The sequence below is a fragment of the Notolabrus celidotus genome, chromosome 1 (genome assembly GCF_009762535.1).
Source record: "Notolabrus celidotus isolate fNotCel1 chromosome 1, fNotCel1.pri, whole genome shotgun sequence".
In the NCBI taxonomy this organism is placed as follows: domain Eukaryota; kingdom Metazoa; phylum Chordata; class Actinopteri; order Labriformes; family Labridae; genus Notolabrus; species Notolabrus celidotus.
The window spans coordinates 9,339,812-9,627,493 of record NC_048272.1 but is presented as its reverse complement, the minus strand read 5'-3'; the positions used below and the strand labels follow the sequence as shown (position 1 = coordinate 9,627,493).

The window sequence follows — 287,682 nt, the reverse complement described above, 5'->3', positions numbered from 1 at the left end:
ATGAGTAAAAGCCAAAAGAGCTGTTACAAACTATCCAACTTTTTATCAGGGAAAAACAAGAATGGTGACGGACATCGGTGTGGACTATACACTGTGTGCTAATGTGAAAGAGGACTCTATAATGCCAAACAATGAAATGAAGGTATTTGAAAAGGAGACAGTCTGAATGAGCTGAATAATGCGAGTAAGCATCAGGAGCTAAAAGTATGCTACCTCTGTATTTTTGTTGTGCGTCATACCATATTTACACAAATTTAACCTGCTTCTCAGTGGCGGTTCTGGGGAGGGACCAACAGGGTCCAGTGCCCCTGTAAAACTGAACCTGGAGGCGGAACACGTGTGTGGCACTTGGTTCCAGTCCCTTAGAGCGCTAAGGGACTCATGTTGAGTATAAACAGCCAAACAGCTGCTGTCAGTCTGCATTTTGATATAGTACACAGTAGTATATATGTCTCGTATATAGGGATGCACTGATGTTTTGCCAGTTTGTTCTCAGCCGGTCCTCGCCCTTCTCAGTCTCTTTTGTCAGGGTTGAATGTGTCCCTCTGACGACCCTCTTGGCCCCAGCCTGGCCCCCCCAGTAAAATTGGTCTAGAACCGCCACTGCTGCTTCTCCTTATAATTTCATTGTTGCAACAAAGAGTTGAAGAACCAAAGTAAATACATGTTAAAAGGTGGTGTTTCTGTGGAGCTCTCTACAGGTGAACCTTATCAAATTCAAAAACGCCTTAAATTACTTTATTGCTGAATAAATATTGCCAAATGCTAATGACAGATTGTATTAATGTGATGCAGCCATCATTTTATTTCAAAGAGGTAATATTTTACCAATATTGGTATAGGTAATACAGTTTCAGTTTAATGGTTGATATTTGGAGGAAAGTGTTCTCTTTTGCTGCTCGGGTATGACCATATGACTGGGGTCATTTCACAACTTGATTACTGATATATTTGCTGTCAGAGTCTATACGCAGGGGTGTCAAACATACGGCCCGCAGGCCAAAACTGGCCCGCCAGAGGTTACAATCAGGCCTGCGAACGACTTCTCAAAGTGAACCACCTTTTTCGGAAAAAAGCAGCCACATATCGTGCGCATGCTTACCTTACATGTGGATACGTCAGAGGTGCGCTCCGTAACTACTAGCACTAGCACTACACCACTGCATACAACACTGTCCAGCATGCAAACTGTTCATGCTGGAGCAGGGGGGTCCATAATAATCAACTTTACCTTCTTCATTAATATAATCTGTTCTTTTGCCGTTAACATTACACGCTATGTCAGGTGACTGGGAAATCTGTGTGCTTGGTGTGTTTGCAGCAGGTTTTGGTGCTTAAAGAATATCATCATGCCCATTATGAGACTCATCATGGGGAAAAAATACAACAGCTGTTTTAAAAAAAAAGATAGTTAATGTAATGTGAACATTTTCAGGATGTACTTGTACTTTTTTGCACTAAAACAAATGAAAAATTTAGAGTTGTCCTTCTCTAAGGGATATTATGCTATGATTTTACTGGTCCGGCCCACTTAAGATCAAACTGGGCTGTATGTGGCCCCTGAACCTAAATTAGTTTGACACCCCTGGTCTATAGGGTTTTGTGCTGAGAAGCTTTCACCAGGTCTGAGCTAAACATTGTTCAGCCTCTGCTTGTATTGGCAGTCTCCAACATGGAAAACCATTGGCTTCACTCAATGAATCATTTCCTGTATTTTGACTCAAGCAAAGAGGAAAGGCAAACTTGGCGCCAATGATTTAGGATGAGAAGAAGCAATTTTTTTTTGTTTGATGCTAACAGCTGCTGTTTTACTCTTTGGCACAACAGGAATGTGGCTGCACATGCACACAACAGTTGACAAGTGGCCAGATACAGATAAGGTAGATTTTCTCTAACACCTTGTGAACCTGACAGAGGATCACTGCCTCTCGCCTCAGATAGGCATCAGATATTCATGGGCAAATGGAGCCTTAAATCTTTTAATCTCTCTCGATCCCTCCCCTGATCACACTGGCTTATTTTGCTTCTTATCCAGTCAATGCACAACACAGCTGACACTTCATGTGCATGCATATTATTTTATAAATGATAAACACAGTAGCTTTTGTTACATGTGGTTAGCATTACTCTAGCAGGAATGTATTAAATCAGAGTTGAGTTTGGAGGATACAGAGTCTTTGTTTCATTTAATGAAGGCTGTTGAGGTCGATTTATTGTTTCCTTCGTTTTCAGTAGTTCACAGGAAAGGTAATGTTACAGTGACAAACCCATAAAACCTAAGCCACAGAAAAACTGTCTGTGTGGTAATGTCTCTGAAACACATACCATATCCAAAATAACCAAATGCATTACACTCAGTATTTCAATGAACATTTTGTCATTTGTTTTGTCAAATGTGTAGTTTTTTCTTATGTTTGTGTTAAGGGAAATGTATTAGATTCATAAAGATAACTGGGCATGTGAAGCACCTCTGTGCCTAATGTTAATGGAAAGATACTCTCTGGATGTGACTTTGATTTTTCTGCCCTTTGAAAGATATCTTCAAAAGACAATTATGACATTAGTCCATGCAAAAAGGCAAAAAGGCTCTGCGATATGATTCCATGCTTTGATGCTTGTAGCAGAAGGAGGGAGCGAGCTCAGCATCAGCGTTTGCCATTAAAAGTGTTAAATTTCCCCTGATACCTGCAAAGAGATCTGGGAAACAATTACCCCCTCACTTATGAGCTCATGCACACATCGTAGAAGATATTGGTCTTTTTCAGTCCCTCTGAATCTTCGCCGATCTTGAAAAATCATCATTCTCTTCTTTTTTTCTCACACTCACGCACAAGCACAAAGAGGCACCCAGCCTAACATATGCAGGTGGGCGTTAATGTTTGAAGGGTGGTCTGAGCACCAGACTGCATTGAGCCAAACAAATAACAACTTTCATAAATATCTGGAACACAACTCCCAATCCCTCGGGACTCACCCAGAATAAATCAGTCAAATAATAAAAACATCTCCCAAAACTTCACATATCGGCAGTTCAAACAGCCTCCGATCCAAATGTGTGCGCACCAACCAAGTGTAATTGTGTCATTCGTTTCTTAGCTCCATCTATTCCTCTTTTCTCTCTTCCCTCTATCTTTTTGTCTTCTCTCCTGTCATGTAGCCAACAGCTGCATGTTGTTTCCTATATTTCTTTTTAATCAACAATATTATTCCCATCTTCAGGCCTCTGGTGGCCTCACCATCTGTCACTTGCGTGAGACAAGAGGAAAGCAATTATTGAATCCTGGCTTTGAGGAGCGCCTGCCTTCATAAAAGTCCCTCTTGCTTTCCAGTTTTTCCTCTAGCGTTGCTTTCTCTGTAGCAACTCTGAGGAGAAATTGTGAAAGATAGCTAAGACCATCATTGGGTGCCAGACCACAGAGGCAACACATTTACAGGGATTCTGCTAAAAAATGACGTTTAGGCTTTTCAATCTGCAGAGAAGATGCCAGGTTTGTAAATCTAAGTTTGAATGCTGACAGAGAGAGACTTCTCTCTTCTTTCTCTTGAGAGGATTTATGTCAGAGGTTATACATCATTGCCAGTTTAGGAGCTCCACTTTTATCAGTTAGACTAAACCTGGCATTTCTAACAATGATCTAAGTTTGACTCCAAAATGAGCTCATAAATGTTGTTATTGTCTGTTCTCTTAGTACCGTTTGACCCCATTTTGTATTTATATATCCACTCACTCTCTGAAAAGAAAAAGTTCACCCCCACATTAACATTTTATAAGACGACACAGGTGATTTCATGGAAACAGGTGCCAGCAGGGAGTTAAAATCCAAGCAGCTTAACAGCAGAGGTCATTTTCTCATATCAATTCCATTATATTCAATGAAACTTCCCCTAACCTTTTGCCATCAATGACCCCACCAACACTGGAAAGTAATTACTAACATGCTGTGACAACCTTAACCTCTGTCTTCTGTCTCCACCACATGACAGGGAGGCAATTAACAGCTGCTCATTACTGATGAGGTGAAGCGACAAGTGCATCTGCACATCTGCATGCACACGCACATCTAAATGACACTGACAGATGTTAGTACACACACATCCTCATGTGTTTGACCATGCACTATCAACACACACACACATTGAGGCTGAGGATGCCATGGCACACAGAATGCCCCCCGGTGCTCTCTGAGGGACACACCGTTTGTGTAGAATTTAATGAGGGAACATGTACTCATCCCTCCACCTCACTGGGAGAGCTGTTACCTTTTGGTGTGATAAGATATTAAAAATTCACACTGTTTCTGCAGCGCTTTGACTGGTACAGCAGAATGCTCATTAGCATTTAAATGGGAAAAGATAACGGCACTCTTCGCAGAGTCATACCTCCATCGCAAAGCTGGCAGACGGAGAGGAAACTTGAATCAGGCCCTGAAAACTTTGGCTGTTTTTAGACACCTCAGAGATGGAATAGTTACTCCATATCACTGATATTGTTTCTCTGTCTGTCCTATTTCACCGTTACACCTCATATATACTAAATCTTCCTTTAGACATACATTAAAAATACATTTATTGTTGTTTTAAAAAAGTCTACATCTCCACTTCACGGAATTGTTTTAAACAAGTCTTAAATGAAAATTATAGATAATTCCCAGGAATAAAAGCGGCATAAAAGTTAATTGTCTTGGAGCACCGTAGGCTGAGCGGTCTAAGAGCGCGCCCCACATACAGAGGCCACAGCCCTCGTCGCAGAGGTTGTAGGTTCGTTTCCAACCTCGTTTCCAGCCTCAACCATTTACTGCATGTCCTCCCCCTCTCTCTGCTCCCCACATTTCCTGTCACTCTTCAGCTGTCCAATCCATTGAAGGCAAAAATGCCCAAAAATATATCTTTAAAAAAAAGTTTGTTGTATTGACATCCGCAGCATTAAAACAGTTAAAAAAAAGTTTAATTAAAGTAAAATCTCACAGCTGACTCTGAGGTCAGTTTCTTTGTTGGAGTTGTTCAAGCGTTTTTTGACAGTCATCAGAACACAAGAACCACACTTGTGTTTTTATAGTAATAAATACAGCAATATTTGTCTGCTTTCTTTGAGCACAGTCATGCCTTCAGGGGAGACATTGACCTCCTGTTTAGAGGTCCGCATTCAGAGCCTGCACAGTAATTACTAAGTGAATATGAACTGCTGAAATATTTGGCATTTTTGCTATTTTTGTTGGCTCATTGAGATGCGAACAATGTTGACTTAACAATTTAATAGTCAATTGTATAGTCCGCTCTGAAGTTAAAAACAACAGATTCTCTGTAGTGCTAATAAATGCAGAGGCTGGTGGATATGAAAATGGACAAACATTTATGCTGCAAAGCGAATTCTTCACAGGGTGTACGTCTCTTCCTTCATATTATTCAGCTGGTTTCTTTTATATTGCCCTCATGGAGATCTTACTGTGTTTGGCTGATTGTCATTTTTTCTCTTCATATTTGTTCTTCAGTCTTTTGTCACAGAAGCTGACTGTGACTCAGCCTGAGCTCTGCGGAGCTAAAAGTAGGACAGCTGTCTTTTTTAAATGACACAACTTTGTCTCATTGTATGTAGCTCGTGTGTCTCCTTCCTGGGAACAGAGGGGAGGGCAGCTGTGGTGGGGTGATTTGGTATGAATTAAATCTGTTTCCTAACTGGCTCCACAGGGTCTGATCCTGCTCCCTGAATGCCTGGTTGACTCTCTCCACCGGTATCAACCAGAGGGTAGCATATATATTACATTACATCAGCCCTTTTCCCCTTCTCTGCCTTTTTGTTCTTCATTGTAAAAAGACTGAAAACAATAACATTAGTTTTATATTTAGCATGACTTTGTGGCTAAAGGTGGACCCAGCCGTGCTACCTGTGGTTGGTGAAGGGGGTTTGTGTAATATTTTTCCCATGCAGTGATGTGGACGTGGGCCTCCTGAGGGTCTGGTCTGTCAGTGACATTCTTCAGTGGGATCCAGCCGCTGGTCTCCAGCTAGAGAGAGAGAGAGAGAGAGAGAGAGAGAGAGAGAGAGAGAGAGAGAGAGAGAGAGTAAGAGAGAGGAAATTACATTGCTTTTTGTTTTATACTGCCACTAAAGTGGTCAGCTCTTGCTGTTGAACTCAGTATTATGTAGTCAGTGGTCTGATAGGGGAATACATGGGACTTTTCCCGTAGCCTTGGTTTTTAATCTTTGGAAGAGAGTGAAAACCATCTCAGTGTGTACAAATTGTTGTTTATTTTCTTGCTAATTTTCCTCCATTATGTTGTTTTCCTGCTATTGAAAGACAGAAAAGGCTACACTAAACCACAGAACTCTATTCTTATTTTTCTCTTTCCTCTGTTTATCGATAGTTAAGTTTGCTTGTCAGTGCAGATGTTTCTGTTGATATGACCTGTGCCTTTTCACTTCTCAGAAGCAGTGTTGGTAGCATTGATCTAGTGTGAACCCGACTATTGGTCTGTGGATACACCACCTCGGTCCATATCTGAACTATTGGATGGATTATCATTTATTTTTTCTTTTGACAGCCATGGTTCACAGAGGATGAATAATTATAACTGGTGGTTAGTGGTGGGACAAAATATTGTTAGGACAATATATTGTTGCCCTGACTCGTGCAATACAATTATTACAGAGTTTCTGTGATGTTATATTTCCGTTATCGTGGTGGGCTATGTACAAGGCAATGTATTGTATTGTGTAACCCTGCAATACCCACCACTACCGGTGTTCCTCTAACTTCCTTAAGCAGCTGGGCCAGGTCCACATGTGTGGCTTTGGTCTCATAAACCATTAGAAGGATTGCTGTAAAATATAATATAGTTATATTGCTTATCATCAAGACCCTTAGATACACTTTATAAACATACGTAAGTTGGCACTGTTATTTTGATCATAATTGAAATCACTGATTGGCTCGAATCATTACCTTGCTTTAGTACAGCAACACAGAGCTGCTAGCTTTGCTGCAGAATCTTGTTTTTAGTCTCCCTAACAACTGGGATGTGTTGGCCCATTTGGTGTTGTACATTTATATATATATATATAATATATATATATACAGATTTTAGAAATGAATATTTACAGCGCCCTGTCTTTAATTTACCCTACTTTTGCAGAGATTCTAGTTGGACTCTGTTGAGTCCCTTGTCCTTCAACCTTCTCCTCGCCTCTCCTCCCCCTCTCTCCACATCTCATCCTCCTGTCATCACTCGCTCTGATGAGGCCGTGAAACAGGTGGCTTGAGAATTCAAAATGACTTAGGAAACATGGAACCAAACAGTTGTGTATGTGTGAGAGAGGAACAGAGAAAGATTTTGACTGTGTCTGTTCATGAAAGACGGAGTGGGAAAGAAGGGGCCACACAAAACAGTAAAACTGACGACACACCAAATTTGGTTACACTGTGTGCTTTTGCTGATAATTTCTTCAGAAACTAATGCCACATTTCTTTTAGTTCTGCCTAAAGTTGTTTTAGATTCTCCTCTCTGCCTGCTGCCAGAACACACCTAAATTGAATTAAAGTTAATGAAATCCATCTTGATTCAAACCTGGATTCTAAAGTATCACAGATGCAGAGCTGGAAGCAGTGACAGACTGGATGATTTATACAAGGCGGCAGTCATGACTGTGGCATTGTAAAGCTCAGTTGAAACATAAATACTGACTTTAAATGATAAGAAGAAGAAGAATTCTTGATGCAACATGAACAATGGCCTCAAAAGAAACATTTACTCTGCCTTACAGAATGAAAGTAAATCTGCTTGGGCATCTGTTCCAGCAGCAGTTGTGTTGTGAAAGATCCTGTATAAGTTGTCTGGAGACAGTATGGCACATCAAGCACATACTCTAAACTAGGTCTTTCTCTGTGGCTTAGCTCTCAATTTAATTAACAGAGAAAATGTTGTTGGAGGGATGTCACAACTGTCGCCGGAACCCCAAGTCAATCCCAGAAGAAAGTCCTGCAGTCTTATCACCCTCTGCTTTCCCATCAGCACAGCCTCAGCCAAACACTCAAGTTACCAATCAGTTCCATTTCACGGAATTTCTGTTCACAAGATTGTTGTATTGTAAGCAAGCCATTTTTGAAATTATGGCTTTATTTCACATCAGCTGTGGCATATTTAGATTTGGCAGTAAAACGGAGAAAGTGCTGTCAGAGCGCTTTTTTGTTTAAAATCTGCCTTAAAATGTCGACGCATCAGTTAATTAGTTTACTCTAATAGTTTGTGAAACTAAAGAGAAAAGTGCCATAACTTGAAAATGTTACTTTACCACCATTACTCCCTGCTATTACCACATGTTGACAGATTTATGGTGAATCACTGAGGGACCAAGTCCAGCCTCAAACTGGCACATCTGGCTCCTAACTCTGCAGTAAAAAGCGTAGACCTCAGTCGGACCAGTTGTGCCAGCAGTTGCCGGCCAAAGTCAGCTAACCTCATCTTGTTCTGTGTGTGAATCTGACACAGAAAAGTTGCATTGCATATCAGGATCTGCTGCTGGCTACTGTAAGGCAATGGACTGAGACTGCTTGTGCTTATTTGTCAATTGTGGAATGGAGGTTCCTGCTCCATGTTGCTTTGAACCCACGCAGAGGAGTCAGTATCTTATTGCCTAAGACCACATGGACACCAGCTTTCATGTTGAGCAATAACTACTTGAAAAATTGGGTAATACTGGTGGATTTAGAATCCAAGTTCCCACGTATCTCTCCTCTGCTAACTGGTATAGATATGCAGTGTTTTATTGTTTCTGTTCAGTCTCTCTAAATTTACGGAGTTTTTAAAGATGTGTGGCAGAGGGTTGCACAACCTTGCAGCGAAACGTGTTTCTGATACAAACCAACAGTCTGAGTCAGTTCAGCCAAGGCTTAGATACTCCAGCAGTTTTCCTCCGGCTGTATGATGGGTGTGATCCAGTGTGAATAAATTCCACATTAGCACATCCACTCTAAAGCAAAGTTGACAGATTAAGCTTTTGAATAAATACTCTCGCCTCCACAAATGAAGGGCAAGTTTTTTTGCTGTTGCACAATGTAAACTGCTCAGCATCTCCCGTCTATGTTTGAGTTTGGTACAGCTGTGCTCTAACACAAAGTTGACAAGCTCATTTCCAAGCTAAAAGGAGCTGTTAATGGAACAATACTGTACGGTACAATACTGGGTGACAGAAGCAGTTGACAGGCTTGTGTTGAGTTTGACAGGTCCCAACATCACTTCCTTTTCTGAGACATTTTCACAAACATGCTGAGCAGCTTACCCTCAACACACACACAAACACACACTCATACACACCGTCCCACTCACTCTATACGTAAACCAGCAACACATGTAGCCAGCAATCTGATTGGAACAGAGGAGGCGATTAGACAGGCAGCCTAGGGAGAGGTGGCGCCTGTCATGTGGAATGGATCTCATTAAAAGTATGCCCCAGGTCACACTTTGATGGACAGGGAGACGTCAGTCATCTGCCAACTAGATTAACAGAGACTAAAGCCTCTGTCCCTCCTCTCTGCCCCTTGAGAGCCAACAGCATACCAAGTGGGTCCAGGCAGACTCTTATGAGTGCCCTGCAGCCTCCGTCAAACCTCTCACCTCTGGCTTGCCAATCACAGACACAGACGAACACATCCACGTCAGAACTCAAGGGAAAAGACCCACCTGCTGTGTCTGAAGGCAGGTGGTAGCAGACCTTTTCTCTTCCTCCTTTTCCCTGGTGTATGCTTATTTATTTATTTATTTTGCAGTCTCAAAGGCCACAGGGTTTACTGAGAGTTGAACATGCTTGAACCTGATATTATAATTAACATGCTGCACTACTAAAATTAAGAGATTTTTACAGGATCAGCAAATCAGGCTAACACCTGCAACATTTTTTTTTGTGTACAGTTAACCAATGCATAACCAAGACAAAGCACAGAAAGGGATGATCTTTTCTATATATGGATAAATCAAAAAGTAGATGATAAGTATTAGTTTGTTAAAGTCATGAAAATGTCAACTTCTTATTTAAATGGCAGGAGTGGGTGCAGATTTTAATTTGTAAATTAACTTAAGTGGCATGGAAATTTATTTTAACCCCAGTGAATTAATATTGAATGACAGGTTTATTTATTCTCAGGCAGGGCGTAAAATGAACACCCGCCAAGCGCCAATGGTGGGTAAAGAATTACTTTGGCATGTAAGTTTGTTAAGTTAGTTTGGCTATTTTGACCCTTGCGGCGCGCTGTACTTGTGTTGTGATTTGGTACGTCGGGAACGGCGTGACGTCAGCAAATGGAGTTCTATTCATTCCCTTTGATTGAAGAAGCACGGCAGGAGAGAGCGTTTCAAGGAAGTTGTGGCGACACATTCCCGGCGTGAAGCCATTCCAAACAAAAAGCATAAACAAAGAGGAGGGAGATGAGTTGAGGAGGCCTACCTTTAAAAAAGGTAGATGCGAATGCACTTGTAGGCATATAGCATTCTAGAAAAATATCTATGGTCTGTGGAGTTCATTTCATTTAGACTCAATCCCAGTTGATGTTTTTCTATTCTTGTCCCTTTTCCTGCGGGTTAAACAGAACGTTCCTGTAAAAGCTGTGAGACATACATTTGGCTCACTCAGTCAATGTAAAAGGTTGCACTTTTGAATATTTCCAATACATGATGATGCAGCAGTCACCTTGAAATGAAGTATAACCTAATAAAATAGCAATAATCTAATTTTATCTGTACATAAGTGTAATCTTTAATTGATGCTTAATTTGGATTTTTCCTAATAAAAACATATGGTAATTATTTTAAATCAAATAAGGCATTATTTTTTTATTTGGCCGGTGAAAAATATTTTTGGCCGGTGAATTTTTGGAGGTCATTAGCCAATGTCAGATGAGGCAAAAAGTTAATTTTACGCCCTGTTCCCGGATTCTAAATGTTAGAGGCATCATTGAGTTAGCTTAGCTTAGCATAAAGACTGTCAACAGGGAAAAGCTGGATTTAAAAAACTATCAAAATGGAGTGAATTTCTCAAGCCTTTGCCTTGTTTAGACTCTCTTCTCTCTTTTCAGTGTTGTTGTCTTTCAGGAAAAAGGACATGCACTGTAATCATACAGTGACCTACTGTTTATCCCAACATTCCCAAGAGTTCATGTCTCCAGCAATAGACCTGTGGCATGATGCCCAGGACAGGGGCTGGGGTTGGCTCACTTTGACAAGCATGCTAGTCAAGGCTGTGCTAGCTTCCCTCAAAGCAGATCAGGATCCCAACAATGTCCGACACGCTGACTGACGTAATTCTAGGTCCATTCGAATTACGTCTAAATCTGGGGCTGGTAAAATTCAGGAAAAGATTTGGCAATAGATAAGTAATTCTGTCTATTTTCAGAGCTGGGGATGGGCTTGTGGAGATGCGTCAGTGTTTAATAACCCTCATCAGCATTTCGATTTGTGACAAGTGGTGCAGATATATGAAGTATCCCAAATTTAATCCATGCTCGAATCTGACCAGCATGCAGTGTGTCATGCTTCATGCATCCATGCTGTGAAAGGCCAAAGGTGGGCAAGACAGATATGAGGAGATGTCATCTTCATCATCTGTGCCTGGCTGCTTCTGTGAAGATTGCCACAAAGGAGCTTGAACAAATTTGAGAAGAAACGAGGAACGAATCTCCTCTTGTGAGACTTTGATTTCTGAGTTTGGCATGCATCTGCTCTGATTTGCAATGCTTTATTGACTGCTCCAAAGATTAGCCAGGTGGGACATGACAAAAAGATAGTGTTCCGGCTAAACTTTCATACAGTAAGTTGCCAAGGATCACAATTAAGCTAATCCCAAACAATCTAAACTGTCTACTGTTTGACTTACTAACATGTATTCAGACTTTATGTGACTCTTCCTGTCTGGCTCTGGTGCAACTAGCTCTTATTAAAACTCTTTCAGTATATGCCAAACTGTTGCTAATTCATGTTCTAGTGTCTTACTGTAGACTCAGTACTTATCAGCATTTGAATCATAGTTAACTTGAAAGTAGCAGAGTTTGTTAAGACATTTAACAGAGATGTGTTGGATTTTTCTTCAGTGTCTCTAAGTGTTTAAAATTGCTTCTGTTTCATATCTTGTTGTCATGGTAGCTCTTTTTTTTCTGACTTGAAACATTTCTGGTTACTGACAGTACTTTGAAAATAATATTTAATTAGCAAAAACACAGTTGTTACAGTAAACAAAAATTTGTTGTGTAGCCTACAATTTGATATTTTAAAAGTATAGTGCAGCATATGAAGCAAATACATAATTTTACTCCCACTCAAAACCAAATCATCTCCCAGATCTGAATACTGATATCTTTAAAGGTCAAGACTCAGCATAATGATTATGACTGATTGTAGAATATAACAAAGGCTGCTGCTTATTGCTTTGTCTTTTATGAGAATCAGCAGATCCGTGTTTTGCATTAATTCAAGTTCACCAGGGGAAATAAAGGTCTCAGAGTTTTTGTCACACTGGCTGAGGGGTCAGGGGGCTCAGCAGTGTATGTGATACCAGCGGTCTATTCCTGAAGGATTGTGACTTTTAGACATCTTTGCAATATGAGCTTCCACAAAATGCCCTTCTGGGACTTTCCTCCTGAGATACACGGGACCCGGGTCATTGGGCTCTGACACGACCCCTCACCTCTCCAGTACTTACTTTCCCAACTCGTGTTATGTAAGCTGATATGTATGGGAAATGTTAAGTGGCATGCGTGCGTTGTTGTTTGCTTTGAAATAACTTGAGGACATGAAGAAGCATGTTCATTTGTGTAGAACATGGCAATCAATTTGTTGTGGCTGTGAGCATAATGTGGATTAAATTCAAATGAGATCCATCAGGGGCCGAGATGCCTGAGGAATCTCTTGGTTCTTTCAGTACAAAATTAGATGACAGCAAGAGGGTTGAACACAATGCAGCACACAATACATTTACTAATCCCTTCCTGAAAACAGTAGGGGAAAACCCCACATGTAGCTCACCCCGAGGCTACCCGCATTCCAATTTCTTTGGTTTATTCTGGACTGACATGCAAGCAATAAGGTTTTCATGGGGGTTGGTGGAAACCTCTTTTTGCCAAACAATGACTACCAGAGTTGTAAATGTCAGGAGCAGTAATTTGACTAACTGAAAGAGGAAAGGAAGACAGCGGTTTCTTGCAAACTAACAAATAAGCTGGCCTCACACTGAATTTTGTTTAAGTCAGTATGATTGTCAGCAGGTTCAAATAGACTTCACATAGCAAAGGTATCCACCTGCAGGGAAGTGAATCGTAGCTACAGTATAACCAAAAAGCTGTGGCGGTATCTCCGTAGAAATACACTAAAAGCATCAGTACAGTGTGACATTATGCAGATTGAATTATTAAACTTAATTTAATTTTTCCTTTATATAAAATATGCCATGGTGAATTGTGAGGAACAAATAGTGAAATGCCTACAGCAAAAAATCTACAAGTATATAAAAGGCACCGTCTTCTTCTTCTGAGGTGTTAGGTGTTGTTTTCTTCACTGCATAGATAAAAACACATTTTAGGTATAGCAGTGATTTAAACAGCATGATACTGCCAAGTTCATTCAAAGTGTTTTTTTTCTTCTAGTGCCAATAGATACTCAGCTGGACTATCTGCATCTGCATCTTTTTCTCATTAAAAATTGCTGGGGAGCCTGCATGCATTCACAGCAGCCCAAGAAAGCGAGGGAGAGATCTAGTAATCAAGCTCCTGCTTCTCGCAGGTTGTTGCCTCACTCGCATTTCCCTCATTTGACTGTCACTCAGCGAGATACCACTTTCAGCCTCACCCTTTAATCATCTGTCATCCCTGCTAATGCAAAGCGACTGGCAGCACCGTGTAGGAAATCAGCCACATCTTTAGTGTCACTTCTCGTTAACACAGAGAATCAGGTAAGAGAGGAGGGTACTTAGTTACTGTATATCCACAGAGACCTGAATGGCTAAACCTCTGACTGTGAATCTCTGTACTATCATAAAGCTGCACTCAAAGTTCTGGGCATGGTTGCATTTTTAAAAGCCTAAACTGATGTCCTAGACGTGACAGCTTGTGCCTTTGGCGGCTCTGTAATTTGATCGTTTTCTTGACACTTTATAGTGCAACACAAAGATAGTTCCTGCGTCTTCACAAGTTTTTTTTGCATCTTTCCCTCCATTCACACAGCTGCCTCACCCACATCCAGTTCCCAGGCACAGCTGTGCTCTCTCGCCTGCTGGTAGGTTCAATTTTTAATATTAATGATGCTTTAGTCGATTCAAGCCTGACACTCACCTGCAGTGCAGCTTACTGTACGAGCAAAAGAGGACGGGAGGCAGACCTCATTTATGTCTGACAGCACACTGTGGAGGGAGAGCCATGGAAACACTAATGTTTCTCCTACATCCTCCCCACATGTATGTCATTTCTCAGTTGGTATAGCTGCATGCATGTCAGAGCAGCAGAGCCCATGTGGGGCAGCCATGCTTGAATCTGTACTGTACACTCCTGACCAATTTTTTTCCTGAAGTCCCACTGGAGTTCTGTTACTATGGCCACATAAACTGTACAACACTCACTGGGATGCCTTACTCACAACAAGCTTGCTGGCGCAGCAGGAACGCCCAGACACATGTGGACCTATGAACTACTCCTTGTTGATATGCTGCAGAAACAGTTTCCTGCGGCTGAGGGTGACGTGTCACAGTAGGAAAATGACAGGTGGAAGTTATAAAGTTAACGATGGCTGAATTCCATTTAGCTGCTACTGCTGGTATTGTGCATGGCGGCTCGCTGCCACTCTGTCATGGCTTACTGGGATGCCTTCAGAGGACACAGACATTGTTAAAGTTATTTATAACACCTCTGTCTTTCCTGCTTTATTGCCTTTAAATGGGGATGTGATTGCTAGGGTTGTGGTGTGTTTGCTGATGCTTTCAGGAATTGGGAAGTTAATTACTGATGGGTGGTAAATGAGGATGTGTGTCACGTCCCCCTCCCTAGTTGGCAACAGAGTTTCTAGTCTGTTGAAAAAATGATTCATATTTTATTGGTGTAGGCCACCTGCCTCTAGCTAGACCTGTAGCCTGGTAAATGGCAACTGCCATAATGCCTTGTTAAACTGGCATACAACCACTCGACTGGAGCGACGTGTAACCAGCACAGGCATGTAGACAGTAATGTAAACGGATGACTGAAGTTTGGTGGTGCTAGCTCTGCTATTGTTAGCCACACTTGTAATTTCAATTTTGACAGTTTGCTTGATTGCAGTTCTGTGATCTCATGTTTAACCATGTTGAATAGAGTATGCTCAATTTTCATTGTTTTCTGAGGTTTTTCTTGCCTTTACACTAGTTAGCTAGTTAGCCTGAACTTAGATTTCCATTTAAGCTACTTGAAAATAAGTTGCTTTAAATCATCCCTATAAATATATACATATATAAAATAAAAATATGTCTTCCTAACTTTATTTCTCTTAGCCTCAACTTATTTTTACCAAAGTCAAATTCATTGTGTGTTAAAGCTGATTCTGATTCAGATTCCTGTTTTCTCACATTTACCACTGATTACAAAGTTTATAAACTTCCCTTCTCTTGTGTAGTGGCAGGGTTCTTTAGATTTGAGCTGCAGTCTTACTGCTGTGAGAAGTGCCAAAGTCCTTCACATTAAAATGCAAAAACAAAACCTTGCAAATGCTCTTTTCAAGTTCTACAAGTATTTTCCAGTCTCACTCTACTATTGACAGAATGACAGGATTTTTCTGTTGTTTGAAAATCCTTTTAAATCACTGTTGAAAATGTTAGTGTTTTATGATGTGAGAGTGATATTGTTGGGGTTTGGTTGGGTTAAGACACAGACATGACTTGATAAGCCTAGAGGAGAGATTTAAATAAATACTTAGTTAAGTAAGGGGAAACATTGTGGTTTGTGTAAAAAATGACTCCTCCATTAAGGTCTGGAGGACTTTTGTGTTATTGTGACAATAATAAATACGTGTTTATGGTTAGGAAATGATTGTGGTTATAAAGAAAAACAACTATGACTGTCGACAGGAGACGGAAAACAAATAGCAGTCCACTTTGTTAACATTCATGTTGTTGACTCATCTGACGATGCTGAACTCAGTGGACCACCATCTTTAACTCCAGAGTAACAGAAGTCCTCATTCTTTTTAAACATTTTTAGAACTTACTTTTTGAAGCTGATTCTGTCATTTCACCTTGGATTGGTAGGAAGTCTCAAGTTAGACCATTCACTATCTCATTCTTACCTTTGCTGCACTTTCACAAGTGAAGATTTTCTTTAACCTACCTAACACAATGAACTCCTACTCTGCAACCCCCACATGTAATCCATCAACACGCCATGTTTTTTTTTTCTTTTTACCTCCAACCCACAAGGCATGACATGAACATTGCCCTACATATTAGAATGGTCATGCTCTGAATTGGGGTTATCCCTGCACCCACTCCAGCAGACCGCCCTCTGGTTGTGTCTCCTTATGTGCATAAACAACCCTGCCCTACTGGTATGGCAACACAGCTTTGTACAATGGGGGTGTCTAATGACTTCATCCCTGCTGGTAGAGAGAATCCTTCATTCATTTGATGTCTGGTCATGGATCACATCTGAGTTTTCTCGGCTTAATAATAAAATGAATGTTAGCTCCTACTTTCTTGACTTTCACTCACTTGCATTAGCTGGTGAACCAGTTCACCTCATGGGTGCGTGTGAGTATGCTTATAATGGTATTCTCTTAATCCTGTTGTAATTTGACCCAGATACTACACTGACTCTGCAGAAAGCATAACTCATTTAGAGCACAAAGCCATATGCATTATAATAAAGCTATGTCTATTTGAAAGATAAGTTGTATGACGTTTTGGTGTCGTTAAAAGAAGGATGGATCATGACATCTTTTGATGACATAACTGTCTATCTGCGCTGTTTACCTACTGGTGTTTTTTTTAACTTTAATTACAATCACAATGGCAGATATGCAGAATTCATAGATTGCTATTAACAGCTCATCCATCCATGTCCTGTTGAACATCTGCACAGCTTGATAGACAGTGTAGCATGTTTTCTTATGTATAGAGTTATTCTGAGGTGTGTTGATGATATGATTCTGCAGAGGACAGGGCTACCTACAGCATGAGTGTGAAGCATGAGGACGTCACTAGCCAGAGGCAGCTGACACGTCCTGTCACTGTGACCTGGCACTGTCCTGCCTTTCCACACACAGCTAAGCCTGAGCGCAATCACAGCCAAAGTCCTACACTTCACAGCCAGCACAGGAAGCACAGCTTACAACACACACTGACACACACAAGCATATGCTCCAGGATACACATGCAGGAGGGTAGCCTGTCAGTTCCCCAAACTCTCCCCATTGCAGTACTCTCACCTGTATAGTGTTTCCATGGAGACCAGGCACACTAATGAGGTAGTGTGTGTTTCTTTGTGTTAATATTTGTATGTGTGTGTGTTGGCGGGGGCAGGTGTCATCAGGTAGAGGCAGGTGATGGGAAGCAGCGTGGGCTAACTTGTGTAGCAGAGGAGAGAGCCTAATCCCATTTCTATCACAAAAAGTACTCCAAAAGTTCATATCGCATTTGTCTGTAAGTTTTCTCACCAGGAGATAAACCAGAAGAGATCAGCTCATAAAAAGAAAAAATATTCTTATTTATTACATCCATGTGTGAGTAATGAATCATAAAGCTGTGTGTCCAGGGAGGCGGGATAAAGGAAGGAAACTGTGAAAGCATGTGAACCTGCAGCCAATTAACAGTGGAGATGAAGCAGATGGCTCGTTTGGCTGCTAAAGAAGGATTTTCACTGACTCCCATGACCTTGGCGACTTGCTGTCAACAAGCACACACCTCAAACTTTTGATTGGTCACAAGAGGCGTCTATAAATAAAAATGCAAATTACAGTACATGTCACATAAAAACAGACAGTGTCAGAACTAGACAGCAGAATTGTATTACCAACTTTAACAGCATAATAACAATAATTGTTTCAGGGGTTTCCTCCACCAATCAGATCATTTTATAGATCAGCCAAAAAGGATATCGACAAAACAACATTTTCACTCCTCTGCTAGCTATTATTGCGTATTCACCTGCACATTGAGATTCCAAGATCAATTGCATCTCCCACACTGAATTTTAGTTTAGTTTATGTTTATGAGTGTATTTGACAAGGGTCATACCATAGACTGTATAAGTATGGACGTAGAATCCGTGACGTCACTGATCTGTTTCTGAAAAGCTGTTTTGAGGCCAGTCGGCGGCAACAGCCATATTGCTGCTGTCAAGTGATTGTGACGTAAAGAGGCGGGCTTTGAGCCTCCTAGCCAACAACTACAGTGTTCCCACAGTCAGCTGTGCCTCTCATTGGAAGACTCGTAATCTCAATATCTTCGAAATTGCCGTTTTAGAAAAAAATCCCCCCCCCCCACAGTGTGTGCCAATCAAGAAATTAGCTATCCAGACTACACTTGTCTTTTGTACTAGGCTGTTAACATGTTTATTTCTGCTGTAAAGATTGTCTTTTTTGAATTGGTGTGCATTTGGTTTCCAGTACTTCCAGTGTCAGCCTCAAGCGGATCCTCAATGAACTGCAGTTTTCTTCAGCATTGGACTCATATATTTAGACCGGAGGTTGCAGCTTGGTTCATACACAACACAACTGTTGGGCTAGAGTTAGCCATGTAGCTGATTTACATATGTGGTCACTGGGCATGGAGATCTGAGAAACTACACAGTTTTATTTATGCAAAAAAATTTAAAGCAAACAGTTTGATAAATCCCTGATTATTTTCGATTACATGCTGCTTCATGTCTATGCCAGTATTGATGCAGCCCTCAATCTTAGTAGATTAACATTACAAACACAAAACACATAAATCATTGTGAATTTGTAGTGTAATATAATTCACACAAACAATTTGTGGCAGTATGTAACTTTCAAGCACGCTATTCATTTCACTGAAGTGTGTGTATCTTTACACTTGATCCACCTGCACTACTTCCGTCTCAGCACTGTGTGTGCGTTCATGCTCTGACAAGGGCACGAGTTTGTCACCTACAGGTGTTGACAGTGACATGTGGCAGTGGATTAGCCGTGTGGATCAATGGAATAAGGGAACAAATGTGGATCTAGTGTCCTCTGGTGAATATGTAGAGAATAGTGCTACACTGATGACTTGATGTACTCATCAGGCGTAAACACTGTGGTAAGTTCATGCTGACTGATCTGTAACACTGGTTATTGCTTCAGGGAGAGTTGAGGCCTCTTTGATATGATAAATATTTACTTTAGAGAACAATCAAGAGGTATTTTCTTACACTGCTCTCACCCTATGGTAACATAGGCATCTCTTCCTCGGCTGATTTCCTCCAAATTATTTGAAATGATTACACAACAGTCACACTTTTTAATTAGCTGCAGCAAGACTATTGATTTTTGTTTTTTTTAGACCAGCTGCACATTCTCAGACAGACTGTTTTACACATTCTGCACCTTTTCAAGCCCGAAACTAGGTCCTGTAATCAAAACCCCCACATCAGCTCTGCATCTGGGAAATGGAGGCCCTCTTCCAGACCAGGATGACAGACCCCAGGTGCAATAGCCAAAACACTACAAACCATATCTCCTATGTTGGAAAAAAATTAGTCTTTTTGGTTCCATACAATGTGTTTGTGTGTGTGTAAGTGTGGAATGAGCTTCCCCTTTCTCAGTCTGTCAGACACCCATAGGACTTGTGCTCAATAAACTCTATGCCCTTTGCACTTTAAAGGAAGTCCATCTGCTCTGGAGAGTGTTGAGCAGCCTCCAGGCAGCGTGTGTGATGCGTGCGTACTTTATGCTTCAGCACTGATGGCTGTGCAGAGATTTCCTCTTCCTTAGCAGCACGTTCTTCCTTTCCAGATCCACTCAGGCTCTGTGACATGTTTAGCATTGCTGTGTAATGAATGTCTGAGGCGCTGCAACAAGAAGCTTCAGGTAAAGGTCACGAGACCTCAAGGGGATTAAGCAACAGCTGAGGCAAAGAATTGACCTCATCCACATCTGTTAGACTACTTTACAGTCTTTTCCTGCTTGAAAACAATGTCACAATGCCATAATTCATATAGGGTTGAACATTTTAATCCATTATACTGTTTTCTTCATTACAGTTCAGTTTCTCTGCTGTTTAATGGCTGAAGCAGTGCTACTGTACAGATCAGCATGGTGTCTTATTTCCTGTTTCTTGTTTGTATACAAGTTTTCAGTTTACAGCGCAGCACCCTGCAGAGAACAAATGTGAGCAATTATTGCTTCACATGTGATGCCTAACTGCAGCTACATAGGGGATGTAGGCAGCTTAAAGTGTCTGTCAGCACAGTGACATATTATTTGATACTCCTAGCATCCCATAATCCCCTGGATCATCAACACACTGGCTGGTGGGGAAAGAGTAGCAGCAGAGCTGGCGTTGGCATACTGGAGCATGTCAGAGTTCTTTGCTGAACATTTGACACTAAATAATGTCTAGAACCCTCTTACTTCAAAACTACTGAATGTGACTAAATGACATACACATAACAAACATCTTTTTTTTGCATTTAAACACAGAAATATACCCTAAATATATCATACACTGCAATATGGAAATAAGGAACTACATGTTGGTCTGGTCACACAGCTGATCAGATAGGAATAAAGCCAGTTTTATCTTTTAAAAAGTTTCACTTACACAAAACATTGCCTTGGTGTCCCTTTATTAAAGACACAATGTGTGCTAGCAGATAGAGCAGATACAATGCAACAACCAAGTGCTTATTTAAACTCCTGTCACTGTAGATCTGCTCCCCTCTTCTTCCTCAGTCCCAAAGAGAGTAACACCATAAATCAAAGCCCGATGAGCTGCCTCATGCATTTAAGGAGATCACCAATGGCATTGTTTGACTATTAACCGTCTTTGGCCTCGATGTCACAAACAAAAGATTAATGGGATTACCGAGGGTCTGTCCCCCTGTGTGCATGTGAGAACCAAATGACCTGTCCACACCAACTCTACCTGAATGTTCAGACCTTATAATCAGCTGCAAGAGGGCTGATAACCCGATGTAGACATGTGTTAGCCTTATAAATGACCCTGTAATGCAAGTCTGTTTTTTCTTTTGTCTATAGTACTCTATTTGACATTTAAAAAATTTGGGCAAACACTAAGTCATCAAAGCAGTTATTATTATAACTGTCAGTCAAAATTTAGCTGGATGATATGGCTACTGTTGAGGTCTACACCATGTTGGCCTTTTGCATGGTATGGACTCATAGATATTTGTTGCTAGTTGGCACCAGGATTTCAAATTGTTGAAACAAATTATTCTTACTTTTAGGATTGTAGCCTGAAATGCTAATCATACATTGGGACTAAGCACAACCACCTGCCATGGCTGGGGCTGTAGCTCTGGTTCATGGCGACTGCCATAATGCCATAATGCTGTACTATCTGGACATACAAATGCACAGATGACAGATGGCGTCTTGTAGCATGGCGCGATTTCGCTATATATTTTGATCCAAAAAATTGAGATAAAGTTGTGTGTAGGCTGTGTCTGTTTAACTTAACTGGAGCAATGCATACCCAGGGATGTTTCAATGTAATACTTGAAAAAATTAAAAACAACAAAACAAAGAACAACAACACAATTCTCATAGCCTTCTCACTTTGTAAAGATAATTGAACATAACATTTTGAATATAATTCTGTAGGGCCTATGTGCAAGAATTTGTCAGTTTGAAAAATACACCCTTCACACTTAAATGTTTCTTATATTTTTACTTTCACTAAAATGGCATAGAGCCTTTTTGTTTTGATAGAGACAGCCTCTTTGTTTTCTCAGGTTGAGCTGCTGTTTTACTCCTGCTCTGACATATTAGGAAAGACAGACCTGTTCCACGGCCATCAAGCTAAAAGGATACTTTCATGGGGGAAAGGTGACTAGTTTAAATGCTCTCCAATCCCCTGCACATGTGTGGTAAAATATATCACTGCTGGAAGAGAACTGTCAACCTGTGTCAGAATTAATCAACCTTAGTGACACAGACCCAGGAACCCACACACATAAATCTGCACATGCATTAAATTCAACCAAATACGTTGCTTCTCTGTGTTAATAAAACTCAGTGTGGGCTGGACTCAATTTTGTGTAGGAAACTGCATTTCTTGCCGAGGAAACTGCCAAGATGGCGACACAGTTTTTGTAGACTTGAATGTAAAATTTTACTGAAAGAGTCCCTGAAACCAGCTCAAACCAAAGGATATCAATGTTTACTGTAACATTTAAAATGCACTGGCCGCAGTTTAAAGTGGAGGGATATTCTTTGGGAAGTGTTTACAGCTGTACTGACTTCTCTCCCTGCGCACTGAAGCTCTCTGATTACAGTCCTTCACATACTGTCCGTGCTCACTCCTCACGCTTCAACATGATGCTCCATTCACACAGAGTCTGTGAGCTGAAAGAATAGCAGCCACAGCTGCTGCAGTGTCATCAGAGGCTCATCCAGCAGCATGAGGTCAAAGGTCAAACATATAGCTAAGTTCATGTTTACGTGGACTTGGTAGGTAATTATATTCTTAATAAACAAAGGAAATAAACATCAATAAGCAGTATTTGATTAACACAGCATTGCATATGCCCCCAGTTTCTTCTTACTTGTTTTTTGGGAATTTAGACCACGGCTATTTATTTTCATTATAGGAAAAATATGTATGCTGCATCACACACTGATGTATTAAAGAAAACTGCGTCCAATCTTTCAGTAGGCTTGAAAATACTTTATCGTTTCTACTTCACAACTAGAACGTATTTCCATGCAGAAAGCCAGGTCCACACTGTTATACTTTTGTGAGTTTTATTGTGACATTAGTGGTCTGCAGAGAGCTCTGAACTCAACCGAATCCGACACCTTCTGAATATTTTTAAAAATCAACTGCATGCCACCTTTATAATTTTCTGGACTCAGAAAGGCTCTTTGGAGGGGGGGGGGGGCAGGGGTTCCGAAAGTGGGGGTCGGGAGATGTCTTCCAGAATGTTTTTTTTCAAGGTAATCTAAAATTGTGCATTTTATCCATTATTGTAAAAACGTCTACAAAAATAGTAGTAAGATTTGAAATAAAACCTTGCAAATAAAACATTTGTCATGAGTTTTCTGTCTTTCTTTATTGCCAGATGACTCTTGAGGTTAGGGTTAGTAAACAGTTAATATACAGACACATCAATAGCAGGAGGTCAATTCATACCAAAACAGGAATCACAGCCACACGTGCATGTAGGCTAATTTTCTGCACACCAGCTAAATGAAGTATGAGGCAACACTTGATAACTTCCAGGGACAGTGGAGGTTACAGGCTGAAAATTTTGGGAACCCCTGGGTTAGGCTGCATCCCCATGTCCCCACAACAGCATGAGAATTCACTGTCGACAGAATACTGGGTTCAAGGAGAAGCTTGGGATATTTTGTATCAACACCGCTGTAAATACACCCCATTAAAGGACGGATGCAAACATTTACAGTCAGCCTGTCTGTCTCTTCCACACATAAAAATAGCTTTTTTTTCTTCCTGAGGACATAAATCTGTAATATGGTAATAATGTCTTCAGCAAACTAAAACTGGATTCAAATACTGAGGACTATTTTCATCTGTGGATTTTATGTTTCACTGCCCATGTTCATCATAAAGAAGGAACATGTTACTGACTGTAAGGGTATGGATTACTGATTTTTTAGCAGTTTTGGACATAATTAAACTTTTTAGCACAAATAAATAAGCTTCACACAGGTTATGGATCAAGTCATTTAAAGTTTGTTGACAAAAACATATAACCTAACGATGCTCTTCCTTTTGTGAATAGTTGAATTTAAAACACAAGCAATAAAAAATGAACAATTCTGGATAAGTTGTAGTCACAGGAAGATCCATACTTCTAAGTTAACTTGATGTTTGATTCAGTAGAGTGATGGCCTCTCCCAGGGGGAGTCAGGAGTAAAAACATGGCCGCTCAGACTGATCGGGGATGCAGGGTCATGCATTCTGTTTTTCTTTCCTGACAGAAGGTCTGTCCAACAAAGTTTCTGTGAAGACCCCTGGAGTATTCTGTGAAAATGAATAACATGTCTCTCTTGAACTCTGACTCTCTGCCGCGCTGAGTTGTGATTGTTTTGCCCTCGGTGGAGTATTATTACATAAGGCCCTTGATTTTAACAACCCTCCACTTTCTGTTGTGCTTGGGAAGAGGAGATGAAGTGAGGGAATGCCAAACCTCTGGAGAAAACTATTCTTAGTAGTTTTCTAACCATTGCACTTAAGTCTGTACAGGCATGACACCAAAACAAGAGTGCTCTTAAGAAAATACCTGCAGCCATCACTGGGTCAGAACATAAAATCAAGGGAGCTTTATGACATTACTTTGTTTAAGGAAAAGTATAGGACTTTGCTTTATGTGACTGAAGGGAAAATGTGTGTTGGAACCCTGACTCGGTTGTTCCCCTTGGAAAATAAAATTAGGCCAATTAGACTAGAACAATAAAGCCAATACTTATCATAGCGCAGCCTTTTAACTATTCAATTACACTGTCTTAAGAGGCTGTGGAGATCAAATTCTGCCTGGGGCCAATCCAGATGAAATGTCAGTTTAATATAAATGGCTGGGTGTTGCTCTTATTAAATAAAAATTTTAATGTTTTTAGCAAGTTGAAACAGAGGTGAGGTCTGGGAGCTTCTGCTGAGGAAAGGGTTCTCTAAAAATAGTATCTAATACATTCTGTAATAGTTTGTAAATCAAACAAAACCCTGTCTTTGCTCACAACACATCTGTGCTGTGATTAACCTAGCATAATTAAATGGAGAGTTTTGTATTGATAATTGATATGACACAACTCATCATATTTATGATGGAAACTTTGGTCCAAACAGAAACATCAATAGCTTTTTAAACGCTTTAGTTCATGGAGACACTGATTGTTCCTGGTTTGTTATGATCCTCGGAAACAATGTTTCTTACTCTGGAAGAACATCAAGACTACCTCAACACAGTGACCTTTATGTCATGTTCACTTGTGCAACAGTTGAGCTATCTGCAGTGTCCAGAAGCCAACCATATCTGAGTCTTTGTCTGTTAAAATGCCTGACCTTTGACCTCTGCTGTAAACAGACTTATTGGGTTATGTCTGTAAAGGAGGTCTTAGAGTCTGAGGACGCCACTGTCGAGACAGCAAGGGGTCAGGAATGAGAGCACAGGAAGGTGGGAGGAGCTAATAGCAGGACAGGACAGAGAGGATTTTTGAAATGAGACTGGAGTCAGGAAAATGCAGCAGTCTAATGGAATGGTTCACATCACATCGGTCCCTGTAAAGGTATCTGACCAGTATACAATCTTTTTATGACTTTCAACTTTTATTTTACAAAAACAAGGATTAGCATATAAAGGAACATAAAAATAATATGATCCAATTGACGTAGAAATAAAAAAACAATACAAGACCACTTCTAGTTTTTACACTTGATCTTCATTCTGGCCTGTTAATCCCATCAAGATACATGCCCCACTTCAGAGGATATTTTTCTGTTCTGTCCTGCATCCTATAAGACATCCTTTCGTATGCAGCTGCTGTGCCCAGTTCAGTCAACCAGTTCGGAAAAGGAGGTTCTCCCGGGGTCTTCCAATTCCTGAGGATAATCTGTCGTCCAGTCATAATGGCAGTTTGTATCCATTCGATCAGTGGTTTTGAAAAAGCAGATAACACTGTAGAATCTCCCAAAATGTAGAGCTTAGGACACAGTACAAATTGCCTTTTTACAACATTAACAATATAACAATGAATCTTCCTCAAGTACTGATTAATCATGGGGCACGACCAAAGTACATGTACCAGGGTTCCTTCACCTACGCCACACTTCCAGCAAGTAGGCGAATCCTTTAAGCCAAGTCTAAATAGCTTACTTGGGGTCAAATAAAACCGGAGCAGAATTTTAAATTGCATAAGCCTCACCCTCAGATCCCTTGACATTATTCGAAAATTACCGACAATCTTATGCCCCCCCTTGCTCATCATATGATACCCCTAAATCTCTTTCCCAGGAAATTTTAAGGGCTGTGACAATGTTAACTCCTCCATAATCCATGAGCATCCTATAATATTGAGCGGCTTCATGACCTTCCCCCAATACCTTTATAATTTTATACCAGTATACAATCTTAACCACATTTTAAAAAGCACCTTGTGATGCTTTGAAATCAGCATATGTATACACAATCTCAATAAATAATTTTGTGTGTGTTGGACATTTTGTTGTGGGGTTTTCTTTAATTTCTGTCTCAAAAGACTTGTGGTTCCTCTCTCCATTGAACTCACTGCTTCAGCTGACATGGTTGCCATATAACAAACAGAACTTTCACAAGGCATATGTGCAGAGCAGCACTTCAAATGCCTGGCGAATGAACCAAATTTTGTTCTGACCTTATTTGAACATCAATACAGGAGATTAGATCACATTTTCCATATAGATATCTTAAAACAGAGCAAGATGATGTTGCTAGCTGCATGTTATTTATTACCACATGTCTATACCACAAGAAGCTGAGCGGTGGCCATCTGAAACAGAATGCAGGTTTTATAGAAAACAGATTCACTCAAGTGTGGCTCAATATTTTGTTAAGTTTTTTTTGGAGCTGCAGCAGGAGCACCAGGTCTTCCTTGCCATCCTCCTGAGCTCCTCTACTAGCCTCCAACTTGGCACCCCCAGGGGAGCCTTCAGCCCATGTCTACACTAATTGCTCATTGATACAGAATGTGATTATCTGTGCTTACAGGGTAATTATGTAGTGTCAGAGTCACTAAATCAGGGTTGGAATGAGACTATCACATCGTTGGCTCTCCGGGGATTAAGGGGGGTATGTCTGGGCCTCTGCGTTATCTCGATTCCTCTCCTGTCCTTATCTCCAGAGCGTGAGCCTGCAGAGAAACAACAGCCGGGCTGCAGCCAAAGCACACAGATAGTTGGAGTGCCAGGCATGCAATGCTAAGACACAAAGAGAGAGAAGGTTCCACACAGAAGCACAGATACACACCAGACACACACATTTATGGCTCTTTTTGTTGCCTTTGTGTGCGCCCCAAAGAACAAATGCCAGTTCATAGTGAAAAATAAAAATTTCCTTGTGACTGAAAACAACCACAATATAGCATTTCAATGAAATTTGTCAGCATTGTTCCTCTTTGAATGGTTCAATAAGCTTTTTTTATGAAGCACAGAATTTATGTGCGTAGCAAATACTGACTTACTGATGGTCATCCATTTTATGGCTGGCTTTTTTTTACATCACATCATGTGGTATTATATACAGTCTGTGCAGCTTCAAAACTAGGCCAAGACTTACCAAGTGCCACCATTGTTTTAGCCCCCCATTTGTTGAACTGAATGAGATCTAACCATGCAGTGTAACAGCAGCACAATTACTTCAGATAAAACATTATGCATGGCTAAAAATCTAGAGTTTTGCTCATCTTAATGCATGTAAAGAGAGATAACTCAAATATTTGAAATCACCCAAGTTAAGTTTGTGTGTGTGTGTGTGTGTGTGTGTGTGTGTGTGTGTGTGTGTGTGTGTGTGTGTGTGTGTGTGTGTGTGTGTGTGTGTGTGCGGGCGTGCGGGCGTGCGTGTGTGTGTGTGCTATATTGGCTCCTCCAGTTCACGGTCTGCTGGAGAGCCTGTCAGTCCAAGCTGGACTGGTTGAGCCATCTCCATCCATCTCGATTTAACATCAAGCATCATTCAACATGGATTATATAAATCTTTTTTCTCAGGCTTCAGGGAATGCGGTGCCACGTTTAGGATCGTTAACAACCTCCTTCATTTCTTCAAATCTGGGTGGGTCACATTTTTTGAAATGTTGGTAAAATATTCCCACATCTCCAGAATAGTTTGTAAGCTTCAAGAAGGGATCTCAACTGTCTCTGTCAACATACAGTACGATATGTTTTACGCATTTTTAAGTTTCAGCTTTTCTTTCTCTTTCATTTAAGATTGAATAAAGTCATTTATACGCATGACGGCAAAAAACTTTGAGTCAACTTTTTATCTGCCCATTTTCCAGTCAGGATACGTACAAGTTACTCTTCAATAAGGAGCTTGTCTGCCTTGACAAATATCAGATGTATCAAATATACTATCAAAATTTTAAAAATTGTGTCTAGTGATGAAAAGTGACATGCAAAAGTTGATCTTTATACTCGTGAAACTACTGGTCACATGCACTTCTTTCTATGTACAATACATTTGAATAACATGTTATGATTATAATATCTCCCACAGTACCTTATCAGTACACAAATGTCAATATAAGAGTGTTTATAAAATATCTTGACTGGTTTTTACAACCATTGTACACTGTACATGATGGCAGCATGGTTTAGTGCAAGAAAATGTCATGTTTGTGACTAAATATGGAAGGGATGGGTTAAATTAACCAGTTAAAACACATGGATATATATAGGAGTATTTGGCCACGGCTGATAAAAGATAAAATATGAACTCAAAGTCTGCAATGGGACCACATCCTGATCTACTTCATCAAAATCAGACACACCACACAACCATCCAAGACCCCTGCTGCAACTGTCATTCTCCTAAGAAAGCATAAATAATAGCTTCATAAATATCTCGTAAGTTGGAAACATACCAAAACGAGTCAGTGCTGTGTGTGTCTGCCATAGAGGATAATATGAATCCCACATGTCAAAAGTTCTTTCAAACAAAGTCAGAATGTTTCTCATCAAAACAGGGAAAGTTTGGTAGAAGAATAATACTCAAGTCTGAGAATACTCCTTCTGAAAGCTTTTGAACATTTCTGGTTCTGCGTCTGCACAATGTAACAGCTACATCTTCTCATGACAACTTTCATCTTCTGAAGTATCTGCTCCGATGACAGAAACTTCCCACGACCCTGAAGCCATCTTTCAAATACTCTTTTCCTCTTTTATCCCTCTGAGGTCTTTCTTCCATTTAGGAGCACTAAGAAAGTGATTTTTTTTTTATCATGGCCTTTTCTTGTTTCTGGATACAGCTTTAATAGAGATCCTGAGAACTGGAAAACATTGTGGAAACCTATAATGTCACTTGGAACACATTCACTTGGCCTGAGTCATTACTTGTAAAATAAAGTTGTGAAATGTTAAAGGAACTGTTACTTCTGTTAAAATGGATTCTTACCTCATGTACTTATCTGAATTCAGACGTCAGATCATTATTAATTGACAGTCTTATATTGATTTTTGAAGTTTAAATCTGAATCAGCTTGCTATTAGGGGTGTGTGCTATTAGTCGACGTTATGATCAGAGACTGTATAAAATATGGACATAGCATCCGTGACGTCACCCATCTGTTCCTGAGCGCTGTTTTGAAGCCAATAGACAGCAGCAGCCATATTGGAAATGCAGAACTCAACCAGGCAGAGTGAGCCTCTTAGCCAACAACTATGTGTTCCCGACCGGGAGTCAAGTCAGTCATGTCCTTATTTGGGCAAAAACTTGAAATCTTAATATCTTCTGAACCGTCATGTTAGAAAAAAATTCACCCCCGTACTGTGTGTGCCATTAGAGAGATTAGCTTCGTAGAGTCAAGCCGTTTTTTGAACCAGGCTGTAAACATGTTTATTAATGCTGCAAAGATTGTCTTTTTCCCATTCATGTCTATGTGGTTTCCGGTGTTCTGCAGCCAGCCTCAAGCTAATTCTCGATGTATTGCAGTTTATAACACTTCTGCATGGGCTTCATAATTTGAGACTAGAGGTTGCCGCTTGGTTATGATATAACATTGATGCGTAGCAATGTGTAGCTTGCACAGACATAACCTACATAATAAAGGCTGGTAATACCACATTGCAAAACAATTTGACATTATTTACAAGTAGACTCTGTGATCCTGTGTTAATCAGTGTTAATTTCGTTAACAATAATTATGCCGATAAAGGTGCGTCAATGACTAATTTTGTCATGACGAAAATGAGACTATGACGAGCTAAAGCGCGTCACTGATAATAAAAACTGTAACGAACATATGTTTGGATTTTGTTAACGAGACGATGAAGAGACAAAAACATTAGTGGCCGACCGTCAGACATTCAAAATCCATGTTTTCCCCCGCTGTGCGTCTAATCTTTTAAGAAAAGTGATGCATTCCTGTGACATGCTGAGTTATTATTTGAGGGGCTCAGTGTTAGCTTGGTCACTACCTGCAGCAGGTGCGCTTTATGAACCAACTCTCCCCACCTCCATGCATCTGTCTCATCTTCATTGAGGATTTTTACCCCCGGTGTGCGTTAGTGACAAAGACACAACCGGGGGACGTCGGTCTAGAACTTGATTTATTCCAGTTTGGTGATACATCAGACACATTTAGTATGTTTTGATAAACTCCTAGTCATCAAAGATGCAGATGCATTTCAGAGTGCCGTGAACTGCAGAATCTTAATATCTTCTGAACCGTTGCGTTAGAAAAAAGTTCACCCCCCGTACAGTGTGTGCCGATAGAGAGATTAGCTACATAGAGCCTAGCCGTTTTTGAACCAGGCTGTAAACATGTTTATTAATGCTGGAAAGATCGTCTTTTTTGAATTGGCGTCTATGTGGTTTCCGGTGTTTCTGCAGCCAGCCTCAAGCGGATTCTCGATGAATTACAGTTTATAACACTTCCGCATGGGCTTCATAGTTTGAGACCAGAGGTTGCCGCTTGGTCAGGACCCATCGGCCCTGAAAATTGATCATCAATCATTGCTGCCTTTATAATACGTTGTCAAGGAACTACCAAGAAGGCCATTTGTCTCACATCCTGCAGCACTACCTCTGTTTCAGAACTACTTGAATTCTTTTTTACTCAAAGTCCAGTGTGTTATCAGTTTAGATTTTAATTTGCACATTCACAATTTCTCTCTCCTTCTTTATGAACCTTCTGTGGGTGTTGGACGGGCATTAATGCTAATTACAAAGAGCTAGCATAACCTTTAACTTCCAAGGACATGGCATTCATCAGAACAATTCTGCTTTTCAAAAACTGTTAATGAATCTTACACAAACTTTGCTTAGAAACCTTCTAAAAAAAATATATATTAGAAAATCTTAAGAATGTCTTGCTGATTGAGACCCAATGTGCTCCAGTTTCCTACCTTTAGTTGATTGGTGAGAGCTTCAATTTTCATTGAAATGACTGGGAAATTAGTCGGTTCAGACCACCCTTGTTACTATGGATTGTGGACCAATCAGAATCAAGTATTTAACACAGAATGAATAATGTCCACTTATTTTGGTACAAATGGTACAATAGTTTCAAAAAGGCCTACATTTTCCATTTAACACCAATGCCTTTTTTTATTCTTAATGCTAGGCTACGCTAATCTGCTGTAGGTTGCAGCTCTCTGTGCACATGTGTGAGTAGTATAGATGCTATAACGTAATTGTTTAAATGTTGTACTGCTTAGAAGTTTTTTCCTGGGGGCAAAGTTTAGTCTAAAATAATCTCCTTTCTTTTGTAGCATAAACACAAATGTGTCTTAGGCTTTCAGTATTTCACAAGTTTTGTCACCAGCCCCTAAACATGTCACCAATCAGCATATCAGCCTCATTAAGAGTGACAGAGTGAGAGCCTGCAGCAATTCACTACCACAGAGCCCTTTGCCAATGGATGACATTTACACAAAACGAGTGCTATATATAACAGTGCAGGCGACCCTAATAACCCATGTTGAGTGCATTTTAAAGTCTTTAAGTATATGCTTGTCAAAGGCCCAAGTTCCCTCAGAGCAGTGGTAAACAGAGCACCCTATTCTGCCTCATTATATCTGCCTTACTGTATTTGTATTATGATTATGGCTTTGTCTCACCATAGTGTGGACACCATAGAGATGCCATTGCTGTTTTGCTACTGCTTTGCACGCTATTTGCTTCATGGCTATTGCTGGACTCTCGTCAGTCTTCTTTCAGATCTGCCATCCTTATCTCTCACTTCAAACAAAAGTCACTTTACCCCCCAAAACATGGTACAACAGCCACTAAAGATGCTCCAGCTGCTTTCCACTCACTTGATGCTACCCCCCTTCCTTTCACTGCCAATGCACGGAATACAGATTATCAGCAGAGCATCCCTTTGTTGTTGCTTTGAGGGGATGAGGGTATTTGAGTTAGATCTCCTGGATATCATTCGGAGCACCCAGATTTCATTTCACGCAATGCTCTTTTATGCTGACAGAGTTGCTCATACTGGGAAACTGTTATTATTTTTCAGAAAGCTTGAAAGGAAAATCTTTAAGCCACCAAGTTCAATGTGTCTCTCTAAAGAATAAGAGGAGATTGCAATTCAGTGACATAATGTTTGAATGAATGTGGTCTCTTTCTCTGACTCTGAGCTGTCTGGCTTCCCCTCTGTTTAGTAAGACCCTTTACTGAAACTCTTGACTAAAAAAGCAGAGCGCAGATTCCAGCAAACAGACAGCTCAGTGTTGTTGTTGTCTTGTATCTTTTTGTGGCTTGATGGACTGGCCTTATCGTTGGCCATTCTGGCAAAACTGGCAGACTGAAAGAGAAGATGTGATCTGTGTTTTTTTGTTTCTTTGACTTCTTATCTCTGAGTGACTTGGGTGGAATCCAGCTGCAGACGCAACGTCCAAAGAGGAGACGACACGCAATGGCTGCAGATTATCAAATCTGTTCGGAGACGCGTGACTTACCTTGGAACCAAATCCTGCATTTGTCAGCGTGGTCATCTCTTCAAACTGTTTGTATGCTAAGAAAGCAACTTGTTGTATTTATCTAATTTGTTCCTTTATTGACAACAAAAGATGTTTTTTTATTGATTCATTTGCATCAAAAGTATCTCAGTCAAGAGTTTATTTGGAAAGTTAAGTAGTTTTTGGTGACAGATAGATAAAAAGGTTCATGGCAGTATTTAACAGCTATCCTGGTTTTGATCCAAGGTAACAAAATCCTTTTGACGTACTGTTCGCCAATAGCACTGAAGTGCTTTGCTATTCCATTACTACAAATTACCTTTTGACACTCTTTGTCCACATGGATTCTGTCAGCTATATTACATATCTTTCAACTGTTCGCTCAGGCTTTTGCCATTCAATAGACAAATAGGTAACTTCCTGTAGTGCGTGTATAGTTCCCTCCAGCCATTCACTCCTTGATAAGACAGATAACTTCTCTTTTCAACTTGATGACTCATTCCTTCCAACGTGAGCAACGACGATATAAACAAGGCAACGGATAAATGTTCAGTTGATTACTGGCTCCAAAACATAGCTTAAAACTATGCAATCAAGCTGATTTTGTTGTTGACGCATGCATTGTGCTCCTTTTCTTAGCAAACAAACACACAAGCAAGTGTAAGATACATTGGCTAGGTTGTAGCTAACTGATGCTACAGTTGCAGTTAACTTGGACAGTCAATGTGACAGCTTCTCAGAACCAAGCGGCAACTTCAGGTCTTAAAATATGAAGCCAATGCGGAAGTGCTAAAAACTGCAGTTCATCGAGCGTCCACTTGAGGCTGGCTGCAGAAACATCGGAAACCACATACACACCAATTAAAAAAAGACGATCTTTGCAGCAATAATAAACATGTTTACACTACGGTTTAAAAAAAGTTTAGGTCTGAATAGCTCATTTCAAAGACATTACACATACGAGTTTTGCCTAAATAAGGACATTGCTGACTTGATTGACAGGCGGGCACCTTGTTAAGGCTGATTTATACTTATGCATCACCCCTATGCAGCAGGGGCTGAAACGGACATGAGCCCCACATACTTGTGCGTCAATGTGTCCGTGATGTGCAGCAATTCTCCGCAAAAACACTTGAGAGCAGTGTGGTCTCTCTGATAGCCGGTCGCCTGCTTCCGGCCCCGAGACGATCTCTGTTTACTTTTCCAGAGTGATTTATGTCGTGTTATGTTAATCTATAGCTAGCTGATACATGTTGATGTTGAAGTTTATCATATAGACATGATTACATGGAGAATAGAGAGGAGGAGATGAAATACACGGCTGATTTGCGGCTGATGAGCAGGGATCCCAGAAGTGCTGTAAATGCGCGAAATACAATGTCGCCGAGCGGACCAATCCACACACTAGCTAGGACAAAGTTTGGCTGTGTTCAGCATTTCCAATATGGCACCCACCGACGATTGGCTTCAAGACAGCACTTCTGGAACAGATGGGTGATGACACGGATACTACGTTTATTTTTTATACAGACTATACTCAGAACCAATACACCAACTTTCTTTGGACCGCAGCTAACAATAGAAGGCCATTAGGAGATATTTGCTGACTTTGACAAAAGTACATTTATTAAAAATTTTGCAGCATATCGTCCCAATAAATAATTTAACCAGTCATTTTAAAGCTATATAACTAGTAGAGGTTTTGGAAGGTGACCCTTAAGCATGTGGATTTTGGTAACATAAAAAAGGGTTAACTGTTAACTGTTTCTTTGTTTGTGGTCTGAGTGTTCAAAAATGTTGAACTCTAATAGTTTTTTGAAAACAGTTGTTTAAAGTTGTATAGATCACTCAGGTGAGAATTATCCATGTAAGCCAGATGAATAGTGAACAGCATGAAGGTCATGACAAGAGACCGAGACAAATATTTTGTTAGGTTAATATATTACCTGCAGAGTGACTGTGAGGTTCAAGTATCTGCTGTATTCAGAGGCCCACATATGCAGCCTCAGTTTGCATAAACCAATTACTCTCACCTCCATGTGTAAACCACTTTAAAGTAATATTTACAACATCTGGACTATATCCCTAAATGAGGATCATTTGTTTTGGATGACTTTAAAGAGTGTTTACCAGGCTTCCTGTCAGTGATACTGTCATACATGTGCTAAACGTTTACAAGAGCAGGGAAGGCTCTTCAGAACTATAAACTGCATCTGTGGAAGCATTTTTCATCAGATAAAACTATAAATAGCCCTTCATATTCTTCCATCCTCCATGTCTTCTTGTTAAAATTACTTAGGATATAAGCTGCCTTTGGGTGCCTGGTACAGCTGATAACATTAAACACACCAATAAAAGTGGATGAACCCTTAGACAAATGTCAGAACACACTATATCAAGAAGATTTGAAGGGGTGTCCATATCTAACATATTCCAACTTTCAACCCGGAGTGAAAAAGGTCATTTCTCAAAAATGGGTGAAGATTTTCCTCACACATAAAACAGTGATCATCCATCTCCTGCTATCAGGACATGCTATGCCAAGGAGAAAAGCAGCCTGTAGTCATCTAGAAGGAGCATATTTACAGTGAAACATCGTGGGAATAATCAATGGGAATAAGAATCTGAGGATCCAAGGGTGTGAGTCAGGCCGTTATTTGCCAGACGTTTCCCTCTTTGAGCCGCAAACCAGCTTTATGGAGAAGTCATCAAACTAAATGCAGCGTTACTAAAAAACAGATTTATCCCCTTGAGGAGGAGCCCCATAAGTCCTTTTTGGGGTTTTAAATCCAACCTCCTTTGTCTCCTAGTTGATTGATGTGCCCTAACATGAGCAACCTTTATGTTTTAGTTTGAATTTATCTCATTTGATTGTTTTAGTTTCCATTTATCTTATTTCTCCGAGTAAACATAGTTAGTGCTCCTGTTTGTTTACACCAAGGGGATATGAGTCTATAAAACACCTCTTGTGCCAGTGCCAGGTGGTGCCTCTTGTCTCACCCCCAGAACGGGTTAAAGGTCAAAATCAGATAGAAGAGAGTACCATTCAGGGTAAAGATGAGTTATTGTCAACAAGATCAAAAGTCAAGTGTTTGCTATTATGTTTCCCTTACATATTCATCCAACCTGAAATGCAGATAAATTTTATCCTCTTCATTCATCTTGAGAGATAAACCAAGCTTGCTCTGACCTGAGCGACATGGATAGGAGGGAGTCAGATAGGTGGCAGAGGGATGAGATAGTAGTTGAAACTGACTGGAGGAGCCTGCGACAGCGCCACGAGGAGAGATAATGTTGCATGCACAGAAGTAGCGGTGTCCTCCTCTTAGATGTGGCGATGTCCTCCTCTCCTTCTCCAGGGCATTCCACACACACCAGCTAAGGGGAGAGGCTCACGTCAGATGATCCTTCAGACAACGCCGACGGAGCTGTCGTCAGAGGGCTTTACTGGCGGTGTCTGTGAAACCCGAGAGCTGCTGGACAGGCTTCACTCTGGGCGGCAAGAGGTGAGGGAGTGATAGTTTGGTTCTGTTGAAGAGGTAATGCACACTCCCGAGTAGTAGGGAAACCGTGGCTTGGTGGCTCGCCACAGGGCATCCTTAGTGTGAGGAAAGCCAACCCGCCGCCTCTGACAGGATCAGATTTCCTCACAACTTGTTGCCCGGTGCTATATAAACTCTGGCATGTGGTGTTGACACCTGATCTGGACTAAAAGGGCCGCAGGAGAGATTCTCTGCACCCACCGTGTCCTCTGCTCTTTCAAGTCCATTGCCACCTCCTCTTGCCCAGAGTGACCCACAGGCATGGTCGCCCTCCAAGAGGCCCCCAGTGGACCTTCACCACACAACTCTCACTCAGGCTCAGTCATCACCGCTCTGCTAATGAGGCTCTCAGGGGACAGTCTGCCACAACTGAAGGGACGCCTTGGATCCAGGGAGTTCCCTACTGTGAGGGAACCTCCCTTCTTGATTTAAGTATGTCCCAATGTGAGACAGCTGTCAGTCTGCCTGCCAAAACACTTCATATGTGAACTCAAAGGGCCTCTTAAAGAGATTTAAAGGGCCAGTCGATGAACTTTACAAATACAAACAAAGACCCGTCATTGTACTACTCAGCCCATGGGTACACTTAGTTTGTGTTTCTGGGCTTGGTAGGAAGTGTTTGAAGTGTTTGAAGTTGTCATTGGGATTGTTGGCTTCGGTTTAAAGACATCTTTTCTTATAACACAAAGCCAATGTTACTGAGACCTTAAGAAAAAGAAAGTGACATTCAGGATGCTACCAAATTGCGTTATGGATCATTTAGAAAATAGAGCTTTTGGGGGCTTGAGCATTTCATGAGTTCTGTCAGGATATTCAGTCTTGGGACTGACTGACCATCATCCCAGAAGATGTAGCCTTTTGATTTACAGGCCGATTCCTTGGAGGGGTTCTAGTGTAGATCAATTTTGGATAGGCATTGAAAGACTATGTGAGTCATAAACTGAAACCAAAGCATTTCCATGACCCACAACCAACCTAGACCATTGCCTTCACATTATTTATCAATGTGCAGAATCTGTTTAGAGAGATTAGGAAATATGACGCACTATCGTCCCAGTTCATTAAATACTTACACTCACTCATGCTTTTATACAGACTCTCACGGCATGGTAGAAAACTCATGACTATGATTAGAGAGGACAGCATGGAGTTGGCCAAAACAAAAAACATGTAATAAAGGACTTGAACCGTAACCTTTGGGTGTAGGTCCTCTATTGGGTGAGGGACCCATCAATTGCCCTGGTCCCCACCCCAAAGTGGGCTTTCTACTGCCTAACTAATCACAGCAAATAATAATAAAAATAATAATAATATTATTATTTAATTTTTTTTAATTATTATTTTAATCATTACTATTTTAATCATTGTTTTAACATATATTTATCTAATTTAATTATTTATTTATTTCTTGTATTCATCTGATCTTGTTAACGCTACCTTATTTTTAAACTTTGCTTTCCACTATTACTTATTTTATTAATTTTACTGTATTGATTTTATTTTATTTTTAAGTGTTTTATTTATAATCATGCCTATTATAATTTTACCATTTCTGTTGTTTTCTGACAGTCCGTTATTCTGTGAAGCTCTTTGGGCTGCATGTTTTTATATATGAGAGGTGCTATATAAATAAAGTTGAGTTGAGCTTCCCTTAATTCTTTTTTACTTTACATTCAATCAAAAGCCCTTTGAGTGTACCTTGTGTTTCAGTATATGATGAAGAGGGAATAACAACAGGTTGTGATGTTGCAGATCTGCTGTATGTGTCTCTTGCAAGCCTCTCAACTTTTGCAAGTTCTGCTCTAGGCCTCCTAAGTTCCTCTTCAAAGTTTTTTTTTAAGGAGATATTTCCAAAAATTTGCACTCATGTTATCTAATCATTTCACACTCAAATAGTGGCTCTCAAAGCAGAAAAAACACACCTTTAAAAGATAGGCCATTATTAAAATGTATTTCAAACAATAACCTGACATTAATTGATTTACCCGAGTACTTGTGACCTTCATAGAACCATCATGAAAATAATTTGACAACTCTTAATCACAACAGTAGTCAAGTTAGCTTGCAAATACACAATAAATATGTCACTAGCCCAAACAAGAAGCTGAATGAACTAAACCATTAAAGAAATTTATCGCTATGGCAATAAACAATCTGAATGTTGGCGGGTCAGCAAGCCCTTGATGCAGTAATAAGTGCTACAAACATCAATTATTCAACTATATTGAGCAGGATAAGAGTTTCCTTCACTTCTTACATCAGAAATCTGATGAACTGGAGGTCTCAGAGAAGGGTCCACGGTCTGCCGTAAATTCATCATCTCTCCGTTTTATAATGGTCGATATCTTGTTCTTCTGTAAAGATCAAGCTAATGCACATTGACTGACAGCAAGGAGAGATAGAGTAAGAAACAAAGGAGAAATAAGAGGCTTCATACTGTAATAAATCCAGGTGTGCAACACAACAGCATGCCTGTCTCTACATACAAATAAGCCCTTATTTTAATAACAAAGACATAATGTGTAAAAATATGTCTCCTTCTGCTTTGATGGATCATTGAGTTGTGTCTTAGGCATTACAAATGCAGAGAAAAGAATGTTTTGGGTGACTTCAATGAGCACACAGGCTGTAATTGAACTCGCCTGATGTGACATAATGCTTCAAGTAGCTCTCCCCCAATTGTGCATCAGCATCTTTACTTTTCAACCTCTCTGGCATTGGATGAATAGGCATCTGGTTGTTGTGTCAGTGTCAGCTTAAACAATCGTGCCTCTGACCTATGAGGTGCCTAAGCTCTTTCGAGAGTCACTTCAAAAGCGGATTAAGACTGGGTGTGGAAGAAAAATTCAGCAACAGGAGACAGCACTTTTTGTTTCAAGTGAGGGAAACCACCGCATATTTCTGCGAAAAGAGGCAAAGAGGCGAAGCAAAGGGAAAAAAAGCTAGATTAAAATGCCAGAGGCCCCCTTTTTCTTCACTCAGGATGTTGTTTATATTGTTGACAGGCCTTTTAACCTCCTTATGCTCATTCTGGAAGGTCTCTTTGGGAGCTCACTTTGGGTTTGTAGCCTGTGGAGCCTCCATTCAGCCTGTATCCAGTCAAGCAGTTGCATTATTTATGAGTGCTGCGGCTGTTATTCTGACTCCCTTATTGAGATTGTTGATACCTCATCATGGAACAAAAATAATGAGGGGACAATAAATTTAAGTGCTGTCAACAGCCACTTGAGGGAACAACATGTCAGGTTTCTCTCCCCCATATCCTGATGACATCAGATTCGTCTCTGCGTGTGATATGTTTTCCTTTTGGACAGGTCCAATGGATTGGCCTCAAGGCCCATTTCACAGTGGATTAGTTTCCATTTCAAGCTCCAGCCCAGCCCAGCCCCCACCTTCTGCATCGGAGCCATGAACTGGGGTTAATTCCTCCGAAAGTCTTTTTCATCTTTTGTCAGAGGCCTAAAAGCAATGTGACAGAACTTTGCTTTGCTGGAATGAATTATTTGTGGTGAGGCCAAAAACAGTCTAATCCTATTGTTGAAAAGGGATCAGAAATGGGATTTAAAATCACAGTTGGGAAGAATAAACAGGCAGTAGATGTTAACTCGTCAAAATAGTAAAAATACATAAATAAATAATTAAAGTCCCTCCAGGGAGTCATTATGATGCTATGGCAACAATCAACACGATACAACCAAGTTCTGGCATTCTGCGGGAGCTTGCAGTTTCGTTTGACCAGCACACCTTCATGGCAAATTGGATCATTTCCCCATGTTTCTTTTGTGTGTCATCATGATTGTCACCTCACATTTTTGACATTCTTAAAAACATTGTTGTATAAAAACATCAAAAGGGACTCATTTAGAATATCTTTTATACCTTGTGAAAGCTGGCACTTACCTTACATTTAGCTGGGAAGCGGATAGCACCATCCAGATGAGGCTGCACAGAGATCATCTCTTTTTAATGGTTCAAATTCAAAACCTTGACCCACGCTATCTTTTCATAGACTTATAGAGCAAAACCATGATAATAAATCCAATACTCTACTTCTTTTTGTAAATTATTTTCTACCAACCAATCACACACTACTCACTGTACAGTGAACCGTAAAGGGAATTTGCCATTTCATAGTGCTGTCTAAATTCTGAGAGGGAATTCTTATACCCTACATAATGGACTCATTGTATCCCACAATGCATTGTGACTAGTTTTGTACAACCAAAGGTCACTACACAAGCACTGTAACATCATGCATTTTGGTGTAAAGGAAAAATGATGATACAAAAGGATGGTGACCAGCACTTTGTCTGCATGATATGAGACCAGCGACTTTATATCTAAATGGAATATACCCTGCTGACTGGCTGCAGCATAGGTCATATACCCCCCCACATGTTATGGAATGTAGGTCAAACTGTAAAATTAAAATACACGCCACATTTTTTGTTCTCAAACATGGTTTCAGTCAGTGTAGTTATTCTCATCATGTTGATGAAACCTGCTTCAAACCTTCACAAGTAAGTTTAAAGCTGGGGTTGGTAGTCAGATTTAGATACACTTTTTGTTATACTGGTTTAAATGATCTTTATGTCCTGATGGCATTCAACACATAATGTGTTCTTGAAAAAGAGGGAAAAAAGCCGCTATCTACAGCTGGAGTAAACCTGGAAAAAAACCAACCAATCCCTGCCTTTGGGAGCCAAAATAGCTACGTAGTGCAAAATACAAACGATGTGCTGAGGACCGGTTTTGAATCAGTCACGATTATATGGTTGCTAAATCAGCAGCGCTCGTGCATGTGAGTGGGGGCATCTTTTTGCAGGAGCTCCGAGGGGAGGGGGGGAGGGGTTAGTCGGAGTCCTGAGGAAATGTTCAAATTCATGCTAGTTTTCTGTGACTACCAATCCTAGCTTTAATGCATGTTTTGGTTAGTGGATATTATGTGTCATCAGTCCCGTGGCGCTACTAGCCAGGTTGCCTTCAGGTTTGCCTTGGCTGCACCAGCACAACATGTCAGCACTTGTGGAGGCGGTCTTTTGGCTTTAGAGCTCATAATGGGTGGAAATGAAGACACGTTGTCTATATTATATTCAATGAATAACTTTCATTGAATACAGTGTTTATATAATTGTTATAGATAAATTTTTTTTGTGAATATAATACAACTGAAACTCATTTACATTGATCTGGTTGGCTTTGAGCCACACATTTTAACTGTGTGACATAGTTATTGGCGTTGGGCCAGACCGGGAGTAGTATCTGAGTGTTTTTTTCCATTGTGTTGAGAAGCTTATTATTTAGTCCACAACAGTGATCTCCCAAAGTATGGAGTAGGAACTACTGATTTGTGTGTGATTTCATACACAGCCCAAGGCTCTGTTACTGATGAGTGTGTTTGTGCTCATCTTGAGGATGCATTGTGCAGTGTGATGATAATCCCTGTCTTTTAGCAATTTATGCTAAAAGACATCTGTGGTTAATGTTTAGAATCTATCCTGCACATTCCCAAGAATCACAGAAAAGCCCACAAAATCCTTGTTGGACTGATAAAACATCATCATACAGCACAGCACATCCCTGTCTTCTCTTTCATCGCTGTATTTTCTGTCTCTCTCACAGTATACACACAGGTAAACAAGCATGTTCACACACACACACGTCTGAGGAATTCCAGATACCACTCACGCATGCATGCAGGCACACACCTGCCACAGAGTGCTGACAGATGTAGCATGTACAGAATATTTCTGCTTTAGGTAGAGGGCTGTACATGTACACGCCATGAGCTCCTCATCATCTAGTGTACCTCCAGATGTGAACACAAATCAGTCACTCACAGAGCAGCGTTGCTCTCCCACACACACACGCACTGAGTAAAACGGGTATTTGTGTCAGGGGAAATCAAAACAGGAAAAGACCAAAGGGGAACGTTATCCCAGACAAGGGAAAGTTCCAGCACATCACTGACTCTGGACTGACACCTCATTAGCATCTGTCCATGCACTTCTGTTAATGACAGAGTGTCATTACAATCAACCATTCACATGACTACAAGTTAGCAGCACTGTCATATTTACTATTCCTATATAGAGATTAAAACATGTTTTATTAAGTTCAAACACATAAAAGAACCAAGTATAATCCTGAAGTATCCGACTGTTGATTCAAATCTTATCTCAACTTCTGCTGATCATTCTCTGTTATCAATTAGCTCTTTGTCCTGTCGCTGAATCAGTTTTAACTCTCGTCCTGTAACACCTCATCACAATAAACTTCTAGTCACACCACATTAGCTGGACCTAAATGAGGCCAGTTTTAGGAGTTAAACCACACTCCTTCTTTGAACCTTTGACTCCAGTTCATGCATCCTTCACATTCTCTCACTTTATTTTTGCTGCGCATAAAAACAGACTAGAAAGTGAAATAAAACTGATGGCTGAGAATGCTATGTTAAGTGCCCACAAGTATTGACCCATCCCATGCATTCTTACTGCGCTGGCTGTTTCACTTAGAAGCAATTTAAGGTTCAGTGTCTTGCCTAAGGCCATGTGGACATGTGGACTGTAGGGCCTGGGATTGAACCGCCAACCTTTCAACTGACTCTACCACTGAGCCATAGCCTACTAGAGATCCAAATGTTTGCAAGGATGCTAAAAATGTCAGTCTGAAAAAGTCTGTAAAACGATGTGTAAGGTAACCACAGTATTTGATGGAACATGCTGCTATATAATAAGAAGGATTTATGGGTTTCATTGCTTATTCCATGTAAACATCATATATCTTCAGTGAAAAGCTGCACAAATGAAACACGATATATACGATACGGACGAACAGTTTTGACCAAGGCTGGAACGACAGCATAAAAGGGACTTAGTGGAAAGTAACCCTGTTGTATTTTGATCAGTGTTGAAGTTATAGAGAGCTCGTTTCTTATTACTAGTGTTTTTTCTCTCAGGCTAATCACAGTGCTGTAGGGACTTCGGTAACAAGGATGATGACCCTCCTAGTCCCGCTCTCCTGCAGAGTGGCATGTGGATGACTTTGCTGGAAAAAAATATAAAAATCTGAGGGGTGCTGCCGGCCAGCCTGGCTTCATTAGCAGAGTTAACCTTCAGAATGAGCTGCTGCCTCCTGCTCTGCCCTCAGGTCTGTTATGGCTGAGAGGAAGTTGGAGCAAGACTTGTGTCAAATATACCGTCAACTCGCTAAACAGGAACAGCTTGGACACGGCCAAGTGGCAGACAAGAGTCCCACTGGGGAGAGAAAAGTTTGCAGGATACAACAGGAAGTTAAGTGCCTTTTTCTCAAATAAAACTGTCTCCTTTGTGCAAGAAATTTCTTAGTTTGAGACTTAAAATTGTATTTATTCATTAATTTGGTCCCCACTCAGTGGTAGGAGAAGTTAACCGTGGCTATTACCTCAGTGCAGAGTGAGTGGCAGTGTTTATAGGACATCTCTGTAAAGTTATGTACCAGCAGGCTCTGATCATGGTTTCATGATGCAATTTTTGGATTAGCGGTCACTGGATCCAAAGTCCATTTGCAGAGCGGCATGGATGATATCACTACATGAAAGAAGAAAATATCTGTTCCATAAGTATTAAGTACACTTGGTAATCGTGATGGACTCGCTCCATCTTGTGCTGGTTTACCTTTCTCTGAAGACCAGACTCTTACTTTGAAATATTGGAAGTATTGTATGACCTAAGCTAACAGAAAGAGTCTGTGGAATTTGTCAAAATGGATATGAATTAATATCTCATGATCAGGGCTGCTGTCTGAAATGGTCTTTTGGAGTCTACATTAATTTAATACAAAGAAGACCAGCACACAGTTAAAGTCAGACCTATCTTATTACATGCTGTAACCAAACATCCTCATTGCTTTTATTTTGAAGTTGTCTTGGCTTTGAGATGTTTCTGCACTCATCTGGACAAACTTAAATCGAAAATGAAGTGAGACTTGAGGTGATGCTCGCTCACCCAGGTGTCACACCTTTGTTTCCTTAATTTCCTCTGCAGAGCACCCTTGTGCTCCGTGTGAGGCTGCTTCACGCCTCCCCCTCTGTGAGATGTAAGGCCTGATGAGGTCCAGATGTGGTCCAGATGAGGCCCCTGTCTCATGTAGGGACCTGAGAGGAGCTGTAGGAGCTATGACTCCATGGGGGCTCATCAAACTGCCAAAGGTTCAGCTAAGATTGATTTCTGACATTGAGGAGCATGTTAAACCATGGATAAAGTGCTTTTATGTGATCGAAAAGGCTAGAACTGTTGGCTGACAAAGGTTTTTAACATTGATTATATTTAAAGAAGGCAAAAGAAGACAATGATATTGGTTCAAAGCTTCATAGCTAATGGATCCAAAACAGGATGTAAACAAGAGTTTGATACATTTTTAGAAACAACTTTGAGATAAAAAATAAATTAAGAGTGAAGCTTTAATTATTCAATTTCTATTTCATGCTTCTCAAGGTGAATGTTCGATCCATACTCTTATCAAATTCAGTGTGCTATGCAGAAGAAAGAAAGTCACACAGTGTACGAAATACTTAAAAAGAATATTCTGAACATTTTATTTAGTTTCATATATACATGTACATGAATCAGGGCAAATTGTTAACCTTAGGTTCTAGTTGTTGCATCAAACAATCACATGCTACGGTCTGATTCAACTTAAAACGAGAACTGTACATTGGGAAATTCTAAATCAAACTATTATAAAAATATATATTTAAAAAGTATCAGTATTGGTAAACTGTTGAAAACTAAATTGTAATAAAGAATCTTCAACCCTTTGTTAATTCCAAAAAATATACATGCCTTCTGGGATTACACAGAACAGAAATAATACTTGTACATTTTTCTGCTTGCATGAGTTATGAGCTGATTAATGCTTTAGTTAGTTGCTTCAGAAAATTAAAATACATGAGTAAATTAAATTAAACTTTATGCACACATGAAAAAAACCCTCAATATTTGTGGTTATTTAAGGCAATCAAACTGATTTAAACGATGTTTATTTGAAAAAAAAAATCGTAATGTAAGTGCACCCTTTTCTGATGATTGTGTTTGCATGCTGGTCGTGTTAATAGACGTTTGACCCATTAATCCAAGGACTTTGTTTTTCCTTTCACCATGTTATTTTGAGCACAATGCCCTTAATAGACTCTCAGTAGACCATATGGACGAATAAACAAACACACTTGGTTTTAACACCCATTTATATTTTACTGTAGCTTTTCAAATGGCACTTTTGTCCCATATGTCTAAATGGAAATATATCTGTAGAGAGTTCACTAAGTAACCACACCATGTCAGAAATGTAATTGATTTATACATTGAAGTAATTGTAAAAGTGAAAGCAATGTGCTCTCATACCTGACATCTACATATTTTCCATGATCCATCTGACAGCTTATACTACTATATTTAGTCACATGGCACAGATATTTATTTTTAGATTGTGCTTTTTATTCTGTAAGAAAAAAAAAAGTTTGAGATCAAATACAAGTGCTATTACAGCTTGTCCCCCAACACGTGTTAGTGTGTGCATGTATGTTAATGAGTACATGCACAAGGGCTGGCTATGACGTGAGCATGTTTAAACTGTGACTGTAGTACAGTGCAGGCAAAGCTCACTCCTAGCAGGAAGAGCTTCCCATGGCAACAGCTGCATGATGTCAGATGTTGAGCAGAGATTGGACAGATGTGCTGATTTGAAGTATGTAGGAGATTAAGCCTGGAGTCTATAGAGAAATCACAAATGTTGAGTGAGTTTGGAGCTGTACAGTAATATAATTTGGACGCTACATTTTTTAGCTTTGTTCAAAGATAAATTATGTGAAGAAGAGAACTGAACAAACAGGGAACATAAGGGGTTAGAGAAAACGTAGACATATCGTAATGGAAACAGTGTCAGACAGTACATGACGAACGTTTGAAGAATATAATCACTCGACAAAGATTTGATTTGCCTCGTTAAGATGAGACATTTGTTGTGTTAAAACTTTAAAGGAAATAACCTATCTCGTCTTTAGTTTGGGCTTAGGTCAGAGGTAGATGTGTGTCACCTTTAAGTTCACTTACAGGCCAAGTGAACTCTCACAGGCCTCGACGTCCTTGAGAAGCTCTGGTCCCAGCTCCAGACAGACTATTGCCTAGGATTAGAGACAGAGATATTCCTAATTGCTCATAATTCCTGTGTGCTGATTATGTGTGTCTAAAGCTATTGTGTCAGAGAAATGGATTCTTGGACCAAAAGATGTTTAGCAGAGCTGAGGATTATCCTGTGCAGCAGAGAGAAATGCAGCCTGGTTTATCCAATTATCTTCTCTTTGTTGGAATATTTCTCAGAAGCTTTAGGTTCAAGTGGTAGGACAAAGAGACAGCTGCAGATCTTTTTATTTATGTCTTGGCAGGAAAATGGAAAAAATAAAAAACAGAACAGTCCTGTCATCTGAATCTCTAAATTATTTTCCTCTGAAGTCCACAAATATCCAACAATTCACATTCTAGGTTTTTAACTGGGATATCTACATCCAAGATGTCTGCTGATGCCCCGATGTAATGGACCGGAATGGATTTTCATGAAGAATTACATTTGGTATTATTTAACAGCAGTGTGTCTGTCCAGAAACAATGCCCTAGTCTCTCAGTATAAACCACAGACCACACTGTGAACAGTTTTTGTTGGAAATGCTCCACACTGAGGAAAAAGTCCACATGAAAACTGTTCATAGAGGTCAATGCAGTGGTTACTTTTTATAACATAGCCTTGGAGTTATTTCAAATACCTTGTGGACTTTTGAACTGTTAAAATGTTTATTTCATTTGGAAAAAAAGTATGTAGGTCATAAGCCTGTATAAAACACAGGACTCTCAATGTCACCTCTGTAGTGCAGTGAAGCAGAAGCCTGATTGTGGCCATTTGATTTGATGATTGCTTTGATGATATTTATTTTGCTACAGAAACACTTATATTTCAACTTGGTATGTCATGCAGTTATTTTCAGATTTGGAATTGTATTCTTTTAGTTTAGATATGTTTTAAGCATATACCACATCTGTTAACTATGACCAAATCATACCAGACCAACATAAATAAAACAAGTTAGTTAGTTAATGCTGCAGTTTCTCGAGAAACAAAACCTGTATTGGAGACCTATTCAATTTCCCACTCAAATCACCACCTGTAGGTTACATTAAAACACGTAACCTCAGTTTTTACTACATTGAAAAACTTTCAACATCACTAGTTGCTTCTTCCTCTATTCAATTTAAACTGTATGCACTTTATCATTGTAGTGCTAACTTTTAGAAAAAACCTTTTGCCACTCATGCGTTGTATAATAGGTTTACTAAAAAAATGTAATGAATGTCGTATAAAATTAAACAAACCGAGAATTTATTAAATATATAGACAAACAAAACCACTTCTCTCGTCGCCATTAACTTATTATTTCACAAAAGCGACAAAACTATACAAAACCAAACAAAGCTACGGTTAAAAATAATGTTGCTCCTTGTCCTGCTCAGATGAAAGCACACATTGCATCGCACATGCTCAGTAGCTCCCATTTAGCAGCACCACTTACCTGCATCAAGACAATAAAAGGCACATACACGCAAATAACTCTATGGCTCTAACAATCATCATGTTTGTCATAACAGTGAGATTATAAATGCTCTCCAAAGCTTATCTTCTGTCTCCTCATAGTATGTGGAAGCTTATCCCACAACAAGATGGTGGATTTGATTTTATGCACAGAAATGTCAATAAAATACAACTCTTAGTGAGCGTAAAACAATCATAACATGGAATAGGGAAATGTAACCTTTGGTTTAGATGTGAAATGAAGGGTTTCTGATTCTGAATAAGGTCTTACACTGAAGCAACCTGGTGAACACAAAGTCATATGGTCATATCTTGGAGTGTGGCCTTTTTCATGTTTAAATGTGCGTGGTCTCTGGTTAATGTTCATATGTTTACATGCCTTTACATGTTTCCTTCATTCATAAAGCATACAGTCTCTATTATGTGTGCATGCTTTTTTTGACACTTTTTTGGCTTTGCTTTGTTGTGTTTGGCGCCTGATGCACAGAGAAACTTAATCCCATGTTGCTTTTTCATTTGACCTGTAAATTACCTGTTTCCCCTGAGGCAGCAAATGTTGGAGAATGTGCATGAGCCATTATAACTTACAGTGCAAGTTAAGGGAATAATTCATTTCACAGCTTCCAAATCCATCATATAACTTATTATCCAATGCTTAAAAGCGGGTCAGATAACTACCTTTTTTTAAACTTCTCAGCAACAGCCTCTGAAATTATATCTGCACTTGTAGTATAATGTATTCCACCTTTATCAGCACTGTCTCTGATATCAAAGCTTTGTATGGTGATTGAACACACAGGGAATCCAGGTAGATTTCTAAAGCAGTGTAGGAGAGAGACAAAAAGCACTGATAATTAATGGCTGTCACAGGATACTGAGTGGATTCAGAGCCATTACAGATGACATATAAATTGCTGTGTAATTTCAGATGCTATAGGGCGTTTTTCTGCTGGAGCAGGTCTCCTCTTGTACTGCCTGACAGATGATATTCGAATAAAAGTCGAGGCCAGAGGGATAGCATGCCATTGTTGAGCCATTTGATATGCCAAGGACTTATAATGGTCCGGGCTGCATGCAGAACAGCAGATCAAACACCTTCTAGGATTTCAGGAGAACACAGTGTAACACAAAACAAGCTCTTAGATGGACCCACATGAGTATACTAACACAGTAGTATCAGGTCTACATGCATTAAACTGCTGACATGTTGCATGTCAACAGTTTATTTTGCATGTTGGACATGTAAAGTGAAACAACATTTATTTATGTGCATGAAAGTAAACAGAGTCGCTCTCCATTGACTGCACTGGTAACAGTTCTGGACACAGAGGAATCAACACATCCAGCTTGAGTGGATTCATGGCCACTGATTAGTGAAATATGCCCACACACTGTGTACTTTAGAGCCTCATCAAGTTTCCCTGTTTGATTTAGGAATAAACAGCTGCAGAGGTGGCACGCACTGCAGCCTGGCCTGATACAAACCTAACTAAAGGTGGGTGTGTTTTCTGGCTCTGTAACACAATCTTCTCCCTCCTACAGTCACTGCAGACACAGTTTGATGATCTATGAATGTGATTAGGTTCACATCAGAGGAGACATGCAAGGCAGGGGAAGTCTAAGCTTGTCTATGTTGATACAAGAACAGTTCACACAACGGATGTTCTCTGTGCTCCTTGGTGATGGGCCCTGTTTGCTGGCTTACAGCACACTGTGACTATCATAACATTTTCATCACCAGGAAGAAAAAACGATAGCATAACTGAACCAATCATCCAATCCATGACAGTGATGGCTGTAAGTAAGATTGCATGTGACGTGAAGGTGCATGCAAGTAATGGGGGCATAAAAAGTTTAAAAGAGGAAATCATAGAAAACACAAAAAGTCAACAAGGATAGAGACTTAGAAAGATAAGTTAACCCTGTCATCCAAATATGTTAGCACTAGTCCCATACAAAAAGCTAGACGGCTGCAGTAAAATAACTAAAATTGGTGCGGTGAAGTCCTCCTTTTTAACAATCTAAAACCAAGAAGAGCGGAGTCATGCTAACAGCTCTTTGACTTTCTGCTACCTAAGAGAGCTTAACTTGATCATTCTTTTATATTTACAATGGTATCTGTTAGCATGCTAATATTTGTATGATAGTACTTTTCACAGGTGATGTGTCTAGTAAATCAAACAATCAAATGTTTTCACCCTCTCGCTAGTTAGCACCATGAATTAGTTGGTTAAACACATTATTAATATTTTCATTATTCATTATTGTAGGCCCTTAATGCAAGTCATATGTTGTGTCTGAGCTACACTCTGCAAACCAATTTGACATTGTTCCCACGCATTATTTATATTTCTACAAAATGTAACTGCAATTTATCCAGAATTTGTTCAGCTATGTCATTGAAAGTGGTGGACCAACAGACCAATATTTGCCTTCAAGCTAACATTCAAGAACTGAGCAGATGGCATTTTAAAGTTTCTATATGATCCGGGCCTAATGTTTGATAAGTACTATCCTCTAAATCTTTTGATGTCCCAACATGTGCAGAGATGAAGCGTAATCCCACATCTAAATCTAATCAGAGTGCAGTCGTACAGATTTTAACTCATGTATGGCAAATTGATGCAGCTTTGGCTGTACAGTTTCAAGGATTTGTATTTTTTATGTGTACTAAATCCATATTAAGGCAAGTTTGAGATCAGAGCAAGATGTACTATATAGGGTTACATAATGCGTCAAATATTCATATTGAAAAATCCTGTTTTAGAGCAAACATGAGGAGGGCCTCAAACTTGATCTGAAGGCTTCTTGGACACTAGCTTTGCTCTTTTATCAGATAATCATTTTTTAAAAGTGTCCAACTAATATGGCAAAAAACATATCACTTCATATCTGTATCAAACAATAATGTAGCATTGTTAAGCTTACAAAGACCAGAGCAGAGGCAAAGGGAGGTCAATATACTTGTTAACCCTCAAGACCTGTTTGCATTACCTCTCAATGTGAAGCCATCAATCAGGCCCTGCTAACAGTGATCACTTACTGTGGCACGGGGGCTTGTCAAGTCTCTTTAGGCAGGTAGAAGGGGATAAGCCTCTGATAGGACCACCCAATCTGACCTGTGACTGAGGGTGGGGTGCGTCACATCGATATATGTCTCCTCCTGTTTTGATTGAAGTCGGTGAACCTGACGAGCAGTTGAGAGCTTAAAGGAGCACATGGAAAAGCAGTGAGATTCAGAGTGTTGACAGTAATTGTGGAGTTAAAGTGATGCAAACAGACTTTGAGAGAGTTTGGAATGTCAAAGGTAGGAATCAGTAAAAGAACAACTGGATTTGCCTTCAGACGCTGCTCAAATGCTCGCAACCAAAAATAAAAAAAAAACTGAAGGAATTATTTTTGCCTTTTAAACAACCAACAAAAACTGTAATGTTAACCCTCCTATTATGTTGTGAGTCAAACTGACCCATTTTAAAGTTAAAAAAACAAACAAAATCATTAAAAGTATTATTTCGCATTTCTAATGTCACAGTGGATAAAAGGCTAGTGGCATTCAGAGGTTCCTTCCATCTTAGGTAATATGTGCCTTTGAAACCAGCTAAATACAGCATCAAAATCTGGGCAGCAAGTTAGTTTATCAACATCACTTCATAAAAAAAAATTCAAAATTCAAACTTTAAAATAAAAGAAATCAAAATCTATGTCATGTGAAATGATTGTATTTATATTTAGGTCTTTCAAATGTACATTAAAAAAAGTTTTAACATGAATTTTCATAAAAAACAAGTGAGTTATCCTCATTGAACCATGATCAGTGAGAGTTAAAGAACACCAATGCACTAAATATTGATTTAAATGGTTAGTAATGGAGTTAATAATTAAATTAAAAAAATGTTTATTGGGATTTTTTGGGGTTTGGACACTTTTTGATCATTAAATATGCCCCGGGTCAAGTTGACCCAGGAACATTATTGCTGTCTCTAAGAGACAAACATAACAGGAGGGTTCAATAAAAGATGTCAAACAAGGGGCGGCTGTGGCTCAAGGGGCGGCTGTGGCTCAGTGGGTAGAGTCGGTCGTCTATCAATCGGAAGGTTGATGGTTCAATCCCAGCTCCGGCAGTCACATGCCAAAGTGTCCTTGAGCAAGAAACTGAACCCCAAATTGCTCCCTCTGTTGTTCAGAGGTGTGTGAATGTGAACGAATGACATTAGCCACTACCGATGGTCCCTCACTACATAGCAGCCTCTACCATCAGTGAGTGAATGGGTATGAATGGGTGAATGTGACAAGTAATGTAAAAGCGCTTTGAGTAGTCAGACAGACTAGAAAAGCGCTATATAAGTACAAGTCCAAGTCCAAACAAAACAACAGTGAAGAAAACAGCTAAATGGTGGCATACATGTAATGGGCTTTCAGTTGCTTGACATTAGGGGTTGGACTGCAGAGTGATTTACATAAAGCACATTTTGAAAACGTAGGTCCTAAGAAGAAGAGGAAGAAACGTTTAGAGTTACAAAGGACATACAGAACACAGAATTAAATCAATACCATCTCAATGATACAATCATAAATTCATCAGTACGTATAGTTCTCTTTAAACGCCCAGTAAATAAATCTTTAGGCAACAGGAAATTGCTGCTTCATTATCAGCTGAAAGGCAAATCCATTACTGTGAGAAAAAAAATCATGAAGTCTTGTTGTCAGAATTATTCCTTTTTTGCACCTAAGAAACTCTCAAGATAACCAGACCCCTCCTGACATCATGCAGATGCATCCCCACACTCGAGGCTTTAACAGGCTCCTATTAAGACACACACACTTAACAACACTTTTCTCTGTGCTCTAACACCTATGCTGCATTCAGGGACCGGCTTGCCCCAAATGGCTGCATCGTTGTCAGTATACTCTCTCCTGGGAGGTGAGAGTGTGCCAGGTTGGGATGAGCTTTCTCAGCTTCCCCTGAATGTGTGAGGCATTTAGATGTGTTTTACACATGAGAAGAAGGATAAAAATAAAGGCTTTCAGGTGGGTGAAATTATTTTAAACATGAAGCTATTTAGATGTAGATGTCTTCATACTGAGGCATTTCATCTCGTGTGATCTGGCACTGTAATGTGCACTTTGAAGGCTTTGTTTCTGAAAGAGACTAAATGCTTTATTACTTCCAGTTGTCACCCATGGAGGCCTGAAGCACCCCATGTAAAGACAAATGAAAGTAACAAGAAACAGGCTTTTCTCTTTGTTAAAGGTCTGGTTTCTTTCAGTTGAGTTTTTCATTTATTTTACTCATCTCCAGTTTAAATTGCAAACAGCAAACGGTGGTCCTGATCTTTTTCTTCTTACAAAGACATAAACATTAGAACTGATTGTCTTTGTGAACCCCATTACATACAGTAGATAAGCACAAATGAAGACACACCTATCACTGTGAAAATCAAGAGCAGTGAATGAGAATGATCGTACACTAATGCATTTGCATGTTTCCCAGCAGCTACATCTCTTCTCATTTCTGTGTGTATGCAGGCAACATTACAGATTGCTATAATCCCTCAAAGCTGACAATCGTGATACGGCTGTTAATGTTGTCACTGTACTGCTTTGTGCCTGCAGGACAATGAATAATTTGTACCCCCACATTCTCTTCAGGAATTGGCTTCATCGCAGGTGATTGTGTTACAACAATACTGCCATATAAAAAGCACACTGAATGTTGTAAAAGTCATGAACAGGAATGAAAATATCCTGAAGCCAGCTTAGAGCGGATCAAGTTGTAATGTTGGGCGAATGAGAAAAGGCACCGAGGCTACAGCTTCATCTGTTTCCCAACACAGTGCTGAAAGGTTTATCAGCTGAAGAAAACTAATGTAAACCTGACGCTGATGAAGCTAGCCATGTGTTCTTTGCTTCTTCCCAAAGACGGAGTCGAGGAGAGCTTTTGTTCTGGGGTAAAACGCTGGTGTTGCAAGCACCTTTCAGCACCCTCTGATTCAGTGCACATTTACAGGGCCCCGTTACACAGGTATCGCTCTGTAAGGAGGTTGAAAAGCGTCGCTATGTTTCTGTCATAAGGGGTCTGTAACCAGGAACTGAGATCCAGCTGTTGTAATACATACATGCCATATAAAGTGTTTGTGATGTCCTGAGAAACACAGGTATGACAGCATGGATCCCACATGTTAGATTCCAGTGTTTTTGGCGGCTGTTTCTGTATTTTTCATGACTTGGGACATAAATTAAAAATAAATCAATAAATACATCTGGGATATATAACAATAAAAGTGATTTAACCACAACCTACTTCACTTTTAGTAAGTAAACTTATCTCAATCCTACTTTGTTAGATCAAAAAATGATTGAATACTGCTTCAATAGGCAAGGCAACTTCATTTGTATAGAGCATTTCATACACGAGGGCAACTCAATGTGCTTTACATTAAAACATTAAAAGCATTGGAAACATTCAGACAGGCATAAAATAACACAATTAAAATGACAAATATAATAAAACATAGAAAAGAAAAGGATAATTAGAAATATATTGAAAGTAAATTTTAAATTTGCATTTAAAGTGAGTTAAAATAAGCTAAAATTGGAAGTCAGTGGCAAATAAAAAAGTCTTAATCTTTGATTTAAAAGAGGTGAGAGTTGGAGCAGACCTACATCTTTCAGGGAGTTTGTTTCAGATATGGGGTACATAATGGCAAATGCTGCTTCACCAATATAAAACATTTGTTTGTTTCAAAAAGGAGCCTGGACTGTCACATCCCTCAAGTCACCCAATTTCCAGTGAACTCTGGGTAAGTCCTCCTGCTAAGCCTGCAGAAATGCAAGTAATTTGTGTAATTGTGTAATTTGGTGTTGTGAAGTCCACATTAGAAAGCTCATACACTTAATGATATGCCATTGGGACAGCCTTAAACACTCACACACTTACTGGCAATGTGCCTTTAAGTCAATGAGTCCATGAGTGGGGAATTTGGGATTTTGCCACTGTTGCTCTAATCTCCCAGGGTGTTCCCATTACAGTGTTTTTCAAGCAGCAAAAGATTGGACATACTGGATTGAGGGATCCACATCCAGCATTCCTTTTGACTGAGATGTTCATTATCTTTCCTGCCTTTAACATAGAGACTTCTTCTCTTTGTACAACAGATATAAAGAGCCCCAATTTTACTTTTATGCGGCAGACATATCAGGAAAAAGTCAGATTATGTTTTCAACATTTAAATATATATATTTTGGGTAATCACATAAAAAAGATCAGGATAAAAAGAATCTGAAAGGCAGCTTCCTAGTTTTTTAAAAGTCCACTCTGAAACAGCAGAAAAACATAAAAGCAGTATGCTTTTGGGTTTTGGTAGATTTCCATCTTCATGTTTTCATGCTACACAAGACATGGATCACACAAACACACTTCCTTGAATACCGTTGGTCGACTGATATACTGTATATAATTGACTTCAGCTGATGCTGAGAACAGGTCAGTCCATGGCCGATACATAATGCCAATATCATGTCGTTTTCTTTTTTTTTTATTTCTTGTATTTGATTTAATGATTTAATAATAATAACAAATGAGAATAAAAATGCTGACTTGAATGAACATCCTTTTACAAAATATAGACAGAGAAGTATTTGGCTCAGTAAAATATTGTCATATGGGACTTCTGAATTTCTGTCTGGCCATCTGTAATTTTTAAAACAGAAAAAAATACAAGGATAATATTTCGGTTAAACAAAGCAAAACAAAAAAAGTTGTTTAATTCTGTTATCCATGCAAATTTTGGACTAATATACATGTTTATCTTAGCCAGTAATGTGTTTAAATGGACTTTTAATTAATTCCTGAAAACTGGATTATTCTATACATCATTACATAATTTATGTTAAAACACTAGCCAGTCACTGCTCTCGATTTGATATGTGTTCACTGAGGATAGGAAAAACACGTTATCATTTAGGAAAGACAATGATGACAGCCTCATGAGCAAAGGTATGGCTGATGGTGATTACTTCAAAATGCAATTAATCAGGCCAATGAATGCGCCAACTGATCGGTCCATCTCTGGAAAATACTGTAAACAAGTAAAGGCATAGATACATTTGAAACAAATCTTATTTTAACAAAAGAAAGACATTCTTCAAAAAGGCTTCAACCTGTTGGCCTCACTGATTGCAAAGCCACAATAATTTCAAACATAGACGATAGACAATTCAAGCACTGATGCTGATCATCTACATCTGCATAGTTCATAATGCTTACATTTTAACCCACCAAATATAATCCTGAACGGCTGACATTAATAAGTGTAACCGGTTGTGTTTGTTAAAGATGACTGACGACCAACACCAGGACCTCGTTTGTTCTGCGTTTATTCTGTTAATCAGACAGACAAGAACCTCTGAGTTTATAAAGTATGCAGCCCGCCTCCGCTCCTCTCCCCAAGGGATAACATACAAAAGGCCCGGCGTAACAAGCATAAACATTACACTCACATAAAAGATATAAAACACAATAATCATACCTGTTAATCAGACAGACAAGAACCTCTGAGTTTATAAAGTATGCAGCCTGCCTCCGCTCCTGCACAGATGAAAGCACATTTCGACTAGCTTAAACCTTCAGTGCACGTAAACCAGCACGTGCATGTTCAGTTAGTCTGCTTAAACATGACTTTAAAAAGGAATAAAAATAAACTCTGTTTAATATACGCATAGAAACACTATACAGGACAAAAGCACACATAAAATAAGTAAATATATCGAAACATATATGAAAACAGAAAAGTTAAGTGACGGACACCTACCTCTCCCCAAGGGATAACATACAGAAGGGGAGAGGGAAGGGGGCAAATCAAATATAAAGGTCAAGATACCAACGAAGAAGAAAATGACCGGAAGACGAGGCTGCACTTCAAAATACTTTTAGAAAAAGAAATATACAAAGAGGCTCTACACACACACAGGTATACTTTGTGTAATTATAAAGAAATAATAATTAATATTGCATTTTAACCCTGTTACATAAGGTCTTCTGGTTTCTATCAAGCCTTCGATAAATTCAAGTAGCTTTGATTCTGGGATTGTTCAATTTACTGAGACTATACAACACACATTAATAAGGTTAACCTCTACATGATTGCTTTGCCCTTATGGCCATGAACTGATGTTTCAGCTTCTTCAGAACTTTTATTTTTATTTTTTATTTTTTACTTTCTTTTTATTTCAGTTTCAGGTTTACAAAAGGGAAAAAAGAAATACAATAAATAAAATTAAAAATAAATAATAAAATATAGGGAGGTTGTTCGAGGTCATTCAATAGAACAAAACAATAGACATCATCTACACAGATGAAGGGTTACAAACTCTGGTATATGAGTTCCATTTTTTCCAGTATTTCACACAGTCATCAGCTGGTAGTCTTAAGAAGAAGGTGAGTTTTTCCGTGGAATAAATTTCATTTACAATTGCAGTGCAATCGTCCTTTGTTGGTGGGTTTGTCTGCATCCACTTGCATGTGATGCAGACAAACCAAAGACCATTTGGCATTTTACAAAGATACAATGTGACAACTTCAATTCCAAATATTATCCTAATTTATTTTGCCAGCTCTTCCCAGTAAGAATGGATGAGGGGACAGGCCCAAAACACATGAAAATGATCTGCCATAGCTGTACCACACTTCCTCCAACATTCATCAAGTCCATGAGAGGCTTGTTGTTTAAATGACATTTTAGGGGTAATAAAATACCGTATTGTACACTTCCAGCAGAATTCTCGCCATTCCTAGCCTGACCCTCCCAAATATCACACCAGTCTTCCTCAGCTATCTCCAGGCCAAGAACTTTTAGTTTTAACAAGTCAATGTAATAATAATAACATCAGTTAACACAGTGTAGCTGCTATTGTGTAGTTGTCACTTTGGGTAGAACTGATGATGCAACAGAGAAGGACTACACAGGCTGAAAGGAAATATGCAAAGCTATCTATTATAATGTCATAAAACATAATTTGCTAAAATGTTATCAAAACTGACTCTCAGAGGCAGCATTTAGCCTATATTGTAACACCATGGACTATTAGAGGTAACTTTTTAATGGGGATGTAGCAGTAATGGCTGATTACCTGGATGGGTTTTTCCACTTTATGTGACCTACAATAATAAAAAATAAGGCAAACAGTTTCTGTTTCCTCCGTATGACTGAACATGTCCCCATCAGTAATCATTAGTGCGAACTGTTTATAACATCACTGCCAGGTATTTCCACATCAAATGAAAAAAATGTCAGAAAAAAGGTAAAATAATTATACCATTTCCCATGGAAGAGACGTGTTACCTGATGTTAGTTTTCATAGATGTAAGACCCTCACTCCCTCCTGCTAATACTGACCCAGTGTGTTTTTGTTTCCACCCTCAATCCTATGGTCCCTCAGCCAGATGCTCCGTCAATCTCATATTACATTAAAATTTAAACAGGCCATTAATAATATACAAGTGATGAAAATCTACACACCTGAGTGCTTGAACTCCATGACCATGAGAGACACAATCAGATAGAACTGGATCTGGGAAAAGTTGCATAGTTTACTAAAACCCCCTAGTTTAGCAAGTTTAGTAACCAAACCGTACTCTTCATCAACCACTACGCCTGATTGGCTGACATTGCTTGTATACGTTCACCCACTAGTTTGTGAACAGCCACTCACAAGGTTTGCTTTCCTTTGTAGCTATCACCATCTTGGTTTATTGCAACCAGAAATAACCACATGTGGAGGAGAAAGTAGAGCTGGGAAGTAGCCAGAGGTTAGCAAATACAAAGGTATCATAGCTGAACTGTTTATACAGTTAGATTACTAAAACAAATAATTAAAGCGCTAATCATACCACAGTGTTTCCTGGAGTATGATACCTTCTTTCTGGTGGTAGCTGACTAGAGATGTTTATTGCTTAAATTAATGAAGCTAAGAATGTTTGTGGAATGTAGCAAACTTGAGCATAGCTGCAAATATATTGGGTGTCAGAGCAGGGGAGCAGGAACAGAAATAAACTGGTCCTCTAATCACAATGGCATGCAGTCTTCTCTGCTAGGAAGTACAACAATGATCCTGAATCCATGCACACATAAGAAGAACACTGAAAAGGTAACAAGTAATAAATAAGTTAGAGTGGGTGCAGATGCAGAAAGCGAAAAACATTATCGGCCAGCCATTACATGTCCTTCGTACCAAGTTGGCACTGATGCCTTCAGCTTGCCGTTTTTATGCACCCGTGAGGGGAACTAATCGGTATTCCAAATCTTTTTCCCGTCTGCTATCAGGCTTTTAAACTCAGACGGCAGTCTTTTTAGTCATTTCAAATAACATTGGTATGACAAGAGATTATATTGTCTTTTAATCGTTGTCTTAAACTACTGTTATTTATTTATTACATTCACTTATTGCTGTCCTCCACAGACTCTCTGGTCTCATGTACAGACCCGGTGCTTGAATTGTGACTTGTAGTATGTATGTATGATGGATGTGTTGTCGATGTTAAATGTTGTACGGTAAGCTATAAATTAATTGCCCTTCTTGGGATCAATAAAGTTGTATGAATCTGAATCTGATGCTTAAAGCGGCTAGTTAGGGCTAATGGAAAATAATATATTTTACTTACCAGAAAACAGAAGATGACTTTTTGGACAGCTTGTTGGAACAGTTACACGCACGACAAGCCATGTGTCCAAAAAGAAAACCCAGGCATCAGCAATGCACAAACCGCTGACAGGTTAAGTTTACTGACTTGTGGTGACTGAGGTGGCACCTAGCAGACAGCTAGCAGCATTCAAGTGTTACTCAAATGAAGACCATGCCCTTAATTATACATACATCCATGCCTTAATATAACTGAAATAAGTGAGATTGAAAAAAAATGTATATCAGTACAACGAAGCAACAAGTTTAACTTGACTGTTAACTTATGTAATTTGCAGCAAAGTTAGGCTTTCTACATAGAGGCTAATAGGAACTGACCAAGCGGCAACTTCTGGTCTCAAACTATGAAGCCCATGCAGACGCCCATTCAAAAAAGACGATATTTGAAGCATTAATAAACATGTTTACAGCCTGGTTCAAAAAACGTCTTGGTTCTACGTAGCTAATCTCTCTACCGGCATAGACTGTACTGGGGGTGAATTTTTTTTTCTTGCATGACGGTTCAGAAGATATTAAGATTACGAGATTTTGCCCAAATAAGGACATGACTGACATGACTCCCTGTCAGGAACACATAGCTGTTGGCTAAGAGGTTCAAACCCTGCCCCTTTACGTGACACTGCCTGGTTGAGTTCCGCATTTCCAATATGGCTGCTGCCGTCGATTGGCTTAAAAACAGCGCTCAGGAACAGATGGGTAACGTCATGGATACTACGTCCATATTTTATATTTGTCTATGGGTGGCACCTAGCAGACAGCTGGCAACGTTCAAGTGTTACTCAAATGAAGACCATGCCCTTAATTATACATACATCCATGCCTTAATACAACTGAAATAAGTGAAATTGAAAAAAAAAATCTTTACAATGAAGCAACAAGTTTAACTTGACTGTGAACATATGTCATTTGCAGCAAAGTTAGGCTTTTTACATAGAGGCTAATAGGGACTGACTCCCTCTTGGAGCCAGCCTCATGTGGCTGTTCACAGAACTGCAGTTGTTTGGCATTTCCATGTTGGCTTCAATTATCAGCATTTGACTTTCAAAATTGGATCTCATTCAGTCTTAATAGACCAGACATGCTTCACAAATCATTAAATGACGCAAGTTTCTTTTAATTGAGAGAAATGCGTTGTTATAGTAACATGCATGAGGACCGCTATCTGTGAATCATTAGCACCCATCTAAGTGACGATTGAATAAGACAACTGTATATTATACTAAACTGCACAGAAAGTTCTCTTTGCATGAGAAAAGAGAGAATAGAGGGAATGTTCCAGCTGTCTGTTTTCTGTATTAACATATCGCTATCACTACTGTCAGTTCTCTGTCACTGCTGGAGTGCACAACCATGACATCATTTCCAAATGTTTTGAATGTCCATAATGTTCTCAGTGACAGAACTGCCAGAGGGATTGGTTCCGCTACAAGCTGCTGTCCAAATGTTCTCAATATTAGCTGCGCTCTGAAGTACGTCCCATGTCTGACAATCCTGAGTACATTTTCAAGATGATGTTATAGATTAGCAATCAATAACAGACATCATTTTTCAACTCTCACTTGAAAGGACCAGCCCGATGGAGAAATTGCTTAGACAGGCGTGTTTTTCCTTATGGGCCCGTGATAGTAAAGTCTCTTTTGTTTGCATGGGGTGACCACAAACACATGCTTCTGCTTAAGGGAGTCCCTTTACATGAGATATTTTTTTGATCATTTGTCATAGCAGACAAAGACAAGAATTGAAATAACCACACAGTCATCCTATATGTAAGCATATCAGAAAATAATCTATTTTATCTTTAATACAACAGGGATTTAATTTCATGCAGAAATCATATATTTAAGAGGACATAAAAACGCTGGAAAAACTAGAAGGTGTCTGGTGAAATGCTTATCCATCTGTGTTGATATAAATGGATACAACAAAATGAGTGTTTGCAAGTCTAACAAGATTTTTAATGTATTTTCAACATTTTAGAGCATCTTTGTCCATCTCTTTTCAAACCTCCATTAAAAAGCAATCAAATACGCTTCTCCCTCCTCTTCCACTGACAGCACATCTCAACATCTGACAATCCTGCTGACTGTGTTCTTCTTCCGTCTCGTCCCCAGACTGCTGCTCCAGCTCCACCCGGCTGATGCTAAAAGCCGTCCAGCTGAGATAATTGGCCCCCCTGTCCACCTTTTCCTGCCATTCATGCTGCCTGAAAGCCCTTCCCTCACAGGGGACACTAACACGGCAGCTCTCTGTGCTCTTCCTCTCTGTTTGGCCTCTCATCTTCGCAGACTAACTGCACATTAATTTTCATTCGGTAGACTGTTAGGACTTGGTAATGATGACATCTGTCACTTGGAGCTGGGGGTGTCTTTGGGGTCTTGTGACTGAATGGAGGGAAGAGGAATGGAAAATGAGTCCAGAAAAAATAAGTGAAAATAGGCAGAGATTTCTGGCATTTGGGGAAAAGGGAAATGCCAGTTAATCCCTCACAGTGTGTCCTTCCTTGAGTTGTCAACATATATCCTTCAGGCTTATATTGTGGACACAGTTCTTCAAGTTCAATATTCTTCTGAATAATCTAACATTAATGTAACGTATTGTCTAGGTCATAAAAAAATCATTGTCAATGAAGCTACATGTAACCAAAGTCCATGTGGACCTTGGTTATAAATACCCTATTTATATGCAAATACACAGATCTGAATCTGTCGCTCTCAAAATAAACTCACCTGTCTGATGCCTTAAGAAATTCTGACCTACATGAGATTAAACTATGTGATCATTTCAGCTTCACAGCATGATGGACGAAGGAGAAAAACAGTTTGAAAGACCTTACTACATCTGAAGACATGAGCAGTCCTTGGATTTCAGAAAACATGTAAGTAATGTATTAATTCAAGGACACATGAATAACGGATCTATTATGAGAGCATTTGTTAGTTTTTGAGTCAGTATTTACCTTGTTTTTTAGAAAGCTGCAAAATCTGTGTATATTTTCAACCCAGAGAAAATTTCACATGAAACATTTGTTAGTGGAAAAAGTGAGTTGTCTCATAACTAAATGTATCACATATTATTCAGAGATTTTCAAAGACTATGACTGTTATATTAAGTTATTTGGTGACTAATTGTGAAAGCCATTTTCAGTCTTCAGATGAAAGAAACAAGTTTAAACTTATGACAAAATATTTTCCCCTCCTGAGGGAAGGGTGTGAAGCAGTAGGAAAATGATTTGGCAAGCCGTGGAAAATAGCAAAAAACAGAACTGAATGAAAGTTCAGTTTAAGACGAATGTTCTTTTTGAATTCTGATCAACAGAAAAACAGCTCACTGAGTCCTAATTTTGTCCATATCCATTTTAAAAGCTTTGTACTTGAATTAATTGGTGAAGTATTGGTAGTTTGTTTAACTTAACATAATTTGGACAAAGAAAGACTACCTGTAAAGGAATAGCTATTTTTTTAAAGTGGGGTTGTAAGAGGTGTTTGTCAAAAGTAAGTGTATTAGCCACAGGGGATGCTGGGCAACACGCCCCCTTTGTTGAGAAATGGGCTTGAGATCCTGATCAAAAGCTAGGTAAATCAACTGCTGCAGACAGAGTCAGCTCTGGCACACATTTTAGCTAATTTTAACAAATGCAAACACTATTCTCAGTATAAGTGTGACTCAATTTGAAAACATTTGTTTTTCACTATTCTGTGATGCAGTAAGTAGGCTACATGTTCTTCCAACTGACGGGGAACAGATTAGGTCTATGATGTATGCATCACTGATATATTGTGAATTGTGATATTTTTGCAGTTTGACATAATTTTAAGCAACAAATGGTGGGCATGGGCTCACAGTTTACATGCCTGCACCACCCGGTAACCTGAGATCTCTCTTGCTCTTCAGCTGGCACAGAAGTTTTTCGCCTTTTTCCATTGGCCTTGTTCTTCCTCTATAAGCTTTGGTTCATAAAGGTGTCCACAATAATCGTCATGTCATTACTACAGTCAGAATCACTCAATATTTAATTTTGGCTGTATTTTTGTATCTTTCGAGAACTGCAGGCCAGAACAGCTGATCATATATTTTTCCAAATAGGGCATACTCTTTCACCTATATTAGTGTTAGGTAGTAGCTCACTAGTTTGTTAAAATTAGAGAAACTATGTGGTTGAGCTAACCCAATCTGCAGCTGTTGATAGACCAGTTCTGCTCTGGTTCACTGGCTGCTTTCTCATTGGGATCCCCTGTGGCTAATAGACCTACTATAGACAAGTACCTCAAACAACCCCACTGTCACCTCACTCCCAAGGTCGGTTCCTAATTTTGATTTTACAACACTGAAGGGCAGGTTGCTGCGTCAGGGATTCTTTGTAGAAACATGTCCACCTGAGATAATCACTGTGGGATTTTCTAATGCTTTACTCTGTTTTGTTGCCAAGTCATAAAAAAAGATTTACCCTGACTCATGAAACCATGTTGCACTGTATCCCCAGAGATAAATGCAATTATGACTGTTGTGTGACATACCTGCTGAATATCACTCTGACCTTAATTTCCTCAACAGGTTATTACCCAAAAATAATAACTCAGTAGGAGGCATGTAGATGAAAAGGTGTCGGCTCACCAGCTCTCTTCAGTTTCCTATTGTTTGTCAACTGCAGGGTCCTTACACTCTCCATGTTCTTGTCAATGGTCTCACATGAATCAGGGGGCTAGCACGCTAAATCCACCAATCCAATGCACTCATTGGACCACTGTCACAGGGAGGGTGAGGGCTAATACCTCCCTATCACTTAAGGTCGGAGTGGAGGTTACATGTTCAAACTCCCACTTTGCACAGCTGGGGAATATTAAAGCTTCATCCACCATGAACCAAAATCAAGACCAGTGCTCCTACTGGCAAAAGCTTGGTTCATGTGTAGTCCACGGGGCAAAGCATGTTGTATGCATCTTCTTAAAGCGCTACATATGCATCCCCCCGGTCGCTACATTATAAATTAATTTTGATGATTTCATCCAGCATCTTGCCCAGATACATCATATCAATGTAAAATGAAGCATGGTCTCTTGCTGCCACCTAGTGGAGAGAAGATGTATGCACAGCAGATGAGAAAATTAGGCTCTTTCAAAACCTAATTAAAACATGAGAAAAACAAAACACTTTGAGGCAGAAAATTTTGTTAATCATTTACTGAAAAAAGGTTTACACTAAGTAGCAATCCACCCATGAAAACAAAAATGTAAAAAATGTTCTGTTTTACAATAAAATGTGACTGTGGCCAGTGTGACTGTATAATAAAAAAAAAGCTGGACACATTTGAAAACTTTACAAAGATCATGGGTGAAAAGTACACAAACAGCATGAATTAACACTCTTTGTACAGCATCTATTATTAAAACTGTAAATTAATTCTTGTTCTTGGACTTTATGCCCTGTGTGTTGCCTTGTGATGTTCATGTTTTGGACCACATCTTTCAATGTAGAAATCTGGGGCTCTGTAGCGTCACAACATTCCAGTCAGAGACACAGTGAAGTCAGTCCAAAGGATTTTGTCATGCCGAAAGGGGGGAGAGCGTGTCATATTAACAGTTCACATGTTAAGATTTGTTCAGATGTGATCACTCCAGTTCCTTGAAGCGTGCAAACATGGCCTTCCGTACTGCTTGTTTGTAGGTGGCGTGGTCCCAAACGACAGGCTCTTTCTTTTTTCTCTGTTGAAGACAAAAGTGCAATAAAAGGTTCATAATAAATAAGCTACAAGGAGGTTTTGACAGAAAGTTAAATTATGAATTGAAGTTCAAACTTACAGGGGCAGGTTCAGCTCCCAAACCGGGTCTTTCACTGACTTTCTCCCTGAACATAGAAAAGATACAATCCAGGCCGAAACTTTGTGAATATATCCAGTTAAATGCTTTGAATGCAACACAGTGATTTGAAGAAACCTACCTGGAGCCTCCAGCCCAGGTGTTATGATGATGCTGCTGCTGTTGGTGATGGTGCTTTTTCCTTTTCTGTTCTGGTGACCTGGTGCTTTCCTTGGCATTAAGCTGTGAGGGACACATTCATTTATTTAAGTTATCAATTGTCAGTCTCTTAAGACATGAAAAAGACAATTATAAGTTCCACTTACTTCCTTTTCCTGGTTCTCCAACGCCTCCAGTTCCTTCTTTGATCTCTTGATCTTAAGGTGGATCTCCATATTTTGCTGTTGAAACAATATATAGGGGATTAGAGGCTACAACCTATGTATTATATTATTTATACCATATATCATGTAATTGCAGAAGTAGTATGAAAGTACAAAGGCGTGATGAAAGTAGAGCATCATGTCACTGCTTTGGATTTGCAATCTGTAAAAGTCTTGTGATTAAATGGCCACTGTCTGCTAATGTTAATATAAAAGGTAAATTGTACCTTGTGCAGGTCTGAGAGTTGCTGGTGCCGGATCAGAGCATCCTTGTTGGGGAACTGTCTCCTGCATAGTAGACAGGCCATCTTCTTCCAGTCTGTCAACTTGCTGTCCTTGTCCTCAGGCTGGCCTCCTTGGCTGCTCCTACCTGCCTCCTCTTTATCTTCTTCCACCTCTTCATCACTTCCAGCTGCATAGTCGGACGCCAGCATACCAAGAGAGCCCATTGGACGCTAGAGAGGCAAGCCAAATGTTAGAAAAATAAGTTCATTTAGTGAAATGGACAATACTAAATGGTCAATACCATGCAGACAATTGAAGATGCCTACCTTTGACTTTTCATCTTTCTTAGGTGGAGCAAGTGGCTTCTTGAAAAGATCCTCTCCACCTCCGATCTAACGAGATGGGAGAACAATGAGTTACAAAAATAAAAAAAAAGGGAAATGTTTTCAAAATTTGTCTGAATCTACATCAATGTTCAGAAAATATATGTGCAGAATATGTGTGTTGTCCTTTGAGTTAAAGGTGAAATATCACGCTTTTTTCATTCATACATATTGGTCTAAGAGGTCCCCAAAACATGTCTTTAAAGTTTATGCTCAAAAAAACACTTTGAAATCAGATTTTGGCATGCCTGAAAAGCCCTCTTCTTCAGCCCTCCTCAGAACAGTCTGTTTTCTCTCTGACCACGCCCCCTCAGAAAGTGGATGTGCCCTTGGCTCTCCGGCACGTTGATCTAAAGTTTACATGTTGGCTGAATATACACGGCTGCTCACAGATCGCATTACTTCAAACCTCTGAATCTGATCCAGAATCTGATCCTGATGGAGAGGCGCCTGCAGCAGGACCTTTCTGAACGATTGGTCACAGATTCAGTGTTTCTTGTTGTTTTATTTATCAGTATGTAGACGTGTGTCTTGGTGCACAGCTACAGCTACGACATGTAGCTATGTGGCTATGCTAACTAGCGCTAGCACTTTCCATGAAAAATAAAAATCATCCACTAGATCTTCAAATCTGCAGACGTGGGGAGTAAAACCGACCTTTGTGTTTATTAAGACAGCCTACAACTAGAATGCCTCCCTCCTAAGCTCCTTGTTAGCACACGTGTGAAGGTAATGAAAAACAGAGGAGGAGCTGAGTTGTATTTTATACAGTCTATGGGCTGAACAAGCTCCGAGCTCTGACTCCGTTACAGACCGGATATTGTTGTGACGTAACAAAAACACGGAAGTCTGAAACGGCTCGTTTCAGCACACATTTACAGAAAGGTGGAGAAATCAGAACAGGGGCAGAATGGATTTTTTTCATTCTCAGGGGGTTTGTAGACATGCCAGGGAAACATATTTCAGGTAGAGAACCATTAAAAAGTCGATTTTGCATGACATGTCACCTTAAAATCGCCTACCTTTCTCTCAAAGATAGCAAACCCAGCATCAGCAGACTTGGATTGCCTCCTGTCATCATCCAGCCCCCCTTTCAGCAACGGTGATGCTGATCGCACGCTGTCCTTTTGACGATTCTGGATCTTTGCCCAGCGCTCCATATCTTTCATTATCTGCAAAACAGCAACTCATCCCATCAATATCTCCACTCTTCACATCTGTATTTAATATATGTTGTATTTTACTGCAGCTCTACCTTGACAGCAGCCAGACTTCTCGGCTTCTCATCTTTGTTGTCCTTTTTGGGAGATTCGTCCTCCTCTCTCTTCTCTGGAGCTGCTGTCATAGTGGGGACAGGCTCCAGTGGGACAGGGACAGCAGCAGCAGCAGCAGTAGTAGGAGCAGCAGCCACAGGAAGTGGCAGAGGAAGTGATATTGAAACTGGTACTGTGAGTGGAGGAGCCATTGCTTTCTTCATTTCCAGAGGAGCGTCTGCTGCTGGGTTGGAGAGAATGGCCTGGTCCCCTGCTGTCATGTTTGGAGGTTGAGGTTGAGGTTGAGGTTGAGACTCTGTAGTAGAAGTCCCTCCTGGAACTGGGATGTAAGTCTTTGTCATGCCATCCCAGTACAAGTACTCTTGGTTTTGAGCATTGTAGAAGTACTGCGCTCAAGAAATAGACAAAAAAGGAGAAGTTAAAACTTCTTTCAAAAAGTCTATCTTCTTATTAGGAAACAATCGTATTTTGTTTTAAACATTTTACTCCTCCAGACATAGTAATTTGTAAATGTTTCGCTCCAAATAGTGACACGAGAAGAAAAGCTGTTCTGTGCCTCTGTCAGTAGAACAAAGAGGGAGGTATTGGACGTCTTGCTTGTGAGACAAAACCACAACTCACAGCTATTATGCACATCCTGACTTATTTCTGAGATAATTCGGTTGTCAGCAGTTATTGTAAGTAGTAAGTGAGCAACCTCTAGTGGGTTACTTACTACACCATGTGGGTAGCATTTGGATTTGGATGTGCACAAAACTACTACAGCGTTTCTACCCGACAACTGTTGCCTACTCATTGACTTGTATTCTCACCCTAGAGCCAGGGTCGTAGTACAGCGTCGTCTCCGGGTCGTAGTAGAAGCCAGACGTAGAATCATACAAGTAGTTGGTCATGTCTGGAGTCTCAGAGCCTGGAGAAAATAAAAACATATTTTAAGAACATCAATCCACTTAAAGACTTTAAGGTTCAATCAAACCTGCATCATATTAAGAAAAGTTAATTGAGAAAAAGATTTCACAGCCATGAATCTGTGTGAACCAAAGCCTCTTTAAAACTGCGTATTGCTTTACCCATTGTTAGCTCTTTTTAAACATCAGCAGCCTGTTGCACCAACTGGGTGTAAGTTCAAATGTAGCCTAGTTTGAATGCAATTTCTCATTTAGGATGGTGTTCACATTCTACTAACTACTACTCTACTTTTGTGTGTTTCACCAGCTGAGATAGTTCCAACGTCAGTCTAAGGTACAACGTAATTCTTACACTGAGCTCCTCGTAGGTGTAAAGTCCTCCGTAGAGTATATCGGCTGCCATGGCAAGTCGTTTTGAAAGGTTGGATGATGAGGAGATACAGGGGGTTCTCCCAGCTATATTACGTCGGCAACGCGATATCCAAGAGAGATCGTCCTTTGGAAAAATATTATGACCAAGAGTTGCGCACCTGAGTATTAACATATGTTGTAGTTGATCATTTTACCACTCGATGTCACTGTTATTATACACACTGTAGATTAAGGCTTTAGGCTAAAGTGATCACCTTTCTTTAGTTTGTTTGTCAGTTCCAAGAAGATTAGGCACGAAAGATAACAATGCATCGAAATTGGTGTTTTCATCTGATTGGCTGCTGGAAGTGTAAACGTCATATCTGCGACAAAGTTTTGGTTAGTCTGGACGTTACGGTCTACTAGTTAAGATGAACCTAACGTCTCCATGGTGCAACCGAACAACGACACAACTTCAGTTACAAACTAACTAGTTTCAATGTATGGTTTAGTGAGGACTTTACACCCTAATTAAGGACACAACCACAGACAGTATAAAATATTGACGTAGTATCCGTGACGTCACCCGTCTGTTTCTGAAGAGCTGTTTTGAGGCCAATCGTCGGCGGCAGCCATATTGCTGCTGTGGAGCCAGTGTGACGTAAAGAGGCGGAGTTTGAGCCTCCTAGCCAACAGCTGCAGCGTTCCTGCAGGCAGCTGTGCCTCTCATTGGAAGACGCGTAATCTCAATATCTTCGAAATTGCTGCATTAGAAAAAAAAAAATCACCCCCCTCACAGTGAGAGACGATCGAGAAATGAGCTATCCAGACTACACTCCTCTTTTGTACCAGGCTGTAAATATGTGTTTATTTCTGCTATGAAGATCGTCTCTTTTGCATTGGTGTGTATGGGACTTCCAGTACTTCCGGAGCCAGCCTCAAGCGGATCCTTGATGAACTGCAGCTTTTAACACTTCGGCATTGGACTTTTTTTTAGACCAGAGGTTGCCGCTTGGACACAACTTACGCACAGCTGGTGCAACAGGCTGCAGATTTCTAGAGCTTGTCCCTGACTCTGCCTTCTCTGTAGAGCATACAGCCTAATCCAGCAGGAGCGAGGTCTAGCCCAAACTAGCCCATATCTCTGCAGCTCCTTCTCCGTTTTCTCTTTTTATTCCCTTGTTGCATGAGTGTAAATGCTTTTGGGGTTCCAGAGCTAGTTGTTAAGTATCCCTGAGGTATCATGGCCAAACTTCACAAAACACTGGTGAAGGGAGATGCCGCCTTAATAACCCTGGTGATATACAGGCTCCAGTTGGCCTTTTATCTTCATGTTTTGATAGATGGGATCATTAGGAGCAGTGTGGTAGGGTACGTAGTGATAGCATTAGCATTAACTGAAAACTGCATAAACAGAGCCTGGGTCTTTTGAAGGGTGCAATGTTGTTTGGATTGCGGTGGCCACTATGGGCTGTCTGGTAAGCTATGTGACATACTGGGCAATGGGATGCGAGCATAATGGGGGCATCTGGGAGGGCGTGGTCCTCATTAGTGTATAAGTATCTTGTGTTTATTACCAACTATGTTGCAGGCTATTAGTAGAAAATGATGAAAATGATATTTTCAAGCTTTTGGATGCTTGATGTGTTTCTTACCATAAACATATGTCTGCGATCCATCTGCAGGCACCATCATCCCAGCGGATTCTGGGGGGACAGGGGGAACACCAGAATGGTATGGTGGAGCCACAACTGGAGTCTCACTGTAGGCATGGCCCTATGAAGTGTTAAAGGAGAGGATTAGTTCACTCACTGGCTGCTGGAAAAATGTCCACAGTTGTGCTCTTTGTTTTGTAACCTACCTGTCCCATACTGGGGTTTGATGGAAGATCAGGAATAGCGCTGCCATCCATCAAATCACCTGGTGGAAAAGATGACAGACCCCTGAATATAATTTTCTGTTCAGGTCTGGTAATAATAAAACAGCCAGGAGAGCTCAATGTGTCTCAATAAGTCTTACCTTGAATCCCAGCAGGGACACCAGTAGGGGGCAGCAAGAACTGTGGAGGTGGTGGGTACTGCGGCTGCTGAAAGATCATGGGGAAAATAAATCATCTCGCCCTTTCCTTCTTTTCCTACATTTGTAACTTATTACAATAAAGAACACTGCTTACCCCCATCAGGCTGATGTCAGGTGGACAACCAAGGATGGAACTGTTTTGTTTGTCAAAGTCTTTTCTGAAACAGAAAGAAAAAGATGAAATGGTCAAACCTGGAAAGATGACTCTGCTACACATAGATAATGAGAACGTCCTTGTATAGAGGTGGCTTACTTTTGGTTCTTCAGGGGTCTTGCGACCTCAGCAAAAACTCTGACTCCATCAACGTAGAGGGGTCTGGGTTTGGTGAGGAGCTCGACCAGACGTTTCACTTGCTGCAAGGGAAGACAAAATGGTAAGTACAGGGGCATCATTGAGCTACAATGGAAAAGAAAGTCCAACATGAAATCATCAACAGCAAACTGATTCATTTATCTGCTGGTACCTCATGAGAGTCCATGTCGACAAAGCAGAAGCACCTGGCTCCTGGCTGTTTGGCTTTAACTAGTCGGACATTTCTTTCATCAAGGTATGCAAAGGGATCCAAGGCTTTCAGGATGGCCTCTACTGTGGTTGTGGGTTTCACATTTTTTATGATCATCGCTGTTTAGTGGAGACAAAGGGAAAAAATCTTGTTTACTTTGATGGTTATGAAGAAGAAATCATTTCTGCTTTTTAATGCTTTAATCTTCCAACAAGATCAAAGTCCTGAATAAAACAAAACAACTTACTTTTGCTGTCTTTAAAGACAGATTTAGCTTTGAGTAAAGTTTGAGAAGAAGGGTTGCGGTTGCTCCAAGACTCTGCCTGCTGCTCAGTTTCCTGCTGTTGGAGCTGTTGATCCACCTGCTGCTGCCAGGCCTCTGGAGTCAGATCAGAGCTACGCTGCCACTGACTGTTGGTCAAAGGCTCCGCAGGGTCTTTGGGTTTAGACTGATTCAAGCTGATGTCTTCCAAAGGTTCATCTTGTCTGGGCAACGGGGGCTCCGGATGTTTGGGTACTTTGTGATCAGACTCCTAATTGAAACACAGGAAAGGGTCAATTTTAAAATATAACCTTAATTGCAAAATAGTTGGGACACTGTGTAAGGAGTTGAAAAAAACTGATTTTAATGGTTTGCAAAATGTGTTTTAACTAAAATAGTGCAAGGCAAAATCTCAAATATGGAAATGGAAAAAAAATATTGATGTATGAAAAACACATGCATATCTTAAATTTGATAGCAGCAAAATGTGACATATATAGGGACAGGTACAACAAAGCATGATCCAAACAAGCCATCCTCTGTGCCCAAGCCTATTTAAGATGGACTGAGCAAAGTGGAAAACCGCCCTGTGGACTGAAATCAAACACCGACATTCTTTTTGGACATCATGGACGATGCATTCCTTTGCTCTTAAGAGGAGAGGGTTTGTTCTTAGCCCACAGTTCAAAAACAAACATCCCTGATCTAAATTGGTAATGGAAATATTTTCAAATAAACATTTTAAACAGTGTCCCAGCGTTTTCAAAATTGGGGTTGTACAATATGGTAAACAACAAAGCAAAGTAAGAAAGTTAAATACAGAACATTTTTTGTGATTTTGGTTATTATACTTACATGAACACCTCTCTCATGCTCATCTGGATGGACATACTTCATGGATGATGTTCTAGTGCCAACCTTTAGGGACCCCTGAAAGAACAACAGAATGAATCAATTAGCATCATCACAAGGTTGACTAATATTTAAAGTAAAGTAATGAAACCCAACATGCACTGTGGCAGGTTTGGCCCTCCTCTTTACTGCTGAGGATAAAATGGGCAAACACTTAAGATGGTGTGCAGAGCCCAATCCAAGACCACGCTTTACAAAGGTCACTTTCCCCAGTACTACTAAAAATAATGTAGGGAAATACATATTAGGGTTGTTACTTATAACGACTGCTCTGACTATTGTTCTAATAAGTAATTCAGTGATGCTTGGTCCAGTAAATATTCTTCATTTCCTCCTCCAGTGGTGGATATTGTTTTGGATATTATTTATCCTAATAATGAAAAGTATCCATCACTGGTTCATGAGTTTCAAGGTACAATCTGAATGTTTTGTCTGAAGAATACCCAAAGCCATCAAGTTTACTATCACAAAATAGAAGGAACGTAGCAAACCTTCAAAGCTAGTACAATGAATTGATGGCAAAATAGTTGCTTACAGCGGTCCACAGCATCGTCGAAAAGAAAACAGGGAGCTCCGTATTGGAAAACGAAAGCCACGCTCTTAGTGGGTAAGGTGTATAAATGATCCCATAGTGGATGCCTATTTTCCGAGACCAGACTATTAATAAGAGAAATGAGTTGGGAACTTGCAGAAAATCTGAATGAAATTTGCTATAGAGTAACTCTATGTTGAAACATAATTACGATTAAACTGATATAAAAGTAACTTCCCTATTGAACCATTCACAGATACTACCCCAAAAATGTCCCCTTACCCTCATAGCAGCTTCTACATGGCTATTTTAACATTCGAAGAAATTGGAATAACTTCTTATGCAACTTTCAACCATTCTTAATCTACATTTTGATCTTCAGCTACCAACATCTGCAGAACATTGGCAGAAAGTGAAAGTGAAGAAAATGCAGGTAAAGCAAAAGCTCTAAAATAAAATAGCAGAGCCAATCAATAAACTGCTGCACACCGCCACGCTCCAAAAACTGATCCAACAACCCAAACTTCATGTTTTTACGGATACGAAAAAAAGCACAACAATGCAGGCTAATACAGGTCTTTTTCATTCATGAGAAAATGACAGCGTCATTTGCCAATAGCCCAGAGCAAGTCGAAGAGAAGGAATCCTTGTGTACTGAAGAGTTCAAGGAAATATGATAGAGCCGAAACGCTCTCCTCGGGAAAGCCGTAGATGATTACAAGTGCAAGGGTAGACAACTTTTGCCACAGAATGTAAAGAAATCTAAAATATGTAAGAAGAAGTCTGCACCCACTCTATCAGCGTTTTGAGGTTGTACTGCTCATAAAAGTGAAATAAGCTAGAAAAAAAAAGTGATGGTTTGCAATGAAAAGCCAGGTCCACTCCATAGTTGAGACATTTCGCTGTGAGAAACTTCGAAATTTCGTGGTGGTGCTAAAGGAAAAGTCAAGCAATAGCGAATTTCGAAGGATTCATCCTTTGGGAACCCTGTATATCTGTGCCAATAAATCAACCATTTGTAAGAAAAAAAAGAAAACTTTGTCGTAGAGGTAAAAATTTTGACCCTCAGTGACTCAGGATTTGAGGAGAATAACTAGTCTTCAGATTCATCTGCGCCCAGCAAATATGAACCCATTCCATGGTTGCTGAGACATTTCACTAAAATTATAAACCGCCAACCTCTTCTGATTGAAGTAGAACAGTCTAGATCATTGAAACCATTGAAAGGCTGTTTATCTAATACCAGCAACTTCTCTTGGTGATTTTAGTGATACTAGTGATATCTCAATCTGCACCAACCAACAGATTGACCAACCACCATCATCACCACAGCCATGCCACAACGGTATTTCATTATCATAACAACCCCAGTGGCAATATAGATCCGTAAATGTTTGACACAGCCAGAGGTGCTCATAAAACTCTGCTACAAAGCACTAGTTGAAGAAGAGCCCATCAAGTTTCCACAGGGATTAGGATCCATTACTTGCAAGCAGGCAATTATACCAACCAAAATGCAACACCAGTGGCCAAACTATGGCAAGTCTGACTCACAATCAAGGATGTCCATCGACCTTGAAGGTGGCCCTCTCGAAAGTTCTTTGTACCAAGTAGGCTGACAAGAACAGCTGCTAACAAACATTCGCCCTTTGTGATATAGCACATCCTTCTCTTTGGCAGAGGTTTTCACAGCACCTGACTCCAGCAAAAAGGTCATCCAACAAAAGTTAAACATGACTCAACTTTTGCTGTACCACAATACAAACACAGCAAGCAAGGCACTGCAGCGGCTCATCATTAGCATACACGGTCAGGGTAGATTACTTTCTATCTAACGTTGTGATCCATGAGAGTAAGCAGAGTAAGCAGCTATTTTCCAGTATTGTGAAATCCTGAGAGGTTTAGCTTCTGATGCATCTTCAAACTCACAGCTCTAATTCTTGTGCCTTTAACATAACAGCCCACCTTTCCACCAATCAGTCCCAAGCATATCTTTGCAGAGCTGTTTTAGCTTAAATGCCAACTAAGAGATGTGGAGTTGGGAGTTTTTTTAAGAAGCAGCTGCTTCCTTGAAAACAGGAATGTTCTGATTTGTCACATCACACAAAGAGAACAAGAATTTGTATAGTACACAAATGCTTCACTGTTGCAAATAGAAGTGTTTCATTTATCTCCTTCCTTGAAAAGGCAAGGCCATGGTCACAACTCGTGAAATTGTAGCTACAGTGTGTCATCATTGCAAATGTCATTGTCTTCTTATGGTTAAAAAACAATCAAAGTAGTAAGGTGTTTCTTTTCCTCAACATTCTGGAGGAGGGTTTTTGTGGTCTCAGTTCTAACTTAGAAATAATAAAGGACTAACAGGACAAGTAAACAGTTGGAGGGAATCCTTCTAAATGTGTTTGTATATGCAGTTGAAACCTATGAAATATTTTTCTTGATGTTTAAGGTGCTAAACTTAAGTACTGTTACAGGTATTTAGACAAGTATTTAAAACTTCATGTGAAAGTAGGGTAAACTCAGATGTAAAAAATTGCATTTTCTCAACGTCAATGTGTCCTCTTCCTAATCTTAGTGAGTTCAACAAAACTAGAGGCAACCCTTTCCCAGGCTCTCTCCCACCCCATATTCTAAATGCCCTCGCAACCCATTATAATCCTGATGGGAGTGACGGCCGTCGTAGAATGACGAGGATGGGCCACCTTGTTGGACTCCATGAAGTGGACTGCATCCTCGAGGTTTAAAAACTCCACAAAGGCCGTATCGTAGCTGTAACCTGGGGACAGCATTTGAAATACAGATGGATTTTTGTTAGTCAATGCCAGTAATGACAGTCACCGACTAAAAACATTACACACAGCAGTTTGTGAACACATCGAAATCAGTGTAAGCGAAGTTTTACACTTTTAATAACACACATACCTTTATGGAAAACAAACATTTGGTTTTTGCTTGTCTATGGCTGATATCGTATCAGGCAGTTTTCCAGGAAAAGCTTTGATAAAGCCAAGCCTTGACAGACAGATATTCAAGACCAGTTGAAGAGAGGGGCTGCACAGTATGCACCATGGACACTGAAAATGTGACTATTTTTGTTTGTAAAAAATAACAACCACCAGATATCTCTTCTGTCAAGGACATTTAGGTGTATTTAGATAGTACATTTATCTCATTCGAGAAAATAAAACTTCCCTAAATGGCTTGGCATCATCTATATCTACAACAATCTGATTTGGAAAACTATTACACAGAAGCGTTTCTTATTTTTAGATTGGCAGGAACAAGGTGGTCTTTATTTCAGCCATGTGGTCATCCTTTTTTTTTTCTTTTTTTTTTTTTTAAATCAAGGTACCGTTATTAAGTTGCCCCACAGGACACATTCAGTGACTCGCTTTTCACAGAACTTTTGTGACTTTTATTATCACTCTCAAAGCTCTTATCACAAATCTTAGGCAAGTCCTCTAAATCTTGACAATGATCAGTCATCCTCTAACATAATAAAGGATGGCATAACAGATCCCCCCTCTCCCTTCGTTACTGAGCAGATTCACACTCACACCACCAACAACCGAAGCAACCAAGAACGACAAAAGAAAGAATGCGTAGCTTCGAATGTAGTACAAGCGAAATATCGAGGGACATATTTGCGATCGACTGCCCCAAAGTGTTCCACAGAGACGGTTAACTCCTACCTGGCACCACATTTTTGATCTTCATCCCCTGCATCGGCACACCATCACGGACTGCAAAGGCACCAAGAATCTGCAAGACAACAAACAAGTTAGCGAGTTATTCTACAGCTGTCCATTGAAAAACCAGCAATACAATAATAAACACCAAGGGGGTTTCGGTTTATTACCTGTTCCATCGTGGCAGTCTTTGGGATACCAATTATGGAAATTGTATTGGAAACTTTGTCCTCCAATGATGCACTCCTGTAATCTTGATCCTTTCAAACACATTTTATTCAAACTCTGGTTATGAACCATTCAAATAAAACAACAAATGCAGATCTATTTACAAACAAGTATTCCTGTGAGGATAAAAATACACCTACCTTGGAACCAGATTCACTGACTTTTGAAAGCGTGATGGGTTCTGATTCTCTGAGGAGTTTTTCTGTTGTTTGAAGCTCTTCATGGTTATAATCAAAGGCCCTTCCGGACCCGGTTCTGTAATCTATATCCCTGTAGTCTTGGTCTCTTGTCTGTACAGCACTGCTGCTTTGGACATTACATTCTGGCCCCATTTTTCCCCTGGCAGGTTCTTGACTGAGTGGGATGTCTTTTAGCCCTTTAAAACAATCACTTGGCATGTGAATATCATGTGAGAGCTTGTTCTTCTCTTCATGGTAAGGGGGCCTTTCATCACGACTTGATTTATTCTGACCATGTTCTCGGTCCCTTTCTCCAAGCCAATGTTTTCTCTCATGTTCTCTTCGGAGAGGGCCAGTAAGGGGGCTTCTATCTTGAAGTGGATGGTCCTGTGGAGGTTTAATACCAACTGATGGTAGATCCATAGGAGGAAAGTGGTCTCCATGAGGGAAGCCAATATCTTTACCTTGGAAGTCAACAGTGGGTCTTTCCCTTTCCTGAAATGGCGGTGGCACATTGGCGTCTCTTCCAAATCCAACAAGGAAGCTGGGCTCGGGTAGATCACCCATTCCTCTACTCACGTTCAAGAAAGGGTTTTTGTCCTTCCTACGGTTCTTCCATTCCTCTGCAAGAGTCATTTCTTCGCCACTTCGATAATCCATAAGGGGACTGTCCCTCAATTCTGCATATTCTCTCTCTCCAGGTGTGTCTCCGGCACCCATGAACTCTGGTCTTTGAGGACCAGCAACATCTGAGGGCATATCTGGTCTTCCCCTGCCTCCCGGAGGGGCATCATTATTTCCGTATCTTATAGGCGAACGATCCCTACCTCTAAACTCAGCTAATGGCCCATGACGATTTCTGAAATCCATATCAGAATCAAATCCACCTCTTGGATTGAAAGGTGGCCCTCCTCTTCTGTCAGAGTCAATCATTCTCCTATCACATGGAGGTAAGTCCATGTCATAGCGATCACCGTCACCTCTTCCCATCGGCGGTCTGTCACGCATGTCCCTAAAACCATCATTTCTCTCCATTCGCTCCATTGGAAACCCTCTTCTGCCATCCATATTGGGGTCATTAAACTGTGGCATGTCATGCTGAAATGACTCCCTGTCTCTCATGTCCGTAAACCTGTTGTTTGGTTCCCGTGGTGGCATTCCCCTCCCTCCCATGTCTGCAGAGTCCCTGCCTGGTCCAGGGAATCCAGAAGAATTGCCCAGCGCGTCTCTGATAGGAGTATCATAGTGCCTTCTATGACTGAAGTCTGGCTCTTCTCCATGTCTAAAGAAATCTCTTTGTGGCTCTCTACCTCGCATATCACGAGGATCCATATCACGGGGATCCATATCATGAGGATCCATATCACACCCCCTCATTGGTGGTCCATCCATCCTCCTCATGTCCATAGGCGGTGGATCTAGATGTCTCGGGCCCATGTTACCCATGGGACCCCTGTTCATGCCATCTCTACCACGGAAATCAGGCATGGAACGGTCTCTACCGGCAAACATTTCTCCATGATGATCACCACTGGAAAAAAAATACTACTGTATTAGCACACAGTTCATTTCAGGCGCGCAGATGGCACTAGGGACGGGGGGATATGACCCCCTCAGATTCACAGTGACCCCGATCCGTCCTCCCCACTATCCTTACAAAAGGCGACAAACATCGCTGGTAGAAACAGAGGATTAATGTTCCGTTAGTTAGACTAATATACATGATTGCAGCGCACATACCACACACACACACTCACTCACTCACACTCACACACACACACACAGAGTCCACACACACAGAGTCCGGCGTTTGAGTGTTACGGCTAAAGGTGCGTTCATGGTGTACACGGATGTCAGAATTTTGGTGCTCCGAGTCAAAAAAATTTCATCAGCCTCCAAAGTCGGATCTACAACTCAGAGAGTCGGGTGAATCTCACCAGCCTGGCATAGATTTTATGTTATGTGCTACTCACGTAAACAGTAGTTACGTGTTTTGTTTTACATTTGTAAGGCTGAGAAGGGCTGGGAGCACTCAACTTTGGGGTGAAGTTGTTCGAGCTCCAAGTTCCGACTTTCAGTGTAAATTGAACACACCTTAAGGCACTGCTCTCTGGCTCAGTCCCCAGGGTCTTAAGAGGAACTGGTGGCTGCCTGCGCCGGTGCCAGTGGCGGTGTACATGATCAGTCCGTTGTTTACGAGGACAGAGTGGGGGATCAATACTGTAAAGAAACAAAATGAAGAAACAATAATCAGTTTGTTTCCATTTTTTTTTAAAGTAAGTAGGCTATTCTAGCCTGTTGTCTGTTGACTTTTCCAGATGTGGCAGATAATCGTTTTGTAATTTTGAGTAGTAGCTATTCTGACAATAGGCTAATAGCCAGTTTGATAATAATAAAATATAAATTTGTTCTTACCTGAAGTAGGCTAAATGTAAAATAGAAGCCTTCTTAGGCTGTAGGTGAATAGTTTTAATGTTATTTTTTATTTTTATGTATAATGTTATTTTAATAAGCAACTGTTGAGTGAAATTATAAGGTTTAAAATGTTAACATTATCCTTCTGCAATTCCTGATGACAGTGAGGCAGGCCCTAGTCAATCAAGAGAAGATCTGCCAGGGGCAGGAAGGAGGGACAGAAGAAGTACAGACAGAAGAAGCAGGGACAGAACAAGGAGTAGGGGTCGACCAATATTCGGCCTTTTGACGCATATCAGCATCAGCCTTTTTTAAAAAATCTGACGGACGATAAGAGATCAATTTAAAACTGGGTTATTTTGGCTCTAATGCAGCCGCGCCTCTCTGTCTGCTGTCACTACTCTGTCTCCAGCATTGTCCCACCGACGGCACGGGTAACAGCTAATCAGCCAATGAGAAACTGCAGGGAGAAATGGAAGCAAGCCAGGCTACCGTTTCTGCAGACGGTGTCATTTCTGCCACGTGATTTAGCAAATTTTGAAAGATTCCGACCAGAGCACTCACTTCTGTTTAGGTGCACGCCTTACTTGGATTTTTTTCAGCACTTTAATTTGCCGCCAGAAAGTCTGTTCATTTTTGCACAATTCACAGCCAAAACATAGACGTGCTCTTCCGCCTGCAGCGCATTGATCAGCTAATCCGTAGAAAACTTTAGGGAGCTATTTATTTGGTTAAGTTTCCATTTAACTTTATAAGACATGCTGCTGAGCCTGGGAGCTCCCTGCACTTTTTGTTAGAATTTTAAAACAAAGATGTCTATTGTCAAAGATAAAAAAAACCTTTAAGATGTTGCAAATCTGAAAAGCTGTTTTATAAACATATGCTTAAAGACATTTAAACGAAGTTAAGTGTCGGAGTTTGTAGTATTCAACAAATTTTGATGCCAATATTTTCCCTTTTACTGCAAATGGATATCGGCTCCAAATAACGGTTATCGGCCTCCTTGACAATCGGTATCGGCCATGGAGAAATCATATCGGTCTGTCACTAACAAGGAGGGACAGGAGGCGACACAGATGGAGAGGAAGCCGACATGACAATGACATATACTAAACCAAATCAACCTGACCCTAAAGTTTTACACAAAACAAGTGCTCAAAGACCGGACTCTGACATTCCAAAAAGCATGGTATGAGAAGTATCCCTGGCTGCAAGTTTGTATGGGTACTGATGGTGTTCTGTGTTTTCACTGCTTTTAATACTTTAAGACAGGCAAACCAGCACAAGCCAAGAGTATGGATCAAGCTTTTGTCAAAACTGGATTTAAAAAATTGGGGAAAAACACTTGAAAAATGTTCCCTGCATGAAAAATCAGAGAGTCACAAACTGGCTGTTACAACTGCTGCATACGAAAACAGGCCAGTTACTTCACAGTTAGAAGACAGTGCAGTCAGCAGTCAGCACACAGCAGGCAGAAAACAGAGCTGTTAAAAAGAATAGGGGGGAGATCTTCCTGGTAAGGCAGGGATTGATTAAATATGTTGTTTACACTACAGTTCATATGAAAATGTTTAAATAAAACATAATTTGATTCAGGGATGGAGTGGAAACCTAACTCATTGAGTTGCTGTGTAAATCTTGCCCCCCTCCAGTTCAAAAATCCCATCTGCGCACCTGGTTCATCTATATATAAACATTAATTAATGAGCTAATTTTAAATGACACAATGGAAGAAATGTTAAAAATGTATAAATAATAAATACTAAGTCCTGGTGTCTAAAAGGACATCAGATTTAACCACAGTTCTCTTTAGCACACAAAATCACAGAAGTGCAGTCACTCAAAGAATGACGCTTCTGTCTTTGAGCTACACTGGAGTCGGTCTTCATCTTAATCCAGAGTTGAATGATGCTTGTTTACCGGAAGGGCGGTCCTCCTCGCGGTCCTTGTCTCGGTCCTGGTCCCGGTCCTGGCCCTGGTCCGTCCCACATGTTTGTTACTCAGTATATTATCTGGAATGGTTTGCATAATTTCATGAGGGAGCAAGCATCCATCAGACTTCAACAGTGGCACACATTTACACCACAATCACACAGATTAGAAACGAACTGCATCTATAATCTCTGAATCACTGAAATCTATAAACTCTCTCTCCCAGTATCAGGGATTTAGAATGTCTGTTATTTCGGTGTAGCAAAGGTCACAAACTCGAGGAGACTATCACTGGGTGGCGTGATTGGTAAAGCTGGCCTGCAGGAGGCTCGCCCGCTAATTATAGCCATCACTAGGCCTTTCAAATATGCGCCACACCAAAAAACAAGAAGCACTGAGCGTTAAAGACGACTGTAGCATTACACATACTATTTTCAAGCGAACGCCCAGTCTTTAACGTGATTATGTTGCAGACTTAAGACCATTATAGCCCAATGTCAGCGAAGAGCAAAACCAGTCAGACGGTGACGCCAGAGGAGCTAGCTAACACGGCTAACATTAGCTTTAGAAAGCCGGGTTTTCTTGGTTACCTGCAGATACGCAACGTCTCTTGGATTTCAATAACAATAATAGTTTGGGTTTGTTTTTTGACGCTCACCTTACTCGCCTGTTCCTCGAAGCCGTAGCTGCAGATGTTTGTCTCACAGGCCGCCGCTGGCTTCAACGACTTGGATTGACAAATAAAAATGTCTCTTCTTCTACTGCTGCAGCAGAGACCAGGATACAGCAACACTATGCGCTATGAAGTCAATTACTGCCACCCAGTGGTTGAAAAATACACTCACTGCCATACGATTTTACACTATGGGCTTTAAAATTAAATAGATAAATATTAGTATTAGTATTAATATTAAAATTGATAATATTAATATTAATATTAATATTAATATTAATATTATTATTATTATTATTATTATTATTATTATTATTATTATTATTATTATTATTATTATTATTATTATAATAATAATAATAATAAGATAAGATAAGATAAGACATTATTTTGTTGGCCCCAAGGGGGGAAATTCAGTTGTTTCAGCAACCCAGACATAGGTACAATTAAGACAAAAATCCAATAAGTATATTAAAATATGTAAAATTTAAAATAGATAAATAAAGATAGAATACAGTTTAGATACATACAATGTTCCAGATGGAATTTAGATAAATACAAATGTTACAAATTGATTAATTACCAGTAATTACAGGCAGTATTAAAAATGTTTCAGTAGTAACAGGTTGACATGGTGTGATTATATAATAATAATAATAATAATAATAATAATAATAATAATAATAATAATAATAATAATAATAATAATAAAACAGGAGGAGACTAGCATGTCATGGAACAGCCTGCCAGAGGATCTATTTATCTATTTATTTACTAATTCATTCATTCATTCATTCATTCATTTATTTTCTTTATCTACTCAGTTTTATTGATATTTTTAGCCATAGTTTTATTTTCAACTCTTATCCTAACCCTTTTTAAATCTATATATGTTAACGATTTGCATTCTCAATTTGGATGCTTTAACTTATTTTAATTATAAATATTTTATTGTTGGTGTGCATCAGTTTCTATCTTATTTTATTGTATGTTATTTTAATTTTCATTATTATTATTTTAATTATTTTTATTATTCTCCCTTAATATTGCAATATATATATCCCCTATATTGTTTTATTTCGTCTTCTTTCTTCTTTTTCAATTGCTGTAAAGCACTTTGGGTTGCATTTGATTTTGTATGAAAGGTGCTATATAATTAAAGCTTGATTGATTGATTTATTGATGTCTTATGGCAGGACTGTAGATGGTAGTATATTTTAGGAGCCACAAACTATAAGCATACCACCATAACACTGATTAATCCAGATTAAAACTTCAGTGGATCAATCTGCAAGTTTAATTAATTCGCCAAAAAGTAAATTTTTTACAACCCTGACACTTATTTGATTAGAAAAAAAAAACCCAACCCAACAACACCTTACAACAGCCAATTATGTTCTGCTGTGCGCACTTGTGTGTCAATTCTTTTTGCCTTGAATCATCAGTCCTGACCAATAGTATTTGATATCAAGGTTTTACTTTTGAAATTTGGAAAAGTTTTTATATAATCATAAAAATGTTCAATTACTTTGTGTTTTTAGGATGAATAACATTGCTTGAATTAACTTTTTATTGAAACATTGCAGAGAACGGATGATGATTGGTGGAGTGTCTTTTCATATTAAATACTGTCAGTGAGAGACAAATAGAGAAAAGTTTCCGCAATAAGAGTATTGCTCATTTTATTCATTCACAAGCGTTGTAGCAACCTGTTAGCTCAGCTAAATGTTGCTAAATACACGAATAAATAAAAAAATACACATGTATACGATGCAAATATACATAGTGGTACATGTTATGGATTGGCTATAACCTCTGAAATTTACTAATTACAAGTGACAACACAACAACAACAACAGCTAAAACATCACTCTACATACAACGCTCTAAATTTAGTTTTCCATATTTCAAAAAGTGGACAGAACACAGGTATCAGAACAGCTGCATTTAACTGAACATAAGAGCAAATGAAAACAGCTAAAACATTCCAAAGAAATCAGAAGCGATATTAATCAAGTTGTTTCTTTAGAAACATTTTAGTATGTAACTGCAACAAATATTAAGGCACTTGAACTTAAAAAGATGTTTTCTTGCTGTTATAAAATTGTAAGCTGTCTGTAGTTGTACAGCACGTTTTCTAGGTTCTGGGTTGAATCCACATTTTGATGATGTTTTTGATTATTCACAAACAAATAAATATATTTTTAAGTAAGCAGGTAACTTATTATAACCCCTTCAAATATTAAACAAGTTTAAGCTACAATGTACTCTAATTAGAAGTGTGGTTGTTGAATAGTATCTAAAACATGCATTCTGAGGAGTATAGTGAAACATTTACATATTCTTAAAATCTCAATATGTTCAACTTACCAAATCTTTCAACTCATAATTTTAAGTAACAAGACATGAACTTAGTGTAGTAAGTTCTGAAGCTAAAAATAGCAGTTTGCTGAAATAGACAACTACATCTCTATACAATGAGCTGATGAATACAGATGAGTTGATTTCACTAATATACACCATGAGTTTTTACAGATTTCAGGGAAAATGATACAACAGAAGAGCTACTTAGCAACTAGCTTTAAAGGGACCTTTACACAAAATAACAAGGGATTGTGGAGAACACTATTCAAAAGACCAATCAAGACTAAGAAGGTGGTGAAAAGCATGATGCTGTGAAATCTCTGCAAACTGGGGGGTAGTTAAACAGCATAGACATGATTTTATCATGCCAAATGCATTGGCTCTACTGCACATGTGCTTGTTAGTGGGCGAGGGTCTCTTCTTGTAATTGTGCGACGCCTAGTCTCCCTGGCTTTGTGGCAACATTTGGGGAATATCTCCATTGCAGCGTGATTGTGGCTGCTCCTCCTGTCGGGCTGCGGCTGGCAGGGGGAGTGCAGGGTTTGTTGCAGTCTGTGTGTCAGGAGCCTTTTCACTCAGAGCAGCTTTTAAGCTGGCAGCCTTTAAGGCGGCAGCAAAGCCACCGCTGCTGCCAGGTGGTGGAGCAGCAGCACCAGCGGGTGTGTTAGGGTCAGCTGCAGTACCAGCAGCGGCAGGGTCTCCCTGCTCGGAGGCCCGGAGTCTCTTCATGAGGGTGGTCACTCTGACGGCTTTCTGGGAGTGATAAAAACACAAGAGTCCTGACTTATTGACTGATTGTGATGCATGCTTTCTAGATGAACTGTGACTGAAACATACCAGCAATGATATTTAAATGAAAATATAAAGCTTTAAAAACAGAGGCTACTCTTGCGCTGAGCTTTCTTTTTCGTTGAGTCTTTAGGCTGAAATCCTTTTTGCCCTCTCTTGATTGCAGTGGAGCAGATGTTTAAACATGTTTTTGAAGATTGAGCGGGGATAAATGAGCAATTTCTACAGAACTTGGTTATAGATTTGCCAGAGTTGTAAGCATAAAACTTGTCAATATTGAAGAAAAAAAACTTAGAAAAGTAGAGCATGAAATCCAATATATTTTAAATTAAAGTTTGCATCATTATTATGATAATAATAAGAAACATTTTCTATTACAGAAAAATGACTGAAATATATGACCAAAATATTTTGCTAAAGGAGACAAAGTGAGAAGCTTTACCTTCCACTTTGCTTTTGCAAAGTTCTTTTCTATTTGTGCACAAACTCCATCCTTGATGTTCTTGTCTGAGGCAGCATTTCCAGAAATCCTAAAGGAAACATACAAGAAAGTTATTATTTTGTTGTTGTATAAATGTAAGTTTTGTAGTTTGACTTTTTAAAATGTAAATATATTTTACCATTCATGGGCAATGGCTTCCTGTGCAGTCAGTCGCTGATCTTGGTCCACTTCCATCATTGATGCCACTAAGTTTTTGGCTTCAAAATAAAAAAGTAATGACCGAAGCTGATTTGCTTCTCCGAAATTCTTATTATTATGTTATATGTCTAATATTCCTTAACTAATATACATTTCAATAACACAGTAATCACTTACCAGAATCTGAAATATCATCCCAATATGGTGAATCAAACTCAAAGTCCCCAGACAGAATCTTGAGGAAAAGGTTCTTGTCACGGTTGTCAGGGTCATCTTCATCAGAGTCATCATAGAAAGGAGGATTTCCAGACAAACTGATGAGTTGGCAGAACAAAACTTATTGGTATACCACACTTTTTAAAAATCAAATCATCTGAATATGATCAGGAGGTATGTGAAGTACATGTATGAGCTCTTACAGTATATACATGATGACACCTATGGCCCAACAGTCCACAGGTCGCCCATATCTCTGCCTCCCGACCATCTCTGGAGCTGATAGCAAAATCAAATGTGTATGAGAACAAACCCTTTTTAGTAATTCAGTTCAATCTTTGTGTTTTCTAAAGTCTGGTTTTGTTATTTACCCAGGTATTCTGGAGTCCCACATGGATCCTTAATAAGTCCATTCTCCAGTTTAGCCAGCTGGAAGTCACTGATTACAATTTTGGAGTGCTTCAAACGATTGAAGTAGACCAAGTTCTCCAGCTGAGGGAGTAAATACAGAGAGGTTTAAACTGGAAAGCATTCCCGAAGAGCAGTTAAATTGGCTTGTGGTAAAATGCTGTCATTTTTCACTAGGTGTCAGCAGAGTTGTATACCTTAAGATTTCTGTGGACTATTTTCAGAGAGTGCAGGTAAGCTACGGCCTCCAGCACCTGCCTCATCACGTTGCTGGTGTCCCTCTCAGAGTAATATCCCTGATCTAAGATCCAGTCAAACACCTCTCTGCCTGTAGCACTGCAGACAAGGGAGATCCATATTCAATACATGCCACTTGTTGATAACAGGAATGCAAACTACTACATTCTGAAGTAAACATTGGTCTTTTACGAGTCGAGGCAGCTCTGTGCGCTCCACTCTGCACAAAGATTTCCTTCAAGAGCAGCCGATAATACTCACAGCTCCAGAAAGAGGAAGTACTCCTTCTTGGTTTCAAAAGCGTCAACCAGCTGGAGGATGTTGTGATGTTTCAGCCTTTGAGAAGCAGGAAAGGTTGAAGAGGAGGGGGAGAAAATGGTGGGATGTAAGTGGGGTTAAAATAAGAAATAAATGGAGTCAGAGAGTAGAACAAGCTACACATCAACAGACTTAGATAACTGATAACTGACATTTTCTCAAAGCTTTGAAGAGAGCTGGTATTAAACATAATTTTGATGCTTAATAATCACTGCCCTAAATTACTCTGTGGTTAACTTAATTTTGCCTGTTAATGTGTGGGGTAATGCCGTTTCATTCTGTTCTCCTTTGTAATGTGGCGTTCTTGGTATTAATGGGAATTGACAGCAAATATGATAGTCTTTTCTAGAATTTTGCATTTCCGTTACACATTACGTAAAGTTGTACAAAGATAAGGCTGGACGAATTGATTTTATTCTTGTCTACAAACCTGATGCAGGGACCATGACCACAAGTAATTGGCCTGTCACTTTCTAACTTTCTAACCCTGTTTGTGCCTAACATTAATTTTAAGAAAAAGTCAAAATATTAAAAACTTAAATTTCAAAAAAGCTCAGAGATTTATTTAGACAAGCTAGGTGCTGTGTTTTTAAGCAAACATGTTTTCTTTTGGGACTATTTTCTGCAGCGTATTTGTCATGACATGAGTATGAGCAGGATGGTGTATGTGGTATTGACTCAGGTTACTGGGTTTTTTTGTCTCAGTGCCAGGACAGTTCCTGAAACATGTACGCTCTATAATGAGATGCTCAGACTGCACTTACATCTTTAGGATCATTATCTCGTTCTTGGCAGCTTTCCTCACTTTCCTCCCGTCCTTTTTGTGGAACTTTTTACAGGTGTACATTTTCAAGGTGTTCCTATCCTTTGCCCTGAATATCTCACAAAACTCCTCTCTGTTAGAAAGACACAGGGGACAAAAAACGTCATACTTTGAGCACATTTATTACGGAACTTTCAGGGCTTCTTTAAATTACATTACAATATAGATGAATGAACTTACGATTTAACGATCTGTCCGAGGTCATATTTGTCGGTGACCTCTGAGGGATTGTTGTAATCCTTCTTCTCTCCGAGTGTCAGACAGCCAAATGGCATGGCAGCTCGTGCCCTTTAGCCAGGGAAAGTCCTGCCACAACACAATCTGCTAACAACATAAAACCTGTTAGACTTAACAGACTCTGTAGTACAGCATTATTTCAACAGAGTAAGTGGAGCTGATCATGGATTCTTTGAATTCATTGTGGTAATAAACTGTTTTATTAATGACAGGAATAGTAATGGTGGAAATAACTGCTCAGTGATGGCTCTTTAAATACAATGAAAGCAGTAAATCAGTGCAGGGATTAACAGAATAGTAAGCCGCCTTTCAATCTTAAAACAGAGAGGAGGTTTGTGTTGTTGAGATTGTAGAGGCCAATTATTTCCCATTATCCCATGAACAAAACAACACAACATTTGATTTTCCAATAACACAGTCTCTTCAGTGAACTCTGTCAGACGACCAGGTTTGGTTCTATCACTCTGCAGTGAGTCAGGTCTGTGCTGCAGCAGCAGAGGCTGTATAATTATTCATCTGTCTGCTTTATACACTAAAAAAATATTCAGATCAACCTGACCCTGAGCTGAAGCTGCAACTGTTGTCTTCCTTTTACAAAATATTTCAAAAGACACTTAAAGTTGAGGAAGTCTTTAACTCTGAAGAAAAAATGGTAGAAAAGTTTTCTTTCTTAAAGCCAGTGAAAAATGAAGTTCTGACCACCAACTGTGAAAATGACTTCCACACTTCCTCTACCCCCAATTAGTCTCATCCTCACATTCACATTGTTATATTAACATATTTCATACAGTCTATGGTAAAACCCCAAAAATGTAACAAAAAAAAGCTAAAACAGCAGATTTTAATGTAAAGTCCTGCCTTCAAAAATTGCCAATCATAGTTAAAGATGGTGATGCAACTCGCATAAATTGGGCTTCCTGAAAATCAAACACAACCAGAACTACTCACTTAGACCGCCCATCGTCTAGAATGGACCTCTACATTTTACACAAAATATAGCTGTGAACGGATAGATACCACCACGTGTATAAAGAGAATGTATTGTCTTATTGCCAAACCCTTGCTAGTAGTATGATTAAGTACACTCTTAGTCAAACTATGGCTGTTTCCGAAATCGCCTACTATACTAGCAGTACGTACTGATATGTCCAAAATTCAGCATGTAGTAAGTAGTATATGAACAAGAGCAAAATCTGCAGTATGCCAAAACTCCCCGGATGTCTACTGATACGGGAAAATATCTCAGTATGCATCGGACCAGTCTGCCTCGCGTACTGTTTCCCATAATGCACAGCGCTCGTTCTGCTTTTTCTTTTTCCTCATTTTTTGACGAGAGGAAATCCATTTTTGGGTGCTGTGAAAGATATCAAATTACATATAAACCACTTCCTAACTTTTTAAATCATAAATGGATGCTAAATAAGCATTTTATTTATCGGCTTCGCCGTTGTTTAATTCCGCTTTCCAAAACCGGAAATCCAGCGAAGTCTGGCTCAGCATGCTGCATGACAGATCGAACAGAACAGTCATACTACATACTAAATTCAAACGCAGTATGTAGTAGGCAATACCTACTGCCTACTACATTAGTAAGTAGTATGTAGCAGGCCGTTTCGGAAACAGCCCTGGGGTTTACTCTGCAGCAGACTAAGGTGACACAGCTGTCTACTGTTGAAGATCAGGTAACAGAACACACACATATCTGCAGGATAAATCATTGCCTTTAACACAACGTTTTAACAGCAAAAAGACCACTAAACGAAGTTCACCCACATGAAGTAATTTAACACTTTTCTATGCCAATTTCACAGCCTCAATGAATAAATAGAATAACTAAATAACTGGAGAGCTACCATGGACATAGGCTGATCTAAATAACCCTTATTATTATTTAATTTTTTGTTAGACTGAGCTAAAAGAATCTTTGTTGGAGGCAACTGTCTGACACTTGTTTTCAATAGTCACTTGTGAAAGTAAGTACTGTATGTCTTTGTATACATTTACTGCAGTGAAATCACCTAAACACGTATAACTTTACATGACCTGAATCGCTGCAGCCGTGCAGCAGAATACTATACATGTTCACTACTAGCAGCTGGTGAATTGGGTTGCTAGTATGGAAAACAGAGCCAGTTTGTTGGCAGGCCTTCGAGTAGAAAAGGCAGCCAGCACAGGAGAGTGGGAGTAGAGAAAATCTGACTGAGGTGCTGTCTGGAGCCTCAGTCAAGACCCTATCAGAGGCACAGATTTCTGCCTGCTTTAGCATCCAGTCATATCTGTTATAGTACAACAAAGAGCAGACGTATAAATGTTAACATGGAATTTGAATGCACATGTAAGAAGAGTGATGAATGAAAATCCTTTATTATGGTTCATTACTGTAAGGCAACAAAGCAGAACAGCTCCTGCTGAAGATCTCATGTTTATATAATACAAACAAAGACTTTTACTTTTAGACAGCATGCTTTGTATACACTGTAGAAGAGTCCACAAGGGGACTCATTACTCTAGGATCCAGGCTCACCCGTAAAGCTGAAATATCAAGTGTAACCTTATGTAAATTGCTTGTTTATAATAACTAAAAAGATTATTTTTCCACTGATGTTCCTCGTTTAAGCCTCTTTATTGAAACTGATTTCTGTCTTTGATCCCCACACAGCAGGGAGAAAAAATATTCATGCAATTTTTTATTCACTTGGATGCAGTCCTACACATTAACAGTGAATAAAAGTGTCAGTGCTACAGTGCTGAAGGTTGATTTCTTGATTTTATACCCTGGCACAGATGGATAACATGACCTTTATCAACAAGGAGTAAGTCAATGTGTCACTTCAGCATCAAACAGGTCGTTGCAACCTTAATATTGGAGTCAAATTTAATCCTGTCTTTTATAAGGTTTCAGAAGTATTGGTTCTTCATTATGAATAGAAACTGCTACATAAGCACAAGCTTGTTTAGAAGACTGTGAGAAATGGTTGAAAAGTGGCATCTTTACACTGTCGGATATGAAAAATGGTCCCATTCTATTACACATACAGCAAAACTGTGCTCAACTTTTTATGCAACTTGGTTCTTCACTATAGATATGTCACACACAAGTACTGTTAAATAATACCCTGCTGGATAAATTACACAAGCCATATAAGATGTATACTTTTAAAATAAAATACAGCTAGAAATAAATTCAGTACAACTTTGTCCACCTCTTCACTGAGGTACATAAACAGTAATACTTATCTCTGTAAGTGGTGCTAGTACCGGTTAAAAGAAGATCTCTTATCGGGCCTCTGATGTTATCTAAACTACTCAGCAAGGCCCGATATGTACAGAGCTGCACTGCAGTTGTGCTATTTTTTGTTATTGCCAGAAAAAGTTATTCAAAGTGGCAGGCAAAGTCATTTTAGCTTTGTGTACACGGTACCTTGCTGTATGCAGAATGTATGGGATTCTTAAAAGGTTGCTTGGCCAAAACTAAAAGCTGTATAAAATACTGTTTCATAGGTCTTACTGTATTTGAAACATAAGCCTACAGTGTAAGTATCAATGTAGTGACCCACTTTGGAATTAAACCAGAAAAAATCTGAATCTGAATTGGGGTTTTTTGCAAAGTAAGTTTGTTCACATAGATCGTATAAAGCATGGATACAGTCTAAGTGATGTCACCTATTGGTTTCTGGAGACATGTTTCGAGGCCCAATGATGACAGGCACCACACTGGAAATACTGACTCAACCTAACTTTCAATCTAGAGACAGGAAACACACCACTGTCTGTCAACTCAACTCTGCCATTATGCATTGTGCAAATGTATGTACAACTCTTACCCTTTATGTTATTGACAGGTGAGTAATGAAAAGTTCCACCCCATGTATAGTGCGTATGAATAAATAAATTAGCATCATACATTAAACTGTTTTTTTCAGGATGTAAACATGGTTAATGCAGCTGTAATGGGCACTATAACATGGGGCCTCGTGGATATTCCTTGGCTTTTGCAGTTTGCATCAAGTGGACACTCGTGGAACTGCAGTTTTTTGCTCTTCCATATTGGCTCCACTTTTTAACATCCAAGGATGCTGATTGTATTCTTCACAACATTTTTAACAAGGCATTTTAAAAAAGTATATAAAAGATAGCTACAAAGAGCTGTACTTCTATACTCAAGGGATTCAAATACAGTAATCAATAAAAAGTCAAACAAATGGGACAAAAATTATGTGCAACATATATATCTGGTTGAATTGTCTTTTATTTCTCTTTTGTTAGTCCAAGTTTATATCACATAATGATTGTTACTTTGAGCTGCATTGTTTCCAGGAGTGTGCACAAGCTAAAGAACATTTCTCCCACGGGTGAACAAAAAGGGTTGGTGTTGCAAACTACTCAAACAGAGCACATCTCTTACTACAGCACTACAGTCCAAACACTGGCATGTTTCAGTACAATGCTTATCTGAGCATCATGCAGCATCAATAGCACTCTCCTCTGTGCTAAAGAGGAGGGCTGTCAGTGAACCATTAGTCTGCAGTATGATGACTATTTGCTAGATGATTATGAGCTAAATCATATCCTCTGCATGAATCCTGCAATTACAATACCCAGACTGCACATTACTGTTTTCTGGCTCTCACACTGATTCACACAACTGTGCTGCCTGGGTGGAAGAATTATTTCACAATGCATGCCTCAATCCTGCCATGATGCTCTTTCATACACAAAGAAGCACACAGATGATGGACACAAGAACAAATACTTTTCTTTGGATCCCTTTTGTCATTTTGAATGTCTTCATAACGTTTTGTACAAGGTATATTTCGTTACATAATCAGAATAGTGGTCACTTCTGATGATGATATCAACAAAACGTAGCTTCTTAGCATCTTGAATGGCTCTCATTGGCACACTTTGGTGGCCTCTGATGCCTCACAAAGACAAACATTATCGTGCATGCAGAGCAGAGTTAATGTACGAGGCTGAGGTGAGACTACTTAATGCAATCTTTATACTGCAAAATGAATCATAGATCCCTACACCTGTTCTCAAAATATGGACTCACAGGACCACAGTGCACCAAACACTAACAGTTGGTTTGAAATGTCAGACTGAATTTTGTGTGCGGTTGTTTTTTCCCCCTTTTCAAAGTAAGATCTTCACCCGAAGAAGAGAAAAGATAGAAGGCTCTTGACTTGCTGAATCAGGATTCTTTTATCTTTGTCTTTTGAAAGATCTGAATGAAGAGTGCTTCATTAATGGGAATTTAAATGCTGCATCAGTTTTAATCAGTTGCAGGGAAAACTTAACAACTAAGACCATGACAAAGGCAGAGCTGCTGTACTTCACTAAGAAAATAAAATGATATGCTACATTTATATTCGTGGCATTATGTCAGTAAATGCTAAATCTTTTCCCATTTACATTCTTAAGCATTACAGGCCATAATCTGCAAGCAATAACCTGCACTCAAATGTCCCTTATGAATATTTTTTCTTTCTCTATCATCTATGAAGAGTTTTATTTCATTAGTACTCCAAAAAAACTAACTGCATGTTATAATTACACATTTTAAGAAAATACATTTGCTATAATAGTCACCATGTTTAAAGCAGGACAGGACTGGACTTTGACCTTGACATGTGTTAAAAGCAGCCTTTTTAGAGTCTCCTGGATGAATTTGCTGGTTTTGCAGGAACAAAAACAGCTTGTGTGCAATCATGTAGAATTATCAAGGTCAATAGGCCAAAAAAGGGGATATCAGTGATGAACCAATAGTGGGCACTGGGAAAAAAAGAGTGGGGATAAACATATGACATCCATCTTTGAGCCACTCTCACACACTACACTTGTTGGAAACGAATTAAAGTTGCTCTCCGTCTTTTTGTTTGGACATTGTGGTAGTCCAAGTTGAGTTGAAGCAAATGAGAAATATTTAGTGAAAATTGGTTATACCACAAACCACGAATAAAGATTATTAGCTCCAGTTCTATTATTCTATATCATTTTGTATCATATCATATTATCTTACAAACGTCTCATTTTGAAGAGAAAAAAACAAAGGAGAGATAGTATCTTCACACAATGTTAAAGCTGTCTCAGAACAGCAGCAACAAGACAAAAATAAATAATTTAAAATGTACGGCTTTGACACTAATTGGAGGAAATATGTCCAACACATGATGGTCTCATTTGAGAAAATAAAGAAAAATGTTGCTTTGGAGGATCACAGTTCATCTGTTAAAAATGATAGTAATTGGACTAATGTGTTCCAAGACCCCAACTCTAATCTCCCATGTCCTCAGCTTGTTACATGAGCTAAATAACCCTTTGCAATAATACAAAACAACTCAATGAGGTTTTATAGCAAGAATGAAATGAGTGCAATGTTGCAGATTTTCATTCCTTTGCGGAAAGAAAAAGTCTCTTGATCTGTTGTATATTTGAAATAAAACTGAGGGATGGAGCATCTTGCTTTTTGTCAGGGCATTTTTAAAGGTCTAATACTGACTGATCTATGAGCAGGAGTATGTCCACACTTCTTGAACTGGGGTGGCCAAGCATAAGCACTGACTTTTGCAGGGGTGGATTGTTAGAAATAACATTTATGAACTCTTTATATCTCCACTGCTCAAATTATCTCTGATTACTAACACAAATGCATCGAAAGTGTGTTTAGAAGACTTAAATAAAGTTCTGCGTTTAAAGTCAAAATTGAGAGCATAAAAGCCAGCCGGAGTACTGAACTTCTTATAGCAGCTGGGGTTGCCAATCACACATCACAGGGGGGGGCATTGGCCACCCCAGATCCAAGGGGGTGGCCCTTGGATCCGCCCCTGCCTAATTAAGTTGTGAAATTGAAATATCACCATTGAAAGGTTGTAATTTAGACCAGGGGACATAAATCTACAACAAATTTAAACAATGTGTTAGAAAATTGATTCATAGTTCAACATGACATGTAAGGTTACCATAAATATGATACAAATCTTCGGTTTTAGACGTATGTGTAAGTGTGCGATCAGCAAGTGTTTTAAAGTATTAATACAGTCCCATATTTACAAGAAGCTTCTTGAACTAATCCTTTTTTAACTTCTGAAAAGGTCCATCTGATATGTGAGCTGAGTCGTGCTGACTGACCGAGTTGAAAACTGTACAATGCGCTCAGATTTTCCCAAAGGTGGCTGCTTATTTTCATGTTTTTTTTTATGGATAATGTTTGCTGTTGCCTTGTTACAGTTTTCTGTTGGTCCTACTAGCATACTTTGTCTGTGTCCAAGGAGAAGTATGTAACTATCTGTGTGTGTGTGTGTGTCTGTGTTTACTTGCATGTGGGAGGATATTTATGAAATAAAAACAGAGAGTTCTCAGGCACCTTCTGAATGCAGTTTGGGGGCACTGGGAACAATAACACGGCTGCATTAGGATGCAAGCTGGAGATTAGAAATTGTGAAATTATTTAAGTTGCTTCTTTTTAATACACAACTACATATAAGTTGTTTGGTTCATTTGGATTAGGTTAATATTATGTTATGTTATTTTGACAAAGACATGTCAGTCAGTGGAAGCAGGCCATGGGGGGCTGTGTTTTTGGCCCCAGCCAAGGCTTTTCAAACAGAATGGCTGGGTGACGGGGGCAGATGGTGCTGATGAGGTTGGAGCCAAATGTTAAAGTCTGTAATGTCTAATTTATGAGCTAAATGTTGTTCTTGCTAAGCTGTTATAACAGAGAACACAGTTACACTTTTAATTTTCAAGGACATTACATCACACATGAACAGAAGAGGGAGAAACGTGTTTGTTCAGATTCTGTGTAGAGGAGGGAAACGTTGATGTGCATGAATCAGTCTGTCTTTGTGCTGAGCTCTGCAATGCTTCCAGTCAACCATTCATCTCGTCTTCTGGCATCACTGGCTCATCTGAGTCTTCTGATGTTGTTTTGTTGCTATGGTCACCAAGTGCTACAGTATGCACCATGGTACTGACTGTGCGGAGCAGCTCTCTGCGTACTCCTCGACATCAAAACTACCCAACACCACTGCCACTTCATGTGACTGAAACCATGATGATTGATTTGAATTTAAACAGTGTATACACAAAAACAAACAAAAAATCATCCAGACACTCAAGACAACAAAAAGCTGATTGCTCAGTGATGCAAACCCTGATCCAGGTAACACGTTCAATTCAGTGTGAAGCCTGTTACATAAACAAAGGGCCGCAGCTCTATTGAAAATATCTCTTTCAAACACTCTATTCATTCACTGATGAATCTGTAGCTGCTCATCAAAAGCTGTCAAGGCTAAAGGGAGGAGAAAACTATACACCTGTAGAAAAAAAAATGATGACGTGTGGCTGGATGTCTGAAAGCACTGCAGCATCAGGAACCATGTTTCAATGTATTTTTAATGAGTTTCTTGTAGAAATCTATGACTTTGAACTTTTCCTATTTATAAAGATAGTCAATTGTAATATTGTAAGCCCATTAAACCAGTAATTAAGTGTACTGCTTCAAGCACTCTCCAGCAGATGGGCCCTCCTCATGGCACCACCATAAGTCTATTGTTCCCGCTTCAAACCAACCGGCTGTGCAACACAGCTTCCAAAACTTTCCTCTTATTTCCTCTTAAATTTTAAACATGCTATTGGTTATATGTGCTGGAAGTGTCCAAAGTGAATTTCCAAAATGCTGGAATGAGTCTTAAAGAATACCAAAAACTTTGCAGAGGCCTGTAGGTCCTCACATGCACCTGTGTGGCTCTCTTGTGTGGTGTTATTAAGCTTAGGACAGGCCCCTTCAGTGATCTTACAAGTCAGTGCACTTGTTCCCTTCTGGAGTGCAAGAAGAGGTGGCTTTCAGCACCTGCAAAGTAACTGCAATCACAAACTCTTTGGGTGCAAAATGATGACAAATAATGACAGGAAGGCAGGGACACCATGAGACTGTGAACATGTGAACTCAGGGGGGCTACAGTCTGAGTGCATCATGAAAGAGAATGCCTTATAGAAAATAGAGACACAGACTAAGATCATAATGTAAGCTGACTTGTTGGGCACAGTAACTAGTAGAAATGTGTGCAAGCTTCAACATGATAACAGGTACCACTGCTTAAATCATGGATTTTCATAGAATTTCTCTGCTCTGCAAGCGACACAATTCGATAAATTACATGCAGTATTCACGCATCAGCCAGGTTGCACAAACATGTTGCAAGTGCACAGGTCGCATGGAAACTATTCTGCAGGTTTCTTTTATCACGTGGGCACGTGCCAGATTTTTGCTTAAATGTTTCATTGCCGCCAAACTTTTTGAAATCAATCATGTGTCGTCAACTTTAGACTAAGGGGAGCTGAAGACGTCAGATTTAAACCTCACAGAACAATCTCCACTTCTCACGTTTTGGCAGTAGAGCTTTAAAATATTATGATGGTTCCCCGAAGACTATACGCAAACTGTGATCACTTACCTTCAGTGAAGTCAACTGATGTTAATCAATAATCCAGTCCTCCGTCTTATAATGGACTATTTTTCTTGGCTTGGCTTTACTTTTCCCTCCGCTGATTGTGCAGCCTGTGTGCGCTATCAGACAGATCTGAGATAGTCGAGCATTTCCAACAAGTCAGCGTGTTCACGGAGTATTACGTGAACGTGTGATGGTAACAGCGGGCTATGATGCAGGAGGGAGGGGAGGTGTGTGCGCGCGTGAGATACGCGAACCAACTGTGAGGTTTGTGTGCGCGCGCGCGCGCGCGCGCAGCAGTGCAGCAAATGCTTTTGGGACAGAATTATCGTTTTAAGGAGTTTAAACAGTGAATGAAGCGGGTGACGATGAAGGCTGCACGTCAGAGTTCAGTCACTAAAAGAAAAAAAGCTGGGTCAAAAGATTTTTTTCTCTCCATGTCTCTCCGGAAGTTGATGTCAGTCTATTAATGAGACAATTTCACCAAAACAAGAGCAGTTTTTCCCTGTCAATCCAAAACAAGTAATTCCTTGCATGCTGATTATCTCCACCTCAATCTGATCTCCTCCTAGAGAGACATTATGTGCCTTGGTTTGTGTGCTCACTGCTTTCCCATCAAAGATACTGATTGATCCTTTCGTTTGATATGATAGATATTTCCAAAGGAGTGATAGAAAGGCGAGTTGGGATGAATCTGGTCTTCCAAATCGTCTTAGTTTCAGGGGTGTGACCAGACTTTTCTGTCCAGGGAGGTCAAATTGGGGCACTGAACTCTGCAGGGGGTGGATAGCCGGCACACATTCGAATCATTTGCACTTATGATCTCTTTCCATCTCCACTAATCATACCCTGATTGCAAACTTTGATATATCTGAATGATTATACAACCCACTGAGCATTTGTCTGTTGAAATTACTTCTAAAACACATCTATGGAAACTGTTGAAAAGCTGTTCAAAAATGGTTTCAAAGTGAACATACATCATCGACATCTATTCGTAGGCATTTATTCAACGTTTATGTTTAGACCATGCTTCACTGGGATATCTGCCTCTGTAACAAAATTCATCACACAAACAGCTAACAACTATTATCAAGTTGTATCCATAGACTGTATAAAATATGGACGTAGGATCCGTGACGTCACTCATCTGTTTCTGAAGAGTGTTTGAGGCTAATTGGCGGCGGCAGCCATATTGCTGCTGTCGAGTGATTGTGACGTAAAGAGGCAGAGTTTGAGCCTCCTAGCCAACAGCTACAGTGTTCCTGCCTGTCAATCAAGTCAGCTGTGCCTCTCATTGGAAGACTCATAATCTCAATATCTTTGAAATTGCTGCGTTAGAAAAAAAATCACACCCCCTCACAGTGTGTGCCAATCGAGAAATGAGCTATCCAGACTACACTCGTCTTTTGTACCAGGCTGTGAACATGTTTATTTCTGCTGTAAAGATCGTCTTTTTCCCATTCATGTATATGTGACTTCCGGTACTTCCAGAGCCAGCCTCAAGCGGATCCTCAATGAACTGTAGTTTTTAGCACTTCCGCATTGGACTCATATTTTTAGACCAGAGGTTGCCGCTTGGTTGAATCTCATAAATATAATGGCTAAGATCATTGTGAAGTCAACCTTAATACACCAGTCCAGCACTCATCACAGTCAGACAGAGGATGCTGTTACATTACAGTGAAGTAAATGGTCTTCCTGCCTTCATCATCAGAGATGAGCAGCCAAAGTACCTAAGCATGCATAGTCTTCTATATCTTGAGACACATCAATGTTATAAGTGTATTGCTTTAGGTTGGAAATATTTTAAATTAGGTCTCAGACATCTAGACTTGATTTCAACCTGTTTCAACCATATCTTGATGTGGAGTCCTGGTTAGTACACACCGAGAAGGAGTAAAAAACAAGAAGCTGTAAGTTCAAAGTCAAAAGGCAAAGTATTGACAGAAGGAAATGAGCAAAGTTGAAATTTAAAACAACTGCCTGTAGCAGCCTTTTGCAACGCATCCCGAACAGTTTATTTTAGAGGTTATTTGCCTCTGACAAGGCAGACAGCCAGCCAAAGTTTCAGACTTTGGGTGGCTAATCACATTTTAAGGGGGGCCATAGCCAACCCTGGAAGTGCACCTGCTTCGCTTGTAGCCTGCTAAAGTACACAACTCCAGGTATCAAATGATGGCACATTTCATAGTAAAGTCACATAAGTTGAACTGATATCTTACAATAGTGGCTGGTCATGTGATCCCATAGAGCCAGGAAGTTGAAAGCCAATCGAAAATACACCATAAATAATGCATTATGAATAGGAAAGAAAATGAACACCGAGTCGATATCTCGAGGTACAAAACAGCAAACAGCAATAATGTGTACACCTGCAAGTTTCAGGAGAAATGCTGCATGTAGGAGGGAAAACCAAATTGAAAAAAAGACACCACCATATGATGCTCAAAAGCTGTCACACTTAACCAGTGAGCTAGCAGCTGATGGAGGACTATTCTCTGTTCTGCACAGTCTGATAGATCCAGAGCTGCTCTGCAGGTCTCTTCAGAGTTACGCTACCCAAAGAGAGGCACAAATCCCACAGGGTGTGACTGAGACAAAGCTCAGAAGAACCAGGATATTTCACTGGGTCAGTGCCAACAACAGAACTGTGTTCTTCACAGCCTTGTAGTGGTCACAAAGAGCATGAGAAACAGCATTTCTAACATTTATTTTGATGTGTCAAGTCTCACAAGATTAAGGCCAGAGATTATTGATAAAGAACAATGATTCATGGTTTTGTACAGCAAACCATTATTTGGTCTACTTTTTGCATGAAAATGTACATTTCTTGCAGCAGGAAGTAGCAAACATTCATTTTATGAACTCACATTTGTTTTATCTGGCCACCATGGACAGGTTGCATTTTAACAGAGACCTCTGTGTGCTGTAGAAAACTGATCTGGCAATTAAAAGCACAGAGCAATTATGTGCAGGTACATACAGAGGATGTGAGGTGGTTTTAGCTGGTAGGCAGACTCTGTAGCATTGGCTTATGTAACTGGAGTGTCTCTTTCCCAAAATGAGTAATGCCGCTAAAAGGCCATTGGGATAACAGGAACGAGAGCATCTTTAACCTGCTCCCCACCTACCCACAAAACCACCTACTCGCTCCTCTCTGACTCCTGGAATGGCACGTCGCTCCACAACTCTGGTTTTCTGAGGAGTACAAGTTGTTCTATATCACAAATCTGAGTCCTGGAATCCCTCATATCACTGTCATTATTTTACTGCAGGAGGTACGTAATCCTCCCCCAATCCTCCTCAGCAGGAGGGACTCAATCACTCTGTCAGCTGTCTGAGTTTGAGTATAAAAATGTCTTTGAGACATCACCCTAAGAGACGAACCTTGAATTTTAATGGGGGGAGACAATTTGAAATTCATCAAAGGTAAAACACTTTGAAACAAAAATGTAACCCCAGTGACACAAAGGCAAAAGTTGAACAAAAGCATTTATTCATCAGGAGCAGGTAGGAGGCAGGGAGTCAAAAATAGAGCACAGATACAACCTAGATTTGGGTATTTTTCAGATGAAAGGTGAGATAACTTCATTTTCAGGTGACAGCTGAGTGCCTGAGACTCAAACATGTCTGGATTGAGTCCTAAATGATTGACGTAACATGACATCGTTGAAACTTTTTCACTCCCCAATGTGTCATTAAAGCAGCACAAGAACTGCAGCTCACCTCATCATCCTTCAAACATGACTTAAAGCCACACTTGTGCTTTTATGTCGTAATATTTGTATGGGCTGGAGCTTAACATGAGATGTTTACATCCACCGGTTTGGTGCACTGTGGCCATTATCACAGCCCTTTCAGTGACCTGGATAGTACAGAGTGTAGAGTTTGTATTCATTCGAAAGAAGTCGTTTTCCACTGACTGACAGTCCATGTTTCTGTTCTTGTGGTGTCACACTCAGGGTGGGAAGCTTAAATGGATAAATCATGGATTTCTGTATCCAGTTTGATTATGTAAAGGCTGAGAGTTATGCATATATTTGCATAATAAGGGGCGTGGCTGAGTTGATGAAAAAAGTGGGCATTTTGTAACTATTTCTGAGGAGACTGAAAGCCTTCCTTACTCCACCTCTTTGCCTGTTTGTACATTGATCTTGGGTAATTTTTTGCTCTGCTGAAATCAATGTGTTAATTGAAAAGCCTATAAATGCAGTGGGGTTTGCTCCCATAGCACAGGAGTTTCAACCCAAGCTCAATTTTGAGTCAATCTGTCCTGCTTTCTCTTACTAATTTTGTGTTTTGATGAGTTGCACATGGGGATTAAAAACACTGAAAAAAAGTTCTTGCCTCGGAGAGACTAAAAGTCTCTCTTTTTCCTATACAAACTTCTTTGACACTCAAAGTAGACTACCTTACAAGTCCTCTGATGCCACTAATTAGGTACAGATATAATTCAGCATATCTTGTTATCCTCACATAAAGCTGTGTAATTACCCCAGCTTAAATCATCATATTCGCTTGCACTGGCGTTAATTTAAAAGTCCATTACTTTCTTGTTGAATTTGTCCTTCAACAGTCATTGCATCAGTCTGATGTATGAGAAACTGGTTACAGCCTACTTTTTCTCTTTTTAAGTAATGGACTATGCAACATCCCTTTATTAGATGAGTTATTTTTTGCCTTTTGTATTTTAACGCAGGTTTAAATATCTCACAAAAACAAAGACTCTCTCTCAGTTCCTCAAAACAAACAATGCCTCTGACACCTCGTGCACTATACTCATCTAATGTGATATATCAGTTGTAATTATCTGCAGGAAGGCTTTTATTGTCAGTCATACACTAGAGGCATACGCAAAAGTAGAATCTGCGTCACAGAGCTCGCAAGCAGAACCTCACTGTGCTTCTCTGAAAGTACTCAATGCTCTGCCCAGCCTCATGTTACCATGGCTGCATCTGCTTAATCCAGCATTTGTAAGTCTATGAATGGACTCGAGTGACTCCAGTGCCTCACCGTTTCAACATGTCTTCTAGTTTGGTGCTGCAGACCCTCCCAGTGTACCCATGAAAGACTTCAAAGAGAATGTGCACAATGAAAAAGCATTAGATTTTCTTGTTGCTGCTTAAAGTTTAAGATAATAAACTAAAAAACCTGTGAAGACAATATCCGGACTTACATACAATAGCTGGCTTGTGTATTACCTTAGAAGCTCTATTTGAGATATAAACCCCATTTGTTCATGTCAGGCAGTTATTACATAGTATTATACTGTATATGTGTGAATAAATAATGTATGTGGAAACACAGAAACCAAGTTAAACATTCCACTTTGGCAATGAAGGATGAGGAGCTCAGCTGAAGTGGGACTGTGTGTCAGAACACACTGCAAAAACATCCCTCTTAACTAGCGCTGCGTCATAGTCAGACCTGAAATAAACCGATCCTGGAGCAGTTTGAATTGTTTTTCTTCAAAGAATAGGTAATGGGTTTCTGGGTGGGAAAAAAATGTTAGGTTGAAAAATTTTATTGTTTGAAGAAAATAGTACTTATTTTCTCCCTCTTCTTTGCACTGCAGGCTTCTGCTCAGAAATCGTTTCCTCTCCACAATGTTTTTTTTCTCTACAATTCTGCACTCGAGCTTATAAAAGATGAGTCAACATATAGTTCAACTTAGTTGTCATAGAAACCAAAACCAATAGTCATGGGGTCTGAGATGGAAACCTTTGTAAGGCTGGAGGTATGAATCTCACAGGTATCACTGAAGACCTTGACGGCTTTACTTTTAAAGACGGATGCAGCTTTTAAAGACTTGAAAATGGTCTCCTAAGAAATAAGTTCTAATTAAATAATGTCACGAAAAGTAAGTTCCCAAAGAGAGTGAATGTTTAAAGCCCCTGTGAGGAGTTTTTATCCTGTAATGAAACAGACTGAAATTAATCTGATGACATATGAGCCAAAAAAAGGAAAATCAGACCATCAGAGAGAAGATTGGTTATTTCTTTAGAATCTGTTTCCTCGTATATGTGGCGTCAAAGGAGGCGATTCACAGAACACTGCAAAAACATTATTTCACAAGTTTTCAGCTCTCAAGATTCATTTTAAACAACATTACATATTTATTTAGAAAAGTGTGATTTGGTCAGGAAACAATACTTACATTATTTGCAGGACAGGGTCAGCAAAATGTTAGGATATACTGCTTTGTCCACAGGGGGCGCCAAAATGAACACAACCAGAAAGTTAAAAGCTTTAAAATCATGCTTGTTAGAATGCATCTGCAAATAAAGCAGGTAAGAGCCGGCTTTCAGTTATAAAAAATAATCTTGATGATGTACTGTATTTAAGTTGATGTAGAGAGCTCATTAATGTATCTGATATATGCACAGCCATGTTAAAGCATATTTTTCAGCTCTTATACAACATGAGGCCTCCCAACAGGAAAAGAAGCTCTGTAACTTCAGTGTTATTAGGGTGCCAGATTTTGTCTTTTGCTAAATCCGTCTGTGCTTGAGTCATTTTCCAATGAATGTTAATTAACTACTTTACCCTTTTTTTTTTTGCCAATAAATTATTGCTGTTAAATCGTCCTTTCACATACACCTTAAAAAAATTGTGTTGATTCAAACCAATGGACATGGAGATAGCTTTGGTTTCCATTTTATATCACTACACTTGAGTTTCTGCTGCTTCTGCTGCTTAAAGCATTGACATTTTTGAAACACACACACACACCCTGTGTCCCTTTTTTGTTCTCCTGTGCAACCTGACCAGTTTCATGAAATTCAATTCAACATCTTAAAGCTCCTGAGAAACTTTGTTCGTAATCATTTTTGCCCACCCTGTGGTTAAAACTGCACATCTTATCCTTCACTGATTAAGTCCTTTACTTGTGTAAGAAGGGTTTTCTGAAGGAAACTCAGCCTGAATGAGTTTTGACTTAATAAAATGTTGGACAATAAGTTGTTTGGGAATGTGTTGTCACTGAAACTTGCCATGTGGATAAGATAAATTGTGTTGTTGATAGTCTTGTTTGTTTTTGTAGCTCGTATGGAGACATCAATATTAGTTTCAGCCTGTTTCATAACCAGCTACAAAACTCCTCACTGGAGCTTGAATAATTGCTGGTTACTATACTATGGTATTTGACATATTAACTCTATTTATTAGCTGAATATTTGAAACTAAAAATAAGTTTCTTGTAAAATGAAAAGGTTTCTAGAAAGAAATGTTGTTAATTAAATGGAGTTATTAAACCACTTTTGACCATTTAACACAACCCCCTGTGGTCAAAATGAAACATCTGAGCCATGCTTTTGTCAAAATATAACATGGATCAAGCACCAGAGGAGGTTTTGTGCCCTGGATAAACCAGCTCTTATCAGCTTCTTTTTGAATGCTCCGTTTTGTGGAGATGCGAGCTGAGGGGGGCAGGTATTATTACATTTATTCTGAACCAACTGTCAGACTGTGTTTTCAGAGAGGGGAACCACGAACAAAGGACTTGGTTGGTTTATTTGACATTTTGGGGGTCAGGTGATACCCAGGTGTATGTGAAAAAATACTGAAAAAGGTGGTTTTCCAAAGTATCCTTTAACTTTTCAAACAAAGTGAGCCCCACTTTATTGATCCCCTATTGCGGGAAATTATTTTGTTCCAGCAGCTTACAACAAGGGACAGGGGAATACAACAATTGTAATGTAAGAGAACGTTTGGCTGTTTTTTCTTGTTTTTTGGGGGGCGGGGGAGAGGAGCTGTCTTCAGTGGATTGACTGTTTGACAAAATGAACGACAGCTGGAGCAGTCATTTGGATTTTGACTGTTTTTTTGCCCAGGCGCAGTGTCACAGATGATACCCTCACACTTCAACAGGAACATTTGGTGCTCTTTGAGGTTACCATAGTTACCGCATCACAGCAGGACCGGATGTCCATAATGCTGATCAACTTGTTACTTGTAGTGAATCTACAATTTCTGTTTCAAAGTATTAAAAGTCTGAAGAAACAATCAAGTGTGTGCGGACAGTAATAAAGAAAAATGAGCCAGGTTGTGAAATAGCTCATATAACCACCAAGTCCCCAACTTTTAATTTAAAGTCAGAGACAAAGAGAACAATTCATGGTAACAAACTAGTTTGTTAGATTTTTTTGTTGTGTATTGGTTCATGCTCTCGGGACAAAGCAGCAACAAGAAATTAATGAACATCCTTTAAAGGTTTCATGTCCTTGTAATTACTGTGCTCTCTCTGCTCGTGCAGAAAGGCAATTTATCTCAGAGTTCTCTGCTGCTAATTCAGAGTTTATGAGGGTTGCCTTTGGGTCTGCACCAGCACTTAACCACTTTTATAAACACGGGACTCTTTGCTCTAATTGCTGCATCCAGGCTACTGCTGCTGATACATAACTATTACATTTCATACACTCAGGAACAGCATCAGTTACTTTAGATCACTCTCTCTGAAACAAAATAACTCAAAGTAAACCTTAGAAGTAAAACAATAATTACGCTAACCTTTCTCAGCTGATGTCTCATATTGAGACCTGAAATAAACCAGTCCAGTGTTCCTTGAGTAAATAATGGAAAACATGTGGTTGTATGGTTAATGCTTAACTTTTTGACTATGTTGCCAAGATTTCACACTATACAGTCCAGGTCTCCATCTGACTTAACACTCTGAGGTGCTATATTATATTCACATACAGAAATACACTATGAAATTAAGTAAGGATGAAATAAGCAGACTTTTCAGGTAATATGTTGCTTGCAGAGACAGTTGTGGGACTAACTCTCGGGAGAGATGTGGGTCACGACTTAATCTCCATTAGGAAAACAAACACAGATGTATATAAGCGTGTTAGTGAAAGAAGTATTCAGTGTTCTCACAGTAAAGTATTCACTTTGAGGCATATACAATATAATAGTCACTGAATTAATCATAAGAAGGGATGTGACCCAGTGATATTCTCACTCCTTGAATGAAAGATATTTTCTGGAGAGTGTGTGCGTTTCTCATCCAAACCGGCTTTTTCAATTTATTTATTTATTTATTACCTCGACACACATGCGTGAAAAGTATGAATAGATTATAAAACATGCATAAAACAGTTTGCTAATTTTCAACCATATCTCTCTGCCTTCCTACACACCACTGGTATCAAATGGTGGTTGTCATAGCAACAGGCTCACAAGCCACAACAGGGCTTTTGGAAGACAAACACAGATCAGCATAACAGAAAATCTGTCTTATCCACATTTTTTTCTTTCTACAAACCTGTCCAAACCCAATTAACCCCAGCTAACAAGATTTATTCCTGCTTCTCTTCTTTACACCACACAATACCCTACAGGACTTATGATGCAGGCAACCTGAAGATTTCTATGACTGAGTAATGTACACTGATAGTTGTGGGGGGCATTTCAGGGATGGTGTGATAGTTGATGATTGGTCGGTAATACAGAATGGTGGGCTGATCGTTCCTGTTGGAGGTGGCCTCAGGGTTCTTCACAGGTGTAGGGAAGAAGTGTGAGTACCTCCCGTAGAGCGTATAAAAGATGGACAACGTGCCAGCTCCCCAAAGTGAAGGTAAAACATTTTGATCTCCTCGTATTGACTAGCTGCAGTAAAGGTAGTATGCCCGCCTCCTTCAAGTTGACAGATGGGACATGGGTCAAAGCATGACAGAAAAACACATCACATACTTTTTTCTCAAACATGGTTTCTGTCATTAGAGTTTGGTATTATTATGCTATCGGTTTAGTTTTAGGTTTATTTGAGTGAAATTAGAATGAGTTATCTAATGGGGTACTGTGACAAGACTGACAGCTTTGGTGACAAATGTGGCCCATCCGGCACTGTGGGCAAAGGATTTGCAGAGTGCAGGAGGAAACAAAAGGAATACAAACGTCTCATTGAGCTTTCCATATCACGAGTGTCTGCTTCATACATATCACAAGACGCTGTTACGCCGAGGTCTGTACTGACCTGAGGGATTGGTGTCATTTACCAGTATGCTTAAAGTGTGATATGGTTAGCCGTAATGACAGCCTGTCAATACCACAACTCGTATAGACACGATCCATATTGTGCAGGAACAAAGATCACCAGCATAATAGGTCGGGACCCACATGGGAGGTGTATTGGCTTCAATTTTGTACAACAACGGGAGGCGTCAACCCTATTTAATCAACATTACTCCTGTATGTGAACAATGTTGCTGTAACTGACTGTATGAAAACCAGTGAATGTATTTTTTTTATTTCATTTATTCCCCAAAATAGCTCCCTTGTTCATTGTAAATTATTTTGAAAAACAACTCTAAACTACAGCAAATGAAAGAAATACCAATGGACATATTTTGCAATGTCATTCATGATCAGACCATTTGGTCAGAATTGTTTTAAAAATGATGTAGGAGTCATTGATAAGAGTTAATAGACTGCTTCCATTTTTGGTATATTTAAAACTCAAAGATTTCTGTTACCCTCTCTTTGGCGGCACCTCTGGTAACAAACAGTAACTGCAGCTGTGTTACCTGGCACAACAGCTCTATATGTAAATCCAAAACCAAAGTATGTTGGTCACCTTTCAAATTAAACATTATTCTAAATAATGTAGGCCTTTAATTGTTTCCCTCTTTGAGTTCTGTTGAATTGTTGATGCCCCTGTGGAATATGGATAATTTGTTCAGTGTGCCCAAAGTCATGACAACTGAAACCAAAGGACTGGTTTTTGTTCAGTCCATTATTTTAGTACTCACCAGGCACTGAAAACCATCACATATTGTTGAGCTCTTTCCAGAGCTTGGACTTAGTGAGGAACCAAAAACTTGACACAGTCTCAGCAAATGTTGAAGTGTGACTTTGAAGGAGCTGAAAACTGTCGTTGGAACAAATTGTTTCTGAGGGGAGCACTGACGGAAGAATAACTGGAGCTCTTGTTAGTGGCAGTAATGGCATGAGCTGGTCAGTGAATTACACTTCCACCTCACTTACACCTCTGTGTGTGTTTGAAATCTGTCGATCAGTGAATCATGATCATTTCGCTTCTGTATGTTTCACATGAGCCACCGTTTGACTCAAAAACTGGACATCTTTGCTCCATCTGCTGTCCCAAAGGGCTGTATTAACATCTAAATGTTTATGTTATTGTTATGTATGTGTTTTATTCATATTTCATAGTGGTATACCTCTTATTTATCATTTCTACTAACTATCAAGATAACCCATCAAATGTCAATACTTTGGAAGTGATTCCTGACTATGTACTGCATGTTAAAAACAAACAATGATAAAGTAAGAATTAAATCATCAAATAATCAAGTGATTATATAACATACAAGAGAGTATCCAACATCTTACTACAAACAACTGGAATAAAAATGTTCTCTTGATAAGCTTATAACAGTTTCTCATAAAACTTTTTAAAAAGGTGTTACTCAAACATTTTTTTTTCATATGCAGTGTACCGCAAGATTTTCCATAAGAAAATCCTTAGAACTTTACTTTTCCTGCAGGAGGTGTGAAGCACTCCTTGCCCAGTCAGCACATCTTGCCTCTACTACACTTACAATATTTACAGTAGTGTTGAATAATTAATGTTTGGGCAGCTCAAGCCAAAGTTAAGAAGGAAATGCATAGCTGTAGACCTAGATACACACTGCAGGTTAAAATGTAGGACAGCATCTACCCCATGAATACTGCTTACTTAAAGGGAGCATGATTAGGCCCTGTTTGTAAAAAAAAAAAAAAAAGCCTTGTACATACAACACATTCAACATTCTTTTTTTCAACTATTTCATACAACCACTTGCCAACTACTCATCAGCACTTAGACATCACCAGAAATACACACTCCTGTGCATATTGACTGTCAACATATGCAGATGACATAACACTATTATGTGTTCATTGTTGTGTTATCGTCTAAAACCAACAGTTGCTGTGTTTTCAATACCTCAGAATAGGGCCTGTAATATCTGGAGATGGAGAGGGCTCTCTTACACATTTCACCATGTTTCCACAGGAGACCAGAGCAGACAATCCAAGCACCTGCCCCTCATGACTTTTGCGGGCATTGCAGCCATTCAATCCACTGGTATAGATACTATTGAATCCTTCACACTTTACCTGAAAACTGTCCATCACTAAATTAGGCTGAACGATGGTGTCGGTTGGCTTGTTGGTTTGAGTGCATGCCCTATATACAGAGGCTACCGTCCTTGACTCTGGCCCAACCCTCTGCTGCATATCTTCCCCACTCCCTACTCCCCGCATTTCCTGTCTCTCTTAAGCTGTTCAATCAATAAAAGCAAAAATGGCCAAAAATAACTTTAAGAAAATATCAGCTGGCCAATGACAAACTGAAAATTCACTGTATGATTAACTTGGCGCCATTCCTGTGACAAATGATGGGCCAGAGACAGTTGGTTAGAAAAAGAGGACAAGCCCACACACTTACTCAATGTCACAATAACTTGATTAAATCACTACGTTTTGACCTACTGGTGGCAGCTGGTGATAGCTATGACCTGATGAAGACCAGCAGGTCAAAACACAGTGTTATATATAAACGTCTCGTGGCACTGAGTAAGTGTGTAGGCTTATCTTATTTTTCTTGCTGTTGTTTTGTGATTGCCCTGCAACCTGCATGGTGTGCATGTAACTGACCTCTTTTTTCAAGAGATGGTTGGTGACGCATTTAACATCAACCAGCTTGGTCCTCCATGAGATTATAAGAGGAGCAAAAACACTTACCCTGAAATTTACTTAATGCAAAGCATGAGTCAGATTTTTCTGGCAGCATTACATGGAAACGGTTATTATGGACTGGGTTCAAGGACACGGCTGTAGTTACTGCACATTCCTGTAGGTGCCACCAAAGATGATGAAAAGGAGATCGAAGAGAAATGGCTTCCCTAATAAAAAAAAAGAAGAAGAAAAGCATCAAAGAGGTCTTTTTGGCTGACTTTTAAAGGAGTTGCTCACTGCCCTAGGTTTCAAAACCAGGAGAGACATTTGATAGATTATTATTATTATGGACTGGGTTCAAGGACACGCCTGTAGTTACTGCACATTCCTGTAGGTGCCACCAAAGATGATGAAAAGGAGATCGAAGAGAAATTGCTTCCCTAATAAAAAAAAAAGAAGAAAAGCATCAAAGAGGTCTTTTTGGCTGACTTTTAAAGGAGTTGCTCACTGCCCTAGGTTTCAAAACCAGGAGAGACATTTGATAGATCTGGATATAAAAGTAAGCAAGCACGTGAGAAAAGTTTGGTTCACAAACAATAATAAAAAGCAGAGTTTTCTGGGATATTTCATATTTATGCTATTTTACTTTGTCAAAAAGGAGCCAGTATGTCATTTTTATAACCTTGTTGAGCAAAAGTAGTGACTGAATTAATTATGTGACTGTCCTCCTCCTCCTTACTTCAGGTCAGCCTAATAAGCTGCATGTTTTTGTGTTTGGGAAGTCGGACTGGCTCCCCTGAAGACAGTGGAAGCCAAAAGCTGCCTTATTTAACAGAGCCATCTTGACAGCTTGATACTCAGCAGCATGGCAAAACCAACAGTGTGCCACAAGAATGACTCACCTAGATCTGATCCTGTCACCAAAAAGCAGTATTTACAGAAAGTATTAGAAAGCCAAATGAAGTGGACAAAGCTTAGCAAACATAGCAAGCTATTAACACTTGGTTGATTATGTGAACTCATTCACCACTGAATAATGACAAAGTTGTTCTCAAGTTAAGTCCTAAAAAAAAATAAAGATGAGGTAATTTTTCTCAAAGTTTGTATGCTATGAAATACAATTTGAAATACCAGTAAAGTACAAAAAAAATACTTCCTGGATTTATAAAAAGTGTTAGTTAGAGGTACTCTTTGAATCGAGATACATGTAGTCATAAATCCCATGAAAAATTCCAAGGCACTTTCTTTTAAACAATTAAGATGCCTTTGTAGTCTCTGCCTGCTCACGTAGACCTTAAAACAAACTCCTACGTGTTTCAGCATCAGACCCCCTTCAGGGAGTAAAAAAGATCAGAAGAAACAGCAGGTCCTTTTAAGAGGGCTTGCTGTTCGTGACCATGTTGGAGCATTGAAGGCATAATAATTGTTTAAAGAAAGTGCCTTGGAGTTTTTCTTGTGATTTATGAAATATCCCTGCTTTAAAGTACTTCAATGTTGAACAACAGACCAAATTAAACAACTGCAAACACACAAAAATACCGCTCATAATGTGGAGAAAACCAAGTGGGACCTAATTAAGCCATTGTTTAGGTTCAGTGATTACATGCATTCAGTGTTGTGGCCTGTTTTAAATAGCTTATAAAAGCACCACTCTCTGTATGTGTTAGTTTTGGATTTTAGGGGTAAACACAACTCTGTAACCACTTACAAGGTAACTTTTCAGAATAAAATAATATAGTGTGATTGTCAAATGCCAAGACACCTATATCAGTATGTGGATACCCTTGACTATACATAAAAATGGATGACGCACTTACATCTCTTGCATTTTTAATAAAGTGAAGCCAAAATACTGTAAGAATTGGCGCTGGTGATGTACTCTGGCAAAGGCACATACAGAAGAGATCTGGCTGGTAGAGCCATCAGGTTGTTGTTAGCCCCTTCTGCTAACCCAAACACACATTCAACTTACAGAGAAAAGGCATAGGCTGTTTTCAAAATGGCCTGCTACATACTACCTACTAATGTAGTAAGCAGTAGGTATTACCTACTACATATTGCGTTTGAATTTAGTATGTAGTATGACTGTTCTGTTCGATCTGTGTTGCAGTATGCTGAGCCAGACGTCACTGAATTTCCGGTTTAGGAAAGCAGAAGTAAACAATGGCCAAGCTGATAGAGAAAGTGCTTCTTTAGCATCCACTTATGATTTAAAAGGTTAATAAGTGGTTTATATGGAATTTAATCATTTTCACACCACCTAAAAACTGAGGACCCCCGTCAAAAAAAGAAGAGAAAAGAAAAAGCAGAATGAGCACTGTGCATTATGGGAAACAGTTCCCAAGGCAGACTGGTCCGATGCATACTGTGACATTTTCCAGAATCAGTAGACATCCGGGGAGTTTTGACATACTACAGATTTTGCTCTTGTTCACTTACTACATACTGAATTTTGGCCAAACCAGTACGTACTGCTAGTATAGTAGGCAGTTTTGAAAACAGCCTTAGATCCATCATGTATGGTCATATAAGTAACACAATCATTACATAGAACATATTCAGTGTCATGTGTGTATGAATCTTTGCAGCAGCAAGGTGTGAATTTGAAGCTGCAAAACACCCCGGTGCACTCATAACAAGATGGATGATGAAAAACTCTTAACAAGTACAGTTAGCGATGAGCCGGGCATGGCCTTGTGCCTCTGAAGCGCTTTCATCGCTCTGCAAATTTCTGTTTGCCTTTCAATATAATCCCATCTGTGGAGACATTCACTTAGAGCAGAGACGGGAACACATATAACACTTCTCTCCATCTGTGACCTCCCAGCTCCTCATCCTCCCTCTGAATGCAATGCAACAATGCAGAAGAGCAAGGGAGAGGGAGGAAGATTGCCTCACTATTCAGGTAGCTACTGATGGTACACAAGCTCAAGGATAGCAGATTCAATTCAGAGAACAAAAGTGTGATAAAGGCTACAAACCCACTTGCAAGATATTTTGCAGAGGATGTCGGGCGTTGAAGCGGAGAGGATTCAGTCTATTACTTAAGAGAAATTGTGATGAAAAGGTATGATTTTATGAAGAAAGACAAGACAATGACATGATACAGGTTTGATTTTCATTTAAGAGGAAAAGCATCATACACCTGTTTACTTTTTTATTTAGCTAAGCCATTTTAGATGTTTTGAATGTATTTTTTTAAAGGAATTTTGTCTGACTTTAAGAAGAGCACAAGATATGCTAGTAAATGTAACAGCATTACGTACAAAAATACAGAGAACTCCGAGAGCCTGTTTCTGATCACTCAAATATGCATTCTCTTGTTGCATTCTCACATTTTCTTTCAGTCTTTCTCTGCAGACTTTTCTCACCAACACCTTGAAAAACTAAGAGACCTTGAGCAATGCTGAAAAAAAATCAGACAGTGACTGCGTAGCTACCCAGCCCAGTTCAAAACACCTGCAAAAAAAGGCTCGGCTACAGTGAATCACACAAGTTTATTTTTCTTATTCCTTAAGCCATTTCATACCGGGTGCTGCAGTGCAGAGCATCTGATGTCGCATATACCACCATGAATGCCAAAAGCTCACTAAATGACTGGATCATTTCCGTCGAGGCATGTTGATGAAACCCAGACAAATATGGACACATTGATGATTTTGGCGACTCCACTGAGAGTGCTAATTGGCTGTTCTAATCAGACTTTTTTTCCCTGTGTTCCTGGTTAATCTGTGGAGAACAAATTTGCATGAGTCCTGACAGGAAACAGAGCCACAGTTTCTTTTCCCTTGACCAGTTTGTCATGGATCACACAACAGCTGCTGTATGAAATTTGCAGTTTCGCAGATTCCAACCAAACCCTGCTTTTCAAGCAGGGCAGTGTGAAATAAAAGTGTAAAATATTTATAAATATATACACTTGAAGGCAACAAAAGGAATTTTAGACAAGACACTTTAGGGATCTGCTCTCTGCTTGTTCAGTGCAGATATTCCTCTCTTCACTGCTGCTGGGTTTGGAAGGAGAACTGCATGTTTGTGTGTGAGTGAAACTGTTCACTTATCCAAAGACAGATTGTTAAATTATCCTCAGTCAACTATTTGTTCATTCAGCCAGAGATTATTCTAAAGTAGAGTATTAATGTTAAATATTGAACATATCTTCTTTCTCAGCCTGTGAAAACGAGGATGTAATGTCTGCACAAGGACAACATCCCTCATGATGTCATCTGGGTTATCTGGATTAGAAGTTTTACCACATTCCTGTCATATTGTAATCACAACTCACATATAAGTGTTATATATCTGCTGTATGCTGCTGCTCCTCAGAATGGACCTTTAAACACCATTGGAGTTTAAAGGCAGTGATATAGCTCAGCATTAGGGACATTAAAGGAAAAACATGAATGCTTCATTTGACCAAAGTCTATGTGAACAGTAGGTAAGAGAGTGAACCAAGATGTCATGGACTGAGTGTAACTGTTTTGTGCATGCACATTGTTTATCACTACTTCACAGCCATCTCTACAATCATACAACTTCCTGCACTTCATACATGAGTGCTGTTATAAAACATGGAGTTATGCCATCATTCATTCTATATGAACATAATATGGGAGTCAACAAATTTAAAATGTTTTTTAATGTTTGACAGAGTGATAACACGTTGAAGGAATCTATTGAAAGATTGCATTATGGGAAGTGTAGCATCATGTGTTTTGGAGTTTCGCCTTGTCTTTGGACTACAAGTCTGGAAGTTTCCTGTTCCGTCCTTGCAAGATGGACTGTGAGTGTGTCATTCTAAGAAAATGTGGACAAAAAGGGGTGCTGGTTTAGCTGGGTGGTTCAATCCCACACTTTATGTACAGAGGCTATACTCCTTGAGGTAGGCAGCCTGGGTTTAAATCTGACCTGCAATCCTTTCCTCATGTCATCCTACACTCTCTCTTCTCTGTTTCTATCACCTCTCTCTCTTACTCTCCTCTATCCCTCTTTCAAGACCCAACTCGGTCGAGGCATGATGGCTGTCTAACATGAGTCTGGTTCTGCCTGTTAAAAGGAAGTTTTTCCTCACCACTGTAACTAGCTAAAATACTGCGGTGTGCAATGCTCATGATGGATTAAGGTGGGGTAAGACTGAGTCTTACCCTGTCTTTAAGTTGGGTCTGTGTTCATAATTTGACATAGAGTGGTCTAGACCTCCTATGTTTGTGAAAGCGTCTTGAGATAATGTTTGTTGTGATTTGGCGCAATACAAATAAAGATTGATTTCTTGATTTCTTGATTTCTTACACTCTATCTGATGTTTTATCCGCTACATAAAGGTATTAAAAAGACCAAAATAATCTAAACAATTTTAGAAAATGAAAGCCAAATGCTATGCAGAGCATAACGCTCTGGCATAGCTCAGCTGTTTTCTTTAAAGGAGTGATTGAATGACACATCTGTGAAATATTTTGATCATCCGTTACTTTAGTTGCAACATGAGGGCTCATATTCAACAATGTTTAACTTGGAGTCAATAGACACACCTGTTCATCCACCTTTTCCCACTGCTTTGAAAGACAAAGGTAAACTTGGCATTGAAAGTGATGTCATGATGTGGAAATATAACTAATAAAATTGAAAATGATCATGTGAAAAACAAACTTGTGGTCTACGCTGAGCATAAAGAACTATTTACTGCCGTCATGATATTTTTTAATACAACTCAACTGATGCCAAATTTTCCTCTTTCATTTCCAGTTTTGACTTAGTTTCTAAGTTTGATGCCAAAGTCTATGTTTAACAGCAGCAGACTTATACTGGCCCAGAAGCTGCACTGGCAAGTTAATTGTGGCAGATCGTGCTGCAATTTTTCATTGAAACAAGTTAGAGAATAAATCTGTCACTTCTTTTAAAGACTCTGGGTTATTCATGAAATGTGGAAACTTTGATGGCATTAAAAAGAGAAGCTGAGGTGCAAGCACAAAGTGTATCTTTTCCCCACTGCGGGTTCATGTGCTCACAATGTTTGTTTTCCTTCCTAACCCCTCTTTCTCATTCCTCTTTCCTCTTCATCCTAACCAGATAAAAACACTTTTGATGATCTGGAATTAATCAGATTTATCACCAGATCACTGAAGCACATTAAACACTGTGCTTGCTTCTGAATAATTCAAATAAAGGCAAAACTCAAATGGGATGATTGTTTCATGGCAAAAATAATTAAAAAGAACACTTTGGGGTTCTTCAGCTGTGAGCGTCACCTCATTTTGAAACCCTCAACCTCTATCTGCACACATCCAGAACTCGTCATTATTATCGCCTGAAGGAAAAGGAAACAAAAAATATCTTTTTATAGATCCATAAATTATTCATAGAGTGTTACAAATGCCAGATACACAGATTTGGCAGAGGCATGCAGTTTTTTTACCCATGCTGATAATTCAGACCTACAACACCCTGTGTTTTTTCTTTCATCCACCTGGCAGAGAACAAGAGCTACCCTGCCTCAGACCACTGCCGTCATTGCATTCAGCATCTTTTGTTTATTTTTTGAGCTGCTTTGATGATTCGCTTTCATGAAAAACTCCTGTGCCTTCTCTTGCTGTAGTGATCTGCATTTTTACCCCCCCCCGCCCCCCAAAAAACAGCAAAAGAACACATTTTAGCTGTTTTCTTTGAGCAGAAATCTCTTCTTCAAGTTTTAATTTGAAGTTGAATTTGTTAACACTCTTCAAAAACAAGTCTTAACAATCAATCATTTGTTTGTACAAAACTCTCAGTGCAACATAGAGCAAAGAAATGTCATTTGGTCGTCTTGTATGAGAGGAGAGAAAATGGAGCAAGAAGAAATATCACGAACACCAGAACCAAATATTCTTGTCAGCTTGTCAGTCTAAAAGTAGAAAAAAAAATCAGTGCATGAATTCTAACATCCTTGGATTAACTAATTTGTTGAGGAGATCATTAAATAGATGCAGACAAAAAAAGGTATGATGCAAACGGTGCTGCATGAACGGAATGAGATACTGACGTAGTTTGTTCAGATTATAGGTGTGTTGTTTGTGTAACACCTTTGTGCAAAGCTGTCTGCTGTAGTGCGGAGTATCACTGCAGCAGCAGCAGCAGCGTCAGGTGCTTCAGGAGGAGGCGTTTGTCACCCTCTAGTGTCAAAGAGAGGAACTGCGTTTGTTTCAGAGACCAAGTTGGAATCTGAAAGGAACGGACAGCTCGATGTATTATTCAGTGGCTGCAGAGCTTTTGAGTATCTGTGGTTCAAAATCTGAGCAGATCAAGATATTCTGCAGACAGTATTATGAGTTCAAAGCCACTGTGCCAAGTCTACATTCTAAAATCTGATACGATGGGATAGTTTATATCCCCATATAGAGAGAAAAACATATGAAGTTAAAGTGTTGACCCTGAGCACATATCAGCATTTAAAGAACTTCTATCTAAGAGTCTTATATAATGGCTTAGAGACACATATTTATATAACAGCAACATAGTCTCGTGTAACCCTACATCTTATCGTACAAATATGAGAACAAAAGCACATTTTACATTCATTTTGTCTCATTCACACGTGAGCTTCAGTTGTTACACAAACACTCACTTCTCATCACTCTGTCTCTGTTTTGATACAAACAAACACTTGCAGTGGTTATTGATTGGTGCTGATGCCTCAGTAAAAAGGTTCTGAGTTCAAACCTGCCGCTTGCTGGTGCCTGTATGTTCTCCTCATGCTTGAACGTTTTTTTCTCCAGATGCTTCGGCTTCCTCACCTAGTCCAGAAGTGTGTAGCGCAGGTTGATCGATGACTCTAAATTCAAATACCCTATGAGTGTGTTTGTCAGCACTTGTCTGTCTCCATTTGTCAGCTCTCAGCTGGGAAAGGCTCCAGCTCCCTGTGATCCACCAAGGATCAGCAGTGTCACAAATAAGAAAATGTCTGTTCCAATAAGAGTTTATAGTCTCTACAGTAGCTGTTACATCAGAATCCTGTGCACTTGCAGACATGATTTATTCTCTATGAAATGTATAAATAGATCCAGGCTAAGTTCTGGCTGTTTTCCGTCTCTTTCTGAGTGTGTTTGGTCTAAACACTCTCAGCTGGCAGAATTACTCTCTGCCTCTGAGTCTGAGGCCTCAGCCTCATCTGCAGATCCAGTCAGGGATGGGTAAGGTCTCGGCTGGTTCAAGTTGACGTAGTTCACCTTCAGACTGATGTAGTGCTCTCCTTCTAGACAGGACAGGATTTGCTGTACCTCTGAAACCAGGCTGCTGAAGCTGGGTCTGAATTCAGGCTCCGGGTCCCAACATGTCAGCATGATAGAAAAACTGTGGGATGCAGAAATGGGAAAATGAGGGTTGATGCTTGCTTGAAAAAATATAAAGTATTTGATGTAGATGATACGTCGCCTGAGAAACTTAGTTTATGGAAAGGTAACAAAATTGAGTTAATCTCCAAAGAGGGTTGAGTGGTTCTTACAGAGTGTCAGGGCAGAACTGCGGCTGAGGAAGCCGACGCCCCTTCAACAAGTAGTGTGTGATGTCGTAAGGGTCCACATTCGGATACGGGCTTGCACCTCTGGTCATCAGCTCCCACATTAAGATGCCGTATGACCACTAGGAAAAACAGAGAAGCAGTGTGTTGATACAAACAGAATGGGTGTAACAAGCATTCATTCAGGATGAAGTCTACTTACTACATCAGACTTGGTAGTGAACTTCTGTGTTTGCAGGCTCTCGATAGCCATCCACTTCACTGGCAGCTTCACCCGTTTGTGATCCTGAATGCTGTAGTACTCTTTGTCATAGATGTCCCTTGCCATCCCAAAGTCAGCAACCTTCACAGTGAAGGTTTCATCCAGCCTGAAAAGAGAAGAAATCTTTAGAAAACCGTCCTGTCCAGCCGAGCACAACGATCAGGAGAAACCAAGTGAAATGCAACCATTTGAAAAATTAAGTGTTGATTAAAAGTGATTGTTCCATTAGTGGTTTGCCGTGCATGGGTATGATGCTGAAAGATTGAAAACAGAACTTAATATTTATTGTCATATTCTCAGTTTTCCTAACTTTAGGAATAGGTCATTTATTTCCATCTCTGATGAATAACTTTAACCATCAAATCCACCGTTCAGTCTTGTTTTTACCAGCGATGCAAAATCTCTCAGATCAGGCCCTTCCTTTCACACCATAACCTAGAAATTGTCATCCATGCATTTATCACTTCCCGATTAGATTATTGTAACTCACTCTATACCTGCCTAAGCAAACACAACCTCTCAAAACTCCAGTTAGTCCAAAACGCCGCTGACAGACTCCTGCACACACACCAATAAAAGGGAACACATCACACCAATTTAGCCTCCTTTCACTGGTTGCCTGTGGGTTTTAGAATTGATTTTAAGTTTTTAACTCTCACCTTTAAAGCAATAAATGGACTGGTCCCTGAGTACCTAAGTGAATGCCTTAAAATGTATGTCCCCAACTGCTACCTGAGATCCTCCCGCAGGTCCCTTTTGGAACTTCCAAGGTTAAAAAGTCAAAAACCAGAGGTGACCGGACCTTTGCAGCCAGGGCCCCGTCACTCTGGAATGACCTGCCGGAGGAGATCAGGCAAGTCACATCCTTGTCCTCTTTTAAATCTCTTTTAAAAACACACTTTTTTAAATGTGCTTTTACTTCTTAACTCATCACTGACTTTTTTAATTTCTGCATGGTTTTTATTATTGTTTTTACTTCACTCATTTTAACTCTCCTTACAGGGTTCCCATTCTTTTCCAGGACATTTCCAGGACATTTTCATTGATGATCAAGCTGGTATGACAGTCTAAATTTAGTTCCTAATTTAGTTCCTAAATAGTCTAATATGTTCCTCTCAGTGGAAGTCTACATTGAAAGACATGTAGTCTATGGCTATCAATGAAATCATCTCTTACATACTTAAAAATTATGGCAAATTGATAATAGAATAATGCAACCACAGATGTACAGCACTTCACTTTACAAAAGAGCCTGCAAAGGAATCAGGAAGCTGCCTTACTGAAATAATTAAATAATCAGTGACAATGATCAGAGGATCAGTGCTTTAATGACCTAAATAGAACTGAATGACAAAATGGCCACAAATGTTTCTCAACTCAACTCAAACTCAAAATATACCTGCTTAATAATGATATTCATCCTGCTAAGTGGTCGATATAAAACAAAGCAAATGTCACGTTTTTTTGTTTGAGTTACCGTAAACTCTGAAAAAATCGCACCGGTGTAAAGACGCACTCTGTATTTGAAGATCTCTCAGAGGTTTAAAAAAATGTAAACTGTCTTCCTGCATGGCGATGTCTATTATGATCAGCGATGTCTACAACGTGGAGTTTCTGTGCAGCTGTGTCGCTCTTTTTGTTCCGTTTGTTTTCACTATCGGGAGTTTGCACTCCTACTAGCTAGAGCAGGGGTTCTCAAACTTTTTGGAGCCAGGGACCCCTTACAGATGAGAAAATTGTCCATGGTTCCCTCATAATTGTAACACAGATTAAGCACATTAGCACAAAAGCTGCGGCTCTGAGCCGATGCTTTATAGTGAATCAGAAGAGCCAGCTAACATTGAGAGAGGGCCGGCTCCCAGTTTTTTCCTTTCGCTGCTTAGCGCTCTCAGTGCTCAGCCCCAGCTCTGCTCACAGCAGAACTTTGTTTTGATTGGTCAGCATGGCGGCCATGCGGCAAATCACATGAGGATATAGGATACAGGTGATGGAGGGGAGGCTGTGTATCCTGGCTTCATCTGCTCCTTCAGAGAGAGTCTTCTTGAAGAACGGGCAAATACTCACTGAGAGGAGAAATCGGATCAGCCCATCCAAGCTGAGGCATCTGATTTTTCTCAATGCCAACCTGAGGACATTAATAATGTTTGCTCGAGTTTGGTTCTGGTTCTGTTTGCTTGAGTTTGGTTCTGGTTCTGTTTGCTCGAGTTTGGTCATGGTTCTGTTTGCTTGAGTTGGTTCTTTTTCTGTTTACTTGAGTTGGTACTGGTTCTGTTTGCTTGAGTTTGGTTCTGGTTCCAGTTCTGTTTGCTGCAGTTTGGTTATGGTTTGGTTAGATTCTGGTACGGTTCTAGTACGGTTTTGGTTCGGTTATGTTCTGGTTCGTTTCTGTTCTGGTTCCGTTCTGGTACAGTTCTGGTTCTGTTCTGGTATGGTTCTGTTTCGGTTCTGGCACAGTTCTGGTTCGGTTCTGGTTCGGTTCTGGTTCGGTTCTGATTCGGGTCTGGTTCGGTTCTGGTTCGTTATGCTTGGGTTTGGTACTGGTTCTGTGTGCATGAGTTTGGTTCTGGATCTATTTGCTTAGGTCTAACCCTAACCCTAATCCCTTCAGAGAGAGTCTCCTTGAAGAACGGGCAAATACTCACTGAGAGGAGAAATCGGATCAGCCCATCCAGGCTGAGGCATCTGATTTTTCTCAATGCCAACCCGCACTGAGGACTTTAATAATGTTTGCTCCAGTTCAGTTCTGGTTCTGTTTGCTTGAGTTTGGTTCTGGTTCTGGTTCTAGTTTGCTCGAGTTTGGTTCTGGTTCTGTTTGCTTGAGTTGGTTCTGTTGCTGTTTACTTGAGTTGGTTCTGGTTCTGTTTGCTTGAGTTTGGTTCTGGTTCCGGTTCTGTTTGCTTGAGTTTGATTCTGGTTTGGTTCAGTTCTGGTACGGTTCTGTTCTGTTCTGGTTCGGTTCTGGTACGGTTCTGATATGGTTCTGTTCTGGTTCTGGTTCGGTTCTGGTTCTGGTTCGGTTCTGGTTCGGTTCTGGTTCGCGGCTGGCTAATCATAACCCTAACCCTACCCTAATCATAACCCCTAACCCTAACCCTAAACCTAACCCTTATCCTAACCCTAATCCTAATCACAACCCGAACCTTAACCATAAACTTAATCCTAACCCTAACCCTAATCCTAACCCTGACCCTAACCCTAATCCTAATGCTAACCTTAACCCTAATCACAACCCTAACCCTAATCACAACCCTAACCCTAATGCTAACCCTAACCCTAATCCTAATTTAACCCTGGTTCGGTTCTGATTCAGATCTTGTTCGCTTCTGGTATGGTTCTGGTTCGGGTCTGGTTTGGGTCTGGTTCGGGTCTGGTTCGGTTCTGGTTGGGTTTGCTTGGGTTTGGTTCCGGTTCTGTGTGCTTGAGTTCGGTTATGGTTTGGTTTGGTTCTGGTATGGTTCTGGTACAGTTCTGGTTAATTTAACCCTAACCCTAAGCACAACCCTAACCCTAATCATAACCCTAACCCTAACCATAACCTCGACCCTAATCACAACCCTAACCCTAACCCTAACCCTTACCCTAATCCTAACCCTAATCCTAACTTAACCCTAACCATAAGCACAAGCCTAACCCTAATCACAACCCTAACCCTAACCATAACCTTAACCCTAACCCTAGGATCAGGATGAGAATGGTTTTGTAAAAGAATAAATGCACAAAATTGGGCAATTATAAGGCTTCTCATAAAAAACACACTACGTAAAAGGGTTTTCAACACACAAACCATTAGTTTTTGCAAATTTAAGGTAAAATATAAGGCTACAAAAGATCCTAAATTAAGAGCCGTTCGGGAGTCGAAAGAGCCGGCTCTTCTTTGGGAGCCGAGTCAGAAGAGCAGCACAGTGTGCACTCAACTTTCAATGAATTGGGATGTGTTTTGTTAATAGGGTCAGGTCGCACGCAGCCATGTTGGAATAATTTTCCTTGACTATATGTGATTTTCCAGGACATTTTACCTTTTCTACCATTTTCCAGGTGTTTTCCAGTACTGGAAAACTGGTCAACTGTTTTCCAGGTTTTCCATGACGTGTGGGAACCCTGTCCTTACCTTTGTTATGTACTTTGTTGTTTTTAATCGCTGTCTTGTACTCTGTAAAGCACTTTAACTGTAAACATATTTTTAAAAGGTGCTATATAAATAAAACGTATTATTATTATTATTATTATTATTATTATCTCAAAGAAATGTCTCTGTGCATTAAGTACCCTGGGAACCAGAATTATCAGCTGGCTCATGGCCCTCTAAAATCTGTCTCATTCAGAAAGATTTCAGGGGGCCTGACTGAAGTGGACAAATACAAGCTTTTATCTCATGTGTGCTGGACTAGAGTGACATTGAGGAATTTTAAAACAACCAAATATGGCTGCCACTGATTGCATCATTACTGACTTAACTGGGCAGTAGGTCATGTGACGTAGTAGCATTGACTACAGCATTAAGTTATGACAAATATCTGTGTGTTTTATTAAACTATAAGCAACATGTGGGTGTTGGAGCTAGCAAAGTATAGGCTCAAATCCAAAGGGAATCGTGCTTTCTCTGTCAGAGCTCCTCGACTTTGGAACGACCTCCCTGAGGAGATAAGGCATGCATAGTCAGTGACATCTTTTAAATCTCTTCTTAAAACATATTTTTACAGACTTGATTTTATGTGACCTCATCCTATTAACCGCTTTTGTTTCTATTTTGTTATTAATTTTAGTTTTTATCCATCTAATTCATTGTCTTAAATTGTATTTGATTGTTTGATTTTATTATTCATTGTTTTAATTTTTTTTCTTTTATTATTTTAATATTCCTAATTCATCCTTTGCACTTTTTCTAATTTCCCCAATGTGATGTTGTCCTTTTACTCTGAAAACCTCTTTTATTGCCCTTTAAATGCTTTTATTTACTTCTCCATTTTTATTTATTTATTTGTATTTATTTATTATCTATTTACCCTGAAAAACCTCTCAACAATGATTTACTGGTCAATTGTCACACCACTCCATACTGTTTAATTGACATGTATTCCTTTCAACCTCTTCCTTGCATTTTGTTTTGCATTGATCAAATTTTCTCCTCCCTGTCTGTCAATTTGTTTACTCTGCTATTTGAACTAAGCTGTGTTTGTCAAAGTACTTTGTAAACATTTGTTTTTAAAGGTGCTATATAAATAAAGTTATTATTATTATTATTATTTTTTTTTTAATACAAGTCTTCAGGTTGTGGCCCTGCTGGTTGAAAAGGCATTTCAGTCTAAGCCAGGAGAAGTTTCAGACTACATTGGTCTGTCGTTATCAAGCCATGCTGTCAGTACTGGAGTAACCCAAAAAGCAATGTAAGCAAAAATGATAGAACATTTAGCTAGCCCCAAAATACATCCACGAATTGACATGATAGCAGTACAATAAGAAGTAAAAAGGCCTCATTAGGTTTGACAAAGCTTTTCCACTCATGTCAGTGATGGAGTTAAAGGTGGGAGTATTCAGTTAGATTCACACTCACATGCAGTTACGTGCAGCCAGGTCTCTGTGGACAAATTTCTTCTGGGCTAAATACTCCATACCCTTGGCAACTTGGAGTCCAAAGCCAATCAGGTCTTTCACTGTTGGGTTCTGTGGGGAATTAATTAAACAGAGCTTAACCTTTAAAAGCGAAGCGGTCAAAAGCAAACATTAATGATCTACAGGTCATGACTTCGTTGTGTAATTTACCCTCTTCTCAGAGCGGATAAAATGTCGCACATCCCCATGCTTCATATAAGGTAGAACCACTAGAGGGAGCCCTTCTTTGGGCAGCATGATGCCCAGCAGAGACAGTATGTTAGGGTGATGGAAACCTTTCATGATGATGCCCTCTCTGAGGAACTGGTCCACCTCTCCCAAATCTGTGATCCCTGATGATACAACACATACTGTTATAGTTTAATACAGAGCATATAGAGAGGATTAAATCATGAAGTGAGGATTAACGTACTGTTTAATGATTTGACAGCACAGTGGGTCTCATGCTTGTTGCTATCAATTAGGTATCCATGATAAACAGTTCCAAAGTGGCCTGCATGAGAGGACAGTGTGTTTATTATGAATATCTTCTTCAAAGAGTGCAACAAAAAAAGATTGTCAATGCACAATGGTTACCTTTTCCGATTATCTGACTATCCTCAATCCTGAGCATGTCAGCGGGGATCAAGACATCTTTGACCTCCTCAAGAAGATCAGAACTCAGACTGACCATGGAGATGTTGTCTCGTGGCATCAAAGGGATCGCCAAATGGTCATGGCTGGCAGCATATACCAACCCTTGGAACGCCATTGCTCCTGAACCTGAAGTTTGACTGGCCAGATCAACTGTAACAAAGCAGGACAAACACACATGAGGATCAACATAAAAATAGACTATATATTTCAAAGAGCTACTATAGCGTTACAGTGAAAGCATGAGGCAAGGGTTAGCAAAAGACAGACTGAATAAGTGTTTACTTTTAAATATTTTCAAAGATGAATAAATGTGGATGTCTGACCTCGTCTGTAGTCACCTGTTGGGGAGGAATTACGGCTGCTGCTCATGCGGTTCTGTGAAAGCATCGTTGATAAACGATTCTCGATGTTGGCTGAAAATAAAAATACCATAATGATATACATTTGACTGAGCAGCAAATAAACAGAGGTTAGTGCATTATGATTATACAGTTGTGCTCATAAGTTTACATACCCTGCAAGAATGTATGATTTCTTGGGTAGTTTCTGTTGTCATTATGATATAAAAAGAGTTAACACAGTTGTTTGACAATAAATGGCTTCACCCAACCACTAACCATGAGTGAAAAAAATGTTTTTCTCTTATCATTCATATTCTCTGAAAAATGGCCCAAAAGAAGTCACAAATTTTGCCAGGGTATGTAAACTTATCAGCACAACTGAATATACATTCAAACTTGTATTTAAAACTAAAAAAACATGAATTAGTATATAGCAGAATTTCCTCACCTCTCTTTTTCTTCCTCAAATGGATCATCACTACTAATGCAAGTCCAGCACCTACCACCAAAGCAACCAGGATACCCAGCACTATTCCAATGATCACAGTCGCCTGGTTGCCGTCATCGTTCACAACTGTACCCACATCGTAAACTACCCTGTTCACAGACACCTACAGGAGAGAAGGATGATATTGCTTGTTGAAAAAGTTATATCCATTATTACAAAGAATATATTTTTTAAGGTTGGTGATTAAGAAGCAGTCCCTCTCACCTTGACAGGCAGTCCCTCACTAGGGATGACGAGGCCTTTGGGGATCCTGCATGTCAGTTCATTGAGAAGAACCTGGGCGTTACAGTTCACTCCACCAATGGTCATAATGATCTTCATGCATGTGCTCACTGTATTCAGTTTATTATGCTGTAAAATATGAAAGAAAGGAAAGACATTAATAAAAACAGTGATGAGGAGGATATATGAATATATGGAAATATGAATATAAGTGTTGTGAATGTATTAATGAGATGTTAATTTAACATTTGAATTACTTAATCAGATGTAAATGTAAACATACATGTAGTGAAACTTCCGTCTCTCCTGGTTTTAGAGGTAATAATTTATCATCATTTTCAAATGGAATGACTGTGACATCAGGGTGATAGTCAAATCGACTTTTCCAGAGATTTTTTTTCCCGTCCATGTGAATAAAAATCACTCCTGTGTCTGACTTGTCTTCAGGCATTTCCTCAGGAAAAGCCGGGGCCCAGCACTCCATGTGTGTTGCATTCTTTGTGCCACTGCAGACCTGAGGAGGAATATTGTTTGAAATCAAAACTGCTATCATAGTGAAACATAATTCAAACGTATTTTCAGTCAAATATTAAGTACAGATGACCATTCCTAATCTTCTCTACCTACATGAATCTTTAATTTCCCTATGAACTCAATGGCCTGGTTTGAATAGAACGGTAATTTAAGTGGATCATTTGAAAACTGTTTCACACAAAGGATGAAATCAAAGAGTTAACTCACTTGTTTAAGAGACTGATTGGGTGGAGTGTTTGGAGTGTATTGAATCTCAGTTTTATGTGCAGTGTCAAGATTCTGACCCTCTATCACCAGCTTGGAACCACTGTATGAAATGAGCATGTTAATGATCCATGATTTTAGCACAAACATGATTAGTCTTTTTATTCTCAAGCAAGCTGTTTTGAGAGGTGACATGGCATGGGGAATGTATTTTACCTTTGGAAACTGCAGAGAGGTTGTACAGAGGTTATGACAGGGTTTTTCTTGTAGAGGAATGTCTCGGTGATCGTCACTTCTAATTCATCGATGACAACTTTTACAGGTACATCCCCCACACCTGCTGCAGCTGCTGTGGTGCAGACGATTGAGGACAAAGCCTCACTATCTGTAGGAGAACTGAAAAGAGAAAAGAGACAAGATTAATTAGGTATCTAAACATTATAAAATTGCTGGTTTGGAGAGTATAATTTTTCCGAAGTTGGCTGTGTTTCTTACCTTTCAATGTTGCATTTTTTGCCCCCAAAGAAGACATCTCTTTTTACCCCAGAGGTAAGATATCTGCCTGTCAGCGTAACTGTTGTTCCTCCAAACACAGGTCCATAATTGGGCCTGATTTCTGTAATGCTGGGCTCCTAAATACATGAAACATTTGTTCAAATTATGCATAGAATTAAGGCAACATTTATTCTGAATTGGTTCATATGGCTTAAAAGTGAGCTCTCTCACCACAACAGAGAAGCCAGACATCTCTGTGTTGCCATCGATTGAGTATCTGCCCTTCACTTCACCCTCCTTTACGTTCAGAGTGATGGTGAGGTTGTCTTGTGGACTGATTTCTTCTATCCTGCACACAAGCCTGTATTATAGACACAATGAGGGAAGTGTGTTAATTCTTCAGATTAAGCTTTTCCTCAGAGCTAACAGTTTGTTAGACAGAAAGAACATAAAAAAATGAAAGGATGTGAAAAAAAACAAGTTAACAGTATTAAACAAATGTTACAACCTTTCATAAGGTGTGTCAGTGTGGCATCGCTAGGGTATTTGCACCATTTAATTCCATTCTCACAGTTTGTATAACTTACATGATAGAAAAACAATTGCTACTTGTTGACTTGAAGGTCCTCAGACTTAGATTGGGTCTCGCTTGAACACAACTCGTGTAGGTGCACTTTCCTTTAGAGGCCTGTTTTGACAGTTTTGCTTGACTTCTGCTTCCTACATTTGTTGTTCATTTGACTAGTTATGATAGATCCACTATTTTTTGTTCAGTTTGCTTTTGTGCAGTCTGTTCATTCTGTAGTTTGGCTGTCAGCTGCCATTTACTACTATTTTGGGATGCTGGTATTTTAATATTTATGGAATTCCTGGCTTTAAGATAAGATAAGATAAGATAATCCTTTATTCGTCCCACAACGGGGAAATTTAAGTGTTACAGCAGCAAAGTAGACAGTGCAAAACAGTATTGTTATTGATTGTAGAGTCTGACCACTGCAGGAAAAAAAGACCTGCGGTATCTCTCCGTGAGACTTACCTGATTTGCTCTTTGTGGTTCAATTAAATCGGGGTAACAAACTGAAATAAGCTACAAAATATTTTGCATGACCACATTAATTGGAGGGAAGTAAATATGAAATTGATCTACAGATCTACTTGATCTATTTAATAGAGGTAAAAATAAATAAAAAGGAGACAGGTCTGGGAGACTTGCAATATAAGGGTAGGGTTAAAAAAATGACCCATTTGCATACAGAGGTACAGTTAAGTAATTTCGTTGTCAAAATATGGTGAGAAATAGAACAACTTCCACTCTGTACATTAGAGATAAATGGGAAAAGGAACTGAACAGAAAAATAACCATGGAACAATGGCATAACATGTGTAGGACAGAGTAGATCATCAAGCTCTAGAATGTGGAGGGAATACAGTTAGGGAAATATTGTGAGATTTTTCATCACACCGAAACTTAAAGGCAAATTCTCACCTGTTCCACAGACTTGCTGGAGACAGTGTGGTGAGCATGATGTTGATCACGCTCATGTTTATTGGCAATGTGTGAAAATGACTGAATACCGGGATGAAGTGTGGAAAGGAATGACAGCAATTTTAGGTTATGATCTTCCTAAGACATGTGAAGTGCTGTATCTGGGAAATTTAACACAGGAAAATGTACAACCCAAAGACATGTACCTGGTTGGAATACTACTTCTGGCATCAAAGAAAGCTATAACAAGAAGGTGGTGTAAGGAGGACACCCCCACTCAGAAAAACTGGTTGGACATTATTGAAAAACTACATGATATGGAGAACTTTACACACAGTTTAAGACTTCAACAATCTGCCTGCCAAGGACAATGGAAAAAGTGGACTGACTTTATAACCCATCAAAAATTCTGAAGAGAATGGACGTTTTTAAAGGAGGCTTAAAGCTAGGGTTGGCAGTCTCGGAAAACTAGCATGAATTTGAATGTAGCATTTCCTCAGGACTCCGTCTAACCCCTCCCCTCCTCCCTCAGAGCTCCTCCAAAACGACGTGTTTATTTTGATGTAACCTCACCAAGAAAATCCAAATAAAATATAAGTAAAAAAAAAAAAAAAAAAAATGATCCATGTAGCCAAATACTGCAGCAGTAGTTGCAGTATGTATGCAGTACAAAAAACTGAATTTAACATTGTATTGCAAGTTCAGCACTCACTTTGTACCATTGCTCTTCTCAGGTAGGACAGTACATGCGGTCCCAGTGCCCACTGTGATAACATGGGTGTCGCTGCTGATGCTGCGCGGAGGCCCAGGTGAGCGAAACTCCCAGCCGCACAGTGTCATTTCAGTCTTACCACCAGCAGGAGCAGCTTTAGGGAAAAACTGCAGAAGAAAAAATTACAGCAATCAGCGTCTAAGTACACTCAGTGCAACTTTGGTACTCCTGGTGGGTTAACTTCAATCTATGGCTAATCAGTTACAGCAGCATATCTACCTCTGTTACGACAGGCGCACAAGAGTCTGTGTTCCACTGTGAGGCACACTCATGCTGCCTCGAGCAGATTCCCGAACACCAGCCACACTTCATGAAGAGTGGAGCTGTCAGACATTTGGGGCATGTGGCAAAATGTGCACACCCTGGTCCTGCAGAAGGTACCTTAAACATCTGGTAAAAGACAAAACAGACACAAAGTGTAAAAACAGAGCATGTTATTCCTGGATATTTTGCAGGGATTAACCATGTCTCTGCAGCATTATTAAAGCGTTACTGGAGTTCTAAGAAAAATCTACAGCCAAATCCTAATCCCCATCCTGAAACCTAAGCACTGAACTCTCATGGAATGATGTCCAGCATGCAGTGGGAAAGTCTGTGTAAGTTGATATAAAAATGAGGACTGGTACACACTATCATGACACTACAGGTTGCCTCAAAACAAGATGTGCCTTAAAAAAAAAAGTGCATGATGTATTATCCTTTAGAAAATGTAACCAAAAACAATGTACACAACTGTAGAAATGTGGCATACATAACCACAAAAGTGATTAACTAATTTTGACAGTCATAGATGACACTGTTTGCATTTTTTCATCATCACACCCTTGCTTTCTGTGTTTAAAATTTGATTTTTTCTCCCAAACTTTATCAAAAATGAAAACATCTGGAGAGCTGATCAATCATGTTCTTCTCGTGTCCACACTTGATGACCTGGCAGTGGGACAGCGCTGAACTCTTACACAATTACCAGGAACACGCCTCGAAGTGTGCTGAGGCATACTTTCTTTAGCACACTTCTAACACAGCTGAGTCTTTTAGTCATGATGAAAACTACATTTTTTTCATCTTTTCTCTGATAAATCACACAGCACTTGTATTCTTTTGTTTTGTCGGTTCAACTTGAAGCTGTATTCCTCTGTCTTCCTTTGTCACTGATGAGATGATAATACACCGGGTGTGTTATTTGGCTTGAACTTGTACCTTTGTAGCTACTTGTAAAAACATCTGGAACTCTGTTCAACTAGTTGTCCAACAACAACTGCGCACATGTTCAGGCCGAACATGCTTGTTGCGTGCCTTATGTTTAAGTCTGTTTTGACACTCAATGACCTCTTTGCAAAAAGAAAAAAGGCCGAGAAATTTCTAAGTGTGCTCCCATCCCCTCTTACTCCTATAAGCAAGGGTGTCGTAGTGGGGGGAAAAGTGGGACTGACTACCTATGGGCCAAGTGGGGAGGGGGGCCCTTAATGGGCCTGAAATAAAATGTGTTTTCTACTAGGCTTTTCTTTTGTTTTGTTATAAGTGCAATAAGATTCAGAATTCCTTTCTGGAAAAAAGGGGAGTCTCGGCTCCGTGAGATGCGCGTCTCATGCCTAAAGTGGGGAATAGTCATATTTCCATAGCATCAAATATGGCTGAATCTGATTGAAAGTAAACTGTAGGTTTTTAGAGTTTTATTTTACTTCATAAGGTTAGATTATACCAAATAATGCCCCCTTGTTGTTATTCAAGTCACTTGGCTTCAAATAATCTTGTTTCAAGAGGTGGACAGTCTGAAGGTCAATATTGTGCAGTTACATTTGGAGAAATTGTAAAAAAATATATATATATATTGATATGTAGCTTACATTTGAGTCAGTTAACCAGGATAGTTTTAAGCATTTATTTTTGTTTAATGAAAATAAACCAGTATTATAGCAGCAATGTTATATTTTGTAGGGTTGGCTGTGGTGATGGGGCTCACTGAGATGTCTTTTCAGGGGGCCCAGAATTCCTGGTGACGCCCCTGCCTATAGGATAAGAAATATCAGGATTAAATTTTTCCACTGTTACCTTATTTCCAACTACAAAGAGAAGCGTATCTTCTGAGTACACAGCTGCTGTCCTGGACACCGCAGATCCTTCGAGAGAATAGTTGGCAAAAACAATCGGTGTGTTCACGCTAAGAATCACCTAGAACAGACAAAACTCAGAGTTAATGCTACAAATCTTCATGAGAGGAGCTTTATACAACATTTCCTGGCAGTTAACATGAACAATTGTAAGGCTTAGACATTTGTGATGCATCATGAAATGATTCTTATGCTTTCTCTACCTGCAGTATCCGTCCATCTGAGGTACCAAAGTGGCCGATTGTCTGATCCCCGATAATCGTGACCAGGACAGCTGTGAAAAGGACGTCTCTCATCTGCTGGTTGAAGAGGTCAAGTCTGTAGTACGGCTTTGACACTAGGGTGGCTTTGGAGGTGCATGTGTCATCTTGAGAGTTCTGCATGGGGAGAGAAACATGGACAGAACAACATTGCTGAAAGTATCCACCTCAGTCTGCATCATCACACGTATAAACAACATGCACAAACTTGTGGAGGAGAGGAAATGAGGTAAAGAGAGAGGCAGTCTTTATTCGTCCTTGTAGGGAGGAAGTGCCCCAGCCTAGCCTGGAGTCAACCACAAGCTGTGAGGGCATTAAACAACGGTGACTTCAACTCTGCATGTTGACTTCGTGACTGTTAATTAGGGCAGATTGTAAGCTTCTGAAACTGGACTTTCCACACGTTCTCACATACTAAACAAAGTTTGACAGATGTGTTTGGAGGAGATACTTCTGTTAATTAAGTGTTATTATTATGTTGTAAAAATAGTTTAACATATGGTAAACATTCCTCTGCAGAGCAATTTAGCTGACCTGCCCCAGCATGCCCCTGTGCTGTGCTTCCCACTGTTTCAATGGCTCATTTTCACTTCATTTGATCTTTTAAGTCATCCACGTATGTCAGGATTTCAAGCTCTAATTAATTCAGTGCAGTATCCAAACTATATTATCGTACACACCCAGCTCTAAAACATATAAATAAATCTGGTTAGTTATCTCAAAGACAGCTTTATGGCTGATTTAACCATGGTACCAAGTAATAGACCAGAACTGTAATTCTTTCCAATTTCCCATCATCTCTCCACAACTCTTCCCCTTTCCTTCACAAATATGAAGCGTAAAAGCCAGGCACTGTCCAACGCCGTCCCTCCCCCTTTAAATTCCACCTTTTTATCAGCAGGATTTATAACTCTGTGTTTCTTGGCACACATTCCTGGAGGTGTGCACACGTCAGTGAGAGCTCAAAGGACACAGTTCGAACTCAATGAAGGGAAATGAGACCACACCTTTATTATTTTGTAGAGTGCCAAAGGCGAACGCTCTACTCAATCAGAGGGATCTCTGCACGTTTTTTTTTCAAAGTGTCTGACCGTGCCAGGTGTTTTTTTCTCCTCTTGTTTACAGATTGAAGCATTGATAGAAATCTGAACATTAAAAAGTGCAGCAGTTGGAACATTTTGTAGCAAAAGTTCCTGTATCAGGTCTCTGTGCTGTAAACACCCTCTTCTCTCCAAAAGACTGAAACTTAACAGAGCAGAGAGACGGTGTGGCAACGTGCAGGTCACACAACTGACTCATCCACCCCTCCCAGTTCTCTCATCTGGCCCAGCTCTCTCTCTCTATTTCGCTCTCTCACTCCCGCACACACACACCCACACACACACACACATACACACCTTTGGCAGAGTTGCCACAGGCGAACAATATTCTAGAATTTAGGATTTGTGTTCTTAGTGCAGCGTCTCTTAAAAGACATGATCTCTTATTGGAAAATAGAGAGTTTGGAGTTCTTAGATGCTCAAACCAAGTGAGATGAAAATACTCTTTAGTGAGAAACACTGATTTTAAAGGGAGAGAAAAACTTAATCAGATATAAAGAATGTAGAAAGCCTTCAAAATCATCCTCACTATGAAAATGCCCACTGAATCAAATCTTCTTTAGGTTTTTTTTTTTTCCAGAAGATTCCCTCTGTTTCTCTGCCCTTTTGACTTTTCCCTATTGTTCAAGCCTATTTAAAATGCACCCTTAATGATAAACTGATGTTGTGTACTTCATTACACAATGTTTGTCTGGACAGGTCACTTCCTGTCTGGTGGTAGAGAGACCTTTGCCCCGTTCCTCTGCCATTAAAAAACAGAGTTACTCACTTCGTGTGGGCAGCTCTCACACGGCTGGAAGTGACAGAGACCTCTGGACAGCTGCTCTGTTCCTGACTTGCAGCAGGCATCCACGCCCTTCTCAATGGCATCATTCACTTTAGTCAAAGGGAAGGCACACAGGGCCGAGCTCTTCTTAGGTACACCGCTCTCATTCACCTCTGCGAACACTCCATACAGAATATCCTCTGTCTCGCTCACCCTCAGCTCGTCTGCCAACTGTTTTGACGCTCGCCCAAAGTGTGCTGCTTGTAACCCGTTGTACACAACATCCCTGAATGTCCCTCTACGCCTCCTCCTGCGCTTTGTGTCGTACTTGCACTCCAGCACCACCTCCCTGTACATCCACACCTCTGGAGTTGTAACTGGCAGTCGCCCGAGACGAGTCTGAAAAGCTGAGTTGTTCCTTGATGGGTTTTCTCTCTGCAGGGACAGGAAGTAGACAAATTCCCTGGTGGAGAAGCTGTAGATGTAGTCAATCTTGTAGGAGTCCTGCAGATTGGGGAGCACCGACAGGCCCTTGCTGACAACCTCAAATCCATCTTCAGTAGAAAACTGCCTCAATGCTGATATTGACCTCCTGGGATACCTCTGTGCCACATCACTGTTGACAGAGGATGCTACAAAGAATAGGGAGATGAATCCCTGTTCAACTATGGTGACTTTGGTTCCAAGTGGGCTGGCCACACAGTCTGGACAGAGGGTTGGAGAGTTGTTCTCTTTTTTGTATAAACACTCTGGATCAGGTTTTGTAGGGCCAATCTCCATGAAGTGACAGATCCCATGTTGAGTACTCCCACAAATGTATAAGTAAGGATCAGGAACGACACCTAAATCTATAATCAGAACCACATTGTCTGTATCCACTGGATCTCCAGGATCCGTTTCTATGTCACACACCTGACAGGTTTCACAGTCAGCACTGCCAACAGGTCCAGTTTTCACCTCCCATATTTTACTTAAAGTAGAATTAACTGCCTCTATTACATTCTGGCTCCCAACATACACCTCAGGTGGCTGATCCCAAGCTGAGTAAACCGCTATGTTTTGAATAGGTTTGTCTGTTTGAAAGTAGGGGAGGGAGTATTTCACAGAGGAATCCACCAGCACGCGTGGAGTGAAAGGACATGTGTGCTGTCCTGAGGTAGTCAGCGTTTGTATCCATATGCATACGATCAGCAAGGCAGCCCAAGTGACCATCTCCACGCCACAGACCGAGGGTGATCGAGCGCTACCCGTAAGATACTTTCCTCAGAGAGAACATTCTGGAGAAGCAGGTGGAGATCTGTGAAGGGGAAACAAGAAAAGGACTGCTGAGATTAAACAGACCAAAGGAGGATATTTATATTTAATTCTCACATTCAACAGAAATGTAGCCTGCTGCTTTAGAAGTGGAGGTGGATAACATAAACATTAAAGCTTGTTTAAACTTAGTAACAGCATGAGTAGCCATGAAGGGAGAAAAAGCTGCTGCTTCCTCTCTAACCTTAGTGACAAAGTAGCGGCTTTCCCTCAAAAAACATCTACAATTCAAAAAAGTGTTGATACCCATGTATAACATATATGTAACACTTAAGATATATGGCTAATAAAGCAAATAGAAAAATAACAAGTTGGTGGAGTCATGATAAAATCTACAGTGGGCATGACATGACTTGCATCAACATGTGGAGTAACTGTGGAAATGTTCAGGCTTCCAGAGTCAATCACAGAAACACCGAAGGATAACTGAGCCTCATTTCATGAAAAAGGAGAGAAATCAAAATGAATGTGTACTTATTTAAGCTGATTGCTAAGTGAGACAGTTATTTTACTTAAGTTTCAAGTGAGAAGACAACTGCCTTATGAGAACATAAACATTAAGAAGACAATAATTCAGTTTATTTGAGTTTATAATAAACTAGCTTGGTTGGCAAGGCTGGCTGAGGTAGTGAGGTGTTTAATATAAAGTGTTAAGTCATTCATTAACATGGACCATACACTATTCTAGAAATCATCCATTAAAAAAAACGAAAAAAAACAAAAAACCACATAAATCTAAATGATCTTACCTTGTTTAGTAAAGCTGGAAAACGTTGTCGTGTTTCGTTCAGATGCCTTCAAATATCTTTTTTCTCTCTATATTGATATGTTCAAGTAACTTCTCTTTTCCAGCGGTGGCGTATTCACCTGACAGCACCGTGGTCACACTGTTACAGAGTTTATATACACTCAAACATATCCACTTGCTGTAACAACTTTCAGGTTACACATGAAAACCGGATCTTACACTGACCTTCAAAATAAAGGCGCGCAAGCCAGGATAGAATTTACTGGAGCAACGTTCTGATACATTTAGATTCTTAATGTGCTTTTTTTTTTTTTTTAGCAGATTTATCCACTCATCATTCAATAATTGATTTTCTAAATTGTTATGACCAACTTCTGATTGGATTTTATTCACTTTGATTTAAAAAGGTATCATAGGCAGGGGTTCCCATCTTTTTTGGCTTATGTACCCCCTTTGCAAAAACAATTTGACCAAGTCCCCCCCTTGTATGGCCGAGAAAAAAAATCAGGAAATAATATCAGACAATAACGTGAATAAATGTATGCATGTGGTTTTATAGTGTCACAATGACATTGAAATGAAAGATGACACACATTCATTACTTTTGTAGTGCTATATTTTTCAGAAATAATTAAAATTGAGGCAGCTGGTGCCTTTGATGGCCCAAGGAGCACACCGATTTATTTCTGTCAAACTAGCATCAAGATGTATCACAGTTACAATCCTTTCTTTTTGTGCATTTCTTTTCCTCTCCTCATGTCTTACCACAACCAACCCCACCCTGGGAGGGAGGGCGGAGGCTGTCTGGTCCGAGCGGCTTTGCAAATAATATATTTTATGAATGAATGTGCTCACTTTTGAAATACTGCCCTATTTGATGTTGAATTGAAATCAAAATTAAATTCTGTTGATAAAGTTTTTTTAAATCAGATTTTATTTTAATTTTTTTTTTTACATTTGTCATGTACCCCTTGCAGTACTCCCCCATTTGAGAATCACTGATCTAAGGTGATCCTAGGCTCAATTTTATCTATAGCAGCCTCCATATCATACTACAGGTGTTATTTTGATTTTACTGCTGAACTGTCTCATTCATGCTGTTACTATAAAGATAAGGTAATATACTTTTATTGATCCCCAAATGGGGTAAATTCTTTTGTTACAGCAGCTTAGAACAATTGACAGGAATCCACAATGCACTTACTTTGTTAATATATAATGATATTAAAGTTAACAATAAAATATAAAATAAAAAGAATATACTTATACACTATGTACACTTCTAATTATACAAAGATAAGTTAGGTTATTGCACGGAGAAAATTGCATGACTGAAACAACCAGAAAAAAGACAACAGTACTGCATTATTGTACAGCAATTTATTAACATGTGGGCAAATATTAACATATGGTTATTAACATATGGTAAATTATATGACACATTTTATTGAGGCTTTATACCTTAAACACGCAATCTCAAATCATACAGTTTTATTCCACACTGTACTATTATAAATATTACTGTTACACTGCTGTTTAAATAACTGACTGCTTGTAATCATACTATGTCACTGTATCTCATAACCTTATTTATACTCATAACATGTCACTTTGAATGCACTGAACTGTGTTGAGTTTCTCATTTGGGGATCAATAAAAGTGTATTTCCTTTTTTTAAGAAAACATGAGAGATATGTAAATAAAAGCCTGTTGAGTCTTAAGTATTTATACAATTCAAAATGTGTCCAACGATGTCACTTCTTAATACATTTCTTATATTACAGTTAATACCAAAGAATTCAGATAATCATTTTCAAGACTAAGCTATTATCAAAAATTGTCGTCATGATTTGCAATTGCAGGAGCAAATAATTACTAAGCTTGTTAGGTTTCTTCTTACTTTTGTGAACACATTTTTCTTTCTTTGATAAAAATGTTTTATTTCATCCACTTTTATTAGGCATACTTTGCCCAAGTAATAGGTAGAGCTAAGATGTATTTTGAAGTTGTAAAACCGGAGGTGCTGTCGTCATTCTGAGCAGCTTGACTCTTCTACTCGTGAAGAAGCCTCTGCTGCTCCTGTCAAGCCTCGCCCGCAACGAGGAAGTACTAAAAAAGTTGCGAAATCTGTCCACTTAAAAATATCCTCTTCGTGTCTTCCACAGCAGTCATCCTATCATATATTGAAAAGTAACTTTCTTGCGTCACTGTGTGGAGTTAGAGGAAAAAGTGTCTCTCTGTATGATAAAAGTCCCCAGTCAACGCCTGGTGGATTTCTGCCAAAAACGCATTGCTTTCAGATGAGGAATGAAGTTACTCTTCAAATATAGGCAACTCCAGCCAGGAAGATATGACAAGAATGTGTTCACTCTCTACACAGACTACCTCATGTAAAGTCAGAAACGTGATTTTTAACAGACACACATAAAACACAAGTGACACCCAGGAGAGATTAGTAGACTCAATAGGTAATTAAGCATAATAGTGAAATTTAAGTTTTACATCTTCACTAAACGTGTAAAAAAAATGTGTTATCAACACAACCAGGATGATGAATCCACAAGATAAACTTGTTTAAAAATACTAAATTCCTGGAAAAGGAAGCTCAGTTTACCGTTTAATTATTTCCATGTTTACTGTTCCAATTTTTGGATTGTAAGAGTAAAAGAGTGTGTTGTTCAGAAATAAACAGTTTGTTTTTCATGAAGCTCAATCACATTCACTGAGTGCTCATATATTGAGACACAGGCGAATCAAACAATCAAAGTTTAGGACATCACATCCAGTCCCTGAGTTTGCATCTGGCCCTCGCTGAACGTCCCACTCATAGGACAGAGGCCAAACAAACATGCATGCAGTACACCAAGCATGGACCATGCACTTTATATTTAGATTTTGTCCATACAAGGCAGATTTCATGCTACCATAAAGCAACAGGAGCATCTGCAGAAATAAATTGATGTCTGAGGTCAAATTCCCAAAAGAAGCTTGGAAACAAACTGGGATAAGAATAATTCCTGTAGGTTTTATGAGAAGTAGAGCCTATCTGTAGAGAGAGGCTATTCAGGAAAAAACAAAACACATTTTAATATAAAGAGTAGTAGTGATTGAATTAATAACTTTACACAGTAATTACATCAAAGTAAATGGGACAATATGGATACCAGGAGCTGATTCTTACTACTTTTCATTTGTAGTCATTTTTGTCGAAGACAACACCATCAATTTGTTACCTCAAAAGGGCGAGGAGGATTGCTTTACCCTCATTCCGCAGTTACATAATGATCAGAACAGCTAACATAGTTTACCATCGAGTCAAACCAGGAACATTTATTTCTGGGGCTGTTGTGAATTTTAGCTGAACTATTCAAACTCATGATTGTGCTGCGTCAGATCTCAAATGCTGCCCATTTAGCTGGAAATTGATGATTTTAGAAACACCATTTCTAGTCTGTATGATGTGGCAGAATATTTTGCATAGAAAAATAGAGTGACAAAACATTCAAGATAACAGCTTGTTTGCTTTCTGTTTCCTGAAGCAAACCATGACCTCATCATGACACTAAATCATATTCCTATCTGGAGCATTTCTCCCACTGCCTCTACTTGACATTTTAGTGTGAATCATTTATGGTCACTTGTAAGCATGTCATACGTTCTTCTGGACATTTTCATTTTTATTTGTTTTGGAGTCAGACTGAGACTGCTGCAATGAATGACTAACACATTAGGCAATAATACGAAGGGTGTATCATTGTTATTGTCACTGTGGAGATTTTAAAAGGACCCCCCCCACAACAGTTGGCATTTACAACTTCACTTCTTTAAAACTGTGCTTCTAAGAACCAAAAAAAAAATGTATCAGACTTCATTTTTTCACTTTTAAGTCAAGTAAGTATAAATGTAGAGCTAAAATGCCCCTAAAAGTATCTTCTATCTTAATGAAAATTCCAGTATCTACTTTTATTCTCCAATGGTAACTTTTGGAGATAGTTTCACTTAACTGGAAAAAGACATTCCCAGTTTAATATGAATGCATAGTGTTGTCTCAATTCCTTCTCGCCCATTAATATAACCCACAGAGAATGTCCCCTAACTGACATGATTGTGCAAATACTTTACTACTGCCAAACTCTGCACATTAATCTCTCTGCAGCACTAGAGTCAAACATGGTTACAACCAACAGAGTACTTTTTTTCTTGAGTGGAGTTGGACCCGTGTCACTCTAAACCAGGGGTGTAAAACATGCGGCCCGTGGGCCAAAACCAGCCTGCCAGAGGTTCCAATCCGGCCCGTGGAACGACTTTGCAAAGTGAAAAAATTACAGAAAAGACATTAACTGCAATTTTTCAATAAAAGTAACTACTATTTCAAATTTGTCCTGTGGGGGTCGCATACAATCATAGTGCTGACGGAGCGCACCTGAACGGCACTTTTTTTCTAGGACTTTTTTCTCAAAGTGAGAGAATAGATTACTTTCTGTTTGCATAATCCGATTGAGATTCATAAAGACTCTTTAAAACACTATAAGATGATCCACTAACTACTAACACACTACACCCCTGCATACAACAATGTCAAGCAAACAAACTGTTCATGCTGGAGCTGGGGGGTCCATAATAGTCAACTTTACCTTCTTCACTATTATGATCTCTCTGTTCTTTTGCTGTTAACATTACACACTGTGTGTCAGGTGAATGGGTAACCTGTGAGTTTGGTGTGTTCGCAGCAGGTTTCAGGGCTTAAAGAGTAAAATATTAATAATGCATTTTATTTATCACACACTTTACATTCTGAACAAATCTCAAAGTGCTACAGGACATATTAAAAGGGCAGTAAGAATAAAAACAGGGTTAAAAACAGACAGTAAAATGCAGACACTTGTCAAAGACACTGTATTCTGCCCACTATGAGACTCATCATGGCAAAAAATACACAAAACAGCTGTTTTTGTTCAAAGATAGCTCATTAAATGTAAACATTTTCCGAAAGTACTTGTACTTTTTATACACTAAAACAAAGGGACAAATGTAGAGTTGTCGTTATTTGTAGGTTATGATGTTATGATTTTACTGGTCCAGCCCTCTTCAGATCAACTTGGGCTGTATGTGGCCCCTGAACTGAAATGAGTTTGACACCCCTGCTCTAAACCTATACAGTTATATCTCTGTCTTGACACACTAAAAAAATGAACTGTAAACTGCACTAAATGCTGAATATACACTGCTCAAAAAAATAAAGGGAACACTTAAACAACCCATCCTAGATCACGATTAATGAAATATGTTGTTGATGTGTGATGTTGCAGGCAGTAGAACTTTCTCCACAGCGTCTCTTTGTCATGTCTGTCACATGTGCTCAGTGTGAACCTGCTCTCATCCTTGGAGAGTACAGGGCGCCAATGGCGAACCTGCCAATCCTGGTGTTCTTTGGCAAATGCCAATCGGCATGCACGGTGTTGGGCTGTGAGTACAGGCCCCACTTGTGGACGTCTGGCCCTCATACCACCCTCATGGAGTCTGTTTCTCACAGTTTGAGCAGAAACATGCACATTCGTGGCCTGCTGGAGGTCATTTTGTAGGGCTCTGGCAGTGCTCCTCCTGTTCCTCCTTGCACAAGTGAGCAGATAGCTGTCCTGCTGCTGGGTTGTTGTCCTCCTACGGCCCCCTCCATGTCTCCTGGTGTACTGGCCTGTCTCATGGTATCTCCTCCATGTTCTTGACACTGTGCTGGGAGACACAGCAAACCTTTTTGCCACAACGTGCATTGATGTGCCACCCTGGATGAGCTGCACTACCTGAGCAACTTCTGTGGGTTGCAGACACTGCCGCATGCTACCTCTAGTGGTGAGGGCACTGGTAAAATGCAAAAGTGACCAAAAATCCAGCAGAAAGGATGAGGACAGGGAAATGGTCTGTGGCCTCCACCTGCAGAACCATTTCTTTATAGGGGTTGCCTTGCTAATTGCCTCTCATTTCCACCTGTTGACTGTTCAATTTGCACAACAGCAGGTGAAAATGATTCACAATCAGTATTGCTTCCTAACTGGACAGGTTGATATTACAGAAGTGTGATTGATTTGGAGTTACATTGTAATTTTTAAGTGTTCCCTTTATTTTTTGAGCAGTGTAGTTTAAATCTACATTACTTTTAACAGTCCTCTGTCGCACTCTAGTGGTCGGAACAGAAAATATGTCTTGGCACAATGCAGATCCACACTTTTCGAATATTCCCCTGAAACGAAAGTGAAATACCTTCTTTAGTGTAGTCATACGATAGCTTCAAACCTCGTTTGACAGGGTCGGTTGTGTTGTTTACTAAGTCGAAACTGGTAAATCTCATATTAAGTCTGTTTATTCTTAGTGAAACATGTCCGGAACCGGTGAAATCGATGAAAGCTTTTACTCCAGACAGCTGTAAGTACTGCCTTTTTAAGAACTGTAGAGGTGTCAGTTTACATGTACTAGACTTCTGGCCTTCATGTCCACTTGATGTTTTACCTGCACAGGTATGTCCTGGGTCATGACGCTATGCACCGGATGGGCACCGCTGCAGTCCTCATTGCGGGGATGCGTGGTCTCGGGGTTGAAATAGCAAAAAATGTGATTCTGTCCGGAGTGAAGTCTGTCACCGTCCAGGACGAAGGCCAGACTGTTTGGTCCGACCTTTCCTCCCAGGTACTGAATCTGTCATTCAGATTCAAATATTGTTTACATGTTGGCATAAATCCTGTCTTTCCTTGTTAAACTGCACAATGTCCCGTCAAAGCAGCTACTTGCCCTGTTTAAATGATTTAGGCCTATGTATTTCGTTGATATTGTGGTTTTAAAAACGTAAAGCTGAAATAAGCTTGAATGTTTAAGCTTTTAAATCTTACTTCAGCAGAAAAATAATTACGTAAATTATTCATGTCGTACCTTCCAAGTGTTAAACCCGTGTAAAAGCAGATAGGTGTGAATTGAGTTTGTTATTCATTGAGGAGCTTATGTAAAGAAGATCATTTCACTTTCGCTTTGTGCCTACATGCCAGCAACACTTTGCCAACTGCTGTCATAAAATAATGATGAGGAAGCTAACAAGATATATAATAATACCTATAAAGAATTTGTTCTGACTTTTATGATTCTTTCCTTCCAGCTGGTACACAGCTGTTGATAAAGGATTGAAGAGAGTTTTAAAATAATTGAACAAGTTAACAGCTGGACCTGCAGCTAAGATAGTTTTCTCATAATTATTTTTCTTTCCAGTTCTTCCTGAAGGAATCCGATCTGGGTCAGAACCGTGCAACATGTTCCCTCCAACAGCTGTCTGCCTTAAACCCACATGTGTTAGTGTCAGCTCACACTGGACCCCTGGATGAAGACCTGCTTCAGAAGTTCCAGGTATACTCAGCTATACTTGATTCTGCACAGTCAAGCTCAAACATCTAAGTGATGTTTTAACAGGAAAAGCATTTTTGAAAATGTTGAAAGGAGCTGTCCTTTTTTCAGGTGGTGGTTCTCACCGAGTCCACACTGGAGGAGCAGAAGCATTTTGGTGAGCTTTGCCACTCAAAGGGAATCAAGTTCATTGTGGCAGACACTAAAGGCCTCTGTGGGTAAGTGCAAATGAACATTTATAGATGAATTAAATACGTCTGTGTGTACAGAAGTGACAACCTTATGATTTTATTGGACTTACTCACAGATGTATGTTGCTTTGAACAAAATTGCCTGCTAAATGGAATTGTTACATTCATTTGCAGCCAGTTGTTCTGTGACTTTGGGGAAGAGTTTGAGGTCTTGGACCAGAATGGAGAGCCACCTGCAACAGCAATGATACAAAGTATCTCTAAGGTAATACCTACAATTTGTTTTGCTTTCCTTTTTATAAACCTGCTCATCCGGCTTAGTCAATCCAATTCAATTCAAATTCAAATTTGCTTTATTGGCATGAACAAAGACATGTTATTGCCAAAGCACATAAATTCATACAAAACATTATATATATTCACAACACACTACACTCACCACATATACATGTCTTACATGCTAATTCCCTAATCTGCATGTCTTTGGGCTGTGAGGGGTCATCCAATATAGGGGATACATACAGTTAAACATCCTCCTTCAAACTTAAAGGAGACCCAATCTAAATATCTCAAAAGAGTTTGAAAACAGGCTTTCTTGAAATGCATTGTTGTTATATTTCTTTCAGTTCTGAACATTGTCAACATGACTTTATTTCAGGGTAATCCCGGGGTGGTGATCTGCACAGATGACAAGAAACATGGATTGTCAGATGACTGTAAAGTGACATTCTCTGAAGTCCAAGGTATGACGGAGCTCAATGGCATCAGGCCTATGGAGATCAAAGTCCGAGGTAAGTGTCAGGCTTTCTTTCTTTAGGGCCCGAGCACCGATGGTGGCGAAGGCCCTATTGTAACCCTAAGGATCTCTTCCGCCACTTAAAACGCATTTTTGGACCCTCAACGTGAATGAAAGCGCGGATATTTTTGCACACTCATGGGGCCTGGTGAAAATTGCAAGTTATTATGGGTCTCGCAAAAAAATTCTCAATAGCGCCCCCTAGAGGTAAAAAAAACACCCTATGAATAGAGTTTTTTTTGAGCTACATGCATGAAAAGTTCTACGCATATTCATGGCATCAAGACGCAAAATAAAGTCTCTTGCACCCATATCCGAAACTCAACAGGAAGAGCGCCACCTAGCTTAACTTAACTCATCAGGCCTTGGGAAAATTGCGACATTTTATGGGTTTCGCAAAAAAAGTCGAAAAAATGTGCTCACTAGCGCCCCCTACAGTTTTCAAAAACCCTCCCCATAGGGGTTATTTTGAGCTACATGCTTGAAAATCAATATGCATATTCATGGCATCAGGATGCACAAAAAAGCCTCTTGCACCCATATCCCAAACTCAACAGGAAGAGCGCCACCTAGCTTTGAACATGAAAAATGGTGTCCAAATAAGGGTGCATACTTTCGTTATCTTCTCCACGGGCTTTTCTCCGATTCAGTCCAAACCAAGGGCAACCTATAGTAGACACATTGATGATTAAAAACTGTTCAAAGAATTCCATTCAGACTAAAATTGTGGGCGTGGCACACTGTCAAGTTTGGAGGTTTTCTTGGCAATCTGCCAAAAACTTGGAATATTTGCACCACCTAAGGCAGAATATACTCTCAGATCTTGCTTTCACATCATGTGGTGGCAAATATCAGGCAGCGGTTTACATGTGGCGGTGGCTCGCGTAGGCGGCGGCCGCAAATGTGCGAGTGCCTGTTCATCGCCGATTGCGGCTTTAATTCTTTCTTTCTTTCTGTCTTTCTTTGAGACTTTCAGTATTTAGTGATACATAATGATTTCTCAACTCTGTCATCAGGCCCGTACTCCTTCAGCATCTGTGACACTTCTTCCTTTTCTGAGTACAAATGTGGTGGAGTAGTGACTGAGGTTAAACAACCTTGCACACTTCATTTTGTAAGTATCAACATTCACTTTTGACCTTTTCTCACTTTTGGTCTCAGCCTTTTTCTTACAAGATAACTCCAACCAAACTTACAGAAACCCTTGAGTGAAGCCCTGTTGGATGATCAGCTGCTGGTTATGAATGATTTCGGGAAAGTATGGAGGCACAAAACCCTGCATTTGACTTTTCAAGCCCTCCATAGCTTTGTGAAGAAAGAACAGAGACTCCCTCGTCCTCAATCTCAAGTAAGGAGATTTTATTTTTAAGATTATTGTAAATCAGAATAAAACAGGCTGTGTGTAAGGAAGGAAAAATGATAGCGAAACAAAGAAACATAGCTATGTTTTGTTAGTATGATCCTGAAAACAGTTTACTAGATTTGATTCTTCCCATGCAGTCAGATGCAGACGCCTTGCTTGCCACAGTAATGGAGCTGAATACAGTGGCACAGCTGGAGCAGCTGGATCAAGCTGCTGTGAGGAAACTGTCTTACACAGCACAGGGTGACCTCGCTCCTGTCAATGCTTTCATTGGAGGTATTGCTGCTCAAGAAGTTATCAAGGTGAGGTCAAAGGCCAAATGATATATGTATAATACATGACTTAGCACTTACTATATAGTGGTGATATAGTAAATGTATATATCTGACTACTTTTCTCTATAATACTCCTGTAGGCATGTAGCATGAAATTTACACCTCTCAGGCAGTGGTTTTATTTTGATGCACTGGAGTGCCTCCCTGAAGAAGAGGACCAACTGTCTGAGTGCTCCTTTTCAGCAGTAAGTGAAGCGATTCCCTGATTTGAATAGGTCACATATTTCCATCAGGAACAGTCGACCAGGCCTTAAATGCTACTTAAACATTTCTCTTTCCCTCCTATGCAGCAAGGTACAAGGTACGACGGACAGGTTGCTGTGTTTGGCTCAGCATTCCAGGAAAAGCTCGCACGGCAGAAGTACTTCCTGGTGAGGACAGGTTTGATGTTTGTCCAGCAGGGGGCGCACACACGCTGCACTGAGAAGAGAAGCAGAGGCTCAGTCTGTGTGTTGTGCTTTGATCTTGTCTGGTGTTGATGATGGCACATGCAGGAAACGGCTGTGATTCATGCAGCATTTCCTGCCAGTGCTGACCTGTTGGTGTGCAGGGGCCATTATGCAGCACCCAGGCCTTTCTCTGCTTCCTTTGAAAGTGTTATTTTTACTGGTGTTTACTGGCTGGTGGTGTTAGAGATTGCAGGCACATGTTTCTTTTGCCACAGTAAAAATAAACTGCACAATGTAACGACGTGAAGGTAGAAATAGGCTTCAAAAGCTGAACAACTTTCTGCTCCAATGATAGACAAAAGTTTGACATGTTCCCACAAAAAATGCTTTAATCTGCTTGCATATCATTGGCTAATATACAGTTTGTCATACTCATTCTCTGTTATTTTCAAAGGTTGGAGCTGGTGCTATTGGCTGTGAGCTCCTGAAAAACTTCGCCCTCATGGGGCTCGGTGTCGGAGAAGAAGGACACATCACTCTGACAGACATGGATTTCATAGAAAGATCCAACTTGAACCGACAGTTCCTCTTCAGGTCTCAGGATATCGGGGTGAGAAAACACACAGTAGTGCGTAACAGCACCTCCTCACTCACCTGCCATTAGAGCTCACTGGCTCTTGTTTACCCAGGTTAAGTGGAAGGGTCAGGGGGCGTCACTAATGGGACACGTAGGGGTGAAGGTATTGTGACACATTGAGGTAGAAAGCTCAGATTACACACAGCAGCCATGTATGTATAGCTGTTTTGCAGTTTACTATAGGGGTATATCAGGCGCTTGATCTCCTACCAGTTTCTAAACAACTTATGCAACATAATTGAGTGCAGCTTGTTTACAACTTCTCTAAATTTTGTAGAGGAATGTGTTGATTCTGCTGTTATGTAACAGTGCAGCAGTGGAACAGTACGAGTATACATGGAGTCTTTAGTGTACAGTTAATATATTTTGTGAATTATTTCAGAGCAAGGGTTCCTATTTTTCTGTTAGGCTTGAGTCATTTCTAGAAACTCATTGAAAGATTCAATCCCTGAATGTCAAATCTGTTATTTTATTATCTGTAACTTCTAAAACAGAAACCAAAATCAGAAGTTGCAGCGAAAGCGGTGCGAGAGATGAACCCACAAATGAAAATCACGGCTCATCAGAATTGTCTGGACGCCGACAGTGAAGCGGTGTATGATTACAACTTCTTCATGGGACTTGATGGAGTTGCTGCAGCCCTTGATAATTTAGAAGCAAGTGAGTGAATCTTCCACTCTTCATCACAATTACCACATTTAGCTCACTTTACTACAGCGATTATATTATAGCAGCAAAAGTACATTTCTGAAGTGTGAAACAATTGTTTTTTCCGGCCCAGGGGTCTATCTGGATGGACGCTGCGTTCAGCACCATAAACCGATGCTGGAGGGAGGAACTAAGGGAACTCAGGGCCACACTCTGGTGGTGGTGCCTAATCTCACAGAGTCTTATGGGCCGGCTACTTCTGATTCTGACTCAATACCACTGTGCACTTTAAAGAACTTCCCTCACCAAATTGAGCACACCCTGCAGGTACAATGTTCTAAAGTAGTACAAAGAAATGAGACACAAGGATACCAACATTTTCATAAAACACACATAAGGGTTAAATGATCCACAAACTGCGGCAGATCAAACAGCGCCTGCTGTGTGCATGTATTTAAATAAGTAATTTTCTATTGAATTGGGCCTAAATGTGTCTCTTTTTGTTCAATTTAGCCTCACTGCAACAAAATGTCTTGTTCAACGACACCTGTGCTAATAGCCATGTGCAGTTGGTAAATGAACACTGTTGAAAGTTGGTGGTATCTGTTCTGCAGTATTTATAAGGGATGTCACACTCAAACTTTACCGTGATCATGACTACAGTCATTACCTTCATTGTTATATTCAGGTGTTAAATCAGTCAGTTGCTGGTTGTCCATGGTTCAACCCCCTTTTCCAAATGTGTGGAGGAGGTCTTGAGCTGTTACCCACAACATGTTTATTATTTGAAGGAGATGCTTTTGCTAACTCAATCCATGCAGGGACGAAACATTTTTACAACTCTAGAAGTTTTATCACATCGTTCATGAATCCACTGCGCAATAAGCTGGCAAGTGTCCCCTCCCTGTTCAGCTCATCATGTGTATGTGGAGCTCTGTCAGGATGAGAGCGTACAGTGCAATGCAGGCGCCTCATCTCCACAATAAGATCCAAAACCAGAGCTGCAAAATATTGTAGGCATTTGTGTGCTTTAATATCATATAATGCAGTATGCTTTGTGAATTGAACCTTAAGACAGAGCAGCTAGTGGGGGGCAATGAAGTGCAATTCTTGGTGCAATTAGCAGCTGCAATCTGCTTTTAAGTGAATTCCCCCCTGAGTCAGCAAAAACATAAATTAACCATCCATTAAATTTTTTGGGGGTAGACTGAAATTTACAGTGTTGAGGTGTTGCATTGGACTAATCATACTGAAAGTTAATTTTGAAAACTCTAATCTGAAAGAGGCATGAAACATGATAAACTTATCCCCTGATGAGATAGCTAATTTGTCAAAAAACTTAGCCCGATGATGGGAATGAATAAAAGAAAATTAAACAACAAAATCAATAAAATTCACACCCAAGGGGACATAAATTGTTTGGCAAATGAGGTTGCAGTCCAACTAAAGATGATCAGATATTTAATTAAAAATAAATCTTCTAAAGAAAAGTTACTGGATCACCAAACTAAGTTTCTAAGCAATCCAGATTGAAAGCTATGCCTCTGTGACATTACTATGTTCACACTAGAATGAACAGACCTATGTAGTTCAGGACTTCTTCAGTGTGTAGAGTTTACCTGGTCATTCTTAAATCTCTGTAGACAGGAGAGCCACTCTTTCGTAGCCTGTGTTATCTATACAAACATGTGTTTGAAGGGTTTTTCTCTGCACTAATTTAGCCTTATGCTTCTTCCAGTGGGCCAGAGACCAATTTGAAGGACATTTTAAACACACACCAGAAAATGTGAATCTCTTCCTGGGGTAAGATATGATGCCTTCATTGTGTGATTTACCATCCTCCACAGCAAAGTGTTGCCTCTTGCTAAACATGAGAAATTCCCTTCCCCGATCTGCTGCTAGTCCGCCGGCACTGAATGACCATTATTTTCTCATTTAACAGAGCTTTTCTGCTCTCTTCCAAAGCATTCCAGCAAACCTACAAAAGTTAATGAAGTGGCTCAGGCTCATTATTTAGTTTTGAAAACAGGAAAACATATGGTTGACTTTTAGCAGTGAACTCTTGTAAAACATTACATAAACAGTCTCTCCTTTGCCAAGGTTGTGCTCTGCAATCTATTTCTTTCTAAATAGAAGTCTCACTCAGGAGTTTAGCTTACTACAAAACTCAGAAAAAAATGATAATTTAACAGTTTGTCAGTGACAGATTTGAGCCCCCAAGCCTTAACTGTGTCTGCTCTTTGAGCCTCGGAGCCCTCCTAATCCAGCCATGTTTTCAGATGTCTCTCAGTTTGTTTTGGTGGACTTTCATATAATCCCCCTGCATTGTAAAGGACTCACATGCTTTGTTGTTACTCCCACTTCCAAATCTTACCACACAGCCATTACAGTTTCTTACATTTGCACTGTAATAGAATGTTAAGAAAGAGCAACTTTTTTTTGTTTTGAAACACCATATGAATGCATTTCTTTCAAGAGGTGTCCTTGTATTGTATTTTCATGTGGCTGGTCAACTACATCCCAAAGTCTAGGACATTTGGACCTTTTCAAAGACAGGAGGCTGTGGAAAAGAATGGTCAGATTTTGTTGTGTTATGCATAACACAGCTATGACTCAAAATGCTCCTGTTTAGGTGAACTGCACACAGAGGGATCAGATCTCCCCTGTTTCCACAGTGCAAGCTCGTGCATGATGAGTTGGCACATGATAATGGTGCAATAACAGTCGAGGCATTTGGTATGGAGTTGCACTGACCAGCACACTCTAAGCTTACTAAACACTTCCGTCTTTCCGATGAGTCCTAAGCCAAGAGTCAGAGGAATTCCAGTTGAATCACTTACAAGACTACGCCCTAATTTATCAAGATTTTTTTGAGTAATTCTCCTCTGTGCTTGATACAAACAAAGACTTATTCTGAGGACAAATCTAATACATTTCAACTGGACCCCAAAAAAAGGCAAAGATCACAGCTTTTATTTTGAAAGTTAGACCCAGTGAATATGTGATAGAACAAATAATGTGCGTGATACATATCCTGTCTTGTCACTTTCTAAATCCGGTGATTATCACCTTGGGTATGATGTGTGTAATTGTGTCAATGTGTCTGCAGAAATGCTGGATTTGTACAGAGGACTCTTGGCCATGGAGATGCAGAGGCCCTTGAAGTCCTTAAGGGGGTTTGGAGCAGTCTTGAGGACATGAAAGCTGGAGGACAACATCCAGTGAGCTGGGAGGACTGTGTGAGCTGGGCACGCTGCAGATGGGAGACTCTATTTAACAATGACATACGCCAGCTTCTTCACTGCTTCCCTGCTGATCAGGTAAAATAGCACCAGGATGAAATAGAGACTCTTTATAGAACTTAGCATTAAAGGTGGAGTTAAACTTTATAAAAAAAGAGGGGAGCTGTTGTGTATTTAAAGTCACTGCATACCGATCAAATAAACACTGCAGTGTGGCATGAGCACAAAAGGAATGTCAGTGGGTGTTTTATTATCAGTTTCAACATCATGGCGTAATGCATCATATCTCCCATGGGCTCAGAGACCACTATTAGCCTTGTTTGAAACTGATAGCCGTGATGATGAATATCTCTGAGAGGCTCTGAGGGTTTATAATCTGGTGAAGCATGCAGACACAATGATGTCACATGTTGTCACACCTGGGGGGCACGGATCCACCCAAACAGACCCTCTCTAACCCCAGTCCTAGTCCGCTACCTGCCTTTTTTCTAATTTTCAGCCCCTGAAAGTTGAAGAAATTCCTCTGCTTAACTATTTATGATGTGGCACTATGTCCTGGGAAAAAAATGACATTTGGCACGGTATTGTAAAATAAAAAAAGCCAGTTCTCATTTGCTGGAATCAAATTGAATCCTCAAAGTTGAATAACATGTTTGTTTAGCCTCCTTTGCAGTAGAGAAACTCTCTCGCAGCTGATCCCTCTTTACTTCTCTTTTTTTCTTCCTCACTTCTCTTTGTCCTCGTAACCAACATAACTGTTTTGTTTCCGCTGCCCGCTTTGAAAGTCACTCTCAACCACAAACTTTCTGAGGAACTTTGATAAGGCAGCCAGCGTCAGTTAACGGTCACAAACCAAGTGTGGAAATGTGGTTCCAGTGGAGTGACAGACGACCACATATTTGATGTAACTGCTACCTACTCTACTGGGTGTGAGTCTCCAAACTGTGCATGAGCGAGGGTGGTTCAGTTTCAGTAAACAATGACTGGATCAGAATCAAAGGGATCGTCCTCATCATTCACCAAGGAGTTTCCACTAAAGGTTTAAATCTGTGCATACGAAAGAAAAAAATGACCAAAAATAAAGAGATAAAGTTATTTTTTCCCATCTCTGAATTCTTAATCTAAATGGCATCGATTTTTAAAAGAATAAGCAGTTTTGCTGCCACTTTTCTGTCCACCTGATTCCTGATTCTGAAAGGGAAAATGTCGTTCATGCCTTTTGGTCGCTGTATAAAACCACCCCTGCAGTGAAAAGTAGCACCAGCAGTGGGAGACTCTCTTTTTCCCAGCATGTGGACCATTTGACAACATCAAAGCGCTCAGCCCCTTTGTTCCCTTTATCAGACACACAAATTGTGTTGTCAGCACACAACTGATAACAATATTAGTGGAGCTGTGTCTGGGATGGTTGGATGCCTCCTGCTGTGACACAGAACTGATGGACAAAGAGACATTTATCAATAATACATGCATGAACATGAATTAAGGTCAAGATGTAATGATTTCTCTAAACAATAAAGTGTCCTTCCTCCTCGTCTTCTCTTTAGATGACTCCTACTGGTCTCCTCTTCTGGTCTGGTTCCAAGAGATGCCCTCACCCACTGACCTTTGACCCCAACGAAGTGAGTAGTGTCTGGTCCCCTGCCTGGTTCAGTGGTAGGCCTAAAAAACAGTGGACAGGAACGACAGAAAAATGCCACAGTATTTGGTGTTGACACCTCACATTCCTTCTTTATCTGCTCTGACAGCAGCTCTTCCTCTCTGACTGTATACCGGCTTCTTATCTGAGTTGTGAATGTCATTCAACCTGCAGATGGACAATGACAGGCGATAAAAATCTGCTCTTCACACACTAAAGCGGCCTCGAAATCCAGGCTGATTTCCACATTATCGAACCTCATTTAAATTAATAAAAAGCTGAAAGTAGTTTCCAACAGCGGTAAGAAGTCAACATTTTAGAGATTTGTTTTGGCTCGGCACCTCTCTGCTGATTCCTCACTTAGCATTTTATCTTAACCCTGGCCCCATCTGAAGTTACTGTGTGGATTTGCTCCTCTGTTTTTAAAATGTTGTCACTTTATCGTCCACAAAGTTCCTGTCTTTTACAGACAGTAGGATTGCAAACGTCAGGGTGGGTGCCAATTTTGTATTAGTCGAACTAGTCGGGTTAATTGAAAATTGCAGTGCTGAGTGATTTCACTCTCACACCCCTGGTTCCAAATCTTAGTTCAAAAATTCTCTTTCTTTCTTTTTTCATTTTCATTCTCAAGAAGTTACATAACATATTGGTTTAGCCTTAATACTGTAGATAAGCTCTGGGACGATTCACTTCTTCTTTTCAGTTTGTGTGTTGTGTTTGTGTTTATTGTCTCTGATGTCACTTTTTACCACAAACAATCAGAGGAACTCTGATAAGACGGCTAATGTCAGTTAACTTTTAACAAAGCAATTAGAAGGATTTCTGACCTGGTTTACTTTAGCAGATGTGGCTGCTGCACAAAGCGTGACAAGATACAGAAAATGACAGCCGTGACAGCCTCCTGTTCTGTTTAGAGAAGTAATTCAGCTTTAATTCACTATCTCTGTATCTTTAGGACTTTTATTTTCCACCATTCTTTATAATATTAACAATAAACAGGGCTCTCTATGCACATCCAACTTGCGTTATAAGGTGCCGGTCGGTTGCAGTAACATATATTTATAAAACAAAAAATAGGCCGTAGCACACTGAAATAACTTTACTTAGACTTGATTGTGAGGAACAAGGCGTTAGCAATGTAATTAAAGTCTTGAAGTAAAGTTGTTTCAGTGTGCGGCAGTCCATTTTTTGATCCCTATAATATTCTTTTTTTATCCCCTGAGACAGGTCTTCTTCAAGGTCCCACATCTGTTCTCAGTTGAAAATTCCCCACATTGAGTTTGCATGTACACTCATATTTCCTTGTGCCTGCTATGACATTTCAAAGGTGTATCTGTCAGAAATTTCAAGTGACGTGATAGTTTAGTAGAAATTTAGTACGTTTAGTATTGTAGGTTCAAAAATATGACCACAAAGGATCATGCATTATTAACTGTTCTATTTTGTGATTTAGCCCACCCATATGGATTACGTGGTAGCAGCAGCCAACCTGTACGGTCAGATCTACAGAATCAGCAAAACAGGAGACTCAGCATCCGTCAGAACAATCCTAGAGAAAGTCTCTGTACCATCATTCACTCCTAAGTCCTCCGTGAAGATTCATCTCACTGACAAGGAGATGGAGGAGGACAAAGAAAAGGCTGGCGATGATGCTGGTGAGTTATTTTCTCTTCCCTGTTATGACTTCACTTTCCGCCTAGCTTGCTTTTCTTAGTTCTCTCTTTCTTTGTCTTTGCTCCAGAAAAAGCCCAACTTAAGGACTTGCAGGGAAAGCTGGCCTCACTGACTTTGAAAAACCCAGCCAAGCAGATGTTCCCTTTGGACTTTGAGAAGGTAGGGCAGAAGTGCAGTGACACCTCTTCTTCTCACTCTGCAGAGTCACAGACAGACTGGCGGCTTAGTGTTAGCAGGGAGCTTCACTCAGATGTATAGGTGCTTTCACAAAATGCCATTTTTCCCCCTGATCTCTGGGTCCTCAGTGACCCAAATCTGTGCTACTCCTGAAAAGACTCATGAAAGAGAGCTCCCTTGTATTCTGTTTTCTCTGCGGAAACATCTTGGGACTAAAACTTATGTTTGAGAAGTTTACATCAGAGCCAAAATAATGCATTGAGTATCAGCCAGCTCATGTGGAACAGATTTGTGAAAAGTAGGGACTTAAAGACAGAGACTTACTGTCTTTGTAGTAACAACAGTCTTTGAAGCAGCACACTCAGTCCTGAGGGTAACATCCCCAACTCTCTGTATTTAGACAGAGACAGATTTTGGAACAGGGCTACAACATGTACTGAAAGCATCAGGTGAAGAAGTTATTTGCTTATGACACATCAATCAACTACTAAATGTGTTAAAACCCAGTCTATTGGTCCATTAAGTCACCTTGGATTAACTTTATGAGGGATGTTCAGTGAGTCATCTTTTCTAAATACAGGGCAAAAGACAGGCTTATGTTGAGGAGTGCTCCCTTGTGCCTAAGCTTAAATTATCCTTCATGAAAACCCTTTAAAGACAGAAGGGGGAAGTCAGTGCACCCTGGGAAATTATTCATGTCACATCTGTCACCAAATTATTATTTTTTGAATACTATTTTTAAAGTTTTAATGATAGTTACAAGTTATATATTAATCATGACTCATTTCAAACAGAATCTTCAGAATGCTGGAAAAAAATTATATATTTGGAAACGATAGAGAGAAAATCTGACTCTTAAGCACCTAGTTCAGAATGTATAGAACCTTTGCAATAGAATAGAATAGAATAGAGTTTGCTGAGTTGGCTTGGATTTAATTGAAACAAATTGAACCAAAGACCAAAAAATTACCTAAATGGCACACAAGACTCATTCAAAAACAAGAGATTAAGAGAGAGAGCTCACAGTTCTTTGCATCATCACAATCAATAAAATTCATACACAAAGAAAACAATACAAGCAACAGTTAACAGTGGGCAAATGCATCTTCAATTTAATATTTTCTAATTTTATCATGGGTGATTATGGATGTATCTCCCTAAATATTAATTTTGCCTCCATGAACTCCTTTGGGAAAATTTGTCCTTCTCATCAGACTTCTGATTCGTCTGTTGACCTTTGACCCTCCAGTGATCTATGATTTCCTTTAGAAACCTTAAGAAAGGAGTAGGGTTTTTCAAATTCTTGCCTCCATATTAGTGTCTTAATGAGTGTAGAGATGAAATCAGACTTTGTTGAACCCTCTTGTACTGCAGTGATTACTAAGAGCAGTAGCTAAAATATTTGTCACACACACAGAATCCTATCTTCAGGCATGCCGCACTTCAAGCCTTACAAAGAGAAAAGGGACGTTCAGACAGGATGCAGTTGCCGTAGCTGCAGAGGAGAGCGTTTGAGGAATTTTGAGCCTGAATGGTGAAGCCATCAGTGGCTCAGGGGAAGTAGTAATGAAGGTGTATGAGGTAACTCAGGCAAATATCAAATGTCATCTCCAAAAAGAAAGAGATTCCAAAACCACCATGCCCCCCCTCCTCTTTATCTCCATCCTTACGTGCACAGGTCAGGCTGCGGATGGATGGAATGCGTGTAGGAGGGCTTTAGGTGCATCAAGTTGCTAGCTAGGAGCTTCCTCACATCACCTGAAGGCATGGCTGAGTGACAGTCCCCTGCCTAGCCTTTGTAGAGCCGCAGTGGCAGAGGCATGACCTCACTGTCTGAGCTGATCCCTACAGAAATCTGATTTCCAGCACAGTCTAATGGGGTGACTGAAGAATGATCTAAGTGAGGCAGGAACAAAGGATTCAAAGCTCAAAGCAGGTCCCCTTGGTGGACATGGATACACACATTTGGCACACACATTGCTCATGTGTATAAAGCTTAAGAATGCATCACATAGATGACATAAACAGTGTTTTATATTTTTTCTGCTGCAGGATGATGACAGTAACTTCCACATGGACTACATTGTTGCTGCCTCCAATCTCAGAGCAGAGATCTACAACATCCCTGCAGCTGATCGGCACAAGGTCAGCAGTCATATTCTCCAGGCATCATACAGGCAAATCTCTGCGTGATGGGTTAGGGGAGATGATGCTGGAGTGAGAGGCGGTAAAGATTAGGAGAAGGCAGAAAATCCTGCATGCCGCTCCCCTCCAACCTTTTGGTCATGTTTTTAGTTAGTGCTGCACACACCTGCCCCAAAGCCACAGAAGCAGCCTCCTCTCCTTTTGTTCTCAGGGCAGAACTAATCACAGCACTTTACCTGTCGCCTGGGAGGTGACACCTGAGCCAGGACGCTGCTGCAGACACACACACATACAGCCAAGGCAGATGGAGGAGGGGGAGGGTGGGTTCCGCTGAGTGAGGGGGGACAAAAGAGGGCGACCCTTGTGTAATCAGACGGAGATTTCAATGTGTTTAACCTTGTTTGGGGAAAAACCTTACATTTTCTCACTAGTTAACTTTTATAAGATAATGGTTTTCACCAAAGTGTCAACTGTACTTGATCTTTATTCCAAAGTACATGAAGGCTAGAATAAAGGCCAGTATGATAACAAGTTCTCATTATATATACTTTATCTTATTTTTTGATTATAAGTGATGGAAGACATAATGAAAATGCATGTAAACTAATCAGCATGTCCAGGTAAAAAGCACCTGAAGGACTCTTTTAATGAAGTTACAGTTCTGTATTAAAAAATTTTCAAATATGTGCATTAGAAAACACGTGTAGCATTGAATACAAAAGTTCTTATTGTGCTGCATAACTATCCTGTCAGTATTATATTTTTGGATGCATTTATTACTGATACATAACAAGGTAGACTTTATTTTCTCAGCTTTGTTTAGGAATTTAAACTATAACGATTTACCATTTGTTGTACGCTTTTGATACATCGTGTAAAAAACATTAGAACTAAAAGTAACTTGCTACTTTTGCTATAAAATATACTCAGTTGTTTTTTTGTTTTTAAAGTAGTGCCAGTTGGCCTAGTGGTTTAGTGCGCCCCCCATGAAATAAAGTGAGGCTAAATTCTTTGTTGCAGCCGTCACTGGTTCCAATCCCTATTACTCTCCATCTGTCCTATCAAATAAAGGTAAAAATGTGCAAAAAGAAACTTTTAAAAAGTGGTTTCATCTGCACCACCAGAACAAACAACAGTATTAATTTGTAATTTATGCAATTTATAATATAAATATTTGATAAAGTACTGAAATGTTGTCATTTTTGTCTATACTATGACTTAGCTAATTTTTTGAAGGTAGGACTTTTTCTTGCAGCGGAATACTTTTTATATCATAAAATGATTATTTTTACTTGGTGCAATCGAAATAGTTGACACACAACCGCATAAAGTAAATCAAAATAACAAATAGAAAACGTAAAACTCCTGTGAGGAACTTATTGTTTGTTGACACAAACCCTGTGGAAGTGGTTTTGTGCTTAAAAAATAACTCAGTAAAAAAAGTCAGTCTTTTAGCATATGATCTTGTATTAATTTAATTAATTAATCATTAATCTTGGTCTGATTCATAACATCTCCTCACAGGAGCTTTAAGGTACCTGCAAATCTTTTTATTATTATTATTATTATTATTATTATTATTATTATTATTATTATTATTATTATTATTATTATTATTATTATTATTATTATCTTTTTGTTTTTACGTCGCTATTTGCTTATTTATTTTAACATTCTATTTTTATCTACGTATTTACTTTATTTAATTTATGCTCGTATTGTCATTGTATTTGTTATTATTATTATGTTATGTAGGCAATTGTCTATGTTTGTATTGGATGTACCGTATAGCGGTTTTGGGTGGGGGGTATTGTGCACAATTTTGTGTATTGTAATTTTCTTTGTTTAAACTTAATAAAAAGTTGTATAAAAAAAAGAATATTTTTTAAAATATTAATTTAGGTCAGGAAATCTGTAATATTGAATCTTAATGTGGGTGCAGACAACATGCTGAACGTTTTAAACATGAACTGAGTGAACCCTCCTCTTTCTCCTTCCCAGAGTAAGCGCATTGCGGGAAAGATCATCCCAGCCATAGCTACCACCACAGCCGCAGTGGCGGGCCTGATGTGCCTGGAGCTGTACAAACTGGTGCAGGGTCACCAGAGGACCAGCTCTTACCGCACGGCTTACTTCACCCTGGCTGTGCAGTATTTTGTGATGTCCCAGCCAAGCCCACCTCGAAACTTCCAAGTGAGTAACAGCTTTATGCATTCACACCCCCATTCAGTACCTGAGTAATGCTCTTTATACAGCCTGACAGACTCTTACTGTATATACATTTGTTATTACAGTCTGTCTACCTCAGGGTTAAAGCTGTATGCTTCTTTGTAAATTAACGTTCTTCCTCTCTGGCTGGAGAGCATTAAGTCATGAATGAGTGCTCTCAGGGTTAGAGACCACTGCTAACTGTCAGTCTCAAGCATATAAGCCAAGTCTTTAGCTATAGCTCAGTGTAATCCTCAGGGCACTATGCTGCAGGTAAAGCACAAACACACCCAGGTCTGCCTCTGTGTTTGCACAAATTAAGTGAACTCAAAGGGACTGTAATTTAAAGAAAAGGACAGGAGCTTATTCTCTGAAGACAGACTCCATTAGAGATCAAATCCAGCCAAACGTTTGAGGTTACTGGGTTTGTGAGGTCATACTGGGTTCTTTATGCTGTATCAGCCAAGCTGAAAAAGAAAAACACAAAGTGGCTTCAAGCCAGATTTAAAAGCCGAGCAACTCTATGGGTCACATTTTAGGTCAAAACTGTGAGGATGTGCAGTGAAATATCTCGCTGCCTTCTTTAACACCAAAATACTCAGTATCTCACCCTTAGAGGGACTCTGATATTAGAGCTGCCCTCGCCAGCTTTCTCCCTCAGAGCATTGAACCCCTGACAGACAGGGGTCACTGGAGGTCAGCAAGTGGGGTAACTGTGTCCTGTGGGACGTGAGGGTGCTCTGACAGGGAGCTGTGAGACAGTGTAGGTTTGGTTTCAGCTTTGGTTACAGAAATGCTGCAGCTGCATTAAAGGCTGCTGCGATGACAGAGGCAGCTGTGACTTTCTGTGCAGTTCTGGAGTTCCATGCATGCCCTCGTCCTTCCATACAAAGACCTCGATGTTCCCACAGTTGTTGCCCATAAACTTGGTGAAAGTGTTCACATGCACTTATCATCTTTTTGTTGTGTCCTCTCTGAAACACTATATTGCTAAAGCAGCAAGAGACGTTGGACGGAGTATGTGACATTGTCTCAGCCAGAGTTTGCATATTGTCATCGGCAGGCTGAAACCTTATATCTCCAGAACTACTGCTTACCAGGATTTAAAAAAAAATACATTGTCTTTTACATAACAAAACACTGCCTGAGATTCAACCAGAAGATGGAGGGAAAATAAAACTACAAAAATTGGAGATGCAAGGTTTCCACGTGACAGCAACAATAGTTAAGTTTTGAAGGATATAAGTCAAAGGGATTGGCAAACATTTTTTCAGACCCAGGCTTGTGCAGCAAGGCAGCACCAACTTATTAGCTCAGCCCTAGAAGAGAGTACTGTAGAGGTACTGTTTCAATGTTATCATTCTGATTTTGTATTTTGGTTCAGCTTATCGATTCCTGTTCTTATAAATACTTCATTACAATTCCATTATTTTTGGAGAGTAAGAAAACAATGAATAATTGAAGAAGAAATATTACCCTGCCTTTATTGTTCTGTTCAGGGTCCAAGGTTTGAAATTCTTGTCACTGAACATTATTTAGATGCAGGAACTACATTATTTTCAACATTGCGTAGCTCCCCTGCATATGATTTTTCCCATGGATAATATCTCATTCACATTGCTTTTGATGCTTTCAGTTTAAGGCCTTCCACTTATCTACTTACTTAAATGTGTTAAATGTAAAAGCATGTGTTGAAACAGCAGATATAAAAGCAGAAACAAAGGCAGCAGACCCGTTAATACTCTCTCATCTTCCTAATCTGTCCAACATTAAAGACGGTTTTATTAGACAGCCTTTGAAGCAACAGCAGACGTGCAGCTGTTAAATATCACTGATCAGACATGCTGTATTAAGAGCTCAGCTTACTTTTGCAATGACTCCCTTCATGAGAGCAGTCCCAGTTCATTAATATCAAGTAACACCACTCAGATCTCATTGGTAGTACTGGTAGCTCACATGGTAAAACAACATTTCACGTCACCATCACAGGAATGTAATCAGAACTTCATCACATCTCTGGATACATGATCCTCAGATGGTTAAGAGAGGCTTTTTGAGTTGTTGTTAAAGATAAGGTGGTGTAGCACTTTATCCACACATCAATGTGCTTCTCGCAGACTCTTACACTACTTTCATTTACTGCTCCCTCTCCGCCATGCTAACCATTTTCCAGAAATTGTTGCTTTAAAGCAGCTGTTTCCCAAAATAGGAAGTCCCCCTGGCTTTCCCCCTGCTGCTGCTATTCTCTGTATGGAGGCAGAAATATGTAAACAAATGGGAGGCTTGCCTTGTCTGCTCCACACTGCGATTCTCTAGTATCATTTTCCTTTTTCTGTTTACGTTCTGTGGTTTCAAATAGGAGGCCCAGGACATTAAAGGAGGAGCCAGTCAGCAAGTCTACAGATATAAAACTCCATGAAACATTTATTTTTCTTGGCTCAGATGTTAGGAACTAATAAAAGAAGAAGTAGTGTCCTCGACTGTTTGGGTCATTTTGTTGAGAACATAATTAAACTTTCAGCTCATATATTCAAATTTAACTTGCAGCGTGATAGAAGAGCAACTGTCCATTGAAACACAAAGAGTAAGTTTATATTTAAATGAAGTTACGCCTAATAGTTCTGAGAGATGAGTCAATTGCGCTTACAGAAAAAACATATATTCACCAAACTCAGCAAGTCCTCTCAGCTGAAAATTGTATCTGTTGTTTTGATTGTACAGCCTGGAACTATTTGCTTTGGTGGACACCTGCACATTCAAAAAGCATCAAACAGCTTGTTTTTTTTTACAATGAGAGACTTTGATAGCTGCCTGAATTGTTGCTACAGCAAAAAGTCAAAACTCTATTTTAAAAACAGTGGATTATTTCACTGCTAAATAACTAAATATTTCTTTCAGGAGTTGGTGTAGACCAAATTCTGAGCTCAAAGTGGAGCAAATACTGGACTAACACTAATTGATATGGAATGCGACTTGAAATACAAGCTAAGTTTGCATGAAGTGCACAACAGAAATTTCTGCAAATGCATGAGACAAGTAAGACTTATCAGGTGGTGTTAAGTGGAGTCATTCTGCTGTACCCAAGTGACCAAAAAAGTGAGATGATTACCATTAAAAACCAAGCAGCAAACTTGGTGGTTAGAAAATGACGCTAACACAAAAGTTGATAAAACTGTGATTCCTTTAAGCAGAAATGAGCTTCCAAAAACCGAGATAAATACAGCCTAAATTTAAAACTCAAGGCTTTTGTGCTTTCAATGCAGTCTTTTTTACTAGCTGTGGAAAAAGGACAAACTTACAAATAGATCATGCCTTGTTATTGCAGTAAACATAACCTCTGAAGACATTAAAGGATATCTCTAGAGCAGTAAGGATTAATGAGTGTCATGCTTCTGCAGCTATGTTGAGGCTGCAGCTTCAGTAAAACACTAAGAAATATCCTTGAGGCCAGAATAGTGGAGGACATGTTACAGCTGGGTTTTTTAATAGCTCCATCTTCAACCCCTCCAGCAGCTTGCCTGACTCTCTGTTCCTCTGCATGCTGTCCTTACTTGTCTGCTAGGCTGCTTGCTGTTTGTGTGCCACACAGTTACTCTCTCTTCCGTGTCTTTGCACAAATCTACATCCACACCCGGTCCTAACTGCGTGCCCTTTCACGCTCCCTTGGTGCCCCTGTTCCCCTGCATGCCCTTTTGGTCTCTAATTGAATTAGCAGGCTCTTGATTTGAAGAAAGCCACTCCAAGGTCGATGCTCACGCTGGTTCTTTGTTAATTGCCTACAGAAATGACGACTATTTCCTGCCTTCACAGGAAACTGTGTATTGAAACCAGATTTCCCAGCGTGGACTTCGTGATCTTGCTGGAGGAGAGAGGGGATTTTGTGTTCCTTTGTTTCACTGTCTGTTTCTAATAACTTCTATTCACAAGTTGCTCAGCAAAACAAGCTGTCCTGATCTCTCTTGTTTATTCATTTGCATTTGAAAATCAGGAGTGCTTCAGCTTCTATCCAGGTGGGTTGCATGTTGTTTAAGATAAAACAACAACCTGCTGTTACCTGATTTGTGAAATGCTTTTCTAGAATTTAAGGTCACGCATCTGTCACACAAAGAGCGGGGGCTTGCTTCAGAAGAGAAATGAGACAACAAAAGGAAAAGATTTACCTCACATGTGGTTAAATCTGCCTCCACTGACTGTGCCGCTAAAGAAGAAAAAGGGGTGAACATGATCCTCGGCCCTCACAACTCCTCTGGGAGCTCGAGCATGGAGCTGCATTGTTCAGTTTGTAACTCAAGCCTCAGACATGAATAGTGCTCATGGGATAATGAGTAATCTGTGATCAACACAGACGGCTTGTGCCTTCTGTTGTTCAGCAAGGTTTTTTTGTTTTTTGTTGGTGGTGTTATGGTGTAGGTTGACCTTATGTTTTTCAAGTCATCTGTTGTTTTTTGTCGCATTGTTCCATCACTGCTGTTATTTAGTTCCTCAGAGATTATTAACTTCCCTAACTATCACCAACAGCGGCATTTCTGTATGTCTGTACAACAACTATTTATTTAGACTAGATGTAAGATAGAATGGTAGACGATCAAGTGGGAAGATAAACTCAAAAATAGTTGTAATCAGAGAATCCTTAAAGGTTTATTTATTCAGAATGATTTGTGTTAAAGCTAATAAACGTAGCAGTGATGGTCTCTTATACGCCAATTTAAAAAAACCTGAGTTGTTTGGTACTTTGCATCAAATCAACCTCAACCTTATTTTCTTATCTAATACATGTCAAAGTCACAGGTCAGGGTCTCAAATTAATATGGCAATGTAGCTTAATGGCTTCTTGTCAGGACTGTACTTCAGCTTGCCAGCCCTGATTTGTCCTGGCACTGAGGTCAAATTCTCTCTCTGAAGGGTCCTTGAGCTAGGGCAGTGTTGAGTTGAGATCATCCTGGTGATGGAGGAGTCAAATGAATTGAATGTTTTTTTAAGTTAAAGGGTAAATAAAGAATTCAGGATGTATAGACGTGCATGAATTGCTAGTTACCTTACACTAAACCCCTCCATGAGCGTGATGGTGCAATCACTGCTTCGCAACCCTGGTCAGGCACAGCACAGGTTTGGTTTGTTAAAATTAAAAATAAAAGGTCCAAATTGCAAAGACTGGACTCGATTGTTTTGCAAAAATTGGAGAGGGGTCCAGCTGCCACATTTAAAAAAGGTAAACTTTAATATATTCAAAAGGGAAATATTTCTATCCTGTTTGGTTTGTTTTAATGTTGATGATTATAACATACAGCTCGTAAAAATCAGAAATACAGTATCTTGGATTTTACATAAATTTCAAACTTCTGGAAAATAAGTTAATTTTTACACCAGGTACTTGTTTAGGGCTCCTTTACATTGACTTTCTGCAATGTTAAGGCATGTAGGCAATCAGCCTATAGGACTGTTGAGGTATTAATGAGACCATGGATGATTTGATAGTGGCCTTTGGCTCAACCAGAGTTTTGTGTTGGTTGTTTCTGATTTTCCTCTTGATAAATATCCCACAGCAAACCATTTGGTAGTAGTTTTGGTCCTGCTTGAAAAGGCAATCAGCATCTCCACAAAGCTTATCAGTAGATGGAAGGATGAACTGCTCTTAAATATCCTGGTAGCAGCTGCGTTGACTTTGGACTTGATGAAACACAGTGGACTAAAACCAGCAGGTGACATGGCATCCCAAATTCTTCACAAATATCTATTTACATCTTTACATGTACCTCTTTCTCTCATCCAGTCAGCCCCAGGTTTTCCCATGTTTCTCACCATGTTTTTTCTTCAGGCCTCCTGTTGGACCTCCACCATGTGGAAGTTATTAGAGGTCTCTGTCCTCCTGTTTCATTATTCCCTCATTATGGCACCATGCTGGCAAGAGATGGGTTGCAGGTTTGTCATTAATGACATTAAATGTAATTTTCTAGTCTGGCCCTGATGTCATGGGTTTAGTACCCATTAACTCTGAATTCTTAAGTCACTCAGTCATGCTTTTCTTTTTCTCTCCTTTCACATAGAAAGTGTTACCTCATGCTTAAACACACAAACCTGCATGTTTGGCTCACTGTATGCAGTGAGAATGTCACAGGTGGTGCATATTGTGTCCTCTGCTCTGCAAGACACAGCAGGAGAGTCTGTCTGCTTATTGTGTCTGTAAAACATTCTGGCTTATCGAGTATGCAGTGCACATGAAGCACTGACTAACAACACACACATGTCCTGTTTCTGTAATGGAAATAGACATAAAACAACTTTTTACTGCTCTTTAAAGCCACATGAATGCACTCATAAAAGAAGTAATGTACATCCACAGACCACAGCTGTGGGGTTCATTAAAACTCTTAAAGGATGTTTATCATGCATTTGTTCTAATTGTATCCCTGACTAGCAAATTAATATTAGCCGTTAGTTTCCTTTATGATGATGTGAATTGGAATGGCACCCCTTGGCCGGCACTCTTTTTGGCAAATCTGACTGTTTCAGGCTATGGCGGTTAAGTTATGTTTAGATTAAAAATAGAAACCTCAATCAGCGGTTTTATATTTAATATTTACAGCCAAAAGAAGCCCTGCAGGGGGCTTGTATAACTGAAAAGAGAAGTGCCAGGCACCCATCAGTGAGGGGTGATAACTATCAATATAAGCATTGAGGTGGCGATGGATGTATCATATTTCATGGTATTCTAACAAGTCGTTTCTGCAGTATTTCAATTTGGACCAAAGTAGTGAACCAAGCAAGTGAGCAATTTTTCAGGTTGCAGATAAATTAAAACAAAGTGGTGTCTTGTGGCCTTTTAGATGGGGATTATGTCAACATTGAATTAACATTTTAATAATCTGGTTTGTTTCAAGTTCTTAACTAGTGCTTCACTTCCTCTCAATACTTGCTGTATGCGTCATGTCAAGTTAAGTGCAGCTGTTAGGCTGAAAAGACTCTAAATACACTTTTGGGTCACACCGTTTGTGGGTTCTTTATTCTTTATGTTGTCTCTGTATCACCATGTCTTGTGCTTGATCAAGAATTTCTATGTGGTGTCTTGGTTTACATATGAGAATGATTTAAAAAGCCAAGCTAAATTAAGTCAAATTTAAATAACCGATGGGGCAAGTGGGCATTGTAGTAGATAAGTAGGTTGTATCTGTCCATCAAGAGACAGGCGTACACGGTATCATGTCTTTAAATAATCAATATCTCCTCTGCTGAATCATGTTCTTCAGCTTTGATGAGCCCTATTGAATATGAATTTGATCTGCCCCATTGTAAGATATATGGATATCTGATTCGTCTCAGTCTTCCGTGTTTGTGTTCGACATCAGATAAGCTTCAGGCTTATTAACTGCTGACAAGGATAGGACATGATATTGATCTGCAGATATCAATAAGTTGCTCCAATGACAAATACACTGCATTACGACACATAACTGAAGAGCATGACCTTTGGTTACTAAAGCGTGTAATCAATACTACAGTGTGGGATGTATCAACACTGACAACAATTCATGTTCAGGGGCTGGATGTTGTTAAATTGACAGATGTATGACAAATTATTGGGGACTAAAGCTGCATCTGAATTTCATACTACTTGCAATAGTGAACAGTGAGAGCCATTGTATTAATAGTGGTAGTTGTATACTTGAACACTGTACAAGAAGTAAATGTTTTTTTTGCTGTTTTGCTTAAGAAATGTTGTATTTGAAGTCACAAAAGTGCACATATGTCTTAGTAAACATCTCTTTTTGTGTTTAATGTTATCCTTAAACCTCTCATAAATAACAGACAATACTTACCAGGCAACACAAATATATAAGAAATGTCAGGGATTAGATAAAAGAGTCATTCACACCCATAACTCCAGGTTTTTTTGGGGAACCATAAGATGCATCACTCTGGGGCCTTATGTTGGTGTGTGATTGCTTTATAACTGCAACTCAGACATTTTGCTGTGCACGTGTCTCTGCAGGCTCCAGCGTGTCAGCAGCCCATTTGTAAGAGGAGCATTTTATTGACTCAGCCCTCCTGCTCCAGGTCATTTTCAGTCAGGTGGAGTGCTGTTATCTCCTCATTTAAAAGACAATCACATTGAGGTTCTGTTTGCTGTTTTACACGTCAATGGAAGTCTTTCAAAAGGAACGGCCTGCTTTTAGCCTGTGTGTCAAACTCGGCACTCTCTTGAGAAGTGTCTGAGGGCTGCCGGGTAGCGTCTTCTACACCTCCTCCACAGTGAACCACTCTATCAGAAGCTATCCATCAAAACGTACTCAGGAAAGATGATGAATCTTTGACACTTGTTTCATTTTTTTTAGTGTCTTTGGGAAGTATGTAAAGCTGGAGGGATGCCAATTCCCAAGGGAGTAAGGACGTAATTGCAGTGAGCAGTTGGAGGTCCCAACCATCTGTTTCACCTCCGCAGCCCAAAGAGAGTGGTGATCAATAGTGATCAGGTAGCAGATGACTCTCCTGCCCGGACAAAGGGCACACTTTACATGACAGTACTATTGTCCTTTTGTTAAGAAAGGGCCATACAGGAAAACACAAACAAACATGTTCTTGCAGACACACTGTAGCTTTACTACGCTCAACTAGCCCCATCTGGGATCACAGTGCATCTCTGTTAGACATGATTCAGATGTGATACTTCCTTGATCTTTCAACTCTTACTAATTCAGGACTACACTTCTCATACACTTTACAATCACTGTGGAAAGCTTTTGGACTTTGTGTTAAAGTCGATGCGGTATGGCAGAGAAGTTTTCTTTCCACTCAACACTTTCTTCTTTGTAGAAAAAACAGGACACTTATGCTACCCATGATGTGACTCAACTGCTGGCAGTTGAGAGAATCCAATGTTTCACAGTAATAGCAGCAGCTAATGTGGGCTGAGGCCGTAAATATTAAGCAGATGTGGTGTATGGGCTGCAGAGGCCTGGGAAGCATAACTGCTTACCCTGAGATTTTTTATTTTCAAAGTTACAAACTTTAGGTCTGACAGATGCTGATTCAAGTGACATCACTTAGTATTGTGGGTTTGATCAGAGTAATCACAAAAACATATTTGTAAAAAGAGAATAAGAAGTTAATCTTTCAATCCAGAGGCCGTCACAGAGAAATGGTGTTTTCTGTATGTAATTTAATCACGAACAAATTTAAGCCCTCAAAAACCACACATCCATTGGTCAAACAGGCAGGTCAAACTTCTCACTGTATATATAACTAATAATCAGAGCATTGGTATGCTGGTTTCATAAGCAAACACTGAACAAACATCCACTCTATGTTACTTTTTATAGAGCACATACTCACACAATAAACTCTAATTTTATCCCATCAAAGAGAAAACCCTTGATGGGATATTACTGACTCCATCACTGCCCCTCGACCTTGGCTCTGTGCTGCAAAGGAATGCATTCAAACTGGATGAGAGAAGTGGGAATCGATTGTCCCCTGATGTTTCCAGTGGATGTTAGAAAGTTGCATGTAACTTCCTGGATTCAGATTAAAAGAAGGGTGTATGCTTTGTTATGTAACAGTTTTATGTAATGCCTTTGTGGATACGGATGTCCAGAACTGTCTGTCTAGAATATGAAGGAAAGAAAGCCTTGGTTGTCATTAGCAAATCTGCAAAAGAGTTAGAAAAGCTTCACCTGAAAGTGAATCAATGGTAACAAATTATGTAGTAATTAAAACAAATTAAGCAAAAATGTATGTTGCACTGCAAAGAAAGTTTTGCATGGTGAATATCGTCGCTGTCTGGTAGAAACCTTGTTTATCCGTATTTTCTTATTTAATTTGTTTGTGTTAATCAATGCTATTGATCTACTTTCATAAATGTCAGTAGGGGTTCTTAAATTTAATAGATGAAAAGTACTTTAAAATATCTCGTAGTTGGATCTCATGCAGTGTTTAGTTGAATGCAAAATGTATGTTTTTTTGCCCCCTGGAATGTAGTTGTTTTGGAGATACAAGGTTTCCCCCAGACAGTGACGATATGTATCTTTCCCAGTAAAAAAAAAAACGTAATTTGCACCATAAAAACAGACAGCATATAGAAACGAAACAAATACTCATACAATACAAAGTTATACCATAATTGAATGACTTTAACATTTTGAAGATTAGGATCACCTTTGATAACTTAACACCAGCAAAAAAGAAAAGAGAAAACTACATTAACTGTAAAAGGAAATATTGTCCTAGCAGTCTATTGTTTTTATTTAAATTTGTATTTGTGCATTCCTTCTTATACTGCAATACAAAGCATATAGGGTAGTCAGCATTAGTCCACCATATGTTCAATAGTCAATTGCAGTTCAACTTTGAATCTCAAGAGCATTAGGACTTGTGAGAAAGTTAGCAGATTTTCCACATAATGAAAGCAAAAGACAGCCTACAGAGATTAAGATAAAAATATGATCTAAAAAGACCACACAGTTCCCCCATCTGCCTCCTGCAAACTTTGAAGCCATCCAAAGGAAAAGGGATGCCTTTGAAGAAACAGGCCCCTAGCCACACTGGGTTGTAAAAATGTTTCCACTGTTGGGAGTCTGGCCAGATAATGAAGCTGGGGCTGGAGTGTGCCTCAGTGGTGCTGTTTCTTGTGGCAGACTTATCAAGGTTTGCCATTTGATCTCAGCTTCCTGGCTCCAAAAATGCTACATTGACCCAAAGGGGCAAGATTGAAAAACTCACATTATGGTTGAACTAAGCATGCAGTGACCTGTGCAACATGACCGGCATGCTCGTGGTTCCTGAAGGAGGTCACAATCTGACTTATCAGGTTCATTCGGCTGAACTTCCTCTGGTTGGTCTACATTCCCACATCCTCATGTATATCTGTGGACACAGGCGTCTATTTTTGGGTCCATCAATCATGACCACTTGTTATCATAAGAGACTTTATTGTGTTTCGGGTTCCATGATGCTGAACTTCCATATAGAGCCTCTTACTTCTACAAGATCCAGAGCACAAAGCTACAGTCCCGACTTCTGGCACTTTGAATTCTGGGTCCAAACTTTGATTACTTTTATTTATTTCAGACCATGTCAGAGATCCTCAGAATCCTTTCTGACTCATTGGGAAAAACACTTGGCGATAAATCCAGATTCTTCTTACCTTTGATCATCTTGCTGTAAAACGGCTTACATTTGTTTTTGTTGAAATTGTTTTATTATTACAGATTTCTTGGGAAGCTTTCAATACTGTTATTTAGAGAATAGGATTGTAGATGGATAGAGTAATGACAAGCGGCAACCTCTGGTCTAAAAATATGAGTCCAATGCAGAAGTGCTAAAAACTGCAATTCATCAAGGATCAACTTGAGGCTGGCTCCGGAAGTACCGGAAGTCACATACACATGAATGGGAAAAAGAAGATCTATGCAGCAGAAATAAACATGTTTACAGCCTTGTACAAAAGACGAGTGTAGTCTGGATAGCTTATATCTCGATCGGCTCACACTGTGGGGGCGGTGAATTTTTTTCTAACACGGCAATTTCCAAGGTATTGAGATTACGAGTCTTCCAATGAGAGGCACAGCTGACTGCGGGAACACTGTAGCTGTTGGCTAGGAGGCTCAAACTCCGCCTCTTTACGTCACACTGGCTCAACAGCAGCAATATGGCTGCCGCTGCCGATTGGTCTCAAAACAGCTCTTCAGAAACAGATGGGTGACGTCACGGATACTACGTCCATATTTTATGCATTCTATAAGTAATGATAACTAAGAGAAAGTGAGGGATTAAATGCAACAGAGGACTATGGGTCGCATTATACTCGGCAACTGCTTCAAGGACTATAGCCTCTGTACTTTGGATGAGTCAAAGCAGTGGCCTATCGGTTTGATTATTTTAGTGGCAGCCTGTAATGTTGAAAAGGGAAGCCAATGTGGAGGTGCAAAAAACTGCAGTTCCTTGAGTGTCCGCTTGGAGCTAGCTTCAAAAGCCAAGGAAACTTAATTAGGTTCCATGTTGAAATGCATAGCTTTACAGCAAAAATAAACATGTTCATAACCTGGTTCGGAAAAAACAGTTTTGATGTATCTTGAATTATTTACAACGCATCTGGGAAGATAATATAAAGGCTAGTGATTAAATTGCATAATTGGAGGCACAGCTGAGTTGATTGACAGACAAGTGCATTGTAGCTGTTTGCCAGGAGGCTAAAAGCCTGCATCAGCTCCACCTCCTTTTTTTTTTCCAGGTTAGTGATTTTGTAGACGTCACAACTTAAATCCTGACATTTCAAGGCAGGAGTTTTTCGCCTTGTCTGCAATGTGTTACGCACAGATGTGTCAAGGTGAGGCAATGTCATTGCACCGCTGATCTTCCCATCAGAAGTAGTAAGAATGGCGGGAAGAAGGTAGCAATGTTTCACATCTGAGACTTTGATGGAACAGTGCTGTGAGTATGTGATGCTCCCGCTGCTTGTTTACAAGCTGAGCCTATTCCGTAAAACTGTAATGGGACTTGAAATACTGGGACACCAATATTACACCATTGTAGTGCTCAAAGGTATAGTGATGGCTGAACTCTGCTCAGGGACAGTTGCAGAATAGTAAAGTGTGAGGGGCTACAGAGAGTACCTCGTCTTATGAAGTCTATGGTCTTGACTCGTATACAACTCACTATAAATCTCTTCTGTTTTTCAGTCACATTGATGATAGTAGATTAAGTATGTTTAAGTATTTTTATAGCTTAATTATTATCGATGACATGTTTTTGTGCTCATCAAATATAAATCAATAAAAACTGAGACATTTAGTTTTGCAGGCATTTTCCCATCTTTGTCAAACAAAGAATCAAGGACTCTTTGTTTCCATGATTCTGCAAAGCCAATATGTGATTTATTATGTCAATGGAAAAAACAACTCTTGTGTTTTTATGTTTAATTTATGTTTGTTTCTTAGTATGAGTGTGTGTTTGATACATGGCCTATTTTATGATGGGATTAATTGTGATATTTTCCTGGAAGCTGTTACTTTCCAGATGTCGTGTTTTCAGGAAGAGCTCACTCGGCTTCCTGTCAACAAGAGGAAGCAGCCTGAAGTTGAGATTTTTTTTTAAATATACTTCATATTTTAGTAGGTCACACAAGGGAGGGATAATTGATACAAGTGCTGATTCTGCTGAGGAGTGTTAAGCAATTATATGGCGTTACATGTTAGGACAAAAGACTGGAAAGACAACAAGGCAGAACCACTGATCACTTAAGCATGACTGTGAAAGGGATTTCTGTTGGTGTTTCATGAAAATACTGAAGTGGATACTAAATGAAAAGGGTAGTTTGCGGAAAAGTGATGTGTTCCATGATTACCTGTCGCGTCAATAAATTTATAATGGCCAAAGCTGAGAAATGAGAAGCAGTTAATACCTGTGTTCCTTTATTGTTTTGTAAAGACCAGCTGTGTCATGTAATGTGGGGAAGTCGAAAACTCAATTTATAATACAGAACTGAATTTGTGTTGCAGACAAGAGATTTGGCCGCCCTCCAATATCCTATCAGACACAGTATAAACTTAAATGTCCTCTGCTGTAACTTTGTCCTGATCAGGTCCTGTGAAGTGGCCGTTTGTCTCGCTCTCATCCTCTGAAGTCAAACTCGGTACAGTTGAACCACCCAGAATCCTGACTGCCAGATCTGCTTTATGTCCAAACAGACCTCTGGAGCTGCAGATTCCAGTGATGTATGACTGCACTTGAACACAGCAATATAATATAAGTTATGAAGGCTTTCATGAGGTTGCACAGCTCGCCAAGTGTTGGACTCTCTTGTGTTTCTTCATCACTTTATGACTCATTTTTAATGTTAATTCCCAGACATAGTACTTACTTACTTACATTCAATGCATTTTCCATAAGCCCATTTGAAACTTACAGCTTCACATCTTGATGATGGACTCCAACCCTAGTGCAGCCCTGATTTTGTGCAGCTGTGGTTAGCCTCAAAGCTCCACCTGGCAGGGATTTATCGTCAGCATAACAGGTGACCCCTGCAGACAGAAGTGATACATTCTAACCTCAAGATAGCCTTGCCTGACTCTAATAGTGCAGACTTATGTCTAATACAACAATTAGTTCCACCCAAGCAATTTGATTGGTCGAGAGCCATTACATAAGTGTCGATATAGAGCATAATAGCACAGGGACTTTAACAGATGTTATGAATACACTTAATTAACATCAAATAAGAAACATTACAGCCAGTTTAATGCATATTATTCAGAAGTCCACTATCACACTGGAGTTGATGCTATTATTCTGAATATCAGCATGCTCTGACAGAATTGCAACAGTGCTGGTATTCAGTATAACAGCACTCCAACTCATGAGGTATTGCTGGTCTGAAGTATCAGACCAGAAACTCTCTTTCTCTTTCTATGTGTTCAGCTTGATTTTAGTTTTTGTTTCTTTTTGTTGTGAAATGTATCAAAAACAATCCATCAAGGCGTATCCATCCATTCTATGCTGCAAAAAAATGCTTCCCTTTAAACCCAGCTCAAACAATAACTCTCTGCTTCACATTTCTTCTCTTTCCCTAGATAAAACTGTTTTATCGTCACATTTTAATTCTTTTATGGTTCCATGAGGTCCCATGACAAAACGATACTGTAGTTGTGCTTGTGGGAAACCATGTGTAATTGTTTCCAGCAGCCACTTCAGTTCTAGCATTCTTGCTTCCTCCCCCCTGCTATAGTGTTGAATAGCTGACGTCACTCCACACACAGACTGATGGGGTAGTTGATTGGCGTCAGGTTCTTTGCTTGAGCTGTGTGACAGATATGAGAGAGAGGAAGGGAGGGGAGGGTGTAAAAATAGCCAACATGCTGGCTATGCATTGTGTTAAATCAGCATCTGCACACCAAAGCACTTATGAGGAACTGTGATATGGAAATACTGATCAAAGGAGGATCATTTAAAAGAAACGATGACTATGCATTTGCAAGATTATTGAGAATAATAGCTTTGTCGTTCTATAAGCATATAAGGCTCAGTTTCTGACATGCTGGAGGAGAGTTTGAGGTTGAACTGACAATTCACTCCGCATAAACCCTTCAGAATCTAAGTGACCAATGGTAAGATGTGCATCTTGCAAACAAAACATCCCTTGACAGAGAACCACACAAAGGACCGAGACACCCTGTCAGACAGGAGGAGAACTTTGCCTCCAGTGTGTCTCCGTATACCCAAACTCTGTTAGTGGTGGGAGTTTTGAGCACCAGTTGAAAAGTTCCCCTTGGCTGCTGGAGCAGAGATAATTGGACCCAGGTTTAGCTGGCGTTTTGGTATTCACATCATGAGCCAAGTTTTTCTCTTCACTGCTCCTCTCAGTAGACAATGTCTGCACATGCAGGGTTGTCTGACTGTGTGACATATTTTGACATTATATCAGCATGTGAGGAATCCTGACCCACATCAGGTCGGGTGATCATTCTTTTTATGGTCTTGAAAGGGGGAACTTTCTTAGTTACAAGTGGAGCAACATGAAAAATGATAGTTGTCAGTTGATATCAGGAACAGCAGTCGTTGATATTTTTGCAGGGTTTAATTGAACTGTCTGGGTGTCAGGACTTTGTGTAGGAATTTGTTCAGAGGTCAAAGGTTGATCATGTAAGTGACATGGTGGATGGCAAGTCACTCTCAGGTTATGCACACAAATATCCACTCATATGAAATGTGAAAAAGTGTGTGAGCATCGCTGTAGAGCGATAGTGGAGCCTGAGGCAGGAGATAAAATGTGTTTGGACTGGGAGTAAAAAATGCCTAATTGAATAATTATGTTTGTGAAGCTTTATCCAGACCATAGACTGTATAAAATACGGACGTAGGATCCGTGACCCATCTGCCAGCCTCAAGTGGATCCTCGATTAACTGCAGTTTTTAGCACTTCCGCAATGGACTCATATTTTTAGACCAGAGGTTGGTGCTTGATCCAGACCCACAAGACTCATCACACTTCCAGCTGAGAACTGAAAATAGTATTCTTTATATCTTAACCTGCTAAATAGCTTTGCAGCAACTGAATGGTTCAGACATACACAGGGTGTGCTAACAGTTACCTTCATTATTGTATTTATGTTATGGCTATCACATAGATGTCTGCAAAACCCAAAGTCTTGTTTTGAATCCATAGACTGTATAATACACAGAGGTAGCCTCAGTGACGTCACCCATTGGTTTTGAAGCATATCATGGGTGGACGCCATGTTGGAAAAGCTGACTAAATCCTTACCTTTGGTCGACCTAACTAAAGGCACAGAAGTGTAGTTGAGGTGGGCCTTTAGCCTCTCAGCTAACAGCTACAGTGTGCCTGCCTGTCAGTCATGTAAGCCATGCCTCTAATGTAAAACTAGTCACCTTAATATCTTCAAAAACTAATGAGTTATAAAAGAAGTTGCCCAGGAGAAATTAGCTATTCCGCATTAGCTTAACTTTTCACGGGTTGCTGCTTGCTTGAAACTGATAACAAACTCTAAAGGTTTTGGGACTGGTGCTAATCTCATCTCTGAGTTTTAGTTCTTGTTATTGAATGAAGCTTTGTAAAGAAGTATTTGGTGCATTTATTATTAAAGCTCCTGTGGGGAACTCTCAGTTTGTGTCGATGTTGGTGCTCCCTGTAGACAAAGCATGTTTTTGCTGACCCTGTTGTGGAAATGAGTAGGTAGTGTTTTTGGACAGAAAAAATCTCATCTTGCTTTCTTTTAACAGTCCGTTATATCATTCATCATTAATATTTGTTGTGGAAAGAGTAAAAAAGGGGAATCCAATGCTGTACTTTAAATTGCCTAATATGACACTCCCTAGCAGCAGTTACTGGCATTGAAAATTACAATATAGAAATTGTGAGTCTTCTGATGGTCTAGTTTGCTTTTGTAGGTCACAACAAAGAGTCACTTAACATTTCAGTCGGTTTCATAAGCAGTTAACCCTCCTGTTGTGTTGTGGGTCAAATTGACCCTTTTAAAAGTCTATTTTATTTAATATATGCCTTCCAAACCAGCTAAATGCAGCATAAAAATCTGGGCAGCATGTGACAGAAGAGGTGTCCTGTTAATTTATCAACATCACTTCATAAAAAATAAAAAAAAATAAAAAATTGTATAAGAAAATAAACAAAAATCTATGTCATGTCAAACTATTGTTTTTATATTTAGGTCTTTCCAATGTACATAAAAACGTTTTAACTTTAATTTTCATTAAAAACGAGCGAGTTATCCCCATTGAACCATGATCTGTGAGAATTAAAGAACACCAATGGACTAAATCCTGATTTAAATGGTTAGTAATGGAGTTAAAAATTAGATTTTAAAAAATGTGTATTGGGATCTTTTGGGGTTCTGACACTTTTGGAAAAATTTAATATGCCCCGGGTCAAATTGACCCAGGAACATTATTGCTGTTCCAGAGAAACGAACATAACAGGAGGGTAAAAGACTCCTAACAGGAGCTTTAATTATTTATCTCTCTTGATTTAATCAAATGGAAAAAAGATCACAAATCAGACCTGAGATTCAATGTCAGGTTGTAGGCTCTTTTGTAAGAGCTAAATGTACTTTCTGGTAGGTACAAAATTGCACAGACAGCCTTATTTAGACCTAAAACTCTGATTTACATCTGCTTGTTAATTTTGTGATAGCTGGAAAAATTCCGTCAGCACAACATACATGTTTCACCTACAAAAGCAAAAGCATAACAAGTTTTCATTACGCTTTTGAATCTTCAGTTCAAACTTTCAGAATTCAAGTGTGTTCCTTAGACACTAAAGACTCAGAAGAAATCAAGAAATCAATCCACCCGTCCATCATGTGTACCGTTTATCCTGTTCAGGGTCGTGACGGAATTAAAGCTGATCCCAGCTGCCATTAGGAGACAGGCAGGTTACAACCTTGTCAGGTCACCAGTCTGTCACAGGGCTTATACCTTGAGACAGACAACCAGACACACTCACACAAAGGGAATTTTAGAGTCACAAGTTAAACTAACAAGCATGTTTGTGGACTGTGGGAGGAAGCTGGAGTGCCCTGGGTGAGTCCACGCATGCATAGGAGAACATAAAAACTCTATGCATAAAGGATCATAATAATTTGATCTAGTAACCTTTTGGCTCCGGGGTGACAGTGCTAACCAATACACCATAGTGCGGTCCCTGCTTCAACAAACTGAGAAAGAAATCACCCTCTCATTGCTTGAACTTCCTCTACTTGAAGGGCAAACTGACATGGTATCAAAAAAAAAACCCTGGGTTGTTATTTTGCTGCCTGGAGCAACACTTCTCTAATCACATAGATTTATGGGCTACATTTCAACCTTCTAATTTAGTCTCACCCAGACTTCACTGCCATGGCTGCACAGAAGTAGGTCTTGCAGATGGAAGCTTTAGAAAAGTCCCCTTCTTCATATAGGAGGAAGCAGCTTCTTGACCTCATCGCAGCTTGTTCAGGTCTTCACTGATTGTTCTCAGCTGCTCTGTAACACCGTGATGAGACATGAAGGCCCCTCTGTCTGTGAGCATCCTGGACTCTTGTTATAAGCCCAAACATTTTCACAGCAACAGGTACTTCATCTGTCATCTCCCTGTTTCTGTTTCTGTGTTGTGTGTATGTGTGTGTTGGTGTATGTTACGTGTCTATCGGCAGATCGCAGGAAAGAAATACACTCTGTGGGATGACTTCCTGGTTGAGGGCAGACTTGGCGGTCAGCAGGAAGTGACCTTGGGAGATCTGTTCCAGTATATCAAGGTATGTTCTCCTAGTTCCTCTCAGAAAGGAAGCACACACTTTTTTTTTTATCACACCCAGTGCCACTGAGTGCAGAATTTATGCATGTTTTTTTTTTCTTTTCTCTAAACCTGGTCACCTCCCCTCAGTGCACACAATAGCCATTGTTTGACTGATTGGCCACTTTACACCTTCCATTCACAACTTCAGGAATTCAGTCTGAAGTCCTGGAGGAAGGTCAGACTGTTGACTGTCTTCCAATGGCTGCATAATGTTTGGAATTTTTCAAAAATTCATACTCATTCATTTCACTAATTATGGTTGTTGTGTTTTTATTGCAATTAAGCAAACCAAACAGAGTTCAGCAAAGTGCTTATTAAGAGTGTTTTCCTTTGAGAGGAGAAAACAGCTGCAATATACTGCAGTTTAGGCTCATAAAATAAATAGCTGGATGCCTTAAGGGAGCAAAAAAAGAGAAGTAATGCACATAAACTCACTGTTTAAAGTCTTTGTGCTAAGATATTAAAGTGCTCTAAGTCTTCTCTTCTAACCCCAAGCCAAAAGAGAAGTAGCATATTTCCCCCAAATTAATAGTGTTTGATCTGATTTTATGGATGCTACAAAATACACCAGTTCAAGGTTATTGAATAGGAGTTATTGAACATTTTTGAAGCACCTTTACTGCATTTTGACAGTCCCTCTGCACTTGAGCAACAGCCAGTGTGCATAGAGGCCACTCTCCAGCTTGTGGGTTGGTTCAAATTAATGAAAAACAGGTTGTTGTCACTTTTTGTCTTCTTCTAGTCTTTGACCAACCTAAGCCTGTGAGAGCATGCTCATTCTCTAAATGTTCTTCTTTTCTATTAATGACAGCTAAATGGACTTATCTTATCAATCTATTTGGTTTAGAAAGTACCCTAAATATCCAAACATATTCGGGAGAGCAGGATACTTGTCCAGAAAAAAAAATCCCTTTTTAGATTCTACAAACTTCAAACATCTTAGATGGCGCTCTCTGAGCTGGTTTACTGTTTGCAACAACACTTGAAGACAAACCTTTATGGACTGACTCTCGAAACAGTGACTGTCATCTAACCTGAAGCATTTGATGCCCTGAAGGAAATTTTATTTAACCCTCCTGTTATGTTTGTTTCTTAGGGATAGCAATAATGTTTGTGGGTCAACTTGATCCGGGGAATGTTTAATTATCCAGAAGTGTCAGAACTCAAAAAAATCCCAATGAACATATTTTAATCTCATTATTAATTCCATTACTAACCATTTAAATCAATATTTACTGCAATGGTGTTCTTTAATCCTCGCAGATCATGGTTCAATGAGGATAACTCACTCGTTTTTTATGAAAATTCTTGTTAAAGCTTTTTTTATGTACATTTGAAAGACCTAAATATAAATACAATAGTTTAATATATACATGGCACAGATTTTTTTTAATAATTTTTTTATTTTTATGAAGTGATGTTGATAACTTCACAGGAGACACCTCTTCTATCACATGCTGCCCAGATTTTGATGCTGTATTTAGCTGGCTTGGAAGGTCTATATTGCTTAAAATGGAAGGAACCTCTGAATGCCTCTAGCCTTTCATCCACTGTGACATTAGGGCCTGGGTTATAGAGTAGTGGAAGTTGCTCTACCCACTTGTCCCTCACTGTCCTAATGACTAACAGCTTGTCTCTATTCGATCTCAGCTCCTGCAGTCAAATTCCAAAGTGTCCTTGGGCAAGACACTGAACCCCAAACTGCTCCCTCAGTTGTTCAGCAGTGTATGAATGTCTAGAATAAGATTAGCTAATACTGATGGTCCCTTACTATAGCAGCCTCTACCATCATTGGGTGAGCGAGTAATGTAAAAGAGCTTTGAGTGGTCTGAAGACTTGAAAAGAGATATATGAGTACAAGTCCATTTACCATTTACTATTTATCATGACCTGCTCAAAAGCTGACTTGATGTCTCTTGAGCGTGGGCATTTGTGTTCTCATTTGTGACATTGATAGTAGTCTAAGGTGTGGTATAAACCTGCCCAATGCTCTTATTTATACAGTATATTGACTTAATAATACAATGTAGGTCACTTGGCAATAGAAAAGTCTAAGCACATGGTTCCTACCCTGTTTTTTATTGTTGGGAACATCTTCTTGTCCTGAGCAGAACTGGACTTCTCTATCAGCTGATGTTTGTTCTGAAGAAGAAAACAGGGAAAATAAATTGGCAGGTCATTTTATTTGCTCCAGGTTTTGTTTAACCTTTGACTGTCTGGGTTCCCCCGGTTTGTTTGTGGAGACTGAAGAGCTTCCTGAACTGCTGTATGCATTTAAGGCCACATATAGAGGTTAAGAAATAACCTCTATACTGTATAATGCATGCACAGGATACTTAATTCACGTATATTTGTATGTGCATTTGTTTTTGCAACTGTGCACTTCAGATTTATTGTATTATTTCTCTTTTTGCAGAAACAAAGTAACTTAACAGTTTGCAGTCTCTACTACGGAACAGCCATCCTGTACAGTGGGCAAGAAGAGAGACTTAACATGAGGTATGTCCAGTAAACACAAACTGCATTGCCACACATTGCAATGCTACCCTGCAAACATAAACAATCACAATGTGCAGCCACCCTGTGTTTGTTTAACACTAATGGCAGGATGAGGTATTTCCTCCGAGACTGTGCAGAGAGAGCCTGTTCACACACTCACATGCATCACCGGACCCTGACGATTGAGACAGCTACTTCTCGAAGTGTCTCTGTTTGTAGAGGACAGAAGTCAAACAGTTAAATTAGGGTGAACTTCTCTCTCTGCGTGTGAGAGGCCACACTGTCTGGGCCTGTTCAGCACTGCAACAACACATTAAACCAAGTTTCTGCGCCTCAGGGTATTTGAAATGAGTCAGATATGTTATGTTGTTAACTCTGCTCATCAGTTTATAAGGAGTCACCACAGAATATAAACCTGAAGGGGTGTTTTGATTTACAGAGGTGATAGAAAGCATGGTAAATCAGGTTGAACTTTCAGAGTTTATAGCCAATCCTTCACTGGAAGAATAGCTTAAATAGTTCAGAGAGGTCTTCATGCTCATATTGAACAAACTGTGCACAGATCCACCTCTTTTTTTTATGATGCCAAAGTCTCTTGGGAGCCTGTGTTGTGGTTAGATTAAGCTACACGTGGAGAGGGGCATGTGGACAGCAGGCTGAACATGATAAATGCCCTCTTCAGCAGTCACTTCCTGTGCTGTTACCCAGCCCTAGGCTTCCTGTTTTGGACCAGTCAAGTGGGAACTTACAGTCCCAGATAACATTCAAATCAAATAGCTTTTCATTTCACAACTGATTCGACTTAATATCTCTTAAATTTTCAATATTTCTCTTTCTCAATGCTTTGGATGGCTTTGGATTTTAAGAAATCCAAAGCCATCCAAGTGTTCAAGGCTATTCCATCCTTTGTTTTCCCAAGCCAATGTGTTCCCCCCTGAAGAAATAAACCCACAGAATATTTCACAGCTCAATTATGATTTAAAAAATATGTTTAATTCTTACCTAAAACTGCTGGGTAATGTTGTATTTAGCCCACCACATATTAATAGAAATAAACAATGCATGGTTTGCATTGTTTGCTATTTTCAACCAAGCATTGATACACATTTGCTGCTCCGGACTATTTCTAGAAGCAGGATGTTGTTTGTGTAATTGCCTAAAAATAAGACATGAGTAAATGAGGAATAAGCCATGCCAAACTTTAGACACACAGACAATGACTGTCAGGTTGAACCTTCACCTTGTTTTGGTTTTATAATAGGAATTGTTAATAGTAAGAAAAAGCAACAGCTGCAGGAGTCTTTGCAGAAAAAAAACAATTCTGTTGTTTATATTTATATCCTTGATAAGCAAAGGGACGAAGCCAAGTTGTTCAAATAGCTTCTAATTGTTAAGCTGCATATTTTGTTAAATTTATATTTTACGCTTTGACAAAACTCACCTGTTAAATTTTGTTTTTGCAGCGTGTCTGATGTGGTGCGGAAGGTCACCAGTGCAGAAATCCCTCCACACAAGAAGATGCTGGAGTTGGTTCCCTTGTTTGCTGAAGAGGATGACTCTGACTCAGACTTCTGCCTGATGATCAGATACCTTCTCCTGTGCTGACAACATGCAGTTTCCTCAGAGTTCCAGAGAGAAAGGCATCACATGGAACTGTTATAATGTGATAAGACAAGTTTTACTATAATCTGACATCCATTGAGTAAAAACACTGCCAGATTGTTGAAGATTGATGCCTGCATTGTTCTTCCAGCTTCTTTCTTTCCATGTTTCTCATTATGTTTTGCAAAAAAGTGTTTGTTATTTCACTGCTTTATGTGATCAGTTTGTGTTTCTTCATTTGATCATGTACTTTAAACATTCACACTTCTCTGTATCCAATATATTGTCTCATACCTTGGCTACACTCCCAGAAATACTACTTGAAATGCTATGATGGATGATAATGTCCTATTTCTTTTTTATTAAATGTCTAATAATGAAACTTTTAAAACAGCTATGTCTTTTCTAGTATAAGCAGAAATCTCACCATTCAATTCTGTTTGCTTACTTTTAATTTAGACCAGATGTAAAGCATACTTTCAAAGAAATTTGGCAAATAGGTTGTGGGCAGAACTGGCATGCTTTTAAAGTTTAATTCAGGTCAGATTGAGCCCGATGTTGAAGGGGTGGTCAGAAGAAGAAGTTGGTGCAGTAGGTCTTGTGCTTTGATGATGCAGGGTTTTTTCGCCATCTGAACACAGCTGTCTCATGTAAATCCCGCTCTCCCAGCACATAAGAGCTGGTCCTATGTGGACTGAGATGCCAAGTCGTGGGATGGCTTTTTGCACTAGTCCTTTTCTATACCCTCAAGGTGAACTGCTGTCTTTTTTTTGTGATGATTTATTGATAAATAATGTGGTAAGAAACATCTCTGGTATCATCACTGTAGCTAGTTTTAGATGTCCTTTATTCATGCTGTTAATGATGCTATTTGTAATTGAATTATGTTTAAACATTTTAATAAATATGAACCCATTAGGAACCCTGTAATGTATGTTTACTCCACTTGTAGATTCTGGCTCTCTTTTTGGGCATTTTCACCTTTAATTGAGAGGACGGCTGAAGGGAGGCAGGAAATGTGGGCAGTTAAGAGTGGGGGAAGACATACAGCAAATGGCTGAGGCCGGGAGTCGAACCCGAGACCACTGCAAAGTGGACCATAGCCTTCGTACATGGGGCGCACATGGCCGCTATGCCAACGGCGCCCAAACATCCCATCTTTAATGTCCTGTTTATTTTTTATTCACTGTTTTATTTATTCAGGCTATTTAGCTGAGATATTGAGATCAATTTTTTTTTCTGGTCTCATTTTGTTGGGTGTTTAAATTTTGTTAACAGTCAAGAGAGGATTGAGCTCAAAATTTAACACAGAAATACTAAAAGGATTGCAGTGGCCTCCACCTCGAGTGGCAATCTCTGGCGTTAAAACGTTGAAGCCAATGCGGAAGTGTGAAATACTACAGTTCTCCTAGTGTCCACTTGAGGCCCAAGAAGCCATTGAGACGCTGACATTCTTACATTACAATAAAACATTTTTACAGCCGGATTTTAAAAAATGGTTTAGGTCACTATAGCTTGTTTCTCCCTCGTACAACTGTACAGGTTTTGTAACTCATCAAGTTTTTGAATCAAGACTTCCTCATAAATAAGCATAATCAGGGACGTGACTATTTGACTTAAAGCCAGTCATGATGTAGAAAGACACTAAGATTCATTCAGCCTCCTTCAGCCCCACTTCCTTGCCTTTTCCTGATTAACCGTTCATAAGTGAGCGTCACCTTTTCTAGTGTGGTGACTGCCATCTTTGGGCTTTAAAACACATCTTCAGAAACCAATGGTGCCTTCACTGAGACATGTTTGTTATGAACCGTCTGTGCTTCATTCATAGCATCACCTGTCTCAGTCAATAAGTTATCTGCTAAAGCACATGATTAAATCCCAAACTTTTTTATTCAACACTGTAAACAAAATGAAATTACAAAAATAGAACAATCTCAATATAATAAGTGTTTGGCTCTCAGTCTGTTTTTAGAAACGTATTAAATGTATCCAATGATGTCATTGCATATGATTGGTTGTCTGCTGCCTGTCTTCATCAGAGCAGTGAACTGGTAGAAGTCAGAGTCCGGGTGGTGCAGGCCTGTGTGAGACTGGTGAAAGAAAGGTTTGAGAGCCTGGAGTCCCACAGGGCAGGACATCCGTTTAGAGGCCTCTGAAACCCTGCTGACTTGTGAGGGGTCTGAAGGCCTCATCCTGACCTCCACACCTTTAGACATCCCTGCCAGTCTGCGCCGCATGTTCACCAGAATGTCTTTAGCCAGACGCCGCCCTGCACTAGGCTTTAATTCTGCTTGCTCTGGACACTCTGGCAGGTCCATCCAGTTCTTTATGAGGTCTGCAAAGCTGTTATCCCCCAGAACCAGCGGCTGTCTATTCCTGCTGCGGCTAAGCAGAGATGTGGTCCAGTCCTCTGGGTCACTGGCCTCAAAGGAGGTCCAACGCTCCAAGCAAGCGTCTGAGGTTGATTTGGGTCTGATTCTACCAGAGGGTCCTCTGTTTGTGCGGAGACATGCAGAAGAAGAGACCCGCACATTTCTTGTCCTCCTCAACACAACCCCTTCATCGTGCCAGGAAGCCTCAGAGTAACCTGAGTCAAAGTCCAGACTCTTCTCACTGCCCGGGGAGCCTTGTGCCAACCGCTCGTGCTCCTGTTGTTGCTCCTGATCTTCCTCATCCTCCTCCTCTAAAGGGCTGGCCAGGCAGCAGGCAGAGTCGTACGTGCTGGCTTCACTGGCATCAGAAACTCGCAGGTGGGTGAGTCGCTCTTGCTGGGCTCTCTGTTTGCAGAGCCGCGTGACAGCGAAGGAGCGTCCACATGGTTCACTCAGCGGCCTGGGTCTGCTTATCTGCTTCAGGTCCTGCAGGGATCTCATCATGCACTGCATATGGTCCCGGAGGTAGTCTGCAGAGTCTCCTAAACACAGCTACACAAGGAGAAAAAACATGAAGAGTCAGTCGTGCACTTCATTTAAAAACAGCACTTCTAAACAAAGATGCTTGCTGGACTTTTACAGCAATCTACAGAGCAGTCTGCGGTCTAGCAGCGCCTTGAGTTATTCCTAGAACCGGGCCAATAAGATTTTTACCAGCTGAGATCATCACTCTGCTCTCTGACCAACATAACAAGTGAAGCATTCCTGACAAAACCTCAGAGCAGTTTTATGCAGACCATCCCATGCAATTGATCCCAGAAAATATTTTAAATAAGAGGCCGCTCTCAGAACAGGATGCACATTTCATACTGGGAAAACTCTCCCTACTGCCTCCTGAAGCCAGAGGGGAAGTTTGAACAAAGTAGAGCTGAATCATGGAGGAGTGAAGAGGCGCCTTTCCTCTCCAAACTCCCCTAACTCACAGGATGTTAGATGGACTGTATTAAAAGGCAGGAAATGATGACAGCATTTTGGAATTACACACTAGCCATGTTTTAATTATGAATCACAATCAGCCCCAGCCTTCAGATACATTGAAATCTGAGTGATCCCGTTGATTTACCATAGCTCTAACACTTGGACATAAACTAAGCCAGGAATTAAAAGCTTTAAAAAATACTTCTGGTAACCTTGATAATTAAAAAAAACAAAAAAAAACAACATTTCTGCTGCTGTACTTTTTGTTATTCAACTAACTTCTTTTAATATTTAGTTTTCCAAGCCCCCATTTTCTGTCAGTGTTTGGCTTGAAGCAGAAAGGACAACACAATGCCATGATGTTATCACAGCTGTGGGTGCTGGACCATTTGGCCCCCAGGGGAGAGACTTATCTGGCACACAGAGACATCCACAGTGGGACTTGGTGGTCAGTCTGCACCTCCTAAAATGCTCTGTTCTCCTTGGCTGCCTCCAAACAATGAGGAGATTCACCTAACTGTACGCATTTTCTTTTCTTTTTTTTTGCAAGGACATTTTGGTTTGAATTAAGAGTGACTCTGGGGTATTTAGACTGGCTTTTCAAATAAACCCATAATAGAAGTCATTGTAAGGGAAAACGTCATGTGTCTATACGGAAAAAAAAAACTTTGCAACAAAGCAAATACAATGCATTTACAAAACTCTAAAAAAAAACAAAAACAAAGTCGCATTAAAAAGAAAACACTTACCATTGCTTGTGAGTAAATGTGTGCAGAGTTCTGATAAAGGGTTCCTGCAACAAAATAAAACGACACTGTATTAGATTCTGCATGAACTTTTGTACAACAACCATCATTATTATGACGTGTATTTTTGCCAGTGATAAATTAAACTCACCTCTACACACGTTTCAAAAATGGATCCAAGCTCGGTTAGATACTCCACAGGTTTGCATCAGTATGGGGATGTGGGTCTGTATAACTGTTCTCCCTTCTGTAGCACGAAGGACCTCAGGTCTGTCAGCGGACTTTTACGATGCTGAGGTTTTGGCTGCAGCCAATCAGTGCACGGCATCACAAGACAAGCCAATAGCAAGTCGCCTGACACAAGAACCTTTCCCTCCCTGTGTAATTACAGCGTGTACTCTACTGTAACTGTATTGGGTTACCCTGTTGAGGGTGAACATCTGGAGCAGGACATTTGACATTTTTATTTGAAATAAAGTATATTAAATGATTATAGAACATTCAAAAATAATTTTCAATGTAATATCGTTGCTCTTTTTTAATTTTTTTTTTTACTAAAGTAATGAATTAGAATACATATTTTTTGTATTACTTTTAACAAAGCCTCTATATCCAAACAGTGATATACGACGTTGGGCTATACGAATAATTATTTTAAAAAAGGCTTGTTTTGACTTCAATGAGAACATTAAAGCAACTTAATATAAGACCACAGATAGGCTACATTGTTTTATCTAACTTAAAAGATCAACACATTTTACAACATATTATTACTATGTATATCATTTGAAAGGTGTTGGCGCATTGTAGAGCTGCCATAAAACACGTTTTAGTTTCCTCAGACAACTGCTGCGAGTGAATAGCTTCCTCATACATGTGCTGATGTAGTGCAATCGACATGTCGCCATCTTGTGGATCACTATAAACAGAACCTCCCATACAAGCCACCAGACTTCATTGTCTCTGAATACAAACCTTTGCATGCGAGTTCATTAGGGCCCGAGCACCGACAATGTCGGCGAGGCCCTATTGAAACCCTAAGGATTATTATTAGGGCCCGAGCACCGACAATGTCGGCGAGGCCCTCTTGTAACCCGAGTGATTATTCTTATTATTATTATTCTTCTTCTTCCGTATTTTGTATGTCAAATGTGCTTGCCATAACGCGGTGCAAAAGTCCCCAACCGCTGCACATGCACCAGGCCTGGTGAAAAATTCGACATTTTGGTGGTCCCGAAAAAAAATTCCCCAAAATGGCTAAACGGCGCCCCCTTGAATTTGAAAATTTCGGAGGGCCAGCCCCTCACGACGGTTCAACATGCATGCATGAAATTTTTTTTGGTAAGGTGTCATGCCAAGATCTACAAAAAAGCCTCTTAACGTCGTGGTGAAATCTCAACAGGAAGTCGGCCATTTTGATTTTTCTGTTTTTGACCCCATTATTTTGGGTATGTATTTGTTTGAACTCCTCCTACAATTTTGCTCCGATCAACTCCCAACCACGCACATTTTGGAGTGGACAGATTGACGATCAAAAGTTATCTGACAGAATTTCTCTACGTCAATTTTTGTGGGCTTGGCACTTCGCTAAACTTGGAGTACATTTTTTCAACCGCTAAAGTATGTATTTATGTAAATAGCTCCTACAATTTTGCTCCGATCAACTCCCAACCACGCACATTTTGAAGCAGACACATTGACGATCAAAAGCTATCTGACAGAATTTCTCTAAGTCAATGGATGAGGGCGTGGCCACGCCTCAAACTCTGATGTCTCGCCATGAAACAGGAAGTACTTATAGCTCCTTCATACAGTGTTCAATCTGTTTGAAGTTACATACACATGATCAGGGTCCATCCCTCAACACACCTATGGACTCATATATCTACTACAGCCATAGCGCCACCCACAGGAAATGCATGGTACTGACATTTACATACAATCTCCGATCTCTTCCAAATTTGACATGTTTCATCATGGGCCCAGCCTGAACTCATCTACATACACATGTTTGTCATTTGAATAGCGCCACCTAATGGACACAAGCAGTATTTACTCTCAGAACATGTTTTTAACATGCTTGTGATCCCAACTCTTTCTATAATGATCTGTGATGAACAATCCTTCAGAACATAATTCAAGACACAGCAGCACCTACTGGTGACAGGCGGTACTGCAATGTACACTATGCTGATAACTGCACAGGTAAGCTCACAGTTTAAGTTTAGCCTAGGATGCACAGCAACACCTGCAGCACATCAGGCGGTGGCTTACATCAGGCGGTCGTGCACATCAGGGACTCGCGCACATCAGGCGGTGCTTGAACGAGGGCCCGCACATCGCCGCTTGCGGCTTTAATTATTATTTCTTTTTCTTTCTCCCGACTTTTGAATCCCCAATGTGCTTGCCTTAACGCGGTGCAAAAGTCCCCAACTGTTGCACATGCACCAGGTCTGGCGAAAATTTCGACATTTTTGTGTTCCCGAAAAAAAATTCCCCAAAATGGCTCAACGGCGCCCCCTTGAAGTTGGAAATTTGAAAAGGCTAGCCCCATAATACGGTTCAACATACATGCATGAAATTTTTTTTGGGTAGGTATCATGCCAAGACCTACAAAAAATCCTCTTAACGTCGTGGTGAAATCCCAACAGGAAGTCGGCCATTTTGATTTAACCCAATTCGCAAGATTACGTATTTGTTTGAACTCCTCCTACAATTTTGCTCCGATCAACTCCAAACCACGCACATTCTGAAGTAGACACATTGACGATCAAAAGTTATCAGACAGAATTTCTCTAAGTCAATCGGTGTGGACGTGGCACCTCGCTACATTTGGACGACATTTTGAAAATCTCTAAACAGTAATATCTCTCATATGCAATAATGGATCAGGCTCAGGCCGGTCATGCATGATAAGTGCCCCAGCCTGAACGCCTCTATAGGCAAATATTCACCAATATCATATAGCGCCCCCTACTGGCAGCAGAAAATCACATGTCCTACAGTTTTTGTCCAATCAACTCCTGCCTCGCTCACAATGTCGTTGTCACACTGGAGATGAACATTTGTCAAAGGACTCTTCCTAAGTCAATGGATGTGGGCGTGGCCACGCCTCAAACTCTGATGTCTCGCCATTAAACAGGAAATACTTATAGCTCCTTCATACAGTGTTCAATTTGTTTGATCTTACATACACATGATCAGGGTCCATCCCTCAACATACCTATGGACTCATATATCTACTACAGCCATAGCGCCACCCACAGGAAATACGTGGTACTGACATTTACATACAATCTCCGATCTCTTCCAAATTTGACATGTTTCATCATGGGCCCAGCCTGAACTCATCTATATACACATGTTTGTCATATGAATAGCGCCACCTAATGGACACAACATGCTTGTGTTCCAACTCTTTCTATAATGATCTGTGATGAACAATCCTTCAGAACATAATTAAAGACACAGCAGCACCTACTGGTGACAGGTGGTACTGCAATGTACACTATGCTGATAACTGCACAGGTAAGCTCACAGTTTCAGCCTAGGCAGCACAGCAACACCTGCAGCACATCAGGCGGTGCCTTAAATCAGGCGGTAGTGCACATCTGGGACTCGCGCACATCAGGCGGTGCTTGAACGAGGGCCCGCACATCGCCGCTTGCGGCTTTAATTCGCCTTTCTTTTCTTAATAGCCTCTTAAAGATGCAAATGCTGATCAAGTAAAGTTCTCATTTGATATGCATATGAGCAAACAATTCAAGACTGCACCACCACACCTCTCTTCAGTGTATAGTGACAACACTTTGTATTGTAATGCAGACAGGTACAGTGGTGGGAGGTGAGTGCTCAGGTCTTTTGCTTTTGCAAAAATGTACCTATACAAGCTTATGTCTTCCATCCAAAAGCCAAATGAAGAAAATATAAAGATGGTCTTATGAAAGGGACAGAGAATATCTGCTATAATTAATATTTAGCATTTTTACAATATGTGTTCGAAATTAGAAACATGCATCAATGTTTTCTTGATTGTTGTTGAATTCGATTCAACTACTCAGTATTCAAGTCAGTCATTATTTCGTCCTTTTGCTTCATTCTCTGTTTAAACTTGATAGAAGAATGATTTGGCATTGAACAAGTTGAGTGAAGGAAAACAGGAATAATGGTGCTCCTAAAGCAGCTTGGATGTTGCAATCTTTGAAATTATTTTCTTCTAGTTTTGTTTGTTATGCATAGAAGTAAACTATCAATTTACATGTACGTTAGAGTACACTAAAACAGAGTCATATACCTTACATGTACATTTTATTGGTCCAAACCAGTAGTCTACACAACAACACCTCACAACTCCCCAAACAAGACCGTTTTTTCCACCTTTTTAAATTGGCAACCACTGTAATAATCTTAAACATGTCTTAAATTGCATTATGTTGTTCTGTATGATTTAGAATATTTTGCTTGTAACCATATGTGTATAGAAAAGAGGAAGAATAGTAGAGTAGAAACATTCATATTCTTTTGTATCATGCAGTGGAGTGAAAGTATGAAGTGGCACCATGAGGAAGTACACACATTTGGCTCATATGTATCAGTGTGATATGGGGCACTATAGTGCAATGTTACTTTCCACCCATGACAACACCACCTCAATGGGTGCACGCAAGAGAAACTAAACAATAGTACACATTTTTACATATTCCACTGACTAGTTTAACACCAGGACAACCCTTTTCAGCACAATCTGTGTCCTCTGCTTCATACGCTTAACAATATACACAAAAAAATAGGAGTTGGAGGTCCTGTTTACTAGACCTTTCTGAGCTCTGGCGCCAATCTAATGATCTTAGTCTGCAAATATATTTTTTTACTCTTCTAATATTCTGCACAAGGTTTAACAGTAAAAAACAAACATAATTATGTGCTTCAATCACACGGTACAACACAATATAAGGTGAGAAAACTTTTATTTACATATAACAAGTGAATGACTTTTATCTCTTTATAATATTGAACAAGTCTCAACCATTTGTCTCTGAGGTTGGTGCTTCTTCTGAAATGATGGGTAATGTGAACCGAGGTGGAGTAGAAATAGCCCTAAGTCACACTATGCAGATAGTATGAGTCTAAAGAACGAGTGTAAACAGATATCAAGGCACAAACATATGTAAAAAGACTCAGAATGAAACAAAGAGTACAGAACAATCCAAGTTAGGAATGGACAAAACCACTTAAAAAACGTGTAGATATTTTCAAAGTGACACATAGCTGTTTCTGTTTCATTTATTTTCAGAAGTTTAGGAATGTTGTTCAGTTTGTGGGGTGCGAGCTAATCTATGGGTGGTCATGCAGGACGATGCACTATAGTACAGGTGTGGATATTGATTCTGTGTAAACATTGTACAAAAAACATTTCCCTTCATCCAGTTGTATTCTCCATGCATGGTTGTTTTCTTCTAAAAATAAGCTCTGTGCAGTCTAAAGGTTCAGAGGATGCCAACTCTTGTTAACATAAGTGACAGTGATTCTTATCAAAAGAGTTTTTTCCATTCTGCATCCTCTTAACAGATTTCGAAATGGTAAGCAAAATAAAAAATAAGAAACTGAAATTGTGATTTGAAAAAAAAATAAATTAAAACATTAAGTTGTTCTCCAATTGGTCTTTGTATTTAAGAATAAAAGTCCTTAAATGCTGCTTAATTTTCATTTATCATGCGGCATAAAGAGACAATGGCTTATTTTTGGGCAATCTCAACCCTTCTAACCTTTCCTCTCCACCTGAAACAATTGGATAATATATTACAAAGCTTGTAAAGTAGCTATTAAAGCTTTTTTACTCCTTGATTGTTAGAGGTTCTTGTCCAATAAAGGGGGTCCTTGGTCAAAAATCTATCTAAAAGTGCCCATTATGGATAGTATGTGAAGCCCTGTTCATTGCAGTAAGAACATGTGAAATAAAATGAACACAATCGGCAGAGAATGTGATGGTTGCAAATCAGTGATAGCTGAAGTTCTTTAAGGTCCCCCCTCCAGGATTCAAGTCTGTTATGGTTTTCATTATGAAAAGCAGTAATCATCACATGGCTGTTGCAGTCTCTCATGCAGTCTGTGTGCATCAGGCGTCGCCCTGGATGAAGAGAACAAAAATAAAGTAGCATTATAAACACATACAATCCAAAACTTTTTCAAAATAGTTGGTCAAAATAATAGAAAAATGACAAAAACACATGTAAAGCCACACAACTGTTTTGGTTTCACTGTCTCTCACCATGTTTGATTCTCAGGGCAGAACAATATGTTCAAACTTGTTTGTGGTAATGACAAAAATTAGCTCAACAGCCTCTCTCATCGTCTTTGAGTAGTTCACAGACCTTGTGATTGTAAACTCAGTTGTACTAGAATTTATATAGTCCTAATTCACACTCAATATCAACATATCATGACAGCTTTTTTCACTGAAAACTCCATTAAAAAAAAAGGTTAAAATGATCTATATAGGACTATTAAAAAAAAGTAAAATAGAGAGACTGTTTGGAAAATGGGCCCTGGAACTAAATTTGTGAGATGATGGGATTTGACAGCACACACTATGCAGTTTGTTTAACCAGCCCCATCCTAGTTAGCCTGATTTGTTTAGCTGTAAAGCTCTTGTGAAGAACTTTTGGTTTGTGCCACTGTTGGCAGCCTCTGTGAACACAGCAGTGCCTTCTATCTCTCCGCTAATGTTGTCCTGTACAGGTGTAAATACTGTGTTTTCTTTTCTTTTTTTTATCTCACCCTGCTTTTTTACAGTCCAATGAATCCCTCATCAAGAATCCCAGCCATGGAAAATATGAAACCAAAAGCTGTTTCTGCCTCCTACTGTTAATTACCTCATCCAATGTGGCTTATGGCAGCTGTTTCAGACATTCAAAATTACAATATGGAGTTGTCAATCTTTAGGCTGGTGATCATGTTTGCTTTTGTATCTCATAAATAAGGTTTTGGTATGAGTTTCCGTTTGTTTTAGAAACAACTAAAAACTCCCTACAGGAGCTTTAAGTGCACCAAAGTAAAAGGCACCAAAGAGTTGCTAATTGTTCCAGTTTCTGAAATCCTACATAGATTTATATGCTTACAGCTGAACTAAGCTCCACATTCCTCCAGTCATTGAAGATTAAACTGACACCACAATTTATGATTATATTTATTACTCATCAATTTAGAAGTTGTTTTCTTCTTCTACAGTCTCAAAGACAAAGATATTCATATTATTACGACAGACAAGATTAAAAGCCAACAAATAACATTCAAGATAAATCCAGATATTTTAGGAATTTTGTCTTTGAAGGGATTTCAACTTCAAGGAATACTTAATCTAAAACATCCCATCTGACTGCCCTGAAGCTGCTCCATAACATTTTCACCATACTCACATGCCTGGAATCCTTCCTACCTTTAGAATAGACCACAGTCTTTCAGGTTGTTCTTGATAATGACATCAGTGACAGCGTCAAACACAAACTGCACGTTCTTAGTGTCAGTGGCACAGGTGAAGTGTGTGTAGATCTCCTTTGTGTCCTTCTTCTTGTTCAGGTCCTCAAACTTTGTCTGAATGTAACTCGCTGCTTCATCAAATTTGTTTGCCCCTGGGAAACAAAAATAAACATGATAAATCGTTAAATTCTTTATGTTGGGATTTGTGAGTTAGACATAACTGTGCCAGCTGTAGCCACAGTCTTTGTTTTCTTAGTGGTTGTTTAAATATTAATGCTCTGCTCTCAGGTGCAATGCGGCCCCTGATGGCCCACTGTGTACCTGTGTATTCTGGGAAGCAGATGGTGAGAGGGCTGCTGGTGATCTTCTCCTCAAATAGATCCTTCTTGTTGAGGAAGAGGATGATGGAGGTTTCAGTGAACCACTTGTTGTTACAGATGGAGTCAAACAACTTCATGCTCTCATGCATTCGGTTCTAGAGAGGAATTTAAAAAGCACTCACAGTTATACATACAACGATGCATCAGGGCTGCCACCAGGGGGAGATGTTGTTTAATATTTAAAATCTGAGGAGGAAGTGACTCTTTCAGAGTGTCTTTTGGCCAAGTCTCTCCAGAGCATTTGATTTTAATTCATAGGATGTTGAAGAAATTAGGGTCAAATGGTTCAAGTAACATGACAAATTAGTCTTCATTACAAAATTACACTCCAGTGGTACAACTGTAAAGTGATCTTTAGACTCTGTGAAGTCAATTTCATCATCTGATTTTCTCTATTATTATGCTGTAATAAAGGAAGGATGAGCGATGTTAAATGTCTTACAATCTCAAGTTCCTCTTACTGGAAATAATCCAAACAGCAGATTCGTGAAGTAAAAATCTCCTCACCATCTCCTCATCCTCAGCCAGCACCAGGTCGTACGCACTCAGTGCAACACAGAAAATAATGGCTGTGACTCCTTCAAAGCAGTGGATCCACTTCTTTCTCTCTGAGCGCTGGCCTCCAACATCAAACATCCTGCAAAGAGGCAAAAGACAGTGTGTATTTGTGTGTATTTGTGTAAACAAGAGATGGAGGACGGTCAGTGAAAGACAGTAAGGTGAAGCTGTCAGGGGAAAAAGGCTCGGAGGAGAGCACTTGAGGGAGAAATGAAGGCTGAAAAGAGAGGAAGGAAGGAGAAAGTTGAGGTGATATTCCATCCCTGAATGTGCATTAAGTTTTCATGAGGCTCCTTTGAGAGCAAAAAGTGTTGAGGAGGAGGAGGAGAGGTGTCTGTCAGAAATCTGACAGGAGACAGCAGGGTCAGTGTGGGCCTCTGTATTCAGAGCAGAGCAGAGCAGCGGCTAATGGGAAGGCTGAGCACTGTGATCAAAGCTGTTGGAGATTTAAAGTGAGCAAAACCTTGCAGATAGCTGAAGCATTCCAAGTCCACTACATCCAGGACAGCCACCATGTTCCAATGATAAAGAGGGTGACACCCAAGAGGCTCCATTTGGACCAATCAAAATTAAGCCATACTTAAAAGAAGGCACACTCTATCTATTAGCCCGTTTACTTCTTGTACTTTTTATGGCACACAGGGCAGGATTACAAAACATGACTTTCTTCTTATTGATTGCCTCCATGTATTATTCAGGGCAAATATAGAGGCTGTGACAGAGGGTAAATATCAGAGTTTATCAGAAAACAGGTCACATCAGAGCCATGTGGCTGCGACTGCTGTTAGAATGATCCAAAGCTTGATCATTTACACACTGCTCAAGCCCTATAAAAGGCTATTTAAAACTAATACATCATCTATTATTTATTCAACCCTAAATATCTCCTCTCTCCATTTTGTTCGACGTATTTCATAAATTAAATGTCACACTATTCAGGAATCAGTCTTCTTTGGTGTACCATAGATAAATGTATTATTAAGTGTTGAAACTCTTGCTATACACCTCTTACGATCCTCTATTCAGAGATATTTCTATACATCCATTACTATCCCACACATGAGTGCTTCAGCTTGTTCTCAGCATATTTTATGTAAGACCTACAGTACTCTGCCATGGAGGATGTACTTCAATGTTAGCAACCCTATATTAAAGCCCTGGTTTTAAGGGAGAGTGCAGTGGGCAGGATTTACCTCATTTACTTAGCTCTCAGTGCAATTATGATAATTAAGAATTTAATTGGTGCTACAGTTTTGCTTCTGAGTAGCTGAGTCAAGCCAGGAGGAGGAGGAGGAGGAGGAGGCTGGAACAGAGACATTGCTGCTGATGCTGAAGGAGGCCTCATTTAATTTAAAAAATTGAGAGAACTTACAACTTTTAAATGTCTTTACATATCATTTTCTGCTTTTTCAAAAAAAATGCACCAGAAAAGTTAAGTTGTATACACAACTGGTTGTGTGTCATGTAGTCTTGAGATGTTTGTGAGATTTATTGACAACTGGCAGTTTTTTGTGAATCAATAAATAACACTCCAAGTGGGCATGAGAGATATATGCACACCAGGGGGTATTATTAACACTCAGCTCCCTTAATGTCAAGTACACACTCCCACTGAGTGTGAGTTGCGAAGTGAGAGTTCCCATTGATTGCGAAAGTGCTTGTTTTAAAGTAAGGACACCTTTTAAAGAGATTTTTTTTTTCTAAAGCCCACAAACATTGCAATCAGGTGAGTGTTTTCTATCCTTACTTGAAGTGTAGTTCCTTGAAGGTGAAGTGAGTCTCCACAATGCCTGTAGTCTTGACACGAGTTCGCAGCACATCCTGCTGGGTGGGGATATAATCGGCTTTAGCTATCCTCTCCAGGTCATTCAGATAACTGGACGAGAGAGAGAGAGAGAGAGAGAGGGGGGGGGGGGGGATAGTTCAACCTTATTTGAAGACAGATAAACAGGCAGTGAACCCATACAAAACATGACAAAAAAGCTAGGTCACTGATGTACCCGTGGTGCATTAACATCAGATGAAAAAGTTTGTAATTATTCAACTTCCTTGAACTGTAATAAACTTCAGCACTTTTGTGAACTTCCCATGGAGTGACTCATTCTGCAGCACTCAATACTTGACAGTTAAAGTTTCAGTAATAGCATTTCATCAGGCTGTTTGAGTGCCTTTTAAGGGATTATGTTAAGGTCTCGTAATATTAAAGGTATGACCAAATTCATTACACTGCTCAGACTCCAGCACATCACTTGTTTTGGTCCAATAACTGTGGCTAAAACAGTAGTAGTTACAATCTGACTCAATTAAACCCTAAATAACTATTTTATGTTTGTGTTTTTCGACTGTATACTAATATAGGGCGATATTTCTTGTAAGCCCACTTTCAACAAGCAACCACTTTCTTTTTTTTTCTTTTTTCTTTTTTTAATTCGCATTTTTCAATATTATAACATACAGTTGGTCAAACGAAGAAAAAAAAGACAGATGGATAAAGTAATATACAACAACCAATGAAAAGTATAATAATAATAATAATAATAATAATAATAATAATAATAATAATAATAATAATAATAATAATAAATACAAATAAAATAATAATAAATAATTTTCAATAAGATTACAAATTACATTGAAATCAGAATTGCATTGAATTTTGATTGACTTCTTACCCTTGTAAAATATGGGAATTTATTACCATTATTAGTGTGGGTGACATCCAACAGGGCTTAATTCATATAGTTAATTCAGCGAAAGTCGATACATATTTGAATATAGACAAAGTTTTACCGGTGTACAATTTCATGTGTATATTAAGCGTTGAAAAGACAACTTTCAACAAGCAACCACTTTCACATTGTCAAACTGTTTTAATTGGTCTAAACTTCACCAGGTGACTTTGACCATTGTTAGTGACCTTTTTTTTATTTGGTTCGAGAAATTAAGCTAAAGCTGAGCTTACTATATATATAAGTATATATACTTATATAAGTATAAGTACAAGTCCATTACTAAAACAGAGATCCAGAACTCTCTCTTGATGAGACATGCACAATACAACACGGTAAAACCATCAGTATATTCTTACGTATGCTCCTGCTAGCTTACTCTTGATGAGCTACCACTTTAACATTGTCAAATTCTTTCTAATTGAAGTTTTAGCAGCATTTATTATAAGGTGGTACAAGTGCAGCTGAAACTAGCTTGGCTTAGTTTAGTTTCAACTTTTTGCCTTTATTGGGAAGCACAGCTTGAGTTAGTGATGGTATATATGTGTACCATAGACTGTATAAAATATGGACGTAGTATCAGTGACGTCACCCATCTGTTCCTGAGAGCTGTTATGAAGCCAATCGTCGTCGGCAGCCATATTAGAAATGCGGAACTGGCAGAGTGTGACGTAATGTGAGCCTCCTAGCCAACAGCTATGCGTTCCCGACCGGGAGTCAAGTCAGTCATGTCCTTATTTGGGCAAAAACTCGAATCTGAATATCTTCTGAACTGTCACGTTAGAACAAAATTCACCCCCCGTACAGTGTGTGCCATTAGAGAGATCCATTAGAGAGATTAGCTTCGTAGGGCCAAGCCATTTTTTGAACCAGGCTGTAAACATGTTTATTAATGCTGCAAAGATCGTCTTTTTCCCATTCATGTCTAGGTGGTTTCCTGTGTTTCTGCAGCCAGCCTCAAGCGGATTCTCGATGAATTGCAGTTTATAACACTTCCGCATGGGCTTCATCGTTTGAGACCAGAGGTTGACGCTTGATGTGTACAGAGAAGGGGATGACATGCCCCAAATCTTGCTGGGACTAGGAACTTATCCTTTAACCAGTGTGACGAGGGCAACAAATGGGGCGCCTGCTCTACCTGCTGAGCTAAACCAGCGCCCCACAAAGTTGTCTCTTAAAGGGACAGGGTCAGCTTGTAACCAGGAGTATCTCCTTGCAGTTTGAATTATAATACTCTACTCTCTGCAGAGTACAGGCTCAACTTTACACCATTTATATTTGGCATTATTTTTCTAAAAGTTTATTAGACATTCAAGATCTTAGCGTATTTCACTCTGCAACATGCTAGCTGCTAGGTTTTTTTGTTTTTAGAAGTGAGCTCCCTGGCAGATCAATTACATCATGTTTGTTCCTTGTTTTTAGTGTACATGTGTCACTAATTTGATTTTTTAGTTATCATCTTCCTCATTTCTAAAACTTTACTTTCTGTCCTTGTGATTTTGTCCCACTTGTGTCTGCCCTGTCCTGATTATCTTGCTCATCTGTGCCTGATTCGCCTTAGCTCCCCAGTGTTTTTAGCCCTTCCCTGTCTTTCAGAAGTATTTTGTCCTTTTACTCTGCATCAAGCATTTAATCTCTACTGGTGCCCACTTTTAGGTTTTTTTCTAGCTTTTACTGAATGCTTATTTTTCCTGATACACTTAAGGACTTTCTCCTTCAGTCTAAGTATTTTGTTGTTACATAATTTGCAATGAAGTTAGTACAGCACTTATTCCACTATCATAGCCTGCTTTTTGGTCCTCTGTCCTGTGATTTACTTGTTTTTCTGTATTTGCACTGAGCTTGGTATCATGGCTGCTTAGATGTGTTTGTGAGGGAAATGTTTTGCTTCTGTTCCCTGCTGTTCCTGGAAACAAGCAGCACATCAATATCACCCACGGCATCAGTTATTGGCCTTCAATGCTGGTCTAACTAAAAGCTCAGTTTTGCACTTGTTGGCAGCTTGAGGCATAATTTTCTGATTCCCAACAATGTTGGGGTTCACAACTCCACTCTTCCAAGCTTCAGTGAGATCATATAGCTTTGGTTCCTGCAGAAGAGACCTCAGTTACAATTCATTCAGCTTATATTACACACATACAGGATAAAGCAGGTTGTCGTCCATGCACCCGTACTGATTTACCATTCATGATATCATAATCCAGAACATCTGGATGACTGATATTGTTTACACTTCTGCCACACTCTGCTTGCACTCCTTGCCATCCTGCAGCTCTTAAAATATGTATTTTCTGCTGTTTATCTGTTGCCTGTCAACTTTAAATCACATTTGATGTCCAAACCTGCTTCATCTGTGGTTGTTTTGCTGGATTTTGATTTATCCTTCTCAGCTCGACAGATATTACATGTCCTCCAGTACTGGTGGTGTATATATGGCTGTGTATCTAATGTGGTTTCCTGCAGAATACATTTTTCTGTTGCCATTCAATCCCGTGCTGCACTTTTTGGTATTTGCTTGTGGGGACGGAGATGAGGTGAGAAAGTCATAGGCTGTATAAAATAAAGAAAAAGAGAAAGTAAAAGCAACAAACTCTGCACACAATATGTGTTTACATAATAAATCCACATGGGACATGGCTGCTTAAAAGGTCCATGTGGGGCCACTAAAGTCATGAAACCCCGTAGCGCTAACTGCTGTCCTCAGTGGAGATTTTCCATGCTGTATTATTTACTATTTGGCTCTACTTTATCTTATTAGCAGGATTTATTTTCACACAAGATACCAAGGAGATTACTTTTGTTTAATTATGTGCATCTTATATAATAAGATAATCTTGCATATAATATATGATAAGATTCACTGACTTGAAAGTGCAGTCAATGAACCGAGCATTAGGGATGTTCCAAAGCAAATAAGTCGTTAAAACTGAAAGCAACTAACTGACTAGTCTTAAGGTAAGAAAACGCACAGAAAACAGTCATATTGTGCATATGTTATTTATCACAGCTAAACATGGGGCTACATAGTGTGTAAGTAGATGGTGTCATATATGCTAAGTAGGCATAGGGTTAGCAGAGCAGAGCAGGTTAACGTTCAGGTACATATTGCTCTGGTCGAGTGGTTATGTGCCAGTTAAACCACACACAGTCATCATACATCTTTAACTCCATTTTCTAAATCATAATATTGCCAAACTGCGCCGCTCCACAAGGTGCCATCTGTCACATGTGTCTGTTTACATCTAGATAGTAGCGTATTACAGTACTATGGCAGTGGCCATTATCCAGAGCAGCAGCCTTAGCTAGCGGTGGATGTTTTGAAGTAATTTAACCAACTAGTAATTCTGGTGCTGTCTGGTGGAGGTGGTGACAAGTCTTTAAATGCAAAGTCTGTATTTTCAGTTATGTAAGGATATTTATTTACTTCTTGTAGACCAAGTAATATCATCCCCTTGGGTTTCAGTGGGCTTTGGTCGTATGCTGAAAAATAGACCGGCTCTCACTCTCAGAGGCCTAAACAATCACATGACAATAGCTAAAGGGTTCTAAGACTGAATAAAAGAGCAGTTTTGAAGTAAGAAAAAAGATGAAGGAACTAGGTATATGCAATACATTGCAAGAAATTCAGTTTACAAAAGTATAAAGGCAGCAGTGTCTTTTGAAAGTTGTGGTGTTTCACTGTCTTCTCTCCTGCAGTTCTCCATGCATATCTCTTGTCCTCCTTTCACCTCTCATTCTTTCTAATTTTTGGCCATTTCTCTGTTTCCTGACAGACTGTTGGTCAGCAGGGGACTGTGGAACCATCTTCAACATGTTTAACACAACCTGACCCACATAAACAAGCGTTACATCATCACCCAAGGCCAGCTGGGAGTTTTAGTGGCCAAGACAACACACTGTACGCTTCACCGCCAGAAAGAGATGCAGTTTGTATCAAACGTTTTAGCTTTTCAAATGTCACTATTCATGCATGTTACAACCACAGGGTAATAAAAAATTAATGAGACAAACCCCCCCTGAGTGAAAACATAAAAAAATGATTAAACAGACATTTTTCTGTCTCATCATTAAAGCCAGTGCAAAATGTTTTCAAATGCGATTAAAGGTAAATCAAATCAAAGCAACATTTCTCACTTTCAAAATGCTGCTTCAGTAAAATGAACCAGCTCGTTCCACGTACAACAAAAACAAATGGATCACTTGGGGGGGGTTATTATCACAGCGAGCAATTCTCAAACTTTACTTGGAGGCTACATTTCCTTGAAGTATACACAATAGTTCTAAGCCTCACCTTTTCCCTCCCTCAAGACAAACCATTCTGCACTGAGCTTATCAGGTTACAATATTCGACAATAAAACCCAGAAAGGTAGATGGAATCACTAAATGGGAGTTATTGGACCATCCTTCCAGTTTCCTATAGCTCCCTGGAGAAGTTAGAGACAGGTTTCTTACTGCGGCACTCATATGAGAGGCTGAAAGTACTGCACCATTAGATCCATCACATCAGCTGGAGAACAGCATCAATAATGGAAGGAATATTAAACAGACCTTTATGTGATGACATTAAATGAATCAGAACAACTATAAAACTAAGACCATCACCTGAACCTTTCTTACTGTCACTTTCTTTATCTGTTTTATGACCTAATTAAAAAAAAGTGCAGAATTGCATTAGCAAAACAATTCGGAATTTGAAAGGGTGGTACGCAGTATGAGAAAAGGAGCCACATCTACGAGGTTCCTTATAACCTATATTAACATTTATAACAGTGAGTACAAAGCAAGAGTGGATTGAATATTGATTTATGTTGAAGTAGAAGTGGAAATGCAGAGATAATATACAAAAATAATGCAGAAAAGTAGCTGCCTGCAATTGAAAAAAGAGGGAAGAATATTGAAAGTAATAAATCTAAGCTGTGTATTTTGTTGAAATAGAGTTACTTCAGAGAAGCGGTGGATTTTATTGCAAGGGAGGGATCAAAAGCACATACACATACTGTATATTCATACTCACTATGCTGCAGAGTCATTGAGCTGGTACTCTCGCGACCGTGCAAAGCAGCTCTGTATGCCGCTGTCAGCCCACAGCCGCCTCATCACGTTGGCCAGGTCTTCAGGAAAGATGCCCTGCTCCTCTGCAGCTGCAGACAGGGCAAAGAGCTGCTGGGCATCGTCCTGCAGGGGGCAACAGAGACACAGGGCAGAAGGGTTATGATCAGACAACCATTGCCAGAACACACATGAAAAATTGATTATCGTTGGCATGAGACAAAATAACATCATAATCTGCTTTTGGACGTGCTTTTAGATTAAACCTTTAAAAGTGCATTCTAGAAAGAATCCTTCTAAGACTAATTTACTGCACTGAGAGGCTTATTGGTTGTCGTAAGTGTTCTTTCTACATAGACTATAGCTTTGAGGAAACTCCAAAGTAGTCTCACTGCTGGTGAATGACCATATGTTACAATGTGGTCTCAAGTTAGGGATATGTGTTGACTTAACAAGTGATGCTGTCACCCTTGCTAGTCGTTACTAGAATTATTAGTCAGCAGAACTAATAGTTAAGACTTCTTTTTATTATTTTAGGCCTGAAATAGTGTTCATATTTTGTGTCTGCATGTAGCACAGCTACCTGTCACTAACTGGAGCTACATGTCGGGTTAGTGTCTACTGCCACTATGCTATAACGCTCTACTACGCAAATGTAAACAAGCACAGGAGACAGATGACATGGAGATAAAATTATGTTTAGGCTGTGTCTGGTTAAACCAACATATAACTACTTACCCAGAGCAATGCATTATAACCAGCACAGGCATATAACAATACACTATAAAGAGGACTGAAGGCTGGCGGTGCTAGCTCTGCTAATGTTAGCTACACTCTGTAAACCAATTTGACATGGTGTTCTTAATTGCTCTTTAAATACCACAAAAGACATGGGTACTACTTAGGTACACTCAAAGAAATAATTTGTTGGGTGAACGTAATAAAATTCTGGAAAGAATTTCCACCTAATTAAAATGCTTTCATTTAGCGAGACACAATTTTATTGAACCAACTAATTGTGAATATGTTTAGTGAACATTGATTGTATTGATGTTACCATTACTTATTTGCAATGTTTGGGTCCAACTTAATTTTGAATGGTACAATAACACTAATTAATCATGCTGACTGAACAAAACTAAAGTAAGTTCAATCCATCCATTATCTTGACTGCTTATCCCGTTCTGGGTTCAGGCGGAAGTTGCACACACACCTACAGGCAATTTAGAGAGACCAGTTAACATGGTGAGCATGTTTTTGGACTGTTTGAGGAAGCCAGAGTACCCGGAGATAACCCATGCATGCACAAGGAAAACATGCATACTCCACACAGAAAGGCACTTGACTTGAACCTGGAATCTTCTAACTTTGAGGTAACAGTGCTACCCACTGCACCACTGTGCAGCCAGTATGTTCAATCATCAGAAATGATTTGAAGTGTGAGACAAACCTTTTTATGGTGTGAAAATAAACTCTCGAATAGTAATTATTGAGAAAATAAGACATTTTGAAATATCAGGAATGTTTACATTTAGCAGTTTAAACGTGCCAACTTAGTTTACCCCAGTTGGTGTCAAGTTTGGGAAAAGACCACAAAACAGACTGGGTTTGTTGGAATAGAACTCTTTTCCCCAGAAAGGGAAAACAATGACAAACAAAAAATATGGATTTTGACTTGGTAGCCTTTAAAATAAGTGCTTACTGATTAAGACATTTCTCCACCATAGATGTTGCACGTTACTGCCACCTTCTGCTCTGGAGAGGTATTGCAGATGGGATTCCTACCTAAACCCTTTAGGTTGTGTTGACATAAAACAATCTTGTAGTTTTAATGATTTTGCATGTAATGTTAAAACTACATGAATTAAAAATGTTTAAACAATAAACATGAATTAATATAATAGAAGCTACATGTTGTACTTATGTTGATAAAACAGACACTCATGTTGCTTTTTTTGAGTGTATAACCTGGGAAGCAAAATAGGGGAAAAAATCCTTGAACTATAGGAACATTTAGCATTAATTATAGAATGCACAGAGAATGACCAACTGTAAAAAAAAAAAGTGATCATATTTTGTTTTTTAACATCAATAAGGCAAAACAACAAGCATGTAATGGAGAGACATGTTTTTAATGAAACAGGTAAATAATATGATAATATCATTTAACCCTATGAGAATGTTGTTGTGACTCAGTGGAATAGCATATTTGGTTACTATAAAAGACTGCTAGCCAACCTTGCCTGTATCTCTTACTTCTTTGTCTTTATGTTGGCATGAAATTAACATCCAACTCTGAGCTTTACTTATATAATGAGGTACAAAACCAATCATTTATCACTGGCCTTTTCAGCTCATTTGTATGTGTCAGCATTGCTGTGGTTGTGGTCAGTGGTTTGGTAGCAAAAAGGGATGTTCCTCTGTCTACAAGGAGTCTGACTATACATGAATGTAATCATAATTTCACAATAAAAATGACCGAGTTTGTATCCATCACATTTGAGGAGAAATACATGGTTTGTGTCTACCTGCTTGATGCGTACTTGTTGAGTTTGCTTCTTACATGTCATGTTAATTTATCTGTTTTCTTTGGCAAGCATAATGTACCACTCACTTTCATTTCAGTTTGCAGATTCTTGTTTGCATACTCACATTTAGATTTAGAAGGTTTTTTTTTATTTGGCTGGTGTTTAGCTGCAGTGATTATGGTGATTAAAACCCACAAATGAAGGTGATGCTTCTTTTAATTCAACTGTTGTCTGGTGATTTATCAAATAATCGACTTCTGTGTGATGTACTGTATCTGTTGGAACTCATTAAACCAAAGTAACCTGCAGAGACCTTGGACAATGAGAGTGCAAGTGTTGTTCTATGTACATTTTAGTATTCAATGCATGCATGTTCAGATGCATGCACAAACTACTGCACAGTGTGTGTGTGTGTGTGTGTGTGTGTGTGTGTGTGTGTGTGTGTGTGTGTGTGTGTAGATGTGTGTGTGTGTGTGTGTAAGAACACTTCTACAGTGCTGCTGAGTGCAAGTATGGACACGCTGGCTGGGACACTAATTGCTAGTGTGGGAGTGTGTGAGAGTGCTGTCACGTACATACAGCCATTTAACAGATCTGGCAAAAGAGGGGAGAAAAAGTCTCATGCGTCATGCTCTAATGACCACAGTCAGAGTCCTCAATCCTTCTGTTACAACTTCATTTAAAGTCCATACACTCCAGCTTGACACTGACAATCGCTCCTCCACAGAAATGTGTTCACTGACAGCTCACTGTTGGCTGATAACAGGGTGCAGCGGACAGTATCACTGCCTGAAGCTATGACTTGTCATTGATGTGTGTGTGTGTATGTGTGTGTGTGTGTGTGTGTGTGTGTGTGTGTGTGCGTGCAGGGTGGGGCAGTATCAGATTTTAATAAGTGTATTGAATCAAGCCAGTATGTGTGTGTGGATGCACTGCACCGTTCACAGTGATAACAAGAATAGGCTTGTAGACAAGAGCATTGCTTGATATGGACTACATTGCAATACACCTGATGTAGGCTGGTGCTCTCAGACTTTCTGGATAAGGAAAAATGTAACTTTGTTCTAACATAACCTCATTTGGAATCTTTGCAAATAGTTCTTATTTCCTTATCTTATATTTTCACTTACAGTCTTCTAAAAAAGAAGACGGAAGACTTAGAATATAGAGAAGGAAGCTGTTAATATGAGTCTATACCCAACTAGCTTCACAGTAGATGTGCTAGTAGTGAACAGTGCTTCTTCATTTTGGGGGTCACCACATAATGGGGTAATTTTTCCCAGGATCTATCTTCACTTCATAGTAAGATATTGGTAAGGACTATTCTTAAAGTCCAAATAGCCTACCCAAAAAGGGATATGCATGTCTCAAATGCAATTTGAACCATAAAATCTCTTCATCCACTGTCAAAATATCAGGGTTTAATGTAGTGTATTTTCTCTATTCTCATTTATACCTCTCTTCTTGTTCTCCTCTCACTTTTCTCTCACACACAGTAGTGTGAGTATCATATTACATCTGCAGGCTTGTGTAAGCATTGGAGAGACCACACGCTCATTGCAAGTCAAAGGGGTGTAAAATCTCCCTATGCACCTGCGCACAGCTATAGTTTGAGGCTGAGAGAGCAATTGTGCCTACTTCAAAGGTACATTGGATAGTCACTGTCAGCAGTTTTGTAAGGGCATCCCCTCACAGCTGTTTTCTATTAGGGTTCATGACTCGGTTGCGGTTGTTTTTGACTCAGACTCACCAACATTCTGCACCTATATCTCCCAGTGAGTGGGATGATGTGCCTGTCTCTTTGTTGCTCACACCATAGGAAGAATTATGGTCATGATGTCCAATCAAAATGTTGTAAAATGAAGATAAGGCATGTCTTGGAGACCTTTTGTGCCACACATTCTCACTACTCTTTCCTATATAAATCCCTGTAACGCCTTTGTTCTGGAGTTGGTCTGCGGCAGAGGATCAACTCACTTTGTTCAGATGCATAGATATATAAAGTTTTTCTGGATTGAACTTCTGCTGGACTCCTGGAGTGATTTGAACTTAACATTTATTCTTCCAGGAAGACTCAACACTAAGAATATTTTTTGAGAAAGTGAACTTAGACTGAAACCAGGCAAAGTGTTTTAGAAATTATTACACTTCATTAAAGTCCAGAAAACTATCTTGACCTTGACCACCAATATGAGGTAAAAGGTATGAGTTTACTCTAAACTGAATTGTAAATAGTGATATGTTGACCCATGAAACACACACTAACCATGTGACATAAAAAAATAAGCATTACTGAGAACATAATACCCACTGAGAGATCTCAGTGTGTCATACCAAGATGATATGGAGCTGGAGAACACAAGACATTTACGACATAGGACCATGACAGCTTAGATACATGGGGTGGGACAAGATATTGATTTGGCACTATATCATCCTGACTTGTGTGACACTTTTATTGATGCGCTGTTGCCAAATGACAATATTTTAATTGAAAACATTTGGCACTCTAAATAGATTTCTCTGTCAGTTGTGCTTACTGCATCACTACTTCATGACCTCTTGTGCTGAGGCAAAAAAACATGATCTAAGGTAAAATGAACAAAAGTTGAGTGGCTGAAGAAGAAGCCAGCAGTGGCATCATAGAGGAAGGAAAAAGAAAATGCTATTACAGCTCTTTATGCTGAGATGAGAGGAAAGGTGGTGTGTGCGCTCAAGTCTGCTGACAGAGCTTCACTCTGCTGCAATGGATGGACGATACCAGCCAAGTTCAGATTCAGCTGAAAAAGGCCGAGATGTGGTTAGTGACATTTAGGTGAATGTGACTGTAGTTTTTACAGGTAGAGTCATACAGGTTTCATACATGTCTTAAAGTTTAAGCATAAATGTGAACAGGCTTACTTACATAGGTTTGTTATGCCCGTGGAGCACTAAAATTGCCTCTTTTTTTTAGAAATATGTATTTTTTACACTAATTTTACACTTATTCTATAGTCCTTTAAACTTGATTTACAGATCAAAATTATGTTTTTTGTTTCATCTCAGTGAAACCAAACTTAAGTGTAGCAAATAAATATATTAATCCCTCTCTTTGCCTTCACTGTGTCGTATAGTATTGTGTCGTGTCATTTCATGTCGTGTTGTATTCTGTCATTCCTATCCTGTCCTGTCATACCATATCATATCTGAGTCACCTGGCGATTCCCACCCCAAATAGATTTGCTTCCACACAAACTGATAGTCTTGGTCACTAGTGAAGGTAATGGGCTAGTAAAGCTAGTTTTCCAAACACAGCTTTGCAGCAAGTAAAAACACAGTTTCATTCTTTCAACCTTTTCTTCGTATGGTTTTGAAATGGTTGGAACACATGACCCTTCACCAAAAGAAACATTGCAACAAGGACTTTGAGAGATGAATCACGCTTTACAATAATCCATTAGAAGGAAACTCTGGGTCACCTGTACAGTCTTTCCTTTGCAGGTGATGGCCACTAAAAACAAAGGAATGAATTGCTGTCATTGCTGAAGTGACAAAAAGCAGCAGGAATACTGAATGTGCTTTTACAACATCTCTTGCCAGCACCTTTTGAATAAATCCAATCTCCAAAACAGCCTCAAAGGCCTGTCTGCTGCTGCTGCAGCAGGTATTAGCTGCACTAGCAGCCTCTCTTCTTTCTATCACAACTTTGAGGAGAGAGCAGATCAAAGATGGAGGAGGTGAAGTTTCTGGGATGAGGACTTTTCCCCCCGCAGGTTACAAAGACAGATCAGAGAAGTATCACACTATGTTCTAGTTTGAGTATCAGATGAAAGTTCCTCTCTGAAGAAGTGGCTGTTGTGAACAGGTGATCTTAGAAATCACACCCACATTTTGAGCATACACTTGCACTGATGAAAAGGCTTATACAATGAAGAGGAGGAGACATGGTTTGAGAAACAAACCTGATTTCCCTGAGGCATCACAGCCTCAAAAAATCTTTGGAAAAATGGGTTATACCCTGATACAATAATCAAAGGAGTAAAATGTTTGTTTCAGACTTTTCTTGCCAAATCATTTGGAGACAGAAACAAAGTAAAAAGTACACCCTGAGATGTAGAAACAGAGGAGACCCCTTGTGGTTTCAATCCTGAGCAAACACAGTCGAAGTCTTGAGGAATGAACCAAAATTACGCCTGTAACATTCTGATAATAACAGCTTCGTTTTGTTGTGGTATGAGAGAGATTTGGATCTTTCCACATTTAGTAAGGCCGAATAAGTTCTGCTTTCTTATACTGAGATGACGGCTTTATGCCCTGTTAGGTTTATGCTCTAAGTCTTAATTTATATTTGCAACATTTTAGAGACACAAATGCAATCACATTTAGGATTAAGATTTAAGAGTAGGGATATAAATAACCTATATAGATGGAATAATATATCAAGAAATGTCATGAAAGTGTTTGTGTGCTTGTGTGTCTTACCACTCTTTCTGTGTTGCTGTAGTCTATCTTCAGACTGGCCATGGCTTTAACAATAGCCATTATAGACTGGATGGTGTTGCTGTAAACCACAGCTCGGTACTGCTTACACTCATCTTCTGAGTAGCCATCTTCGTGGATGATCCTGAGAAAGCCAAAGATATGCTACATTTAATTTTGTGAAATGTTTCTATTTCATTTTTGCAAAACGTGCACCTCGCAGTCTGCAGACAGTGTATCATTGCTGAGATGGAATGGAGGGATTATTCAAGACTGATATAAACTTGGTTTAACTGAGTACTACTGGAGACCTCTCAGTGAGGTCCCTCACTAGTTTCTGAAGAGCTGTTATGGAGCCCAAAGATGGTGGTCTCCATATTGGAAATGCTGACTGAACCTAACTTCACTCATCTCCATTCAACCAAGAAACTGGCAAGGACGTACATCAGAGGCAAGGCTTTGCCCTTCTTGCAAACAGCTACAACATCAGTGAAATCAGTCACGTCTATTATTATGCCTTATTAAACATAATCAAAACAGATGAGTTAACATTCACTCTATGTACAGTGTGAACCAATAAAGGCATGAACTATTCAGTAACTACACTGTTTCTGTACCAGGCTGTAAGTATGTGCAATACCGCTTTAAGATGGACATTTCAACATTGTTGTAGATGGGTCTTTGGGGCCTTTGAGCAAGCCTCATGTGGACGCTTGAGGAACTGCATTTCTGTGTTATTTCCACTGGCTCAAACTGAAACACTGCCGACAACACACTCACCTGTCATTCAAATCAAACACACCCCTTAATAAGCCTTCTTATGTATAACTCTTAGCCTTAACATAATACTTGTTTGTCATTCTCCTTATGGGGAGTAGTGGGGTGATGATTAAGTGTCCTCTAATGACCACTGATTCAAATATGTGTTTACATTGACTGAGGTTTGAGGACTGGATTTTACTCCCTGTCAGAATCATTATTTGACATATTAGGAATATGAACAATCAGTAGGGAAAAAAGTGAAAGCATTTTTATATGTGCACTCAATTCTTGTCTTGATATAGACTTTGCTGCCCCAAGCCTATAGAAGTCAAAACTCTATGCACCAAACACATTTTGGGGTCCAAATTTCCATTGTGTTTACCAATTACTAACTAGTTTGATCTATTTCACTCTATAGCAAAAGCTGGTGAAACAATAACAGAACTAACTTAGTTGCTATGTTTATGAGTCATTCCTCTGGGTGTCTGAGAATATACACTGGTTCAAGCCAAAGGTCTGCGTTATTTGTCTGCACACATTTCTAAATCTTTGTAGCATACACTGTATGCTCTGCATCGTATATATATCATGTCAGCATGTTGTGTGGGATGAAGTTAGGCAGTGTTGTTTACACACTGACAACTCTGCAGCATCGAAATGATGCAGTATCCTGAGTTTACCTCTCTCTATGAACCTGGGAGTCAGGAAAATATGTGTGCACGAATATGTCTGCAGTCCTATCCTGAGATGAAATCGCTTGGATTTCATCAGGCTGCAAAAAGAAGTGCAGAGGCAGCAAACTGAGTGACCCCTGATTTATTCTACAGTGAACTGCCTGAAACAATATGCTGATGCCAACGATAATGAACAGTAACCAATTAGAAAAGAAGTAGTTCTGTATTTTGAAACTGTCTAAAGAAATCAGTGATGTTTCAGTCACTTCTCTTCCATAAAGCGTGGCTTACATTGAATATATTGATACATAATACTACATAATACTACATAATATGTGTGTTTCTGTCTTTCAGCCTGTTTTTTTTCTGCATGCCTGTAGGTGTTAATAATCTGGCTTCAAAAAGAGGCAGACTGTTCCTGCTCCAACCTCATAAAAAATGGATTCAATTCCTTACTAGCCCAGAGGAATGTGAATAATTAAGCCATTCAGGGTCCTATTTGTGTGTTTGGGATAGATTGTGTGTGTGTGTGTGTGTGTGTGTGTGTGTGTGTGTGTGTGTGTGTGTGTGTGTGTGTGTGCGTGCGCGTGCGTGCGTGCGTGCGTGTGTGTGTGTGTGTGTGTGTGTGTGTGTTTATTTGTGTACAAGCATCACAAATATTCTCTTTCACCCCTCTTTTTTCTTGTGCTATAGTAAGGGATAAAACAAACGGGACTGGTCTCATGGTCCCCACATGCCGGCCCTATAAATTAAAATAATGTGAAGAGCTGAATACGCTCAGTAGTATCATTACCATCAGGTGAAAGTGTGATAGTGTATGTAGCAGTGATTGCAGCTCTGTTGATTAATTGACTTGCCACAACCCATCAGGATTTAAAAATGAACCCCTCCTCTGCATATGAAACATTTCCTTCAGCCTCAGATGAGGGAAAACAACAGCAGACAAGTTGGCAGATAATTTTTCTTGTGCTGCACTTAACTTTGTCAGATAAGTATCATTACTATGCTTTCAAGAGACCATGTTAAAATGAACCTTCTGTAACATATAAGCATGTGGCCAGGATTTGTTGCGTTGGGCTAGTTTACAGGTGTATAATTGTTATCGTGCAAATGTTTTACAGTGGAAATACACAGAAAAGACCAAGTAAGAAATACAATTTTAAAGAAATAATAAGAAACTGTTTGAAAGTAAGAGACTTATCATGAAACTTACTTCATCTGCTTTACAATGGTGCTCTTCCCTGACTCTCCAGCACCTGAAGGGACATGAAAAAAATCACAGTTACAAGGGAAATGAAGTACTCATACCGTCATTGTATGCCTAGTGGAATAAAGTTAAACATATTTTTGAATGCTGTTTCAGCCTTGAAATCATGAATGACCTGCTGATGACCTGCCACTAACATCACATTACGTCCTCTGGGTTGTCTGGTTTATTTATGTTTCCATTTCTTAGGAAACACGATGTACAGATATGTGTGAATAATCCCCCCTGTTATGGTTCATTGCAAGTTCATTTTTCATTCTGATAGAAGATGGATGCATGGAAGAGAGATGGTTTCATGGATTAGAAATGAACGCTTTGTGGCAGAAATGCTTGTAAAGGTGGGACTGAATGTTTTTAATCAATCTATTTGATTGCAGATTGCTTTTAATTTCCAAAGCATACCAGAGATTCAAATATTAATAATTTACTCTCGAGGTAACCATTGGCTTTCATTCGCTCCAGCAATCTTTAAAAATGAACCTGCAAATGCTTCAGTTAGGAGTTCAATCATCAATTCATCATATTAGGAACAAATTTGAAAATATTCAAATTATGTGTGTGGGGCACTCTTTGCTTCACAAAATGTCTCTATCAGGATCTGCAATTAAAAAACTGGAATAACCACCAGAAATGTAGTAATTAAAATTATTTAAATGTGTAAGGATAATTACAGTATGGATTGTTACCTGTAAAAGTAAGGCAATTGATATTTCAGGTTTTTTTTAAGTGGGGTGGTATGAGTTATGCCCCGTGATAGGTTGGCCACCTGTCCAGGGTGTACCCTGCCTTCCGCCGAAGCCAGCTGGGATAAGCTCCAGCCCCCCCGTGATCCCTAATGGGATAAGTGGTCAAGATAATGGTTGGTTGGTTGGTTGGTTGGTATGAGTTATGTGTCACTAGTAATTGTACTTGCAACAATGGATGCCAGTCAGCTCGGCCCCCTCAATGAGAAACTCTGCGGGTATAAACAGCATGCAAGCTAACTTACAGTACTAAAAACGGGTCCAAGCCTTCATCGTAATTTAGCAAGTTTTGGGCGACTCTAACCCAAGCACTTATCTCAATTTAAGGGTACGCTCAACCAAGACATTTTTCCATACTTTACTTTGATCAGAAAACCCTATTGTTTATGCACTACAACACAAACATGCTCTTCCACCTGCAACACACTGATCAGCTGTTTGGGTCCACAGACTTCAGAGAGACAAAAATACGACCAAACTATATAATGAGTGATTCTAACAGCGCCAACAACATAGCATTTTCTGCCAACACACGTGGACACCTGTATGAGCCAGAGTTTAAGGAGGAACAGGCGACCAAATGCACTGAGGAAAACATGACAAGCTTCTACGCTAACTGGAGAGCACAAGAGATCCTAAGTTACCTAGTGGTTCAGGTGAGTAAACTGTGAACTAATGCCCATGAACTGAGAAAACTACTTGATGTCACCAGTGAGACTTGATAACAACAGTAAATCTTGACTTTTGGGATAAAAATACGCAGTTCAAATAGGGCCGCAGTCTGCAACGCTTAACAATCAGTCTGCGTTCAGACCACCGCCGTACTGAACGCCAAGGTTTGTTTCCGACATTCTTCAATATTCAGGAGTTATACACTGGAGAATTACTGTGTTAGCTGCTAAAGGGGAAGATTGAGCTGAAATAAAGAACTCTACAGACATTACGGTGTGCTCCGCAAAATAAAATTTGCAGTGTAAAAAGTATTTTTCTGCAGTGTGCCGTCAATCATTAGGTCTCATACCCACCTCCTTGCATTGAAAGATACAATGTAGGGGCACCACTGGCCTAGCGGTTTAAGCGGGCACCCCATACAGAGGCTGTAGATGTCGTAGCAGTGGTCGATGGTCAACTATTTACTGCATTTCTGCCCCTGCACTCTACTCCCCACATTTCTGGTCTCTCTTCAACTGTCCTATCCAATAAAAGTGAAAATGCCCCAAAGTATAACTTAGAAAAAATTACAATGTAATGTAGAATCTAGTGTGTTGCTGATGATCCTGTTTGCATTTATAGGTCATAAAAGGGCATCAATGTTTATTTCAGTCACCCTGCAGGACGGAGCGCTACTGCAGGTCCTTCATCCCATCTGCAATCAGACTGTTTAACACCAGCACTGCTGTGTCCCGTTAATCAGCTGTTCTCATCTTTCATTACACTACATGGAAGTTACTATGTGACTTGGTACATTCACAAATAACTACTGTATCCATCTGAGTCTCACTGTTCTTCATACTGTGTATGTTTGTTTTTAAATAACCTGGTGCAATTTTTATCGTGCAATAACTTACCTATCTATTTATCAGATAGAAGTGTACATAGTGTGTATCTGTAATAGTTGCCATATTTTATTCTATTTTTACTTTATTTTATTCTATTTTATTCTATTTTATTTTATTTTATTTTAATCTAATTTTATTTTACCCTTGTCATTGCTATTATTACTGTTATTATATTTTTTAACTATGTTAGTACATTGTTGTATTCCCCTGTCCCGTGTTGTAAGCTGCTGTAACAAAAGAAATTTCTCCCAACGGGGGACAAATAAAGTATATCTTATCTTATCTTAGTCAACAATACATTAAATTATTGCTGTTGTAAGCTGTGTTTCAGAGTCATTGTTATCATTTTTTTGCAATGATTGAGTCTGAGTTATTGGTCCATACCATAGACTGTATTAAATATGGATGTAGGATCTGTGCTCAACCATCTGTTTCTGAAGCGCTGTTTTGAGGCCAACCGTTGGCGGCAGCCATATTGTTGCTGTCGAGTGATTGTGACGCAAAGAGGCGGGCTTTGAGCCTCCTAGCCAACAGCTACAGTGTTCCCTCCTGTCAATCAAGTCAGCTGTGCCTCTCATTGGAAGACTCGTAATCTTAATATCTTAGAAATTGCCACAATAGAAAAAAATTCACCCCCTGTACAGTGTGTTGAGAAATAGCAATCCAGACTACACTGGTCTTTTGAACCAGGCTGTAAACATGTTTATTTCTGCTGTAAAGATCGTCTTTTTTGAATTGGTGTGTATGTGGTTTCCGGTACTTCCGGAGCCAGCTTCAAGCAGATCCTCGATGAACTGCAGTTTTTAGCACTTCCGCATTGGACTCATACTTTTAGACCGGATGTTGCCGCTTGATCCATACTCTATACTATAACACCACTTGACCATCCCTGCCATCAAACATTAACAAAGCCCCGGGCTGACGGACCAAGAGGGACCAGCAGTGTTCAACCACTCATCCTGTCGACTCTAATCATCATCACACATTTCAGGCCCTTTTCTGAGAAAGAGGAGAAACATGGAGCGGGGGGGGGGGCGGGGGGCGGGGGGGTGTAAAAGCACCATCAGGGGCTATGTTCACTGTCACTCATGGTTTGATGCTAGACAAACTAAAAGGGTAGACAGGTAGCTGAATAATCTGTAGGAGATTGTAAGTACTCTATCAATAGTATTCGTTAACACCCCCTCAGTAATAAACAGGAGATTGTAAGTACTCTATCAATAGTATTCAATAACACCCCCTCAGTAATAAACAAGTTTTCCGTGTATTTAAATAACAGCACTATGTTATCTCTTGTTTCTATTCAAGTTTCCCGGTTAATTTCTTCCATCGTTTTGCTTAGATCCTTTTTTTTGTTCCTCATACCTGAGTGAATCCCAAATTAGAAACTTTTCTATCTAGCTTAAGGCTAATCAAGATGGAATTATGTAACTAGCTTTCTGATTCTATTCATTCACCATCCTATCTCTAGGAACAGAAAACTTTTATCACAGGGTCTTTTAAATCTGGTCTTTTGGACTGCCATACTTTCCACTGGAGCATCAAGTTTTTTTATGCAATAGATATGAACAAATGGTTCAGATACAGTATCAGATTTATGTGCGCTTGTATGAAAATATCCTGTTGGAGATAGTTGGAGGAAAGTGGAATATCCTTCCCTTCTTGGATACACACATGAAGGTCACCTTCCTGCCTCCAAAATTAAACTCATCCATTAATATTTCACACCCAAAGGGAGGATAACACTTGTTAGCAGCAGTGAGAAAGAAGAGCACACCCTCATTCCTCACACTGAAGGTGTTTAAGGCGAAAAGTCAATGTTGTCAAGCTGTTTAATGCGAAACCTTTAAAAGAGACTTGCCATTCAGTTTCAGGTCATCTTGTGGCTGGACTTTGCTTAAAATCTTCAGTGCAAAACTGGTCATGACCTATCATTTAAATAATGTGTAGAAAAGTGAGACATTTTCTTCTGATGTGTAATTCAACAAAATATAGTTATGCTTCAGTAAAAGTGGAATTTACTGATATTTGGAGCACTGACGGGATTCTATTCCCATAACCACCTGCTAACAATTCATTATCCCTTACTTATTTCCTCCTAGAATTACATTTGAATTTGTCAGATGTTGTTGTTAGAACTTTTATATTTGTTACCTGTAGAATAAAAAACAAAAACAACTTTGTCTGTCCACTGCAAAATGACTGAGTCATGCTGCTGTTTTGCTACAAACTGTGATAAATGTTCCTACACTGAAACACAAATTTGTTGGGGTTGTATATACTGTGGGCGAGCCTGTATAATGAACAGTAAATAATTTGTACATCACAGCTTTATCATTACTTGTCGGTCTACCTTCACATCATTTTTCAGTATTCACGCACCATTTTCCTCTGACTTTAAATTGGAAGCTCAAAAGTATACAGTTGTACTGTAGCCACTTGCAAATGAAAAGACAATAGATAGTAGGCTAAATACTCAGAGGGAAACTGAGTCACATGTTATAATAACGCATATTTGATAACTCTTTAGCCAACAAACAACTGAGTCACAATAGCTAACATTAGCATTCAGCTAATTCCTTGCACACGTTTCAGTTTACTCAGAACTGCTGACAATATTGTTAGCCTGCCATTGTCTATTAGCTTTAAATGTATGCCTTCCTTAGCATTTAGTGTACTACCGAACACAAATGTTAGCTAGGAAGTAGGTGAATGCCATAGACTGTATAAATAATGGACGTAGTATCCATGACGTCACCCATCTGTTCCTGAACCCTTTTTTGAGGCCAATCGGCGGCGGAAGCCATGTTGGAAATGCGGAACTCAACCAGACATAGTGTGACGTTAAGGGGCGGAGTTTGAGCCTCCTAGCCAACAGCTATGTGTTCCCGTTCGGGAGTCAAGTCAGTCATGTCCTTATTTGGGCAAAAACTCATAATCTTAATATCTTTTGAACCGTTGCGTTGGAAAAGATTCACCCCCGTAATTTCAGTTTCGGTATCACTTGATCTTAGTGCTGCTTTTGACACAGTTGACCACAAGATACTACTGGACAGACTTGAAAACTGGGTGGGACTCTCTGGTGCAGTACTAAATTGGCTTAAGTCCCATTTAAATGACCGGGACTACTTTAGGTAAATACACATCTGAGCGGATGAAAATCGTATGTGGAGTACCTCAGGGATCCATTCTGGGGCCTCTGCTATTCAACATCTACATGCTCCCCTTAGGTCAGATAATAAGAAACAACAAAATAAAATACCATAGCTATGCAGATGACACACATTTACATCACCATATCACCAGGGGATTATAGTCCCATACAAACACTGAGTAAATGCATCGAACAAATCAATGACTGGACGAGCCAGAACTTTCTTCAGTTAAACAGAGAAAAAACTGAAATGTCTGTTTTTGGAGCCAAGGAAGAAAGGTTAAAGGTTACTGCTCAGCTCCAATCTGCAACGATGAAATGTTCAAACCAAGCCAGAAACCTTGGTGTAATCTTAGACTCAGACCTTAATTTCAGCAGCCACATTAAGACAATTACAAAGTCCGCCTACTATCACCTTAAGAATATATCAAGGATTAAAGGACTTATGTCTCAGCAGGATGCAGAAAAACTGGTCCATGCATTTATCTTTAGCAGACTAGACTACTGTAACGGGGTCTTTACAGGACTCCCTAAAAAGTCCATCAGACGGCTGCAGCTCATACAGAATGCTGCTGCTCGAGTCCTAACAAGGACCAAAAAAGTAGACCACATTACTCCTACTATTTTATGAACCAACTCGACCTCTGAGGTCATCAGGTACTGGTCTGCTTTCAGTCCCAAGAGTCAGAACGAAACATGGTGAAGCTGCGTTTAGTCATTATGCACCACATATCTGGAACACACTCCCTGAAAGCTGTAGGTCTGCTCCAACTCTCACCTCTTTTAAATCAAAGACTAAGACTTTCTTATTTGCCACTGCCTTCCTATCTTAGATTATTTTAACCCACTTTAAATTAAAAATTTTAATGTATTTTTTAATATATTTCTAATTTTCCTTTTCTTTTCTGTTTTATCATATTTGTCATTTTAATTGTGTTCTTTTATGCCTGTCTGAATGTCTCCAATGCTTTTAATGTTTTAATGTAAAGCACATTTAGTTGCCCTCATGTATGAAATGCGCTATACAAATAAAGCTGCCTTGCCTTGCTTTGCCTTGCCCCGTACAGTGTGCCGATAGAGAAATTAGCTATCCAGACTACACTCGTCTTTCGAACCAGGCTGTAAACATGTTTATTAATGCTGCAAAGATTGTCTTTTTTGAATTGGTGTCTATGTGGTTTCCGCTGTTTCTGCAGCCAGCCTCAAGTGGATTCTCGATGAATTGCAGTTTATAACACTTCTGCATTGGCTTCATAGTTTGAGACCGGAGTTTGCTGCTTGGTGAATGCTCATGTTAGCTTACGTTGTCCTACGTTAGGGAATGAGTTTGGTGACCCATTTGCTCACAAGCTCAAATAAACATGTACCTGTGCAATAGGAGCTAGCCCTGAACTTGAGTGGATTTTTGTGTGTTGACCTACTGAAATACTGTTAAGAAATCAAATCAGCAAGTGCAAAGAGAAAAACATCTGAAACTTTAATTATTCCTAACACAATGTCAAGATATATTAGCTTTTGATGTATTATATTGCTATTATCAAGTTATACTACTAATCAAAGTGAAAGTTTAACTTATCGAATTACTTATGGTTAACAGGCAGAGCATTAATTCCTCCTGACAAGACACTACTGAACTGTTATCTCATGTTTAATTCAGGCACAGGGCTAACAGCCAAAACAACACTAATCTTCAGAGGATAAAAAGCTGCTGAACAGGATTAATCAATTGCCACTGAGCAGGATATAAACAGTTGTATTTGCCAATAAAATGACTGGCTGCAACATTGATTACAAGAACTGTCCCACACTCATCAAACATCAACCAATATTGCTTAAACTTGTAGTTTTGCTTATACAGATTTATCTGCAGAGTGTCTTCATTGATCAGCTGGATCCACCGGGCCTGGAACCCTGCCATGAGGACTGATTAGTGTTACAAAGACCTCTCTGTTTGCTGTGCTGGCACAAGAGACAAGCTTGCTCTTTTCACATGTCATTACAACTGACCCAGAATCACTTTATGGCAATGGGAAGACGATGCAACCCCCACTTTCTGCATCTTCAAATCAAACTAATCATTCCCTTGTAGGCCCTATTGGTTTTCAGTGGGCGAAAGAATTCATAACAATAGATAATACAATTTGTAGTAGGAGGACCACAAATGCCAAAACTAAAGAAAACAGGTCCATCTCTCTAAACAAACTCTCACACAGGCATTCTAACCACATTAACAGTTTGGACAGAGTCTCAGATAGGCACTGCTGAAGACACAAAGTCTCCATTCATGAACTGATGAGATATCATGACCCTGACAAGCACACACACATTCATAATCTCACAGAAGACAGCCAGCCTGCGGATTCTCTGCTGTGATGCTAAAACAACTTGTTAAATGACTGAAAGAGAACCAACCCCAAAATAAAGCCTTATTTATTTTTAGTTAAATCAATCAATCAATCAATCAATCAATCAATCAATCAATCAATCAAGCAAGCAAGCAAGCAAGCTTTATTAAGTTAAAGTAATGAATTGGGCAACAAGGACTAATATTTGCTGAGTTTGGCTTTCAGGTGTTTGTAATTTTTTTTCTTATTTCTGTTTTTACACTACATGAAATATGATATCCTTGAGGTCTGAACAACAGGTTGACTGAAACAAGTGAACTTAAAGGGCTTGATACATTTAGTTAAATGTTTTAGCATTCTCTGACATTTTATTTGCTCTATGATTAATTTGAAAGAGTAATTCCAATGATATCCAGCGCCAAAACAGCGGTGATGGTTATACAACCACAAACAAATAACGCTCTGGAAGTCTGACTGTAATTCAGTGAAACTATCTAATTGGGTAACAAAGTATCTTACAAACTAAAGAAATCTTTTTGAGGCATAGAAGTACAGGAACTCAACCGACAAGGGATTTTTGAAGCTGACGCATATACCAATACCAGAAGAGACAAACTCACTGAATACCAGTGTGGCAGCAGATGCATTATACCTATATCTAATCTCAAAGGAAAATTGACCTTATTCTTTGTGGATTGTGCAGCACTATGGCCTCCCAAAGGTTTTAAGAGGACGGCTTTCTCAAACAAATACTAATGCTAATGCTGTCGATGATATTAATGATGATATTGAGGATGGTTTTTTTTTTCTGCTCACGGTGGACTAATAATGGGTCTTCATCAGTATGCCTGTATTTATCTCATATCAGTCAATACAACAACTTTAGTTAATAGTGTTGAAGCAGCTTGACACCATAACTTTCAGGGGAAACAAGTGGTGAGGAGGGCTGAAGTGAAAGGGGAGTTCGCAATGCCAGAATCAGAAAATGAAAAAAGTTGAATAATACATAGTAAAGAAAAGTCAAAAAGTATTAGTCACACCTGATTTCCTGTGGTCTGTATTTGATCCACATTCTTTAATTTGAGTCTGAGGCCAAGGTAGGTCAAGTGGTAAACTGTCTGAGAATAGCTGCATTCCACAGGGAGGAGGTATAAACTGCTCTGATGTAACTCACAGAGCATAGATTCCCTTTGGACCAGCCGACACAGTACAACCTTTACCCTGTTAGGGCTCTTTCCAGATCTTTCCTGAAATAAAAGAACCTATAGTAGAGGTAATTATTCACATTTTAAAATAGAACAAGCAGGATGACAATACGATAGGAAGCTTGAAATGAGAAAGCGCAGTGACTAAAAGGCACTTGCAGAACAGGTGCACAGAAGTGACAAATTATCGGAAGACTGAGTGGGAGGATGAGGATACAGAGGAACAGGGACGTGTGAGAGAACACAGCAAAGAGGTCACTGGTTAAGGTGAAAAGAATAGTGGGATGTGGACTAACAAGAGTGACAGCTGAATTCATGAATATTCAAAACTGTTTATCTGCAAGTGACAATGCAGAGTTCAGCAACCATGAGCAGTTTAAAAAGGAGGTTTATTATTCAGTGTGTGTGCATGCTGGGATGAGTAATATTCAAGTGCTAGCTGTAAAAGCATTTAGTAAACAGCAGATAATCACTTGTTTTGTTCCAGATTTCTCTGCCTGCCTGTTAGTGGTTTGCTTTGCTACAGGCAAATGAAAATATGAGGAAGACATAAAATGGTTTATAGTCTGCTGTCCTGTGTGCACGACAAACTCAGTGCACACAAATATCCCCACTTACTGACCCAGTTAACAGGATTACTTCCCAAGAACCTTCTCTTATTATAGAGCTAAAACCATTTCAGGCTTCTGATCCAAAAAATGCGACCTTCTGGAAGAATAGAAAGACTTAAATTAAAGGGAACCCATCAAAACTTTATGTGCATCATCAACCACTCTGAATCTGTAAATCGACACAGGTTTAATTTCCCCACTCTAAAAAATATTTGGATTAAAAAGGGACATTGTGGTGTAAATGTCAGGGCTTTCATATCTGAAGTAGTGAGCATTTAGCAAACACAAACACACAAATTGCTCCAAAGAGAGAAATTATTGCAAACTCATGTGCCATTTTTGCAGTCTGTACTGCATCAGCAGCGAGCAAAGCTAAATTGCCTCAGATATCCTTGGGCGGTTTACTCCACAGTCATGCTAGCCCTGTTAAACCTTTCTGAGGCAGAAACTGCTAACATCAGCATATTCTCCTGGTCACAACAAGGATGCCAACATGCTGATGTTAAACAAATATTAAGCTTACCATGCTCATTCAATATATTACCATGTTGATATTTGCTATTAGGCCTTTGACATTTAAGTAATGCTGAGGTTGATGAGAATGTGGTTACTTTCAGAGATGTCCGATTTTAAATTAACAAGATTAATTGAAATGCTAGAGGAGAAGTTAAAGGGTCACTGAAGTTGTAGCAATTTATCCTGAGGGAGACTACGACTGTGAATACATTACACTAAATAAGCCAACCTCTGGTGGTGCTACAGGAAAAGGTAATAGAACACATTGCCTCAGAGACAGAAATGTTTGTACCATTGACTGTATACTGTATGGAGATAGATGACAAATCTCTACCTCCTCCTGTTAAACAAAAGTGATGTCAAATACATCCACGAAAGGTGCTGACAACCTGCACAGTTGGAGCCAGAGTCCGTGCAGCAGGGATAGGCTCAAAGCTTGCAATACTGAACTTGCCAAAAAATAAGTATAACTTGTACAATGAAACTACAAAGATCCCCAAGGTGAGCAGCACGGACTAGCCTCTTGAGCTGGTTTGAAGCAGACACCCAGGTTTATAGTAAGTTCAGTGACTTTCCTGTCAAGTGTCAATTGTACTATTTCTCAGCATCAAAGTATCAAAAAAAGAGAAGAGAACATGAACATATCACCATGATAACCACCAACTATAATAACAGAAACTATGAGATAAAATATCCTTGACATGTAATTTATTTGTAGTTAACCCATGTCCCATCTGTTAACATGTAAGAGGCAGAGTTTATAACCTATACTGCAGCCATTCAATAGGAGGAGCTCCAAATGTTTCGGCTTCGCTTTCTTGGGGAACTGTCATGTTTCTTCTCTTTATACCATCTATGGTCCGTATAAATTGGTGTGCCAATCCATTTCTTGAATGTAAGTGTAGTATTATTATTTCTGTTAATAAAATTCAGACTGGAGGACCTACCACCTGACTGGCATTAACTGGGTGATATCACTGCTGCCAGCAAGCTAAACATGTGTCAACCTGCAGTACGTACTGCAACTGCAGAATAAAATAACTCAGCAGAGGCTTTTTTAGGTTAAAAACACACATTACATTATCTTGAAACGTCATGAATATGCAGCTTTTTTTAGAGTCCTATAATCAAAAACACAATTTTTCACATCTTTTGAGTCAGACATCCCACCCCAGCAGCATTTCATCTGTGGAAACATGTAGCACACTCAACATATGGCAGCATCACAGCTCTCTATTGTCTGAGTGACTGCCACGGGAGAATGACTCACTGGCCCGACTGTGACACGATTCCTCCTTCGCTCTCATCCTGGCTTCCTGCCCCCACCCTCTGGTGTCACGACTGCACACTTCCAGCTAGCTTTTACAGCCATTTAAAGGTTAACCTCCTCTGGGCGTTGATGACACTGAGCAGAATACACAACAATGATGGAGTTGCTATTTACAGGCCAGTTGCAGAGTGCTGAGGGAGCTGAATGACGCCAGCAGATGTGACGTTATTTATGAGTAAATATGTTTGTAAGTGCTGTCTTTCTCTTGACCCATAATGAAGTTAAATAGTCTCTGATGTGTAAAGGTGTTGTGATAGAAAAAACTACAGTGGAACAGTGAGTTTATGTGGATGAGTGATGGGTCTTCTTACTAAGTGATAAAAGCACAATATCTTTAAAGCGAAGAGATCAAAATCAAGCAGTTTATTTTCTATTCTGTGACTGCCTTTAATGTATATAAATCTGTGTTGATTTCTGAAAACAGTAACAGAGCACTAACACTGGAGAGGTGATCTTCACATCTAATTAGCCCTCAGTTCAGAGAAAAAAAGAGAAGAAATTATGTGTGTATTGATTTATTGATTCTTCATCGACCTCAGCACCCTTAAGGTTCTCAGTGCTGCTCTGCAGTTAACAAAATCTTTAGTATAGAAATTTTTGCTGGTGATCAACTTAACTGCACAAAGAATGGATAAAATAAATAAGGCCTTGCACAGGCTGCTGTAATCCATTTTAACACGTGTTTATTGTATTCTGATTAAATCAGATAGAAAGTCTGGACAGCAAAACACCCACATAAAAAGCGATTCTTGCAAACCAGATCCAAGCCGCATTTAGAGGTGGTATAAAAGTGATTCATATTGTATTTTAATAGAGGAATCTCAGTCTGGTTGCTCTGGCTGACAGACTTTTGAGCACAAAACTACGATACAACAATGACAGCATACAAAATCCATCCTGCTACTAGCAACTCATCAAAGAGTTTGTCTCCTGAATGCAACATGACAGCCGCAAGATGATAACACCTGTCAACTCATGCTACTTTGTTAGCAGTTAAAGCAGTTAACAAAGCCTTTGTCGTTACAGCAACTCACTCTGTAGTGATGCCACAATATGACCAGTTTGAAGGAAGTGCAAATAAAATATGGAGAACATGTAGCTCTGGTGATAAACCATGACTCATCATTAGTCTTCAGTTCCCTATATTTGATCAAAACTTGTTTTACATCTTACTGATTTGGTCTGAAAGGCTGCACTATAACGGTTCCAAGTTTTTTCTCACAATTCTCAGTGTTGCTTGCGCAGAACTAAGTTCCCCATTATCATGACCGCTTATCCCGTGTGGTATCATGGGGGGCTGGGGCCTATCCCAGCTGACTTCGGGTGGAAGACAGGGTACACCCTGGACAGGTCGCCAACCTATCACAGGGCAAGAACTAGAAAATTGTTTTTTTGAATAGAAATCTCTGAGACAGGAGCCCTAAATCTATGCCAGAAATATACAGCTACTATAGTTTGAAGCTTTTTATCAAAGAGTTTTATATTTTTCTTGGTAGTGAAGACCAAAACAGAGCAAAACAATAGTGAATATTTTGGACACACCAAGACTAAGACACACTAAGCACGAATGGCTGCTTGTTGCAGCAGCTCTTAACTTTGTTGTTCTTTTTTGACTCTTTTTTCATATCTGTTTAGTTGTTGTTTAAAGTTGTTTGATGAAGGACGAACTTTGTTTTTCTTAGATCATTGCAACTTGAAAAACATTAAGATTTTTCCAGATGATGGCACTATTAGAAGTCGTACATTGATCACGCTCAGTCTCGTGGATGTTTATCTATGGAAGAGAGAGCAGATTAATCTAGGACACTTAAGTGGAGTCGTTTGTTTCCCCTGACACACTTGGTTCTAGTACATTGCCCTCTGTCAGCCGGCTGTTATTAACTGCCTCCTCTTTTTATCAAACAGCCTGAAATCAAGCCTTTCTCCGTCCTCTGTTTATCGACCTGCTGATGGTGTCAGCCTGTGAATTATTTCATGCAGCTCTTCCCCAGCTTCAGCAGAGTGAACAAAGACTAGATTAGTTTACAGTAGTCCATGCAGGTTCTAATGCAGGTTCTAATGGCTCAAAGAAATAGCACTGTGTGTTTCAACAGGCCAGGCAGCTAGCTCTCCCCTCAACCCTTTTCTCATGCAGAGTGGGAAGTGATGGAGGAATTTTACATGGCTGGATACAGTACAGTATGTTATCGCCTAGAGTGGAAAAGTAGGTCATCTGCCTCACAGGGAGCCGTGGAGCTTCTCTGCTTTCCTCTGCAGTCATACTTTCTGCTCTCTGACTGCAACGCCAATGCTAACAGCATTTAATCTAGTGTTCCGTGTGCTGCACACAACACACCGATGTGACCTGGATGCTTAATATATACCACACAAATCTATACTCAAAATTGCTCACAAGCATCTTGAAGCTTTGGATGTTTTTAAAAGAAAAATCAATGCAGCACATCAAGCAGAACATTCTGTGTGAGACACAGAATGACAGGAGGTTTTAAGCTTATATACGCCTAAATCAACAAATTCCTTTCTGCAGCTTCAGAGTGCAGCAATAAAAGCAAAGCAGAAGATATAGAAACAAGTGTAGGTCTTAAAGGCTCATGTCTAGTGCAGTATGTGGGGAAAAAGAGAGCATCAAGACAAAAGGGAAGCTAATCCTGATGCAGAGAAATCAACAATAGCACATTTGGAACAGCAGGCAAACACAAGAATGACTGTGCAACGCCATGCAGACGTGCAATGAAATCAATCTGCTGCCTGAGAAAAAGCTTCTAATAGGAGTATAATAGAGTCATACTTCATTAACGTCTTTTAAAAACAGAAGCCCCTTTACGTAAAACTGTAAGAACTAAGTTCATCCTTCAGCACCATCATCAATAATCCTGTTTTAGATGTCAATAGAAGCAGTGAGCAGGTTGTACTGCGCTTGAATGCTTCATACCTTTCCAACACAACCCTCTCAGTCACCATTGGCAACTTGTCTTTCTCTGCAAATGTCCATATTTTTGTGAAAGACGCCATTCTTTTTCAGATCAGTTTCTCTATACACCTCCCTCCCACCCACCTTTCCATGTCGGTGTACAACACAAGAGAAGTGTGTTATTTCACTGCTACACCACTGATGCTTGATTTTTTTCTCCTATTAAAGCCAATGATCTAACCTCTCTTGACATTTTAAGATAGTGTTGATGTCAAGTGTTGATGCTGGGTGTCTGTTAACTTGCTGTAACACAGGGATATAAAGTCAGAGGTAATACTTTGCCATTCCCAGTAAAGACGTCTTCCTGCGTCACATTAGATAGCTTGTGGTAGAGCTGTAGTCGGGCCTTAAAAGTTAGACCCGTCCTGACCTGAGCCCGAAAGAATTCTGCCCGAACCCGTCTGAACCCGAATTACCTAGATCTTTTTATAGCCCGAACCCGTTTACAGCCTGACTGCCCCGACATTATTCATTCCTGATCTGGCTAATTTTATGATTTTTGGGTAGGATGATCTGTTGATCTTCCACCAGCCAAGAACATCAGTTTAATCTTCCATGACAGTCGTTTTAATGTAGCGAGATACCTCGTCGTCTTCCCAGTCAGCTCACTGTACATTTTCCCACTCTTCAAAGTTCGCTCTTTTTCTGGAGGATGAGTGTGCTTGTCTCTGGAGAGCTCTGGGTCTTGAGTCTCCACATCTCATCGTGCACCTGCAGCACCGTGCATAGCTTGCTGAAGAGTGCGGGCATGAGCATGTACGGCCTCCCTGTCTGAGTGTGATAACATTCTCAGCTGGTTAAATTTTGGCCAGAGGAATGATGCGGTCTTATAGAGGTCCTGTATTATCACTTTATGCGCGAGCCAATGCTCGTGCCATTGACGCACGACTGCTTGCTGAGGGGAGTCCAGATTCACCTGACTGCTCATTTATCACGCAAGCCCGAGCCCGTGTAAAATGATAGAAATTATGACAGAAACCAACCCGACTACAGCTGTGGCTTGTGGGTGTTTTTCACAATGATCAGGAAGGAGTCATGAATGTAGCACTCTTCCGCTTAAGAATATATCAAAAGGGCTTTTTTTTCCATCAGCCAGCTTTATGAGGCTAATTCTTTTTTTGTAATTCCAATCTTCAGCTTGTTCCAGAAAGGGGGTGCTTTATTTCTTTGGCTGCACTAAAAAGAGATCTAATCACCTCGATTTATATCTGCTACTGATTGCTACTTAGTTCCAGAGCAGCAAGTAAATTGTCATCATATTTTAAGCTTAGGAAGGTGTACCTCTGGGCTGAATTAAATATATTTCTGCTAGTATTTGCTAAAAATGGGAAGACTAAAGCAGAAATGGAACAAGGGATACTGCATCTGGCATGCACATCAAACTGATTGGATCACCAGTCAAACTGACAAGTTCTGAATACGTACAGGAAGAAAGTGCATTTCAAAAGCAAGCACAATAAGCCTTGGTAAACTACAGTATTTTCAAATTCTGATGCCAGCAAATAACTTACCAATCATTCCAGTAACGTGCAGAAAAAATCATTGGTGTCAACCTGCCCCCCATCCAGGACTTGTACCGGTCCCGGGCCACAAATTCTTCAAACTGCTCCCCTCGGGCAGGCACTACAGATCACTGTGCGCCAAAACAACCCGCCATAAGAACAGTTTCTTCCCCCAGGCTGTCACTCTGATGAACACTAAACCATAACAGTGTCATACCTGTCAGATAAATACTCTCTGTAAATACACATGTAAATATACAATGCAACAATTCTCCAAGCAGAATTCCATATTTGTATTTTTTGTATTCTTTAACTACTATTTTTTAATGTAAAAACTACCTCTGCAACTCACCACTGCACTTCTATCATATTATTTTAGCCTGTACATATTAGTCATGCCTATTTGTTGTTCTTTTGTATTTATAGCTGATGTTACTGTTATTATTTTTATTTTATTTTTATTTGTATGCCTTATTCTTATTCCTTGTACAAAGAGAGCACAGTTTACCTCAGTCAAATTCCTTGTGTGTTCAAGCATACCTGGCCAATAAAGCTGATTCTGATTCTGATTCTGATTAAAAAATGTTTTTTTTTGGTCCAGTTTTATACTGGTTCTCCTCCTATCTGTCAGACAGGACAGTCTCTGTTAAAGTGGACAACTACACCTCATCAAATATACCCCTGGTCTGTGGAGTTTCTCAAGGGTCTGTCCAAGGCCCGGTTTTGTTTACCTTGTACCTTCGTCGTCTCAGCCATATCATCAACAACTTTAAAGCTATTTCTTACCACTGTTATGCAGATGACAACCAGTGCTCATTTCATTCACACCTTTGTCGAACCTTCTGAGCTGCCTCAACGCCATTAAAGATGGTATTTAGACAACTGCTTACAACTTAACACTGATAAAATAGAAATACTTATATCTTCCCCTGACCACTTGGTGCTAAATGTTATGCTTCTGTTAAATCTGCACTTCACAATCTAGTGGCTTCATTTGGTCATTTATTTTGTTATATATTTTTTTAATTATTAGACACCATGGAAAAAAAAAACACTGATGTCTGTGAGCATCAATTTGGTTAAAATTGTGGCAAAAGTGTGAGTTTCCATTTGTGTCTGAGTCTTGCCTGCCTGTTGGGATTCTAATTTGCATAACCCCCCCTCTCACCTCACTTTATCCCTTACTTCAAGCACAGAATTACCTTAGTTAAATCAAGATTACAGATCTGATTAGGAATTTGAAGCAAACTTTTTATATGCAATAGTTTTCAACAGTTGCTTAACGCACAATTTATTTGTATTTACTACAACAAACTGTACTGCACTGAGTTTATGACTTTAATAAATATCATCAAGTGACTTCTAAAATTTTAGTAATAGTTATTCACTGTTAATGAGTCACAGATATTTAACCTTTACTGTCACAGATATTGCTTTGCACATGCTAGAGCCTGTCATTATCTTAATCCTTGGCTCAGACAGGGCAGGTAAAGTGTAATTTTGCTTTCTATGAGTGATGTAGTCAAGGCAGTGACACCATTCAAACCCTTGGATATTTTTATTAAATGACTTTGTTTTGTGAGTCAGATTATTTCTCATGTAAACTAGAAAGCTTTAACTTAATTATCATATTTGAGAAAATAATATTAATATAATTAATATGTTCAAACAAATGCTCCAAACTTCCTGATGATGAACAATACAGGTACAGGGCAAATAGGCCCTTAGCCTTTGAATGCTCACTGATAAATAGACACACAAACCTCTCGGGGCAGAGCTGATTGGACATGCTATACTCTATACTGTATGTGACCGCTGATAGGAAGCATCAGATCTCACACAGGACATATTCCCATCCCCTGATCATTCAGACAAATATCAATATGCACTCAGCCTTCCATGAGTCCTTATTAATTACATAAATCAAGTGAACGCAAATTGCTCATAGATAAGACTTGACATGCATGTTGACATTTTGACTGAACAGTTCAATATGCTGCAGTGGAATAAGAAGACAACCCCAACACCAATATAAGACATCAGTGTTGGTGTTTGGGTTGTAGTGAAGAAATTAAGATAATTGGCTTATCTGTCATCATTTACAAAGCAACAATGGAGTTATTATTTCTCTTTCAGCCTCTATCTTACGGAAACTTAACATATTTATGATGCATTTAAGTGCTGAAAATACATCACAAATTCAGTGAATGCAAGTCCTAATACATATCTAATTATCTCTTGCCTACATTTTTTAAGATCCACTATTCTGAAAACTAGGACCAATAAAGCTCCTACTTCCTGATGTCCAATAACACCTCTGGGATATCTAAGAAATCAAAAGACAAATAACAAAGAAAACAAGCAAATGTGGGCAACTAAAGGTTTATATAAAAATACAAACTCTATGGGAAATCCTGCTGTTTAAAGTTCTCCTCTCACATCTGCACTAATCAATCCTCTTCACCTAGAAGACTATCCCTCACTAACCCAGCTATAACAGCTGGTGTTTGCCTGGCAGTCCGTCTGCTCACTCTCCCACCTCCCTATGTTTCTGCATAGCGTCATGTCAGCTTCCACTCAATGCATCCAGTAAACAGATGAGACATCAGGAGTGATGGGCAGTTGCTGCAGTGCTACGTGGACTTCATAAAACCAGCCTGCAATCTCATTGCACACCAGATTGCCAGGGTAGGTTTGGGCTTGATTACCTGAATCGAGCACACAAAAAGAGGGCTCTGTGTTTGTTTGGGATCAAACTACCTGACAAAATTTGATGCTTTGGTGAGCTATGGAATACAAAACATCCTTCGAATGTATATCAGGCCATTTTTTGGAAGGGATACAAATCTTGCAAACAGAAAATAAGCTTTACCAAAGTTTAAGATTTCAAACTCTGTAGGTATTTGTTCAATTGTGTATTTACTCATCGTGGAAATAATAACTTTACACACAGTGCATCTGGCAACAACAAATAACATCATTTTTCATGTAACTCCCATGCGGCCCTGAGGTACTGCTGCATGTGACAGCAGCTGTTTCATTACTGCTGACCTGATGCCTCCTGTTCTGGGAGATAAATGGGATAATGTGCTCCCTCCACCTGCTAAACATGGCCATGTTAGTATAAGATGATTTGTGTGTGTGTGTGTGTGTGTGTGTGTGTGTGTGTGTGTGTGTGTGTGTGTGTGTGTGTGTGTGTGTGTGTGTGTGTGTGTGTGCGTGCGTGCGTGCGTGCGTGCGTGCGTGCGTGCGTGCGTACGTGTGTGTGCATGATTTAGTTGCCATGGTAGCATTACCAAACTACTTCTCCAAAACTACATTATATAAATCAACAAATGTACAGGTCTGTGTGGGCTGACAGTAAAAGGAAAATTCCAACATTGATAAATCACAAACTCATTAATTAAAAGCTTTTCCTGTGTTCTGTAGTAAACTCTTATAGTGACATATTATTTAGATAATTTTGCTAAATTCTTGCCAAGAGTTGGTTTAAAAAGATGTTCACAGCATGCCTGTGTTGCGAATACAAAGCTACAATCAACAGTTGTTAGCTTAAACTAGCTCTCCACAATGACTAAAAACATTTGGTGAACATTTAGCCTGGTTTATACTTCTGTGTTGACTCTACAACTCTAATGCCATAGTGACTTACGCTAGGGTTTCCAACTTTCTCCCTACAAAATAAGGGGAAGGTGCACGGTGCCATGGTGGTGTGAGCATGATGTGTGAATTCAGGATATATTCATATTCTGATTCAACTGGAAATGTGAATATACAAGTGTGTATATTCCCTTTAATCCTTACTGTATCATTATGTAACCTCATATGAATAAACCTCAAAGAAACCACAATTTGGCTCTTTACATAAAAAAAAAAAGGCAAAAGAAAAGTTTAATGCAAAAGAGGAGTATGACAAATGTACATTTTCCATGGATACGTTTTGCTGCTCTTGACTGACTCAAGCAGTCTTTTGTCCTTTTGCACAGCCAGAGTTTTTGCAGAACTTGCCGCATTTGGCTATATACAAGTAACTGATGCGCGTGAGGGGGCCTGTGATTGGATGACAGGCGGTGTGATTGGCACATGATTTGCCACTGCCGTTTTATCTGATCTAGGATCTGTAGAGTGCAGTCTGCTGTATTTACAAGAGTTAATAGTCAATACACTGGACAATTGAGGTCCCGTATGAAACAATAAAAAACATTTAAACACAAAACTACCAGAACCTCTTATCCTAAGCAATTAACACCTTGTTGGTTTAATCTGGACCAGAATTCAAGATTCAGATTCAGAATCAGATAACTTTATCAATCCCAGAGGGCAACTGTTTACCCCATATTCTGAATTAATGCTTAGCTAAGCTAACTCGCTTCATATCATTTATCTGACCGTAGTGTCATGTTTATCCTACAGATGATACCGGTGTTGACTTTTGACAACAAAGCCAGTTATATTTCTTTCACTATGATAAAAATGACAAACTGCAACTATCACATATCTGTTTCGGATGATTATCTACTCAGTGGTAATTAACATGCTGTTAACTGGTAAGGCACTTGAGAGGGTCTTTAATCACATTTACATCATGTTTTGTCTACAGTGGGGCAACGAGAAAGGTTCCATGTTGGATTTTCTTGAGATATGGTTGCACAAATAGATCGATCATGTATTTCCCTCTTTAGTGACTCAGGAAATGAACATGTTCATAAACCAAACTGACTAACCCTGAGAAATCACCTTTCATACTTTATTACTGTATCTACACGCTTTAACCTGTCCATGTGTATAAATCTCTTCTGAACTGCATGTGGTGATGTTGGAGATCAATAAGCAATTTACTGGACAGTTGAGTTGCTTAGTTGAGAGCACTCATGCTTTGCTTCGCTGTTATCCATACAAATTATCAATTTAAGCTATATCATATAACCATTGAGCTTTATGAAAAATGAACTGCAACGCCCGTAGTATGATTATTACTGTAAAGCCAATAAAAAGCAACATACCAATTTTATGCAACAGTTAATAAAAGTATTACTCAAAAGCATAATTAAGTGTGCCAATGTATGTAAGCACTGCATTTCCTTAAACCCATGTTCAGTTGAATATCTCTCTTGAATATCTATAAAAATACATCCGGACAAACTTCATCCTAGTTTCATTTCACATGCTGTTCGAGCGTGGGCACTGGAATTTTTTTACTTTTCAAATTGGCTTTTTTTTTTTAAATGGCTGGCATAAATAATTGAGAAGACTGTCCAATAATCTCAAAAATATTTGAAAAACATTATCTGAGACGTAGTGAAGGACCATAATGAAGTCCTGTGGTAGCAAGAAATATTCAGATTCCAGCCAGGTAGTGCTTCATATTTTAAATTCTATCAAATTTACAGAGGTGCCGGGAGTATGTTCTACCGGCATGAGATTCAACTTTTGCTCTCTTGAGAATCTTTTCAACTGAATTCACAAGACTGTTGCCCTTTCATGACCGGAAGAGTATTTTCTAAATGTGTTCCTTTTTTGTCAGAGTGAGTGTGAGAAGTAGAACATCTACTGAGAACATTTTGAGCTTGTTTGACAGAGGCCAACTTTTGATTGGCAATCCATCCCCATCTGTTACCTCTTCAGCGTTCAACTTTTGTTTTGTTCAAACAAAATGGTACACACAAAAGATCACTGAAACCATTTTGTTGACTGCTATTTTTGAAGAATGAAGAGTATGAAACATGCATTAGGGATACCATTCAGCAGGAAAATAACCATAGCAACCAGGCAGAGTGGAAGGGAGACCGAATAGTTTATCTTTCTGAGCCAGAGCCACTGAGCTTTTATGAGTATTTTGACTTCATTCAACAAATTTCAATGCACTCAATAGAGCCGTAATGGCTCTCTGTTTGAGAACTTTACTGTGCAAATATTCTCTATAAAGTCTATAAAAACCCAGTTTCACAATGTTGCTTAGCAAAGAATGAAGCCGCTACAGCTTAAACTTTGTTATTTTAACAGATTACTTTAAAGGTGGAGTAGGACATGTTGTTTTGATGCATTTTTCTCAATCACGAGCAAAAAGCGATGTATACATCGATAGGGAGTAATACACAAAGTGATCTAACACTGAGATGAGAAATCTCAGTTGTCTGTGTCAGCAGCTAGACTGCAATAAGTTCGTCCAATCATTCATTCGCCACCGAGCGCAATGATTGGCTGACCGGCCGGATGACCTGTGACCTGCCGAAAGACACACCTCCTGTTTACAGGAGTGCGCGTGACCTGACTGAGATCGTCATCAACAGGCTGTTCACTAACGCAGAACATCTGATAAACATGTCAGAGAGAGAGTAACCAACGATTTAGCTCAACTTCTGCCCTCAAGTTCTGCCGCTAAACAGAGCAAGAAGAGGGAGACTGTGATGGAAAAGGAGACGACTTAAAAACACTGGATGAAGATACAAACACGAGTCAATATTCGGGCTGCATTTCTGCGACGGCTGAAGGATTTGAAGGGTCTCTAAAGCGACGCCATGGTTGCTGATTTTCTACTGGACAGGTAATCATGTCATTTCATTTGTCTTTGTGTTCATGGTTTAGTTCATCTATGAGACAGCTAGCGATAACTTCGGCTAATGCTAGCGGCCGGCTAACGGCTTGTAGCTCTGTTTATAGAGACCTGTACACAGTCTGTTAGCTTGTAGCTCTGTTTATAGAGACCAGTATACAGTCTGTTAGCTGGTAGCTCTGTTTATAGAGACCTGTACACAGTCTGTTAGCTTGTAGCTCTTTATAGAGACTTGTATACAGTCTGTTAGCTTGTAGCTCTGTTTATAGAGACCTGTACACAGTCTGTTAGCTTGTAGCTCTGTTTATAGAGCCCTGTATACAGTCTGTTAGCTGGTAGCTCTTCGGTTGCTCTTTATCAGCATGAATGGGGTGTTGTACTAAGTCTAAATGCCGTCTTGTCTGTGTTTTCATAGCTACGAGAAGGAAACATCGACGTCCACACCGTTAAAACACGGGACGCAGAGGCCTCCACCCCAGCTGTTTCATGTGTTCGGAGTCCCCCTCTGACCGGTGAGTTTCAGGCCCGATAAGAACTCCATGAACATGAACGTTGCTTTGACCACTGCTTGCGTGGAGGTATAAATACTGCTCTCTTTTTTTATTGTGAGCTATTTTTGATTTACGTACGCAGAGGGTTTTTTTTTAATGTCCGCACAAAATAAAATCCAAACCATTCTCTTTCACTTCACGTGATCTGCATGCTAAATCGCAATCTGAGACACACCATACAGACTAAAGAGATGAGAGACAAAAAGTTTGGCTGATAAAAAATCCTGTGAATGTTAGCTGCTTCTCTAAAAGCTTGGTTTGGTGAAGAAAAGCATGAATAAAAGTGTTCAACGAGGAATCAAATACACAGAATAATTGTATTAATAATCTGTGGGCACAGTCTTCCTCTCCAAAGAGGGAGAGAGCACATTTTGACATCACTTACTCTGAAAATATTAGATAATATTCAAGATATCAATAAGAAATACAGTACATGTACCATATGTGCACAATGCTCACTGCAGTAGGCACTAAGCACACACTAGTGATAGTGGTGTCAACTCCTTGCATGGCTAGAAGAAATAACTGTTTACATATGGGGCTGAAGGAAGGGTTATTATGATCAACATCAAATGCACAGTGCTGTAAGATAACGAGAACCTTTGACTAAACTTCTGATTCTTTCTTCTATGTCAGGTATTGCACAATATTTAACAAGAAGTCAAAAAAGTGGAGCCTGTACACAATGAAGGTGGGTAAGGACTACAAGTACATCACAGACCTCCAGAGCACAATCCTGCACAGAAAGCTGACAGCAACTGGGGGGATGCCAAAGAAGAGAACAAGGAGGCTGGATGATCCAAGCCAACATGTTTACCTTCAACAGACATTATTTTTATTTCTGTAATAAATACATTTTCTAATAAAAGTAAATGTAAAACAACTCTTTGATATTGCAATTATTTGTTTATAATGTTGTATGTTACTTGATATGGATTTAAATTATTTTGTGATTTGAAGAGAGAAGGCCAGTGTAAATTTAAAGATTTATTTAACAAATGTATACACAGCACACTCAAGTATTTTTTTACATGAAGATAAAATATATACAAAGGAACTAAAGGGTCACCATACAAGTATTGTATGTAATCATGTCATAGTTTCATTCACTCTCCACTGAAACCTTTATACTGTCCATGTGGATCTGGGTAAGGGTCACGGATTTTCCAGATACAGCAACAAGGTATTACTCCTCTATGACCTGCACCAAGTGCTCCATGCTGCCAGACAACAACCTGTCAGTGCAGCATGGCGGAACTTTCTGTTGCTGTCCCCAGGATCTGGAGCTCGTCCCCGGTCGTTGCTCTCCCTCTCGCTCGTCTGGCTCTGCCTTGCACTCGACCCCGGTCTCGTCCTCTCCGACCTGAGGTGCTTGGCTCAGGATCGTATTCAGCAGTCATCATGAGAGCTCTAACAAGCACAAAAAACAGTCAATATGTTGTAGTTCCAACACGAAAATGAAGACTGTCAACAATGGTGAACGCTAATAAATATATAGGCACTGTAGCCGTCTAGTAACTAAACATCATGACATGCTAAATCAAAATAAACATGGCTAGCCGGAGTTATTAGCCCGGCAGCAACAACTTGCTCTAGCTGTATTTCAGATGATAAAAAACAAACACACATAAAGCTAACATGCAGGCTATGCTGTGCATTCTAACTAATTACATAATTTTTTAATGTGGTAATATAATCAGTTTACTTACATGGGAGATAGACGTGTTTTTCCTCCGATGAAAATAAAGTCAATCGCTCGCCGCTCCACAGCTAGCTATCGTGACGTCATCCTCCAGCTGGAGTCTGCCACAGCGCGTTCATGTGTTTGGAGGCGTGTCCCTCCCCTCTCCCTACAGGCTGCTCTGAATGGAGGGGGAGGGCTCTGTTCGGCTGTGTGCTTTCAAAATCAAGCTAACTGCTGCGGCTTTCTCAGGATCTCCTACTCCACCTTTAAGTAAGTAAGTAAGTACATTTTATTTTGTATAGCACCTTTCATAGAATAAAATCACAATGTGCTTCACAGAAAAATATTCAAAACATTAAAAGAAGCAGACAATAGCATAATTAAAACATTAGTCTGTACAAGGTGAGTCGAAGGCCTGTTTAAATAAATGTGTCTTTAAGAGTTTTTTAAAGGCGACAATAGAGACAGCTGAACGAACATTTACAGGAAGAGAGTTCCACAATGTCAGTGCCACCACTTCAAACGCAAGGTCACCTTTTGAGTCTACAACCTATAAAGCTCTTTTTCTCTAATCAAGATTATTCCTCAACTGTAACGGTTGACATTGGATCAATAATGTTAGTTCCTTTAATGAGAAACTGCAGGACAATCAGCACACAAGTTAGGTTGCCGTTTCTGGCGGCAAAGTAAAGTGTAGAAAAAAATCCAAGTAGAGCGTACAGCTAAACTAAAGTGAGTGCTCAGGTCAGAATCTTTCAAAATTATGCAAAAGAATGCTGATTCTTCCTGCAGTTTCTCATTAGTGGCCGAGCTGAGCAGCATCATTTTGGCCCCAACAATTCCTAGTGATTTAAAACTCATACAACCCCACTTCAAAAAAACTGAAATATCCCTTTAAAGCCATACTAATTAGTTGACATGAAATATTGCTTAAACTTAACCTATGCACATTGTTATGACTTGCATCACAACATATTGACATTGCACTGGTTGGTAGAAGCTGTGATTTGAAAGCCGTTAATCTATTGTATATTTCATGAAGCTCTGAATGTATGTTTGGAGTGGAGTTAAGAGCTATGCCAGGAATCAACTGGGAGTCAGGTCCTTAAGCGTGATTTTGAATGCTGTAATAAAGAGCTTTGATTTGACACTCTGTCAGGGCCAATCAAGCACTGTATACTGACTATGTGTGGCATCTGCTGAGCACATATTTAGACCAGAAAAGCTAGCCTGTAGGTACACTCTAGAGAGCAGATTTTCAAACACTTCAACAGCAGGTAATGTAGGTGGTGTAAGCTAACTGCTCCTCAAACATGTCAGGAGAGAAAGGCAGAGAGCTGGCTCCTGCCATAATGGAGCTGCCAAGTTTTTAGAAGTCTAAAATCAGACAAATGACAAGTGTGTTTGTGTTTCTGAGGTGAGGCAGCAACACTCAGAACATTGTCTGGTCCTCACCACTGAAATAACAGATTATTAGTAAATTGAAGAAAAAATGTTGTGACTTATAGGATGCTTTTATTGCCCACTTTATTCCTTTATTTAAGGTGCACAGTGCATGTGTGAAGTTCTTGCCCACCACTACGATCACTGTGGACCTTATTCCCAATAAGCACTGCCATTGCTTGGTTGTGCATTCCCCTGAACAGAGCGTCTGTATTAACGGTCACAACAAGCCAGCAAAGTTTTAGTTGCCACAGCTGTCACGACAATTTGGCCATTTTTAAGACATTTTTTTTACCAAATACAGTTAAGTCAAATGGGTGCTTACCTGTCCCTTCTCCTAATTTACCCTATGACTTTCTCCATCAAGAGACCTGGAATATTCAAGTACACCAGAAGAATCAAAGGTGCTAATGATGACATTCCATATTGGTATATTAAACAGAAATGACGCCTCGTTAACTAAATTGGCTCCACTTGTGTTTCCCCTGTACTAAAGATGGTTCCTTTAACTGCACACACTACGATCACAACCGCCTCGGATCACCATCATTTCATCAGTTTCGACTTCTTCTGCAGAATATCAGAATTTGATATATCATCGGTCACACCTTTATGATGTTCTGGGGCACATTTTGGAGTGTGTGACTGAATAGATGACTGTAATAAACCCACCCAGTCACAGTCACCTGTACCTCTAAGGACCCATTTGGCTGTCTGTACAGGATGTGAGGAGAACCGAAAAAGATGTGAGGGGACATGGAGGAAACATTTTCATTTCTCTCTGCAGGAGTTCTCTATTGATGAAATCCAGCTAATAAAAAATACAGGAGCATTTGTGGAAAGGTTTAAAAATCAATCCTGATTGCGGTGACATTTTGGGCAATCTCCCGTCTCACATCACTCTGCAATTATTGACTTGTGTCTAATTTCAGAGTGTGCAGGAAATCAGGCTTGTGTTTAAGTATAATATTTACATTCCAGAACCTACAGATGGTCATATTTCCTATCTATAGAGAAGAGAAACATCTTAAAACATCTTGATGAAATGTTGTTGCTCAATGTGTGAAACATGACCCAAGTTTTCAGATATAATACTGTTGGATATACTGACATGGTCCTGTTAGTCTTTTGTTGAATAATACTTGCAGAATCATTTCGATTTCAACCTCTCGTGTGTCAAATCTGCTGTAAGTATTTGGAGTTACATTTGTTTTCCATTTGATTGTTGGCTCTCCTTGATTTTGAGAGATTAAGACTGTCGGACATCCCCCAAAACTGAACAGAATTTAAAATAATATATTACACATTTGAATGGATTTGGCACCCCAAAAACCCTGACATTATTTAGCTTTGCATTGGAAACATCCTCACATCCTTTCAGTAATCTCAAAAAAGAATCACTCCTATATTGGGACAAAATCAATCAGTACATGACAGTGAAAGACCACCAGCAATAGGCGAGCACATGTAACTTGCGGTTATGGCTTAACAGTCGCAGTTTGGTTAAGTTTAGGTACTAAACTGCTTAGTTTGGTTTAGGAAACTAGCAAGGAGTGCACTAATGTCAACACATGTAATTTCTTGATGAGTCTTGATCATAACAAGTCTCCTGTTTGCTGAGGCACTCTCTTTCTCTTAACCCGTAAAAAGTGGAAGAGGAATGGTGGAGGGGATTGTCCTAAATTTTTAAACAGGGCTTTTAATGGAAATGTGATTGGAAAACGAAAGATGGGAGAGGATCAGGTTAGTCATCATCCCAACACACATAGGAGCAGCGGATCAAGAGCGAGCTGTTATTTTGCAGATACATATTTGTGTGCTGTTAGAAATGTGTCAGTTAATTAAAACTTCAAAGGAAGGAAGCTGCTTGATAACAACTGCAGGTATCACAAAGTGAACAGATACATTTTCTCCTCCTGCAGCAGCACAATATGCAGAACAATTTATGACTTAGTGCAAAATCACATTAAGGCCTGTAGGCTTTTTCTTAATTCACTCTCTTCTATACACACAATCCAGCACTGAGGATGAACTAGGGAAATGGAGAGAACACAGGAACTTTGGCAGAAACTTCAAAACACGATAGTCACAGAAAAGACACTTTCAGTACTAGTGTGAACAAAATTTCACAGTTCTAAAGGAATACAGTAGTCAAATTAAATATGTAGGTCTTAGCTCATTTAATAAATATTTATCCAGCACCCTTCTGCTCTTAAGCAATGGTATAATGGAGAATTAGCACCACCAGCACTTTATCTGAACACAGCATCACCATGACGGTATTTGACTCCCTTTTCACACCCCCATATGAATCATGGGAGCTGTTTTCCTGTCATATCAAATATTAAAGGCCTTTGGAGTTGTCCCACTATTTTCCTTCAGTAAATTTCCTTCCATTTCTGCAAGGAACCACACATACAAAAATAACAACTACAGCAAAAACTGAATTTTGTACCTCATAGACGTGTCTTGTGTCTGCTCATTAGTCCTCTACGTCCCTGAGCCGAGGCGCCTCATTAAGAAAAATCCCTCAATCTCCCCTGATAGCCTTTGAATAAAGGTCACTCCTTCATGCTGCTGCTAAAATAGTCTCCATCAGGTGATTCATTGCTCATTATGTTAACACAGAATTAATCCCTTAAATCTGTCAGCTGTGATATCAGTGAAGATACAAAATGTTAATAAAGGAATAAACTTGCATCCTGAGTGTGACAGCAGGGAGGATCCGTTTCTTGCTGAATCAGCAGAGAAATAAACTAGAATTTATTGAGAGCTTAGTGGTTTTTCAGCAGAGACATGACTAGCACAACATAAGTATATTGTTTTAGTTTGTGGGTGTCATCTCTGAATGGACAGTCTTACCTCTAGTCCTACTCTCTGTCATGTGCAGTGAGTCATGTCTATGCAGCACTATTATTATCACGTCTGCCCCGGGGCGGGAATAGGAGATAAGCTGCAGTTGAGGCTTATTTAAGGGTGGTTCAACGAATTAAAGCATATCCTCACTTAACACTTCTGGATTAAATTGTGTGACTAGAGGAAAACCTCCAGTGCCTCACAGACAGGGCAGTATCTTACTTTCAAAAATGCTTTTATGCGTGAAATTTCTCTCCTATAGCTGTTATTACAACAGGATATCACTCATGTGGCACATAAAAGCTACCAAACGACATTATATGAGTGATTTATTGCAGTAACAATAATTGAAATCACCAGGGAAGAGGAATATATATAATTCAAATACTACACTCTCATATTTTTTGGCTAAATTTTTATAATTTGCTTGAAGAGTAAAAAATATCCATAACTGCAACTTTTCATCAGTTGCTTTTCCGAGAGGAAAATTGTTGCATTGGTCTCTGGAGCTAAAACTTCAGTCTGATGCTAATTTGCATCACTTTGGATTCATATAAGGCTTTAAACTTTAATACAAGCTTTCCTCTTCCTTCCCAACTCAACTATTTGAGATTGCTGCATGACAGTTAGCAACGACTTATTTGAGATCAGGTTGGGGTCATATTTGACTGTTCAAAACTCTATTCAGTCCTCCACACTATTAAAGTTTCACCTTGATTTATACACTACATTCACTGAAACTACAGTTCTGTTACTGTCTAGCCACCAGAATTCAGATGAAAGAAGTTTATGAAGCTTTGCTAGCAGCAATGTGCAGGTCATGGACTTTTTGGTTGCATAGGGTTTTCTCTCAGGCTGTAGATGCTGATGAAATATCATGTGTTTCCTTGTGGGATAACAGGACTACACAAACTACCAACTTCTATGCCTATTTCTCTGTGAAAAACTGAGTTTACTGTAAGGTTAATTTGCACTACATGTCATATATATGCAGTGCAGTTTTTTAAACTGTTCCCCTCAAACGTATGTATACATTTGACATTAATTAAACACCAATACGGTATAAATGGAACAGAATGTTAATGTCGTTATTACACATCCATTACTTCCATCCTAATTTCTATTCATAGATCTTCATTTTGACAAACTGAAGACCTGATGGGTGTTAGTAAATCGTGAAAAATGCAGAGTGCAGCCTCTGTGTAATTTCCCACTTCCAGTGAAGCTGAGACTCCGACTAACGGGTGCTCCTCAGGGGGATTTATTAAGCTAATAAATGGTGGCAACTTTTTACATCCCATTTGATCTGAGCACACACATGCTCCTCACGTTCTACCTGAGCTTTAAACAATTTGGTGCATGGAGAATGAAGTAATGGCTGGAAGTTAACTATTGCCAACTGCTGGCTACAATAGAAATGCCTGAATTTCAGGTATGTCCAAACTGACACCCTTTGACCAGCTAATACAGGAAATACTGGTGTTTCAGAATCCTTCATCATTGCATCATGCAATATTTGTGTATGTGTGCACGGAATGCCAAGCACTAATGACCCTCACTTCCTGTGATGTTGCATCATTGATTCGTGCAATATGATTTTTTGTTCCTGGTTTCAGCTCTGGTAAAGATGTACCATCCAGTCAAAGGCGTACAGAGAACTCTCCAGTATGGTGCAACATGGTGCAATCAATGTCTTTGTACTACACAGAGAGATGTCAGAGAAGAGTTATTGTCCTGTTCAGTTTGCTGTTTTTAGCTCTGTGATGAAATATGGATTAAAGTATCAGATCAGCTACTTGGAGGCATGTTACAGCTTTTTATGTATGCTAACAGCTCAACAAGAAGCTTGTCAACTTTTTGTTTCCACACATAAGTTGATTGTCCGTCTAACCATAGTCTACACACTGACATTTTCAAATGAGATAAATTAAACTCTAAAAGTTATGTAACAACAATGTTGGCAACTACATAGCTTGTGAATTCATCAAAAAAAGGAACCAGGAGTTTTAGTTCCTCTCCGAACTCATGACTCAAAAACGCAGGAAGGCACTCTGCTGAATTCTGTAAACCCATTACAATGTTTGATGCTCCCCTTTCTTGCTTCAGTGACCACCATCAAGCATTCATTTTCTATTTGTCGGAGCAAGTTTGAATCCTCTCATAAACAAACAAGACAAATACAATCATTATGTTGTCTCCATGCAATCAGTTCAGCCTCAAAGTTAAAACGCAAAGAAGCACTTAAGGCAGCTGCTTACAAAAATGATGCGAACAGGTTAAAGTGTTTATCCTGCCATGTTATCACTTAAAACTGTCCAAGGATTGTTGTCTCAATGTCTCACATCAAGTGATTTAGTTCAACGCAGACGCTGAAATAATATCATAAGGTGAGATAGCTGGTAGGGCAGTGAGTGTTAATGGAGTGTGTGTCAACTTTGGGATTATAAAAGAATCTTCAGACAATGGAGAAATTTTAAAGTACTTGATTCCCCAGGCCCAAGATCAAGTTCCCTCATTCCACTGAACTCATTTGTTCTCATGAGTAACTGACTCCTGTAGATTTAGCATTGAAGTGCAGCATAAAATAAAGTCTAGGGAGAAACGTGGGTGTGAGTTCACTTCTACTGCATGTCACACCACAGAGTCATAAACTCACTTGTAAGGTATTGAGTCAGAGATATTTGAACTCCTTACAAAAGAATCATATCAGAACATTATAGATCTGCTGACAGGTGTTGAACATAACATTAAATTTGATTCAGCCCTTGTCCATACAAGCGAGCATGATATGAGAAAAAAAATGTATGGTGTGATAGCTTTGTGTAATCTTGTGATAGTGATATGAAGTGCAACAAATAAACAAAAACAGCCAGATTATATGAGCTGTAACCAAGCGGCAACCTCCGGTCTAAGAATATGAGTCCAATGTGGAAGTGCTAAAAACCGCAGTTCATCGAGGATCTGCTTGAGGCTGGCTCCGGAAGTACAGGGGAAACCACATACACACCAATTTAAAAAAGATGATCTTTACAGCAGAAATAAACATGTTTACAGCCTGGTACAAAAGACGAGTGTAGTCTGGATAGCTCATTTCTCGATCGGCACACACTGTAGAGGGGGTGAATTTTTTTTCTAATGCTGCAAATACTATGATATTGAGATTATGAGTCTTCCAATGAGAGGCACAGCTGCCTGCGGAAACACTGTAGCTGTTGGCTAGGAGGCTAAAACTCTGCCTCTTTACGTCACAATCGCTCCACAGCAGCAATATGGCTGCCGACGAAGATTGACCTCAAACAGCTCTTCAGAAACAGGTGTCGTCATGGATACTACGTCCATATTTTATACAGTCTATGGCTTTAACTCACAGTTTCAATGTCTATCTGCAGTTCTTCATGTCTTACATGACACCTGTGTTTGTTACTTGTCTCTCCTGAATCCAAAATCAATCCAAGCAGAGGTTTCTTTAGCCACTAAAGTGGCACCAATTTATCTGAAGGTATTTAATAGTTAGCTTGAGCTTTAACTGTCTGCATCAAAAATGTGGGAGTATGGTCATTAAACACAAGCCTCCACAACACTACTTAAAATTTAGGATTGCAATCCAGGAATGAGGTCAAAACTGACTGTACAGTATTAAGAGAAATCTTGTTTATTGTTTTGGACTCATAAACCTTTTGACATAGTTTTATAGATACGTGGAAACCTCTTTGTAATACTAATGTGCATTTTTTCACATTTCATTTGAGATGTTTTGTCTTGCCTGAGTTGGAAAATCCCATATGTTACTACCAACATTGACCAAGGCCTCATACCATCCATGTGTCACTGGTCTGTGTCCGTGGGCTGTGACAGTGTGACACTGACTTCAACTATGATTTAATTCATTATTTACACATGTGCTAGCCTGAGAGCCAGACTGATCTGCTGCTCATGTTTTATTTGCACCTGCAGATGTGTCTGGTCCTCCTCCTGTTCAGACAGACATCTGGCAGACCTGGTCATGGTCAAGCCAATCACAGCTGTTTATCTGACGTGGGGGTTTAGGGCTTTTTAGACATTTTTGTAAAAACGGCTGCTTTAAGATTTTCTTCAAATGGTTGTAGGAGCATGGAATTGAGTCCAGAGACATTTGTGGTTGACACCAGAAAATAATGCCCCTTTGCAAATGGAAAAAAATAACTGAGGGGTTTCAGACTAATTCACACTTCACAGTTGGCCCTGTGATGTCAAGCTACATGTGTCCTATTCATAAAATGACATGTCAAAATGTCTCCCAGGAAAAAGGCCCATTTCAGAAACACTGTTACCTCAAACTCTTGTACCTTTTGCTCTATTTCTGTATGTTTAGAGAATGTTACACTGTCGCCAATTAATTTGCAGTGATTCTCTGATGATGATAATGATGATGATGATGATGATGATGATGATGATGATGATGATGATGATGATGATGATCTCAAGTTTCACATCTCATTCAAACACTTGTCTATGTGTGTGAAGAGAAGCAGCCATCGAGAAATGGCAACTGATGCTTAAGGAAATGAAAGCTTGTTGTTGGGTTTACATCCCACGAGAGGACGTGTGGATTAGTAAACACTGCCGAGACACCTTTTCAAGATTTTGTCTCACTCTGATTAGTTAGAGGCTGCGATGAGGGACCAAACTCTATAATTCATGATTATTCTTACTGAAGGCAGATAATTAATGAGTAAGATTGAGTGCAGGAAAAAACAGCTCTGTCTTTTCATCTCAACAAACAGCCACCCTGCATCCCCTGATACCTGGATGCTCTTTTTAAAGATAGCTTCTCAAACTAATGGGAAACAGGTACTTTAAGTTGAGTAGTTAGAAGAAGAGAAACAAATCTAGAGCAAGATGATGACAAACAAAGACTTCTGAATTGGTTGTGAGGGGAAGTAAGGAAGTGGCAGTGAGTGGGAGGATGTGTGTGTGTTTGTTGTTAGTGGGTACATGCATGAGTGAGAGGCAGAGGAACACAGTGGTTGTGTTTTTGCAGCACCAGGATCAACTCAATAAAAGCTGACTATTTCACTTTTTCAGCAGATACATTGGAGTTGGAATTTGCTGTACTTTTTATGAAAGACTAGACTGATGTGTATAGCAGAGAGGTGCTGAAGTGTGACTGTGTTAGTGTTTAGTCAGAGTCCACAGGTTTGATATATTGAATTAAGCTTTCTGGGCACGATGCCAGCGCAGAGATCTGAGAAGCTGTGCAGCCTGTTGAAATGATGATATCTGACTTTGATCCAAGTATATGGACACTTGTTTTTAGAGATTAAAGACAAAGCTACATGCTGCTTATCAATATTAGAAACATGAGTATTAAAGGGGCCTGTTTTCTGTTAATTTGACCTGGCTCTGTTGGAGGAAGATGGGGAGAACGATTGGATAGTTCATCGTAAGATTTAATACATGATCAAGTGTTATTATGAAGCGGTGTCAGGGATTATATCATGCGTAAAGTGCTTTGTAAATTCACTGAATTTCAGTCTGAAAGTGTGGACACGTTTCCATTCACTTTCTGAACCTAATCTAAGGAGCCATCATCATTAGATGTCACTTACCTAGTAAGAGCAGTTTCACTTCTCTGGCCGCCTTCTCTCCGTCCTCTCGGAGGTTTTTGTCGATCATCTTTGACCTCTCCGCGGCTGCCTTATCCTCGGCGCTCACCGTACAGCCCATGGCTCCAAACGCAGAGGCGCACAAACCACTAGCGCACAATAAAAAAGCAGCTTCAATGCTGATAGTCTCAGCGTGCCAGGAGATGGTTGGTGGAGCTGTCAGGAGTCAACGGCGTAGGAAAAGGGTCGGTTTCAGAGTTTTTACCCACGCGCAAAAGTCCGGCTCTCCCGTTAGATTAGTTGCTTACAACTGAAGCAAGATTCACCCAATTCATCAGGTTAGTTTTGCAGAATTTCAGGCTGTTGTGGCAGGTCCATGCTGTTTGTACACTCAGATCCCGCTGTCCCGCATCATTCACAGGCTGGGATGCCTCCGCTCCGCTGCACCCTCTCTCTAGTCTCGTCGGCCTGTGCCTCGGTTCCTTCACTACTGCAGTCCTTACCTTGTGCCCAATTAAGCTTCTCAAATATTCTTATGACAATTGGATGTACACGACCAGTCCCATCAACGTCCCTTGGCTGACTTGTCGCGATAGTCCAATTAAAGCAGGTGAGCTCTTCACGGCAGCTTCAGTGGAACCAATTAGATGTGAAGCCAGTGAGGCGTGATTTTTCAGAGTGCAGTGTGCAGACTGCAGTGGGCGCTGTGCCAGCATAGATGCCTCCTGCGTGTCTCTTGGATTCAGCCTCTCAGACGAAAAACAAAGCGTTATCCATCAGAACTGTCCTTAATGGCTGAATGAACTCAAGACAGGCAGGGCTGTCTCTCCAAAATAGCAGGGCGGGCGGTCAAAATGGCTAAAATGTCTATTTCTCACTTGTTTATGAAATTTCTTGGTACATAATATGGATCTACAGCGCCCTCACGTGGACGTAAATATACATGTGTTCTGGTGGCTCAATTTCTGGGCAATGTTTTTCAGAGGCAAAGAAGCATATAAATAATGTATAAAACCTATATTTACATGGGCCTTTTATACAATAAATGTTACTCTGAGTGCTTTACAGACTAAGGACGACAAAGGAACAAGAGCATTGTTTAAAGCTTCAGTCATAGTCAACAATGAGCACTCAGAAAAATAAAAGGGCCAAACAAATTATGTCAATTTTTTCTTCTTTTGTATGTTAGAGGAATATGCAGATCGGATTTTAGAAATATACTGTTGCTTACACTCTGTCCTTCAAAACACTGCAAGTCTGTCAAATATGTTCATATTCTACCTCTTAGATTAGCAGATTAATAATAATTGGGTTTATTGTGTCTGAAGTGTAAAAATAAGCAGGCCCCTGTGTATTAGTATATATATTCTGACTTAAAGAGAGTCTATATGGTTTGTGACATTAGAGGTTTAGCAGTGAGGGATCAGAATGACATGCGGTTCAGGTTTCTTATTTTCTTGTTAACATGATAGAGATGGGGTTAGACTCTTGTTTTAGATGATGTACAAAAAAGTGTGTATTTTGGGTTTAGTATAATATATTTACAGTGGTGGACAAAGTACACAGCTTCACTACTTAAGTCAAAGTATAGGTACTCCAGATCAAACATTACTCCAATACAAGTGAAAGTTGCTCTGTCAAGTTATTACTTGAGTTAAAGTACTGAAGTACTTGCTTTTAAAAATACTTAAGTATTCAAAGTACTTCTTAAAAAAATCTCATAACATTATATTTTCGTGTATTATGAATACAGTCAAGATTACATAGGAGTACATTCAGTTACATTATGTTTATTTAGAAGCCAATACTTGAAATCTCTAGAAACTACACCATGGAATAAAAACAGCAACTAAGTTACTCCAAGCACAGACAACTTAGTTTGAAATGTTCATCTGGATTGAAAAAAATGTTACATAGCTCAACACACTTTCTCAGGTTGGACAGTGAATATTTGTATGTTTGGGCAGAGTGGGAAACAGGGAGAACATTTCAGCTGATACGTATCATTCTTCTAACACGGGCTGAAGATATGGTCATGGGTGCTCAGGTGGAGAATTATAGCCATCGTTACCACATCTAAATGAACTGCTCTGTGTCAGCTCCACATTCAACCGTGGAGATGCACGATATACAGGTACGGCTAAACCACTGAGACAAACAGAACTTCACAAACAGTTTGCCTCTTAGGGATCAAATTTCAGGAGAGAGAGATGGAAATTCATGAGCTGATGTCAAAGCAAAAGTAGTGAGTAACTAGAGTACCGATAAAAATATAGTGGAGTAAGGAGTACAATAATTGTCTTCTAAATGTAGTGGAGTAAAAGTAATAAGCACCCCCAAAAATAATACTCAAGTAAAGTACAGATACTCCGAAAATGTACTTAAGTACAGTACTGCAGTAAATTTACTTTGTTACTGTCCACCACTGTATATTTATCCTAACTGATAGAAAAATGTCCCTGAAGGTAAACTACACAAACATTTCATGGCCATAGTTTTTTTTTTGACAGAATGCCAAAAACTCACTAGCTAACAATATTACATAATGTAAACATTTGAAATAAATATTAAAAATATATGACATAAATGTAAAATAAATGCATAAAAGTAGTTTATTACACAAAAAACATTTTTAAATGTGTGAAATGTTTCGTGTTTCATTGGAAATGTGTGCCTTTTATTGTTGCTGTTATTGAATTATTTTTTGTGTTTACCGAGATGTTTTTTTGCATTGTATGTTTGGGAAGTTGAATTTCAGTCCACTGTAAATCAGTTAATCCAACTGCAAAATAAGAATTAGCTTAAGCTCAGAGGAAATAATGACAACAGAGACAATGTAAAAACATCTACAATTATTTTATTGCCAAACTAAAACTGTCCCTGCTATTTACACTTTACAAGCTACTGTAAATATGCATCACAAATATAAAAGGTTTACATTTATATATACATTATTTATAGAAAGCCACGTCTTATTCATCAAAATTCATGGGCCATATTATACTTTTATAGTCGTGTCATGCTCATGGATTTATGTCAGAACAACAGCTATAACAAAATACCACATTGATCAGTTTAAGTAAATGAAAATATCATGTTAGAAATATTATGTCAAGATTTAGAACTGTGTACCTGTTTTAAAGCATTAGGCATTTCAAAGCAGCAGGTAGTCAGTTGTTATTTTGGCACAATCCCTTAAAATCAAGAGAAACTCTGTGTACTAAATATGACAAAGCTACACCACGCCCATCACTGCTGGTAGCATGTGCTAAAGAAAAGGGATGGATGTAAATACATGTTTCCTCTACTGTTGTTCCTAAATCAACCACAAATATCAAGAATCAAAACTGTGTAACAAACATAAAATAGTTCAACATAAATAAAAGGAGAAGAGTAATGATTAGTCATTACTTCTTCAAACCTTCTTTGGATAAGAGCAGCATATATTTGTTATGACATTTCACTGAGTCTATTTTGTCAGGCTTAACAGCTTGTGCAGTTGATATAATTTTTTAATCTGTGATCTATATTTAGTTAAAATAAAATGATCCTCTAATCTTTAAAAAATAATGTCTTGTAAGTTGTCAGTGCTATTATGGGACACAAAACTCGCCTGAACGATTACCAACAACATATAACCAAATACCTAACTTAAGCTAAAGCAAAAGTAATGTTTGCACCATGTAGCATCTTTGACACCAGGCTTCATAACACTGATATAACACCATAATAACAACAGCACATGTCTTAACTCCAATACACTTCACTATAAGATGCCAAAAGTACAGTATTACAATAACATCTATATATATGACAGTGTAAGCGTGAAAGTCTGTGTTACTGTGCAGGTCACCATACACACCATGGACAGACGTGACATCACAGCATGCAAACACAAAACTTCAAGTCTGCCCCTGCTGTGTAGGGGAGACGCAGAAGTATAAATCAGAATTAATTAGTCAACAAGGGTGATCGCAGATCAAAGAACTACAAACCAGTACAGCAAAGACGTTACAGCACAATTTTTTAAAAAAGCCTTATACATCTTAAAATTAATCAAATAAACTGGATTAACTCCACCACACCCACCTGTGGATCAATGTTTACAAACACACATTGCCAGGCGAACCCGAGAGGGTATGAGTTCACATGAACAACAAAAATAAACAACTTTTCTAGCATACCCTTTGTGATGTCTTGCTAATACAGTGTTAGGTTTTATTTGCATGGATTTAATATACTTATTATCCTCAAGTTGCCACATATTTTTGCCTTTTGAAGACCTAAAATAGATTTGATGTGTCAATACCTGTGCTGATGGGCTGTTTATTTCACCTGGCTATAAAATAGCGGGCAGTTCACCCTCACGTCATGGTAAGCTACACTAACTGCCTTCTGTCTATAGTGGTATCTTACAGATATAATAGTGTGGTGTTAATCTGCTTCACTAACTGGGAAAGCAAATGCATAAAATGTTCCCTAAATTGTTTACTAAATATGGATTTGATTCAAGTTTGGGGATCAAACTTGAAAAAAATGTGGTAAAATAATGTTGATTATTCAGTTTATCAAAGAGTGTGAAGAAGTGTTTTCTCAATTTGTTAAATCTTATAATTTAAAACTTTAAAGTAGGATTCAAAAATTCATACTGATGTGATTACTTAGCTAAAATCAAAGGAAAACTGTCGTGGTTAACTTAAACTCTACTTGGTTAATATCTACGGTCACAGTTTGGCATATTTGTTCTAAAATCAACCTCTTAGTATTTCATAAAGCACTTCATCATTACATGCTCCTTCTTGTTTATACTTAAGCTAAAATAAAAAATGACATACTACATAATATACTTGGATCATTGACTTCATCATATACAGTAGTTAAATATAGTCCATCTGAATTAAAAACACAGATAAAGTAGCTAAATAAATATACACTCCTGTTTTTTTTCTTCTAAAACTGTATGTTTGAGTGCTGCTCCAAACGCTTAAAGGCACCAGGGTTTCTGAAGAAAGTTTGCAGGTCTGAAACAAAAGCCTAGACAATTAACTTAAAAGCTTTTCTGGCTCTCGAGAGATCACAATGTGAAAAGTCATCTGCTCTCTACGGCGTTTAAGCACTTTTTTTTGTCTTTATCTGACACCTTAATGAACTTTTCAGAGGCTGCTGGTTAGAAATGAGATCATCTGACCTTCCATTTTTGTGCGTCTTTTTAAAAATAATTGACATTTCTGTAAAAATAACAAGTTATTTCACCGTTAATCTCTCTGTTTATATCCTGATGTCTTCTTGTCCTTGGCCAAAAGACAATCATGTGTTTTTTCTCCTGTACAGTACCAGCTGCAGCTGTTTGTGTGGAAATAAAGAGGTGGCAACAGGAAAGGACCTTTTCACCATCATGGATGGACATAGTCACTCTCTAACAGAAATGAATTAAACAGACCCTGTTCAGTCCTAATTATTCATAGAAATTGCATTGCACTATGTTAATTCAATATGTCAGATATGTGTTACATTCCAGTCACAAGGTTAAAGAGCTTGATCAGTATTGTGATATTCCAACATACTGCTCTGTATGTTTTGTACGGATATAAAGCCCAGGGTGTGAGCTGGGCAGCCCTGTAGTGTGTTCCCACTGAGGTGATAATGCTCCCTTTCCCCCAAAATACTTGCGTACACACACACACACACACATACACACACACACACTCTGTAGCAGCATCTAGTGGCCTCCTGCAGCATGACCGCCCCCTGTAGACCAGTCGATGATGATGAAGCTCAGACTCATCACCATGAAGGAGACGCCCAGGGCAGCAAAACACGCAGCCTGAGAAAGAGGTGATGTGTTATAACCAAGCACTTTACCCACTGAAGTGTAATATATTTAACACTTGATAATGACTTGGCATATGAGTGTTTAGAGGGAGAGAGATTTTGTGGTCTCACCAGTATCTTGGGTTTAGAGTTCATGGGTTCATCCTCTTTCGGGACGATGCGGATGTAAAAGACAGCGGGGAAGATGAAGATGAGGCATGGAGCAGATGTGGCACCTTTAAAGAGAAAGAGAGAGGGATGGTTATAAACAAATCAACACGTGTGGCAGTTTAGCTCAGGGGTTGGATCGCGTGCCCAAATTAAAGAGGCTTAAATCCACAAAGTGGTGGATTAGCCTAGCATGCGAACTGTGCTTCTTTTAAAAAGTCACAAAAACAAATGCTGATGAATTCCTCATAGACATTATTATGTAATCACTGTTTTGAAAGTCTTTGTTTTATAAATTTTTGGTGCCATGTGTTTGTGAAAATTTTGTTTTTGTTTCCGTTGTTTTGTAGTTTAATGCTACTCATCATTTATTTGCTCAGATACTTAGTTTATTTTTCATTTTCATTCTTGATTTTTATAATTGGCTGCTATTGCATCTTTGTTTTATGGATAATGTGTGATTTTAAATAACTGTTTTACTTGTTTTTGTTTTTGTTTTGTGGACCCCAGGAAGACTAGCAACCACAATGTGGAAGCTAATGGGGATCCTAATAAATAAAGAAATAAAGAAATAGAGTGCAGCATTGAAACTACCCTGACCACCCTGAAAATATCTACATCAGGTGGTGTAACAAGAACCATCAACGACCTACATCAACCTGATCACAGCCTGATTCAACGGCTTCATGTCAGTCCCAAGCAACTTGGCTCTAATAGCTGGCTTTTGCTGACCAAAATAGTATTATGAAGAGCCAGCTCTTATTGAGCTGAGTTAAATGATCTGGATCACTGAAAAGAGCCTGATTTCACATCACAAGGAGCATTCACCCTGAGGTTGTTTATCTGAGAAAGAAGGATCCAAGCCCTGCTCTTACATGGTAAGATGGATCACAGACAACTTGAGCAACAGCATATGGTCTTTTTAGATTTGAATGGATCCATGGATCTTTATAGATATAATGTGTTTGAATTAAATCTTTAACTGGACTTGGATCTTTGGGACCCTTTTCACTGCAGCAGGAAATGGGCAGACTGTCAGACTTTAACAAGGTTTTAAAGTTAAGGTTCACTTCTGTTCATTTTAAAAAATATATCACGGATGAACTGTTATTAAAGTTCACATCCTTGAAGACGGATTAATGGTTACATTTTTGATTAACTGTGCGACCCCTGAAAATACCAAAAGCTTAATAAATCTGTTGACCGTAGAGGGTGGGGGAGTAAAATAGGAGAACATTTTTACACATAAAGTTGAAGGCTTGATTTGTGAGTTTTATCTGAATTACTGATTTTGTAGTAGTGTTTTAAATTTGACCTTCCTCTGTTGTTCAACTAAAAAAGTCCCCCGACTGTGCGCCCTAAAAATACACAAAGCTTTGTTGTAAACAGCTCCACACGTTGCATCATTTCTTTCTGTTTGATGTCACTGTACATTTCCGGAACAGAGACCTCCACATGTGTACTTAAATGCATGCACGTGTTTGTCAAAGTTAAACCTGTTGCTTTGAAGATGCCCTTGGTGGTCCTTTAGCCTAAACTATTTTGGCTTTCATCTCTAACCTGTACCTGACCACAAACCTGAGGACAGAGCGTGGCAATAATATTGACTCAGGTCATCAACAAACATGCACTGGTCACGTTTTTTCTTGGTTTGGCTTTTTATGTTTTATGCCCGTAACTAGTGAGTTTTTAAAGAAACAGACACTGACGGGTAAACAAGATGATTCAGTCGGTTTTCAGAGACTGAATGAGTAACTTATCATCTGAGGGTGATTATGTAATTATTGAGTCTCCTTGTTTTCAAAAGGTTTCTTAACATCAACAAGATCAGCTACTGAAACTGAAAGGAAAGTCCCCTTCAGTTTTTTTTTTTTGAGTCAATGATTATTTGATTCTATTTCAGCTTTATATTCTATGTTTTACTAACCAATGATGCCAAAGATGCCCAAGATGTTAGGGGCAAATATCACCAGCATGTTGATTAAGGTGAGCAGAACGACAGCGATGGCAGTGTGACGCAGCCAGTTGAAAGACTTGGTTGGGAATATCATCTGCTGGATGGCTCTACGTACCTGTGGACCCACACAGACAGAGGATTCAGTGAGGGAATAAAATCACAAGATAATGCAAAGTGGTTAAATACAACAACACAAACAAACTTACGGGGAACAACACAATAGGGACAGTCAGTGTTACAGCTGTGAGGACGGCCACTCGCACACACAGGATCAGAGTGTCGTAAGGGTCAATCCTGCTGTAAGTGTGCAGCAGTTCAGGCTCCACATTGCCTAGAGAAATATAAAGAAAATACAACTTAATAGTGTCAGTGATAATGCCTTTGAGTGCTGAACTACATATTTTCACCACTAGAGGGAGCTGTGGCTCCATGTGCAAGAAAGAAAGCAGCTCGGACAACACTGTCTGTGAATACTACACATAACTGTTTATCTGTCTGAATACTGGAAAGTCCTAATATGCAGTAGCCCCAGTAAAAAGTAACACAAAAAAGTAACCAGCATAATAGCAAAGGATTTTTAAAAAACAGAAGTCCCTGGAAGTACTCATATTCCCCAATTTTCCTCAATATGAAACATATATCAATGTACATACTGTCTCATTGTGGCATTTACATTGTTAATGTTTCACTCAAACTGCTATATCAGAACCAATCTGCCACCGCCTGATGATGGCAAAGCTTCTGGGAGTGCTTGCCAACTTTTCAGGGCTTCTGGTGTAGTCAAAGAGTAACAAAGGACTTCTAGCCAGGAATTTCCTGAATGGAGTTCATTTTGAGAAGCTACACTGAAGAGCAGATTGTTTGCTGTGCTTGCATGTCAAAACACCTACTTTTGAGCATAGCTGGCTTATCCTAAAAAACAACATGACTGAATATTAGTATATCCAGCTAACAGTGAGAAGACATTATATCTCAAAATGCTCAAATTAAACTTTGTAATTTTTTTTCAAGTACAAGATTGTCTTAAACCTAGAGAAGTGCTGCTATAATACATCTCAAATTAAGGTGAATATATCTCAAATGAAGAGGTTAAAATGAATTGTATTTGTGCAAAAATCTTTTTTTGAGTGAAAAAATACTAATTGTTAGCATTACTGGCTTATTCTGAGACACTAAGCTTTAAAATACTGGTAAAATATTGATTAAAATAAGTTTTCCCTGATAATTTTAAATTCACAGTTTTGTAAATATTACCTCTTATTTTCAGAAATCTTACCAAGCAAATTTTCACTTGTTCTATTGGCAGATTTTTTTCCTTATTTCAAGATAAGAGTAACTTGAAAAAAGTTTTTTTTTCTTGTTTTTGGAGGGGCATTTTTTCCAGTGTGACAGCTTGGTGCATTGTAGCTGCTTGCTGGGTGACTTTAGGCTCACCCCAACTTTATCTTTTCACTAGTTACTTGATCAGCCCAAAGTTAACTGAAGTTGGCATTTCCAGTACAGTGACCGCAAACTCTGGGTTTTATTTTTAATTGTGAAAAACAAGTAGTTAAAACAGAGATAAAAATGATTTGAAGGGTGGGGGGTCTCTGTCTGGGGGATACTGACCACCAAACCCCTCATAAAGACCACCAACTAGACAACATCCAAGTTGATCGTTCTGACCCTTTTGCTCTCTACATGAATGGTTCCCTGCATACATCTAAACCACTTAAAAGCTAGTGGGCAATACTACTCAAAGGAAACCAGAACTCTTCTGACACTAACGTCAGGGGTAAATGTGCTCACCTTTGAAGGTCAGGTACCCAAACAGAGCTGCCAGAAAGTACATTGTGTACATGACTAAGATGGAGAGGTTGGACACTTTCTGCATCTTCTTCTTTGTTGGGCTAAAATCAGAGAATACAAAGTTACATGAATGCAATGAATGCACTGAAATGCTAACATTTGATGCATGATGCAGATGAGGCACTCACTTGCGGAGTTCAGTGTAGATGGGGAGCACCTCAGGGTGGCACACAAAGGCGAAGGCTAGGATGGGAATGGTGTATGCTGTCTGTATAAAACATATAAACACGTGATTTTTTTATGATTCAGGTATAATTCAGCTACACAAAAGCGTGTAAATCTTGACTTACAGCGCACCTTAAAACTTTGATGTTTGTGTCCTGAATGTGTTAAAGCTAGACAGTTAAGCAGACTGTGTCTTCACTTCAGCTGCCTACCTGGGAGTTGATGGTGAACATTCGGGGGGAGCAGTCCTCTTCCTCATGAGCTAGACCGTTGTTGTACTCATGGCTGTGACTTGAGACATTCAGACTGTGGAGGGCAGCAGTACTGTTAGAGGAGTACTCCTCAAACGGGCAGGGAATCTGAAACTTCTTGTAGATAACCTGCAGGAAGACGGGATATATGATAAAAAGAAGCAGGGGTGTTTAAAATAAAAGACATGGTGTTGAAGGGTTGTGAGTCAGTAAACAAAGGATCCAAACGATCACTGGCAGGATCAGGACATTTCACACCAGATTAGTGTGACTGAGCCTGTAAGTCCCCTCAACCTTTGATGTGTCAAAGCAGTGCTTATATTGGCCTTATCAAACATAGACACATACCACTGCAAATAGAGACTACGGTGGGAAAGAGACCAAGGTGGGAAAGTGGGTGCTAAGATGACATGCTAGGACAAATATGAGCTAGACCAACTTACTGCGCTGAGAAAAAACACCATGCAGCTGAGAGAAAAGCCACTGGTATAGCCAAGGTAACCTGAAAATAAAGAGAAAAATACATTTAGGGCCCTATTTAAATGATCTCAAATGCCTGGTATAAAGTGCATGGTCCAAATTAAATAAGGGCCTGTCTGCCCACATTTTGTTAGATAAGTGGCACACAATCTGGGCACTAAGTGAGGCACAGGGCGCAAAGAAGTTGGACTAAGTCCCTTGATTATTCAAATATGTGTTTTGGGTGTATAATGAATGAAACCAATCATTGTGTCTGCTCTCATTCTCTTTAAGAACCAGGTGTGCATTCAGGCTGGCGTAAAATTTTCTTCATCACAGATTTCAGCCTTTCTATTGAAATACACAGGGCTTGAACCGGAAAATATAACTGCACTCCTTTCATTGTGCTCCCAAAAAGCACAAAAGAAAAAGAAGAAAAAAGAAAGCACACATAATTCACTGTATGATTGATATCAATGCATGGAGTAATGTAATATCCATTGAAGCAATTCCTCTGCAACATGTACATTTACACACGAGGCACAGCAGCATAACTTAATTCGTTATTTTAGACTCAGAACTAGCCAATGGTATTTGACACGCTCTAATGTTGTTCTAATGTTATTTTGCGTTGCATGAATAAGTGATTGTTCAGTCTTTACTGATATCCGGGAGCACCATGGTAAGTGGCACCAAGAGTAATGTTTGAGGATTGTAAAAGTGTGTGTGTGTGTGATTACTCGTCTGTCTCTGAGTGTATTTGAGAGATTGCACATCAGAGAATGCACACAATGGAGAGCATGCTGTAGTTTTTGGTGCTAGCAGGGCGGAGCAGAAGCAGCCATGAAAAGAAATAGTGGTGACAGTGTACTTGGCATCAATACAGCACCACACAAAAAGTAGTATCATGATGTAAGGAGATGTGCGAAAAGTACTCCCCTCTCTAAGTCATCAGTCCCATTTAAAAACTCAGTTTCACTGTAATTTTTACACAACAAGGGTAGAAAATAACAATGCCACTTGCATTGTACACCTAAATGTTATGTCTCCTTCAACTGACCTGTTACATTTGGCCCTGAAGAGAATTTTGAACCATAAAGAGCTCTATTAGTTGCACAAGAAATCCAAAGAGTTTACAGTCAGGAGCTTTCCTGCTGTCTTATGAAAAAAAATAACTCAATTTCTGTGACCTCCCAAAACTCTGGAACCCGGAATGGCAGGTTAATCCCGTACAGTAAAAAAGGAATAAATGCTGTGGCCATGTCAGGAAAAATTATGTCTGATTGGCCACCTGCTGTTCCCACAGCCAGTGGCTGGATTACAATCCCACTAATTGCTTTACTCTGAGGTACCTGCTTCATTGAAATGTCATTATTTAGCTTGGATCAAAGTCAAAAGATAATCTTAGAAGATAAAAATGTCTGGTTATGAGAATGTAGCACATATAAAGTATGTGTTAGGTAACTAAAAACTGTGGAAAAGACCAAATAATTCTAGATGAATGCACTAAAGATGAAGAATTTAAGATTTGTAACATGTTTCATAACAAAGTTTGAATAAAACAGACCATAGAGAAGTGCAGGAATATAATTGACCAACAGACTTTTGAAATAAAAGGGCAATAATTATATCCCAGGAACAAAACAAAAACTGAAGCTGATGCAAGCCCAATTCCACCAAAATCAAACAAACAAAAAACTGCATGACAAAAAAAAAAACTGGAATATGAGATTAGTAGTTTTTGACTATGCTAAGACTTTGACTTACAGTCATTTTGTTTTTAAAATGCCTAGGTTTACATTTATTAATGGGCTTCTAAAGACCTTATTAACATTGTAAAAAGATTCTCAAAAACGATCATTGAAAAGTTCCTGTGGCAGAAAGAAACCAAAAAAGCTGTTCCATGGTTGCAGCTAAAACACCTGACAAAAAATGTAGGGCCTGTTTCCACTAAGGGAATTTTTGGCACCAATGCAGTTTAACATTTTCTGCCCCTGGCTTCCTAAGCCCAAAAATGCCCTAAGCATCAGCTGCTTTTTGTTGCTGCACTCAGCACTCTGAGTTGATAACAGCTCAACTTTTGGGACACAGTCAGGATACAGTCATATACAAATCTTCTACCTCCCACTGCAGTAGCCATACGCTTCTACTTAGTTCTATTATTTTTAGATAAATGAAAATATCAAATAGATTTTTCAGCTAATTTGGCTAAATGAAACCACAAAAGGGGTCCACTGTATTAGCTGTACTCACCAAGCTGTTTCATCAGAGCCAGGGGCAGGATGATACTGGCAGAGACCATCATGACCAGGTAGTTTCCATTCAAGTACCACAGTCTGTTTGGAGAAAAATCCAGTTTACTTTTGGGAGCTCAACATTTCAAACATTGGCACACAAACGCAGCACTGAGAAGGAGACAAAAATAGAGTGGAAAGTGCTAGATGGTGTGAAATTTGTTGACACATTCAGTAAAATGGTTGGAACTACTTTCCTTAAAATCAAGCAGACTGAAAGATCTTGTTGGAGTAATGGAAATGTATTACAAATCTACTGTTCTCAGTGTTTGATATGTTGTATTTCACCAGAACTTAATCCTTAACATACCTCCAATAATTTACATGTTAATAAGTCACATAAATAACAGTGGAGCCTAAACACCATTAAACTGCAGAAGTCCACAAATGTTACCACTGCTGTTTCTGTCCTTCTTTTTTTGCCAACGCTCCAAAAATATCTCCATTACTCACCCCATACCAAACACCCCTGAATAGTTTCCCTCTTAGATGGGTAAATGCTTTTGGACCAAAGCTAAAAAATGCAGAAGAACGGAATGACACATCCAATCTTAGCCCCTTACATCAAGAGGAGGACCTTTCTGCTGGATCATCTTCTGCTAAATGTGGCCTACACATGTCCTGCCATTAAACCAACCTGCTGTGAATGACCCACGTAAAACATAACTCCCTCATATAACATTAAAAGACCCGCTGGGCTTGTATACTTGGAACATGTTTGGATATGTTGGAGCTGGGACGCAGTTGGAGGTCATTGCTGAGTGTCTGTGTCATGGTGGTCTGGGTATAAAACTCGACATTTCACTAGCTTTTAATCATTTCCAACAACTCCGCTTACAGTCAACAAATGGTATTTGGTTGAATATCTTGTTCCAATTAAACTTGTTCTAGTCTTTGAAGTGGGAAACCACCAGTTTAACTAATTTAGCAGAAAAGACACTTTTTCCTTAAGTCCCTCATTCAGTAGAAAAAATGGGAAAACCTCAAACGTCAGTAGCACCGGCAACAGGTAGTTTGGATAAATGACTTACAAACAATTAGGCCACTTTCACTTCAATCCTCTATAATGTGTGCTGTATAATCTGTGTACAGAAAGTCCTTTATGTCATACAGCCCCTCTTTGAGCTGATAAGCTTGTTATTCTTAACCCTCTGAAGAAGACACAAGCAGGGGGATCAGCTGCCGGCCATAGCTCTACAGGCAGGGGTGCACAGGGATCTATGAGACCAGCTCTGTGTGTGTGAGCCTGTGAGTGTGCGTATGTGTTGGAAGGAGTCCCTTGAAAGCAAGGAAAGTCACATGAAGAACAGGTCATGTCCTCTTCGGACTTCAGGTCAGTAGGTCTTTGTAGATGATCAGCTTTCACATGTGGTTGCTGTGAATCCAGAGTCATTAAGGGCAAGTCCAGGTCAAATTTCAACTCAGCTGAAACCAGTAAATGTCAAGTTTTGAGCAGTGTTGCAGGCACAATTTGAATACCTGATCTAAAGCAAATCAAAAAACAATATTATGATTATTGAATAGTCATTTTAGTCATAAAAAACTAGTTCCTGCTTCTTAAATGTGGAGACATTTAAGCAGTTCTTTGGCATTGATGATGGTAAAAGGAAGGCCTTTGGGTTTGTAACTGTTGGTTGGATCCCTCAGAAATTGTGATCCCCTTTTTTCACCATTTATTGACTAAAAGGTGAGTCCACTAATCTGGAAAATAATTGCCGGATTAATTTATAATGAAAATTATTTTTCATGTTATTCCTAATGTTATTTCAGCAACAGCATGTCAGGTAACATTAGGAGTATGGGATAATGTATAGTGAGCAGGTGCTTATGCAAATTAAAATCCCAACAGGGTGAGGATGACCCCTACAGCAAGCAAAGTGACACACCTTTCAACATAAATGAGGCAACTTTTAACTTTGTTGCTATTATCATTACTGCTTGTGGATTAGGTTTAGCAATCGGCAACTTAGCAATGCAGCCTCCAGCTCTGCTGCTGTCGGCCAGATGCTTGGGGCCCACTAGCTCCTCAGGCTGCTCCAAAATCTGTGCTCAATTACTGTCATTATTTCCACACTCTTAAGACCAGCCTGAGATGGAAACTAACGTTTTAACCACAATGTTTAACACTTCAAATGGAAAACGGAACCTTATGATTTTGCCACAGTGTCAACAGGCAGTGGTGAAATGTACCAAACCCCTTCCACTGCTTGATTTGCTATGACTTGTGTGATTAGGTTGTCCCTGGTGTCACTTTTGCTATCAAGAATTAATACATGCTGTTATGGTGTTTTAACCAATCAGAATCAATTATTTAACAAAGTGTAATGAGGCTTTACTATTGCAAGTCTGCTTTAAATATCTTGCTGTGTAGATGTTGATTTTCTTACCATGTCAATGATGTTAGCTGCTGCTATGATGTTACTAGATGTATTTGCTGGCAAGTAACAAAACATGATCTATCAAAATGTCTCATTGTTTACAAAAAACAAGCATCATTCTGAGTTTTTATCTCAAACATTGGTATTGTTAAACTGATATATTAGTTAACAAAATTGATTCAGCCAGGCCCAAGTCTTAATGGAGTACAGTCAAAATAAACAAGTCCAAGTCTTGTCTCAAGTCCAAATATTTCCAAACTATCTGACCTTCTCCATGTGTGACCATCCAAACTCCCCTCCCCACCAGCCGCAAAGCATTCCCCCTCTGTTCTCCTGACGCCACAAATCTGTATAGCATGAGGCACCTCAAGTGGAAATGAACAGTGTGTGGATGTCGTTTGCTGAGAGCTGGCCCTGAGCTGACCTGTCCTTATGCTTGGCCTCGGAATTTGGCACCCATTACGCCACCTGCTGCTGTCATTTGTGTGTGTGTGTGTGTGTGTGCTCCATACGTCAATTTTGATAGTAGCTACGCCCCTTTTCCCTGTCATATATACAAACAACTGATTTTAATCTATTCCACTTCAACATTGATTGATGATTAAGTGTAAGGAGGGTAATGTCCTTTAGAGAGCTTAGACCAACATTGGTTTTTTTTAGGTCAAAGCATGAAAACAAGGAAAAAATAAAGTAGACTACAGACTTCTGCTACTTTTAAGCCAAAGCTGTTTCAACCCAATTTTTCCTCACATTTCTAAAAAAAACAAAAAGAATTTTCCTTCAGGCCTGAGATGTTTATAGAGGTGTGTCTGCAGTCACTGCGATCCTTTTTAAGCACAAGGTTTGTTTTTAGCTCTGAACAGGCATCTGGAATCCACTTCAGTCATGCATGTCCTTATGCAGAGTGTCTGTGTCTGTGGCGTGACTCTGACGTCAACCCCACTCACCTCTACAACCTGACAGCACTCAGGGTCTATGATGTATGTACACATAACTGACAAGGAGTCACCCCCCTCTGTTTCTCAGCCAATTACAAGCTGCCTTTCTCATCACACCTCCCCCCAAACACATGCACACACACAGGCACATGCACAGGCACACGCGCGCGCGCGCACACACACACACACACACAGACACAGACACAGACACAGACACATACACACACACACACACACACACACACACACACACACACACACACACACGCACACGCACACACACACACACACACACACACACACACTGAATGAATCAATGAGTAGTGTGAACTGAAACATTCCTTGCCCACATAGTCTGCCAGAACCCCTTAACCCCGGCACACAGTGTCTGAGCTCTTGGCAAAAGCAGCCAGGAGTCATGTGCCCTTCACTAGCAGCTCAGTGATGGTGAAAAGCACTTCAGTGATAATACTAACTCAGAGCTGGGTTCGACCTTCAGGAAAGCTTGGATGACCAGAGGTAACTCTGATTTGACGATGTACAGGTAGCTGGACATGGCTGAAAGACAATAGAAAGAGAGAGAGAAGTGTGAGTGTGTGGAGAACAGCGTTTGAGTGAGAGTACATGCACATGTTGCTGAACCAATAGTCACCAGTAAACTGTGTCAAGAGAAACCTTATCATATCATGTTTGTAAAGCGATAGAGAAGCAGCTACTGGGGCCATGTACTTGTGTTTAACCTCACCTGGATAAGGTGACTTCGTTAGTTTAAAAAGTGTATACACTGCCAACAGGACTAGATGTAGTTCATTAGTTTAGTTCATTCAATAGTTCATTCACAACCAGTATTTTCAAGACAGAGTTTCAATTCTTAAAAAATGGAGTATGGCTTTGCTGTAGGAGAAAAAAAATAAAAGAGCAGGAAAGATGTTTTCAGTTGAACAAGTAACAGTAAATTTTTTTTTTTAACAACTTTGTTGCTTATTGATATTTTCAGTCATGTGTCTAGGAAAAATTATTATTCTCTAATATAAGAGTTGTAATGAATTTTACAGCAGTAAGAGGTAAAGTGTGTACAAATGGGAATTTAGATTCTGAAGAGGTCCCTGTCTCACCCATCTCATAGTGGAGTGACAGTGGCATTTGAGGACAAGAACCCCCCAATGCATGAAAAGTATGATCCTCAATTTGTCAAGTGAAGCGACAGTGGCCTTTGAGGTCAAGAACATGTATGTTCCTAGTTTGTTCATTCTGTGCAACCTGGCTGAGCAAGATGGTGATCTCAGTGGAAGGAACACCTTCTCCAATGTGGATATAAAATGCTCATACTAAGTTTACGAGAACAGAATTATTATATCCAGGTGACTATACACTGTTTTAAACATACTTTTGAATATTACATTCCATTTATACCCAGGCTGTTCTGCTAAATGCAGTTAATTACTGTACACTTTACCTTTAAATAATTTGAACTTATTCAGACATTCTGAAAAAAAACGTTTGGTGAATTAAGAGGAGCAAGCAAAGCTATCAGAGAGAAGTAGTTTACCAAAAATGATCTAACCTTTGCATACATACAACGTGTCATATATGAAGATCAATATCAACAACTTCATTTTTCTCTCAAATCTTGGCTTGGGCCTCAAAAAGCTATTCAGTGCCATCAATGAGCTGCTGTCTCAACCTTAATTCATATCCAGTTATGACACCAACTTAAGGGTGACAAGTCCACATGAAAGCTCTTTCTTACACACAGTCAAACACATTGTAGTCTTCTGTGATCCACAAAGTGTCGGCCAGAAACAGAAATACATGTTTTCCAGTGAGTGGGAGGCACTCTTATCAATGCAGAGACCACCAGGGAGTGAAGCTGTTTACCAACAGCTCTCCTGATCTCTGAGTACATCCTCATACTCAATGCTTAAAAGGAGCCAGAGCCGAGTGAAGCCAGTGTAATGCTGGAATATGGATGTGTGTGTGTGGTTGGTTGAGGCATATAAAAACCCTAAGCCATGTAATGATGTGTAATTCATGTTTTCTGCTGCAGGAATTTTGCAAACAGTGGACATATTTGAAAACATATTAATCACTGAGCCACAGCCGTTCCTCACCTCCAATGTTCTGCAGGGTGATAGCGATACCAGCAGCCATTTTTCCTGGAGTGCCAAAGGCTCTGTACCCCAGCTGTTCATAAGCTCGAATCCCTGTAAGCACATTACAGCACAATGATCATCGCTCAGAAATGTTTGCAGAGACATCCCTCTGAGCAACACAATAAGGTTCTGTCAAAAAATACAATTAAGACAGGGCTCAACGTCTGTGAGGAGTGGGTGTTGCACCTTTTTACCTTGTATAATTTTTATATTTTCCAAGATGTTACAAACTTTATTAAATCCTATTACTGCTAAATTAATGATTTAATTTATTTTTGTTAGGTAGATTGTAATCCAAAACCTTTTGATAGTTTTAGCATGTAAACTACAATTTTATCGTAATTGACACAAACCCTGCTATAGTGTTTAAAGCAGTCAGAACATAAAGAGAGGTTGTTGTTTTTTTACATCGCCAGAAGTCTTTGTCACCTTACTTTAATGCTGCAGCAGAGGTAGTCACACTGTTGGAATTTTAAGCCAATGTATAACATAAATGAGACAGCTGTACACTATAATCAAGTAAAGTTAATCTCCTTAAAACACACACACAAGACACAATTCTTACCTACAATGCCTGAGGATTTGAGCAGCAGATGAATGGAGTAAGAAGACAGAGCTGCTACAGCAGTTAGAAGAAACCTACGACACATGGTAGAGGGGAAAGTTATATTCCTGTATAATATTTTACACATTATTGTGTGCCCCCTCTTTTTCCCCCTCATATCTGTATGCATTTCAGTCAGATAGTTGCATTAGCTCATGATGTATTGTGCATAATGTTAAACACTGCTATAGAGCTTACTTACACATTTTATTTGATCTGACATACAAAAAAGGGAAAAATCTGTTCTAGATACAAAAAAAAATTATTCAGCTTGAAACAAGATGAGGGAAGTCTTTCATAACAAAATCTAATAAATGTTATCCTTTGATAGCCATCAATAGTCCTACACACATGGACCAAAAGTTGATTTCCCACAACCTTTTCTTTTTTGTGTTGTCCTACGCACACAAAGATCCCAGAGCAAGTCAGGTCAGCATTCCTAATAGGTCAGAGAGTTTGATCCCGTATCCATCGTCTTTCTCAGACCTTTCTAAGCATTTTTGTACACTCTGCATCTCTTATTGTAAAATCTGAAGTGCCATATTTTTCCCACTCATTCCTGTTAGCAAGGGATAGAAGCCAATCTGGGGATTCCACTTGACAAACAACTAACAAACAAGCATTTATTTATCTACTTTAAAGAGCTGCTTTGTATCTTTACAGATGTAATTTCATCCATACAGAAATATCTTTCTCTTGATCCCGAAGGCTTGGTGAAGTATTCTGGAGGGCTCCAGCTTTTTCATGCCTGCTCTATTTCTGTGTCTGGCTGGAAATATGCTGACAAGGACTGAGGAAGTCTATTTGTATCTCTGCTGCTGGATCAACGGTTCTTCTGACACTACAGACAGCTACAAGGAGAGACGTACAATTGGTGGTACACAGTTAGAGGTACAACTGTAGCAACAAAAACAAAACAGAAAAGCAAACACTAACAATTGGAAAGTAAAATTTCAAAAAAGGTCAGATTGGGTTCTTGGATGGTTTTATGAATAAATACTTTTTTTTCCTTAAACATATGATCTGCCCTCATATATTTTATTTGAACTACAGGGGCTTTTCAAACAACCACAGCTTTCCACTGAGGCCAATAGTCTTTTAATGACTTTACAGATCAGGATATCAGTCAGGTTCCCTATCCACCATATGCACACTCCAGCAATTTACATCTAATGTCATGCTAGAGATGGGAAGCTCAATGCTTTTATAATATCATACAGCTGTGTTCCAAGTACAAAAGTTATAAAACTGCCATTTAGGGAACCTTAGACGTAACTATAATTTCATTTCACCTCTTTTCGATTGATTGGCAACTGAAAAGACAGGGTAGTAAAAATGCAGAGGAGTATCTTGGGGTAATGATTTAAATACCCAATCTGATAATTACAAGCTAATGTTAACATGGAACTTACTCCTAGCTAACATAACTGTCTGATAAAGTGATTTGATAGGAAAGGCATAAACACCTTGATAAGGTTATGGGTTAGCTTGGAATTGGTTGAATGCTAATGTCAGCATATAGCTCAGAGATAGACCAGCTTGTTTAGCAACCAGAAGACCAAGACTTGGCTCTCTCAGTCCATGCTGAAGAGTCCTGAATGACTCGTCTGAAATTATGAAATGCAGGCTGGCTTGGCAGTATCGGCCATCAGTGTTTTAATGTGTGTCAAACACAGAGAATGTGTCTGCGGCCTGGTGTCTCTCAGATTTTCACAAATAACGTTAGTTAAGCACATTTTCTTGTTGTTGGGAATTGGTTGAATGTTGGGAATTGGTTGAATGTTGACGTTAGCTGTCTTCTGTGAAAAATCATCAGTTTCTGAGTTATATTTTGTATAAGTGTCTTATGTATTTACTGTATCAATATCAATATATCTACATGTATTGGAATTTAGGCCAAATGTCTTGGTGTTTAAACTAAACTTTTTTGTATAGACTTTATTTATGTTTTTCTCACATTCTTAGTTACATATTATACTCAATTGAGTGGTCGTGGAATAATTGGACACCCCCCACCCTCCCCCCTCCCTAGCACCCCCCCCACATCGGGATGTAAAGTCAAGGTTCACGATATATATATCCATTGATGCTCCTAAATCATGGAATACCCTCCAACAGACTTTGAAGCTGAGATCCTTTCCATCTCTTGCAGAGTTCAAGACCTTGATCTCTGACCAATGTGTGTCAAACTGTATCTGTTTTAATTAATCTATTATTTTGTATATGATTGTGTTTGTTTGTTTGTTTGTTGTTTCTAATCTAACTGTGATCTCGACGACATTGGAAATGAGGGAAACCTCAATGTCTTTTCGAGAATAAATAAAGGTTTTGAATTGAATTGAATTGAATATCACCGAAATCAAACACAACAGTACCAACCTATCACAACCATTGAAGAGAAAAGAGAACAGAATGCATAGTTGACCAAAACCTCATCTAGAAATAAGTAGTTCATCATCTATACCCACATAGATCTGCCTGCACAGACATGTATAAGCACAGACACGCCCGCATAAGTGCATACATACACAAACCCATAGAAATACATAAGCATACATATATATACATCTACACGGGTGCATTCATGGACACACGTGTCAAAATATACACCGATAATACAAAATTGATTAAATACAATTGGAGAAGAGGCCGCTATATACAAACTTTTGCAAAGTCAACACAATGTCACGAGAAGATGAACTAAACTTTTTTATACGTTGATATTCATGCACAGGCTACTTAATGATTAACACAGACTTTCATAATGATACTAAGGACTGCCTCAGGTTGTTTTGGAAACTCATGTAAATGATATCGAGATGTGCCATCCATGCTTCTATTGCTACATAGCAATCATCCAGTTACGTCAAACAAGTCACTAACTATTTATAGTTATAAAACCACTGACCCAAATACTAACAGAATCTTGGCATCCATTAGACCTCCCTTTTTTAGGAAATCTACTCATTCTTTGAAATCCTTAGCACTGAACTGATTTCCTACTTTCATGGTTGAGGCTGTCCTTTGGACCTCTCACTTTTCCAGTTCTGCCATTTCCACTCAGCAACTACACAAGCACAAGACTACTTGACCAATACAACCAGGGACATGATCTGATGGCAGCCTCCTGAAAGGAAAAAGGGGAACTAAATAAGCATCCCCAATGCTTCAAATAGGGTCTGGAGGTTCAGTTATTCTGGGCTATGGCCTTTCAGGGATCTGGGCGAGGCTACCATGGCATCAAGTGGGTAGATCATGGGTTGACATGTCATGACGGATACTAAATGACATGACAGGTACTAAATCATTATAAGTAACCAGAAACTTCCTGGCCCTTCGTTGCGTTACCAAAGCAGCAAACCACTGATCCGTAATCCTTTAAGGAGTGCCTTAGTGAGTCTCCATACTATACTAGACATCTGGTCAACAATGTGTGTCTTTTTCAACTTCTAACCTATACCCTTTAGTTAAGTCCAGTCGCTACTGTATAGCTAAGGGCCTGGAGTAACACTTTGATGATACAAAAGTAAAACCACATATGGTTGATAAGTGGATACCTTTTTAAAAGGCAGCAATTGAATGAATGTACTTATTTGACCCACCAGAATAGGAGTATTCCAGTGTTGGCCATGGCATAGGCCAATCCCAGGATCCCACTGCCCATAATAGCATTTCCCAGGTTGAAGACAGACATGCCAAAAGAGGTCTTTCCTTCAAACTAAAGGGGACAAAAGCAAAAGCATACAATACAGTTTTGGCATGTTAAAATTTCCAGTTGTAGTTGATTATTCTCTACTCAATCACACACAGTAATAATGGGTTAGACTTGGTTTCCTGTACATGGTTTCAGAATAACCTTTCTGAAAGATTGCAGTGTGTCAAAGCTGGAAACATACAATCAGAGTTTTTATCACAACAGGCGTGCCACAAGGATCAGTTCTGGGCCTCTTCTTTTTTAGAATTTCTGTTGATAGTCCAGTTTCTTTAATTACTGAGTGTAATATCAATCTTTATGTTTGGGGGGGGGGCAGCTGAAGAGAGACAGGAAATATGAGGAGAATAGAGTGGGGGTTGACATGCAGCAAAGGGTCAAGTGCGGCAGTGGAACAAGCGGCTGCTGCAACAAGTACTGTGGCCTCCGTTTATGGGCTCACACTTTAACCCATAAACCAAACCCGCTCCCTGTTAGCCATTGTTTATGGGGGATTTTTGCCTATTTTATTATACTTTCCTGTATTGTTAAGATGATTCCATACAACTTGAAGATGAAAACCAACATGCTTCTTTTAATGGTCTTTAGGATTTAATATCAGTCTTAAAGTAATACTAAAAGATGGCCAATTCCAATCTGTGCTTGATATCTCTAAAAACGAGTAAACCTTAGTGATTGTCAAGCTCAAAAAAAGGATTGAAATTATTATTTTTTATGTTGGCTCTGGGTTGACACTTACATCTGTGAAGCGGGGAGGCTTCTTTCCATCTGCAGTGGGCAAAAATTCCTCATTCTCCAGTCCTCCTTCAGGATCATCAAATCTAGTAGGCAAATTTATAGGGTTAATAAATTGTCTCTCTTTATTCTTTTAATCAATGTGCACATGTTTGATGTAACATTAGTTAAATCGCCTGCTCTCTTTTGTATAAATTTAAATATGAATATTGAAAGATTCCTGATGCATATATCCTCGGACATACCTGACTGTTTGAGTGCCATTTCTGTTTAAGGATCCACAGGTTGAGGTAAGCAAAAAACAAGGTAAACATGCATTTAAAAAGGGAAGATGATGCAGAAAGTAAGCCACACTTTGCCACTCACAACATTCATCATCCTGTCATTATTAATTGAAAAGTCTTAGCACAGGAAGTTGAATAGCAATCAAAAGATGCAAAAATGGTCTAGCTTTTTTAGTTATAAGTCAGTTTAAATACTTACAATGACTCAAAGGTTGGGGTTTTACGAACAAGTTATACAGACAGACAATAAGACTAAGTATAAACAGTGCTTCATTCATGCTGTGTTAAACTGCCATTAACAGTATGCAAGTATCAAAGATCAGCCATTGGTCTGTGTCTAAAGTAAAAGCAGATTACTCACTGATCCTCTTCTGGAAACGTCTTCACTGGCACACTCATTTCATCTCCCAGATCATGACTTTTCCCGTTGGATAAGATGTTCATCTCTGACTGAGCAGGTTCCATCCTCCAGGATGTAACAGACTCGCTTTGGTTTTGTGTGTTCAGTGAAGATAATTGTTTCCTGAATATCTGCCAAAAGAAGAGAGAATTTGCGTCAAGGTGCTTGGATTGTTTGGAATGCATTATTCATTGAACTGTTTTCCATAAATTATTTACTACCTGGCTGTGTTCAACACTTGATTCTGATTGGACAAACCCAAGGAATAACGGTAATTGATTCTCAACAGAAGAAGCAATGGCAACCAGATAACACACGTCATGTTAAATCAATCTGCGGAAAGGAGTCTGACACACTCTCCCTATACAGTACCTGTTCACACTGTGGCAGAAATGTTGAATGAATCTCTAAGTTGCAAACCGATATCGTCACAAGCGGAATTGGTAAAAGCAACAATGTTAAAACTGTGACATGTACCTCATTTATGTGATAGTGTCAATTGCAAAGCTCATAGAAGGAGAGCCGAATTACACCAGGGCTGGTTCAGAGCCAGAGCCTAATCTGGAACCAGTTCTTTTTTTGTCTCAACCACCAAAGAACTGGCTCTCAACCAGAGAAAAACTGATCCAAGAGAAACACAAAATCCTTGCTGGTCCAAAAGAAGGAACTAATTTGGTCAGGGGCTGGGGGCTGGGTTATCGTAATTTGAACAACCACCTGTTCACTATACATTATATTCATTAAGTGTCATTAAACCTCATGCCTAAAAAAAAATGGCTCAGTTCTACTGCTGGCACAGTGACCCTCAACACTAAATATCTTCACTCACTCATTCATTTAATTAACAGAAATGTCCTGATTTCACACATCAGTGTGACGTGTAGGCAGCTTTTAACGATCCGGTTGATTTCCTGGAGAACATGGTACATATTTCGGTTTTCCAGAACTGCAGAACTGACCAAAGAGAACAAGGTCAAAGGTCAAGGTCTGTTTGAATTTTTTTTAACTTTTGTTTGCTGTTGTCTGAGGTTAATGTTAAAAACCTGTAGATTCACACACTGCTTCTTATGACTAAAATAATCACAGCACACTAAATCCATCACAACAATAGGGCTAAAATTACAGAGAAAGGGTTTTCCACAACAGTCATTACTGTAGCACTATGATTACACGTTACATCACTTTGTTTCCTCGTTGAATGTGGGGGTTTTGGTTATCATAGTTTAAGGTGGAAGGAAGTTTATTTCACAGTCAAACAATCTGAAAAAAACAATATTAGCAGAATTAATTAGAATCTAAGAATAACCTGTCATTACCTCCTGTGACCCAAGGGACACAAATGGATCCTCCTATCTATTTCACTCAGAGAGACAATGCTCTGTTGTTAGCTGCTTCCGATGTCACATTCATACAGCAGCTCAATTGTGTTCCCAGTGTGGTCAAAGCCAGAATATCACACTTACTGCTATTCACACTGTTAAGTTAAAGGGGGCCATTGATATCATCATGTAACTTCAGATTAAAAAGAGACCTGAGAAGAATAAAAGACATTAACAAATTAATCAGGTAATGTGGCCAATAAATAATTGACTTGTTTCCTAATAAAACATTCCAAGAACACAAAACCCATAGCCAATCTCATTAACCTCAAAAAGTTAACAAACCTCAGAGAGACCTTCCATTATATAATGCAGTGAGTCATTTTATTTGCACGTAGTTGACATTGCCCTTAACGTAACCACACACACAAATGCCCCTATTGTAAATAATTCTTTTGCAACACCGGACTTAGATAATGATCATTTCCAGCCAGATGGAAAAATACAAAAGTGAAATGTAGATGTCATATTAGCCTCAAGCTGTTGCACTTTTTGGCTTAAGGTAACACACAAGCAGGCCTGAAGCTTTTCATAAAGAAAGTTCTTCAACAAATCACTGAGATTTTTTTGAATGTGGCACTGCTCTACCCAAGAAAAATGTTCAGGAGCAAGCTGAAAACAGCAGCTTGTAGCCTCCCCATTTACAGTAAACACAACACAGGCTCATGGTGGAGTCTCATGATGTTTACATATTACCACTCATATGAAGACTGTTTTTAGTCCTGTGACAGCACATCTTCATACACATGTACCATAGGGGAATCTGTGTTATTTTATTTATGCCTTGGTGGTAAACTGCCATGAGCATGACCTGTTTTTTTTTTTTTTTGGGGGGGGGGGGGGGGGGGGGGGGGGTGTTTTGCATTGTGTTGTATCAACTAAAATAAAGTCTTTAGGTTTCTGTCTTATACCAGTATATCCGGTCAAACTGTGGTGTATGTGTTTAGCACAGGAAGTAAAATATAATAAAAATGTAACCATGAACCTTACAACAGATAAACTCATTTTGACTCAGTTGAAAAGCAGTTTCACACCAAATATATTCATCTTTTTCCTGCAATTAGAAAGAGTCTTCAATTCCAAAAACTCTGTTTCTTTAACTCATTTACTCACCACTCTCAGTCCGAACAAATCAAATATTCTTCAGATTATAATCTTAAAGTGAGGAAGGCTGCCTGAGGGTCTGAGGCAAACTACGATGACTTTTTGCTTATAGCTCAAAAACAAAATTCTAAGCAGCAAAAGTAATTTAAGGGCCTTTGCAGAATAACATTAAGATAGCTTTAAAGAAGAATCCTTGAAATAAATATGCAATTCAGGGATTTGCAATGTAGCACTTTCGTCAGTGTTTATCAGGTCAGATAAATATGCAGAATGTCAGGTTTGACTGCAGGCAATGATACAATCTTATAAATATGAGGAACAAGTTTGTCATAATTGGGCCTGACTAACATAACACAACAGTTTCTTAATACTATGTTTCAAAGTGAACTTTTGTAAAGCCCCTGTGAGCAACCTCTTATTTGTGTAGATTTTGGCGCCCCCTGTGGACAAAACAAGAAAACAAATCTCTTGCCTGTTCTTGTTTTCACATGTGAAAATTGTGTTTTAATACAAAAGAAAATCATCCATTTTTTATTTTTAATATCTAATGTACAACTTATATTGAAGCTTTAGAGTGAACATTTTTGAAAAAAAAAAACAGACGTATCGGCAGTGTGCTATATCAGTTTGTCAACACCTACCCTGTAGTAGGAGAGACAGGCAAGGAGGGACAGGCAATTAAGTTTACTCAAACAATCTATCTTCTCTCTGATAGTCCGGTTTATTTTTATATATCGTAGAGAGGCATCAGTATTCATTTCAATCTGGTTAATAACCAGCTAAAACTGTTTACAGGAGCTTTAAATGGGAATGTATCGTTCTTTTTAATTTATATCAAATAAAAGTTCTTCCCAGGAATTTTTAATTGAAAATATAATGAAACAACTAACACTAACTTACACAAAATGAAGTAAAACATCTTTAGTTGTTTCTGAACTTTTTAAAGAGTCATCAAAACCTGTAAGACCATGTCTATCTGTTTCAGTCCTCATGGTGTAAAAACCATGAGTAAATCCAGGCCAGACACCACTTGAGTCTTAAAACAGACACATTGCTGGTACTATTTCTGCTGTGTAATTTTATCTAGTGATGGGAAAATGGCAGGCTGGACAGATTAGCCATATATGAGACTGTAAACACAGTCCTTCACATGAAAAATACGACAGCTTGTTAGAGACACCACAGATGTGCTTTATGCTGCGAGTAAATAATTATTTAGCCGAAGGAACAACAATATGCTTCAAGGAGCATTGTCAACAGATCTGTAGCTGTTTAGGTCACCTTGATGATCTCATATTTTATTTGAAGTATGGATTCATTAAAAAGAAACTGATGAAATTTAGATAATGGCATATTTACATTGCAGAGTTTGAAAATATACATGATTTTTTTGCACGTTACGCAAAGACAACCTTTAAGCTTGGTACATACCGTGATTCAAGGGATTAGTTCAATGTTTGTGAGGACGACGTGATTTAGAAAGGCCATGAGTACACTGGTAAAGCTGCCAAACCATGACAAAGTTCACACATTCTTCTTATCAACATCTGCATCATGCTTTTTTAATATCCCTATTGTTTTTTCTATTGATGCTTGATACTGATCTCTGTCAGTCTGAGAAAATGCAATATGATCATATACTGCACACCAGGAGGGTGACCTTTGACCCTCATGCTGTACTACTGCCCAAATTGATTTCTGTTACGTAACAAACGGGCCCTGAAGGGGCATAAGAGGGAAATGTCTCATTCTGAGTTACTGGACTTAAGTGACATTGGAAATGTTTGACTGAGTGGAAAAGTAAATAATGATAAGCTTTTTGGTGTGGGCTCAAAATGAATACTACAAAACTCAAACCAATAAAACTTTTTACTGTGAATATCAACAGCATTGCTGTCAACAATTACTTTCTATCTGTCTTTGTGCCCGATGGACATAAAAAGGAGCAGTCACGACTGATGCGGGGGGTAGTGGGCGAGCACATGTAGATGAGGAGATGCCCATGTGTTGGTGTATCAGGAACAAGCACGAGGTTCAGCCAACAGTGCCTGGCAGCACCAGCTCATCTCAGCCACGTGCCTACTGGGGACAGAGGAACACATGCTTGTGTCCAGCGATACCGGCCAACACCTGAATCATCATTCCACTCTGCGGCACAGCGGGCCACAGGGATCGCTTTTATTTTGGTAACTTTCTCATGAATTTGTTTACAGTGGTCCAAACATCTTTTAACAGTTGTTGTAATGCCAAAAACTTTCTTAGGCTCTTTTTTTTTATATTCCCTTTGCTGATAAATGTCCAGTCTGTTAGACTTTTTTATTTTTTCTTGATAAAAACATATTTTTTTCAATGTTCTCTGTCTGATGATGATCTATCTGAGTAAGACAGAAGTTGCACCCTTATATGAACTGATTATAAAATTACAAAAAATAAAGAATCATTCTCGTTTATTAACACCTTACTGCTAAAACTAGAGCTTACAAATGCCCTTCATCCGCAAAAGCCCTGCATCAAATCGTCATATTTCAAAACTGACACATAAAAGTAAAAATCTTCAACAGACAACAGCTCATCTTTCAGGCTAGAGGAGAAATATGCAAGAACTTCAATCAAGGGCTTCAACCAATCCTTGCGCACATCTTCAAGGCTTATCAAAACTGCAGTAGGTTGAACTATAATAATTAATCTCTTGCTGATTGAGGAAACAAAAGGTTTGTTTACTTTAACAAGAACATTAGCTTTCTACATCACATCCCACGTATATACCCAACCAGTGTGATGCATGACAGAACCCACACACTTCTGATTAAACTACATCACAAACAATCTCCAACCACAGGGGAGAAAATCAATTTTCATGTTTTCCAAAAAATAAAATTGATTTTAATGAAAAGGACTGAAATGAAATATGACACACATACAGTCAAGGCTGTTTTTGCCACTATTCTTTGAATTACTGAGAATATCTTTGAAATCATTGAATATGCTTGCTTTAGAAGAGCAGTGGCTAACTGCACCATTATGCAGTACAGTCTGTCAAAGCTACGTGTGGTCGAGCCAGCTTCAGATGCCATTAAACATTTACTTTATGTGACATTCAGAAGTATTTACTCAGTGCAGCTGTAAGAAATAAATAATAAAGATATGAGTGAGGGGACAGAATAAATAGACGTTTTCCAATATCATGAGAGTCAACACAGAATTTCATCAGGTATAAAGTCAACCAGCTGAATTCTTCACTTCATCTTGTCGATTTTATATGCTGATTTTCTCCTCTCACCTAATTTTTCTAACTCTGTCTGGCTCACAGAGTGAATCGTTAAAGGGATCATAAAAGGAAGCAGCACCATAGAGCGCAGACAAGGAGCAAGACTTCATTTAGAATGCTGTTTAACAAGCAGCAGATAGAATCTGGGGTTCCTAAATCTGGAATTTATGAGGATGTTATTTAGGGAATATTAAGTGGTTATCTAAAGTGTGATTTATCATATCACCAAACAGCATGACAATCCTGTAACTCTATAATCCATAAAGTGATGTAACATACACCCTGTATGCAGAAACAGCATCACATGGTAGATGGTAGAAGCAAGTGCACCAATTATTTCACCCTAACATCAACTTAGAAATTGTGCAATTTTTCATTCATGTTGCACAATTTAGATAATAAGGACTTCGATTCAAATGTAGCCAGAGCATGAGCATGTCCTCGTGTGCTGCAGAGAAAGCAATAGGAGGTTCAGCACTATTTGCAATTTGACTTGATTAAGCCAAATGGAAGAAAGTAACCAGCATCTAAGGAGCAGCTGAGCTAATATCAGTTTCATATTTCAATGCCAACAATTATATCACATTACTATGAATATCATTCATGTGCTATATCATGATGATCTTTTAGTAGAATGTGAACTCAAGGTAAATCGCACTGGAATTGACAAAAGAAAAACAGAGCTCCTATCAGTACCTGTTTGCTCCTAATACAACCTTGTTAGTTACATAAGGAATCAGTTAGCTTTCATTAGTTGTGAGGACACTTTGACAGGCTGCAGGGCACTTTTCTAAGAAACAGCCGGCAACCAACAGCTGGCAGCGGGAGGTATAGACTTGAGGGCAATTATACTCCTTGCAGGGGTTTCAGGCATCTCAGACACTGGAGCAAATTAAAGGTCTGTCTTCATGCATCGACAGAATCAATGATGCTACATTTATAGGGAAAGGCTACAGATGTTGTGAAAGTCTTCTTTATTTTCTCGTGATTAACTTTTCATTAAGTTTACAACATATATGTAGATTTAATCTCAAGTAATTTAAATGGCTGGCATGTTTGTGTCAGCATGTGTATTTCTATTTGTCGTCAGTGAGTGTCTCAATAACAAGGATGTGTACTAAAGAAACATCTCACATGAGAGATGTTGATGGTGGTCAGGTATGACTTTAAGGTCTGTTAGCATTCACTTCAAACCAACCCCATATGAAAATATATATACACAAGTGGTGTGTTCAGATTACTGTGAAAGGAACTTCAACATCAATGTATATGTCAGTGATAAAAATGAAGAGGAGGAAGTTATTGCAGTATTTGTGTAGCTATAAGCGATGATGCCAGCTGTTGTGCTCTGTTGTTACTCAGTGTTAAAGGTTTAATAACACTAGATCAGCTGGTGAAACTATTAGAAAGAGGGACAAAAAACAATACAAGAATACTGTTTCTTATTTGGTATGAAAGTTGCTGTAGCAAATCCCTCTTTGTTTTTTGAGATGGGAATGCTAACGTCAATACAATACAGTTTGTAGAATCTTTATTTCATTAAAAAAATGGTCAAATGATTATGTATAAAATGGGTTTAAGAGAAAGCTATTTGTGATGAACCAATATGGATTCATCACTCAACTCTGGTGACTTTCAGCTCAATGTTGCTCTATAATGTATTTCAGCTTTCTGTTTTTGTTGTCTGGATGTCCACTTGTTTACTTCAGTATCACAGCTCTTATAGGCCAGCATCTCTTATGATTCCAGCAAACAGCTATTTTAAATGAAGATGCCCTCATAAACTACGTAACCTGCTCAACTCTAACAATAATTAAGAGAACACTGGTGACTAGCAGGTGGAAAATAATTGAGCAGATTAGAGGACAGATATTTCCATTAGATGGGTGGTGGAGACCAAAACAGAGCTTAAAGTATAGCTTAAACTCTGTTTAATACCTGGAAACCATTGATGGCATATAAAAAGATGGCATATAAAGACTAATGACACGCTTCAACTTTTTAAAAGAAACGAAAATAATGACTCTATGGGAGCTGGCATATTGTGCTGGTGACATATTTTACAGACAAGGCATTCGCAGAAGTGATCTGACTGTTGGAGCCATCAGATTGATGTCACCCCTTCCTCTAAGCAAAACACAGATTTACCTTACCAATAAAACGACAGAGATCCCTCGGGTGAGTACATTCTGCGGCAGAACTGATCTTTGTTTCAGTTTGAAGGGAACACTTGTAGTTACGGAAAGTTCAGTGACTCTTACGCTTACAATGCCCTTTTGAAAACACAGTTGTCAATCATGATATCAAATTCCCCCATTTTATTGTTAAATAATTTATTAACTATAGACTACTATGAAAAATTTGCGCTTGCACATAAATCAGCATGATAAGAACTAACTGTTATGGTAGAAAGCATGTTTGGAAAAAATGTATTTGATGTGTATTTTATTTTTCTAGTTTGACCCATGTCCCATCTGTTGTAATGGAGGAGGCGGGCTTTGTGACCTATACTGCAGCCAGTCACCAAGGGAATTCTATCAGAGAACAGTTTTGCCATCCATCTTCTTATGAAATCTATGGTGGAAAAAAAACTCCAAATAAATGCTCTTCATCATTGGGATATGTAAATAGGCAACTATTAGTGCATCATAATAGGGTAAATATGTCAGTGTTGTGTTAATATTTAGTTTCTGCTGCCCTTAAATAGTCACATCATATGAGATGGAACCGTCATATGAGATTATATAATCTGGTTCATGAGGAAACTGTGACACAAAGTGTTTTATGGTTGAGAACATAGTGATTTATTCCTGTGAGATTTCACATACAATGATAAATGACTCTCTGTGGAGCTTTAAAGGCAGCATATATTGAGTGGAAAGCATACATTTTGGCAGTGACTCTTCCACAGGGAATAAACTCCCAGGAGTGTTAGTGCCAAAAGCTAAACAACAAGATGTAGACTAAGAGGCGAAAGATAAACAGCCTTCTCTTAAAATAATGAACATTAGTTTCAAGGCAATTTCCAAAAAGGCACAATTTTAATAATCAAAGTGCTAAAAGAAACTTTTAATTTATACAAAGCACTCTGAGTGGAAAAGACCACAATAAGTCCTCTCTTAAAATATATGTAATTTATCCACTTGTATATAAACAATATAAACAAAGGTGATGAAACAAGGACTTCTCAATGACTTCAATATAAATAGACAACAACACATGATACAGTCTGGTTCAGACGCACAGATTATGAGCTTCATGACAAAGATAATAATAAACTATGAAGTGTCTGACACTTAACACTTAGGCTGACTCAAACTCAGATATTCACAGGTCTCCTCAGGGTGACAGGAGAGCACAACTGGCTGCTTCCCACATGGAGCAAACACAGACCTTCACACACACCAAGCACCTGTCCGGCTCCTCCCCAAACTCTCGGCCAGTTTGATCTATGCACACACTGGGGGTCACTGACCGCAGCCGAGCTTATCTACCCATTCTCCACCGCGATGAACCCACCATGAAAACCCCATATAGGGCGTTTGTGTTTAGAGTGGGGACAAAGTCAAATACATAACCCATAACCCACACTACTTTAAATACACAGACAGACACTCTCTGAACAGAGTATGTGTATCTCAGAATCTGTTCAAGTTTTCAATCGTCACAGGGTATTTCAACTTCTCTTTAAAACTGATCTCAAAATGTTGTACAAATCCTCACACCAACATTGATACTTTTTCACCAACTGATGCCTCCTCACAGGAACATTCACATATTCTTACTCACTGCCTTCCAAGTCAACGATTGAAACTAGCAGCCTGGTTGCTTGTAAGCTTCTAAAAGCTTTCCAGGAATCAGAATACCATCTCACATGGATTTTAAAGCACTAAACTGTTAACATGATGCAATAGTATGGCAAAAGGTCTAAAGTAGGAGGTTGCAAGACACAATTAACTGATTTTTTGTTCAACTAATGGATTCATCTTTCATCAAATACAATGTCTACATATCAGGGATTTCGGATGTCTCAAAAGGACCAATTTCCTAGTCTCTAAAACTGAAATTTAAACTCTGACCAGCCTACTGGTCTCAAGGTAAGAAAACACTCAGAACATGATTCAAATTGAGCACAATTTCTTCATCAGGGCTAAACACAAGACAAGTTTATGGGTAAACAACGTCTAATTGGTTTGCAGAGTGTGGCTTAAGTTAGCAGAGCTAGCACCACCAGTCTTCCATCCTCCTTGCAGGCTAATGCCTGCATGCATGTGCTGGTTATGCATTGCTCCAATTAAGTGGTCATATGCCAGTTTCACCAGAAGCAGCCAACATGTATCTCAATCTTAATTATCTAGATCAAAATACTGCCAAAAGTCTGCCATGTTACAAGATAGCATCTGTCATCTGTGCCTGTTTACATGCAGGTAGTAGAGCACTATTGTATTATGGCAGCAGCCATCAAATGCAACTAAAGTCCCAGCTATTGGCTGTGCTACACAAAATATGACTGGCATTTCAATATATAATGAAAAACCATATTATTTGTTAAACCAACTATAGTTGGTTAGACATATAAATAGCAATTCCTGAGCCGACTAGCAAGAATGAGAATGTTTGATCGTTCAGTCCACTAAACACCCACTTCCCTGAAAGGGATTAATTAACTTCGAATATATGCTAATATTTTCAAAATAATGTTCTTTGACTACTGATATTGACAGATGCACATATATTTTACCATGTACTATAGTGAATTACAATCATCTGAAAATGTAACAGCTTGCATTGTGTTTGCATAATTTAAGCATCAACATATATGTACATTTTGAGCCTATACCAATATTTTATCCCAAGGAATCAGACTAATCGGCCAATGTTATTATGGCACATACACATTATTATGCATACCTACTGTATAATCAAGAATAAAGCCAAGACAAGCCCTTCAAATGCAGAAGACAAAGCCCAAAGCTTAAAAGTGAACCATTGGATGAGATAAGACAACTTGAAATCCTCACATTTAAAAATGTGTTTCTGGTGTGTTTGAAGTAAAAAAAAAGAAAACTAGTTAAGGTTAATTATCAAAGTATTTGATGTATCGTGTATCAGCTTTAAATATACAGTTTATATTACATTGTTCTTTGAATAAGCAGATGGTACCCGGTAGGCTATAAGACAAGAAACAGCAGGGCATTCAAATCACTGGCACGTATTGATTATATAAACACTGCTCAAAGAAAACTGCGGGAACACAGATGGACTGTCTCCATATACTCTCAGGCTGGGAAAATCAAAGAAGGGGAATTCACATTTCTGTCACCCAAAGCCTTTTTTGTCAGCTCTGATAATATAACACAACATTTCGTGTAATAGACTCAGCTAGCAGTGATAATGTGCCGCATTAACTTCCCACACAGGGCGCTCTTCCTCCAAATGCGTATATTTAGCCCACAATAACAAAGGAAAGTGCTTTAAAGGGCTGCTACATGCTGTTAAAGCCACTGCTGTTTATATTAGTCACCGGTTGACGCAGACTGGAAATGCTAAGGTTGTGTACGTGGTAATTAATGACAACAAATGAAGGGCTAAGAGTCTCAGTCGGAAATGGTTTTGTTGGTCGCTTGAAAAGGAAACAGTCTTTGCGTTTACTCCATGCCATGTGGCTTCGATACCACCATCATGCAAAGGTGTAATTTGCAGGACAACGATTCTCACAAGGATTTATGAAAATGACACGTGCTATTGCAAGACATTTGAGTCATGAAATATCGATTTTTTTTTTATTCAGCAACAACTATGTATAGAGATCACGCACAGCACTGTGAAACCCATTGCTCAACACTTTGCTCAAACAGAAGTCAAATCTACGTGAAAAAGTAACTCACTACTCAAGTCGAGTGATGGCTTTCACACAGCTGTGGCTTTTACCTGTTGCAAGAATAATTCACCTTTGAGTGTGATCCAGTCAGAGTAAGATTCAAAATGCAACCTGAGTCTAACGGACAATAGATGGAGAAGAATCTGTCACCAGCTCCTTGAGGCACATGGTCCTGACGTCTGGACTAAGCGCTCACTACAGGAGCTCCAAACATGCTATTCTCTCTGTTTTCACCAACCCCCCTAATAGGAAACAAAGCCATATGTCCCGCTATTAAACTGATACTCACAACATCTGATTTTATTCATCCCCATGAGCTACACTATATATCAGCAAGACTGCAAACATACTCAACCAAAGGTTTAAAAGACTTCACAAGCACAAACCTCTCAGGAATACACAAAAATCCAATATTTTCTCTTTGCAAACCATACGTGTTCGTTTATTCCTGTTATGTAAGATTTGCTCAGCCTTACCAAAGGTTCTTGTCACGGAGTTAAGTCCTCTGATGAGTGGCAATAAATAAAATGACGAGAGTCTTCCTCCGTGCGCCTATGCTCTCTCCTTTTCTCAAGAAACGTGATAAAGTATCTGCAAGCGTGGGTTTTAACGCGCATTCGGACCGTTGCTCTGTGAACCAACAGCTACTCAATGCGCTCCAGAGAAATGGTCGGCATTGTAACACACTCTGAAACTCAATTGTGGGGGTCGCGTTGGGTCCGCCTCCTTTGCAAACCCCCTATAGATGCGCTGCTCGCTGTAGGTTCTACCACTGGTGTCAGGTTAGTAGGGGAGATAGACAGAGAAGATCAGAGACCGTGGTGGTCACAAGGGTTTAAACTTTTCGTGAGGAATTGCGCTTAAAAGGCACTACTTGGTGTTGCGCACGACTCTGCTACAATTTGGCGCGTACATTTCATAATTTGTTATTTGATGGACTTATGCTAAATAAAAAATTAAAAAAAACTAGCAGAAGAACGGGGATCTTAATTTTCTCCACTGTGTACACAAATCACAAGTATCCATGTACCTACTTTGTGATGGTGTGATATACTTCCCTTCCGCTGATCTTATAAAACCCTTTCTCTATCTGTTTTATCTGCAGCTCTCAGTAGGACTCAGACTGACATTTGGCATTTGTTAAAGAATTTGGAATGTTTGGAGCTTCGCCCTGCTCTCTCATTACAGAACAATACACTTAATGCAGAGGTGAATAGGTCATATTTGCTTCTAGTGGACAAATAGGTCTACCGCGTAATAATTCAATTTACTGATTGGATTCGGCTGCATATCTGCACAGCAAGCTGTTCTGAAAGCGGCATATTCCTCTACACCTGGAGAGCAAAATTAATGGCAGTGCGTTTTCTGGTGTAATTACAGTGGTATAAATGATACAGTACACGTTTACAATAACAAAAAAAACACAAGATGATGTTCAAAATTCATTATATTGGATAGAAGCAGCCCTCTTAGCGATCTCTAGAGGCGAAATGTGCCAAATGTAAGTTTGAGGATACATGTGTTCAACAGTTTACATAACTTTAATCTTCGTTTTCACCTCCATTAACTGGGTCATCAGTGCAGGTCAGGACAGTTAAGAGGGGGCTTCGTGTGCGCAGTAGCAGCTACTTAGAAAACAGACCTCGATATTTATCGACAGACACTTCTTTTCCACTTTTCGAAGGCACCAACATTGACATAAATTCTTGTATTAAGTATCAAGTAGGCGTATGGACTTAAGTGAAATTTGATTTGTTATTGAAAAGATTAAAAATGTTTGAAGCTGCTAAAGCAGATTTGTAAGACCTCCCTGAGCCAGCAGAAAAACAAGAAGATGTTAGGCTGTGGAAAAGGATAGATGACATGACAGCTCCCCAAAAGTGAAGCCAAAAGACTTAAAGCCCCCCCTTCTGGCTGTCTGCGAGGTGCGTCCAAAAACAGTGCCAAGACTAAGGGGGTTTCTGACGGCAAACTTAATAGTTACATTTATTTTTACTGGTGCATGCATTTGCACCGTTTTGAGTGCCTGGACCATATTTTCTTAACTTTGGTGGCCTCGTCCACAGAGAAAATAGCCTAGCTTGCCTGCCGGTCACCTGGGAATTTTCTCATTAAAAGGGAAGAGCTCACCGGCACTCATTGTGGCTAACAGGAGCGCTAGTGTAATGTAACTCATACGACCCCACTTCAAAAAAACTGAAAAATCCCTTTAACAAATGAACATGGGTCAAACTTTGAAATTATAACATTAAAGAAAATTTGGTTTAGTCATGACAATTAATTCTTATGCTGATTTCTACTCAAGTGCTCACTTTTGGGCTAAATGTACTTTTCCTAGTTATTTTAAGCTATAAAGAGGGAACAAGTGCCTCTCCTGTGCTGCTGCGTGCATCAGGTTAACAGAGTAGAGAAATGGCAAGAGAAAACATAATGAACAATAACACATGAGTCGTTGAACTTTCCACAACTAAGTGTCTGCTTTAGCTTTAGCTTTATCTGTGTTGACTGTGCCTATCTGGTGGATCTTTGCTTTTGACCAATACGTTTGGATATTTTAGTTAGCTAGAGAGGTGTGTCCTCAAAATACTGGCTCTGAGAACAAATATATACTGGGTAGTCAGTGGAGCAGACATTGACATCTCAAGCGGAAAGGGTATCAAATTAACTTTCACTTTATACTGTTAGTTTGTGTCCACCCTTTCAAGGTATGTGTGACATTTTTTCTTTTCTAAGCTCCATTTTGGTGTCCACCAACTCATGAGAGGAACATTTGTCTCCTTAGCTGCTTAATATTACACTATGCTAACTAGCTAGGTGCTAACTTTGTTTAAGCCAAATTTTGTGTTACTGTATTGTACCAATACATTCGTGTCATTGCCTGTAGTGAAAAGAAGAGAGTGCAACACAGCATCTTTCATCCTCATCTCTGAACTCCTCACTTTGTTAAGTTTGGTGAAATGGTTTGTAATTTACTCAGAACCAAAAGTTGACAATCTGAGGTGAAAGTTTTATTATTACCTTTGTGTCATAGAGCTTTTTTTCCAAACATTTATTAACATGTAATCTTTTACAAATTTCCAAAATGACATTAAACAAAATCCACCACATGCAGATTTGACTATGTTATATTTTCAATTCATTTCCATTTTCCAATCTGTTCAAACACAATGGAAAAATAATGTTTTTATTTGTCTGTAATGATGATTGGTTATTGTTTTTACAAAATAATTGTATTATATCGTTTGTGTGTTGTACAAAAAGTCATATGTCAGTATGGCTGAATGTATTCTGTATTGTTAATGTTGACCATTTTCATCAAGGACAGTTTTTCACCATGGACCAATGCCATTTTTTTATTTCACAGAAAATCTCTGAATGTAGTAGAAGCACCAACTGGGTCTACTGAGTCAATGCAGCACTACATACCTACTTTGAAATATACAGCGGGGCTCTTCAGGGTGGTGTTGGCAGAATCAGCATGTGTGCACTCTATAAAGAGCAGAAACAGAGTGTGAACAAGACAGAAGGGGGAGAACCAGAAGAACTCCCGATATTTGGATAATGTTGAATACATAATATACCGTATATCATAATAACATACAGAGAGATCATTTGGCTGTATGAAAGTGTTAAACATGTTGAACTCCTGCCACTCCTGCCAAAATCTGCTACAGCACTTACTAGAACTCGCCATGTTCTCTGGGAATTTTACAGATTCTTTATTAGAATTACATAAGCTCATTCATAGAGAGAGGACTGTGGCTCATCTTTCTCCAGCTGCTGACAGTGTTTGATTTTAGGCATGTACGATGAGAATACAACGCCAGAGTTTCCACCTTAAACCACAGGAGTCAGGCTGTATTGCTGCAGTATATTTATGTAACAGAGGTGGACGTGAGATTCAGAACATTTCTCCCTGAGAGGTGAAAATATCAAAGGATGAGGCATCAGGAGGTCCATGACATAACCTGAGGGATATTATGTTACATTGTGTAACTCACTATGTTTATATATGGACTACCAGCATAGAGGCAGGCAAAGTACCTGAGCCTGTGAAGGAATCATATCATTGCCGTATATTTTATGCACATTGATAAACGTAGCCTCACAGATCCATTTGGCGTGATTACGTTTGAATGTGTTCAAAGTAAAAGCGGTATGCAGTAACTGAAAGCCTTTTATTCAACAGGTAGCTTCTCTCTTCATCTTTCTTTGCTAACAAACATGCATGAGCAAATACCTTGAACTCAAGAGGGCAATGATCCCTTTAACAAAAGATACATAGGAGCAACAACACAACCCTTTTTGTCAGCTTACTATAGCATCACCCACAGCAGGGTCAGGGTCTTTGTGGCGGATGTATAACCAGTGATGCTAATCTACAATGAAAAGATGTGGGGAAAAGAAACCTACAAAAAGTCACACTAAAGATAAAAAACTGGCAGTAAGAGTTCAAAATATCAGGGAGAGATGGTTAAAAGGATGAATTTCTATATGATAGTAATAATAAATAATCATACTTAAATAATAATAATAATTAATTCATAAATACAAATATTAATACATCATCTCACCAGAAAATTGTAATTGATCTTTTGTATTTAAGATAGTCACAGCATTATCCCACCATATCAATCTTTTCAATATGAACTGGCAAAATAATAGCAGGTAACTCATTTCTATGGGTCAAACGTGGTAGAAATTAAGCAAGGGGACTAGAAAACATCTCCCCATCCTATCCTTGATTCCCTCTCAAGGAATAGCTCTACCGTGCCATGTTGATTATGCACAGCCAGGGCACTGTTAGTTCCGTTGCTTGATAAACAAAAAGGGTGGTACATCTTACCTCATTGCAACAAAGCAAGCTTTAACAACAAGAAGAGATCCCACCAAGTAGTAGAAGAAGAGTCTGGATGAGGCTGTGCCAAATCGGGGCAAGTGATGGCTTGATTTGTTGATGGAGCTACATACCCCTTCACTTATGAATAATGATGTAGGATATACATTGGGAATAATGAAATCTCACTGAGGAGATCATGTTTGTTGAGTGTAGCCATGACAGGAAGATTAAAACACAGTAAGTAAACAACTAAGCTACTGGAGCTGGGAAACATTTGCTGGAGTGGTGAATGACACCTGAGCACAGTGGTTTCTAACCTGTCCTCTAGTGGAAGGACAGTGTCACTGCAACAC

General features: G+C 39.4%; 7 protein-coding genes across 11 annotated transcripts; 1 reads left to right on the top strand and 6 right to left on the bottom strand.

The window, feature by feature from the left end:
- Window positions 1-64,804: 64,804 nt before the first annotated feature.
- Window positions 64,805-82,468, bottom strand: LOC117810744 (RNA-binding protein 5). Of its 3 annotated transcripts, none has more exons than XM_034680685.1 (24): window positions 82,348-82,468; window positions 81,678-81,769; window positions 79,437-79,562; window positions 77,304-78,873; window positions 77,106-77,195; window positions 76,939-77,008; window positions 75,949-76,022; window positions 72,658-72,732; window positions 71,788-72,073; window positions 71,502-71,659; window positions 71,291-71,391; window positions 71,132-71,195; window positions 70,978-71,044; window positions 70,820-70,878; window positions 70,614-70,734; window positions 68,512-68,609; window positions 67,681-68,085; window positions 67,448-67,597; window positions 66,369-66,434; window positions 66,045-66,272; window positions 65,761-65,835; window positions 65,577-65,677; window positions 65,438-65,483; window positions 64,805-65,341 (listed from the first exon to the last, which is right to left on the bottom strand). In XM_034680685.1, exons 2-24 carry the CDS (start codon window positions 81,746-81,748, stop codon window positions 65,249-65,251), a joined length of 4,194 nt encoding a protein of 1,397 aa, XP_034536576.1. In that variant the 5' UTR covers window positions 81,749-81,769; window positions 82,348-82,468; the 3' UTR covers window positions 64,805-65,248. The 3 variants fall into 3 exon arrangements, with proteins under 3 accessions (XP_034536576.1, XP_034536584.1, XP_034536592.1); XM_034680693.1 differs by having other exon boundaries at window positions 70,978-71,041; XM_034680701.1 differs by lacking the exon at window positions 79,437-79,562.
- A 1,550-nt stretch (window positions 82,469-84,018) lies between these two features.
- LOC117815635 (caM kinase-like vesicle-associated protein) lies at window positions 84,019-98,469 on the bottom strand. 2 transcript variants are annotated; one of them, XM_034687456.1, is made up of 11 exons: window positions 97,853-98,469; window positions 88,338-88,481; window positions 88,099-88,230; window positions 87,278-87,352; window positions 86,977-87,115; window positions 86,743-86,863; window positions 86,575-86,650; window positions 86,333-86,469; window positions 86,136-86,214; window positions 85,958-86,045; window positions 84,019-85,479 (listed from the first exon to the last, which is right to left on the bottom strand). In XM_034687456.1, the coding sequence occupies exons 2-11, from the start codon at window positions 88,430-88,432 to the stop codon at window positions 85,165-85,167; spliced, it is 1,257 nt and encodes a 418-aa protein (XP_034543347.1). In that variant the 5' UTR covers window positions 88,433-88,481; window positions 97,853-98,469; the 3' UTR covers window positions 84,019-85,164. The 2 variants fall into 2 exon arrangements, with proteins under 2 accessions (XP_034543347.1, XP_034543338.1); XM_034687447.1 differs by having other exon boundaries at window positions 88,338-88,478; window positions 97,853-98,110.
- Window positions 98,470-117,183: 18,714 nt separating this feature from the next.
- Window positions 117,184-136,529, bottom strand: LOC117822844 (macrophage-stimulating protein receptor-like). The gene is made up of 21 exons (XM_034697773.1): window positions 136,392-136,529; window positions 134,332-135,625; window positions 132,406-132,579; window positions 132,144-132,263; window positions 130,311-130,481; window positions 130,032-130,198; window positions 128,065-128,194; window positions 127,834-127,970; window positions 127,555-127,734; window positions 127,342-127,441; window positions 126,884-127,114; window positions 126,583-126,729; window positions 126,319-126,481; window positions 125,853-125,942; window positions 125,470-125,679; window positions 125,306-125,386; window positions 125,044-125,225; window positions 124,835-124,944; window positions 119,224-119,389; window positions 119,007-119,143; window positions 117,184-118,855 (listed from the first exon to the last, which is right to left on the bottom strand). Exons 2-21 carry the CDS (start codon window positions 135,538-135,540, stop codon window positions 118,624-118,626), a joined length of 4,137 nt encoding a protein of 1,378 aa, XP_034553664.1. The 5' UTR covers window positions 135,541-135,625; window positions 136,392-136,529; the 3' UTR covers window positions 117,184-118,623.
- Window positions 136,530-142,411: 5,882 nt separating this feature from the next.
- On the top strand, window positions 142,412-183,036 carry uba7 (ubiquitin-like modifier activating enzyme 7). Of its 2 annotated transcripts, XM_034686809.1 has the most exons (24): window positions 142,412-142,807; window positions 142,900-143,068; window positions 143,639-143,773; window positions 143,882-143,988; window positions 144,136-144,226; window positions 144,620-144,752; window positions 145,774-145,871; window positions 145,956-146,105; window positions 146,258-146,422; window positions 146,536-146,640; window positions 146,746-146,826; window positions 147,299-147,454; window positions 147,976-148,141; window positions 148,263-148,456; window positions 149,868-149,932; window positions 151,239-151,449; window positions 152,919-152,993; window positions 154,464-154,665; window positions 154,752-154,843; window positions 156,914-157,006; window positions 159,008-159,199; window positions 177,871-177,972; window positions 180,430-180,512; window positions 181,976-183,036. In XM_034686809.1, the coding sequence occupies exons 1-24, from the start codon at window positions 142,761-142,763 to the stop codon at window positions 182,115-182,117; spliced, it is 3,054 nt and encodes a 1,017-aa protein (XP_034542700.1). In that variant the 5' UTR covers window positions 142,412-142,760; the 3' UTR covers window positions 182,118-183,036. The 2 variants fall into 2 exon arrangements, 1 of the variants encoding a protein (XP_034542700.1); XR_004631770.1 differs by lacking the exon at window positions 181,976-183,036 and having other exon boundaries at window positions 177,846-177,972.
- A 949-nt stretch (window positions 183,037-183,985) lies between these two features.
- Window positions 183,986-186,699, bottom strand: inka1b (inka box actin regulator 1b). The gene is made up of 3 exons (XM_034687903.1): window positions 186,362-186,699; window positions 186,214-186,257; window positions 183,986-185,038 (listed from the first exon to the last, which is right to left on the bottom strand). Exons 2-3 carry the CDS (start codon window positions 186,214-186,216, stop codon window positions 184,094-184,096), a joined length of 948 nt encoding a protein of 315 aa, XP_034543794.1. The 5' UTR covers window positions 186,217-186,257; window positions 186,362-186,699; the 3' UTR covers window positions 183,986-184,093.
- A 4,461-nt stretch (window positions 186,700-191,160) lies between these two features.
- On the bottom strand, window positions 191,161-247,567 carry LOC117820730 (guanine nucleotide-binding protein G(i) subunit alpha-2). Its single transcript, XM_034694639.1, has 9 exons — window positions 246,704-247,567; window positions 212,039-212,081; window positions 209,393-209,534; window positions 202,369-202,529; window positions 196,372-196,500; window positions 194,574-194,703; window positions 194,008-194,161; window positions 193,646-193,838; window positions 191,161-192,337 (listed from the first exon to the last, which is right to left on the bottom strand). Exons 1-8 carry the CDS (start codon window positions 246,819-246,821, stop codon window positions 193,648-193,650), a joined length of 1,068 nt encoding a protein of 355 aa, XP_034550530.1. The 5' UTR covers window positions 246,822-247,567; the 3' UTR covers window positions 191,161-192,337; window positions 193,646-193,647.
- Window positions 247,568-249,537: 1,970 nt separating this feature from the next.
- slc38a3b (solute carrier family 38 member 3b) lies at window positions 249,538-283,358 on the bottom strand. The gene is made up of 17 exons (XM_034688239.1): window positions 282,966-283,358; window positions 270,819-270,988; window positions 270,419-270,439; window positions 270,178-270,259; window positions 269,329-269,444; window positions 265,688-265,761; window positions 265,081-265,173; window positions 263,446-263,527; window positions 259,613-259,695; window positions 257,344-257,402; window positions 256,862-257,029; window positions 256,613-256,692; window positions 256,425-256,525; window positions 254,843-254,967; window positions 254,607-254,751; window positions 252,644-252,747; window positions 249,538-252,524 (listed from the first exon to the last, which is right to left on the bottom strand). The coding sequence occupies exons 2-17, from the start codon at window positions 270,920-270,922 to the stop codon at window positions 252,420-252,422; spliced, it is 1,542 nt and encodes a 513-aa protein (XP_034544130.1). The 5' UTR covers window positions 270,923-270,988; window positions 282,966-283,358; the 3' UTR covers window positions 249,538-252,419.
- Between the last annotated feature and the right edge of the window lie 4,324 nt (window positions 283,359-287,682).

Coding starts and splice junctions, on each gene's coding strand:
- LOC117810744 (XM_034680685.1), bottom strand. CDS start 81,748: ATGTGGGACGGACCAGGGCCAGGACCGGGACCAGGACCGAGACAAGGA. Junction 71,196..71,290: donor AGACCCCTGAAGAACCAAAA/GTAAGCCACCTC, acceptor TTTCTGTTTCAG/AAAAGACTTTGACAAACAAA. Junction 68,610..70,613: donor ATCGCAGACATATGTTTATG/GTAAGAAACACA, acceptor TATTTTCTCCAG/GCTCTGAGACTCCAGACATG.
- LOC117815635 (XM_034687456.1), bottom strand. CDS start 88,432: ATGCCATTTGGCTGTCTGACACTCGGAGAGAAGAAGGATTACAACAAT. Junction 88,231..88,337: donor CTCGGACAGATCGTTAAATC/GTAAGTTCATTC, acceptor TCTTTCTAACAG/AGAGGAGTTTTGTGAGATAT. Junction 87,116..87,277: donor TACTTCCTCTTTCTGGAGCT/GTGAGTATTATC, acceptor CCTTGTCTGCAG/TGCTACAGGCAGAGAGGTGT.
- LOC117822844 (XM_034697773.1), bottom strand. CDS start 135,540: ATGGTCACTTGGGCTGCCTTGCTGATCGTATGCATATGGATACAAACG. Junction 127,115..127,341: donor CCAATCAGTCTCTTAAACAA/GTGAGTTAACTC, acceptor ATTCCTCCTCAG/GTCTGCAGTGGCACAAAGAA. Junction 126,730..126,883: donor AGACGGAAGTTTCACTACAT/GTATGTTTACAT, acceptor CATATTTTACAG/CATAATAAACTGAATACAGT.
- uba7 (XM_034686809.1), top strand. CDS start 142,761: ATGTCCGGAACCGGTGAAATCGATGAAAGCTTTTACTCCAGACAGCT. Junction 142,808..142,899: donor AGCTTTTACTCCAGACAGCT/GTAAGTACTGCC, acceptor TTACCTGCACAG/GTATGTCCTGGGTCATGACG. Junction 177,973..180,429: donor ATCTGTTCCAGTATATCAAG/GTATGTTCTCCT, acceptor CTCTTTTTGCAG/AAACAAAGTAACTTAACAGT.
- LOC117820730 (XM_034694639.1), bottom strand. CDS start 246,821: ATGGGCTGTACGGTGAGCGCCGAGGATAAGGCAGCCGCGGAGAGGTCA. Junction 212,082..246,703: donor AGTGAAACTGCTCTTACTAG/GTAAGTGACATC, acceptor ATGTCCCTTCAG/GTGCTGGAGAGTCAGGGAAG. Junction 193,839..194,007: donor CTGCTTCCCAGAATACACAG/GTACACAGTGGG, acceptor TTTGTTTCCCAG/GGGCAAACAAATTTGATGAA.
- slc38a3b (XM_034688239.1), bottom strand. CDS start 270,922: ATGGAACCTGCTCAGTCAGAGATGAACATCTTATCCAACGGGAAAAGT. Junction 270,440..270,818: donor ACGTTTCCAGAAGAGGATCA/GTGAGTAATCTG, acceptor ATCCTTAAACAG/AAATGGCACTCAAACAGTCA. Junction 256,693..256,861: donor TGTTCACCATCAACTCCCAG/GTAGGCAGCTGA, acceptor TGTTTTATACAG/ACAGCATACACCATTCCCAT.